The following is a 218,378-nucleotide window of genomic DNA, read 5'->3' as shown; positions in this document are numbered from 1 at the left end:
GCACAAGTCGTAGTTTGAGCCAACGGAGATTCAACTGCAGATGTTATGCCAGTTGAAGTTACAACTGAGGTTGTTTTCATTGCAGTTGTCGTTACAGGTGTGAATGTTTCCAATAAAATTCCCGTTGAACTAACTGAAGGCGTTGTTTCAGCAGAAGTAGTGCCTAGGGAAGTAGTTTCTGGAGCTGTGCTGGGTAGAGTAGTACTTTCTGCAGAAGTTGTAGAGACATCTGACGTTGTTTTCATAACAGTTGTCATAACAGGTGAGGATGTTTTCAATACAGTTCCTGTTGAACTAACTGAGGGTGTTGTTTCAGCAGTAGTTCCTATGGGAGAAGTTTCTGCAGAAGTGCTGCCTAGGGTAGTACTTTCTGAAGTTGTAGTTTGAGCCCATGTAGTTTTAACAGCAGATGTTAAACCAGGTATAGTTACAACTGGAGTTGTTTTCATAGCAGCTGTCACTACAGGTGGGGATGTTTCCAATAAAATTCCTGTTGAACTAACTGAGGGTGTAGTTTCAGTGGAAGTAGTGCCTAGGGAATAAGTTTCTGGAAAAGTGCTGCCCAAGGTACTACTTTCTGCAGATGTAGTAGTTTTAGTCAACGTAGTTTTAACAGATTTTAGGCCAGGTGTCGTCCCACCTAAGGTTGTTTTCATAGCAGTTGTCATTACAGGTGTGGATGTTTCCAATATAATTCCTGTTGAACTAACTAAGGGTGTTGTTTCAGCAGTAGTTCCTATGGGAGAAGTTTCTGCAGAAGTTCTGCGTAGAGTGGTGCTTTCTGAAGTTGTGGTTTGAGCCAAAGTAGTTTTAACAGCAGATGTTAAACCAGGTGTAGTTACAACTGAGGTTGTTTTCATAGCAGTTGTCATAACAGGTGTGGATGTTTCCAATACAACTCCTGTTGAACTAACTGAGGGTATTGTTCGAGCAGTAGTTCCTACGGGAGAAGTTTCTGCAGAAGTGCTGCCTAGGGTAGTACTTTCTGAAGTTGTGGTTTGAGCCAACGTAGTTTTAACAGCAGATGTTAAACCAGGTGTAGTTACTGCCGAGGTTGTTTTTATAGCAGTTGTCATTACAGGTGTGGATGTTTCCAATACAACTCCTGTTGAACTAACTGAGGGTGTCACTTCAGCAAAAGTAGTACCTGGGGTTGAAGTTATTGGAGAAGCATAGCCTATAGAAGTAGTTTCTGCCAAAGTGCAGCCTAGTGTAGCACTGTCTGCACAAGTCGTAGTTTGAGCCAACGGAGATTCAACTGCAGATGTTATGCCAGTTGTAGTTACAACTGAGGTTGTTTTCATTGCAGTTGTCGTTACAGGTGTGGATGTTTCCAATACAACTCCTGTTGAACTAACTGAGGGTATTGTTCCAGCAGTAGTTCCTATGGGAGAAGTTTCTGCAGAAGTGCTGCGTAGAGTGGTACTTTCTGAAGTTGTAGTTTTAGACAACGTAGTTTTAACAGATGTTGAGCCAGCTGTTGTCCCACCTAAGGTTGTTTTCATAGCAGTTGTCATTACAGGTGTGGATGTTTCCAACACAATCCCTGTTGAACTAACTGAGGGCGTTGTTTTAGCAGTAGTTCTTTTGGGAGATGTTTCTGCAGAAGTTCTGCGTAGAGTGGTACTTTCTGAAGTTGTGGTTTGAGCCAACGTAGTTTTAACAGCAGATGTTAAACCAGGTGTAGTAACAAATGACGTTTTCATAGCAGTTGTCATTACAGGTGTGGATGTTTCCAAAACAATCCCTGTTGAACTAACTGAGGGTATTGTTCCAGCAGTAGTTCCTATGGGAGAAGTTTCTGCAGAAGTTCTGCGTAGAGTGGTACTTTCTGAAGTTGTGGTTTGAGGCAACATGGTTTTAACAGCAGATGTTAAACCAGGTGTAGTTAAAACTGAGGTTGTTTTCATAGCAGTTGTCATTACAGGTGTGGATGTTTCCAATACAATTCCCGGTGAACTAACTGAAGGTGTTGTTTCAGCAGAAAGTGTGCCTAGGGATGTAGTGCCTAGGGAAGTAGTTTCTGGAGATGTGCTGGGTAGAGTAGTACTATCGGCAGAAGTTGTAGAGACATCTGATGTTTTCATAACAGTTGTCATTACAGGTGTGGATGTTTCCAATACAAATTCTGTTGAACTAGCTGAGGGTGTTTGAGCAGTAGTTCCTACGGGAGAAGTTTCTGCAGAAGTTCTGCGTAGAGTGGTACTTTCTAAAGTTGTAATTTGAGCTAACGTAGTTTTAACAGCAGATGTTAAGCCAGGTGTAGTTACAGCTGAGGTTGTTTTCATCGCAGTTGTCATTACAGGTGTGGATGTTTCCAATACAACTCCTGTTGAACTAACTGAGGGTGTCACTTCAGCAAAAGTAGTACCTGGGGTTGAAGTTATTGGAGAAGCATGGCCTATAGAAGTAGTTTCTGCCAAAGTGCAGCCTAGTGTAGTACTGTCTGCACAAGTCGTAGTTTGAGCCAACGGAGATTCAACTGCAGATGTTATGCCAGTTGTAGTTACAACTGAGGTTGTTTTCATTGCAGTTGTCGTTACAGGTGTGGATGTTTCCAATACAGTTACTGTTGAACTAACTGAGGGCGTTTCTTCAGCAGTAGTTCCTATAGGAGAAGTTTCTGCAGAAGTTCTGCGTAGAGTGGTACTTTCTGAAGTTGTAATTTGAGCTAACGTAGTTTTAACAGCAGATGTTAAGCCAGGTGTTGTCCCACCTAAGGTCGTTTTCATAGCAGTTTTCATTACAGGTGTGAATGTTTCCAATAAAATTCCTGTTGAACTAACTGAAGGCGTTGTTTCAGCAGAAGTAGTGCCTAGGGAAGTAGTTTCTGGAGCTGTGCTGGGTTGAGTAGTACTTTCTGCAGAAGTTGTAGAGACATCTGACGTTGTTTTCATAACAGTTGTCATTACAGGCGAGGATGTTTTCAATACAGTTCCTGTTGAACTAACTAAGGGCGTTGTTTTAGCAGTAGTTCTTTTGGGAGATGTTTCTGCAGAAGTTCTGCGTAGAGTGGTACTTTCTGAAGTTGTAGTTTTAGACGTTGTAGTTTTAACAGATGTTGAGCCAGGTGTTGTCCCACCTAAGGTTTGTTTCATAGCAGTTGTCATTTCAGGTGTGGATGTTTCCAATACAACTCCTGTTGAACTAACTGAGGGTGTCACTTCAGCAAAAGTAGTACCTGGGGTTGAAGTTATTGGAGAAGCATAGCCTATAGAAGTAGTTTCTGCCAAAGTGCAGCCTAGTGTAGTACTGTCTGCACAAGTCGTAGTTTGAGCCAACGGAGATTCAACTGCAGATGTTATGCCAGTTGTAGTTACAACTGAGGTTGTTTTCATTGCAGTTGTCGTTACAGGTGTGGATGTTTCCAATACAACTCCTGTTGAACTAACTGAGGGTATTGTTCCAGCAGTAGTTCCTATGGGAGAAGTTTCTGCAGAAGTGCTGCGTAGAGTGGTACTTTCTAAAGTTGTAGTTTTAGACAAAGTAGTTTTAACAGCAGATGTTAAACCAGGTGTAGTTAAAACTGAGGTTGTTTTCATAGCAGTTGTCATTACAGGTGTGGATGTTTCCAATACAATTCCCGGTGAACTAACTGAAGGCGTTGTTTCAGCAGAAAGTGTGCCTAGGGATGTAGTGCCTAGGGAAATAGTTTCTGGAGATGTGCTGGGTAGAGTAGTACTATCGGCAGAAGTTGTAGAGACATCTGATGTTTTCATAACAGTTGTCATTACAGGTGTGGATGTTTCCAATACAAATTCTGTTGAACTAGCTGAGGGTGTTTGAGCAGTAGTTCCTACGGGAGAAGTTTCTGCAGAAGTTCTGCGTAGAGTGGTACTTTCTAAAGTTGTAATTTGAGCTAACGTAGTTTTAACAGCAGATGTTAAGCCAGGTGTAGTTACAGCTGAGGTTGTTTTCATAGCAGTTGTCATTACAGGTGTGGATGTTTCCAATACAACTCCTGTTGAACTAACTGAGGGTGTCACTTCAGCAAAAGTAGTACCTGGGGTTGAAGTTATTGGAGAAGCATAGCCTATAGAAGTAGTTTCTGCCAAAGTGCAGCCTAGTGTAGTACTGTCTGCACAAGTCGTAGTTTGAGCCAATGGAGATTCAACTGCAGATGTTATGCCAGTTGTAGTTACAACTGAGGTTGTTTTCATTGCAGTTGTCGTTACAGGTGTGGATGTTTCCAATACAGTTACTGTTGAACTAACTGAGGGCGTTTCTTCAGCAGTAGTTCCTATGGGAGAAGTTTCTGCAGAAGTTCTGCGTAGAGTGGTACTTTCTGAAGTTGTAATTTGAGCTAACGTAGTTTTAACAGCAGATGTTAAGCCAGGTGTTGTCCCACCTAAGGTCGTTTTCATAGCAGTTTTCATTACAGGTGTGAATGTTTCCAATAAAATTCCCGTTGAACTAACTGAAGGCGTTGTTTCAGCAGAAGTAGTGCCTAGGGAAGTAGTTTCTGGAAATGTGCTGGGTTGAGTAGTACTTTCTGCAGAAGTTGTAGAGACATCTGACGTTTTCATAACAGTTGTCATTACAGGCGAGGATGTTTTCAATACAGTTCCTGTTGAACTAACTAAGGGCGTTGTTTTAGCAGTAGTTCTTTTGGGAGATGTTTCTGCAGAAGTTCTGCGTAGAGTGGTACCTTCTGAAGTTGTAGTTTTAGACGTAGTTTTAACAGATGTTGAGCCAGGTGTTGTCCCACCTAAGGTTTGTTTCATAGCAGTTGTCATTACAGGTGTGGACGTTTCCAATACAACTCCTGTTGAACTAACTGAGGGTGTCACTTCAGCAAAAGTAGTACCTGGGGTTGAAGTTATTGGAGAAGCATTGCCTATAGAAGTAGTTTCTGCCAAAGTGCAGCCTAGTGTAGTACTGTCTGCATAAGTCGTAGTTTGAGCCAACGGAGATTCAACTGCAGATGTTATGCCAGTTGTAGTTACAACTGAGGTTGTTTTCATTGCAGTAGTCGTTACAGGTGTGGATGTTTCCAATACAACTCCTGTTGAACTAACTGAGGGTATTGTTCCAGCAGTAGTTCCTATGGGAGAAGTTTCTGCAGAAGTGCTGCGTAGAGTTGTACTTTCTAAAGTTGTAGTTTTAGACAACGTAGTTTTAACAGATGTTGAGCCAGGTGTTGTCCCACCTAAGGTTTGTTTCATAGCAGTTGTCATTACAGGTGTGGATGTTTCCAACACAATCCCTGTTGAACTAACTGAGGGCGTTGTTTTAGCAGTAGTTCTTTTGGGAGATGTTTCTGCAGAAGTTCTGCGTAGAGTGGTACTTTCTGAAGTTGTGGTTTGAGCCAACGTAGTTTTAACAGCAGATGTTAAACCAGGTGTAGTAACAAATGACGTTTTCATAACAGTTGTCATTACAGGTGTGGATGTTTCCAACACAATCCCTGTATAACTAACTGAGGGTGTCATTTCAGCAGAAGTAGTACCTGGGGTTGAAGTTATTGGAGAAGCATTGCCTATAGAAGTAGTTTCTGCCAAAGTGCAGCCTAGTGTAGTACTGTCTGCACAAGTCGTAGTTTGAGCCAACGGAGATTCAACTGCAGATGTTATGCCAGTTGTAGTTACAACTGAGGTTGTTTTCAATGCAGTTGTCGTTACAGGTGTGGATGTTTCCAATACAGTTACTGTTGAACTAACTGAGGTTGTCGTTTTAAACAATGATTCATGCGGAGTGGTGCTTGGAGACATTGTTTCCCCAGCAGTGCTAATTTCCAAAGCTCCCTCAGTAGTCGGAAGTGTGGTCGCTCTAGAGACCAGAGTTGATTCAAGGATTTCATGCGTTGCCGCTGTGGTTGTAACAGGTCTGTAAGGTCCCAGTGGTATATCTGAGAAGCCCATATGAAAGTTAAATTCATCACTATCGTTACAAGAAATATCAGTTACTTCTGCATTCTTGGTTGTGGTTTTAAATGTTACATGGTCTGGATTTGTAAGCGTGTTTGATGTAAGTGTCCACTGGGTAACTTTAGGAGATTCTTCAAATTCTCCAAATGGAACAGTGGGTATGACAGAGTCCAAAAGACCAAAATCTGTTGCACACTCTACATCAGCATCAACAGCAGCAGTTGGAGTTTTGATGATTTTGCTTGGCTGTGAAGCACCACCTAAAATTTCTGCTTTCTGTGTTGTACCAAGAGTCTTTTCAGGCGGTATGAAAGGAAAAGTGTTGGTCCTTGCATCAAGGACACCTACACATCCATTCCTTTCTACAAGTGTCTTCTGGGTAATTTTAGGGGTTTCTTCAAATTCTCCAAATGGAACAGTGGGTATCACCGACTCCAAAAGATCAAAATCAGTAGCACTCTCTACATCAACATTAACAGCAGCAAATACAGTTTCAGTGTTTCTTCTTGGCTGTGCAGTAGGTAACAGTTCTTCTTTCTGGTTTGTACCAAGAGTAATCTCAGGTAGCCTTAACGGAACAGTGTTGGTCCTTGTAGTGGGGTCTGGATGTGTTGGCGTGCTTGATGGAAATCTTCTCTGGGTCATTTTAGGAGATTCTTCATATTCCCAAAATGGAACACTGGGTAACACAAAGTCCAAAAGACCAACATTTGATGCACACTCTACATTAGCATCAACAGCAGTTCCAGTTTGGGTGATTCTGCTTGGCTGTCTATCTGTGCATGGTGGTGTTTTGAGGGCTGTACCAAGAGTTTGCTCAAGTGGCTCGAAGGAAACTGTGGGGTTGACACGGTCTACCAACAAATCAAAATTTAGACCTTCAGCTACTCTTCCATCAGGTGTAATGTCAAATGGCCCAGCAGTGACAATACTAGGAGAACTAGATTCTGAATGAGCAGAGATTCCAGTTGGCATGATGGACCGTAAAGGGGAAGCGATTGCTGCCCAATCTGGTTTTAAGGGAACTGTTGGTATTGTATCATATTCCGAAATAAAATCAAATGGGTCTTGTCTTCGTTTTCTGATGGCCTTTTTAAAAGGGAGCGCATCGTGAACACAGGACACTGTGATTGTCTGTGATTTTCCAGTCACATCAATATAATCCAACTGGAGAAAACCACCCTTTAGAGAGTTGGCAAAATCAATAAATAAATAGCAAAATAAGTAGAGACAACAAAACTTCAAAAACTGTAGCAAAAAGTAATTCAGTGAAACCGGTTCATACCTCAAACGCTGAACGTTTCACTTTGACGTATACAATATGGTGACTTTTCCAAAGGACTGGACGAGGCAATTGCCTGGACACATCTTGAGACAAAAGTTGATAGGAATTGTCTTTTACTGCTCAGAAATATTTCTTTCAAAACAGTTACCATTTACATTTGTCCTTTGCATCATTATTATTATACTTGGAATGTTACATTAAACTGCGACAGTCCAAAACTATTGGTGTAACTCATCAGTAACAAGTACTCACCCAAAACTTTTACATTTTTAATCGTCTTGGCTAGTAGTTTTACGATCACATATGCCTTTCCACAGATAACTTCGGGTGATTCTCCTGTAGAAGGTACATCATGTGGCAGGATGGCAGGATGACAGGTAGCAGTGCCGGAAAATGTCCTCATTAAAAGCCGATTAAAGTAAAGTACTCTTACAGAGTAGAACATCCTTTTGCCTTGAGTCTGAGGGATTAAACAGGCAGTTTAACTTTTGTTCATGGGGCAAGGAACTCATATGTATCAATAGCAGGTGCATTGAGAAACTGAATATACACTGTATATACTAGGGATGCTTCGATCGATCTGCATTGGCTGAAAATCACATTCTTTGACCATTCAAGAGTCACTAAAATTGGCGATTTCACCATCCGATCGCAAATTGATGTCAGCCTTTAGAGCCACAGTTGTGTCATCAGCAATGATGATACTATTGGCGCTTTTCCACTGCATGGTACGGCTCGGTTCGGTTCGGCTCGCTTTGCTTTTCCACTGCGTGGTACGACTCGACTCGGTACGGCACGGTTCGGTTCGCTTTAGCTCGGTTGCTTTTCCACTGCAGTTAGTACCGCTTCAAAGTGGGTGGGACTGATCGTTAAGTTGTATGTCCGGTGGTAGCCGTGTGCGGCTAAGAGCTGTGCTACTTCCGCTCCTCGGCAACCAACGAGAGGAACGTCTGCACCTCGTCCACTGACCACGATTCAGCCATTTCTTGTTTGATTTTTTAAAAACTTTTTTTGTCAAGTAAAAACTCTAAAAACAGGTGCTACCGCGTTTGCTGTTGTCTGGCTATTTAAATATAGCAGGTTTAGTGTCTCGTGTAGCAAATATACAATGACGCTGAAGTGACGATTTTGTCTGACTAATCAGTGATCTGCAGTGTTTTCGCGTCACATTTAGTATCGGTACGGTACGCTTGGAACCTCAACAGAGGTGGTACCATTTAAAGCGAGCCGAAGCGAGCCGTGCCGTACCATGCAGTGGAAATGCGCCATAAGTGAGCCGTACTGAACCGAGCCGTACCGTACCATGCAGTGGAAAAGCGCCAAAGCGTGCCGTGCCGTACCGAACCGTACCGTACCATGCAGTGGAAAAGCGCCATATGGTCTCAATATACAATGCCTTTTTAAGCCTTGCGATTTAACAAATTGCAAGGCTCACGCGTAGTAAGCAGCGAAACAGTCCCCCTGAGAAGCGAGAAATAAGGATTTCAGTGTTGCAGTTCCTGCAGTGTTGAAGTTCGTGGCTACTTTTACAAGCCACAATATAGCTGATGGAGGAAGAGGAGCCGGCGGCTTCTGCATCCGAGGCAGAAGACCTGCCTGTCGCGGACGAGAAGCCCGGACTGGCTCGAGCTGGGGCGGACTGGTGGTGCCCGTGCGCATATGGTCACAGAGATAGAGTCCGTCTGCTGCAAAGAATTTAAACAATGCCAATTTCTCCTGGACGAAATCTCTGAATCAGACGAGGACACGGACGTTTGTGTTGTGAACCATCCTAGTTCCGCACCGCATATTTTCTGACTGAACATCCCGGTAACATGCCAATTACCATTTCGAACGAAATACAAACTAATAATTCATTAATGAGTTTGCCAACTAACTTTAAAGTTTGTGTGAAATTAATTTCAAGCTCTGGTGGTTAGCTAGCTTTGTAGACGAAAGTATAATTTCTCTGATAGGCGGACACCTCATACGCGCCGTTCTGGATTAGTGGGAGTGGCTTGCAGAGCTTTGCAATGTGGTGCATTGTGGGAGTCAGTCTTTCATACAAACACGCCCTAAAGTAACTTTGTCTTTCCTCAGTCAAGGAGGCACCAAATTCGAAATTAATTTTACATTTCGACTACATATATGACCCACTTTAAATAAAGATTTATGTTCCCACAGGTCAAATGCTCCTTTAAGTAAACGTAAACAGTGCATTCGGTGTTAACCCTCTAGGCAGGGCTGTACAGTGCGACGTGTTTTTTTATTAATTCGGTGCCATTACGCGCAGCTGAGTGAACAACAGGTTTACTGTGCATGTGTCGCATAAGGTGGCCTTCTGCTGCTTGCAATTGCACTCTTTTGAGGAGGCAGTGGATCTCCAAATTGGTTGCCCTGATTCCAATCGCTATGCGCGAATACACTGCAGGATCACTCTCGCTCGAATCCTAAGTAAATCAACAACACTATTATGCATTTAGTTAAATAAAACGCATGCAAGGGATGATAATCAGCTAAAACGCATGCGCAGGTCACTTTACTCCCTGAACAAGTGCGCACCCGAGTCAGTGTTGCCTTCACATTCACGTGAACCGTGGCACGGTTCGAGAGCAACCGAACTCCGAGCACCTCCTCCAGGTAATCTCTGGTTCGATACCCCAGTGTGCACCCGAAAACAAAAAGGTAAAATGTATAGATATAACCCAGGGTAGAAAAAGGAAATACCAAATACAAAAGAGTGGCCAGCAGACATGCTAGATCTGACACATACACTATGCACTAAACTAAAGAAAAACTGCAAGTGTTGACATTATTAGTCTCAGATGAGTGTCATGGGATAGGTTAGTGCTAGTTTGCAAACAAGAGTTTATTTAGTGATGTCTGCCCACAGATCTGTTCTACTTTGTGTAATGTTGAGGTGTAAGAGTTATGTTTCTGCACTTCCATTTTTAGCAAATAAATAAAAAGTTTGTCTAAAAACTAGGGCTGTCAAAAGATTAATCTTGATTAATCACATCCAAAGTAAAAGTGTGTTTTTCCATAATATATGTGTGTATACTGTGTAGAATTATTATGTATAAATACACACACTCATGTATATATTTAAGGAATAATTGCATTTATATACTATATACATTTATATAATTTATATTATATATAAATATTTTATATATAAATATAACCAATTTTTTCTTAAATATATACATGATTGTGTGTGTTTTTATATATATAAATTATACACAGTACACACATATTATGGAAACAAACTTATTTTGGATGTGATTAATCACGATTAATCTTTTGACAGCCCTACTAAAAACAATTTTTGTGATGGTATTTTTTGTGCACTTTATGGGACATCAATGCCTTTTTATGCGATGCACTCCATTAATTGTGTTAGTTTTCAGAAATGATAACGGACGTTTTATACTTGTGCTACAACGGTTTGGCCTGTACTACAAAACTTTTAACTTCTGTAGCATCAGTGCTATGTGCAAAAAATTAACGTACAGCCCTACCTCTTGGGTTGACAAACGCGCCCTCGCGTTTTGCTTGATTTTTTTCACATAGCATCAAAATACTTAAAATACTCCGTCATTTAAGGTCATACAGAGATAAGTTTTTTTTTTAAATATATATATAAACTGTTAAATGTCTACTTTTATAAGTGTCCATTTACAATCAAAACATTGTGCTTTTGTAAAATAAAGAAAATAATCAGGGTGTGCTTTCAGCTGGTTTAAAATTAAACTACTCCGTAGATACTAGGTCACAGAGCCATGAGAAATAAATCTTTATGAACATTTAAATGTCTACTTTTAAATTATCCAATTCAAAACGAAAACATTGTTTATGTAATCCGTATGAAAAGAGAGAGATGTCAGTCGTTTTCTTGGAAACTCATCTGTTAAGGTGTACACGCCCACAGGGAGTGCGCGCTATTGAAACGCAAATGATCTGAGGCAATCGGCAAACCTGTCAACGCCCACATCAACTCAATAAAACACATCAAGTTTGATTCATGTACTTTACGTCGACGCTGTGAGGAATAATCCTGGAAAAATTTACCTCAGAAGTGCTGGGTTTCATTTCGAGGAGCAACGTATCCAGCTGAGGATTGTGAAAAGTTTTTTATTCTTAAGTGCTTTGTTCCAATCGCGATATGGAATAGCGTTTGTAAACCGCAAAAAGACTTTAAATATGAATCGCGTGTATGAAAAAAAATGTTAACTAATGTAAGTGTATGCATGTATGAACGAACGTCACAGATGCGTGCTGTTTTCTACGCACTTACATTAGTAAACATGTTAATTTTTCATGAACATCTACTAGTTTAGCTTTTACCAAACTATATTGCTCACTGAGATTAGTAAAAATCGACTGAAATGTTGAAATAAAATGTCTTTGTATAAGCAACGTATTAAACTGCAAATTAACATTTATATGCTAATATATCATAAAAACTATGTTACAGACAAAATGAATTGAGACAAGATTTCTTTGATTAGTTTGATAGATTAAAAAAGTTTTTACTGTAAAAAAGACTGCCACATCAAATAAGCTTTTGTTTGCCAATTTCTGCTCATGTTAAATATATAGTAGGCCTATGGGATGTTTTGTCAAATAAAGTAGGCCTAGGTATATTGAATTATCAACTATGTTATTATAGTGTTTGTTCCAATATTCAAACTAATGAATCCTTAACTTTGAAATGCGTATGATAAAATGTATACTTTTTACAAAGAAAGATTACACTTGAAATATTGTTAAAATTGTAATCGTTTTTGTAATCGTAACCTTTTTAACCCCTTATATTGGCATAGGCCCGCCAGCGGCGGCCCACAGCCATTACATATTTAAAACAGTAATATCCTATACTAACCCTAAACTAGGGATGGCGAAAACTAAATTTCTTGACCGACCACCGAGCCTCATTAGCCGGTTTAAACCGGTTAACCGATTAGTTTAAAATATGCTACGCTATTTGAAATAACAGCCATTGAGGCCTGCAATTTCGCAACCCTGTCGAATCTCTCTGCCGCTCTGCCTCCCGCTCACACACTGCCCCGGCGCCGCCCTTCCACTCACGTCACTTTTTTTTTAATAACCTACAGCGTGAAACATGAGTCCCAGCGCAGAGGAGCTTGTATGTAATCGGAGGATAAATGCCTCAGTTTCTAAATGGTTTGGGTACAGGGTGATCGCGTTGAAAATAAAGGCGTTTGTCTAGCGTTAGAAGCTCATTTGAAACATTGTCGCGACTCATTTAAGAAAATGACAGCTCCGAAGAGGCTTGCGGGTGTCGGCTTTTCGGGTGATACATCAAAGATGATGTGCTACTGTATTTAAGCACTGTATCACACAAGTTGCAACTTACATCGGTGTCATTCTTTTTGGTGAAATGGTCCACACACTACTTTTCTTTGCACGCTTCATCCTGTCGTCTGCCCTGGCTCTAACCTCGAGTGTTTTAGGCAAACCTTGTGAGTATGCGAACCCAAACGCTGTGACATCGTGGCCAAATGTTTTTATTGGTTTATTAAGTACAAACAGGTGAGTTATGAAAAATTGAGTGTGAGGGATTTGTTCACTTCACACAAAAAGATCTTGGAATGAGATGGCTAACTGTAGTAACGTTTAGTCAACGGTCTATAATAGCCTAATTCAGAAATCACTTTTTTTACCGACAACTTTGATCGGTTAACATTGATACGGTCAACCATCGGTCAAACGGTCATCGGTTAACATTCCTACCCTAAACTAATCTTGACAAACTATATATCATTTGAAAGCTTACAATCTCTAGTTTACATATTTGTTACATATTTGGTGACTGATTTTCATACTCCTAAGGCGTGTTCTGACCTTTATTTTTAAATAGTGATAAACATGAAAAATCATGAAAGAATGGTAGAAACCTCAGTTTGTTTTCATGCCAAGAGTTCAAAAGATAGCATCCATTCAATTCTTTTAGAACTGGGGTGCCCAATACGTTGATCGCGATCGACTGGTCGATCGCAGAGCCAATGACGGTAGCTCAAAGAACTAAAAAAATAAATAAAAAAATTTAAAAAACGCGCCTTTTCAGAAAAGCAATCCATCCAATCATGTCATTATATTACCATGTGCCCGCTGATTGACGTGTAGACAGGCCAGTCTGCTGGTTGCTAGAAAGTTTTTTACACTACGTTACCATAACAACCATAAACAAAGATTCTGTAGAGCTGATCTCGACAGTCGACTACAGAAATGCGCCATTGCTTTCGTTTTACCGTTGTTTTTCGCTATTGCTCGTTTATTATCTGTAGACAAATAAAAATTATACCACAATGAATGAGGGAGTAAAAGAATTTAAAAAAGCAAAGACTTACCATTTCCATCAGGAATGGGAAGATGACTTCTTATTCACGATGTCATACTCAAAGTGTGTCTGTCTGATCTGTCAATCCAGCATTGCACTTCCAAAGAAGGGGAATGTAGAGAGACACTTTAGAATGGTTCATCGAACCTTTGATACAGACTTTCCTCCAAGCAGTGAATTGAGAAAGAAAAAGGTGAGGGAGTTGAAGTCTCAGCTTCTTGGACAGCAGTCTCTTCACTCGGCCAACAGCGAAAGCGAAGGCCGCAACAGAGGCATCGCTCCGGGTAAGTCGGACGATCGTTAGGCACAAAAAGTCTTTCCAGGATGGAGTAATGGTGAAGGAAGCCTTCATTGAGGCTGCAGATTCTTTGTTTAAAGACTTTACGAACAAAACAGAAATAATGTCTGCAGTCAAAGCTGTTCAGTTGACAAGAAATACAGTGACCAGGCGATGCGAAATGATGGGCGACAACTTAGTGCAGCAGCTTGCTAAGGACATTGACTGTTGCGAGTGCTTCTCGTTACAGATGGACGAGTCTACGGACATCACAGACAAAGCCCAATTGTGCATTTTTATTCAAATGGTCTTCCACGACATGACTGCAAAAGAGGAACTTTTAGCAGTTCTGCATATGAACGCACACACACGAGGGGATGACACCTTTGAGATATTCAAGCACTTTATCGACAAGAATAAGATTCCAGTGCAAATTGGTGTCAATCACCACCGACGGTGCGCCTTCCATGATCGGCCGGTCTAATGGATTTGTTGCCAAATGCCGAGAGGATGAAGCGTTTCCTGATTTTTTAAGTTATCATTGTATCATACACCAACAAGCGTTGTGTGCGAAAATGTTGAACATGAAAGAAATTATGGACATAGCAAACAAAGTAGTCTGCTCTATCCGAGCTAGATCTCTTCAAAGACGACTGTTCCGCTTGCATCTTGAGGAGGCTGGCAGCGACCACTCAGACCTACTGCTTCACACGGACGTAAGGTGGTTGAGTAGGGGGAAATTCCTGCAACGATTCCGCGATCTCCTTCCCGAGGTAAAGCAGTTCCTACATGACAACAAACATGCGGAATACCCGCAACTTGATGATCGTTGGCTGCTTGATTTGGCGTTTTTAACTGATCTGGCGAACTTGCTCAATGAGCTGAACGTGGAATTACAGGGCAAAGACAAAATCGTGATCGATATGATAAGCACAGTGAACGCCTTCAAGGGAAAACTTAAACTGCTTTCTTCAAAGATCCAACGCCATGATCTGGGGAACTTTAGAAACCTTGCATCTGAGCTGAATAATCAAGGGAAGGACTTAACAGAGATTGACAGTGCATGTTATGCAGAACAGATTGACACCATCCTGTCAGACTTTGACAGGAGATTTCAAGACTTCGCCTTACTCGAGCCAGTTGCCACGTTTATGTGCTTCCCTTTTCTGGAGAATGCTGAGGTCGATGTCCTCGCTTTCAAAATCGCAACAATGTTTCAGCTCAGTTCTGCTGAAGTTGAAGATGAGATCTTGACACTACAAGCGGATATCAACTTGAAGTCTAGGGCCCATGAACAATTCTGGAGTTTACTCACAGAAGAAAAGTATCCCAACATGAGAAAATGTGCAACATCACTGACTGCGATGTTTGGGTCTACTTACTTGTGCGAATCGACCTTTTCACATATGAAATTTATCAAATCCAAATACCGCTCCACCCTGACCGACGATCTTTTGGAGGCCTGTCTTAGACTGGCTATCAGTAGCTATTGCCCGCATTATGCATCCCTGGTGGAAGTCATCCAATGCAAGTCATCATCTGAATAAGGTACTGACCACTGATGTGAACATGCCATGTGTATGCAAGAAAATTACTACATGCAACTTATTGTACATAGTTAATTCATTGTCTTAAAGTTTCAATGTTTGAACAGTGAATTGTAGTGTTATATAGTGTGTAATGTAGGCCAAATGCCACTGTATATGTATGCATGTTAAAAGAAAATCCTAGTGTTAAAAAAAAAGTTAAATTTGAATGTGAGTGAGTCAGTGAGTAAGTGTGTGTGTGTGTGTGTGTGTGTGTGCGTGTGTTCGTGTGTGCACGTTACCTGAATGGGTAAAGTTGCATTCCAATGTGTGAATTTTGATGTACTGTAAATGCACTGAATTGTATGGGAAATGTAATGTAAGTGCCACTGTGTATGAAATCACATGCATGTTGATTAGCTTCTATTGTGGACTATGTTACTGTTACTGTATTTTTAGTGTTGGTAGGGAAATTAAACTCAATCATAAATGAATAATGATTTAAGTGTGAAACATTAAAGCAAAATAGCACCCAATATGACACTGTGTGTTTGTTTTGATACATTAAAAAAGACACGTAATGTAATGCGAGTAGTAGTAGATCATCCTGACCCAGTCACTTAAAAGGTAGATCACCATTCAGAAAAGCATGGGCACCCCTGTTTTAGAACAAAAGGTCTGAAAATGTTTTGAATAAAAGAAAAAAATTAATAGATTCACCATTTGTGATGTGGCAGCGAGCTATAATGCACATACGTGATCTTTTTGTGTTTCTTAGAGGTTGAATTCATTTCAAAATCTGCCAAACTTCCAATACTACTTCTGAATAGGATGTCTACTTCATAAATTGTATGAAAATTGTAAAAAAAAATGATGGTTCAGATCACTCAAACCACATGGAAATTGAGGCGCCCTTATTTGGGCAGTAATGTCAACTAGTGAAAAAGTTTGGTACTGCGCCCAAACAAAATCTCACTGAAAGCTTTGAGAAATCAACCTAAAATTTGAAACAACTTGTTCAGATTTTTGGCTCAGATTTTTTTGCATTTTTAGAGTCCACCAGGTTTTGAAAATATATATTTTATATAAAATAAGAATTATTTTTAACATTGTACATTTTCATAAACTCAAGCTTCTATAACTTTTCTGTTTAACTTAATTTATTTAACTTCTACAAAAAACAAGACAAATCTTACATCTATATTCCAAAGCATTCTTGAATTACAACCATTTAAGTTCGGAAAATTAGTTAGTGGGCTGTTTTGTTTGTTATTTTAGGCTTTGCTCTCCCCAGAGCCATTGCTCCCTAGTAACCCATGTTATGTCCTTTTGACATTTTCTTTGTAAATAAAATCCTTTAATATATCATCTGGTGTTGTCTTCACTCTGGGAAAGAGGATTTAAGTGTGTTCTCGCCCTTTATCATCTCCCCTCCCTCTAGACGCAGTAGCGCCATTAGACGGGGATCCACTGTATAGAGCAATACAGTCACACCACCTCGACTTTCTTCCAAATAACGCAAATTTCATTCATAATATTATAAATACAGGCCTATAGTTCAAGCATATTTTTGTTTTTATTAATTGTGTGAAATGGCTAATAAAAATAGGTAATACAAAACGATTATGTGGTCACCTCACCAAGGTGAATTGGTTTAGGCTTGACTTCTGGTCGTGACTCGTGAGTGATGGTGTTGGGGGCGGGGGATGGGAAATCTGTTGATTGTCGAATGCCAAATATACAGATGGACAGGAAAAGGTCAAAGCCATCAGGTGCACAATTTAGAAGGAAAAAAAAGACAGAAACGAGCAAAAGATAAAAGGTATGCAACCATGTTCTCTCTGTCCGATTACGGTCTCCATGTTGTCATGAATGAAGGGCTAATGTTAATTGTGGGTATAATAACTCTTGCGTTTGTTAGCCTTTTTGCTATGATGCTTGTTATGCTTATACAACAATTCGGTTTTAAGTCAACAAACAAGATCTAATTTCACCATAATATTGTGCTTTGCAACAAAACGGTTATAAGTTCAGTTATTATTTATTTCCATCAGTTCGATTAACGTTGGGCCCTGTAATTAGCCAACGGAATTTTCAAATCTGTAGGTAGTTTCAAAGACGAACATTTGCTATTTATTTGCTACATGCCATGTCATGAATATGAAGGTTTTATGCATGTTTATGACAACTGTCATTAAGTGTCATTCGCTCAATTATGAGATTTTTAATGCAAATATGACATTGATTAATGAGCAGATTAATTATCAAACTTAAGAAACTGAGGCCAATATAACTGACCACATTTTTTTCCAGTGGTACATTAAATGGCATTAAGTGTTAATACTCTATCAAATTATTTTATAACAGTGTCATGTATACTTTTCTTGATCTCAACTGCAGTGGTACAATGACATTGACAAATTCCATTTGTACCACTATAGTTGAAAAATATTCATGACAGTTTGGCCTCATGACAGCCAATGTCAAAACCAACCACATTATAGTTTAATGTAATGTTAACCCATAAAGCTAAGTGGTTTCTTAAGTTTGATAATTAATCTGCATGTTTGACATATTACAATTTATGTTGTCTTGGTAATGTCAAGTTGTCATGTTTATGTCCCTCCTATTATGTTTGGGGTCAATTTGACCCCAGGCTGTTTTACCTGTATAAAACAATCATACAATCAATTTCAATTGCGATTTCAAGGGGCACTTCTAAAATATTTTGGAACATCCTCTGCTAATGGTCAGGATGAATCACCATTTTATTTCGCTTTACAAATTCGCTTCCACAAATTCAGTGGTTCAAATTCAACAGTAAATTCAACTTGTTCAGATTTTTGTCTTTGATTTTTTTGCATTTTTAGAGTCCAACATATTTTTAGATGGTCCATCATTTTTAGAGTCCGCATAATCTCCATCTGCGGTTAGTCGACCTCACCAGCAGGGGGTGCAAGCACGTGTTGACGAAGACCAGAGCAAGTTAGAGCAAGCCATTTATTCATAAAAACTGATTTATAGAAATGTAAGTGTATTTGTGATTATCATGAGGGCTGTTTTTAATTCAGTGTCTTCACAGTCCCTGCATATTTCTCTACCGTGAACGAGATTCTAATGTTATTCTAATTCCCCGACGCTGATGTATAGAACAAATGTTACATTTGAGGTAGACATTTCTCTTGGTCGTTTAGTTGCCTTAACTTTATATTTCGGCGATGTGCTACAGTATTATTCCCTCTATTCAGGATTGCTGGAAAATATAAAACGCTTCGCTTAATGGACTAATACAGTGATATAAAAGACCAAACTCGCAACTTATTGAGAAGGCTGTACTATATGGCTACAGACAAGACTCAGAATATGAACTTAACGCGCAAAATGTTTCACGTTAAGCGTTTCCCGGTGATATACTGGCTGTAAAGTTGGCTTGATGTTGGACATTCGTGCATTTAGGGACCGTCTCTAAAGTTACATACGACATTGGTAGGCTATACACGTTTCTAACTTCAATAGCATTGGAAGAGAATGACTTAGTCATAAAACCAACTGTAGTGTTCATGTAGGTGTCAGGCATGAAGCACACCTTTTACATTTTTTATATTTATTCAAATAAATTGAAGTTTGCTACTGAAGTTAGAAACGTGTACCAATGTATCAAACTTTAGAGACGGTCCCTAGATGTGCAAATGTCCAAAGTCAAGCCAAAGTGTTTTAAGTTGTAACATCTAGTCCTTTACCTGAGCTTTGTTATTAAATTAGGGGCCTCTAAGACGACACCGTTCTCTCTACACAGACTTTAAACGCGAACCTGTGAGAAACGCTGATGGCGCTCACGTGCGCATCAAGAATTAATTCTATAGTTATGTGCGTTTAAATATATGTGCGCATGTTTGTTCTCTACAAACCAAGCCTAAACAAACTACTTGTCTGGCCTTAAAATTTGATACAGAATTTTATTTTATAGATGACAGGGACCGAGAAGACTGAAACAAACATAAAAACAGCCCTCATGATAATCACACATACACTTACATTTCTATAAATCAGTTTTTATGAATAAATGGCTTGCTCTAACTGTTGCTCAGGTCTTCGTCAACAACACGCGCTTGTGCTCCCTGCTGGTTTGGTTGATTAACCGCAGATGGAGATTATGCTTGGTAATTACTGCTTTTCCTGCAGTTCCTGGACGTCAATGTTGAATTTATGGTCGAATTTGAACCACTGAATTTGAGAAAGTGAATTTGTAAAGTGGAATTAAATGGACCGAAAAGTGCCTGTTGAATATTATAGGTTGTATTTTTAAACAGTTTGAATATTTTGTAAGAGAAATGTTAAAGGTGAATATGGATTTAATTTTTATTAATGAGAATTTGTTTTAAATGTTTTGAATTGAAATATTCACAGCTTAAAATACAACTAATAAAATTAAATTCAGCCCCTAAAAATACAATGCAATAAAATGCAAGCATGGGTAATGCCCTTCATATATTTTTCAAGTAGTGCAATTCAACAGGCTTTTTTATTTAAAAAATATTTGGCATTATTGTACTTCCATAAACAGACGTTACGTCTTGAGAACGTAAAAAGTTGAGAACCAAAACGAGCGCGTAACAGTATATGGATACATGCGGCTCTTAAAGTGACAGCAGCCTAATATACCTGCTGCTCAGTATCCTTAATGTTAATCAACAACAAATGACAAAGCCACTCATTGGTATTGATTGAATCATTTTTGTAACTTTAAACAAGGATTAATCCATTTAATTTATACAGTGAAGACTACGCGGTTTTATTTTACATTTGATTATTCAGTTTCTGTACGTGAAAACTACTGTTGAGATCAAACTGATAGTGGAAAAGCAGTGTTTTAAAAATAAATGCAATGAAAATACAGGAATCGGTACTGCGTATCGGTGAGTACCAAAAATGAAAGTATCGGTGTCTAACTCTCTGTAAAATAAGTTCATCCCTGGTAATAAATGTTTAGTCAAGTCAATTTATAGTCCTGATTGCTACGGGCTAACATTCAAATTAAAGGTTGTCAGTACTGTTTAAACAAAACGCCATGTGTGACAGCTGTGCAAGTTCTTAAGATTCCCTTAGGAGTTTGCAAACAGGTAAGCTATGGTAAGCCTTGAATTAAGTTTTAATGTCAATATTAGCTATATCAAGACTAAATCTACATGCAGAAACTTAACAGGATATATTTTTAATGATTTATGATTAACAGAACTTTAATGAACTCAAACGTCCTGTATAGAAATGATCATATTACCATATGCTACTGTTAAGAGAATATCTTACCCAGTTTTGAGCAAAGCACTCTTTGAAAGGGATTCCCAGTACCATTGATGGCCCATGATTCATTTTGATGCATTGACATTGCTTTTGTGAGGGTGAATCAGTCCATTTTGTCTCTGAAAAGATAAGTTGAAAATGTATTACATTCAAAAATGTTTGATATTGATAATGCACTATAGCACATTCACACAATAGTTACTGCAAATTAAAGCAAAACTTTACATATCTAAATAGACTGCAATAACCATGTTTAGCCTATAGAATGTTTCTTGTAAATTGCTCATTTTATGTACTGACCAGTTGTTCAGCGACAAACAGCAAACTAAACAGCTTTTGCCTCTTTAAATATTCATGAATTTTGTGTTTCAGTCATAGAGGGAAAAATTAAAACATCACAATGAAGGAAGACAAAGCACTAATTGTAGCCTAGTGAATGACAGATTTATTCTTCCAGTTGTAATGCACTTTTGACCTTATTTACAAGCATAAACTTTAACAGTTATAAAAAATTAAAGTAAAACATCAGGGGCGCAGGAAGTAGGGGTGCTGTTTTCACAGGATTGTAAATGCAACAGACTGGAGTAGCTAACGGCCGTTTCACACATACTCCGTGTGCAGTGCGTGTGCAGTGCATATGCGGTGCGTGTTGCGGTGCGTATGCGGTACAGGAGCAGCATGCGCTAGTGCTTTCACATCTGTATGCGTTTGCAGTGCGCAACTGATCCGCGGCTGTACCACAAACACATTTACTCACTATTTGTATTTCAAATTCAGAAGTTATCAGCAACTTATTTTTTTAAAATTGTCATCACAGCAATTCTCTTTGTTCCCGATTTCCAAATTCAAAATTAGAACATTGTGAAATGGTTTTCATAAACTGTAAGCCATAATCAAAATTATAAAGGCTTGAAATCTCACTTTGCACGTAATTAGTCTATATAATATATTAGTTTCATCTTTTAAGTCGAATTACTGAAATAAATTAACTTTTGCGCGATATTCTAATTTTTCGAGTTTCACCTGTAGCCTACACTCTTTAATAGACGTATTGACGTTTTTAAACAATTTAAACAATGTATTAAATGCATTACTTGTATAGATTATATATTAAGTTGCTCAAGCAAGTGTACTAATAAAATATTTAACCATGTTAACCTACTTGTATTAAAATCGCAAACATTTTAAATTAAAACTTAAAATTGACAAGCACTCATACCTTTTCTTTTGCATAATTTAAATCTTTATACAATAAATCTCGCATGTCACAAATAACTTGTTTTTCCACCTCCACGAATGAGACGAGTGTCGTTCATTATGCGGCCTTGTTTAAGTAAATATAAGTTTCCCTTGCTTTACCCCGGTCTTAAAGTAAAAAGATGACAGTGAAAAATAGGAGGCTAATACTTAAATGCAAAAAAATGCGTGCAAAAAAATGCGAGCAAAAAAATAGACTCGGTGCGGAAACGATCGCCGCACTGCTGTATACGCACCGCACCTGGAACGGATCGACGGACTGCATCCGCGTGCAGTGTGAAAGCTCGGTTAACATGGGTGCGGAAAAAACACGCACTGCATACGGAGTAGGCTGTGTGGTGAAAATTCAGGTTTCTATAGCAGGAATTAATTATATAAAAAGTAATACAAAACCATTTTAAATTGTAATTTCAAAATATTATTTTTTTTCTTTCTGTATTTTTTTAAATCAAATAAATGCAGGCTCAAGCAAAAGAGGCTTAGGCTATTTCACAAGTTTATTAAAAATAAGTAAAATAGAAAAATACACAGTAAAGCCTGCTGTGCTTTTTGAGCGACTCGTTGGCTCGATTTGCATCAAATTCTGCATTGTCTCTGTTAAAATGGGCTAATACAAATACATTTTATTATTATTTGTTAATGATAAACATTCACTTTGTGTCTGTGGCGACAATTTATTCATGATACGATTTCCTTTCGCCTCTTTATAGCTCAGAGTGAATATGCAGGTACTTACCGTTACTGATAACCAAGCGTGGATTTGAGTGCAGAGTCATGGAAAACTTGATCAGAAGGAGTTCATTGCCACAATGAAACACTGGTTGATTGACGTCAGACACCGCAACTCCGTCCAAATCCCACTGATGACCTTGATGAAAGAATAAGCGGGTTTTAAGCGCGGTTAGTCAAAGAAAATATAGTAGCATACCTTTAAAAATGGCACACATACTTAAGTGCTAAGTACTAGCTCAATATCTTACTTTTTAAAAATCGCCAGGTCAATGGTCCCCCGAGAAGTTCTTTAAACTCGTCATTTCGTGTGGGAATTGGTCCATTTCGGCCTGAGTCCGCATTCCCCCAACTGTGATCCGACAAACATGCATGGCATTTGAAAGTGGATTCGGTCATTGAGTCTTCTGCCGATTCGCTTGAAGACGTTGAATTTTGGACATAAAGTTCACAATCATCTTCTTCACGTGCATCAGCGGTTCTCAAGTACAACCTCTCCTCCACGTCTGCGGGAGACTGCTGTGCTTTTTGGAGCGACTCGTTGACTCGATTTGTATCAATTTTCACATCGTCTCTGTTAAGATGGGCTACTGTTATTACGAATTCCCATTTTATCAATAATGCTATCATTAACATCTGAACTTTCATGTTCAACATAATTTCAAGGCCAACGACACGTCATACTCCGATCACGTTTTGGGGGGAAATTGAGCCTCGCAAACCTCTGGTAAATGACAAGGCCCAAACAGTACGGGGAGTCGGCTGGTCCAATTTATGCGCTGCGCAGACCAATCGGCGCTTGCCTTGACGCGATGCATATCGGCTACTAGATAAAACATTTTTCTATCCATTTTCATTTATTTATATTTTATACAAAATGGGTAACTTCAGTATTGTATCGATACTTTTCAGATTTCCGGGTTTTCTCAGAAGCAGAAGTCATCATAGGGTATAAACTTTTATAGCAGTGAATGAGAGGATACATTAAATATTTTTTGTGGTCCCATTTGCTCATATAGCAAAGGAAAAACTCCACAATAGTGTTTTCACAACTTTCAAAAGAGGGGAAATATAGAGAGATTTAAAACAGCAGTCCGAATGGAAAGATGCCAATAACCCTCAGCTGTGTAATAGTTTTTTTGTAATTTGATGCAAAATTAATATAATACAAAGTGTAGATAGTGTTATAAATGTACATTATATATATATATATATATATATATATATATATATATATATATATATATATATACATATATATATTTATTTTTTATGAAAGAAAACGGCTAACCCAGCACTTCATCACAACTTCACCATTCAGCTAGGCTCGTAATCCATAACTCCATCAAGATCAGCCAGGAACCTTGGAGTTGTAATTGACGACCAATTGAATTTCACAGATCACATTGCTAGCACTGCCCGGTCATGCAGATTTGCTTTGTACAACATCAGAAGGATCAGGCCTTTCCTATCAGAGCATGCTACACAACTGCTTGTTCAGGCGCTTGTTCTATCCAGACTGGACTATTGTAATGCTCTCCTGGCTGGTCTCCCAGCTTGCACTGTCAAACCTCTGCAACTGATCCAGAATGCTGCAGCTAGAGTGGTCTTCAACGAGCCGAAGAGAGCACACGTCACTCCTCTCCTAACAAAATTGCACTGGTTGCCGATTGCCGCTCGCATCAAATTCAAGTCACTGACGTTTGCCTACAGAACAACCACTGGCACTGCTCCCATACCTGAACTCATTACTTCAGACTTATGTGCCATCCAGAAACTTGCGCTCTGCAAGCGAGCGCCGTCTTGTGGTGCCATCTCAAAGAGGCACAAAATCTCTTTCTCGTACCTTTACCATGACTGTTCCCTACTGGTGGAATGATCTGCCTAACTCAGCCAGAGCCGCTGAGTCCGTACCCATTTTTAAGAAATTGCTGAAGACGTATCTTTTTCGGCAGCATTTAATCCAGTAATACGAACACACTCTTCTCTATTCTAACAAAAAAAAAGAAAAAAAAAAGGACTGTACGTTAGATTGTACTGTGAAGGGTCATAGCACTTACATACTGTTGTCCTACTGCTAGTTTAATTGCTTCTATTGTTTCTCATTTGTAAGTCGCTTTGGATAAAAGCGTCTGCTAAATTCATATGTAAGAAATGTGTTAGGTAATGCAGGGTCCAAAGATGAGACGGCAAGTTTTAAAGTTTAGAGCAGAGAAATACACTGATTATAACTTTTTTATAGAAAAACTTTTTTTTATATAAAATGTATGTTTATTTGCAACTGTTATGTTAAGAGCAATAATTCGACATTTCTATGGTAAGAACAGCTAATCAGCTGCATAAATAACTACATTGTCTTTCATTGCTTCCTTCCTCAAGTGCGTTCCAAACGGCTACAAGATGATGGCAGGCAAGTGCCATGCTCACTCCAAAGTCCCCACTTCAAGGGCTCTGCCCTTCGAAGGGAGTAGGGCATAGGGGTGCTCACTTCAGTTTGAAATTTGCCCTCTTAGTTCAGCAAGAAGAAGAAGAAAAAAGAAACACAAATGTGATGTTTAACTAAAAGTAATTTTTGTTTATTATATGGTTAAATTGAATCATCAACGGTCAGCAGCAAATTTTGTCAAAGACCCGAAGGCCCTTCGAAAATCTTCAAATGTGCCCCTCTCAGGAAACTTTGAAACTTGTTGAAACATAGGCAGGAAAGTCTCAAAGTCGATCAGTTTGGATTCCATCTCTGAACGACACAATTTAAAGCAATTAGTAGGTTCTTAGATTTTATTTGACAATCTGAGGGAAAAAAATCGTTCATTGGATAATTAAACAAAAAACAGACATTAGAGCCCATTTACTTTCATTGCATTTATTTACCAATAAATACATAAATAAAATATCATCCTTTGGGTTCCACAGAAGAAAGAAAGTCACACAGGTCTGAAACAACAAGACATTGAGTGTGAACTCTTCCTTTAATAGCTTCAAAAGCACAATTGCAAAAAGTAAATGTTACATTTATAGTCCTTTGTCACCTTTTTCTCTTTTGTGTTACATTTATAGTCCTTTGTCACCTTTTTCTCTTTTGTGTTAAGGTAAAATATTACATTCCTGCGGTTGGAATGGTATTTTGACTTTTAGTCATTATGGCAAGGATCTCAGTATTCAGAGAATGACTTGCAAACGTCACAGAGAATGTGTCTGCATTTTATCTTTGACATTTGTGACAACCAACACCTCAGTAATCTCTGTGACAGAAGTGTGTTAAGTCTTTCCCTTTGTTTGCTCATGAAGGATCCCATGGGATGCAGGGAAGCAATAGCTTGAGTGATTTTATATAGATCATGACATGCACCTAGTACAATTCCCTGAAAAGTCATGCAGGCAGCTGTAGTATTTTTTCCGTTGTGGGTCTACCTTCAGGCTTTGGTTTCCCTAGAACATTTAAGACTTCAGCATTAGTTGGGTTCTGGCCCAAAGCTCTCATCACATCCCCACACTGAGCTAGTGATATCTTCATCTCCCCTGAGGGAGTCCTGACAAACAACAGAAACGCTTCTTTGAACTCTGTATGAATGCAAAATAAAATAAAAATTAGTTCATTTAAAATTAAGTCGATCAATGACCTTTTTAGGCTGTCCCTTACCTTCAAGTTGTTCAGCACTGAGATTACCCTGAAACACAGAACAACAGATTTATTTTTTTAGGTTATTATATAGGCATTTATTTGTATCATCAGTAATATAAATTGTAAATACATTCATTGCTGATCTACTATGCATCTTTACTGCTCAGATATTAGTGTCATACAGTAAGTTAAAACTCTGGCAGTTGTTCTGCCATTGTTTTTCCTGGTACCAAGAATAATCTCCCCTCAAAGTTCACAGTCTGTTTATGAGATCATCCATATGTCTCCCCAGGGAGTCTAACTTAGGAAGTGTATTAGGAAGAGTGGGACAAGTGTGTGTAGATCCATGTAAAGACCATCTACTGGAATCCTGCCATCAAGCATACATTGTATATACGTATATATTAGCTTATAGTTCATGTCCAGGCAATGAAAACTTGGGATTAATTAAATATTTATTAAGCACATTAATATGTATGACCTTTTAAATTAGAGATGTATATTACACCATCTTTGTTATTGGTATGTTTTTTTATAAATGTATTGGCTCATATTGAATATTTATAGACCAACATTTGATATTTATTTTCTTTCCACCTTTTTAAAGGTCATCAGCACTAACTTGAAGAGAAAGTGATTTAGGAGTGCATGAGTTAGTTCTTGTGCTCAGCTTTATAGCTGTACATTAGGCTATAATGTTGAGCCTTAAATGGTTAGTTCGCTCAAAAATAAAAATTCTGTCGTTAATTACTCAACCTCATGCCCTTCCAAACCCGTAATACTTTTGTTCATCTTTGGAACCCAAATGAGGATATTTTTTATGAAATCTGAGACATTTCTGTCTCTCCACTGACAGTCTATGCAATTACCACTTTGATGCTTCAAAAAGTTAAAAAACAGATCATAAAATAAAGATCCATTCAGGCTTTTAATCACATAAAAACATTCATCAACGCAAACATCAGTTATGGCAAACGGAAGCTCAAGCATGTTCGCTTGACGTGTGAGAACCAATGAAGTTCATTCTCGTGTTACGCAGCACGTTTGAGCGTCCGCAAGAACCAATGAGGTTTGTTCTCACGTGTCAATGTTGCACACACAGAAGAGGCTGTTTTCCGGTGGCACATATACATTTTATTTCTGTCACATGCTGTGCAATCTGCAAATTCAACAGACAACAATAAATTAGGTTTTTGTTTCACAGTGTTGAAATGGCTGGCAGTGTGACTTCTTCATATCAAAAAGTGAAACTCCCTGTGACTCACCACTGCCCCTAGCGTCACCCGCCAGTATACACAGGTTTATGTGATGTTAAAATAGACATCTATACGTAATAAATAACCAACTATACATAATAATAAAACATAAAAATAACAATGAGTATTTGAATCTATATGACTACATCAAGCAATTACGGCTCCTTAGAGAAGTTGTTTCTGCAGAAGTTGTAGTTTTAGGCAAGTCATTTCAACAGATGTTGTCCCACCTAAGGTTGTTTTCAATGCAGCTGTCACTACAGGTGTGGATGTTTCCAATACAATCCCAGTTGAACTAACTAAGGGTGTAGTTTCAGCGGAAGTACTCCTTAGAGAAGTTCTTTCTGGAAAAGTGCTGCTTAGGGGTAGTATTCTTTGCAGAAGTTGTAATTTGAGCTAACGTAGTTTTAACAGCAGATGTTAAGCCAGGTGTAGTTACAGCTGAGGTTGTTTTCATAGCAGTTGTCATTACAGGTGTGGATGTTTCCAATACAACTCCTGTTGAACTAACAGGGTGTCTCTTCAGCAAAAGTAGTACCTGGGGTTGAAGTTATTGGAGAAGCATAGCCTATAGAAGTAGTTTCTGCCAAAGTGCAGCCTAGTGTAGTACTGTCTGCACAAGTCGTAGTTTGAGCCAACGGAGATTCAACTGCAGATGTTATGCCAGTTGTAGTTACAACTGAGGTTGTTTTCATAGCAGTTGTCATTACAGGTGTGGATGTTTCCAATACAGTTACTGTTGAACTAACTGAGGGCGTTTCTTCAGCAGTAGTTCCTATGGGAGAAGTTTCTGCAGAAGTTCTGCGTAGAGTGGTACTTCCTGAAGTTGTAATTTGAGCTAACGTAGTTTTAACAGCAGATGTTAAGCCAGGTGTTGTCCCACCTAAGGTCGTTTTCATAGCAGTTTTCATTACAGGTGTGAATGTTTCCAATAAAATTCCCGTTGAACTAACTGAAGGCGTTGTTTCAGCAGAAGTAGTGCCTAGGGAAGTAGTTTCTGGAGCTGTGCTGGGTAGAGTAGTACTTTCTGCAGAAGTTGTAGAGACATCTGACGTTTTCATAACAGTTGTCATTACAGGCGAGGATGTTTTCAATACAGTTCCTGTTGAACTAACTAAGGGCGTTGATCCAGCAGTAGTTCCTATGGGAGAAGTTTCTGCAGAAGTGCTGCCTAGGGTAGTACTTTCTGAAGTTGTAGTTTGAGCCAATGTAGTTTTAACCGCAGATGTTAAACCAGGTACAGTTACAACTGGAGTTGTTTTCATAGCAGCTGTCACTACAGGTGTGGATGTTTCCAAAACAATTCCTGTTGACCTAACTGAGGGTATAGTTTCAGTGGAAGTAGTGCCTAGGGAAGAAGTTTCTGGAAAAGTGCTGCCCAAGGTACTACTTTCTGCAAAAGATGTAGTTTTAGTCAACGTAGTTTTAACAGATTTTAAGCCAAGTGTCGTCCCACCTAAGATTGTTTTCATAGCAGTTGTCATTACAGGTGTGAATATTTCCAACACAATCCCTGTTGAACTAACTGAGGGTATTGTTCGAGCAGTAGTTCCTATGGGAGAAGTTTCTGCAGAAGTTCTGCGTAGAGTGGTACTTCCTGAAGTTGTAATTTGAGCTAACGTAGTTTTAACAGCAGATGTTAAGCCAGGTGTTGTCCCACCTAAGGTCGTTTTCATAGCAGTTTTCATTACAGGTGTGAATGTTTCCAATAAAATTCCCGTTGAACTAACTGAAGGCGTTGTTTCAGCAGAAGTAGTGCCTAGGGAAGTAGTTTCTGGAGCTGTGCTGGGTAGAGTAGTACTTTCTGCAGAAGTTGTAGAGACATCTGACGTTTTCATAACAGTTGTCATTACAGGCGAGGATGTTTTCAATACAGTTCCTGTTGAACTAACTAAGGGCGTTGATCCAGCAGTAGTTCCTATGGGAGAAGTTTCTGCAGAAGTGCTGCCTAGGGTAGTACTTTCTGAAGTTGTAGTTTGAGCCAATGTAGTTTTAACCGCAGATGTTAAACCAGGTACAGTTACAACTGGAGTTGTTTTCATAGCAGCTGTCACTACAGGTGTGGATGTTTCCAAAACAATTCCTGTTGACCTAACTGAGGGTATAGTTTCAGTGGAAGTAGTGCCTAGGGAAGAAGTTTCTGGAAAAGTGCTGCCCAAGGTACTACTTTCTGCAAAAGATGTAGTTTTAGTCAACGTAGTTTTAACAGATTTTAAGCCAAGTGTCGTCCCACCTAAGATTGTTTTCATAGCAGTTGTCATTACAGGTGTGAATATTTCCAACACAATCCCTGTTGAACTAACTGAGGGTATTGTTCGAGCAGTAGTTCCTATGGGAGAAGTTTCTGCAGAAGTTCGGCGTAGAGTGGTGGTACTTTCTGAAGTTGTAGTTTTAGACGTTGTAGTTTTAACAGATGTTGAGCCAGGTGTTGTCCCACCTAAGGTTGTTTTTATAGCAGTTGTCATAACAGGTGTGGATGTTTCCAACACAATCCCTGTTGAACTAACTGAGGGTATTGTTCGAGCAGTAGTTCCTATAGGAGAAGTTTCTGCAGAAGTTCTGCGTAGAGTGGTACTTTCTGAAGTTGTGGTTTGAGCCAATGTAGTTTTAACAGCAGATGTTAAACCAGGTATAGTTACAACTGGAGTTGTTTTCATAGCAGCTGTCACTACAGGTGTGGATGTTTCCAATACAATTCCTGTTGACCTAACCGAGGGTGTGGTTTCAGTGGAAGTACTCCTTAGAGAAGTTGTTTCTGGAGAAGTGCTGCCCACAGCAGTACTGTCGGCAGCAGTTGTAGATTGAGCCAAAGTAGTTTTAACAGCAGATGTTAATCCAGGTGTAGTTACAGCTGAGGTTGTTTTCATAGCAGTTGTCATTACAGGTGTGGATGTTTCCAATACAACTCCTGTTGAACTAACTGAGGGTGTCACTTCAACAAAAGTAGTACCTGGGGTTGAAGTTATTGGAGAAGCATTGCCTATAGAAGTAGTTTCTGCCAAAGTGCAGCCTAGTGTAGCACTGTCTGCACAAGTCGTAGTTTGAGCCAATGGAGATTCAACTGTAGATGTTATGCCAGTTGTAGTTACAACTGAGGTTGTTTTCATTGCAGTTGTTGTTACAGGTGTGGATGTTTCCAATACAGTTCCTGTTGAACTAACTGAGGGCGTTTCTTCAGCAGTATTTCCTATGGGAGAAGTTTCTGCAGAAGTTCTGCGTAGAGTGGTACTTTCTGAAGTTGTAATTTGAGCTAACGTAGTTTTAACAGCAGATGTTAAGCCAGGTGTTGTCCCACTTAAGGTCGTTTTCATAGCAGTTTTCATTACAGGCGTGAATGTTTCCAATAAAATTCCTGTTAAACTAACTGAAGGCGTTGTTTCAGCAGAAGTAGTGCCTAGGGAAGTAGTTACTGGAGCTGTGCTGGGTAGAGTAGTACTTTCTGCAGAAGTTGTAGAGACATCTGACGTTGTTTTCGTAACAGTTGTCATTACAGGCGAGGATGTTTTCAATACAGTTCCTGTTGAACTAACTAAGGGCGTTGTTCCAGCAGTAGTTCCTATGGGAGAAGTTTCTGCAGAAGTGCTGCCTAGGGTAGTACTTTCTGAAGTTGTAGATTGAGCCAAAGTAGTTTTAACAGCAGATGTTAATCCAGGTGTAGTTACAGCTGAGGTTGTTTTCACAGCAGTTGTCATTACAGGTGTGGATGTTTCCAATACAACTCCTGTTGAACTAACTGAGGGTGTCACTTCAGCAAAAGTAGTACCTGGGGTTGAAGTTATTGGAGAAGCATTGCCTATAGAAGTAGTTTCTGCCAAAGTGCAGCCTAGTGTAGTACTGTCTGCACAAGTCGTAGTTTGAGCCAACGGAGATTCAACTGCAGATGTTAAGCGAGGTGTTGTCCCACCTAAGGTCGTTTTCATAGCAGTTTTCATTACTTGTGTGAATGTTTCCAATAAAATTCCCGTTGCACTAATTGAAGGAGTTGTTTCAACAGAAGTAGTGCCTTGGGAAGTAGTTTCTGGAGCTGTGCTGGGTAGAGTAGTACTTTCTTTAGAAGTTGTAGAGAAATCTGACGTTGTTTTCATAACAGTTGTCATTACAGGTGTGGATGTTTTCAATACAGTTCCTGTTGAACTAACTAAGGGCGTTATTCCAGCAGTAGTTCCTATGGGAGAAGTTTCTGCGGAAGTGCTGCCTAGGGTAGTACTTTCTGAAGTCTTAGTTTGAGCCAATGTAGTTTTAACAGCAGATGTTAAACCAGGTATAGTTACAACTGGAGTTGTTTTCATAGCAGCTGTCACTACAGGTGTGGATGTTTCCAATACAATTCCAGTTGAAATAACTGAGGGTGTCGCTTCAGCGGAAGTACTCCTTAGAGAAGTTGTTTCTGGAGAAGTGCTTCCCAGGGTAGTACTGTCTGCAGTAGTTGTATATTGAGCCAAAGTAGTTTTACCAGCATATGTTAATTTAGTTGTAGTTAAAAAGGAGGTTTCCACAATATTTCCTGTTGAACTAATTGAGTGTGTCATTTCAGCGGAAGTAGTTTCTATGGGAGAAGTTTCTGGAAAAGTGCTGCGTAGAGTGGTACTTTCTGCAGAAGTTGTAGTTTTAGCCAACGTAGATTTAACAGATGTTAAGCCAGGTGTTATCCCACGTAAAGTTGTTTTCAAAGCAGCTGTCACTACAGGTGTGGATGTTTCCAATACAATCCCAGTTGAACTAACTGAGGGTGTCACTTCAGCAGAAGTAGTACCTTGGGTTAAAGTTATTGGAGAAGCATTGCCTATAGAAGTAGTTTCTGCCAAAGTGCAGCCTAGTGTAGTACTGTCTGCACAAGTCGTAGTTTGAGCCAACGGAGATTCAACTGCAGATGTTATGCCAGTTGTAGTTACAACTGAGGTTATTTTCATATCAGTTGTCGTTACAGGTGTGGATGTTTCCAATACAGTTACTGTTGAACTAGCTGAGGGTGTTGTTTGAGCAGTAGTTCCTATGGGAGAAGTTTCTGCAGAAGTTCTGCGTAGAGTGGTACTTTCTGAAGTTGTAGTTTTAGACGTTGTAGTTTTAACAGATGTTGAGCCAGGTGTTGTCCCACCTAAGGTTTGTTTCATAGCAGTTGTCATTACAGGTGTGGATGTTTCCAACACAATCCCTGTTGAACTAACTGAGGGCGTTGTTTCAGCAGTAGTTCTTTTGGGAGATGTTTCTGCAGAAGTTCTGCGTAGAGTGGTACCTTCTGAAGTTGTGGTTTGAGCCAACGTAATTTTAACAGCAGATGTTAAACCAGGTGTAGTAACAAATGACGTTTTCATAGCAGTTGTCATTACAGGTGTGGATGTTTCCAACACAATCCCTGCGTAACTAACTGAGGGTGTCATTTCAGCAGAAGTAGTACCTGGGGTTGAAGTTAATGGAGAAGCATTGCCTATAGAAGTAGTTTCTGCCAAAGTGCAGCCTAGTGTAGTACTGTCTGCACAAGTCGTAGTTTGAGCCAACGGAGATTCAACTGCAGATGTTATGCCAGTTGTAGTTACAACTGAGGTTGTTTTCAATAAAGTTGTCGTTACAGGTGTGGATGTTTCCAATACAGTTCCTATGGGAGAAGTTTCTGCAGAAGTTCTGCGTAGAGTGGTACTTTCTGAAGTTGTAGTTTTAGACGTTGTAGTTTTAACAGATGTTGAGCCAGGTGTTGTCCCACCTAAGGTTTGTTTCATAGCAGTTGTCATTACAGGTGTGGATGTTTCCAACACAATCCCTGTTGAACTAACTGAGGGCGTTGTTTCAGCAGTAGTTCTTTTGGGAGATGTTTCTGCAGAAGTTCTGCGTAGAGTGGTACTTTCTGAAGTTGTGGTTTGAGCCAACGTAGTTTTAACAGCAGATGTTAAACCAGGTGTTATCCCACGTAAAGTTGTTTTCAAAGCAGCTGTCACTACAGGTGTGGATGTTTCCAATACAATCCCAGTTGAACTAACTGAGGGTGTCACTTCAGCAGAAGTAGTACCTTGGGTTAAAGTTATTGGAGAAGCATTGCCTATAGAAGTAGTTTCTGCCAAAGTGCAGCCTAGTGTAGTACTGTCTGCACAAGTCGTAGTTTGAGCCAACGGAGATTCAACTGCAGATGTTATGCCAGTTGTAGTTACAACTGAGGTTATTTTCATATCAGTTGTCGTTACAGGTGTGGATGTTTCCAATACAGTTACTGTTGAACTAGCTGAGGGTGTTGTTTGAGCAGTAGTTCCTATGGGAGAAGTTTCTGCAGAAGTTCTGCGTAGAGTGGTACTTTCTGAAGTTGTAGTTTTAGACGTTGTAGTTTTAACAGATGTTGAGCCAGGTGTTGTCCCACCTAAGGTTTGTTTCATAGCAGTTGTCATTACAGGTGTGGATGTTTCCAACACAATCCCTGTTGAACTAACTGAGGGCGTTGTTTCAGCAGTAGTTCTTTTGGGAGACGTTTCTGCAGAAGTTCTGCGTAGAGTGGTACCTTCTGAAGTTGTGGTTTGAGCCAACGTAATTTTAACAGCAGATGTTAAACCAGGTGTAGTAACAAATGACGTTTTCATAGCAGTTGTCATTACAGGTGTGGATGTTTCCAACACAATCCCTGCGTAACTAACTGAGGGTGTCATTTCAGCAGAAGTAGTACCTGGGGTTGAAGTTAATGGAGAAGCATTGCCTATAGAAGTAGTTTCTGCCAAAGTGCAGCCTAGTGTAGTACTGTCTGCACAAGTCGTAGTTTGAGCCAACGGAGATTCAACTGCAGATGTTATGCCAGTTGTAGTTACAACTGAGGTTGTTTTCAATGCAGTTGTCGTTACAGGTGTGGATGTTTCCAATACAGTTCCTATGGGAGAAGTTTCTGCAGAAGTTCTGCGTAGAGTGGTACTTTCTGAAGTTGTAGTTTTAGACGTTGTAGTTTTAACAGATGTTGAGCCAGGTGTTGTCCCACCTAAGGTTTGTTTCATAGCAGTTGTCATTACAGGTGTGGATGTTTCCAACACAATCCCTGTTGAACTAACTGAGGGCGTTGTTTCAGCAGTAGTTCTTTTGGGAGATGTTTCTGCAGAAGTTCTGCGTAGAGTGGTACTTTCTGAAGTTGTGGTTTGAGCCAACGTAGTTTTAACAGCAGATGTTAAACCAGGTGTAGTAACAAATGACGTTTTCATAGCGGTTGTCATTACAGGTGTGGATGTTTCCAACACAATCCCTGCGTAACTAACTGAGGGTGTCGTCATTTCAGCAGAAGTAGTACCTGGGGTTGAAGTTAATGGAGAAGCATTGCCTATAGAAGTAGTTTCTGCCAAAGTGCAGCCTAGTGTAGTACTGTCTGCACAAGTCGTAGTTTGAGCCAACGGAGATTCAACTGCAGATGTTATGCCAGTTGTAGTTACAACTGAGGTTGTTTTCAATGCAGTTGTCGTTACAGGTGTGGATGTTTCCAATACAGTTCCTATGGGAGAAGTTTCTGCAGAAGTTCTGCGTAGAGTGGTACTTTCTGAAGTTGTAGTTTTAGACGTTGTAGTTTTAACAGATGTTGAGCCAGGTGTTGTCCCACCTAAGGTTTGTTTCATAGCAGTTGTCATTACAGGTGTGGATGTTTCCAACACAATCCCTGTTGAACTAACTGAGGGCGTTGTTTCAGCAGTAGTTCTTTTGGGAGATGTTTCTGCAGAAGTTCTGCGTAGAGTGGTACTTTCTGAAGTTGTGGTTTGAGCCAACGTAGTTTTAACAGCAGATGTTAAACCAGGTGTAGTAACAAATGACGTTTTCATAGCAGTTGTCATTACAGGTGTGGATGTTTCCAACACAATCCCTGCATAACTAACTGAGGGTGTCGTCATTTCAGCAGAAGTAGTACCTGGGGTTGAAGTTAATGGAGAAGCATTGCCTATAGAAGTAGTTTCTGCCAAAGTGCAGCCTAGTGTAGTACTGTCTGCACAAGTCGTAGTTTGAGCCAACGGAGATTCAACTGCAGATGTTATGCCAGTTGTAGTTACAACTGAGGTTGTTTTCAATGCAGTTGTCGTTACAGGTGTGGATGTTTCCAATACAGTTCCTATGGGAGAAGTTTCGGCAGAAGTTCTGCGTAGAGTGGTACTTTCTGAAGTTGTAGTTTTAGACGTTGTAGTTTTAACAGATGTTGAGCCAGGTGTTGTCCCACCTAAGGTTTGTTTCATAGCAGTTGTCATTACAGGTGTGGATGTTTCCAACACAATCCCTGTTGAACTAACTGAGGGCGTTGTTTTAGCAGTAGTTCTTTTGGGAGATGTTTCTGCAGAAGTTCTGCGTAGAGTGGTACTTTCTGAAGTTGTGGTTTGAGCCAACGTAGTTTTAACAGCAGATGTTAAACCAGGTGTAGTAACAAATGACGTTTTCATAGCAGTTGTCATTACAGGTGTGGATGTTTCCAACACAATCCCTGCGTAACTAACTGAGGGTGTCATTTCAGCAGAAGTAGTACCTGGGGTTGAAGTTATTGGAGAAGCATTGCCTATAGAAGTAGTTTCTGCCAAAGTGCAGCCTAGTGTAGTACTGTCTGCACAAGTCGTAGTTTGAGCCAACGGAGATTCAACTGCAGATGTTATGCCAGTTGTAGTTACAACTGAGGTTGTTTTCAATGCAGTTGTCGTTACAGGTGTGGATGTTTCCAATACAGTTCCTATGGGAGAAGTTTCTGCAGAAGTTCTGCGTAGAGTGGTACTTTCTGAAGTTGTAGTTTTAGACGTTGTAGTTTTAACAGATGTTGAGCCAGGTGTTGTCCCACCTAAGGTTTGTTTCATAGCAGTTGTCATTACAGGTGTGGATGTTTCCAACACAATCCCTGTTGAACTAACTGAGGGCGTTGATTTAGCAGTAGTTCTTTTGGGAGATGTTTCTGCAGAAGTTCTGCGTAGAGTGGTACTTTCTGAAGTTGTGGTTTGAGCCAACGTAGCTTTAACAGCAGATGTTAAACCAGGTGTAGTAACAAATGACGTTTTCATAGCAGTTGTCATTACAGGTGTGGATGTTTCCAACACAATCCCTGCGTAACTAACTGAGGGTGTCATTTCAGCAAAAGTAGTACCTGGGGTTGAAGTTAATGGAGAAGCATTGCCTATAGAAGTAGTTTCTGCCAAAGTGCAGCCTAGTGTAGTACTGTCTGCACAAGTCGTAGTTTGAGCCAACGGAGATTCAACTGCAGATGTTATGCCAGTTGTAGTTACAACTGAGGTTATTTTCATATCAGTTGTCGTTACAGGTGTGGATGTTTCCAATACAGTTACTGTTGAACTAACTGAGGTTGTCGTTTTAAACAATGATTCATGCGGAGCGGTGCTTGGAGACATGGTTTCCCCAGCAGTTCTAATTTCCAAAGCTCCCTCAGTAGTCGGAAGTGTGGTCGCTCTAGAGACCAGAGTTGATTCAAGGATTTCATGCGTTGCCGCTGTGGTTGTAACGGGTCTGTAAGGTCCCAGTGGTATATCTGAGAAGCCCATATGAAAGTTAAATTCATCACTAGCGTTACAAGAAATATCAGTTACTTCTGCATTCTTGGTTGTGGTTTTAAATGTTACATGGTCTGGATTTGTAAGCGTGTTTGATGGAAGTGTCCACTGGGTAACTTTAGGAGATTCTTCAAATTCTCCAAATGGAACAGTGGGTATGACAGAGTCCAAAAGACCAAAATCTGTTGCACACTCTACATCAGCATCAACAGCAGTTCCAGTTTGGGTGATTCTGCTTGGCTGTCTATCTGTGCATGGTGGTGTTTTGAGGGCTGTACCAAGAGTTTGCTCAAGTGGCTCGAAGGAAACTGTGGGGTTGACACGGTCTACCAACAAATCAAAATTTAGACCTTCAGCTACTCTTCCATCAGGTGTAATGTCAAATGGCCCAGCAGTGACAATACTAGGAAAACTAGATTCTGAATGAGCAGAGATTCCAGTTGGCATGATGGACCGTAAAGGGGAAGCGATTGCTGCCCAATCTGATTTTAAGGGAACTGTTGGTATTGTATCATATTCCGAAATCAAATTAAATGGGTCTTGTCTTCGTTTTCTGATGGCCTTTTTAAAAGGGAGCGCATGGTGAACACAGGACACTGTGATTGTCTGTGATTTTCCAGTCATATCAATATAATCCAACTGGAGAAAACCACCCTTTAGAGAGTTGGCAAAATCAATAAATAAATAGCAAAATAAGTAGAGACAACAAAACTTCAAAAACTGTAGCAAAAAGTAATTCAGTGAAACCGGTTCATACCTCAAACGCTGAACGTTTCACTTTGACGTATACAATATGGTGACTTTTCCAAAGGACTGGACGAGGCAATTGCCTGGACACATCTTGAGACAAAAGTTGATAGGAATTGTCTTTTACTGCTCAGAAATATTTCTTTCAAAACAGTTACCATTTACATTTGTCCTTTGCATCATTATTATTATACTTGGAATGTTACATTAAACTGCGACAGTCCAAAACTATTGGTGTAACTCATCAGTAACAAGTACTCACCCAAAACTTTTACATTTTTAATCGTCTTGGCTAGTAGTTTTACGATCACATATGCCTTTCCACAGATAACTTCGGGTGATTCTCCTGTAGAAGGTACATCATGTGGCAGGATGGCAGGATGACAGGTAGCAGTGCCGGAAAATGTCCTCATTAAAAGCCGATCAAAGTAAAGAACTCTTACAGAGTAGAACATCCTTTTGCCTTGAGTCTGAGGGATTAAACAGGCAGTTTAACTTTTGTTCATGGGGCAAGGAACTCGTATATGGAATATGTATCAATAGCAGGTGCATTGAGAAACTGAATATACACTGTATATACTAGGGATGCTTCGATCGATCTGCATTGGCTGAAAATCACATTCTTTGACCATTCAAGAGTCACTAAAATTGGCGATTTCACCATCCGATCGCAAATTGATGATGTCAGCCTTTAGAGCCACAGTTGTGTCATCAGCAATGATGATACTATGGTCTCAATATACAATGCCTTTTTAAGCCTTGCGATTTAACAAATTGCAAGGCTCACGCGTAGTAAGCAGCGAAACAGTCCCCCTGAGAAGCGAGAAATAAGGATTTCAGTGTTGCAGTTCCTGCAGTGTTGAAGTTCGTGGCTACTTTTACAAGCCACAATATAGCTGATGGAGGAAGAGGAGCCGGCGGCTTCTGCATCCGAGGCAGAAGACCTGCCTGTCGCGGACGAGAAGCCCGGACTGGCTCGAGCTGGGGCGGACTGGTGGTGCCCGTGCGCATATGGTCACAGAGATAGAGTCCGTCTGCTGCAAAGAATTTAAACAATGCCAATTTCTCCTGGACGAAATCTCTGAATCAGACGAGGACACGGACGTTTGTGTTGTGAACCATCCTAGTTCCGCACCGCATATTTTCTGACTGAACATCCCGGTAACATGCTAATTACCATTTCGAACGAAATACAAACTAATAATTCATTAATGAGTTTGCCAACTAACTTTAAAGTTTGTGTGAAATTAATTTCAAGCTCTGGTGGTTAGCTAGCTTTGTAGACGAAAGTATAATTTCTCTGATAGGCGGACACCTCATACGCGCCGTTCTAGATTAGTGGGAGTGGCTTGCAGAGCTTTGCAATGTGGTGCATTGTGGGAGTCAGTCTTTCATACAAACACGCCCTAAAGTAACTTGTCTTTCCTCAGTCAAGGATGCACCAAATTCGAAATTAATTTTACATTTCGACTCCATATATGACCCACTTTAAATAAAGATTAATGTTCCCACAGGTGAAATGCTCCTTTAAGTAAACGTAAACAGTGCATTCGGTGTTAACCCTCTGGGCAGGGCTGTACAGTGCAACGTGTTTTTTTATTAATTCGGTGCCATTACGCGCAGCTGAGTGAACAACAGGTTTACTGTGCATGTGTCGCATAAGGTGGCCTTCTGCTGCTTGCAATTGCACTCTTTTGAGGAGGCAGTGTATCTCCAAATTGGTTGCCCTGATTCCAATCGCTATGCGCAAATACACTGCAGGATCACTCTCGCTCGAATCCTAAGTAAATCAACAACACTATTATGTATTTAGTTAAATAAAACGCATGCAAGGGATGATAATCAGCTAAAATGCATGCGCAGGTCACTTTACTCCCTGAACAAGTGCGCACCCGAGTCAGTGTTGCCTTCACATTCACGTGAACCGTGGCACGGTTCGAGAGCAACCGAACTCCGAGCACCTCCTCCAGGTAGTCTCTGGTTCGATACCCCAGTGTGCACCCGAAAACAAAAAGGAAAATGTATAGATATAACCCAGGGTAGAAAAAGGAAATCCCAAATACAAAAGAGTGGCCAGCAGACATGCTAGTTCTGACACATACACTATGCACTAAACTAAAGAAAAGCTGCAAGTGTTGACATTATTAGTCTCAGATGAGTGTCATGGGATAGGTTAGTGCTAGTTTGCAAACAAGAGTTTATTTAGTGATGTCTGCCCACAGATCTGTTCTACTTGTATGTGTAATGTTGAGGTGTAAGAGTTATGTTTCTGCACTTCCATTTTTAGCAAATAAATAAAAAGTTTGTCTAAAAACTAGGGCTGTCAAAAGATTAATCTTGATTAATCACATCCAAAATAAGTGTGTTTTTCCATAATATATGTGTGTATACTGTGTAGAATTATTATGTATAAATACACACACACTCATGTATATATTTAAGGAATAATTGCATTTATATACTATATACATTTATATTATATATAAATATTTTATATATAAATATAACCAATTTTTCTTAAATATATACATGATTGTGTGTGTTTTTATATATATAAATTATACACAGTACACACATATATTATGGAAACAAACTTTTATTTTGGATGTGATTAATCACGATTAATCTTTTGACAGCCCTACTAAAAACAATTTTTGTGATGGTATTTTTTGTGCACTTTATGGGACATCAATGCCTTTTTATGCGATGCACTCCATTAATTGTGTTAGTTTTCAGGAATGATAACGGACGTTTTATACTTGTGCTACAACGGTTTGGCCTGTACTACAAAACTTAACTTCTGTAGCATCAGTGCTATGTGCAAAAAATTAACGTACAGCCCTACCTCTGGGGTTGACAAACGCGCCCTCGCGTTTTGCTGGATTTTTTTCACATAGCATCAAAATAGACTTAAAATACTCCGTCATTTAAGGTCATACAGAGATAAGTTTTTTTTTTTTAAATATATATATAAACTGTTAAATGTCTACTTTTATAAGTGTCCATTTACAATCAAAACATTGTGCTTTTGTAAAATAAAGAAAATAATCAGGGTGTGCTTTCAGCTGGTTTAAAATTAAACTACTCCGTAGATACTAGGTCACAGAGCCATGAGAAATAAATCTTTATGAACATTTAAATGTCTACTTTTAAATTATCCAATTCAAAACGAAAACATTGTTTATGTAATCCGTATGAAAAGAGAGAGATGTCAGTCGTTTTCTTGGAAACTCATCTGTTAAGGTGTACACGCCCACAGGGAGTGCGCGCTATTGAAACGCAAATGATCTGAGGCAATCGGCAAACCTGTCAAAGCCCACATCAACTCAATAAAACATCAAGTTTAATCAGATTCATGTACTTTACGTCGACGCTGTGAGGAATATTCCTGGAAAAATTTACCTCAGAAGTGCTGGGTTTCATTTCGAGGAGCAACGTATCCAGCTGAGGATTGTGAAAAGTTTTTTATTCTTAAGTGCTTTGCTCCAATCGCGATATGGAATAGCGTTTGTAAACCGCAAAAAGACTTTAAATATGAATCGAGTGTATGAAAAAATTTTTTAACTAATGTAAGTGTATGCATGTATGAACGAACGTCACAGATGCGTGCTGTTTTCTACGCACTTACATTAGCAAACATGTTATTTTTACATGAACATCTACTAGTTTAGCTTTTACCAAACTATATTGCTCACTGAGATTAGTAAAAATCGACTGAAATGTTGAAATAAAATGTCTTTGTATAAGCAACGTATTAAACTGCAAATTAACATTTATATGCTAATATATCATAAAAACTATGTTACAGACAAAAAATGAATTGAGACAAGATTTCTTTGATTAGTTTGATAGATTATAAAAGTTTTTACTGTAAAAAAGACTGCCACATCAAATAAGCTTTTGTTTGCCAATTTCTGCTCATATGTTAAATATATAGTAGGCCTATGGGATGTTTTGTCAAATAAAGTAGGCCTAGGTATATTGAATTATCAACTATGTTATTATAGTGTTTGTTCCAATATTCAAACTAATGAATCCTTAACTTTGAAATGCATATGATAAAATGTATACTTTTTACAAAGAAAGATTACACTTGAAATATTGTTAAAATTGTAATCGTTTTTGTAATCGTAACCTTTTTAACCCCTTATATTGGCATAGGCCCGCCAGCGGCGGCCCACAGCCATTACATATTTAAAACAGTAATATCCTATACTAACCCTAAACTAGGGATGGCGAAAACTAAATTTCTTGACCGACCACCGAGCCTCATTAGCCGGTTTAAACCGGTTAACCGATTAGTTTAAAATATGCTACGCTATTTGAAATAACAGCCATTGAGGCCTGCAATTTCGCAACTCTGTCGAATCTCTCTGCCGCTCTGCCTCCCGCTCACACACTGCCCCGGCGCCGCCCTTCCACTCACGTCACTTTTTTTTTAATAACCTACAGCGTGAAACATGAGTCCCGGCGCAGAGGAGCTTGTATGTAATCAGAGGATAAATGCCTCAGTTTCTAAATGGTTTGGGTACAGGGTGATCGCGTTGAAAATAAAGGCGTTTGTCTAGAGTTAGAAGCTCATTTGAAACATTGTCGCGACTCATTTAAGAAAATGACAGCTCCGAAGAGGCTTGCGGGTGTCGGCTTTTCGGGTGATACATCAAAGATGATGTGCTACTGTATTTAAGCACTGTATCACACAAGTTGCAACTTACATCGGTGTCATTCTTTTTGGTGAAATGGTCCACACACTACTTTTCTTTGCACGCTTCATCCTGTCGTCTGCCCTGGCTCTAACCTTGAGTGTTTTAGGCAAACCTTGTGAGTATGCGAACCCAAACGCTGTGACATCGTGCCAAATGTTTTTATTGGTTTATTAAGTACAAACAGGTGAGTTATGAAAAATTGAGTGTGAGGGATTTGTTCACTTCACACAAAAAGATCTTGGAATGAGATGGCTAACTGTAGTAACGTTTAGTCAACGGTCTATAATAGCCTAATTCAGAAATCACTTTTTTTTACCGACTACCGACAACTTTGATCGGTTAACATTGATACGGTCAACCATCGGTCAAACGGTCATCGGTTAACATTCCTACCCTAAACTAATCTTGACAAACTATATATCATTTGAAAGCTTACAATCTCTAGTTTACATATTTGTTACATATTTGGTGACTGATTTTCATACTCCTAAGGCGTGTTCAGACCTTTATTTTTAAATAGTGATAAACATGAAAAATCATGAAAGAATGGTAGAAACCTCAGTTTGTTTTCATGCCAAGAGTTCAAAAGATAGTATCCATTCAATTCTTTTACAACAAAAGGTCTGAAAATGTTTTGAATAAAGAAAAAAATTAATAGATTCACCATTTGTGATGTGGCAGCGAGCTATAATGCACATACGTGATCTTTTTGTGTTTCTTAGAGGTTGAATTCATTTCAAAATCTGCCAAACTTCCAATACTACTTCTGAATAGGATGTCTACTTCATAAATTGTATGAAAATTGTAAAAAAAATGATGGTTCAGATCACTCAAACCACATATGGAAATTAAGGCGCCCTTATTTGGGCAGTAATGTCAACTAGTGAAAAAGTTTGGTACTGCGCCCAAACAAAATCTCACTGAAAGCTTTGAGAAATCAACCTAAAATTTGAAACAACTTGTTCAGATTTTTGGCTCAGATTTTTTTGCATTTTAGAGTCCACCAGGTTTTGAAAATATATATTCTAATATCAAGACTAAATCTACATGCAGAAACTTAAGATATATTTTTAATGATTTATGATTAACAGAACAGAAATTTAATGATTTATGATTAACAGAACAGAAATTTAATGAACTCAAACGTCCTGTATAGAAATGATCATATTACCATATGCTACTGTTAAGAGAATATCTTACCCAGTTTTGAGCAAAGCACTCTTTGAAAGGGATTCCCAGTACCATTGATGGCCCATGATTCATTTTGATGCATTGACATTGCTTTTGTGAGGGTGAATCAGTCCATTTTGTCTCTGAAAAGATAAGTTGAAAATGTATTACATTCAAAAATGTTTGATATTGATAATGCACTATAGCACATTCACACAATAGTTACTGCAAATTAAAGCAAAACTTTACATATCTAAATAGACTGCAATAACCATGTTTATAGAATGTTTCTTGTAAATTGCTCATTTTATGTACTGACCAGTTGTTCAGCAACAAACAGCAAACTAAACAGCTTTTGCCTCTTTAAATATTCATGAATTTTGTGTTTCAGTCATAGAGGGAAAAATTAAAACATCACAATGAAGGAAGACAAAGCACTAATTGTAGCCTAGTGAATGACAGATTTATTCTTCCAGTTGTAATGCACTTTTGACCTCATTTACAAGCATAAACTTTAACAGTTATAAAAAATAAAAGTAAAACATCAGGGGCGCAGGAAGTAGGGGTGCTGTTTTCACAGGATTGTAAATGCAACAGACTGGAGTAGCTAACGCCCGTTTCACACATACTCCGTGTGCAGTGCATATGCGGTGCGTGTTGTGGTGCGTATGCGGTACAGGAGCAGCATGCGCTAGTGCTTTCACATCTGTATGCGTTTGCAGTGCGCAACTGATCCGCGGCTGTACCACAAACACATTTACTCACTATTTGTATTTCAAATTCAGAAGTTATCAGCAACTTATTTTTTAAAAATTGTCACCAGAGCAATTCTCTTTGTTCCCGATTTCCAAATTCAAAATTAGAACATTGTGAAATGGTTTTCATAAGCTGTAAGCCATAATCAAAATTATAAAGGCTTGAAATCTCACTTTGCACGTAATTAGTCTATATAATATATTAGTTTCATCTTTTAAGTCGAATTACTGAAATAAATTAACTTTTGCACGATATTCTAATTTTTCGAGTTTCACCTGTAGCCTATACACTCTTTAATAGACGTATTGACGTTTTTAAACAATTTAAACAATGTATTAAATGCATTACTTGTATAGATTATATATTAAGTTGCTCAAGCAAGTGTACTAATAAAATATTTAACCATGTTAACCTACTTGTATTAAAATCGCATTTTAAATTAAAACTTAAAATTGACAAGCACTCATACCTTTTCTTTTGCATAATTCAAATCTTTATACAATAAATCTTGCATGTCACAAATAACTTGTTTTTCCACCTCCACGAATGAGACGAGTGTCGTTCATTATTTAAGTAAATTAAGTAAATCCTTGTTTAAGTAAATATAAGTTTCCCTTGCTTTACCCCGGTCTTAAAGTAAAAAGATGACTGTGAAAAATAGGAGGCTAATACTTAATTAAATGCAAAAAAATGCGTGCAAAAAAATAGACTCGGTGCAGAGTTCAGCAATTCCACCTTGGCTTTTCCCAATGCAATACGTTTAGCACTTCAGTGGATAGAAGAAATACAACCAGCAAGGGCAGTGATTTGCACAGATTCTTTATCAGCACTAAATAGTTTGGAAAGTGGAATGTCATCAGCAAGGCAAGACATGATAAACGAAGTTATGCAGAGTCTTTACAGAACAAGACAGTATGGAATTTTGGTAAATCTTGTATGGGTTCCATCGCATAAGGGTGTGAAAGGAAATGAGGAGGCTGACAATCTGGCTAAACAGGCATTAAAGCATTCACAAATTGACATCGAAGTGGCATTAAGTAAAACAGAAATTAAAGTGATTATCGCTAAGCAAATACAAGAAATATGGCAGAAGGAGTGGAATGAAGGAACTAAGGGTAGACATTTTTATGGTATTCAAGAAAAAGTTGGTCCACAGAGAAGAAGATTTGGAAACAGGAAAGAGGATGTTATTGTCACAAGAATGCGAATTGGACATTGCATATTAAATAAATGTTTACAAAGAATGGGTAAACATGAGGATGGTAACTGTGATAGATGTGGGTTATCTGAAACGGTCGAGCATGTAATTATGGTATGTGAAGCATATGAAAGGGAGAGGTATAAGCTAAGAATAGCATTAAGTAATATAGACATTAATGAGTTTTCACTTCAGATTTTACTAGGAGGAGGTAACAAACAATCAAGAGTATATAAGGAGTTATTTATATTTTTAAAGGAAACAGGATTAATTAATTTTTTTTTTTTTGTAAGAGTAGACTCAAGGTGTTTCTCAATGTCAAGGATACTTCCTTGGCAGGACGCGTCCTTCCAAGTCATTTTCTTCAGAGGCTAGGCGAGGATCCTCTTTAGGATTCGAGAGAACACGTAAATGGAACTTTAGCGCGAGCCCCTGTGCAGTCGCAGACTTGGTACTGTGAGTAGCACATAGCATTAGCTCCCAAGCCTGCGCTAACCATGGAGCTAACTCCATAACGTCGCGCTAGGTGGGCGTGGTTTCAGATAGCCAGGCTCCTCAGCTCCGCCTCTTTGCCCATATTCTGTTATCCGGGAGTGACGAGCGGTGACGCGAGGCCAAGATGGCGACGGCCGGCTCCGCCTACTTTAGGCTTCAAAAATGCTCTTCAGAAACCTACGGGTGACGTCACGGACACTACGTCCATATTTTTTTACAGTCTATGACTCTAACGCGAAGCCGAGGGGTCTTGAATAAACCTAAAAGGGTTGTAGTCGCTATAAAAACTGGCTCGCTATACATTATCCCGCTTATTACATGGCTGCCTACCTAACAAAATAAATCAATAATAATAAATCAATAATTTGAGACAAAATATTGATTTCAAAAGGAGTTTATTGATAAAAAAATTATTGTATTGCCTGAGTGAACAGAACTGCATCCATAGCAACATTCTAGCTGTTAAAACACATGCAATGGTAAAATATGTGAAATGCCGGTGACGGCAAACAAGCTAACAATTGATAAAATGACAGGTTAGCCATAACGTAATTTGTATAATTTGTAATATCAATACGGTAGTAATTTGTACTGGCATTTAAACGTTAAACTTTACTTATATGACGGTTATAACAAATGTATGGTAACGTAAATATAGCCTACTTGCATTTAAAAGCATATTGCCCCGTTATTGCTCCGACTCCGCTAACATCCGACATTTTGTATTTTTGTTTAAACAAGATAGCAAAGCTGCGCGCATAGGATTGTGGGCGATTTGAAAGCGCGAAGAGCGCGAAGTCTACACATATGCACCCTTTCCTGTATATGGGATATTTTCCGAACGAAGGACTCCGCCCTTGGTTGAAATTCTGAGGATCCTCGACATTGGAACAGTCCTTCGACGGATGTCGATGACGTAGCATCCTCGAAATTACGGCTTCTGAGGATCCTTCCTTGACATTGAGAAACGGCTTTAGATTAGACTTCCTTTCTTAGGCACTTCACACTCCAGTCCAGTAGGTGACTTTGAATGCACCTTTGAATGCAACTTTGAATGCACCTTCAAAGTTGGTATGCCAACCGCCATAAAACCCCAGAAGAAGAAGAAGAAGACTCGGTGCGGAAACGATCGCCGCACTGCTGTATACGCACCGCACCTGGAACGGATCGACGGACTGCATCCGCGTGCAGTGTGAAAGCTCGGTTAACATGGGTGCGGAAAAAACACGCACTGCATACGGAGTAGGCTGTGTGGTGAAAATTCAGGTTTCCATAGCAGGAATTAATTATATAAAAAGTAATACAAAACCATTTTAAATTGTAATTTCAAAATATTATTTTTTTTCTATCTGTATTTTTTTTAAATAAAATAAATGCAGGCTCAAGCAAAAGAGGCTTATTTCACAAACATTAAAAATAAGTAAAATAGAAAAATACACAGTAAAGCCTGCTGTGCTTTTTGAGCGACTCGTTGGCTCGATTTGCATCAAATTCTGCATTGTCTCTGTTAAAATGGGCTAATAAAAATACATTTTATTATTATTTGTTAATGATAAACATTCACTTTGTGACAATTTATTCATGATTCGATTTCCTTTCGCCTCTTTATAGCTCAGAGTGAATATGCAGGTACTTACTGTTACTGATAACCAAGCGTGGATTTGAGTGCAGAGTCATGGAAAACTTGATCAGAAGGAGTTCATTGCCACAATGAAACACTGGTTGATTGACGTCAGACACCGCAACTCCGTCCAAATCCCACTGATGACCTTGATGAAAGAATAAGCGGGTTTTAAGCGCAGTTAGTCAAAGAAAATATAGTAGCATACCTTTAAAAATGGCACACATACTTAAGTGCTAAGTACTAGCTCAATATCTTACTTTTTAAAAATCGCCAGGTCAATGGTCCCCCGAGAAGTTCTTTAAACTCGTCATTTCGTGTGGGAATTGGTCCATTTCGGCCTGAGTCCGCATTCCCCCAACTGTGATCCGACAAACATGCATGGCATTTGAAAGTGGACTCGGTCATTGAGTCTTCTGCCGATTCGCTTGAAGACGTTGAATTTTGGACATAAAGTTCACAATCATCTTCTTCACGTGCATCAGCGGTTCTCAAGTACAACCTCTCCTCCACGTCTGCGGGAGACTGCTGTGCTTTTTGGAGCGACTCGTTGACTCGATTTGTATCAATTTTCACATCGTCTCTGTTAAGATGGGCTACTGTTATTACGAATTCCCATTTTATCAATAATGCTATCATTAACATCTGAACTTTCATGTTCAACATAATTTCAAGGCCAACGACACGTCATACTCCGATCACGTTTTGGGGGGAAATTGAGCCTCGCAAACCTCTGGTGAATGACAAGGCCCAAACAGTAGCCTACGGGGTGTCGGCTGGTCCAATTTATGCGCTGCGCAGACCAATCGGCGCTTGCCTTGACGCGATGCATATCGGCTACTAGATAAAACATTTTTCTATCTATTTTCATTTAATTATATTTAATACAAAATGGGTAACTTCAGTATTGTATCGATACTTTTCAGATTTCCGGGTTTTCTCAGAAGCAGAAGTCATCTTAGGGTATAAACTTTTATAGCAGTGAATGAGAGGATACATTAAATATTTTTTGTGGTCCCATTTGCTCATATAGCAAAGGAAAAACTCCACAATAGTGTTTTCACAACTTTCAAAAGAGGGGAAATATAGAGAGAGATTTAAAACAGCAGTCCGAATGGAAAGATGCCAATAACCCTCAGCTGTGTAATAGTTTTTTTGTAATTTGATGCAAAATTAATATAATACAAAGTGTAGATAGTGTTATAAATGTACATTATATATATATATATATATATTTTTTTTTATTTTTTTTTTATGAAAGAAAACAACTTTGCAGGATTTACGGTGTCGATGACTGTTAAAACCTGTCATCACAGTCTGTGATGAGGGTCCAGAGTGGTGCAGGTGCAGTTATGACCAAAACGAGGAAACGAGTTTGCATTTTAGCACTTCCGGTTCCATTGTCCTGATTGTCAATAGGTTTTTTTGGGGGGGGGGTTTTGTTTGTTAAATGGCTGAAATTAGGTCTGTGGTGAACACAAGCTCAAGAGTCAAGACACTTTCACGTTTTACTCTACACTGGAATGGAGCAAGAGGTGATGATTATGTCGTACATTTTTGTCATGTTCTGTAATAAGTTTCATAAGAAATGTGTTAGGTAATGCAGGGTCCAAAGATGAGACGGCAAGTTTTAAAGTTTAGAGCAGAGAAATACACTGATTAAAACTTTTTTATAGAAAAACTTTTTTTATATAAAATGTATGCAATAATTCAACATTTCTATGGTAGCTAATCAGCTAATCAGCTGCATAAATAATTACATTGTCTTTCATTGCTTCCTTCCTCAAGTGCGTTCCAAACGGCTACAAGATGATGGGAGGCAAGTGCCATGCTCACTCCAAAGTCCCCACTTCAAACCTGTGTGTGTGCAGGTTTGAGATTTGAAAGAAGAATATCTGTGAAGCAACTATTTTCACAATCGGTTAAGATTTCAAACCTCTGTAGTCTGAGCCCGGCTTAAGTCTAGATCAGGGCAACTTCAGTCCTGGAGGGTCATGCTGTCCTGCAGAGTTTAGCTCCAGCGCTAATCAAACACCTAAACAAGCTAATTAATGTCTTCAGGATTACTAGAAAGCTACAGGCAGGTTTTTATCAGGGTTAGAGCTAAACTCTCCAGGACCAAAGTTGCCCATCCCTGATCTAGATTCTAGATGATATAAATAACATCATTTTTTGCTGATAATTTTCCACTCTTGCTTGTTTAGGGGTTAAGTCTTGTAAATTTAAACATTACAGTGCTAGAAGATGCGCAAAATAATTCAATTCGGTCATGCGCTGCTTTATGAGCTCACAGAACATTCGCTGGTTCCTGCCTCCTCCTCTGAGTCTTGAACTTTGTTACAGTCAACAGTGATTATTAGACAGTCTGCTTAATATTTGCAAACGCTTTATTTTGAAGGCCCCTTAGACATTCTACTGACTATAAGTAACTTTGCAACTATGTCAGCTTATTCTATGTTAGATCAGATGGATCTCAAATATCAGACCAGACCCCGGATCCAACCCTTAAAATAAAGGTTCTTTATTGACAGTGATGAATCCATGAATAAATTGCATGTAGCCTTTTAATTGGACAAAAGGTTTTTTATAGTAGAAAAAGTGTCTTATTTTTCCCTCAACACACTCACAAATAACTTTGCACTTGACTCATGTCAACTTTTCCAATAATTACTTGACTGGACACTAACCCCATTTGTTCAGTGTGACATGCTGTAAATCTACACAGTGAATGTAACACTTGTCTACAGCACAAGGTTTTTCTTAGAAAGAGAGATGTCCAAAGCGTATGGGTTTATCATATGTGCCTGAGAAAAGTTCCTGACATTGGGGATTAGAGCAAACTCAGTGCACAAGCACCACCAAAGCCAGCGTTTTATCCACCGACAGCTGTGTTGATTCTCTCTTGGCATAAAGTAAAGTTTACAGCAGACTCCTGCATTTTGCCTCCTCTTGTTGCACTGATAATTTTGATATAAAACAGCTTCAAAGTGGTGATTGAAGAACAGTGTATTTAATCAGTTACTGTAATATTTTACAAAAATTTTGTTTTATTGATGTCAACTCTCACACATGACCTTCAGATTCCTTCTGCAAACATCAATGTGAGGCTGCCACGGTACCTAGGCCAACAGAAAAGATAAATGAAAGTCTAAAATGTACCCGCAAAGCATATTATAGTTCAGATCAGGACTTCCCAACCAGGGCTTTGTGATTCGAGTTCATGATGGAAGTTATCTAGGTTCCTGAGGTCATGAACTGGCTGAACTGAATGCATATAATTAAAACTGAATGAAAAAAAATCAGTTTCTTTCATTATTTAATCATTATATTGATTAAAATGTTAATGTTGATATGGTTGGGAAGCCCTGATTTAGATAAACTTACCAGAAACGATCACTCAGCCAGCCATGACATGTTTTATAAAAGCTTGGAGAAAGAACATAAGATTAATTTCAATGAGAAACTTCAAGTCATTCATTTTGCCAGTAGAGGGAAGTCTTGAGTAAGTAACTGTATCTTACCCTCATAGTTGATACAACCATTTGTGTCCTCTTGCCCTGCCAGCAACTGATCCACTTCACCCTCAGACAACCTCTCACCTGAAATTCAAACATTTGTTCCGATGAGCAAAATTATACATTTTTAGTTCTCAATGTTTTCAACATTGGACTACACTGATCAATGTTGGTCAAATATATGAATTTGGCATAATTTTCCTCTGTAACATCATACCCAAAGTAGCAAGCACATGGCGGAGTTCAGCCCCCATGACTGTTCCATTGCCTTCTTTGTCAAAGACCCGAAGGCCCTCTACAAAATCTTCAAATGTGCCCCTCTCAGGAAACTTTGAAACTTGTTGAAACATAGGCAGGAAAGTCTCAAAGTCGATCAGTTTGGATTCCATCTCTGAACGACACAATTTAAAGCAATTAGTAGGTTCTTAGATTTTATTTGACAATCTGAGGAAAAAAATCGTTCATTGGATAATTAAACAAAAAACAGACATTAGAGCCCATTTACTTTCATTGCATTTATTTACCAATAAATACATAAATAAAATATCATCCTTTGGGTTCCACAGAAGAAAGAAAGTCACACAGGTCTGAAACAACAAGACATTGAGTGTGAACTCTTCCTTCAATAGCTTCAAAAGCACAATTGCAAAAAGTAAATGTTACATTTATAGTCCTTTGTCACCTTTTTCTCTTTTGTGTTACATTTATAGTCCTTTGTCACCTTTTTCTCTTTTGTGTTACATTTATAGTCCTTTGTCACCTTTTTCTCTTTTGTGTTACATTTATAGTCCTTTGTCACCTTTTTCTCTTTTGTGTTACATTTATAGTCCTTTGTCACCTTTTTCTCTTTTGTGTTACATTTATAGTCCTTTGTCACCTTTTTCTCTTTTGTGTTACATTTATAGTCCTTTGTCACCTTTTTCTCTTTTGTGTTACATTTATAGTCCTTTGTCACCTTTTTCTCTTTTGTGTTACATTTATAGTCCTTTGTCACCTTTTTCTCTTTTGTGTTACATTTATAGTCCTTTGTCACCTTTTTCTCTTTTGTGTTAAGGTAAAATATTACATTCCTGCGGTTGGAATGGTATTTTGACTTTTAGTCATTATGGCAAGGATCTCAGTATTCAGAGAATGACTTGCAAACGTCACAGAGAATGTGTCTGCATTTTATCTTTGACATTTGTGACAACCAACACCTCAGTAATCTCTGTGACAGAAGTGTGTTAAGTCTTTCCCTTTGTTTGCTCATGAAGGATCCCATGGGATGCAGGGAAGCAATAGCTTGAGTGATTTTATATAGATCATGACATGCACCTTGTACAATTCCCTGAAAAGTCATGCAGGCAGCTGTAGTATTTTTTCCGTTGTGGGTCTACCTTCAGGCTTTGGTTTCCCTAGAACATTTAAGACTTCAGCATTAGTTGGGTTCTGGCCCAAAGCTCTCATCACATCCCCACACTGAGCTAGTGATATCTTCATCTCCCCTGAGGGAGTCCTGACAAACAACAGAAACGCTTCTTTGAACTCTGTATGAATGCAAAATAAAATAAAAATTAGTTCATTTAAAATTAAGTCGATCAATGACCTTTTTAGGCTGTTCCTTACCTTCAAGTTGTTCAGCACTGAGATTACCCTGAAACACAGAACAACAGATTTATTTTTTTAGGTTATTATATAGGCATTTATTTGTATCATCAGTAATATAAATTGCAAATACATTCATTGCTGATCTACTATGCATCTTTACTGCTCAGATATTAGTGTCATACAGTAAGTTAAAACTCTGGCAGTTGTTCTGCCATTGTTTTTCCTGGTACCAAGAATAATCTCCCCTCAAAGTTCACAGTCTGTTTATGAGATCATCCATATCTGTCTCCCCAGGGAGTCTAACTTAGGAAGTGTATTAGGAAGAGTGGGACAAGTGTGTGTAGATCCATGTAAAGATCATCTACTGGAATCCTGCCATCAAGCATATATTGTATATACGTATATATTAGCTTATAGTTCATGTCCAGGAAATGAAAACTTGGGATTAATTAAATATTTATTAAGCTCATTAATATGTATGACCTTTTAAATTAGAGATGTATATTACACCATCTTTGTTATTGGCATGTTTTTTTTATAAATGTATTGGCTCATATTGAATATTTATAGACCAACATTTGATATTTATTTTCTTTCCACCTTTTTAAAGGTCATCAGCACTAACTTGAAGAGAAAGTGATTTAGGTGTGCATGAGTTAGTTCTTGTGCTCAGCTTTATAGCTGTACATTAGGCTATAATGTTGAGCCTTAAATGGTTAGTTCGCTCAAAAATAAAAATTCGGTCGTTAATTACTCAACCTCATGCCCTTCCAAACCCGTAATACTTTTGTTCATCTTTGGAACCCAAATGAGGATATTTTTAATGAAATCTGAGACATTTCTGTCTCTCCACTGACAGTCTATGCAATTACCACTTTGATGCTTCAAAAAGTTAATAAACAGATCATAAAATAACGATCCATATGAATTTAACAGTTAAGTCCACATTTTCTGAAGATACTCGATCGCTTTATATGATGAACAGATTTAATTCAGGCTTTTAATCACATAAAAACATTCATCAACGCAAACAGCAGTTATGGCAAACGGAAGCTCAAGCATGTTCGCTTGACGTGCGAGAACCAATGAGGTTCATTCTCGTGTTACGCAGCACGTTTGAGCGTCCGCAAGAACCAATGAGGTTTGTTCTCACGTGTCAATGTTGCACACACAGAAGAGGCTGTTTTCCGGTGGAACATATACGTTTTATTTCTGTCACATGCTGTGAAATCTGCAAATTCAACAGACAACAATAAATTAGGTTTTTGTTTCACAGTGTTGAAATGGCTGGCAGTCTGACTTCTTCATATCAAAAAGTGAAACTCCCTGCGGCTCACCACTGCCCCTAGCGTCACCCGCCAGTATACACAGGTTTATGTGATGTTAAAATAGACATCTATACGTAATAAATAACCAACTATACATAATAACAAAACATAAGAATAACAATGAGTATTTGAATCTATATGACTACATCAAGCAAGTACGGTTGCGCTTCTGTTTATGTTTGCTGACAAAAGTTTAAATGGGAATAACGGCCCATAGTTAAATATGTTCATCATATAAAGCGGCCGTGTCTCATTTTATGATCTCTTTATGAACTTTTTAAAGCGTCAAATTAGTAGTTGCGTAGGAATTAGTAGTTGTAGGAATGGAAAGAAATATCTCATATGTATTTATTTGAACAGAATATCAAAATGTCCCTATTTTAAACAGGTGGACCTTTTGTTTTAAAATCTTTTTGTCATTATGCCTCATTTTAACTTTTCAATTGATTAACACTAAGTTTAATTACCCAAATGCTTGTCAATAAAGTGATCTTAATCATTTAGTCTTTATTCTTAAAAAGAAAAGTGTGCATTTAAATGTAGACGTCAACCATTATTGTGGGCGCATCAAACCATGCCATCAGGCAACTGAAATACAATAATATTTTATTTAATAATATAATATTATGCAAAACAGAGACTTACTACAGCAGCAGGATCATTTTTGAAAGCTGGATTTGGAAGAGAAGCTTGTGCTTTGGCTGGTTCTTTGGCTGCTGCGACTGGGGCTGGCCCAGGTGCAGTGCTGGCTTTTTCAGACTCTGTTGTAGCTGACTCTGGTGTTGCAGTTGGGGCAGAAGCAGCTGTTTCCAGTGCTGCCGATGCTGGCTCTGCTGCTCCGAGAACTGGTTCTGCTGCTCCGGGAACTGGTTCTTCCTCTGGAGCTGGGGATAGCTTTCCTTCTGTTTTGGCCACTTGCTTTTGTGAAGCCATGGTGGTGTAATCACAGTAAGTGAATGGACAAAATTGAGTCTTATGCAAATGTTTAACTGCTGTTGAATGGTACAGATTGGAGCCCTAAATGTTATATACCCAGCACTAAATCTGCTGCACCTCCCCAATATTACTCACATCTCTAAAAAAGGAAAGAATGCTGTGACTCCAGTGCATGCATTAAACTTCATAGAATACATATCCCCTCCCCACTTCATACTGTTATACCTTTTGCTGCCTGTTCGAGCACCATCATCCATGTTCCTCTTCGTCCCTCATGTGAGTATTTATAATTTCTGCTGTCATCCTTATTGCTTTTTATGTCATGATGATGATGATGATATTAATTAGCAGAACATAAAAAGCAATAAAGATTTCAGCAGCACTCTAAAAAATGCTGGGTTGTTTCAACCCAATTTTTGGTCAAATATGGACAAACCCAAACGTTGGGTTAAAAATGTAATTTAATAAAATTTGATAGGCATTTTTGACCCTGTGAACTTTTAGACACTCCAATTAGTAAATATAATGCTAACAATGTCCAACCTTAGACATACATGTACAGTCATCTCCAAAAGTCAATTATTTCATGTTTTCCCACCACATTTCACATAATGTACTGTATAGTTTTTGATAAAATTGTGATGGAAAAGTTAAACTAACTTTCAATAATACTTTATAGGCCTTCAGGGTAGCCCCATATTTAAATTTTGACAATAATGAAAACAAAGCTGTGAAGGATAGAATTACAGTGCCTACGAAGGATTGAACTGTTTAACAACATCAGTTGCACATTGTAAAGAATGTAAGTCTATCCCACACAGCCTCATTTTAATCTGCATTAAATTGTTAGTCATAAATTAAATTACACATTAACTGAGGGTATAGTTCAGTGTGAACTACTAGTAAAAAAAAATTGTGTAAAATTTCCAAGAAATTAAATTGAATACAATAAATGATGAAATGGATTATGAATATTTCACTTAAAGAGAAAGTTCACCCAAAAATGAAAATTAGATTGTGTTGCATTTACTCACCCTCATGTTGTTCCAAACCCGAATGAGTTTCTTTCTTCTACTGATAAAAAACTAAAAATTCTATGTAAGTCAGTGGCTACCGTCAACTGTACTTCAAATATCTTCTTATGTGTTCAACTGAAGAATGAAACTCATACAGGCTTGAAACAACTTGAGGGTGCCTAAATGATGACAGAATTTTCATGTTTGGGTGAACTATCCCTTTAAAAATGGGTTTATGGGTTGTCATAAATAAAGTCTTAAAGTTTTTAGTTTAAGTCGTTTTATTTAAGTGCCTGAAGTTGAAAAAACACAAAGATACTTATGAATCGCTAACTGTAGACATATTCAAACACATCGCTGCCTCTAGTTTCTGCACACACACACACCAATGAATATGAATACACTTTCATTCTGTCATTTTCAAATTCTCACTTTCATCCCTCAAAACATCTCTCTTTCTGAATATTGTATGAATGTATCTTTTTGCTCGTGATTGTCTTCTTTCAGCCTAACCTCAGCTCCTCAGGGGAAGGACATGCTTTAAAAATGGATGGATAAAGTGGCACGGTCCATCTGCACCATACAAAAAACTTAACTGCTGTCCATACAATAACAAGCAAATTAATCGGTTGAATTCCTAACCCTGTAAAGGAGACACTAAACTGCATTAGAATCATAATTTTTTCATTTATTTTTTTATCAACCATTTTCAAAAATATGTTTAATTACAATGTGGATTGCAGGGACTTTGTCATTTGCATACCTCTAAAGTAATGCCATCCTTTTAACTCAGAAGAAGTGATTTACGTTCACTCATGCAGTAAATAGTGCTGGCTAAAAGACTCATTTAAGCTCCCTGGTGTGATAGAGCAGGCAGGTAGAAGACGCATGACTGCCTTGAATGCCAAGGTAGACACAAAAACAGCCTATTTACAGTATTAACAAACATAGGACAGTGCAAGGGGTAATTTCAGAATCAAGGTTCTAATAGATGCTGAATGTTGTAGAGGTAATAGAAAGAAATATTTTTTTGGACTACTGTTAGATTTGTTTTAAAATAACAATGCCACTTTAATGTCATGAGGTGATAAGGGCCCTGCACACCCAGAAAAGTGGGCTGTACCATCTGGGTATATCTCACCATCTGCTGCTTGAAACAGGTTGGAGAGATAGATGAGAATTGCTGTGAATAAGCATTGGAATATGTGTACTGACAAAAACAACGGGCAATAGAGCTACACTTGTTCACCATAACTGACCTAGTTACTTTAGACTAAGAATTATTTACATCGGACTTGAACAGAAAAAACATCATGGACCTTAATCGTGGCTTTGTCATCTGGACTCTTATAGTTAGTACATGTGCAGGGGTAAGTTATTTGATATCTTTTTTTTTAAAACTATTTCAAAAGATCAATGTTTCTGTGAAGTTCTTATAGTGTGCATGCACTTATGCCTTTCAGGTGAAGACCGTTCATCCTGAATGTTCTATAGTATTGCATCTGCAAAAGAATGAAGCTGAATGTCAGCTCAAAATCAGTTTTACGCAGTCTTTGTTAAACTTTAACGCTTCTGATACAGGTGAGAGTCACAGATAAGCACTGATACTCAAAACATTTCATTAGATGTCGACTCACACTTTTGATCCTTTGATTTTATCATGTTATTTGCATAAATTAATATCCTCAGGCTTATAGATACAGCAGACCAATCACTACCTGTTTTTAATTCATAATTCAGTTCTCTTATGGCATTTATGTCAACCTGAGAGTTTAGAGTTTAGATTTCAGTACATGTCAATAAAAATGATAGATGTAAATAAATACACATTTTTGGGGAAAAAATCTGTACATAGGTTTTCCGATCTAGATGTTTGATATTTTCTTTCTTTTTTAAGTATTTTTCTTTTTCTTAATTTTACTTATTTAAATGTTCTTTCTATTCTCTTGTATTATATATGTATACCCAGAGCTCCTGGAAACCGCAACAAATTCTTTGGCAAATAAAGCAGATTCTGATCAATTGCAAACATGGGACTGACTAAGGATAAAGCATTTAACAGATTATTTCATTTTCCTCTTTCAATTCCCTTTTAAATACTGAGATTTATAAAAGATGGAAATTCAACCTGCATTGTTAAAGCACCATAAAAGCAATCCTGTCAATTTGTACGCTAGAGGTTTTCTGAAGCCAAACAGCTTTGCATGAAGAACAGACAAAAGTTCAAGTCATTAATCCCAGGCAATCTTTGCTTTCTTGCTTGCCATAGTCCATTGCGTTTCATTGTATTTTTTGCAACCTCTTGAACTATAAGATGCATTACTATAAGACAACATAACTAATTCATTAGCATTAACGGTGACAGGAGTTCACAGGGAAACATACTTATGATGATGAGAATCAGTTTAATGTAGCTGATAATTTGACCAAGAAGAAGACTTCTGTAATCGTTGAGCCACTGTGGATGTCTTCAGGTTGTCTGGTTGAGTGGGATGGAGTGAATTGCTGGCCCGCAGTCAGTGTAGGAGAGAGAGTCTCGGTGTCTTGTCCACCTCCTCTCCTGAACTCCCATGGTAAAGTTCCAACACACATCAAAGCTTCAACACATTCATTGTACTCTTGTGGCCATGTAGTCCAATGCTGTGACGTACAGTAAATGTAAAAGTCTTTATGATTGACTTCTTTAGAGCTGATCACCCGCACCTGCACTACTGAGGGATGGAGCAGGCTGAGTGTGCCTTATTACAGCGCCTGCTTTCAGGACAACAGCACAGAGCAGGAAGACACTGGACACAGAGTAAAAACCTTGAAGAAATCGTATTTGACATTATATGAACGTAATTAAATGCTATGGATTATAGCACTTCTGGATGGGTTCTAGGATCCTGTTCAATGTTGCTACTGTGGAAAGTGTGTGATTTTTTTTTTTCACCACCATCCAAACATGAAAAATTATCTGTTTTTTGAATGTTTTTTAAACAGTTTTCCTGAACACTTCCCCTCCCCCATTGACTTCTCTTTTTTTTTTAAAGGTTAGGTGTGAGAAATGGCACTTGGTTTGATATTTTATCTGATAGGCCTACAATGCCATTCATATTTTAACATGGCTTAAGTGTCCAAATACATTTTATTGTGCCTAACCTGTTTTGTTATGAGACACCTGAGGATGGCGCTATGTTCAATATTCATTGATTGCATTAAGTTATCAATATGAGCTCAGTATTAAGAATTAAACTGTTCAGCTCACTGTGCAAATCATGATGTGGATAAGGAAGGTTTATGCCCTAAGCAATTATGTTACAGGGAAAATTGAAATATTGAAAAAGAAATGACACACATCACCTTTAAAGAAAAGGTTAATTTATTAATTTAGATTAGATCAAATGGATTCTCCAATCTAAACTTGATATTTTTCTTTTTACTGAAGCGAGAGTACTTTGCCATGGTGAAGTTGATATACACCGTTGGGTACGGCGTGTCCATTGGCTCTCTCTGTATTGCGGTCTTCATCTTCTGCATCTTTAGGTAATTCTAACATTGAACATTCACTTCTTGCTTCAGTGCCTTTACTCTTTCACTGTTCTGCTGCATGCTGGAATTCAATTCTGGTGAAGGTTTTTTTTTTTACATTATTTATGCTTCAAGGAATGCTGATATCATGTAATAGTGTCGCATTTTCATGAATCCAGCAGAAAGCTTCTGTGTACACGGACCTACATCCACCTCAACCTCTTCTCCACATTCATCCTGAGGGCTTTGGCTGTGTTCGTAAAAGATGCTGTGTTATTCGCCGACGACACAATCAATCACTGCACAGTCTCCACTGTACATCACACCAACGACATGACTGATAAGATCAATGCAAAATAAATGCCATAGCATAAATCAGATAGTTTGATTCTCTATAACCCGAATGCTGTATTTCATCTGCCAGGTTTTGTGCAAGGCTGTGGTGACGTTCTTCCAGTACTGTGTGTTATCAAATTTCTACTGGCTGCTCGTTGAGGGACTTTATCTCCAGACACTGCTAGTTTTCACCTTCGCCCACAAGGGAACATTCTTCTGGTGGTATACTCTTATTGGCTGGGGTAAAACCACATTTTACATTACAGGAAGCATATTTTACACAAAAACTGCTCATTATATGACTTATTCTGAAGTGTTCATTGATTCTTTTCTCTGTCTTACAGGGACACCATCTGTCACAGTAATCATCTGGACATTCCTCAAGCATAAATATGACAATTATGGGTGAGGAAGAGATTATTGTGCATAAATTTGGATCTGCAGCTAACATTTATCTATGTACTTGAGTGTATCATAAACGCCTGTGTTTACGTGTTGGTAGGTGCTGGGATGACATGGACAGTGGCTACTGGTGGATCATCAAAATTCCCATTTTGCTTTCTGTATTTGTAAGTTTATGCAGAAAACAATGAAACACTGTTATGGAAATTATTCTATTTGAAAAGTGAGGAGGAAAACAGACAAGTGGAACCTTCGAAAAGTCAAAGTATCAAAAGTTTATTTCTTGCAAGAAATTGGCATTCACATACAGAGAACGTCTGATATGAGAAGGCAAAGGTCAGTCCCTTTTGCCAAGATTATATACCCCCAACATATCCTGAGTGGGTTGCATTTGTCATAAAGATTTGTCTCTCGTTTACCTTAAAAGGAAACGTCTGTATACTTCTGTGTTCAAGATCTCGTCTAAACATAAATTCTATCTGGACAGAACAATGCCCTGCCTGCCCAAAAACCCCCGCTCTCAGCCACTGCTCTTTTTTCACACCTATTGCCTATCTTTAGTTCGAACAAAACTACACACACATATATTCTTCACACTTCGGAGTACAAAAGGTCACTTGGAGTACACATAGTCTTTCGCTACTTAGTTCTTCTTAGAACATATTGTTCCTGCAAGCTTATTCTAACTTATGCATCTCTAAATGTTTGGTTACATATTTTATTATTGTGCTTTAGCTTATATGATTAAAGGTTGGTTACATATTCTATTATTGTGCTTTAGCTTATATGATTATATTCCTTTAAATGCTTATGAGTAAATAAAAGTTCAACGTTAATACAAGTCATATCTATATATTCAAAAACAAAAAGAATCACATCTAAAATAAAAGAATCACATCTAAAATAAAAGAAACACATCTAAAGTAAAATAAATCACATCTAAGGTAAAAACACATCTAAGGTAAAAACACATCTAAGGTAAAAACACATCTAGAATTAAAATTTCCACCACAACACTCATATCCCGGTATAATACTCAGGGAAAACTATAGATAAGATATTTGAAGGTTTATGCCTAAAGATTTGACTGCACTGTAAAAAATGGTAACCTGCAATTGTTATAGTAAAGGGGTAACAACTTTTTGTTGACTCAAAATTGAAATGAGTCAATACATCACCAATCCTTCTTCCAAAATGTGTTTTTGTCTTACCCTGATTCACTATGGTAAGTCTATTACACCTGTCACTTTGACGCGTGTATGGTGTGGGCGTGGCATAGGTTAGTCACAAAAATATATATTTTTTAATGGCGAGCAGAGAGTCTGAAAAGAGAACTCAACAGAGCTCGTAATAAATTATTGACTTTTCCGAGATGGCGAGAACTGAGGGATTTAAAAAGTTGAGAAAGGAACATGGAGGTGGCGTTTTTATTACTCCGATTAGTCATTTATTAAACAGATAAATTGCCATATAGCTCTCTAAAAGACAGAGTTCATTGTAAAGCATTATCTATTATGAAGGGTCATATTCATCTACAGTCACACAGAGCCGAAACAATGTTCTTCTGCAAAATGCATGCAGTTCTGTTCTTAAAACGCTAGACTAGTAGACTAGAGGGTTACATAATGTACCTTTAACCCAATCTTGAATTACAACCATTTAATTTTCATGTCAATGCAAATGCAAATGCAAAAAAAAAAGGGGGGGGGGAGGGGGGGTGACACTTAAGGGGTTAAAGACTTATTTGATTTCTACCTGACTATTAACGTATTTGGGCTAATTCAGTGATATTAAACCAATTCATTTAGATGTTACAATTTTTTTGTGTCTTACCACAAAAATGACACTTGACCATCATACTTTTTAGACTTATTGACTATAAATCAAAATAATAAAAATGATTGTACTTTTAAACTTTACAGGTGAACTTTGTAGTGTTTGTTAATATAAGCAGGATGATAGTTGTGAAGACAAAAACCCCAGAATCAAATGGAGGAGACAGACGGCTTTACAGGTGAGATCTGTTAAGTATCTCACATAGAGCACACTATGGCTGAACCCGAAATCACCCCATATACCCTTAAGGGGACCGCCATTTGTAGTGATGTCCAAAACCATAGTGGACGTTACCGAGTGCACTCATTCAATCCCACATTGCACCGCAATAACTGTACAGCCGATGTACACGGCTGTCCGAATTTGCTCACTCGTTTTCATTCACTCCTTCAAGGGTAACTGTTTTAGTGGACTAACATGAATAGTGAAAGAGGGTTTAGGGGGCGATTTCGGATTCAGCCTATAGGTACGATTACACGACAACGATGTACAAATGACACCATTGTAAACCCATGAAAATAACTAAAAACGTTGTATTTTGCTGCCAGGCCAGTAGTTGGCGATGTCACTTTGTAAAGAGACACTATGCGCCTATAGACTGAACACGTGATATGCATGACGTCACCATTTTCACGAATTGCGTTTTTGTAGTTTACACGGAGAAGATAGCGGTATAGTTTTCAAAAACTTGCACTATGAAACCAGTTTTCAAAGGTTTACGTTTAAAGAATAAAAAGTTTACTTTTAATTAAAAGTGGTGTAGTGTAAATTGCCCCTATTAGGCTTCTGTGTTACAGGCAATGTTGTAGATACGTATCATTATACATGTTAAGGAGCCTTGATGTCTATTATCTACCATTCACTTTTTTTTTTACTACAATTTGTGTTCACTGTGTTCTGTAGGCGACTGGCTAAGTCAACTCTTCTGCTCATCCCTCTTTTTGGAGTGCATTACACCGTATTTGCTCTTTTTCCCGAACATGTGGGTCTAGAGGCGAGACTCTTCTTTGAACTTGTGCTAGGTTCCTTCCAGGTACTGTTCAGGCACTTGGCTTAATGCAATCTACAGTTTAGCCCAGGAATGCCAACTATATTGTAGCCTACAATACAGCCATCTTAAAAAATCAGCTGTCAGGATTTGTTTTTATTATCTCTCTCATTTGAGAGGTGGTGAAGAGCCTAAGAGATGCTTATGGAGCTTGTTTATAAGTGAAACTGTGCCCTCTACAGTAAATATACTTAAAATACAAAAGCTACAGCATGCAGAAACATAGTAGTCAATTATAAAATGAATAAAGTCTCAATAAAAAAACCTTTTAATAAATAAAAACCTCTCAATAAAGTCATGACTCATAATACTAATTTTGCCATTTCTTTTAAGGGTTTCATTGTGGCATTGTTATACTGCTTCATGAACACTGAGGTAAGATCTCATTTATTTTTAATAGCAAATGAAGATATAAAGAAATATTTTCTGACCTCTTGTAATTAACTAACTACTGGATTTCATAGGTCCAGAATGAAATAAGAAAAGAGATTGAGAAATACAAGTCTCGAACTGACAACAACACTCTCCAAATGGCAACGCAAGAATTCACTCCATAAGCTTGAGGACATTTTATGACAAACGCACTTCAGCTTGCTCTGTCATGTTATGTTGTTAAACCACTGTCATGATAACTACGTAAATGTTTTCACACATCACATATGGTTGGGGGTTTTTTCGGTCATGTAAAAGTTAATCTATATGGAAAAAAGTATTCGGACACCTAACCATTACACCAACAGGGACTGTAATGACATAATCACATTTTAAATACATAAATATTTTAACTCTGATAGGACACCTGTGAACTGTAGGGGAACTTTGATTACTTAAATCACTTGCAAAAACTAGGTTGATTAAAAGCAAAAATGGCTTCAATTTAGTTTTAAAAAGTCAGGTGTGAAAAAAGACACTTGGTTTATATTTTGCCACTTAGTTTCATATTTTATCTGATGCAATGGCATTCATACATATTTAAGAGTGACTTGTGTCCAATTTTGTGGCCGCTGTATATTTGTTTCCACATTTGTCTAATGAATTTTGTGTTTTGGCATGTTGACAAATTTTTATATCCTTGGTTTATACTTTACTATTTTAATCATGTGTTAATATTAAAATTGAATTTATAGAATTTAATGCTTAATTTTTTTTTATGTTTTTTTGTGACACCAGAGGATGGCGCTACATGTTCAATATTACGTAATTCAGTGTGATGTATTACCTCATCAATATCAGTTTAAACATGAGCTTCTTTTCAGTCAGTATTTACAGTAACATGTCATGATGTGGAAAATGTGCATTAGACATTCAGTTTTAAACGGTGAGCAAATAGTGATGTTGTGCATAGATTCAGAGGTTTTCTGAAAAAAAGTTGTTGTTAGCATGTAACGTTAGTCTACAGTTCATCATTCATCCCTTACAAGAAGCATCTGCAACCTTATCAGTAGGAGTGATCAACTATATTAAATTTCTGTTCAGCTGCATGATCTTTAAACAGTCGGTGTGAGAGAGAGAGAGAGAGAGAGAGAGAGAGAGAGAGAGAGAGAGAGTGTGTTTTAGCATATCTGTTTCACACACATATGTATGTATATATATATATATATATATATATATATATATATATATATATGTAGTGTGTGTGTGTGTGTGTGTGTGTGTGTGTGTGTGTGTGTGTGTGTGTGTGTGTGTGTGTGTTTTGTTTGAACTGCTAACAATTTAGCCTAGCCTATATATTTATAACCATTTGTTAATCATGACAAATTTAGCATTTAAAACATAAAAATAACAATGGGCTAACAATGCACTGATTCAATTATTCGTTGAATATAAATAATAATTTAAATTAAATCTTAATCGATTACTCTTGGAAAGATTAAACTTTTTCTTCGCGCTTCCCCTAGTGTGATAATTTTCCTTATCGGAATAGGTTATTTTCGTTAGATATATTTTACAAAGAAGTTAAACAAGCGGTTTAAATAGGCCTATTCCTTTATAATACAAACAAAACCTTGAAATACGAATCATTCTCTAGTCTATAGGCAATATATAAATGGTTCTACTGTAAAAACAACCCATTAAAGCATCTGCTCCAGAAAGGTAAAGTAGAAAGCGTATTTCAACACCCGCATATGTAAGAGTTTTCAGTGATGATCCTCTATACCTGCGGCTCAATCTCAGGTTTCATTCAAGACGTTTATGCGTCAGCAACAGCTGTCCTGGAGCTCGCGCTGGCCTCGGGTAAGAGAGACAAGACTTCAGCTGGAAGGAAGACCAAAGACCGGAGGGTTTGTGGAAATATTTACCTCACTGTGAAAGGTAAAGCTGTGGTCAAGAGCGCACTGCATGATGCATAGGTCAGTCGGTTGAGGGCAATGCTGTGTCTCTATCTGGAAAGCTGCGGGATTCATTTTGGCCCCCAAAAGTTTTGATTTCAGTGTTGTTTTAATATGCTGTTGACCATGACTTGACAGAAGTGTCTAGCTTAATAAGAAGCTTGATATGAACATGTGATATATTAAGGAATTGGGATTTAAAATTGTGATGAATGTTAATTCGTCATGATTTAAGTTGGGCTACACAGCATAGCTGGACATAGCCTACTGTAAATATGTCCAATAGTTAGCTATACAATTAGATAAGTGGAATTTTAAATAATCAATATGGGAATTTGGAAAAGATTTTAAAATATTTATCTCTGAAATACTTGATTTTGATTGGTCAATCGTGGCATTCTGCTGGCAAATATACAATGACCACTACATTTTAATTGAACATTGTCCCAGGCTAACTATTTCCTAGCTGTGCTAGTTTCATGTCTCGAAATCATGCTGTGGTCTTTCTTTTCAAACAATAAAATAATTACAAAATTAATTATAAATTAATGCTGAAACTCAATTAAATATTCATGTCTATTTATTCATTGATTTATTTTGAAAGCGGGTGTGTAGTAAGCAGGATAATGTACATTATCATTTTGGATGTAACACTTTAGTTTAGGGTCCAACTCTCAGTATTAACTAGTTGTTTATTAGCATGCATATTAGAATATTGGTTGTTTATTAGTACTTATAAAGCACATATTATAAATCACATATTTATTCGGCATGCCCATATTCTACATCCCTAATCAAACCAAAACTTAACAACTACATTAATAAGCAGTAATTATGAGTTTATTGAGGCAGAAGTCATAGTTCATAGTTAATATAGTGAGAATTGGACCCTAATCTAAAGTGTGACCAATTTGCATTATCCTTTTACATATTCACAAAGTTTTTTTCTTACTCGCATGTTTATTTGCTCTCCCCCATATAAATAAGCAAATAAACTATAAATGTATATGTGAAGACTATACAAGTTTTCCCCTATGGCTAGGCTAATGTGTCAGGTCTATTGTTCCAGCAGATGCTGACTGTGTAGCCGTACTCTTTTTCCCATCCAACAGAGTATGGAGTCAGAGTTAAATATAGCCTGGGTCTTCATTTCAGGGCTCGGCTGATGATGCTCGTAGTACTCAGTTGTACCCCACCATTCCTCCAATGTTAATCCATGTTGCCCCGATCAGAGGTGTAGGATGTTGGAGACTCTTGGACTGTTGGTCCCGAGACGCTCGTCAGAAGCACGCAGATCGGATTTTACCTAACCCCCCCTTCAGATTTATGCGCTTGCCTTTCACAGAGGTACCTGTAGGAAGTAGTCTCATTTCACAGAGGTGCCAGCTAACTAAAGGTTGTTTAATACTGGATATTGCTTGTGATTGAAATAAAAGATGTTTGTTTTTAGTTTTATTGCTGAGGGCAAGATTGAGACCTGAGATTGGACCTTGTGAGTTTAGCCCTGGTGGACGGGTTGTGGTTACTTGGAGCTAAACGGTGACAACACCATGTACGTATATGATACTGTCATGGATATATGGATGGAGCAACTGTTCATGTCATCATTCAGTGACATACTAGTTATTTGGTGTAGATTCGGTTGAATTAGATTCTGTTGTGTTGTGTAGAGAGTGTGTGTGTGTGTCTATGAGCGAATGCTGGGCATCACATGTTCTTGGACGCAAAAGGTGTTGGTTTTAGGTTTCTTTCACCGGTGAAACCATGTGATCTTCTGGCAATCCCCCTACCAGCACTCTCCTAATGTGTGCAAAAGGGGACTCAGTGTTGAAAGTGCAAACATGAATTTGACCCTTTTCAGCCACCACACATTTTCGAGCATCCGGAGTTTGTAGTGCTGTGACTTTTAATATCTTCGAGATGTTACAGTATATCACTATGAGATATGTTTCGATCAAGGGCATTTTTAGCCTCTCATCAGTACTGAGGCACAGACCTCCATCAAAGTGTCCCAATATTATTATTTTTTTCTTGGATACTGTTACATACAGATATATTTATATAAATTGGCTTTGCAGTTCAGAGCCGAGCTGCTTCCTTGTACTCAAATGATAAGACATTTGCAGGTTTAATTTCCTACAATGAATTGTAGGTAAAGATCTCATGCAGTGCTCTCTTTATTTTTTGTCTTATAAAGTACCTTGTTACTATTTTGGTGTGAAAAACAGATTTTAGTGTGTGAGTGAACTGTCCAAATGAATCAAATTGAATCGCGGACAAAAAACGGTTTTGTCAGATTAGATCAAAAGAGGGATTTATTTCTGAATCTGGCATCATTAGTTGATTGCTGGAATCTTATTAGGGAATATGATTCTCAAGGGTGCGTTTTGTCAAAGCCAACTACGTGTATGGTCGCAAGTTCCGTTAAATTGTGTTGTAAGATGAAACTTGCGACCATAGTTGGCTTTGACAAAACGCTCCCCAGATTCTGTAATCTCCATTGTCAGACAAGGACTTATCAGTAATATTTTACTGTAAAAAGACACCCTGGTCTTTATTAATTTGTATTGATTACTTTAAAACTGCAAGTGGTGGTGTGACTACAAGTCTACATCCAATTGTAATAATAATCAACTTATATCTGTTTATTACTGGAGAGGGGGGGGGGGGACATATTAGTAATCAATGTATGGAGTTCCACAATTAAGCAAATAGAGAAAGACCTTAGAAGATGAATAATCCTAATATTTGGAATGAAATTACCACAATTTACAAAGTGATTTCAGTTGATAGCAGTGGATTGGAGACATCTTTGCCAGCAAGGCTTCAGCATTTGAGCTTTGTGTGAGGCCTTATAGAGCAAGGTTAAGTCGACACGGCAGAGTTAAAGAAGACATAGGCCCAGAGAACGCCTCATGTCATCATGGTATGGTAATAAAATCTCATGTTTGTACTACTGATCATTTGTTTACAACTTACCACATCAGGCATAAGTGCAGGTGTCAAGAGGTCACGAATGGATATAGTCAAGCTATTCCTGGTCTTATTTAAGTGAAATGTAGAGGTGTTTTGCTTTGTTGAAACATCAGTTGTCTCAGCATAGTTGTATAGTTGTAATGCTATTTGTGCTTTTCAATAGATTTTTTCCACCTTTGGATGTCAGTCAGTGACACTGTTTTATGAGCAACATCGATCATGTGTTAAACCTCAAGCGCTTGCCTGTGTGCAGTTACCCTGTAAGTTATTTGGACACTTAAGCTGCTCTAATTATTCTAGCCAGTTTTGAAGTTATGGACATTTTTTGCTGTCAGGCAAAAATAGATTTATGAAGAATTGGTCTTCTTGCACCTGAAAACCTATTGCAGGCACCTTGGACATGATATTAGTTGTTTGTAGTCTTGAGTAATTTTAAATAAATGTGGTTTTATACCAAATGGAGCCAAATGAATAATGCCAAATTTCTATTATTATTTTTGCCATTTAACAACATGAACATACAGCCTAAATCTACATCTAATCTATAAATTACAAAGCCTCCTAGAGACTGACGTCCCTGCCCTTTACATTGCGGTTCGGGCAGGTTCTAAAAAGTTGTCGTTGAGTCGGACTCGGGTCTATTTTTATCAGATCTATCTAAGGTTGAGGGTTTTTTAGTCATTTTTTTTAAACAGAACTAATTTATGCATGTAAGATTTGGATAAGAAGTGATTCTGTGTCAATTTGGTTCTGGTACAGATCTCTAGAAAGTTAACTCAGCTCAAGTTCTATCTTTTTTTTATCTTCATTTTGAACATACAGTATTGCTTTATAATTTACACCTTAACACAATTATTTGATTTTTACCTTTCTAAAAAAAAATACATGACAGATTTTTTCTAATCTATGCAATTATGTATATATATTGGTGGACATTTCCTATATGGTAGTTCATTATTCATTATTATCTTTTACATCTGTGTTTTGTTGCCAAGCATTGAGCGGCAAGGATCACTCAAATGAAGAGAATCTTTCACTATATTTCTGAGTGCATAACAGAATGAGATCTCTATTTGCCTGTTGTTCTTGGGTGTAGGTACAGTAAGATGCAATACCAGCAACAAATATCAGCATGTCATCAGACACCATTATTGACTTTTCTGTAATTGAGACTTCAGTCAGTGTCACTAGTCTTGCCCTTTGTACGGCTTTACAAAAATCTCTGTTGACAGCTACTGTATATGAGCAAGTTGACGGACTATTCAGTGGTATAGTTGTTACTTGTTGAAGATCTGATCTGCTATAATGCAATCAGGAAATATCTTCAATAAAGACTCTGCAAGAAGTATATTTTAAGGCTTGGGGAAAACTGGGCCCCTGACCTGATAGAGACTTTTAAAAAGTGTAGGAGGGGGTGGCGCTCTGTCTCATCCGGTCGTGAAATAGGACAGGAGTTCCACACTTTCCCATTCCAGGACATTAGACAAATATAATCTATCTCAAGACCCACCAAAATGTTTTAGATGGTAGTATCAAACATTTGATATGACAGAAATCGAGTATTTAATAATAATAATAAAAATATTATTATTATACAATAAAAAATATAAAAATATATATTTTATATACAACTGTAAAATTTCCAACTGTAAACATTTTTACCTTTCAATTTCTCCATTTACAGACGCTAAAGATTATGTAAAATATGTCCACAAAAACATGGAACGGATATGAACTGTAATCCGCGCTGCAATTGTCGTTAAACTCATTGCGGTGACATATTTTCTCTTTGTGTTGGTAATCAAATACATGCTTTTCATGACATTTGAATTCTCCGGTGTAATGCAGTCTCATGAGTCGCTCTGAGACCCTGAAAACACTATCATAACAAGTTGCATGTGCACACTTCACTTTGAACATGCAGTGCATATATTTACATAATTAAATCACAGCCTTTGCGATTCGAACTAAACTGCCTGTGTCTGTTTATGTGTGAGTCATTCATTGAAACGTAAATTTAGCTGCAGCCAAGTGACTTTGCACGACCCACCTTTTCCCACTCTCATAGTTTGAAAACCGCTGATAGTAGATCTTGATGGCAGCTTAATAGCCCCATCCGGCACAGTGAAGCTTAATATTGGTGGGAAAATGACATAGAACACCCTCCATTTTTGGCAGGTGCTCTTTTGGAAAAGTTTGCTGCAGTGTAAACAAACTGAAAAATTGTTCGATGCTAAGCTGCAAAAAATGGGTCAGAAATGGTTAGCTAGAAATGCTAATGATGCCACAACCAGTATTGGGGGGAAACACAATAATGTGAGTTACGTAATCAGATTACTTAAAAAAAAAAAGTTTATTAATTACTTTTTTCATTGATTGACACTTCTCCTGGTCCTGTGTTGAGAGAAATTGTGAGTGAGTGCAGAGGCGTTGTGTGAACATGGTGGTTATTGTAGTTCTAGACTTACATTTTAAGCAGGCATTTACTCATTTCACTTCCACAAAAACATTCAGTATCCCTCAAAATGAATAAAAACAGAAATACAAACTATTAAAGGGGTGGTTGATTATGATTTGATTATGATTTAACTTTTCTAACTTTAGTTAGTGTGTAATGTTGCTGTTTGAGCATAAATAACATCTGCAAAGTTACAACGCTCAAAGTTCAAAGCAAAGGAAGATATTTGCTTTTAAAGAAAAGGACTACAACAAACGGCTGTTAGGGACTACACGTCATTCCTCCCGGGTTAGTGACATCACCAACCCTAACATTTACATAAACCCCGGCCCCGGGAACACGCAGTCCATTTTGAGAAGATGAAGAGTTGTTGTAGTAGAGCATATTTGTGAATCTGTGTGATGAATCGACTGCTTCTCCCTGGTAATCAACGCCACCCCATCCCTTAAAGGGATAGTTCACTTTAAAATTAAAATTCTGTCATCATTTACTCACCCTCAAGTTGTTTCAAACCTGTATTAATTTATTTCTTCTGCTGAACACAAAGAAAGATATTTTGAAGAATGTCAGTAACCAAACAATAGTCTGTACCCATTGACTTCCATAGTATTTTTTTTTCCTACTATGGAAGTCAATGGGTACAGACTACTGTTTGGTTACTGACATTCTTCAAAATATCTTTCTTTGTGTTCAGCAGAAGAAATAAATTAATACAGGTTTGAAACAACTTGAGGGTGAGTAAATGATGACAGAATTTTAATTTTAAAGTGAACTATCCCTTTAATTCGCCGCCCGCGCCGGGCTAGAGAATCATGCGTGATGCCTCTGACAGGCTAGGATGCCGGGCCGCTATTCTCCTCAAGTTGTCATGTCAAAGAGGACAAGCCGCGATGCCGAAGCCGTCGCCCCTCGCGCCTCAGATCGGAGAGAGGAAGAAGCACGTGCGGCCGCCAGACACCGCCCCCTTACCTGGACCCATCCCATTTTAGGACATTTTTGGACATTATATGTTCATTTATGTTAATAAATGCCTCTCCGAGGCTTGACACCACTCCCAATGTGTCTGTCGTTTGCTCTTCCCGCCACAGTCTGCTCAAGCTGTCGCATCCGTCTTTTCACATGCAATACAGTACGTAATACAAATGCAATAGCATGTCACTCTGTAAGCATCTAACAGTTCCCACACGAGCGATTTTATAGAATATCATGACAGAATTTGCTAATCAAAGATAGTTAACTCCACATCAGCAACATAAATCCATCAACTAACCATTCAGAAATGTTCTGTTGCATTCTACATGTTGTCACTTCTTCTTGAGTCTCTCCATCATTGTACGACTCCAGTTTAAACATAAACGGCAGAACAGTTTCTGACATTTTAGTGCTTGTCTGTGTGAGATAATCGGAACTGCTAACGCACGAGATCGTGAAGCTCCGCCCTCTGTGCCGGGAGCAGCAGCTCATTTGCATTTAAAGAGACACACACGAAACAACGCGCTTTTACTCGCCCTCAAACAGGGACAATTTTAACATGCTGTAAAAAATGATCTGTGGGGTAATTTGAGCTAAAACTTCACATACACACTCTGGGGACATCAGAGACTTATTTTACATATTGTAAAAAGGGGCATTATACCATCCCTTTAAGCAAACCTGCAATAATGAAAATGTTGAATAATACATCATTTATGTATTTAATCTCACTTTATTAACCAGTGTCTTTGCAAATTGACCTTTGATGATCCAATTGATCCATACTAAGCAAAATGACTTTGTTTAAACGTCACAGTGTTTCACTTTTCGTTTTTCGTAAGAGTGTTAAACTTTCTTCTCCTGAGTCATTTCACTTCCAGCATGGAAGGGCCTTTACATTTGCCAAAAATATAACTTTTTTATGTTGTTATTAAAACAAGTAACAGGTGAGAAAATGTAACGCAATGCATTACTTTTCTTGAATAGTAACAAACTAGCATAATTAGACTTTTTTACTTTTTAGGGAGTAACGCAATATTGTAACGCATTACTTTTGAAAGTAACTTTAGAAAACTTAAGAAAAGAGACGGTTTGAATTCAATTACAGTGAATATGTAATGCAGTGACATTGACCTGCTGTGAAACTCAAGATGTTGTGCGCTGTAATGGGTGGGAGGATCAAAGTGAGGGACCATTTGTTTTTGATGGTTAAAGGAGTCTCATGCATAAGACTAGGAGTTGGGCGATGAGGTGTGGGTCGGAGCTGAGTTGGCGTGTTAGCCTGTTTATTGGTGCGATGCGAGTGAGGCTGGAATGAGCAGAGTCATCTCGCTTCTGTAACTCGATGCTCAACCGTGATGGCCCACGGCAGCTGAGCAGACACCATATCAGTGTTTGTGTGGTGCGCATGTGTGTTAGAGTGATACAGAGTGTAAGTCTCCCAGCCCCTGTTGCCCATATACTGGGTCCCCATAAAGAAACACTGAATCCTTTAAGTGTACGTATGTGTGTGCGCTTTCCACTTGTGCCCATTTTATGCATATGCTGCCCTACAAAGGCAAACTTATTTTCCACTGAACTTAAAAAAAATATTTATTATGATACAATCAGAATTTGTAGTAAAATATGTGCATTACAGAATTAATAATAAAGGCTGTGTTTTGTTCTTTACAAACACTTTACAATAAGGTCAGATTAGTTAACATTAGGCATTAATTAAAACTAATTAGTTATGAACAAAACATTTAAGTAATTATTAGGTCTTTGTTAATTTCAACATTTACTAATACATTATTAAAATCAAAAGTTGTATTTGTTAATGTTAATTGAGCTAACATGAACTAACAAAGAACAGTTGTGTTTTTATTAACTAAAAATGTTAAATACTGTAACAAATGTTGATATTGCTCATGGGTATCACTTTATTTTACAGTGTCCTTGTTACACGTTACATGTACTTAGCAATAATGGTAAATTATGCATAATTACAGCAACTGACCCTAAACCAAACCCTAACCCTATAGTAAGTACATGTATAATTACACTGTAACAATGACACCTTAAAATAGTGTAACCACTCATTGTTAATGTTAGTTAAAGTATTAACTTAACTAATGGGACCTTATTGCAAAGTGTTATATATTGTTCTTTATAGTTTTTTTGCAGTTTAATCTGTTTGAAATATTTGTTTACTTTATATTTTTGTAACTTAATTCAATACAGTGACAAAAGCTTCGGGAATGATCGTGATATATCGTAAAATTTGATACCGTCACATGCCTATTATAGTTCATGTCAGCTCAGGTCCATTAAATAATGTTGACAGATGCAACTTATATATTAGTAATTAACATGAGCTACTACTTTAGAATTATTTTTCATTGTTAGTTCATGTGAACTAATGTAATTAACTATTATTAACAGATGGTACCTTATTGTAATGTGTGTTACCATTATAGTGTTTGATTTCACATTCAACGAGAAAAATACAAAATGGCGCTCTGACACACTTAACCACCTTCTCTGTAGTAGTGGGCAGCCATCAATTGACTGTGTCTCTGTGAACTCATCATGATCTATGTGAGTTGGCGGGGGTGACTGTGTCTGCTAAATTAATAAGTAATATGATGTTCTAATGTTTGGTTCTCTTTGGTACTGTGGGAAAGTGTCTTGCTGTCTCTCCCAAGCAAGTCTCGCACATTTTGTCATTGCTTTGGCACATTTATTTGGGTTGCCTCATGCTTCAGTCTCAAGGATGGGATCTCACAGGCGGAGTGTGGCAGACTGGAGGTTCGACTGGTCGTGGCTCATGTCTTAGAGGGAGTGTTTGTCTGCCAAGCGTACATCTTCAAGGTCAGCTTGTAATGTGGCCTTTTCCTGGCAGTCCACAGTCATCTTAACTGACATTTCAAACCTCCGTGGTGTACACTTATTGTTATATTGAGATACTTTATAGATCATTAAATGATGTGACCTGAAGTGACTCTCAGCACAGCACAATAATATCAGAACTCTCTACCACAGGTTAAATGAGCAACTATTCTGATATCGATGCAGGGTCTGAACCTTGTTATACAGTCTACTGTATCATATTTGATACGCACATTTCTAAGGCCTTTAGATTATCAGCTTGGCTGAAAAACCTGTTGTACATCTACTGCCTTCTTTTGTCTGATTTATAGTTTATCGTTTTTGATTATTCACTATTATTATTCACTGAAATTTCACAAAAATTCAGTTCAGGTACTCATGCTTATTTTTCACTGTAAAATCTTATTTATAAAGTAAACGTGAGAATAACTTCTATATTGTTTGTAATATTTCAAGATGAACATTTACTGGACTGAAGCAACTTTTGGACGTTTTTGAAGGTTTACTTGATTATCGATTAATATAGGCTATATGTATATATTTTTTAATTCATGTTAAAATGTAAACTATAAATTCATCAGGCTTTTGACTGACGTTTATTTGTTCATCTCTCAATCATTATTGTATTGCATTGCATTATGTTTTTCCCCTCACAATTAAAACTACAGAGCTTTGATCATAAGTTGCCATTCACTGCTACAATAATGCACATTTTATATATTCTGTGTAGGCTTATGATGTTTTGATATCATTCATATAACAGCCATGACTGAGTGTTTTGCAGTTGTATTAATGCCCAGGAGATGTTATTAAACAAGGATGTCAGTGAGAGGAAACTCTGTCTCATACTAGAGAATGCACCCCCATAAAGGTTTAGTCATGAACGGCCTCCAAAAACTCGTGTTTTTAAACGTAGAATGGGGAATTTTTTTTAGTGCATGTACTGTACTTAAAAATGTTCTTTTTAAATTGATGGTATACACACCACAGCTTTTGGTTCACAACCAATAATGTTTGTCGTCAGACTTTAATTTGTTTGGTTGGTGTTCTTTGGGGTTCATGTGCAAGTCAAACCACAATTGATAATTTGCATTGATAAAATTACATAATTTGCATATTTCACACTCCTGGTCACTTATTTAGTTACTGAACTTAATTGAAACAACTAACTTGAGCTGGATATAACCATTTTATCTTCTGTAGAGCTGCTTTACAGCTTACATTTGTTTAATAATTGATACATTTTAAAACAATACCACTGTTATTTTCTTGTTTTAATAATATGAAGGTGCTTTGACACAATCCGTATTGTGCTATATAGGCGAAATAAATGTGACTTGACTTCACTTCTTATAGATATTTGACTCTGAATAAATTACTTTAGCATTTTTTGAATCTCTTCAAAAAATGCACACTCTTGCTATACATCCGCAGCAGACGAAATGGAGACTTTTCATTTTCATTTTCCTCAAAATGCACTTACTCTTAATATAACTTCTATATATTAAGTCCATACTAACATTCATCATAATTAAAATTCCTCTCTCTCTCTTTCAGGAGCTCGGTGTAGAGATTCCCCGTTGAGGTGGTATCTCTTCGCGATGCCAAGATGGCAAGCCTGCTCACAGACTTATACACGTTACGCAAATTCACCCCAGAGTCGCTGGCGGAGATCGACAGGCTCATCCAGGAGAGGAGCACCAGGGGGGAAGTAGACGGGGCTGAGGAGGAGCCACTGGCACCGAGCAATGATCTGGAGGCAGGAAAGTGTCTGCCCATGATCTATGGTGAACCACCAAAGGATCTCCTCAACACGCCTCTGGAGGATCTAGACCCCTTCTATAAAGCACAGAAAGTCAGTCTCACACCCATAAATGTTAAATAGATTGCCCTTTATTTAAATCTACTGTAATCCTGTGTTCATCTGGGGTGGGCGATATGAGTATATAACATATTAAAATATCGCAATATAGTTCTTTTTGCTTTAAATAAGGTTTTTATGATATCAGCATTTTTGTTACCATTGAAATTTCATAATTCTTGTCACCATTTTCAATATCACAAAAAAATAATACTAGCCTAAGTAAAAAAACAACAACCCTCAAGCTACTGAAGACAAGAAAAGTGGTGTGTGAAAGAGCACGATGAAGCTAAATTAATTACTTACTTACTAGATTAATGCTAAAAAAGGCTTTAATAACGGAAAACTCACGAAACCAAACTCAGCGATAGCATAAGTGGAAGACTTCTTGACTGAAATACGTTCTTCCTCTTCCAGAAGGCCCCCCATGCTTGGCCTTTTCGTATTTTGACGTTGGATTCGCTAGAGGCGATGTGGGAGCCAAGATATTTGAAGTTCTTTGTCCATTCGATGGTCTGTCCATCTAGCTCTATGTGCTGATGATTGTGTATTGCCATTAGGGGTTAGGGTTAGGGTTAGGGTTAGGTCCAGACCAGCATATTCTTGGTTACTCAGTGCTTCTGTTTTACCCATGTTGACTTCAAGGACTACTCTCCTGGTCCACTTTGCTGTTGTTGTGAGTTGTTCCTATGCTCTGTCCAGGGTGTTTTTAAATAGGTCGATGTCGTCGGCGAAATCCAGGTCAAATAGTGATACTTCTGGATTTCTGCTGGATTCTTTTAAATGTGTTACGATTCCGCGCGATAATGTGATTCTCTGAGTGTAAATGTGCTCAGATAGCATAGTCCAAAATCTCTACCGGTTGACAAATTTCTACTGGTTAATCGTGTCTACCGGTATATCGCCCACCCCTAGTGTCTATAAATGTTTTTCAAGTTGCCTTCAAGTTGTGTTAACCTCTTTCTCATTTGCAGACGTTTATTGTCATAAGCAAGGGAAACACAATCTACAGGTTTGCAGCTGAACCAGCAGTGCTTTGTATCAGTCCTTTTAGTCTTGTCAGAAGAGGAGCGATCAAAATTCTTATACATTCATATCCTTCTCAAGCCATCATTTTGATAACAATCAAAATTTGTTGTAATGGTTATCATGATTGATACAGTAATGAGTTTTTTGTCATATTTACCTTGACTGTGCTTCAAATATTTTAGTATGTTCATCATGATCACCATCCTGGCCAACTGCGTGTTCATGACCATGAGTAACCCTCCAGCCTGGAGTAAAACAGTCGAGTAAGAGTTGCCTTGTGTGAACACACACGTTTTAGTGGCAATGACTTTGTTGAATCTCTTGAGTAGCAGAATTCTCAAATAATTTTGGAGAAATTAAAGATTAGACAGTAAATAAAACAACTATATGAAATATAGTAACAACACATTTCTTGCTGGTTTATTTATTTAAATTAAAAAAAATTATGTATCTTAAATATATCCCAAAAATGTTGTATACTTGTCATTTAAGACTGATTTAGTTCAGTATTAATACTAGTACTATATAATTGTGACTCTGAAGCACCTTTTTTTGATAATTAATTAATTCACAAGAAACATATTTATTTCTGTTTATTTATTTGTTATTGCAGGTATGTTTTTACTGGTATATATACCTTTGAAGCAACAATCAAAGTTTTGTCACGAGGCTTCTGCGTGGGACCTTTCACATTCCTTCGTGATCCATGGAACTGGCTTGATTTCATGGTGATTAGCATGGCGTGAGTATTTCAATTCACACACACACACACATATATATATTAACTTCAATAGATACTCACACATACACACACATATATTGGCCTATGATTGAAATACACACACACACGCACGCACACACACACACACACACAAACACACACACACACACACACAGACACACACACACACACACACACACACACACACACACACACACACACACACACACACACACACATAAAACTGGTATTAAGAATGTTTCTTTGATCTAATGTTTTGCAATGTATCTTTCAGACACCTTCTCAGTGACTGTCAGCCACATTGGTTGACAGTTCTAAATATAAAACATATAAAAACCAATCACTTTCCACTGCCAGGAACAGCTAACACAAAGAAATGATTAGAGGAATAATCTCACTGTTAGCCCTTACTGTAGAAAAAGCCCACATTCTTACAATATCATACCATTTTCCATTAAAACAGTAATATACTGGAATATACCTACAGGAATATACTGTGAATTAACAGCGCTCAAAGTCGACACTCAGAGGCTGTGTTCCCAATCACACCCTATACCCTCATTCACTATTCCCTACACTAGTTCACTAATATACTCCACTTGACAGATTGAATGAAAAGTGAGTGAATTGAGACACTGATGAACACCTGATAAGCAGAATCACTGAAGGACAGAGAAACAAGAACAGAAAAAAGAGAAACACAAGAACTACAACTGACTTCCAGACACACTGAGTGTGAAACCAGTTTAACATTATTTATTTCAAGTTCTTGTTGAGAATGAACAGGGATTTAGTTAATAATAAAGTTTGTTGTCACCATGATGGAGATCAGTATTTGCTTTAGCTGGTCTCTTGTACCTTAACTCATAAACTTCGTTCATTCATTTCTCTTCGGCTGCTGTAACAGTGAGTGTATAAAGCACATTTGTTACAGCAAGAAAAGTCAAGGGGAAATTGATCAGGAGTTTTTGGTTTTGTGAATTTAAAATTATTCATGATTTATTACTATTTAATATTTAATTTAATACCATATATCTGATAATCTACAACATGGAATACAGCAATATTTCTGAAATCAGGTAGACTGAATTTTTTTTATAAATCATATAGTGCATTAAAATTGTATTAACTCCTGCTTGACTCTGACACACAAAGACATCAACAATTATCATATGAATCTCAACAATGGTGATGATCAAAAGTTTCATGTCGCAATGCATGCTGGGTACCAGGATAGTATAAAACTCCCAGCATGCTCTGCTGCATGAATAATAATTAAAAATATATATATTCCTACCATTGTTGAGATGCATGTTCTAATTTGTGATATTTATGTGTTTCTACAAGACAGTGTAGCTCTTTTCTTTTTGGTTATGCATGTGTTACAAATAAATTAGTCATTGTTGCTGTTGTTTCACAGTGGTGGTAACGTAACATTTTTGATTGAGAATTAAACTCTGAATGAGTGAGAACTAACTTCTTAGTGAATGGACAGGCCACATAATGATTTTGTCATGATAGTGAATATAATCACAATCATTCACGAACTGTGTGTGTGCACAAGTGTGACTTGCAAAAACACAGCTCAAGCAGCAAGAGAAAAAATAATGTGTTGGCATCAGCAACCCAACTAAAGCAAACACTGATCTCTATAATGGTAACTTCAAATCAAACATTTTCAATTTAACATCTCAATAACTACTTCAGTAGATGTATGACAGAAATAAAGTCATACTGGTTAATAATACGTGTAATAATGTGTTATGGCTGGAAGTCAGTTGTAGTTCTTGTGTTTCTCTATTTTCTGTTCTTGTGTTCCTCTTTCCTTCAGTGATTCTGCTTGTTAACAGCAGGTGTTCATCACTAATGCTCAACAATCACTTACATATTCACTTAATTATCTCACTGCAACACTGCATCAATGTTACTTTTTACTCTTTGTAGTGTGGATTTTCCTGTGGGGTTGAAAGGGTTAACAGTGTAAGATAAAAAGACACACCCACAAAATGTATTTTAACAGTAATAAACTGTAAGTTATAAAACAGGTTTATACTGGCAACACTGTTGCCAGTAGTTTACTGTAAAATTTTGTTTTTTTGGGTCACCATTGTGCTGAAGAGTAGAGCCTGTGCTTCAGTCCAGCAGAAGATCTAGAAACAACGATGATACGCTGCATGTTGCTTTATTTAACAAAATGTAATTGCTGGTTCAGTGGAAATCTTTTTATGTACTTAAGTTTTTTAATGGTTTCTAATGGAAGTTCTTAACTCTTTTCTCACATTATTAATGCATTACACATTTTAGTTTTACACATTTAAATTACAGTTGGTCAATTTAAGGCAGTCGGTTTCTGCAAGTGAAATTAGTTTTAAGTCAAATTTTAATTTAGTGCATTTTACAGTAACAAACTGTATAATACAGTAAATAACTGTACAAATAACAAATAGGTCTAACAGTGCTCTTTTGAATCTTGAAATTGTATCATTCTAAACCAGAACAACTTTCTTCATACTAATATTACTTCATACTGTGGAATACAAAATATGAGTAGCACTTCATTTTACAGTCCTGTTTCACATGTACATACTATGTTCTTATTATAGCTATTACAATAACTGGGTTATAACTCGGTACTAACCCTGAACCTATCAGTAAACCTGACCTTAACCCATGAAAGTCACCTTGTATTACCAGTGCTTTCTTTTAAGTATACATTCTGTAAAATAATGTTTAACCAAAATATAAGATGCTGAAGCCTGTTGATAGGCTGTTTATTTTAAGGTGACGTAATTAGTTACATTGTACTTACTCAAATAAGTACTGATTAATATTAATTAACTAGATGTACTTACTATAGAGTTACAATTAGGGTTTGGTTTAGGGTTAGTTACTTGTAATTATGCTTAATTTACTGTTATTACATGTAGTAACGTGTAAATACATCACCTTAAAATAAAGTGTTAGTAAAAAAATGATTATGCAAAAGCACCATATAAATATCAATATTAAAAGTGGGTCATGTTTTCTTTATTTCAGTCATATTGTAGCTGGTGTTGTCTGTTGTGCCTATTTGACACTGATTTGTGGATTGATTGTTTCTAGGTACGTCACAGAGTTTGTAGACCTTGGTAATGTGTCAGCACTGAGGACGTTTCGTGTGCTTCGAGCTCTCAAAACAATCACAGTTATCCCTGGTATGTAATAGTTCTTTAAAATGCACACACAAATGGAAAAGCACTAAACCACACAAGCGCAAATGTTTTCAATGGTATTTTCTTTAATGTCTTTGGATGCAACTACATTTATTTACAGTTTTGATTTTAATGATAACACCTTTGCATTGCATTGGGGTTTTTTTTCACCCTATGTCTAAAAAAATGCATAACGTACATCAAAAAAGATTTGTTCTTTTGTTTAAATCTCTCCTTGTACTTTCCGCTCAGGTTTGAAAACCATTGTCGGGGCTTTGATTCAGTCAGTCAAGAAGATGGTAGACGTAATGATTTTGACCGTCTTTGCACTGGCTGTATTTGCCCTCATTGGCCTGCAGCTGTTCATGGGAAATCTACGTCATAAGTGCATCCGTTGGCCCATTCCCAACAGCACCATCTTTGATGTCTACAACTCCACCATGGTCAATGACACCAGCCTCAACGTCACAGATACTTTCGATTTCAAAGAATACATAGGCAATGAAGGTGAATTCAGGTCAAGGTTATTCAATATTTCCAATTTTGACTCAATGTCATCACATAGTTAGTGCTACAATTAGTACTTGCAGTACTTGTAATTCCAGGACAATAATAATGATAACAATAATTTTGTAAATGTGAAAAGTATTAGAATGGTTCAAGTCGTCCTGACAAGTTTGTATTTACGAGTTGGGAAGTGTTTACGACGTCTGGTGCGTTCAAGATACTTTCGTCAGAGTAAGGTGGCGGTTTACCTTCTCTTAATTAACTACACAGAAATACAGCAAGGTTTTTACCCTTTACTTCTAGAAAATTTAAAACAAAGAATCTGCATCCGATGTGCTTTACTTTTTAGCATTTTTTATTAATTTATAAAGCCACTGTAAACTTGATTGGTACATATTATATTATTATAAAGTGCCTGGCCAAAAAAAAGTCGCTGTTTGGATTTAAATAGGCAAATGCTTAAGAGTCAAATGCTCAAATGCTTAAGAGCTTCCCACTCGTATTTACGACTTCGTGGTGTTCATGTGCATTCAACTCGGAAATACGATCTTTTCGACATGACTTGAACGTACCATTTGTCTACTACAAAATTGGTATACTTTGTTATACTTTACAGAAAACCAATACTTTCTGGAAGAAAGTTCAGATGCTTTAATATGTGGTAACAGCTCTGATGCTGGGTAAGTTTGCTTTCATTCCTATTTAGCGTTAATTAAAAATGCTTGTAATTTAATATAGGCTGTCTATAATATCAAGTGCTTTCATTCATTTCTGATAGCAAATTGTAATGCCACATAAAGGCAATACAGATGTATGTATGAAAAGATAAAGATGTGTCTGGTGTTTTTATAGGAGGTGCCCAGAAGGATACACTTGTATGAAGGCTGGGCGAAACCCAAATTATGGCTACACCAGCTATGACAACTTTGGCTGGGCCTTTCTCTCCCTCTTCAGAGTCATGACTCAGGACTATTGGGAGAATCTCTTCCAGTTGGTCTGTTAACTACAGTAGTTGTTTTTATGTGTTCATCTGTTGGAATAGCGTAAGCGAATTCAATTCCATCTTTTCCATCCTTGTTTAGACCCTTCGTGCTGCTGGGAAGACCTACATGATCTTCTTTGTGGTGGTTATCTTCCTGGGCTCTTTCTACCTCATCAATCTGATCTTGGCTGTGGTTGCGATGGCATATGACGAGCAGAATGCGGCCACCTTGGCTGAGGCCATTGAGAAAGAAGAGAAGTTTCAAAGATTGCTCTTGCAGCTCAAGAACCAAGAGGTCAGGTGACTACCATATGATTTCACATTAAAATATGGTTGCATTATTTAAAATGAACAGTTGATCATGTGTAATGCATATCAAAACTCCAAAACTCTCATTATTTATTGATTTATATTGATACATGTCACACTGATATGTTGTTATATAGTGGTTTATTTATATCACAAATTACAGGTAGGCAGTAAAGCATCTCTGGCCAGCCAGACAACTCAAAGTCGAGGGTCCAGCAGGACAGGTTCCCTGCACAGTCTTGACGGCGATGATGACATAAAGGACTGTAATGGCCGGGTTGTGCCTCGCCTCATCATCAACAGAGTCTCCTCTGAAAGAGAGGTGATGTAAAACTTTCAGATTAGGAGTATTTTAATATGTTTAGTATTATTATTTTGGGGAATCTGTAATACTTGAGTTCTGTTGAGTTAATTGTAAAAATAATGCTTTTTACTCTATTAAAATTTCAAGTAGAAAGATTAATCGATGACAGATCGCAATCTCACCCATGCCATCTCATTCCTAAATGATAATGATTCACCTGTGTCTATCAAACCTTTGGAAAAATCACACCAGAACTTTCAAACTTTTCAACCACACAGTATTGTTATTTCTTTGTTACCAATATTCTTATCATCACAGAAGTCCTGAGATAAAAGTTTATAGTTTGGATAAAAACACTGATGTCTACAGAAGTGATCAAAATAGTGCAAATTACCTTTTGAAAGTAACTTGGCACTTCAAAGAACAATTATACCAGGTGGCAACAATTGACTGTTAAAAAGTCACTGAATCATTTGTTCAAAAACGCTGATTTATGCAGTAACGAAACAACTGAAGTATTTCTGAGTCATTGAATCATTCGTTTAAACCGAGTATTTTAAATAATTAAGATTAATTAAACATTTTAAAAAGACTGCCGCAATTAACATTTTGTCAGAACCTCTAGTAAATTAATGTTATTTTGTTTAGTTGTTTGTTCCGAATAATGGGAAAATCGTGGGAGAATCGTGGTCTCTGTATGACATGGTTGAAAAAACATGGAAAAAACATGGTTCTCAATTTATCCAGAATCGTGCAGCTTTACAAAGTACATGTGTCATATGACTTCAATTGTTTCTCAATTATCTAAAAATAAATATTGTATTCTGTGACTGAAAAATGAGGGTGATTAAATGACGGAACGTCAATTTTTGGGTGTATAGTAATGTGTTTTTGTAATAGCCATCGCTGTAGAAGGATGAACTTGAGTCATGAACATGAAAGTGTGAACACGGTTCATGATTAGTCTTGATTATTAGTCTAAAAATCACTATATTCAAATGTCAAACCACTGTATAATCATCTGCTGAAAATATTTGATCAAAATATTCAGCTAATAGGTTACAGGATATTGGTTTACTTTAACATCTGCTGTGTTGTAGAGATTTACGTAGTCAGAACACTGAGAAAATAGTGATTTAATTAAATAGTAAAATAGTAATTTTTGCATAAAAAAGTACTAGTAAAAATCTCTTACGCCTCTTGTTTTCCAAAGTTAAATTTTTCAGCTATACTTAGATACTACTTTACCATTACTCAATAATTTTTTTGCTAGATACATAGACTTTTAATTTAACAAAAAAATTTGACAGTATACTGTATGTACTTTAACGTAAGTACAATTACTTTTTACACCCCTGATTACTTTACTATTTATACACAACCAGTCAAAAGTTTCAACACACTGTTTCATTTGATCTTAATGACGTTATGATGCATTGTACAGCAATAACTGAATGGTAAATAGAAGTCTGTTTTTCAGTCATTTAGAAATTGTAAATTAGAAAATGTGCATCTCTTCACCCTAGATTGTTGAAAAAGCTTTTATTTGACATCCGTTTTGACATGCGTACTGTTTAATTTATCCTCCAGTTATCACAAGAGAAATTCACAGGAGATCCTCTTGAAGAGGATGACAAGTCCATGAGCTCCAAACACAGCATGCAGTACCTGGACCAGCCTCAACTCTCCAAGAGAACAGCTAGTGCCATCAGTGTGCTCACTGCCACGATGGAGGGTACTAGCTTGAAGAGACTCCTTGAGAGTTTATTAACTGCAAATTAAAAGGATGTTCCTTCGGATACCTCATAAAGTAGCTAAGGAGCATGTCTAGAAGCCTTTAGAGTTTGTCCATTTATTCTGCTTCTCCAGATGTCCCAGAATGTCAAGGCTTTATGTTGAACATCAAGTGGTGTCCCAACACTGTACCAAAATGGTTTGTTATACAAAAGTAAACAACATTGTGTTTATATTACCATCACTGCACAGGCTCAACAACTTAATACAATTATAATCATCAATTTTTTTTTTTTTTTGGGAAGATATGGTTTGCAAGACATTCTGTAATGATCTGGTTAAATCATCAAAGACATGATAAATACCCACAGGCATTTTCTATGGGCTTCATTTATAAAATGATGCGTATAAACTGTCTTACTTTTAATCTTACGATTATTTTATCCAATGTGCGTACGTGTGATTCTGGGAACTAACGTACTCACAAAAACATGTGTACGCCTCTCTTTAAAAATTACATTGAAATTGTGCGCAGCCGAATGGTTTCAGATCTCCGGCTTGTAAACGGCGCCTAATTAATGTCATTAACATATAAGATCACCAATCAACGTCCAAATCCTTCACTTGAGAACGACGAGCGACAAGAATTGCTTAGAGCTCCAGAGACCGGCAGTACTCCGACTCTCTGCCTCAAGGAAAAGTGCTTTGTGTCTGCTTAGACACAGACGGGACATTGGTGCGGATTTTAGCGTATGCTCAGATTTGAATTTAGAGAGTGTGTACGCTAAAATCCATACACTTTTATATAAATGAGGCCCAATGTTCTTGAATTTTTAATATAAAGTGAATTTTTTTAGATTAGTGTGCCATGGTGTGACAGAACTGTTTTAGTGTGTCTATTGTCTGGAGCTAGACATTTATTCCAAGCAAAGGTCACATTATGTGTAGAGAAAAACCCTGTTAACTTAATCAGAGTGGTGCTAATCTTTGGGCTATTTCAGAGCCACGAACTGACTTTAGACTGCCAGAGCTTGTTGCTGTCACTCTTCTGGTGTCCATTCATTGCTCTTAATGCTATTATAAACGAAGAAAACGTTTTCAATATCTCTTTCTCTATTTCTTTGTCTCACCAGATATTGAAGATGCTCAGAGGCCTTGTCCCCCAGGCTGGTATAAATTCGCTGATATTTTCCTTAAATGGGACTGCTGGGCTCCCTGGGTCATCTTTAAGAACTGGGTTCATTTTGTAGTGATGGACCCATTTGTCGATCTAGGTATCACCATCTGCATTGTGCTCAACACGCTTTTCATGGCCATGGAGCACTACCCCATGAGTCCGGATTTCGAACATGTTCTCTCAGTGGGCAACTTGGTTAGTGTTACATCAATACTTCTGGATTACTGTCAAAACTCTGTAGAAATATTAATCTTGAGGATTTACCTGGTTGAAAATCTATGCATACTGTATGTCAGAGCATATATCATAATGCATAGCTGTGTTTTGGATGCTGGTCCGTATGCTGATGTCCCTATCAGTCATCTTAAAGCTCCAGTCCATGACTTTTTTCGGTTAAAAATGATCCAAAATCAATTTTTGAGCAAGTACATAACCAGCCAGGGTTCAAAACTATCTGCTTGCCTTAGCTCGATTCTTCACAAAAGCTTTCCTATTTTAGTAAAGTAATTTAAGTGTAGGCATTGGCATCAGGACAAAGCAAATGTTAATAACAGCAAAGCATGATTATCAGGTCATTCATTTTGGTCATTAATAGTATTAAAGTGATACTCTGCCCCAAAATTAAAATTCTCTCATCATTTACTCACCCTCATGTCATCCCATTGTTGACAGTTTGTCTGAAGTGATTGTTTATTGTTTAAAAAGTTTAAAATAGTACTGTTTACTCCTATCATTTCTTGGCATGAGGTTGAAATTATTTAAATTATTAGAGAACTTTACATTTTTGGGTGGAGTATCCCTTTAAAGGTACACTATGTAACTTTTTTGATCAAAATGTGTATGTATAATGAGCGAGTCCATCATGAATCCATCTTCCAAACCGTGTTTTTGTCTTATCCTGTATGCCTATAATAAGTGTTTGTATTCAGACTATTTTAGACCGAGTGGGACAACAAACGCAGTACCTGCGTGACTCGTCATAAACATGTAACCGCTAGAGCTACATAGTGTACCTTGAAATTGACCGTTTATGTTTCCATTCTTATCTCACAGAGGATTAAACCTTATTCTTCAAGGTATTTACAGGAATCTTCACAGCTGAAATGGTGTTCAAGCTTATTGCTTTGGACCCCTACTACTACTTCCAGGTGGGCTGGAACATTTTTGACAGCATCATTGTCACACTCAGTCTGGTAGAGTTGGGACTGGCCAATGTTCAGGGATTGTCCGTTCTCAGGTCCTTCCGTTTGGTAAGTCTGAATCTCAACCCCTCGATCTGTTTAATTATTTTATGGTTTGTGTGATTAATATCCTCTTTAACCTGTTAAAATTCACGAAATACTCCAACCCCACATAAAAATGGTGTGTGGTTTAACTTTGTATGTAATTGTGTCTCTATGTGTATGTTTGTGCCCATCTCTGACGGATGTGCTGGAAGTAGCTACGTGTCTTCAAACTCGCTAAATCTTGGCCCACCCTTAGCATGCTGATCAAGATCATCGGCAACTCAGTAGGTGCCCTGGGGAACCTAACGCTTGTCCTGGCCATCATCGTCTTCATCTTCGCCGTGGTGGGCATGCAACTCTTTGGCAAGAGCTACAAGGACTGTGTTTGTAAGATCTCTCAGGACTGCGAGCTTCCCCGCTGGCACATGAACGACTTCTTCCACTCGTTTCTCATCGTCTTCCGGATCTTGTGTGGAGAGTGGATCGAGACCATGTGGGACTGCATGGAGGTGGCGGGAGCAAACATGTGTTTGATAGTCTTCATGATGGTCATGGTCATTGGAAACCTTGTGGTAAGTGAAGCGGAGATTGTACAAACACGATGAGAATCAATTCTGGCAGAAAAGCCCTGAACTTTGCTGATTTGGCGAATCATCATTTAGAAGTGTACTGTAAAAAGACAGCAGCGTATCTCTGGCATTGCATGTGCAAGAAAGCTTTCAGTGCAGCACTGCTCTGATATGCTACTATTTTCCTTTGCACTGAGAGGGAACATCATTATTATTATTATTATTATTATTATTACATCTGCTGCCACTGCTAAGCTGTTAATCTGTATAACTGGTAGCCTGAAGCTGTCCTGATCTGAAGCTTTAGCATAGCAACCAAGCCAAACCCAAAGGATTTTCAGCACAGCTGATGGCAGGCCGGCTGTTGTTGACATTCAGGTGGCACAGCAGTTAGCATCTGATTCCTCTGTGTAGCCAGGTGTTAATAAGTCATAACATTTCAACTTTCATTTGTAGGGCAGCCTATAGTGTACAACCATTTGCGGAATTTCAATGGGAAAAATTCTTTAAATGTCTCTTAAATGAGAAATAAATGCTGAAATCGGATAATGTTTAATCAAGGTTATTATAAAGATTTTCTTACCTAGCAAAAAAGGATTTTCTTACCTAGTATTTTTATCTTGTTTTCCAGTACAAATACCTAAATATTTCCAGATAATAAATCCAAATACATTTACTTGAGAAGGAATATGCCATAAGATATTAAGTCTTGTTTTCTGACAAATGTATCAAAATGAAGTGAGTTTATGCTTAAAACAAGAAAAAAAATGTCTGTCAATGGAAAAGGAAACAAAATCTTGTTTTCCCATCGAATTAAGTGTATTTTCTTACCCTACGGACAGATCTTTTTTTCTTGTTTTAAGCATAAACTTTATTTTGATACATTTTGCATCTTACGGAAAATGTATCTTGATTTTAGAATGTTTAGATATTGTACCGGTAAACCAGACAAAAATACTGAGTAAGAAACCACTAAGGCTGTGTCCCCTATACCCTTAAACAGGACACTATTTGAGGGGTCTCCGAAACTATAGTGTACGTTATCGAGTGCACTCACTAAATCCCATAATGCACCACAGCTGCATCATCCATCCATTTTCCAAACGGCAATGTGGGTACAACGATATATATTACAGGTATAAATTCCTTTTTAATTGATTAATAAAGTGTTTAATTAAGGTTTATACATGCTATTTTCCATGACTGCATTTAAGTCCAATTTTATATGCCCTTCCCTTGCTAACGTTGCATGAGTGCACACTACTGGCGGAACCCTTGCAATGTGTTTAAAGGGAATGCCCTAAGAGCCCTTGATCACTTGGAATCCGCAATGGAGCTGATTTGTATTTATTTTTCCTTTTACGCACCATTCTATAGGCCTGTGTGTATGCTTGGGCTGTTGGAAACAATATAAAAAATTACACAAATGAAAATGATAACAATACAATAAACTAAAACTGTGTAAAGCTTAAGGTAGATAGTATTACGCGGTTATTAAAATAACTCCAATATCATACACTAGAGTTGTGTGGGGTGGAGAAAATTAAGCGCGATCTGCTGTGACGTCAAAATCGTGTTGCGTTGTTGTCTATGAATCTGCCTGACCTGTATATAGTGTACATATTGAGTTGACTCGCTCCTTTTGTCAAAATCGAGGGGTCGAGGGGATGTCCAAAATAAACTTCGAAATGTTGGCAGGGATTCCCCCAAGAGGAAGTGCTTAGAGAATTTTGCAAGTGTATGTTTAAAAGAGGAGTTAAATGCAGCCCTAAACAGAGTTCAAGATACATCTTCTCATTATACTGGAGCTGCCAGTTTGCTAAGTTTCAAATGATTATTAAACAGAATTACAGCAAGCACAAACTATGCAAAAGCGGCAGCCCTTCCAGCATTATGTGTAGAGTGTCTGAATCCGCTCGCTCATTTTCATTCACTCCTTCAAAAAGAATATATTAAGTAATTTAGAAAATAATGATGTTTATTTCATAGGGGATGTTTTTGAACACAGATCAAGACTGTGAGCATGAATTACAAAATTAAAGACATGAACACATGAACAAAACCCAACATTACACATACATGCTGAAGTCACAGTATGGTATATTTTAAACTATATACATACAGTACATTCTCATAAAGCGATACATACTATATAGCTAATTTGCTTGATTGCTTGCATCGTCGCAAAATGTAAACTATATTATCGCCCAGCTCTACATTTACATCATTTAACATTCATTTAACAGACGCTTTTGTCCACAAAAGAGGAAAAACAATCAGAGCAATTTATCCAACAAAAGGGCAACAATATAATAAGTGCTAAGATAATTCTCACTCAGTTTAGCACAGTGCATGCAAGGTGAAGGTACAGTAGTGTGTTCGTTTTAATGGGTCCAGTGTTCACAAAAGAGAAGTCTTTAGCGGTTTCTTGAAAATGGCTAAAGACTCTGCTCTGGTGGAAGTATAGGCAGGTCATTATAAAGCGGCTTCAAATCAAATACATTTGACTTGACTTGGCTTTTTAAGTGAAAACTAGCCTGCTAACTTCATGTGTTGCAGAACAAGGAGATGCAGATGAGCTGCTAGCAGCTGTGCACATAATTACCATATTGGAGCTGCTGACTGAATACACTTCCTCTCAGGTTCACACTCTCTTCTCGTATTTACCCTCTACTGCACTTGTCTTCTGGACAAACAGGCATTGCAAGCCACAGCTACATGTTTAGTGCTGTCCTCTATTTACATAGTATGACTGGAGCCAGCAAACAACGGTTTTGATCTTGGCTGTGTGCTGAGACCCAGCTCAAGTGAATGTCTGGGCACACACGAAACAAACATGGACAGGACAGCTAAGAAACACAGCGATAGAAGCTGCTGTGTTCTCCCCTGTTCTGATAAGGTCATTGAAAGGAGAGAGAAACAATGCTGAATGCAAATAATAAAAAGCAGCTGACAAAAACCGTTCAAAAGTTTGGGGTTGGTGAGATTTAAAAACTTTTTTTTTTTTTTTTAAGTCTCATGCTCACCAAGATTGCATTTACTTGATCAAAAAATACAGTGAAAACAGTAATATTGTGAAATATTATTACCAATTAAATGAACTGTTGTGCAAGGCTGAATTATCTCAAGAAACATTTCTTAACTGTCTAAACTGTTTTAATTATTATTCTTATTTCTTTTTTTGATTATTTCCATTTCTTCTATGTGAAGCACTTTGAATTACCTTGTGTATGAAGAGTGCTATATAAATAAACTTGCCTTGCCTTATTATTATGATCAAAGTTTAAAACAGCTGAGCTGCCTAAATATTTTTTTTTTTTCAGAATTATTTGATGAAAAGAAAGTTCAAAAGCATTTATTTGAAACAGTAATCTTTTGCAACATTAGAAATATCTTTACTGTCACTTTTGATCAATTTAATGAATTCTTGCTGAATAAAATGACTACTTCATTTAAAAAAATCTTAATGACCCATAACTTTTAAATGGCAGTATGAAGTTGCAAATTTAGGGTGTGTTCACACTTGGCATGTTTGGTTCGATTAAAACGAACCCTGGTGCGATTGCTCTGTTAGTGCAGTTTATTTGAATAAGTGTGAACGCTGCCTGGTGCGCACCAGCCATGTTGACCGAGTCCGCTGAAAAGACGGGTCTCGTTCCGCTTCCAAACAAACTCTGGTGCGGTTCGAATGAAATATGAATGTAACACGGACCAAAGACATGCAAACAGACCAAAAACGGGACATGATGTCACAAGATACAAGCCTAGAAAGGACAGAATTATGCTCAAGCATAACAATTTTTTCTTATCATAGTCATGATGTTGCCCGTCACAGTTCGGTTAACCAAACACAGCATTGTTTTGGATGTTTGGTAGTGTCTAAGGATGTACTTCAAACTTTACCGTATTTTGGCAAAAATATTGTTAGATGCCAATGGGAACGGACAGAGGGACATACCCTACTCCTAAATGTAAATTCCAATGTTAAATTTTAATAACTTTTTTTTATTATTTTTTACATTTGTATGTTAAAAGGGTTTAGTGAGAAAAACCAGAGGGTCCTGATTCTGAAGCAAAATTGGCAGAATAATCCACATGATGGGCAAACAAATCATAGAGCATTGAGAACTGGCATGAGTTGCATCTGCACTCTAAGTTTAGTCGGCTGGATGAAAAAAGTTTGCTAGAGAAGAGTAACACGGGAAACCAAATATCGGTGGCCTCATTTGGCATGTAACTGATGTGCAATGTGAAAATCACAGCACCTGCTTCTACTGGTGTGTTTCTCAGGAAGCTTGATGTATTTCATACATTAGGCTGATATGTTGTCAAATGGTCTGGGCATTTTGCACTAGGATGTGACTGAGTGCCAAATAATGTGTGCTCGGTATTAATATAGTATCATGACACTATTATGATTAATATAGTATTAAGTGACTTGACTAAGCAAAATAAATGGGTAAGGATGTATTCTTGTTTCAGAGCTTTAAATACACCCACATATCCTGACAAATTAAGAGTCCAAAATATTTGAAGTACTGCATCAGTGGAATAGGTAATATTACAAAATAAACCATACTGTGACATCAGAAAAAACTGATGTGGTTAAAATTATGACTCAATTCTCATAAAATAACCCTGACAACTTTTTTTCTTGGAATGATATAATTTTATCTTCATAAAAATATGCCTGGTTTTGATGCTTTTCTTATGTTCATATGTGGACCAACAACATTCTGCCTTTATACACGTCTGATCTCTCTTATTTTATATTTCTCAGCCTGTGTAAATGAGAACAGCCATGGCTGCTGTAATTATGTGCTATATCTAGTGTGCTAAGATCCTAAAGATAGCATCCCTGCCTCAGGCTTCCAGACAAGATAGTACTTAATGAAACTATATTACAACAGAGCCTACCTTTGCTCATATAAGTGACTCTGAGCTGTTTCTGTCATGACAGTATGAACAGCACAAACCACATGCAATCTGATCTTTTCTATTCTGATTTGGGCCACTTCCATATGTGGTACTAAATCCAAGACAGTTGCAAAATATAAATATTTATTTAAATATAAAGTTGATCACTTTTTAGCTTAACTGTTAAATTACAATTAACGTGTAACATGGCAGGCATTCGGATGTACAGTTGTAATCAAAATTATTCAACCCCCATTCCAAATCAGGTTTATTACACCGTGTCCTAACTACATGTTGCGCGACACGTGATAAAAGGTATATTTTAAGGTAGAGTTTTTGTCCTAACCAGCCGCGACAATTCTATTTTAGAAACTGTTTCTATTTTTCTGCGACGTCGCGCTGGAACAACAAACACAAAGTGTGGCAATGATAATTCTCAGGTACTGTTTATGTGCTTTATTTAATGTTAAAAGTGTGTCATGTGACTTTAAATATAATGTAGTGCGCCAGCTTTGTAGCTGTAAAAGCAACAATGGATAATTCACCTCAAATCTTGAAATTAAACAAATGGAAACAAGAAATTCAAACCGTGAAGAAACTACTTGACAAAGATTGTTTTAGTAACTCAGCAGCCTATGTATTTGAATAATGTTTAAATGGTGTAATATTTGTGAATTTGATTATGTAGCCTACTTATCCATTTTCTTGCGATTGCCGTGAAGATTACTCTCTGGTGCTGTGTACTTGACGCGAGAGCCCGTCCACACGCTGTTCTGATTGGCTGTGGGTTTTGATTGATTTTTAAGCATCTTGCAGTCGCGTCTAGCGTGGACAGACACATGATTTGTCGCTGGAATTTATCGCATCGCGTCTGGTTAGGACACGGTGTTAGCTAAGCTTACAGACTTCCAGCTGTTTGCAATGATGAAATCAAACAGAAGTAATTGAAATAGCTCAACACACAACAAGTGGTTTCTGCAAAATCAACTTCTGCAGTCTCAAAATTAGTCAACCCCTCATGGCAAGCATCTTTAGTACTTAGTAGAACACCTTTTATCCAAAGTGACTTGCTTCGTATAGGTATTTTATCATATGTGTGTGACTGTGAACCCCTTGATCTTGGCATTGTTAGCACCACGCTATACTACTAGCCACAGGAACATCTTCTATATCCTGCCAAGCTCATTCTTACCTGTATTTCTCAGGTGCTGAATCTGTTCCTGGCCCTGCTGCTCAGCTCCTTCAGTGGGGATAACCTGTCTGGAGGTGATGACGATGGTGAGATGAACAACCTTCAGATCGCCATTGGTCGCATCACCAGGGGTATGGATTGGCTCAAAGCCTTCGTCGCCAGTGTGGTGGGACAGATTCTAGGAAAGAAACCTCCTGGTAATAATGAGGGAGAAGTGGAAGGAGACATAGAACTATATGCTTTTAACCACATGGATGAGGGGAAAATGGCAGATGGCTTGACCAACTCTTTGTCTCCAACACTGACTGTGCCCATTGCTCGTTTTGAGTCCGATGTTGAAGAGGACTCCTATGAATCTTCTGATGAGGAGGACAGAAAGGTAAGGGGTCAGAACTTAGCAATCAACTCTACCTCACTCTCCTTCCATTAAAATATAGAATAGTGTACACTCTGGTGTGCCATTACTTGTGTGGCACAAATCAGATGCTAGATAAGCCTTTACAAATTATCGTGAAGAAATTATTACAAATTTACTTGCCATGAGAAGTATTGAGTTTTAAAGACATCAAATTTCTGTATTGTCTACTTAAAGTGGTCATTTTGGCCTGTTGTTGGCCTGACAGGTTTCCCACCCCAGTTGTAAATAAAAAGGTTCTGTTTAGTGTTCATTGTCTTATTCTGTTTAGTTTTGAGTCATGGTTTGGTTTTCCTTGTTATTGTTTTGCCTGTGTTCTAGTTCGTTGATTTGTCTTCATGGTTTTTAATTAGTTCTTGACCGTTTCCTGTTCCGTTAATTATCTTCCTCTGTGTATTTAAGGGGCCGTTTACACAACACCGTTTTAACAACAAAAAAACGCGTTTTGGCCTTGAATTTACACAACGGCGTTTTGGAGGTCTGAAAATGCTAACTTTTGAAACCGAGTTACAAAGTGCAAGTTTTTGAAAACGATACCGTCATACCGTCAAAACGGTGACGTCATGCGTATTATGGAAACATCAAGGTTTTTTTATGTTTCTTAATCTCACCAAGGCTGCATTTATTTGATCAAAAATACAGTAAAAACAGTAATACTGTCAAATAGTATTACTATTTAAATTAACTGGTTTCTGTTGTAATATATTTTTAAATTTAACTTACAGTATTTCTTTGATGGCAAAGCTGAATTTTCAGCCGTCTTCAGTGTCACATGATCTTTCAGAAATCATTCTAATAAGCTGATTTGGTGCTAAAGAAACATTTGTTCTTATTATTAATGTTAAACAGTTGTTCTGCTTAACATTTTTGTGGAAACTGTGATGTTTTTTTCAGGATTCTTTGATTTAAAAGAAAGAACAGCAATAATTATAAATAGACATTTTTTGTAATATTTAATAATTTCATACTGTCTTTTTTTATCAATTTAATGCGCCTTTGCTAAATAAAAGTATTTATTTTCTCTTTTAAAAAATAATCTTACTTACCCCAAACTTTTGAATGGCTGTGTATCATGATTTTCAAAAAAGCTGTTCAACATTGACAATAATAAGAAATGATCTTAAAATGATTTCTGAAAGATCATGTGACATTGAAGACTGAAGTAATGACTGCAGACATTTTTACATTTAATTACAACAGAAACCTGTTATACATTTTTTAAAGAGAATTTATTAAACAATTTTTATTATTATTCATTAATTAAACACGTAAAGTTTAATATAAGTAATTAAGGCTAAATCTGCAACCCTTTTATCCAGTGTTTATGTTTTTTTAAATTGTATCATATAAAATGTATTCAACAAATATATTTATTTAATTTAATTTCATTATGTTTTTATTTTATTTGTATTGCTAGAAATAAAGCACATCTCACACTGTTCCCTTTCATTTTGTTGTTCGCTCTCTCTCATTTCTTTGTGTCTTTTGCTGCACAGGCCACTCTTAATGATGACGACTCTTCGGTTTGTAGCACAGTGGACTACCGACCTCCAGAACCTGAGCCTGAGCCCGAAGAGGAAGAAGAACCTGAGCCTGAAGAGCCAGAGTCCTGTTTCACAGAGGGTGAGCATGCATGCTTCACTTTTGTCACTTTTACTTACCAGTACTCGTAACGAATATTAGTGTTCTGGGCACCACTTCAAGACTGCAGGTTCTTCAAGATCATAATGTTTTTCTCTTTTTACCTAGGTTGTGTTAAGCGATGTAAATGTTTGACTGTAGACATCACTGAAGGATGGGGGAAAAAGTGGTGGAACCTGCGAAAAACATGCTTCACCATCGTTGAGCATGACTACTTTGAGACCTTCGTCATCTTTATGATCCTCCTTAGCAGTGGAGCACTGGTATGTCTGTCGATGTTTACTGTATCTCTGCACTATAGTTATGTTATTAATGCGAAATTAAATCATTTTAATCCAAGGTGCTAAAAGTGCTTGAATTGGACTTTTAAGTCCTGAAAACCCTTGGAAACAGCCATATTTATGAAAAGGGACCTCGAAAAGTGCTTGAATTATTCAAAGACAATATGAAATTAGTGTTTCATTTTATCGATAAACGAATCTTCTCATGCAAAATTAACGCTGCAGCCCATCTGATATATAGCCAATCACATGGCTATGAGCATGATATTGCTCATATAAATATGATACAACTAGTATCAGGATCAGTTTGAATAAGGAAAAGCGATATGTTTGGCATAATATCCTTTCAATGGTTGCTGCACTTTTATTTGTACCATTTTGTTTTATTATTATTTTTATTTATCTATTTACCTTTTTTAGAACTTGAAAGATAATAAAGATATTATTTGATAAGTGAGACCTCTGACTGCAGTGCTTGGAAACCAAAAAAAGTAGAGTTTGAAAAGTCCTTAAGGCCTGGAATTTCGTTTTACAGGATCTTTATGAACCCTGTTCCTTCATTTTATGGAAATGGGAACTTTTAAATCCATTAATGCTTGTTTGATGCATCATTGTTTTCATTCTGTCAGGCTTTTGAGGATATCAACATTGAGCGCCGCAGAGTGATCAAGATCATCCTGGAGTATGCTGATAAAGTCTTTACATACATTTTCATTGTGGAGATGTTACTGAAGTGGGTGGCATACGGTTTCAAGACCTACTTCACTAATGCATGGTGCTGGCTGGACTTCCTCATTGTGGATGTGAGTTTACCTGTCAAATTTGCATCTTAACCTTTATCAGCAAATACCTGTTGGATGCCAAAGTTTGTGTGTACTGATTTGCTCACCTGTTGTTTTATTTAAGGTTTCTCTGGTCAGTTTAACAGCCAATTTGATGGGCTATTCTGATCTGGGACCAATCAAATCTCTCAGAACACTTAGGGCTCTTCGACCCCTTCGAGCTCTGTCGAGATTTGAGGGAATGAGGGTAAAGAATGACTCTTTTCATTTATGTGTATTTGTGTGATTCTTAAATTCTGGAATAAAGATCTAAAGTTGACCTTGATTATCCTTTAAGAGAATTTTGATAGAATACTGTATATGGTGTAGATTTTTTTTTTAATGGTGTGGTGGGATGGTTATGACATTTTCTATTTGTTAAACCTTGAGGTGCGTCTCAATCGGCTCCCTAGTTCAGTAGTCAGGACACATGATTAGGGAGTCGGCCATTTTAAGGGCTCAATCGCAAAATCGCTAAAAAGTCCCACAGTGCACCGTGAAAACCAGGGAGCACACTTAATAATAATAATAATTCATTACATTTATATAGCGCTTTTCTGGACACTCAAAGCGCTTTACATAGAAGGGTGGAATCCCCTCAACCACCACCAATGTGCAGCTCCACCTGGATGATGCGACGGCAGCCATATTGCGCCAGAACGCCCACCACACACAGCTTACTGGTGGAGAGGAGACAGAGTGATGAAGCCAATTAGTATATATAGGAGGATGATTAGGAGGCCATGGTGGACAGAGGCCACTGGGCAAATTTGGCCAGGATGCCGGGGTTACACCCCTACTCTTTCGAAAGACATCCTGAGATTTTTAATGACCACAGAGAGTCAGGACCTCGGTTTAACGTCTCATCCGAAGGACGGCGCTCTTTGTCAGTATAGTGTCCCCGTCACTACACTGGGGCGTTAGGACCCGCACAGACCACATGGTGAGTGCCCCCTGCTGGCCTCACTAACACCTCTTCCAGCAGCAACCTGGTTTTCTCAGGAGGTCTCCCATCCAAGTACTAACCAGGCTCAGCCCCGCTTAGCTTCAGTGGGCAACCAGTCTTGGGCTACAGGGTGATATGGCTGCTGATATGGCACTTGTGTGTTCACACTGAAAATTCCAAAAAGAAAGTGCACTTTAAATACCCGGAGGATGCACTCAATTAACGGAAAATACGAAGTGTGAAATGTTGGACACTTTATGCAGCAACTTTAATTACGTAGCGGAGGGGGAGGGGCATCAGGCCCCGATGTTAATTACAAAAATAACCATATAATTTTCACACACTACACAGATGAATATATAGTGTATAAGTACACAGAGTATAGTGTAGAGTGTATCATTGGGACACAACTAATGTTCTTTTAACTATTTTTACTATTTTAAGAATTAGTATTTTTATGTTAACTTTAGAGTTGTTCTTAAAGTAATATTTATATAAATATTGATTACTCATTTGTCTCTAAATCGTGATTGTCGTCATATTCCATACAGGTGGTGGTGAACGCACTGGTTGGTGCAATTCCCTCCATTTTTAATGTGCTCCTGGTGTGTCTGATATTCTGGCTCATCTTCAGCATTATGGGAGTCAATCTATTTGCTGGAAAGTTCTACCACTGCATCAACACCACCACAGAGGAACGCTTTCCCATGGATGTGGTCAACAACAGGAGTGACTGCATGGCACTGATGCACACCAATGAGGCGCGCTGGGTTAATGTCAAGGTCAACTATGACAACGTGGGTCTTGGCTACCTCTCTCTACTGCAAATTGTAAGTTTTGCCATTACTTGCAGAGTTCAGTCTATTGTACAGTATATGGTGCACATGCATCCATAAACAGCCATACCTGTATCATGAGGAATCAAATTTTGCTTGATCTTTTGATATACTTTGCTTGATATACTTTTTTAACTCAAAAGAGTAACATTGAAAAAAAAAAAAAAACTTCCATACCTTTGTGACATTAGACAAATATATGCATCAGTTAAAGCATATTTACAGACAGTGAATATATTTTCATGTCCTTTTCTTTTTTGCATCAGAGGATACAGAGGTAATTCAGTACAAATCCATAATGAATCAATGCGTTTAACTTGACATGCTGATATTCAGAAAATACTCTCTCCACATAGGCCACATTCAAAGGCTGGATGGATATCATGTATGCTGCAGTGGATTCTAGAGAGGTATGTGCATGACAGGCTTTCCACCTGTAACATTTACAATGCTCAGCTGCAACAAAGCAATTCTAAATGCTGTATGCATATAATGTAGTGTGAGTTGTGAGCTTGTGATCTTTGTTATGTTGTCCTCGCTGATTGTAAAGACAAACAGTGCAATGTGCTGTCTAATTCATGGACAAATTTCTTGGTTGGAGTGAAACAAATAGTTCATCTAATTAATGAAGATTTCACCATTATATACTCGCCCTCATGTCTTTCCAACCCTGTATGCTGTTAAAAGGACGAAAATGCACTATACAAGAACCATAAAAGTAGTCCATATAACTTGTGCACTATAGTGTAAGTGTTCTGAAGCCATTCAATAGCTTTGTGTAACGAGCCAACAAACATTTAACTCTTTCCCTGCCAGCGTTTTAGCATTTTTTAGCATTTTACAAAACTTTTATGGCCCCCAGAATATTTTGTTGTAGGAATATCTAAACATGCAATATCAGAACAGAGCCTCAACAACAACAACAAATTATTCTAGCTAAATTCATTCTTTTTTCATCAACAACAATTGAATGTGGATACGTTTCTTTAAAAAAAAAAGCAACATTTTGAGCAAAGAGCTGAGAAAATCCCATCTTTTGTCAAAGACTACATCTGGATCGGATTCGGGACAATGATCAAAACTTAGATGGAGTAGATCTAGTCCATCAACACCCCAAGGTGTTGATTGATAGTCCTGGGTCGACATTTCATTCGGTAACGTTAGGCAGTTTCGATTTATATGCTGTTTAATGATGATCGCGTTATTTTACACATGCATCTGCTTACATATGCTATCGCTTGTTTCTGCTTCTTTTTCGCCTTTGTTTTGATCCGGAGACTCTGTACTTTTTCAGAAGATGTGTCATAGCACCCCCTACTGTATAACAGTGAAAACACGGAAAGCCGGAAAATTCCGTCAATGGCGGGAAGCGTTGTCTCATAAATGACGGAAAATTCTGTCAATGGCGGGGAAAGAGTTAAGTCATTCTTCTCCGCCAGCGCAAATCTCAAATCAAATATGGTGCATATGGCACAGGTTGGACGTCAATAACATTATGCATTGTTGGTTCTCGTTAGCAGACATCATGACGTCAAAGTTCTGTAGCGAAGGTTAAGAATAATAAAGTAAATAATGACTTCAAAATTACACTTTTATTGGAGTATTCATTATTATTTCTTTTCCATGTCAGGTGGAAGAGCAGCCATCATATGAGATCAACCTTTACATGTACCTATATTTTGTTATTTTCATCATTTTTGGCTCCTTTTTCACTCTCAACCTCTTCATTGGTGTCATCATTGACAACTTTAATCAGCAAAAGTCAAAGATAAGCATCACTTTTTTAACTAAACTCCAAATTAATTAACGTTGCACGTCAGAATTGTTCTTTACCAGAAAGAATAATTAATATTTGTTTCTTCTGCACTTTGGAGGGAAAGACCTTTTCATGACAGAGGAACAGAAAAAGTACTACAATGCCATGAAGAAGTTGGGTTCCAAAAAACCTGCAAAACCAATCCCTCGGCCTTCGGTATGAACCATTTTACTTACATTCAATCTTCCATGGCTGTTTTTTTATTACTAATTGACTGTCAATTTTATTTTATTTTTTTAATATCAGCATTAAATCTCTTTAAAACGTTTTTAAAGACTAATCTACTATATTGCTCTTCTAACAGAATATTATCCTGGGCTTGGTGTTTGACTTCATCACAAAACAGTTCTTTGACATCTTTATCATGGTGCTTATCTGCCTCAATATGGTGACAATGATGATAGAGACAGATGACCAGAGTACTGAGAAAGAGGATATCCTGTACCTGATCAATTTGGTGTTCATCATCATCTTCTCAGGGGAATGCATACTTAAGATGTTTGCGCTCAGACAGTACTTCTTCACTATTGGCTGGAATGTCTTTGATTTTGTTGTGGTCATCCTTTCTGTAGCAGGTAAGTGTAGAACAACCCAGGCTCGTTGGAAAAACATGCTGTGGCGACATTCAAAATAACATTATGTTGCTTTTTGCACATTTCGCAGCGCATTTGAAGTGAAATTTCAACCAAGTGGCGCTAAGACCACGTTCAGTTTTATACAAAATAGATCAACATGAATCTGGATTTTTTTTTTTTATTACGTTGGTTGTTGCACGTTTTCTGAAATAAAATGTCTAGTTAGTGGTGCTAAAAGGTTAATGATCTATCATGTTTGAAAATAACGTAGCACCTTCACTAAATGTTCCCTAAACCTAAGTATCTCATGCTTTATGGGACTTGTACCAGGTGAGCTACCGGGCAAGTTTACTTTGTCAAAAAAGCCATATGGATCTAGTTATGTGATGCAAGTGTCAAAATCGATAGGTGTACAAATCATGCACCATGTAAAGTGTTTTGAGGTCTTAACATAGTATTACGCAAGGAACCACGTGAAAAGTCTATAATCGATTATTGATTAGGCTATTAATCGATAATCTGCTCCGTAATCATAATTTGTGTGAAAAGGAATACAATTTGTTGGTGTTCTACTGCCACTATTGTTTGTTTCAGCTAAAACTTGAATTTAAATGTATGTATACTGTAGGTATTTGTATTTTGAGTTCTGCAAAAGTGTAGAATTATAGTTATTGAACATCATGCCATTATAGTTAGTTGCTGAGTTTTTTTTATATAGAATATCTAAGCATTGATCATACTGATTTTAATAAACTAGATACAATTCTATAAATGCTCCTATGTGTATACTTTCCTACTGTTTCTGCGCTAAATTGTTTATAATAACCCATATTTCTTCTTTCTCAAGGTCTGATGTTATCGGACATCATTGAGAAGTACTTTGTGTCTCCCACCTTGTTCCGTGTCATCCGACTTGCTAGGATCGGCCGTGTGCTACGTCTCATCAGAGGTGCGAAAGGCATTAGGACTCTTTTGTTTGCCTTGATGATGTCACTTCCTGCCCTCTTCAACATTGGACTGCTTCTGTTCCTCATCATGTTCATCTTCTCAATTTTTGGCATGTCTAACTTTGCCTATGTGAAAAAGCAAGCAGGCATCGATGACATCTTCAACTTTGAAACATTTGGCGGTAGCATCATCTGTCTGTTTGAGATCACAACCTCGGCAGGCTGGGATGGGCTTCTGCTGCCTATCATGAACAGCCCTCCAGATTGTGACCCTGACATAGAGAACCCTGGTACAGATGTTCGGGGGAACTGCGGGAATCCTGGCATGGGCATCATGTTTTTCTGCAGTTACATAATCATGTCGTTCCTGGTGGTTGTGAACATGTACATTGCCATCATTCTTGAGAACTTCAATGTTGCTCAAGAGGAGAGTGGAGACCCACTCTGCGAGGATGACTTTACGATGTTTGACGAGACATGGGAAAAGTTTGACGTTGATGCTACACAGTTCATCGAATACAACCGCTTGTTTGACTTTGTCGATACCTTGCAGGAACCTCTGCGAATTGCCAAACCCAACCGCCTCAAACTAATCACCATGGATCTGCCCATTGTAACCGGAGACAAAATCCACTGTTTGGATATTCTTCTGGCAGTTACCCGCGAGGTTCTCGGCGACACCATCGAGATGGCTGCCATGAAGGAGAGCATTGAAGCCAAGTTCATAATGAACAACCCCACATCTGCCTCATTTGAGCCAATCACCACCACTCTCAGGAGGAAGGAGGAAGAGCGAGCAGCCATTGCGGTTCAACGAACATACCGTAGACATCTCCTCAAACGTGCTATCCGCCATGCCTGCTTTATGCGTCGCTTAAAGAGAAAAGTTAGTAGTCAGGCCGATGAAGAACCTCTTGAAACCCAAGGGCTAATTGCAAGGAAAATGGATGCCTTGTATGGTAGCAACCCAGAACTTGCCATGGCTCTTGAGTTACAGGCTAGGCCTATGCCGTCTAATGAACAGCCACCTGAGCCCACCTCGGTCCCGCAACATGGAGCATCAGTGACCTACCCTCGACCGCAGGGACAACTCATAATCCCAGTGGAGTTCACAAGGGAGGTGATTCTCCGATCTGCACCCACAGTGCATGGCCTGTGCAGTTCAGAGAATGCAACATTAAAAGAGTCAATAGTATAACTGGCAGCCAATGTCTTTGGAGTATAGACTTAGATAATCCTTGAGTGTAAAATCGAGTATCACCTGCACGCACTGAACAACAGATTCTCCAAAAACAAGACGGCTTAAAGGATTACACAGGACTGGTGTGACATTGGAATGCCATTTATTGGGAGTACTGTTTTTTTTATTATTTAAATTTTGTATCTTATTTGTTCCCAATTAGAAATGTCCCAGTATATGTCATTACTTAGCCAAGTTGTTTTGCCCTTGTATTCATTTACAGTTGAGCAGTTAGAGCCATTTTCACATTTTATGATGTTTTATTAACAAAGTTCAGGAGGAACACTCAAATTGCCTATCTAATCAGTACGAGAGGAGGCATATATATACATATACATAAATATACTTAGCTGACTCACCTATGTTCCTATGTTCCCTCCATACCTCCACCACCCTGTCTCCTCACACTTGCCTGGTTACTATCCTAACCAGAGATTCAGGAGTACTCTGGGTTCGGGCCAAAATTCGAGCTCGGAGCCCTTCGCTCGGACAGCATGCCAAATACACATACTTTTTACTCTATCTGAGTATTTGTAAGTGTGAACTCGTGAATCCTGTTATTGTGCCACGAAGTGGACAAGCACCACAATTGTTTCGTTTGATGTCAGATTAAGCCCATACACATATGCCAGGTTTGGTTACAATATCTCCTTCCATTCAATACTTATAGGCCCTGTCTCACATGGAGCCCTAAGCCCTCTCGATCTTCTTCTCAGTCCACACTTTTGTGACGTAATGTTGCTTTGCCTGTTGGATAGAAGTCTGCTGCAGAGCTCACGGACTCAGCAAAAGTCCATATCGAGGACGCATATCGGCTGCAAAGGGGCGCCCGCGAGCACCCTTCTGAATCCTAAAATGACAAATGGGACACCCTACGATGTTATGGACTTAACAGACACATGGACACGCGGCCACAAGACCGCAAGTGTATGAAGTGTGCCATTTGGGACAGGGCCATAATAAAAGTGGCCACACCCACATCGAACAAATTTTAATCTTTCTGCACTGGTTTAGTTCCTATTGGACGAAAACTCTAGGACTAGTTTGCAAAAGTAGGTTTTGCAAAAAAATCCAATATGGTGGAAAATATATCATGGCGGAAATGAAATCACTATTATGATGTAGCTGTTGTATGCCCTGTATACTAACACTCAGTAATTCTACACTGTATCTGGCAGCAGTGTGTGGTGACGATGCATTTCTTATTCATTGTACTATACTTCTCTTTTTATGTTTATTTTTAATGAATGAATAACTTGAAGCATTGAAGGCATAGTGCAGTTGTAACACTTGTAGTCACAACAGGTGGTTGAAAATCTACCATGCCTGTCAAGTAAATACATTTTATTTCATCTACTTAATGAGACATTATTAAAGTAGCCAGGTTAAAGTAACCCCATCCATTAAACTGTAATTTAACACGCAGGCATCATCTGCACTAAAATGTCCCATTTGATTTGAGTGTCATACTGTCGTCATAAATTGATAGCTAAATTGTGAAAATTTAAGTTACATCAGATTATTTTTCTCTGTCCAGATGTTACTTATAGGAATTACCCATTAGTTATAATTGAATCCTTTCATTACAAAAAGAGCCTGAAATGTCCAGTAGATGCCACATGTAATTCATACATAAGTTATCTTTAACTGAAATTCATATGTTACTGGAGATATGGTTGTGATGTTTACACACCTTCTTTAAATTCCTTTCATCCAATTTAAAGTTTGTCATTTTAAAACCCTATCACGTTAATTCTCCGCCAAGTACATTCAGTGTTTTAGTACCTGTGAGTTGTAGCTCAAAGTTATGTATTAGAGACATTTATGATAGATTTCCTCTGAAGTCTTAAAGTGACTGCAAATGTCTTATTTCTTAAAATGTATAAATTAAGCACTTTTGAGACATTTATATTTACCTCTTGTATAGTTTTTAGATTTGGTCTCTTATTACCACAAAGCATTAACACTTATGTTATCTCTCGTATGTTAATGTACTGTATATGTTTAAATGAGAATGAATTTTGGTGAGGAAAAAAAAATCTCATGGCACTTGTGTGCAGTTTTGTGCACTTTTTGGTGTCATATTGATATTGTTAATATGCAAATAATTTTCTATTGTTTACATTTTTATCGAGCAGAGAGACATTGCAGTGCTTTAGGTTTTGCTCGCCTCTAAATTGCCTGTATATACATTTTGCAGATAGAAGCAAACTGGTAGATGCTGTCTTTTCTTTGTATCATAACTTAACAACATTTAATTCAATGTGCATTTAAAATGTTCATAGAATAAATTTGATAAGATAAACATGGGTCTCTTCATGCTTTAAAGTTTTGAATTGCAGTCTCAGATTGCAGTTCTGCAATATCACGGTTCATCTCATGTCACGATTTTGTGGGGTTTGCAGTCTTAGCATGCTATCATGTGTTGTTTGTGGATATGTTTTCCCAGAGGTGTTTATCAAGCCCATTTTTCCATTGGACTTGTGCTCTATATGACTTTTTCTGTGTGTCCCAGTGGCCCCTGACCGGATAGCTGTTCTTATTTCACACCTTCTATTTTTACCCCCAGCTAGAGATGTCTTCACCTCAGGTAACCAGTCTTAATAAGTTTGGAATCCAGTGGTCTACATTGGCATTTGTGTTATGGGGATTTAATAGGCAACTTACATGTTTTACATTTTTAAAGTAGTCATGAAATCTAAATTGACATCTTATTTTATAATGGAATATTGCTGTATTTGTTCAAATATTTTTGTAAGATTGCGTGTGCGATCATGGCAAAATGGTCGGTGAGTGTACGTTACACTCTTAGAGAAAATGGTACAAAAGCTGTCACTGGAACTGTACCCTTTAAAAAAAGTTATATATGTAGCCTACCATTTAGGTACTAACATGTACACTTCTGGTAGCAATATACCTATAATATGCAGTTTTTATGTACATCAGTATACTTTTTGAAAGGGTGCCGCCACAGTGACAACTTTTGTACTTTTTTTTCTGAGAGTGTAGGGAAGAAAAGCCTATCGCAACTTCCCTCATGCCGACTTTAATATAATTTATCTTTCACGAACATATTTACTGATAGTGGGGAAAAAGACTGTGAAAGTGGAAGTTATGAAATTGTTCCCATAAATCTGAGTCAATCAGAAATTGAGGCAGTGAAGTGGGTTTTGTGTGTGTGGGTTTTAGCAGACAATTTCTAAATCATTACACACATTATCAGTGGTAAAGTATACCTTTTTTTGTTTTTACATCGGTGTCTCAGGCTGAACACAGGAACAGAACTGATGGCCAGTCCATCACGGGGCTTACCTCATTTTTCTAAAACATTCAAATGATTTTAGTTTTTTTTCCACTGTCATTTTGATTCTCAAATATTGCACATCAGCTGTCACACTTTTCAGACCACACCCCAAAATTACTACGATATAGGGGTTTTCATTTTGCATAATATTAACTAATGGAATGGCACATTTTGAATATTGGGATATTTCTGATTGGCCATTGGACTAGTTTTACTTACACATATATCAGAGGCCTGTACCATGATGGTAGTTTAACAAACTCAGGGTTACAGGATTAGTTTTGAGTTGACATATACCCAAACCAATCTAACCAGGCTTTGGTACCATGATGCTGATCATCAACTTTCTCTGTAAACTTTGATCCTGAGTTGAACTTTGATCCTCCATGAACAGTTTGTTCATGGAGAGCATGCACATGAAGCTGTGACATCAGTAGCGAACAGCCAATCGCGTGCCTTGAAACATGCAAAACTCCCATTCACTTCTCGCTTGAGAGTCAGTGCGATTCAATTCTCTCTTCTGCCAAAGATTGAAGGATATGAAGTATTTAAATGTATAAAACGGTTAGTTCCAATCCTTGATTCTGATTGGTCAATAGCTATGTTTTATTCACGTTAAAACACGGCTATGACCGCTTCACCCAACGGTTTTATGTAGGCTATCACTACACAACACCCCTAGAAACCGCTGTTAGCACTCCATTGACTCCCATTCATTTTGGCGTCAATTTGACAGCGAATAACTTTACATCTGAGGCGTTTAAAGACTCCATTTGTCCATTATTTATTTCTAAAGAAACACGACAATGTATAAAAGGCTCCATTACCTTGTATCTTACGTTATGGCCCCGTAGAAGCAGTTTTTGTAAAAATAGGCTAACGATTGCGTCATAACCACTCGACTCTCTGTCGCACAGCGAGAAATTACCGTATAGACTGGCGGAGAAGCTCGCAAGCAATCGGGGGGACGTGGAGGCATAAAGTCTGATAAAGTCAAGGGTGAAGCCCATAGAGAGTCATAGAGTTAATCCTGCTGCTAGCTCATGTACAGCTAATGCCCACACTCTCCGTCTCTGCGAGATTCGGAAGGGAATGATTCAGATTTCTCTCGGCACAGCTACTAGAAGACTGACAGCTGTCAGACAGGTTGCTCACGTCACATCTACGTCGTCAAGCTCAGTTTGAGCCTGCGCAGTACGCCCGGCCATCAGGAAGTGAGTGCTTCTAATTGACTTCACTTTTCTCCGTTGAAGTCTATGGGGTCGCTGTGTCCAGTTTATATACTGTCTATGGTTGAGAAGAGGGAGAGTTGTTGTAGTCGAGCACATTTGTGAGTCAGCTCAAACTGTAGCATCTGTCTTTTCACATGCAATAGAAAGTCACTCTGTGTGCATCTCACAACAGTTCCTATACGAGCGATTTATAGATTATCATGACAGAATATGCTAATTGAAGATAGTTAACTCCACATCAGCAACATAAATTCATCAACTAACCATTCAGAGACGTCCTGTTGCATTCTACGAGTTGTCACTTCTTCTTGAGTCTCTCCATCTTTGTCTGACTCCGTTTAAACCCTCTGTGTCGGGAGCAGCAGCTAATTTGCATTTAATGGGACAGACACAATACGGTGTGTTTTAGCTGACCCTCAAAAAGTGGCAATTTTAACATGCTATATAAAAATATCTGTGAGGTATTGTGAGCTAAAACTTCACACACACACTCGAGTCGAGGGACATCAGAGATTTATTTTACATCTTGTGAAAAGGGCATTTTACCACCCCTTTAAACAAAATGCGTGAGAATAATTGCTAGACTAAAATTGCCCATATGTAATGGATTAAGCGTATAATAATTATAATATAAATCATATAAAATAATTATAATAAACAGACATTGCTAAAAGCCAGGCGATTTTGTCTTTAAAAAATCTGTTGCTATGACCTTTAATTTGGAGCAAGAGAAACTGGGGGTGTGACTTTATTGCATCAGAGATGTGTCACTTTGCTCTCAGCTGATTGGCTCCATTTCAGTTTGAGATCTCTAACCCAGAACAAAACCTGCCCTGGAGCAGCCGTAGAGCGTAAGCCACTTTAATGGTGCCTAAAACCCACTCTGAATGCACTGTTTATCTCATTTAATCACATTTTCCATAATACTTGTTTGCCTGGTTTCACAGAAAAGGCCTAGTCCCATACTAAATGCATGTTTGAGCCGTTTTAACTGAAAGCAACTTTCACTGACATATCTTAAAATATGTCAATGCCATTGTTTTGTCTCGAGATGCATTTTTCTCAGGCACATTTAAAAAAGTTACTTTACAGTAAATGTCCTAATTTAACTAACGCCTAATCCTGGCTTAATCTAAGCCCTGTTTGTGAAACCAGGATGTTTATTTCTATTTTTGTACCATTGATTATTTTCACATCTGAGTTTTTTGAGAAGGTACACCGCTTCCCTTGCCTCCTCAGGCAGTTCTGTCAATACAGAGAACAACGACACAAATCTGTGTTGCCTACACCGTGTTATCCTCTTTTTAAAATGTGCACCCTGTTTTCGGTCGAAGTCCAAAGTAGTCGATTGCCAAGTTCACGCGCATAGGTTTAGTTACCCATGATCACGTGCGTGAACTCGACAATCGACTACTTTGGACTTCGACCGAAAACAGGATGTAAATACAGGTATTTGCGCTTGTTGGATTAACATCAATTTTATTCATATCTTTCACATCTACTGCAGTCAGATTCATCCGTGTTAACTCGGAAGGAATCATCTAACATGACTGGGCACTTGTATGACACATTAAGGATGTTAAAGGATAATTCCGGTTATATAATTATATAATAATGCTCTGCTCGCTAGCCTTATGAGAAACGGAAGCGAGCAAAAAGACTACATCGGCCAAATGTAAACAGCCCCCTTTCTGTTTCCGGTAGCGCATTTATATTAACGAGCACTCAGTCCTTCAACAGAATTCAATGGGATTTTACAAAATGACGAATAAAACACGACAGAAACTGTATTTCGCAACACTTTTTGTTTCTGGAACATCAACTAACATCACTAATCACTCGGTGAGTTGCACAGTTTTGTAAACGAACATTATTGGCTGTTTTAATGACATTTTCGGACATGCCCATTGACTCCAATGTTAAATGGGTCCATGGCCAATTCTTTTATAGTCAAAAAGCTCCTCCTTGAGAGGAACCATTGTCAAAAAAATGTTGTCCACCACTCTTGTTCATCCAAAACAAACTACAATATAGACTCAAGGTGTTAAATACCGGAATTATCCTTTAAGAGGCTCAAAGCAGGTTTAAAACTTGCCCCATTGAAGTCAACAGGGTGCAAATTTTAAAAAGAGGATAACATGGTGTACAGTAGGCAACACCGATTTTTGTCGTTGTTCTCTGTATTGACAGCACTCCAAATTTACAAAAAATTGAGCTCAATGTTAAAATTGACCGGAGTTCTCCTTTAATTTTGATAAATATTTCATTAAACAAGACTTAATAAATCATTTTAGTTCTTAAGTAGAAGTATCCTGATTTAAGAATGTTTATATGTACTGGTCCGAAAAACAAGACAAAAGACAAAGACAAAAAAATACAAAAATATGTACATTTTCTACCAGAACATGATCTGTTTTTCTACAGATTGTGATCTTACAGTGCAGTGATGCATGCAGTTGACATTTTCAGTTGTATTTTGTTTAGTCATCTTTGTACATAAATGGTAAAGTAGCCTAGCCTATATCATTCTCAATGCATTTTGCATCAAGATGATTCACTTGCTGCTAACATTTTGATGCATGGGTGTATGGATTTGCATGTTTCTTCTCAGAAACGGAATTGTCTCCTCACAGCTTCGACCCGCACCCTTCAGCTGGCTTCCTTCGGTCCTGTCTATCTGATCTGTACAGACTTCTACATTTTCGTGGAGAGGTGCGTTTCGAGACCAAGAATCATGCATTCCTTCCTGCTGGGATGTTCGGTCATGGCGCTGATTTGCCTCTCAGGTAAATGGCTGTTTTTATACATTAAAAACTGCATTTTTTTTTATTATTTTTTTTAAACATGGTACTCTCTGAAATGCCACATTTTGATGCAGTTTTTAAGATACGGGAGGAATTATTTAAGACAGAAGTTCTTTACAACCGATTGAGTTGATTTTTGTTTTACATTTAAAAGTTGCAGGATTACAATTTGCATATTACAGTTGCCCTAGACTTGTTTTCAGTGTTGTTCTTCCTTCCCATCTGTGAGTGAAAGAGGAAGTCCCACCGCTTCAAAACAAGTTTGCATTTGCCACCTTAAAAATAAACTTATAATGTGGGATGCACATACTGTTGAGTGTCTTTGATAATGCCAATGTTTCATGGTTTTACTTCTACTGATAACTAGCAACAAATGGCCATTGCAAGATTAAACCGGTTATGTCTTATATATTTTCTCTCTGTCCATCTCATAATTTCAGCTGAAGCAAACAACATCCATGTGTTCCAGAAGCCACGATATCTTGGCGTTAAGACAGGTCGGAGTGTGATGATATACTGTGTGTCGTCTCGTTCGTCTTTGCCGGCTCATGTAGTGTGGTTTAAAGACCGGGCTGAAAAAGGCACACTCAAGAAAAGCCAAAGAATAGATATAAAGGAGAAGAGTGAACAAACGAACGCCTCTATTGTCATAAAGAATGTGGAGATTGAGGACAGCGGCATTTATTTTTGCAAGCTGAATGGTACGCTTGGACCCGGAACTGCGCTACAAGTGTCCAGTAGGTGATGATTTGTTGTTGATGTCATTCACTTTCTTTTTTCGCTATAGCCTGTTTATCATACTTGTATTTCTTTGTTTCTTCCACAGGATATAGTGAGCCCCAAGCTATCTTGCACAGATCTAGAGTCAAGGATGTTATCATTTTCCTTCAGGCTTTTCTGTTGATTTTGTGCATTGTCGTTCCTCTGCTTCAGTTTTACAAGCTGGTAAGGGCCACAACAATTCTTACTATGTGCACTTGTGTGAGGTATCCATTACTGTTTGGTTACACTTTATTTCGAAAGTCCACTTTAGACATTCTACTAACTATAAGTAACTTTGAAACTTTATGTGAACTAACTAATTGATTTGCAACTATGTCAACTGACTCTCATTAGAGTATTAGACTGTTTGGTTTAGTAAAATAAGTTGACGTGTAGTTGCAAAGTTACTTTGAGGAGCATCAAAATGAACTGTAAGTGGATAATAAACACACTGTAAAAAAAATTACATCCCCAAGTCAAAATTTTCTTGTGACTGGTCACATCTAAATTTTTCAATTAGTCTGACATATTATTCCTTATTGAGCCAATTTTAACAGACTATTGCAACAATTAATTCAATTTATTTTACAGAATTTCACTTGGGCCAATTAAAAAATTTAGATGTGACCAGTCACTAGAATATTTTGACTTGGAGAGGTTACATTTTTTTTACAGTGCAGGCAGTACTACTCTCATGACTGCTAGTTGACATGTTACTTAGAGTTAGTTGAATATCATCGAAATTAGTTTAACTAACTTTTTAGTTTTTTTTGCCATAATTCAATAAGCAATAACAGTTTCTCATTGTGTTTGGTTTCAGGAGAAGAAAGAAGAAGCGGAGTATGAAGAACCTGAGGATGATCACATATATGAGGTGAGGGTTTTGGTCCTTTCGGTTCGCTTGTTACTGTCATGTGTTGGTTTGCGGTTGGTTGAGTTTTAAGCTCTGAGTTCTGCAACTATTGTTGCATGCACTTCAGGAAGTGAAAACACACATGGTCTGTTGTGATAGACAATGCATGAAATGATACTTGTGATGTACAATGCGATTTCATGAAGCAAATAGGAACATTTCTAAACTTTTCAAGTTCCGGTTCTCGAATTTGATTGGCCGAGCGGCCAATTTTAGGGATGCACGATATATCGGCCAATATCTGTTCATTTTCATGTCAGCTCGATAAGAAAATTTGACCGATATATTAAAGCAGATAAATGTATTATTTCCTTCAGCTGACACTCTTCAGATGCACACTGTTTGCCATGATGGTTTTGAATTGCTTGAAATTTGATTGAAATCACTTCATAAAGGAAAATACAGTGCAACATGTGCAGCACAAGTCTGTCATATATAGGCTACATAACATTATAATGAGAATATTTTAATTGTGTGCTTGGTGTACAAGGTTTTTAATGGTGAGACTTTTGTTTTTGTAATAAGGCTCTCAAAAATTATATAAAATACAGCATAAGCCCCTTGAAGCCATGTTTTACAGTGGATTTAGAACAGCTAAGGGGCGTTGTTAGCTACGACGCAGAGCCTAAAATCCCCTTAGCTGTTCTAAATCCAATGTAAAACACGGCTTCAAGGGGCTTATTGCTTTTATAAAACAGTTAGTCCATAAAAAATATTAATTTTAATATTAATTTTATTCACAAACTGTAAAATGTCAACTTTGCAAGTACATGTCAGCTGATTCTACTAATCCAAACCCTAACCCTAACTTAACAGTTTGCTTATACTCAACTAAAAATATAATGAGAGTTAGTTGACATGTAGGTGTAAGGTTACTTTGAGTCAAACAGAATGTTTAAAGGGGACCATCAAAATTAATTGTAACCCTGATTTATTCAGGAATGTAACACCAAAGTCCCTTTATAAGGCAAGTCATTTTACCCGGCAGCCATCTTTGAAACGCCTCTCGGGCAGAGAGGTCTCCTATCTCTCTCAATGCGGAAACATCAAACTCTTTAAAGCTGTTCGCTAAGCTTACGATTAAATTTCATATTTAAAATCACCAATGAAATCTGACAACAACTGTCTCATAAATTCTGTTTCTAAACACTCAAATCATGACCAAAAAAAATAGCTTTTTTCAGGCTGGACCAGCCAATGCACATGCAGTCATAAGCGTGTCTCAAAACACTGACGGTTTCTATAGCAACTGGAGCTTCTGAAAGCAGCTGCAGTGATGCAATGACTTTACCACTTATTCCTCCATATTGAGCGTTGTACTTTCTCCCATTCATAGAAATATGAGTGCACAGTATTTGTCTAAAGTCTTTGGTCTTTTGGTCTTTGATGTTGTTATTAGACACTCAACAGTTGATTCTGCTTCATATGGAATTCATTTACAAAATACCATGCAGCACTAATGAATTATAGACCTTTTTTCCTGGTGTAAGAATTTATATGTTTTTCTCGATTGCTAACACATAGTTCATGAAACTATTTTCTCAAACCGTAAACACAATCACAAAACTACACACCAACTCGTACAAACCTCAAACTATCATCATGTCAAATCAAATATTTTAGTCAAAAACATGTTCGCTTTTGTCAGAATAAAATCTTGGCCTCGGATGGCACACAAATACACATACTACTTTCCTGAGATTAATTAACACCGTAAAAACGCTTATTGGGATTCAGGAATAATTTTGCAGCTCAATGTCTATAGACAACATAAATGAAATAAAGCAGATACAGTAAAATACAACAATGAGCTTTAGGGGAAATTATTTTCTTTACACTACTGTAAAGTGATTCTACAGTAGATGAAAAGCACTAAAGATAAAATACCATTTGAATTGAATATGAACTCTGTATGCAACACAATACAGTATACGGTCAATTACAGTGCAGTAATAAATACATAAATCAAGCATCCTCTGTACCTTTTATTACAGTATACAGTATTATAGCAGTTTTTTGCTCTTCTGACAAGAATTTCTCTAGTAATTTCTCAGTTATGCAAAAATACAATACATAAATACACAAATAAATTTGACAATCACATGTTTGAGGGTGTACGTTTAACAGTTTACTGTATAAAATAATGAATTTTCCCCTGTAATTATACTGTATGTGTAAGCTGTATAAAAAGCCTGTGGATGTACATAGCACATGATCAGTTTATGTTTTATGAATGAGAACATGGTTAAAACCTGTATAAAATGAGGCCATTTTTGCAGGAATCATGAATCGTGTGTGAAAACAGGTGACGTGCTATAGGGATAGTTCACCCAAAAATGAAAATTCGGTCATTAATTACTCGCCCTCACATCTTTCCAACAACCATAAAACTTTCGTTCATCTTCAGAACACAAACGAAGATCTTTTTGATGAAATATGAGGGCTTTCTGTCCCTCCATTGACCGCTACGCAACTTCCACTTTCAAGCCCCAGACAGGTAAAGACATCATTAAAGTAATCCATGTGACTTCAGTGGTTTAACCTCAACTTATGAAGCGATGCAAGTGTTTTGTTTGCGAAAAATAGATAATTTTCCACTTTATTTACAAAATATTAATCCCAAATGCTCGTTCACGCAACAACCTCCTTTCTCGCGTCAACACAACACACATGCACCTTGGTGCATGTTCTCATGAACACACGTTGTTGATTAATATTTTGTAAATAAAATGGTAATTTATGTTTGTTTTTCTGCGCAAACAAAGCACTTCATAAGATTGAGGTTAAAACTCTTTAATGATGTCCCTGCAGCTTCAAAGTGGTAGTTGCGTAGACTGTCAATGGAGGGAAAGAAATCTCTCAGATTTCATTTAAAAAAATCTTAATTTGTGCTCTGAAGATAAATGAAAGTCATACGGGTTTGGAACGACATGAAGGGGAGTAATTCATAAGAGAATTTTCATTTTTGGGTGAATAATCCCTTTAAACAATTTATGAATTGTGTCTTTGTTTTGAGAACTGAATTAATGGTTTGGGAAATTGTGCCAACTGAAGCAGTTATTATAGTGTGTTATCAATCGAGAAAAACTGTAATAATTCATAAATGAAATGCATGGCTTCCCATGTCTTATTACTTTATATTATTACTAGTTTGACAACATCCCATGTTCCTAATATTCGTTGAAATCCATCTGTTTTTCCTCTCGGCGTGCTGTACAGGGTTTAGAAATTGAGCAGTGTGGCGGTGACGTGTACGAGGACATCTCTGCTTACGCACAGCCCACAGATGCACCATGGGAAGTTGAGTCCCCAGACCAAGAGTGAGAAAACATCAGCTTCAACACCAGAACAATGATTACATTCAGTCCACTATCACGACTGACCGTCTGTGTGTGTGCTGTGTGCACACTGATGATGTCACTGAGTGTGAGTGTAAAGATTTCACTTGAAAGCACGAAACTATTATCTCGGAAGGAGTAACCATGCCGTTTATATACTGTTCATAAGTTTGTTTATAATGATGTTGTGGAATTTACACATTTACATAACAAAAATCCAAGGACATTCCCAGCGAACAGTTACCGTTTTCTCACAGTTACGAACAATCCTTCTACCAGTAATGTTAGTATGAATGTTATAACATTATAACATTATCAAAACATTAACGCAAAATAGTTATTTAATGTTTTTCTGAATGTTTCTACTTAGTCTACTACTTTTTTTCCCCCGATGGTTTAGAGAACATTCAAATGTAACGTTCCCATAATACTTGCAAAATGATAAAATGGAGAAAACATTCCTTTAATGTTTTCTGTAACGTTCACATAACCGAGAAAAAAAAAGTTTTAAAATGTTCTGAGAAACATTCCGTTAGCAAAACGTTCTTGGAACATATTTTTGTTGGCAGGGTTGTAATACATTTAACTTATGTTTTTATTGTTGTTTGCTTGTTTGTTTTCTTTATTACTCAGTTTATCAACTGATATTGTATTATGTGCTCGTTTTTTCTTTTTTCTTTTCTTTTTTTGAGTGTGTTTTATAAATGCACTGGCTCTGGCTATTCTTTCGTGATGATAAGATGCTGTGTATGTGGAAATAGTGGTAAGAAACTGCTCAAAGCTAAAGGGGCCTGCAAATCAAATGTCTACTTTCACTTCTGTTAAAATAAGCATGTAAAAATCAGGTGTTTTCCACAAATAGCTTTTTTGGTATATTTTCTATGCATTCGATGTGATATGGACTCCACAAGTCTGATGATCATGAAAGAGCATCTGCAAATAACATTTGACTGTCTGTACAAGGATTTAACGTTGTCAACGTCACAAATTTGCCATTTGACTAGTAAAATATTGCAAAATCCTAAATAGGGCCTATGTGTTCTTCATTTTATGTTAGTATGTTTTGATTTTTAACATTGGAAAACAGATCACATTTGGTCAGTCTGTAGGCCTACATTGAATGGAGACTGAGACAGGATAACACATGTTTTATGACTGGAAGAGTGTTCAGTTTTCTAATAATGAAGAGGAAAGAGCGCCATCTTATGGCCATTCAGCAAACTGACAGTCGAAATCATTTTCAGACTGGAATACACACGACTTTTCAACAGATTTTGCTCCGATTGACAGTCTGAAGGAGTCGACGCCAGTTCCAGTCAGAGCCAGTCTGCAGATTTTAATGGTTGGTGGTAAGCCTATGAAAGTTTTCATTTATAGTTATAGTTGATTTTTTAATTCATAGTTCAGACTTTTTAAGTCACTATTTCGATTTTTTCACAGACAAGGCTTAAATCTAGTCCGGACTAAAAATGCGTGTTTTAACTGAACGCAACTTGCACTGACATATCTTAAAATATTTCAGTGCCATTGATTTGTTTGAAGATTTGTCTTGTTTTGTCTCACACCAGTAATGTATTTTTATATGGCACATTTATAAAAGCTACTTAATTGTCTAATTGAATTTAGGGCTTAATCTAAACCCTGTCTGTGAAACCGGGTCAGAGTCATACTGGTCAGGTATCTCAGACAGGGTTTATAGATTAAACCAGGATTTGGCCTAAGTTTAACTACATTAAGTAGCTTTTATAAATGTGTCTTAAAAACATTACTGGTGTGCATCTTGAGATAAAACAATGGCACTTGCCTATTTTAAGATACGCCAGTAAAAGAGATTTCTAGTTAAAACAGCTCAAACATGCATTTTAGTCTGGGACTAGACTTTAGCCTTGTCTGTGAAACCGGGGTTTATGTCATGATTGCGAGACTACAGCACTTTCAGAACATCATACACTAAACAACTGAGCATCTCAAACATAATTATCATCATTATATGAACATGAAAGCCCATTTCATGCTCTGAATGTCATAATTATGACAAAAATGTAAGAAATTTAAAAGTAAAAATTATGAGAATTTAGGACTTTAAGTCGCAATTTGAAAATTTTATATTAATTTAATGACAGCCTAAGCTGCCAATATGAAAACATTTTATTTTGAAAAGATTGTATAAACTTTCTTTATATTGCATAAATAAACTCACAAAATATATTAAGAATTCAAGTTTTTATTGAATGTCAGAAATACAAAATATATTTTTTTTATGTAATCAATAATCACTGCATTTTTGCATATTTCACAGCTATAAAGAATCCATAAATAAATAAATAAGGGTAAAATCTTTTTTTTAACTATGCACAATATATCATATAAAATATAAAATGTGTTTAAATAAAATACATATATTAAAAATAAATATTAAATAACAATAAATAACAATTTTAAATATCTTAAATAATTATTAAAATGTAATATATTTAATATAAATAAAAGCTAAACTGAATACAAAACGACAATAAATAAACAATATATAACTCTTTTTCAACAATTCATGAATCTACAGTAAGACACCGTTATAAAAAGAGGAGTGTAAACACTGATTATTAACACTGAAGTGTGTGTGTGTTCTTCTGCGGAGCTTCTAGAAGTCCAGTCATTGAGTCTGAGTGTTGAAGGGGAAAAACTCCAGCTGGTTCATGAGACTGATGACCCGTTTCCTGACGATCTGCCAGCTTTTACCTCCATCCTCCTGTAAGAGCAATACAACGATGAGTTTCCACGTATAGCTTATCTAGGGTTATGGGTTCATCTTTCTATGTTAGAAACAGCATCTCACCTTGTTCTGCTCTGTCATTTGTCTCAATCTTTCAAAATAGAGATGCAGCTTTTTGTTCCTCTTCATTTTGTAATCGCCCTGCATTCAGAAAGAAAAGAATGAGTTCCTCTGGCTCGACTGCTGATGATAGATATATATATATGCAAATATAGACATATGTACTCACACATGAGCGCAGTCCATCAATCTGCGAATGGACGATGTTTAAGAAATCCTCACATTTTTTAGCATCCCAGGGCATGACGGCATCGTCGAGGAGGCCCGTGATCTCCACCAGAGCCTGAATCACAAACAGGATCTGCTTCTCGGGCTGAAACAAACAATACAGATATTAATATCGTAATCAACAGCACAAATCAGGGTTGTCTGTTTTGTGAAAAATCATTTTTGCTAACCTCTGCTCTTCTGTGGTTATTGATCAGCTCATATGGGATAGGGTTGATGTCCTCGTGGTCATTATGGATTTTCTCACCCTGCAAAATATTCAGAAACAGATTTAATGAAGAGACTATAGTGAACAGATTCAGATCTGAATGCTTTTTTTTTTTTTTGTATCGTATTTGATTGTTATGGATCATATAGATATATCGTAAGAATATGAAGTTCATCAGTTTTATTCAAAGGCCAAAAACTGAGCAGAAATATGAAAGTTGCTGTAGATGGCCAAAAAGTAAGATGAAATTCTGATAGCTTGCCATGTAAATCATTATAACAGATACTGACATAAAATTCATATAAATATCAGCTGTCACCAGATCTCACAATAATATGTCTTATAAGATGATATTTAAATGTTTAGTTTTATGAACCATAATGGGGCAAAACATAATGCAACCCAATACAATGATGATTGACAGATGTACAAATAAACTTATTGACATTTCAACACGATTTTTTTTCAAGTAATCAAGTAAACCTAAGTTACTTCAGTCCAGTAAATGTTCATCTTGAAATATCACTAACAATATAAAAGTTATGTTTATTTTACATGTATCAGTGGACATTTCTATATTGTACTAAAATACCTTTTACTTACTAAATGTGTGAATTATCAATGTGAAGATTGTGTTTTTTCAGCTAACTTTTGCTCATGTTGGTAATTTAGAGGCATTATTAATTAAAGTGAAAATGTTCATGTATCAAATATGATAGCCTATATGGTTAAAAAAAAACTTTTCGATTTTTTTACACTTATAGGCCTAGTCCTTCATGACAATTTTTAAAAATACAAATAGTCTCTCAATGAATAGCCATAAAGTATAGGTATGAAAAATAATTATTACAAAATAAAAATCGGAAGACATTCTTTAAGTAGAAAAAACACTCACCATCGTTCTGATCAGATCCAAAGAGATTGCATGATGGCGCTGAAACTTTGATGGACTTTGTTGAGTTTGTTTGGTCCACCTGCAGCTCAGCACAGAGCTGACACACACTGCCAGGAGGAGAAGGCAGAGCTGAAGATCCGTACGAACATTCATTCTGTTGTCTTGAGTGATTCTCAGTGATTCCTCAGGTTGATCCTCTTGATGAGCTGCTGCTGTTTCTGTTCTCCGGTTGTTCTTTACTGCTGTTGGATGAAGATATAGTGTCTTCTCCTCCATGCTGTCCTCTTATATGTCCCTCATGAATCGAATATGATATTCCCTTTTCAGATGTCACTCAGCGGCCGCACACCTGAGCGATAGGTAAACCGCAGTGCGCACGCGTGAGAGTGAGTGGGGAAAGTTTCGCGTTTCATCAGAATTCCCACAGTGATCTCTCATTATGTAGACAAATAATAAGCGCAAATACATCACACTTTAATAAATACAGTATAAACACCACAAAAGATCTATTGGTAATGTAGCCTACAGTAAAAATTAAAAGCGAGAGAGAGTGAGTTGACTCGTGTTGCCTTGTAGATATAACGAACACAACTTCTAAATAAATAAAGAAATTACACGATATGCCTACGTTTTAGCAGAATAAAGCATAAATCAATGTTGGAAACCGTAAAGCCTATATTAATTACACAAATGTTTACATAGGCTGCGTGTGTTTTGTTTATTAATTTATTTTAGTCATTTATATCTGTCTGTTTGTTTGGTTGTTTGTTTGTTCAAGGTCATTTTTCTTTGCGTTTGAGTGTGAACTTTGAACTTTTTTTGTAAAGAAATTCCAAAACGGAATACCTGAGAAAGTGAAATCGAAAGCCAGTGACGTCGTGACTCGTGAGTGACGACATAGGCTACCTATTTCATATTTCAATTCATCATTGAATGCACATGAATTATTACGTTACAATTAGCTATGAAAAGAATATAAGTCAGTGAAAAGACTAATTCGTGGGCTAAAATCATATTATAATTATAAAGAGAAATATGGCTTATTGTCAGTTTAGCAAATGCAGCCCGGTAATGCGTATGACGTCATGCCTTGAGTTGAAAACACACGACAGATGATGATGATGATGATGATGATGATGATGATGATGATGATGATGATGATGATGATGAAAGAAGAAAAACAGATAATGATAATAATAATAATAATAATAAGAAGAAGAAGAAGATTTAAATAAAAAATAAAATCTGGTTTAAATAGATAGCCTACCAAAACCCTAAAATAAGGGTGAATGCAGATAAAGTGACACTTTTTGTTAAATGTGTGATTTAGAAACCTATATGTTTCTTTTCTTTTCATATTTTTGTTAACTTTAAGGTCCAGATATTTAAATTTGAATACAGTTCATATAAAGTGTTATGTGTCAGGTATAAACATTTTGAGATCATGCACTCCAGACAAATGTATTTTCAGGGAATGTTGGCCAGATCTGGTAAATTTATCAAAAATGATTCTACAAAAACACGATTTATTAGCACATCATCAAGGCTATTCAACAACATTAAACAAACCCAAAAACATATTAGACTATGAGTAAAATTCATCAGTTCACTCAATGCACGTGTACAATTTAAAGCAACGGATAGAACATGTTGTGTTGACATTAAATTTAATTAAATCTGAATATTGGAATGAAAATGAACTACAACATAATACAAATGTGACTATAACTATTCATTCAATATGACTATTTCTGTCTATTTTCTCTAAATTAACTTTAATTGTGTTCATATTTTAGAGCTCTATATAACCCTGCATCTAAATGTTGCTCTCGTCCTTTCTTCCTTCCACAGGTTGAATGTAATGCCTTCTGTTCTTTCTTTCCTTTCTTCCATCTCTGACTTGAATTTCCTGATTGTACACTCATGTCTGTTTTCAAAAAAATGATACATGTCAACTATAACATAACCAGTGAATTTACATGAATCCCACTTTACTGTCCCACTTTATCTAACACACTCAGCCAAAGTGAGCCGGCAATATTTAAACACAAGAAAACTTTAAGCCTTTTAGTCGTTACATTTTATTCCTTGTAAACTGTAGTAACAAACAATAGTATTTAGTGAGCAAAATTAAGTTAGAAATGAAAATCTTATGTCTAAGGGTTTTCTTTCATATCGAGGGGGTTTTCTGATGTGTGGCCACGACCACCAGTGTCATATTGCATCAACCAAAACTATTTTATCATTTAAAGAAATAGTGTCTAGTGAGCAGCACAGTACAATCAAGCTTAAATGACCCACTTTATGCATTCACCCTACTAAATCCATATGGAAAATAGCATAGGCCTATAGTATGATGGCAAACAAACTCTGACCTTCAATAATGAAGACAGGCATATAAAAGAGTCAGCTTTTAAGGCTTTATTCAGTTAGTGCGTGGAAATATTTTATGTGATTTGATATTTTCATTTAGTAGGTTTGAAACTCGTGTAAAAGGTCCTACACATCACAAAAGGGTTGTAGAACAACCATATTTTTCTTATGCTTTATTTTTCATTAATGAATAATTTTTATTGTCACTTTTAGGCTATACAATATTAGGCTAGTTATTTTTCTTGTAAATTTGATTGTTTTCTCTACTTTAAATTACTTTTCTGTTTTATTCAACTATGCTGATTGTTGGTTGTAACATTTCATTCATTTCCATCAGACATAAATCCAGCATTAAGAAAATAATAATTGACTTTCGCCCTCTGTTTATAAAAGCATGCTGTTTATTGATAGATCTCGCTGGAGTCTTCAACACACTCAATGCTGCGCACGAGTTGCGCAATAGCTCCAGTCGTCAACAGGAACACGATGAACCTTGCGTTCATTTCCCATCCTGCCCTTCGCGTCAGCTGATCTTATCACGTCGCCTGTGCTCCTCTGTTTTCCTGGATCAGCAAACGCGAGTGACAGATATCACACGACTCGTGCTCATGTCGATTCGGTAAGAGGAAAGATAACACATCGGCCATGACCGTGTATTGTTGAATCGCCACCGCGACAGAATAACGCAGAACAAACATGGTGAGTCTACGAGCTTATTGTGCTGTAAGTTGTATGTATTAGCAGTAAAAAAAATGATGATAGCATTAACTTACTGTCTGTTGTGTAATGATAGATTGACAATAAGAAAGGCTGTATATGTTTGTGTGTCATTTAAGGTCGTTTGGATGCGTCTGAACTCCTGATTATGTTCATTCCCAACGGCGATGAAATAAAATACTTTTTAGAGATTAAATGCCACGGTTTTGACCATATAAATAATCCTTCTGGATGTGTTGTGTTATTTTTTTCCTATTTAGTGAGTGAACTGTCATGCATTTTGTGTTGTCTTGAGTGTCTAGTGCAAATTAAAAAGAAGTGGGCTACACTTTAATATACTTTGAAGAAAGAGTATTTATTACTGAAACAATGTAGTTAATAATAGTAATATGCTTAAGTGCAAAGTGAATGTAATGTTTTTGGACACTTGTATGTATAAAATATCATGTATATTTAAAAAAAAGAGACTTAATTAACCTAACTTAATAGTGCTTCTTTGACCTAGGTAGGACTTAAGACATTTTTTAAATGTACTTCTGTTATCTTTGAAATATGGTTGAAGTGTACCGCTAAATGTACATACAAGCATTCACTGGACTCAGGATGCACTTAATTTGATGTCAAATGAACATGTTAACATATGCATGTACTTCATTGGCGTGTGACTGAATCTATCTGAAAAGGAAACTTGTAGGCTTGTGTGTGTGTATCAGTTCCACTATTCGCTGACTAAACAAAGACTGCCAGTAATTATGCTTTTCTTCTCATTGTGTTTTTATTAGCTACCCTATAATCTCCTTTATTATATGAACATGTGGGGAAGTTGTAACACCATCAGTCTAACAACCTAGAAAAGATCTACAGATGAAATCACTATTATATATGAGCTGAGGGAACAGAATTGGTGTCTTTTAAATAAGCAGATTCTCATGTATACTTTGATTTAAAAAAACAGGCACAAAAGTATTTCATGTACATGTTTAAAAAACATCATGGCTGAGAAACACGAAGGGTTGTAACACTTTCCAGCGTAGAACAAAAGATGGCACACATTGAAAGAGTGAGCAACATATACTCACACTGTGTTTGAGTAGTTTTATGTGTTTTGAATGAAAATGTTACCTAGAAACAGTGTCCATTATTTGTGTTACATCCCGTATGGTAGGTTGTAACAACAGCGCTCTTTTTACTATTAATTTACTCTCAGATGTACTTATAAGTTGCAGAACTGCTATAGTTTGAGGCTAACACATAGTGGAGAATTTGAGACCGGACGCATTAGTGTTACAAAATGACTGTGCTGCAGTGTTACAAAATGTTACAACACGTCCCGATCTCCTCTATAGTCATTTGTCTGTTTTGCAGTGTGTAAAGCACGACTAATCGAAGCCAGAGGAGCCATGCTGGCCACCCAAACGCCTGAGAGCGGCCCAGAGGCAAAAGATGTCAAACAGGTTTGCAACTTCCTCATCTTTTTGAAGATTAGTTGGATTGTGGACATTACAGGGTCATTGATATGAACGTTTTGACTTTTTGTTGAGCAGGTTCTTTAATTTGTGGGAACCTGGATTTGTTCTTGTAAACCTGCGTTAAATCAAAGATGATGTGTGTTGTTTGATGAATGTTAAAACACTTTCTCCTAGCACAGCTTATATGCAGAGCAAACTATCAGTAAGCCATGATTCACATGTTAGGGAAACACTGTGGCACTTTCATAACATTGTTTCTCGTTCTGTTTTAATCCAGTTTGTTAAAAGGAGTTTATAGGAAGCAACAGTTTGCGTGTTGTCTTGTAGATGTCAGACCGCTGCGTGCACAGAATGGAAACTAGACAAGTATTGAGCTTATGAGAGAAGTGTCTGCGCTAGAGATAATGTGTTCTTTCTGGCCATTTCCTCTTTATTTGCTTAACTTTTGTTATTAGCTGCAGTTCTGTAGCACTTTATATTCAAAAGATTTCACATACTGGAATAACTAAAGCAAGATGAGGAAAATGTGTACAAAACTGTTCAGATTCAATCGCTCCATTTACACAAAACTTAATGGACAGATTAATTTAGATGAATATTTTGTGCTATCTGATACATACACTCAGGCAGCTGTTTCGTTACCTCTTTAGTTCTTACTATTTATTTTTAATAAACTGTTACGATAATGAAACAAACAACAAAGCATTTACAAAAATATATATACTGTACATAACCATAAAATATACAAACATATATACAAAATATACATCGATTCTTGGACTATTTGTCATATTAAATAGACATACATATATACACACACACACACAAATCTTATCTTTCAAAACTAATCAAATACATATATTTAAATAAAATAAAGCAAAAGATTCTAATAAAAAAAGTTGAAGCACACAATTACTCAAACATTGAACATTTAGGCTTACAAATAAGAAATATTTTATCTAATGGATCAGTTATTTACAGTGAAAGCAAAACTTATTTATTCTCCCAAGAAACTCACTAATTTTGCGCATTTCTTTTTAAACGCATCTACTTTACCCATTCAAACTCTTGACATTTTTCTAACGGTGTATTGTTATATTGTTTCAAATGTATTTTAAATACATATACATTTAAGACTTCCTTTCCAAGTTCCAACTAAAATAATACTTGAGTTTAAAAGTTTTTTTTTCTGTGTGTGTGTGTGTATGATCATCCCAAATGACCCTATATGAATTCAGTGGTAATTTAATACCAATAGACAACAACAAAAGGCAATATCAAAATAAATGCATGTCTTCCTCCTCTTCTGAACAGGATTTTTATCAAATTGATTTAATCTGAAAATCCAAAAATCATAAAAGATCTAAAACATTTGCAAGTTTTGAAACTTGAACACTTCAGAATATGATAAATCTTAATATTGACAGACATAGAAAGTGATTAATTCATACCTAACATATTTTTTTAAAGAAGTAGGTCAGATGATCAGATATCAGTGTTTTAAAAAAACACATTTAAAAAGATCTAATCTATATCTAATCTTTGCCAGTTTCCTCTTTCGTCATACACTCGGTGCTTATCATGACTGACACAAACTCAGTGTCTTCTAGTCATCTTGGCTTCATTCTTCCCAGAAACTTGACAACTGAGGTCTGCATGCTATTTGACTTATTTAAAGTTGTCATGTTGAATTTCCACAGCTTTGATTGACAGCGCTTTGGCTCATTTGCAATCAGTCAGCTGACATCAGGTGACAGTCTGTCTGTAGGTATTGCTCACATTCACATGGCAAAACATGACGACTTCTCCGTTCTGCCTTCTCTTAGATCCTCAAGAGGCAGCCTAATGCTTGCAAAGCATTGTGTGAAGTTGTTTTGTTGTTGCAAGAGCTTTTCTTTATTCGGTCTGCTGACCTAAATGTCACGATCATTCCAGTGACCTGATCTCAAACCAACCATGCATTACAATCAATGCAAATTACACACCCTTAAACTTTATTGATTTTGACTGAGTCAAAAAGGAGCGTTTTTGTTGGATCACAAAATAAATGACTATTGATCTCATGCGTTACCTGGTATTTTCCTCCATGGTTTCTTTGTTTTGACATCTTGTCAAAGAAAAGATGTCTAAACGGATGCATTACAGTGTTAAGTCACCTTTATTTATATAGTGCTTTATACCAAGGTCTTTCTGAATACTCGATTCTGATTGGCTGAAAGGTGTGCAATAAAACCGTTTGATGCACAGGTCGTTCCAAGACAGTTTAATAATCGTTCTATATTAATGCGCTATTTTAATTGAAGCGCACACACTCATAGGTCACTCGTAGTCGGAGATCATGCTCCTCACACACGGAAACGTATCAATGCTGCTATTAATAAAATAGCTTCGCTATTGAATCGCTGGTTTTGAAGTATTTAAACTCACAGATTTGTTGTTAATAGAGAGATAGACGTTGCACAGACGCAGATAATTCACACTCTCATCTCTCTCGCTTGATAATTAATTAAAATAAATGATATTAGTTTATTAGTTCAAATAAATGTAATCTTATGGCACTACTTTATCTCTGTGTCTGATTTAAATAGGACAAAATGCTTGATCTAACGATCCGTAACTGACGAAAATTTTAACCCTTCCGGTCAAATGTTAGCTTTAAGTTTTCAGTGCTGGCAAATGACCATAGTATAAGTGGGATAATCCACAGCTAGCTGTGCATTAAACCATGTGAACCATTTGGGGCAGTCGTGGCCTAATAGTTAAGAGAGTCAGACTGGTAACACGAAGCTTGAGGGTTCGATCCTAAGTACCGGCAGGAAATGACTGAGGCCATTGAGCAAGGCACCTTAACCCCCAATCGCTCCGCGAGCGACACAGCAAAATGGCTGCGAGTGTGTTTGTCCACAGTTTGCTGTGTGTGTGTGTGTGTGTGTTTACTACTCACTGTTCCTAATGTGTGTACTAACTTGGGTTATGGGTGGGTTAAATGCAGAGGACAAGTAAGGGATAATCCACGGCTAGATGTGCATTAAACTATTTTAATGCACGGCACAGAGGCAAATAACTAAATGACGCAAAGTTTGTTTGTTTATTTATTAAAGAATAGCCTCTTAAGATGCAACATCTCATTTTCAAGAGGGTCCTAACGTGGAGCGAATTCATTTGAAAGTGTAAAAGTGACGTGAAGGAAATATGGTAACCCATATTCTGAATTCATACAATACAGATTGTCTCAAAACAGCTTCAAAATAATAAACTGAATAATAACAGAATCAGTAATGCAACTAAAAAGTGACAATGGTGTCTACTCAATTCAGTTCAGTGTTGATTGATCTCAGTTCAATAACTTGTAAAGTTCATCAATTATGAAACAAGTTCAATTCAGCTACAAGCAGCTCTACAGAAGACAATAGTGTCATTGTTCAGCTCAATTCAAGTTCAGTTCATGTCAGTGTAGTCAAATTTACTGAATATTAAACAGAGCGATATTAACCCTTCTGTTGTTCTCAGTGGATCAAGGAAAAGATCGCACGGACGCTGAAAGCCCTGCAGAAGCGGTACATCACCACGGACACGGCGGTCACCAGCGAGGACCTGGAGGCGAACCTGCTGTGTTGTGCTTTGGAGGCGGTTTTCATCCATGGAATCAAGAGCAAGTTCATCAGATTTGATGGAGGTAACTTGCGCAAAGGAGGATCACGAGGAGCACTTCCTCAACCTGTCTTCTGGAGCCTATTGAAGACCGTCACACACAGGTGGGTCATAGATTAGAAAGCAAAATTTTAATTTGGCATGAAATTAAAATTCACCCTATCTATTTTCAAAATGCATGGTTTAGATCTTTTTGTGAACAATGTATTTGTGCATTTGTTTAATTAAGTGTTTCTATAATGCCCTTTTCACAAGATGAAAAATAAGTCTCTGGTGTCCCCAGAGTGTGTATGTGAAGTTTTAGCTCAAAATGCCCCACATATAATTTTTATAGCATGTTAAAATTGTCACTTTTTTAGGGTGAGTAAAAACGCACCGTTTGTGTGTGTCCCTTTAAATGCGAATGAGCTGCTGCTTCCGCACAGAGGGGCGGAGCTTCAAGAGATTGTGTGTTAGCATCTTTGATTACCTTTGATTACACAGACACGCACTGGAAATTTTAAAAACGTTTAGCCTTTTATGTTCAAACCAGAATCGGACAAAGATGGAGAGACTCAAGAAGAAGTGACAACATGTAGAATGCAACAGAACATTTCTGAATGATTAGTTGATGGATTTATGTTGCTGATGTGGAGTTAACTATCTTCAAGTCTCTGATTAGCATATTCTGTCATGATACATAAATCGCGTTCCCGGAAGCTGGGTTTATGTAAATTTTAAGGTTAGTGATGTAGCTCATTGTAGTCCCTACCAGCTGTTTGTTGTAGTCCTTAAAATGCAATTTCTGTAAAAGAAAATATCTTCCTTTGTTTTGAACTTTGAGCGTTGTAACTTTGCAGATGTTGTTTATGCTCAAACAGCAACATCACATACTAACTAAAGTTAGAAAAGTGAAATCATAATCAACCACCCCTTTAAAAAAAGGTTTGACCTTGTAATGTTTCATTCAAAATGTCATAACTGAAATGCATTAGACATCTTCTGACCCCAAACTTTTAAATGGTAATGCACCCACCAACCAATTTCCTCCTTTCAGCAAATCAGTTAGCGAAGGCCACATAAAACTTTTTTTTATTTCTGAAGGCTCATTGACTCCCATGACCTCAAGGGATAGCATATCTCTTGAATTTTGGTTGCTAGAGGGAACTAAATGTTATTAATGAGCCTTATTGGATTAAAGTATACACCACTTTTTTCAAAATCATTCCTAAGCATTTGGTTTTTTTATTAACCAAGTCGATTGATGTTGGTTCATGCTTCAAAATAATTTTAACCAAGTCTTTCCAAGTGAGCAACCTGTCTCCCGTTTGGAAACAGAAATAGGCATGTCAGGGAGACTCTGTGAGGATTGTGACAAGCCTGTAGGATTAGTTGAATCATGTGGTTTAGTAATTGGCTCCAGAGCCTATGGGCAATAGTCAAGTGACACTCACTCACTCGGTACTCTGAGGCACTTTGACTCATGCTTGAGGGTTTCTTTCGTTAAAGTATTGAGTCTTGAGTGAAGGAGGAGGAAGTCGATAAAGACAGTACTGACAAAAAGTCTAGTATGATTAACACAGTGTATGTCACAATATGATGCACATCACAATGCATAATTTTACATGCATAAAGATATAAATTCTTGTATGGTTCATTGCACTTTGCTTTGTAGAATTGACAGAATAAAGAAATGCCAGTATTTGTAGATGTTTGCACTTATTTAGACTAACTTCTCTAAACTGGAAAATAAATTGTGAATGCACACAAATAAGTATTGACACAATGTTGTGAGAAAAATAATTGCATTACAGTAAACGAAAATTTCATCAAGTACTCCCCTTCATGTCATTCCAAACTTTGAACACAAAAGAAGATCAGGATAAATCCTCAGAGAGTTCTGTCTATCACTTTCAAAACTTGAATGCTTTAAAAGTTCATAAAGACATGAAAGTAATCCATAGTGGTTTAGTCCAAATCTTCTGAAGAGACACAATCGCTTTAAATGCTAACATTTTGAATTTAGGCTTTTATTCATTTATAAACATTGATCAATGCACGTCAAACATGGTAAACGCAAGATCAAACATTCTTGCTTTACGTGCAAGAACAAACATTGGTTCTCGAGCCTCAAACATGCACGTTTGAGCTTCCGTTTACCGTGATTTTTTGAGTGATCACATGCAACTCTTTTGATTCTATAGGGATGTAGTTCAAGAACTGGAACGTCTAAGCTTCATAAACTCAGACATTGGTCGCTGCAGAGCTTGGGTACGCCTGGCTCTAAATGACGGACTTCTGGAGTGTTACCTGACCTCACTGCTTCGCGAGGGGTCCAAATTGGGCTCCTACTACCAGCCCGGGGCTATTCTGCTGGACCCGGAGGACCGCGAGGTTCTTCTCACCCTTCTGCAGGGTTTGGCCTCGATGACCTTCCAGCTCTCCTATAAATCAGCTGTGCTGAATGAGTGGACCAACACACCACTGGTCCTCGCAGGCCTTTGTCCCCTCACGCCTGCCGACGAGCACCTTCTGGGCCCCAAGCGCAAGGAGTCTTGGGATACAGTCTCACAGTCATCTGGAGGGTCCGGAAGCTCAGATTGGGCTCAGGAAGCGATTCCGAGGGAGTCGAGGAAAGAGCAAAACGAGGGTTGTGAAACGAGCACGCCGCTGACCTCATCAAACCTCAGTCTGAATACGTCGGGGTCGTCACAGCTGTCCTCCAGCCTGAGCTCTGATAGTCTGCTCCAGAGTCAGGAGCCCAAGAGTCCTGAAAAGGAACGCTGGAGTTGTGACATGGAAATCGGCCACAAAGCACAACACAACACCGTTACAGAGTGAGTAAAAGTTTGTCTATTCTGTTAAGCCTTGTGACATGTCTCAACCAAGCAATAAAGTGTCAAGCGATAAATGATAAACCACCTTGTTTTAAAGTCGGCATGAAACGGATGTTGCGATTGTCTTTTTTTCCCTGTTGGGACGTGCATCCGAGTGAAACGCTTCTCAAATAAGAAAAAATTAAGTCCCACCCAATTTTGTCCGTGGGGAATTGATTGGATGGTTGGATTGTTGTGGTTTGCTATTGGTGGATCTCATGTGAGTGACAGGTTGCCCCGCCCTCGCGCCAGTAAACGCATCATCAGAGAAGAGAAGAGATGTTGCTGCAAGAGGGAGGGGAAGTTATTTTGATTAAAGATTACGAGGCACATTAATTTAAATTTAATAAATCAATTATAATCAATACTGCAATGTTCAATAAAAAAACAAAACAAGAATTGCCGATTTTGATTACATAATGACTTTAATCAGAGTTGTTCAGGACTACATATTTTCAAAATCAACAAGTTGGGTAAAATAATAATTAATCAACTATTTGGTCATATCTAGCAATATACCAAAACCTGCTTAGTTGCTTTTAAATAGGCTACATTCCCTTTTTTTAACTCCTTAACTAAAAATATATACAGTAGGTACCGGTATATCAAAACTAAATAGTCAACTTCTCTACTTAGGTAGGTATTGGTCAACTAGTTGGCCAGCAAACCACCTGCAACCATCAACCGCGTCATGCTATAAGACATTTTGTCAGTTGCTTGGTTTTTATTTTCAGAACCATCCAAAATGCTTTCCTCAGCTGTATATTATGAGTCACATATGTACTGATTGACTGGAATTTTTTTTTTGTAGAGAGAACAACTCCTCTAGTCAGGATTTGAAGAAGGAAGACTTTGATGCGTTCATGCCCGCTCCAGATATTAAGCTCCAGACTGACTCTGCCAAACATGCTGTTGATAGAAAAGCGCACATGGACACGGACACACATCTATCTAATGCACACATCACAGGGGGATCTAAAGCATGCTCAGAAAAGATATCAGCTGAAGCGTTACTGGATACAAAAGAAGGAACAACGGAAGAATCCGAGATTCTAGTTAAAAGCACAAGACTAAAAGTTAAACATGCAGTCACTGAGACTCAAGAACGGGAGCAGAAGAGACAGAACAGAGACTTCTCTGTTGAGTCCTCTTCAGTCTCTACTGTTGAGAAGACCTCTGACCTCAGTAAAGACCCTGACACTGTTCTTCCAGAGACCTCTGCTGCCCCTAATTCAGTCGAACAATCCCGAAATGCTGCATGCAGGCGCTCCGCAAGTACCGTCAGCAGGAAAATATCCTCAGACTCTCTGTATTCCTCTTGTGTGAGTGTTTTCAAAGAATCATATTCTCTCTTATATCCTATAGTAATGTTAATGTACCAACTGACAGTGATCCTGTATAATTACAGCATTAATTGATAAATTGTTTTCCTTAAGAACAATTGATTTGTACTGTATCTGATGTAAATCTTGGAATCTGATCGAATCGTAATCAAATCAAAAGCTTGTGAATCAGAATTGATTCGTGAAATTAATATTCATGTCAATATCCAGCACTATTTGACCCTGAGGGTGGATACTAAAATAAGATGTAAAATTGTCTCTTAAAATCTGTTTGTCTCTCAGAAATCGACATCTTGGATATCAGAGGATGACTTTTACAAGCCAGAAGGAACGGGCAGTTCTGAAGCATTGGCCGTCATTGACATCACGCAATTGAACGGTCAGGTGACGCCCACCTCTGAACCGGACACCCTCCAGCCGCCGCCAAGCGTAGTGCACCGGAGACAGAACGGTAAGATGGATAAAACAGGAATTTGCTTATGCCAAATTCTTGATTCGTAACTGCTGGAAGACTTTTGGAAGTTGCAAAAAAGTATATTTTTGTTACCTCTGATGTGTTATCTGTGCTTAAATTTTCTTGTATTTTTAATATGCAATAATATTCTTGTATTGCAGAATAATGACCGTTAAAAAAGAACAAAAAAAAAAAAGACACACTACCAGTCAAAAGTTTTGTCTTCTGCTCACCAAGGCTGCATTTATTTGATTTAAAAAAAAAAAAAAAAAAAAATACACTCAATCTTGAAAACAGCAATTCAATGAAAAAGACAGATGTTTAATAAAAAGCATAAATAGTGGATGTGTGTATAAGATCACCTGTGTGTCTCTCTCAGGTCTTCCTAACCTGTTCAGGGGTTTGCTGAAGCTGGGTCAGCTGGAGCGCCGCAGTGCGGTGGGCATGTGGTGGGATTACTACTGCGAGCTCTCTCCGTTTGAGTTGCGGCTTTACGTCAATGCAGAGGAACGTATCTGCTATGAAAACCTGTCCCTGCTGCGCTGCGAAGACGTCCGCCTGTCCTCCGGCTCCGAGGGCCGTTTTCGGGTCTCCTTCCTGAGCAAAAGAATCTACCTGCGGGCACCGTCGCATGGGGAGGCTGAAGACTGGGTCGATCGCATCATGGAGGCCATCAGCAAACTACGTCCCATGATGAGAGACGAGCAGTGGGAGGTGCTGCAAACGCCCAGTGATCAGGAAATCCCCTCGCCAGCACCCTCAAGCCCCGAACGTACCATCTCAGAGCTTCCAGACCCCCCTCAGTTAGATTGGACCCGTCATAAGGACCCAGAACTAGATGCCATAAAGGAAGCGGTGGTCTATCAGCACTTGGAGGAGAAGGGTTGGCGGTCTCTTGTGCTCTCGCTCTCCCTGGAGACCCTCAAAGGTTACCGGGTCCAAGATGACTCCAAGACACTCCTTTTCTCACTGGCCATTGGTAACATCAGGGATGTGGTTCCAGATGTTTCTCTAGGTAGTCCTGCGTTTTTTAAGATTCTGACTGCGCGGGACACACTGACACTGAGGGCAGAGAGCGGCGAGGAAGCCCGCGGATGGAGGAGTCTGATCAGAGGAGCACTCGACTCGTATCTGGAGACGGAGGATGATGGAGGGCTTCAGGGTGTGTCGTCGCCCGGCGGCGTCCACAAACTGGTTCAACACAGACTGAAGGGAGACGGGGAGTTGCTGTCTCACTTGTCTGAGGTCCCTAAGGAAAGAGGACTAGACGCGCAAAATTACAAATGTGCAGGTATGAGAGGATGGCACGATGACTTTTCTTTTTTTATCTGTAAATTATTTCGAATTATAATCAAATGAAATTCATACAGGCAATGAGTTTAACTTTTGGCTTTATTAAATATAATAAAGGTATAATTATTTTGTTTATTATATTATTATTTCCTGAAAATGAAAGCATCAAAGTAGTTATAGTTATCATTCATATTTGAAGAAAATATTGATCAAATCAAGTTAGTGTGGTGTAACATGCAGGGACCGACTTTGTTGTCATGTGACAAGAAAACCATCAAACAGGAAATGATACCACAAAGAAGACTCATGTAAACTGTAGTAACTGTCATTTTTAGATCAGTAATAAGTAGGGCTGTAACGATTAATCGAAATCCAAAATAAAAGTTTGTTTACATAACATATGTGTGTGTATTGTGTATAATTATTTTGTGTATATATATATACACACACATGCATGTATATATTTAATAAAAATGTGTTATTTATATATAAAATAGTTATATGTATATATAATATAAATCATATAAAAATATATATGCTGTATATAAATGCAAATATTTCTCAAATATATACATGCATGTGTGTGTATTTATATATACAAAATAATTATACACAATACACACACATATATTATGTAAACACAAACTTTTATTTTGGATTTCGATTAATCGCGATTAATCGTTACAGCCCTAATAATAAGTAAGATCAGTAATACGATTTTTTTTGAAAGAAGTCGAATGCTCTCCAAGGCTGCATTTATTTGATAAAAAATACACTAAAAATAGTAATACTGTAAAATATATTTACAATTTAAAATAAGTATAGACTTTAATAGTTTTTAAATGTAATTTATTCCTGAATTTTAAGCATCATTACTCCAGTCTTCAGTCACATGATCCTTCAGAAGTCATTCTAATGTGATGATTTGCTGCTCAAGAAACATTTATTATTATCAATGTTAAAATCAAGATACATTTTTTTTTTTGATAACACTGTATATATCAGATTTTTTAATATTTTATGATGCGGCAAGGTTACTTCAGGTTTTTAAATTTCAAATGTAGTATTCATAGTGATGGACAACATGATATTCATGATTTAAAAATATTTCTTTAATCGTTGTTTGAAAAGTAAAAATGTATGGGACAAAATTATATTTTTACTTGGTTACACCACATTTTTTTATACATTTGACAGAAATGTATGAAACCAATAAGAATGCAAATATTACATTAGAGCTGTGCACATGCACTTCAAGATGGATTTGTCTAGTCTTTACTTTTCATCGTCCCAGAAACGAGCCATTGGCCACATGTTTCTGTCCGGAAATGAGTCGATATCGAAGTGTTTTTCACTGTACCTGTGCTCTCTGGCACCAAGTAAAAGCTCTTGTAAACGTGTACCCAGGTTGCCCTCGGCAGATCGGCGTGTCTTTCGGGAGAGCCAGACTCTGTGAGTTCTCAGGCCAGTACTACTGTGATTCCTGTCACCAAGGAGACGCAAGCATCATCCCCTCCCGCATGGTGCACAACTGGGACCTAGAAACACGCGAGGTGAGCACCAACGCATAATACATTTATTTAAAATAATAATAATTTTTCTTCCCATTTTTCATTATTGTAGTTCAAGTTTTTATTGTCATATTTTTAAAGCTATTAAATTAATAATCAATCCAATCAATAAAGGGTTTTTTTTTCTCTTTTTTTTTTTTAAGCTTTAAGGCTTTGATTTGATCAAATTCATATGAAACGGGTAACACTTTACAATAAGGTTCCATTCATTAACATTAGATAATGTATTAACTAACAATGAGTAATGCATTTGTTACAATGATCCTTAGTCTTTGTCAACGTTAGTTAATAAAAATACAACTGTTCATTGTTTGGTCATGTCAGCTGCTCAGGTCCATTAAATGATAGTAACAAATACAACTTTTGATTTTTAATAATGTATTAGTAAATGCTGAAATGAACGGATTTAGAAGTATTTTCACTGATAGTTCATGTTAACTAATATAGTTATTGTATTTAAACCTTATTGTAAAGTGTCACCATGATATGCTGATTTATACACACCTGTTCATAAGTTTGGGGTCAGTAAGATGTTTTAATTACTTTTATTTAGCAAGGATGCATTAAATTGAACAAAAGTGACAGTAAAGACATTTATAATGTTACAAAATATTTATATTTCAAATAAATGCTGTTTTTGGAACTTTCTAATCATAAAATAATCCTGAAAAAATCGTATTATCAACATTGATAATAATAAGAAATGTTAACTGAGCAGCAAATCATCATATTAGAATGATTTCTGAAGGATCATGTGACACTGAAGATTGTCAAATAGAAAACAGTTATTTAAAATTGTACTGAACCCAAACTTTTGAATAGTGCAGTATACGCAAATAATTGTGATTTGATTAAGACAGGAGATTGTTGTCCTTCAGCTGTGTGTGACTGTGCATGTCTATTTGTTCAGGTCTCAAGACAAGCCTTCAAGTTGCTGACTCAAATAGAGCACGAGCCGCTTCTGAACCTTGACGTGTTGAATCCTGACCTGTTTGATCACACTGACACCGTGGCTAAAGTGCAAACCCTGAGGCAGAAACTTCGTTTCCTCGGAGACTACATCCTCATCTGCCGCAGCGGGATCAGCAAACATGTCCAACCCAGGTGTGTTTGTGTGTGCTCTTAGATGCATGTTTATCATTTCCACACCATTAAATCTTTAATATATGTTTGCAATAGATACGTAACAAGTTTTTTTTTTTTTTTTTCAGACTCCAACAGAGGACTTATTTATTAGATAACAGTGATGTATACAGTGTATTGGACTTGCAGCAGGTATTTATTCAGTAAAAAAATGATTATGATTTTTGATCCTTGCAAAAAATGATCCTTACATTTAAAATATAGTTAAATTTGCAGTTTTTGGAAGCAAGTCGTATAATTTACATTTAAGTGAAAAAATGTAAATTGACTACAAAATATAATTTAATTATCATAATCAACAAAATCCCGGAAAATATTGAGGTGTATATATTTTTTTTTTATTTGTCAATATCGCACACCCTTAATTTGACTGACTCCCTAACCCTTGTTGAAGAGACGAGTCCTATTACTTTACATGATCAGACTTGTGTTTTCTTGCACACAGATAGCAGACGGGCACTATGAATCTTACCTGCAGTCTCTGATTGAGTTTGGGTCCAAGCACGTGCACAACTGTGACCTTTGCACTCAGAGGGGCTTTATATGTCAGATCTGCAACTCTGACAACATCATCTTCCCTTTTCAGTTTGACATCACCTCCAGGTATTGACATATAACACACATTATACCTAAAATATATTAGTGTTGGGCGATATGCTCCATTTTCGTATCGTCAGCCTGTGAAATCGGCGATACACGATATTATTGTGAGGGGGCTTACTTATGATTATTAACTTGCTTATTTGCTTATACATTTTCTTTGTTTTATTACTTCGTTTTATAAATGAGAATCTTTTTCTATTTTGCTAGCACAGGTGGAGTGTTTATTAATAGGCTAAATCAGGTTATTTCCCGGTATAGTGAGGTAAAAAAAAAGATCCTTATAATTTTTGTATCTGACTGTTAGCGGGAAATTTACGGAGATCCTCTCATGCCGTTACAGATGCAGAATTTTGACTACTTCTGCACGAGATGGGAACACGTTTTAATAATTTCTTGGGTCAAGAAAGAATCAGAGTTTGCGATATATGTCCTCCTACCAGTGCTCTCTCTGTTTGAATGCACTTCACATATGCACACTTGCTTCAATAAGCCCAAACAACGAGGGTTAATGTGTTTTTAATGCCGGGAGAAATCAGAGTAAGGGGCAAAAATCTAGCTGAGTCGATCTTAGCAATCTTAATTTACTGGCTTAATATTTCTCTTGTGGACCTACATTAATGACTGACAAAATTTGAAGAATATTTCTTGTTAAACAAGTGTTTGAAGGTGCTTTTGATTTTCAAAGATGTGAACTTAGTGTTCGTGAACTAAAGACTGTTATTAGGCCTATTTGATTTTAGTGATATTATTATTATTATCATTATTCATATTTTGTAATTGTAGTGTTTTTAGTGTTTTTATTAGTGTCATTAAATGTTTTGTTAATGTGCTATGGAAATTAATAACATTAATTCAATTAATGTGCAATTATCATATTGATATCGGCAAAGGCATCTGCCATCAGCGATACACGATACTATCGTCTATCGGCACAACCCTAAAATATATAAACACTGGGTTCCCAGGTCCCAGAAAAATGTCCACCCCTACCTACTCAACATGAATGAAAACTAGCCTAATCAGTTTTTATTTAGATGATTTTAGCTAGACTAGTTTATGGCCACGTACATACAATAGTTTCTGGAGTGACATCTAACCGAAACTGTGATGTTTGCAATATTCTTGCAGTGTTGCCATGCCTACTTATTATAAGCATTTTCGGGCTTGTTGTTTTAGCTTCGCTCATAGAGCGATCAAGTAGTTATTAAAGTGGGCAGTTGCAGGCCACGATAGTTTGGTCTTATTTTCAGCTTAAAGCATTTGGATTTATTTCGTTTTATTCTTGTTTGCTTTTTATTTCTAGCTAGATCTAGCAACACGGATGAGTCAAGGCTTGTAGGCTACCTCTATTCCTGTGTTTTCTTGCATCACACGCATACAGAAGAGAGACACATCTCTGATGTGCGTTTTTATACGTCATTAACAACTAGTTGGTCAGTTCGGATCCATACACACTGTGCAGAATTTTGGTAAATGCGGTTCTCAATACCTTAATTTTTCAGGAGTTAATTTGGTTGAAGAATGTGAGTACAGTACAGAACAGGGTGAAGTGGTTTAATAAAGGGGGTTTTGATCTTTTAAAAATACTAAATTTTAGTACATTTTACTGTTCAAATCATTTTCATTTGTGACAATATAAATATACTGCCAAAATCCAAGTTTGCATAATTTTTTACTGTACATGTCTTTCATGAACCCTTAAACGTTGCATATGACAATTGACAATGCACAATGCCCATTTTGCGACATTTCTCCGCCGCCACAGAGTTAAATTCTTTAAAGTGGATTTACAGTAAGACCTTGAAATACAGACGCACTGCCCTGACAAAAGCCACATTAAGCGCTTTTTACTGTATCAGCCTTTATAAATGGACACAAGGCTGTAATATTAGAGGTATACAATACTGCCCTATGGAAAGCCAAATATGCAAATAGATCTTTATTAAATCATGCGCATCCATACTCTCGTTTTCTTCATAGTAAAATGGCAGTGACGCTCAAAGGAAATATGTTATAGACAGTATAGATAAAATGGAAATTGTAACGTTTGGGCACACAGAAAAAAACCTGCTCATGAAATGTTTCTAATCAGCACACAAAAGTCTGTATATTTTTTATGTTTGCAAAGGTCCCTTTAGGGGCTCTGTCATTTTCAAAATAGCCCAAATGTGCTAGAAAAGCACAACCCTGGCAACACTAATATAAAACACCACACATCTACTTTCACTTTTACACCATTTTACTATGCTGCCTGTTACTGAATTTTTCCCACCACTTTAACATTCACATGACTCCACCAGGGAGCCAAAGTGTCAGCTCAGCAGTCTGAAAAAAAATGGTGTAAAAGTAAAAGTAGATGTGTGTATTTTCACTTTTACACCATTTTTTTCAGATTGCTGTGCCGACACTTTTCATCATGAGAATGATGGTGTGACTGTGTTTTCTGTCTCTCAGGTGTAGTGTCTGCAAGACGGTGTTTCATTCCTCCTGTAAGGCCAAGTGTCCGGTCTGTCCACGCTGCGTTCGAATACAAAAGTATTTGGAGAGGGACTTGGAGGACTGATTTAGCCGTTTGTTAAAAACATGAAGGTTTCTAAGAAAACGGTCATGTGCCAAGTTCTCTGTTGCTGCCGTATCTACAGAGTTCAAAATCCAGGGTTAGTACCATATTATTGTAAAGTTATCTTATTTTTCTCAGTTAGCTGACCGACTGGAAGCGCTTGATCTGTATTTCACACTAAGAGTTTGATTGGACTCATCAGAAACTCGCCTTAAGTGCACTTATTTACACATACATATGTACATATTTACTCGCATTAGAACACCCATGTATGTTCATTCCTGAGATGTCAACAATGCCAAACAAACAATGGTGGGAGAACTGTTATTAAAGCTATGATTTTTGCTTTTTAACTTTATAAACACACCAACATTCAACGGTTAATCTATTCTCTGGCCTTCACTTGTTATTCTGCAGGTTTGTGTTTGGAATCATCAGTCTTAGTTCTCTCTCTTTCTTTCTTTTTTGCGTTGTCATTATTGATTTAGTCCAGCCAATAAAGTAATATTTATGAAACTTAAGACAATTAAATGCCAAGGATCTTAAAGCTCTTGATTGTATATTTTCTTGTTTTTTTTTTTACTATTGTTTTACATCTGAATGTCACATGCCAAGTTTTATATGAAGCATTACGAGTTTACAAAACATTGTGTGCATTAATAAGTATGTTCTTGTATATGCAGGAATTGTACGCACCTATTGAAGAAGGTGGTTAATGAAATCATGAAACGTACTAACACTTACAACCTCTTTTAACGGGTAATTTTTTGTACTATACTGTGCCTTTATTTTCAACTTTCGTTGTAGCATTCATTATCACGATTTTTGGATTTTTCCAAAAATGTAACTATTATAAGCCAATGTGAATTATTAATGTATGCCACAAAATCAGAAAGTATATATGGATGATAAAAAGCATCAACTCTTAATATATTTGATTCTTGTTTTAATGAATGTCCATTCTTAATAATTTATTTGCATATGAAGGTTGAATGCTGCTTCATAAGCACTTGTTTTAAATTGGAAACTGAATGAGAGCGATTACATTTTTCTTTTTGAGTTATTTTTGTTTTGTACTTTTTTTTAACAATGCTGTTTTTCTTGGTATTTTTATGACAAGTTCATTACATCACCTGTTAAAGTCTTTCTTATCTTCTGTTTTTTTTCCATTCGGGGCAGTGTTACCTAAGCAAAAGTCTCTCAACATAAATTGACAGGCAGAAACTCTTTTTACAGTCATGAATACTGAAGCTGTTGTTTTGATCTAAATTTGATGTTAACTCCTTTTATTTTATTATTAACAATAATTATTTCAGAGTAAACGTTTTTATCCTCATAATAATGTGCGTTTAGTCATTTAGCAGATGATTTTAACAGAACTGTTAATAAAAGCCAACAATATTTACAGTACACATAATAACTACCTGGAAAATGTTGTCTGTGCTCCTGCGTGTTTTCAGCTGCTCTCTGATCTGTTCTGTCTACAGGTGTGTGTGTGTGTGTGCCAATGTAACAGCATTCCCTAGAATCATCAGCTGTAGAAAGAATTTTTTTTGTCTCTAACTTGTCATTCTCCTCGAACCACATCGCACTGCATTTGTCTCTGACTGGTTCTTCCTGTTTTCGTACCTCCTGGCACTCTTTTTCTGTCTGTTTGTTTATTTCTTTCCATCCATCATCTGTATATACCAAACAAACTCCATCTAAAAATGTGTTTGTAAGCATTTTAGAATCTTGAATTGAGTGCAACTTGTGTAACTAAACCTGGATCAGAGTTTGAATAAATTATTTTTACTTTACAGAGAAAGTTTTTTATGCACTGGTAAATGTTGAACGATTTTGCTTTTAATTACATGTCTTTTGTCTGACTAGAGGAAAGAAAGCATCCAAAATACATATTTAAGTGTTTATTGTAGCCTATTACACTTATTCTATTAACGTTTTTTTTTTTTATCCAATTCAATGTTATTACACGGTCAGTACTTCTTCCAAAGGGTTTTGTCTTACCCTGATTCACTATGGAAAGCCTTTATAAAGTGTTTATTTTAAACAGTGCCGGATGGTTTTCGCTATCGGCTAGATTGTGTAGGCTACACGTCACTCGCACGTGTGTCTCCTCATATCCAGAAAAAAAAGTTGCTCCGGCTCCTTTGACACATGGCATAGGTTAGTTGTCACACAGAGCGAGAAAGGTTGACATTGGGTAAGCTAAATCTCAAACCTCTGGTAAATCACCCGTTTTAAACAAACGCCGAACTAAGGAGAGACTACTGGCAAAAGAGACTGTGACCGAGGTCGTAATAAGATGAGAATTAACACTGACTAGACATTGACTAATAACTTTGACTTTTCAGGAGATGGTAAAAAAATGATGGATTTTTAAAAAAACAACGCAGAGAAGGTTTTTTTTATTACTCAGGTGAGTAAAGTATTGTATTAAACAGATATATTGTCATATCATATGTATGTAGTTAAATTAAAACAATTATCTATTGTGAAGGGCACAGTCACACGAAGCACAACCAAAACCGTGTTCTTCCACAAAATGCATGCAGTTCTGTTTTTTTTAACCGCTAGAGGGCTGTTAATTTAAAGGCCATGAGTTTTTTTTTTTTTTTTTTTTTTGCAGCACACATACACCAAACTTAACCGTTTTATTCCTATCTATATTTTTTAAGGTTTTTACAGAGTTTGTTCACATATCATTCACCTGATTTACATAACTTTTTATTTTTTGTTTTTTTAAACATTGTAGTATTTTCTGATTTATGGAGTGAAAATGCGAGATATCCAAAGCCCTGTAAAAAAACCTTTAGGCCTATGTCAACAAAATTAACCAAGAATTTTGTGCCTGGTTTTATCCAATGTTCAGATTTCTGTTCTAGAAATGTAGGCTATTTAAATGACTGCATTCTTAAATTATTAGATAATACCTAATTGTAATATTAAAAAAATAGTATTTTAGAAAAATGTTAATACAAAATTCAATGTGGGAATTTGTGATATATTAGTCTATTGAATATGTGGATGTCTTTTTCTCGATGATAACCTGTTATTGTATTCAAAATGTGGAATGTCTTTTTCTGTTGACCCTGGACCATGTTATCAGCGCGGGACAGACAGAGTGAAAGAAAACACACGAGAGAATAGCATCATTGACTGATGCGTGAACCTTAAACACTTCATAAAAGTTCCTTTAAGTCACAGCATTCCCGACAACACCCATTTTTGAAGTCTGGATTACAAATGTGACTCGTCGGAAATATGAGTCATAAGACCGAAAAGGACTTTAACGAAACACAAAGTACACGTACCCTTCAGTCACGCCTCTGCCGGCGTTGCCATGTCAATGGCAAAAAAACATTAGCATCTCTTCAACGTTTCTCTTTTTTTATTTCCTGCTTCCTCATTTCTCAGTTTTTCCATCTTTTTACAATTGTTCCTTCTCTTGGTGACTGTAAAAGCACTGGTGGTTTTAATAAGCAGTTTTGTTGTAAATCCCTCGCTATCTGAGGTAACTTGTTTAGTAGACTCACACACACCCTCTGCTCGCTTCACTCAGTCACGCTCAAACCCGTCTAGCAACACAAATCTGGGCACATTTCTTTCTCACACTGACACAACAACAGCACTACACGTCTGAAGTATGGGGCTGACACATCCTGGATTAATCGAGGGAGAGTCAGAGATGATAGTTCATTACTAATGTGTGAATTCTCCAGTTATCCCAGAGCTCACAGAAGAAGGAGTCGAGGGATTATTCTGCTTTCCAATGGTAAGTTACTTTTATCTGTATTATTTCATTCACTCAGAATACCTCATCTCACTGTGTTAATGTCACTGCGCTTAGAATCTGTGCTTGCAGTTTTCTTATGAACAGCTGTCCTGCGATCTGTGTGTTCAGTGCATGTTCTTCAGAAGACTGATAATAATAATTCTTCCCAATCATGTACCAAAAGGAGAGTTGAGTTTTGTTTTGCTTTGATTGTTTTGCTGGGAATTTGATTTAAAATATTAGGATATTAGCAAATTATTCAAATGTAATTAACATCTCATAGCCTAATTGTTTGAATATTAATCTCACTAAAGGCATGTATGTGTTTATATACAAACGTGTGTATATAGTGTAAATATAAACTGTAGGCTATACACACTGAAACACATGTACATTTGTGCAAGTCACATGGGTACATTTTATATGGAACAATTCATAATTGTTCATCAGTCTGGACACTCTGTCTAACCTGAATGTTTTCACGACTGGTTCGGATGCATTGTTCTTGACACGAGGCGTTGACTGCCCGTATAGTTAAATCCACGGAGGCACAGCAGATGAAAACACACACTCATGTCTTTGTCAATAGCTGTTGGTGTGGCAGTTTTATAATTAAAATAAGTTTTTAGTTAATCAGTCATCACAGAAACGTCAAATCTGATTTAGCTATTATGTCATTATATTTTGCAACAACCACAATGAAACCGAGATTGCAGTTTGCACGTAGCATGATGTGTTTTCCTGTTTTACGAGTTAATGTTTCCTCTATTTTGGCGTTCTTCTATGTAGGTTTGGGGTTAGTGCAGCGTTCCTCTGCAAACACACTCACTTCCTGTAGCCAGTGCTGTGCAGAAGAGCTCTCTGCAGCTTTAAATGTTCATGCTTTTAGATGTTTCCCTCTAGGTATAGGGGAACTAATCATAATTTAACTTTAATATTCAAATTTATAACAAAACACTGTCTTTTGACAAGCAATAAAGCTGCACTACAAATTACAAATCAAAAGTTAAAACAACTGCAAAAAAACAAAGAGAGCAGTATCTTTTTAACATATTAATGATTCATTGGTTCATTTATATTCATGAGTCTGCTTTTTTGTCCATATAGAAGTCAAGGGTTGCCTAACCAAAATGGTTAGGTGGCCAACAAAATATTCTTCAAAACTAGTTTATTTTGTGCACCCTCATGTCGTTCTAAGCCCGTAAGACCTCCGTTCATCTTCGGAACACAGTTTAAGATATTTTAGATTTAGTCCGAGAGCTTTCTGTCCCTCCATTGAAAATGTATATACAGTATACTGTCCGTGTCCATAAAGGTAATAAAAACATCATCAAAGTAGTCCATGTGACATCAGTGGGTTAGTTAGAAGTTTTTGAAGCATCGAAAATACTTTTTGGTCCAAAAATAACACAAAATAAGACTTTATTCAGCATTGTATTCTCTCCCGGGTCTGTTGTGAATCTGCGTTCAGGACTCCGCAGTGACGCTGCTGACGTAAGACGCTGATGACGTGTTATCTGGTGCGCCCGAGCTTCGTTTACAGTCTGAGGGAAACGCACGCTATATTCAAGCTATTCTACATTGTTTGCGTGGATATCATTTTTTTAATGGTGCGTAAATGTGCATGTCGCGGATGAGACACTTTTACAGCGTGCGTTTCCCTCAGTCTATAAATGAAGCTCGGGCGCACCAGATAACACGTCATCAGCATCTTACGCCATCAGCGTAACTGTGAAGGATTGACAACAGACCCGGGAGAGAATACAATGCTGAATAAAGTCTTATTTTGTGTTATTTTTGGACCAAAAAGTATTTTCGATGCTTCAAAAACTTCTAACTAACCCACTGATGTCACATGGACTACTGTGATGATGTTTTTATTACCTTTATGGACACGGACAGTATACTGTATATACATTTTCAATGGACGGACAGAAAGCTCTCGGACTAAATCTAAAATATCTTAAACTGTGTTCCGAAGATGAACGGAGGTCTTACGGGCTTAGAACGACATGAGGGTGAGTCATTAATGACATTATTTTCATTTTTGGGTGAACTAACCCTTTAACTCTCTCTCTCTCTCTCTCTCTCTCTCTCTCTCTCTCTCTCTCTCTCTTCACACCTGCACCTTTTCATCACTCGTTGTCTGGTTTCATTAAATTCAATGTAAATATTCAGTAGGCTGTCTGCTGTCAGGTTTCTCTCATCTCTCACTCTGACACACCTGTCGTTCCCCTGGTTTATCTGCATTCCTCTGTTTCACACATATTTTGTTCCACCCCATCAGAAAAGCCCTAGTTGTAAACAAACCTTCTGTGTATTATAGCTCTAAAATAACCCGTGTTTGTTTTGTTTTTTTAACTATTTGCGCCTGTGTGCACCTATTAGTGACACTGGTTTAATTTACAGTACATATTCTCTTTGGCTTATAATTATTTTTAAGAATTGTACATTTTAAAGATGCTAGGGTGCTGTGGGTGGTTGCTGAGGTGTTCTGGGTGGTTGCTAGGATGTTACTTACTGTCCCAAGATAAAAGAGCACCTAAGGTTTTGGCTTTTTGTTTTGCATTCTTTACATTCTTGTCCCCCAAGTAAATCAAATAAAGTTTTGTACTTCAAAATGTATTATGTTTTTGTTTTGTCTTGTTTTTTTTTTAAATATTCTTGTTCCTAGTAAATCTATTAAAGTTTTGTTTTGCGTTTTTACATTTATATATATATATATATATTTGTTCCAAATAAATCTATTAGTAAAGTTTTGTTTTGTGTTTTTTGTTTTAATTTTTATATTCTTGTTCCTGGTAAATCTGTAAGTAAAGTTTTGTTTAGTTTTTTATGTTCTTGGTCCTAGCAAATCTGTAAGTAAAGTAAAGTAAAGTTTTGTGTTTTAGGTTTTCATATTCGTGTCCTTAGTAATTGTATACATAAAGTTTAGTTGGGTTTTTTTGTGTGTATTTTTATATTTTTGTTCCTAGTAAATCTGTTAGTAAAGTTTTGTTTTGTTTAGATTCTTTTCTTGTTCCTAGTAAAGTTTTGCTCATTTGTGTTTTGTTCCTAGTAAATCTGTAAGTCGATTTTGTTTTTCTTTTTTTTTTCTTTTTTTTCTTTTGTATTTATATTTTTCTTGTCCTAAGTAAATGTATATGTTTGTTTGAGCTTTAGATCTGAATTATTTCAAACAAATTACCTATTGTTTTTTTTTCTGCTTTATCTTCAGATCTCATGATGACTATATATGAGCCTTGATTTCCTGTTTACGCCGAACACCAGACACTTTGGGATCAGCAGACGAGAGCCACTATGTCACTTTCACAGCAGGTTGTGGTGAAATTTGAATACAATTACACTGCTCGAGATGGCAGACTGGTGTCCATCAAACCCAACGAGCACTACACGCTGGTAGCCAAGACCAATGAAACCTGGTGGCACGTTCAGAGGCACAAGACGGACAAGCCTTTTTTCATCCCAGCTATGTATGTGACCGAGCTCCCACCCGAAACAAACCAAACTCCACTGGACCCTCCAGAAGAGTTTAGTGGATTGAAGCCCAGCTCCGAGACAGCTCCTCATAGTCTTCCAGCCAACATTAAACCTGCTGAGGTCACGCTTCGAGTCCCTGACTCCATAAAACGAGACTCGGAGAAAGACGGCCATAGAATATCAACATATATTATTCCAAAGGAATTCTTTGAACTGAAGGGTTTGGATCCAGATCCCCTAAAGGTTGAAGCAGAGGCCGGTCCTGTGCCGAAACTCCAGATCTATGACAATGTTTCTTTCAACCCTGGTTCTCCATCTAATGGGGAAACACCACCCTCTATCTTACTGACACCTGCTTTTACAGATATCACCTCAAAATCAATTGAGAGTCCAAAAGAGTCAATAGAGAGGCCTCATGGGGACTCAAAGTCACTGGATCAAGATATTCAAATCCTCATTAGACCTGGCTGGACTGAAGACATTTGGAACCTCATGGATAAAGACAAGAATGTGTATGAGAGTATAAATACAGTGAGAGAACCAGAATCCTCAAAACCTGATGATAATATGACAGTAAAGACACAGAGTTCCCCAGTCCCAAGCCCTGTTACACTAGATACACCTCTGGTGAGTAATACTTCTTCATGTGTAAAGTAAAGCTGCATTAGACTACATAAGACAATAGCCTACATAAGACAGCAATTTCTGTATGTAGCAATATATATATATATTTTATTCCATTCTCCAAATATATTTGTAACAACAGCAATGTTGCTCAGTGACAAAGGCTATAGCCTATTCATTCATTATAAAATGTCTGTGAATTAAGTGATGACCCAGTATACTCATCTCATAATGACTTGGATTGCTCACAATCGGAGTGATTGAGCTGCTTTTCTTGAACACATGGGGGCGCTGTATACAAGTTAGCATCTGAGCCTACAAAAGCGAAACCAAAGGGAAGTGCTGATGTCTCAGGTGTCAAAATCGTTATCAAATGATAATGAAGCATAAATGTGTCAGTTTAAAACTTTTACTGCCCTTAGAATTTGGTGTAGAAGTGCATTACAGGACCAATTGATTGATAAGAACTTAAAAATGTTTTATTTCTAAGGCCTCTAAATTACCAAAATGATCAAAACTTTGCTAAGAAAACTGTTTTACAAAATATAGTAGGGCTACATGTCATCTGATTGATCTTTAATCTGATTGAATCTTTGATAATAAAACAGCCTTTAAATATCATCTACTAAGACATATTATTGGAACATGAGTGGCATCTGATATTTATATGCATTTTATGTAAATAGTCTGTTATACTGTCATAAAAGTCTCATTGATTTACATTACAAGCTATCAGAATTTCATCATCATTTTGGAGATAAACAACAAAGTTTGCACCAAAAGGCATATTTTTTACCCTGAGTAAAAAAAAAAATGTTCCTGCTCGAGTGTGAGCTCCATATTTTCACCATCTGGGTCATAAAAGCCTGATAAAACACGTTTTAAAAAAAGTAGATAGGCTATATATTAAAATATGTCTAAAGGTTCAGTAAATTGTTCCATTTTTTAAAACTACCTCTGACTATTATTATTTCGTATGTCAAGCTTTGCATGGTTGATTTTCTCTTTACAGTAGGCCTATGTAACGTTAACTGGTTGATTTAGGCCGGGAGCCAGGTCCACTCCTCAGGATGTTTTTTGCTACCTTTTTTTCACTATTATTTCCTATTATCTTATACCTTGAGCCATCACAAGTTGATAATGACCACCCCCAACTCGGCCCCGTTTGGTCTCAGGGGCCAAAAAACTCCCTTTTTGGGAAAAGCTTTTGACGGAATTATGTAATTGTGAATATTAAGCTACTGCAGCTACATAAATGGTCATATAACCCTAAAATGTTGCATGGTACATCCTGACACATAGGGGAAACTAGCAGAAAAAGATTCTGGGGATTTCTGCCTTTTTGCTGTCAAATATCACCCTCAACATACCCCAAAAGACCAAAAAATGTCTGTCCGCCTGACAAATTGTCATCAAAAGTGATCATTTTCAAGCATTTTATTATACATATCACCGCCTCAAATGTACATGAAAAACTTACCAAGTTTATAAGCTTCAATTTAAGACCAAGATGACATTTCTGTCTAGTGGATTACAGCTGGTGTAACCAAAGTTCTCCCCCGTACCCCAAATCAGAGAAAACAGAACTTTCAAGCATTACCATTCCAGATATGGGATTAACCCCTTATATTGGCATCAGTCATTACATATTTAAAACAGTAATATTCTAAACTAAACCTAAACTAATCTTGACAAACTATATATCATTTGAAAGCTTACAATCTCTAGTTTACATGTTTGGTGACTGATTTTCAAAATAAATGACAGAGGAGCCGTAATTTATCAATTTGCAACAAGAATATTTTCATACTCCTAAGGCGTGTTCAGACCTTTATTTTGAAATAGTGACGAACATGAAAAGTCATGAAAGAATGGTAGAAACCTCAGATTGTTTTCATGCCAAGAGTTCAAAAGATAGCATCTTAATTATTTAAGAAAAAAAAGTCTGAAAATGTTTTGAATATAAAGAAAAAATATAATAGATTCAGCATTTGTGATGTGGCAGCGAGCTATAATGCACATACGGGATCTTTTTATGTTTCTTAGAGGTTGAATAAATTTCAAAATCTGCCAAACTTCCAATACTACTTCTGAATGGGATGTCTACTTCATAAATTGTATAAAAAATATAAAAAAAATGGTTCAGATCACTCAAACAACATATGGAAATGGAGGCGCTCTATATGGGCAGTAATGTCAACTAGTGGAAAAGTCTGGTACTGCGCCCAAACAAAATCTTACTGAAAGCTTGTTTTTTGAGATATCAACCTAAAATTTGAAACACAACATGTTCAGAATTTTGTCTTTGATTTTTTTATGTTGCATTTTTAGAGTCCAACAGATTTTGAAAATATATATTTGTATATAAAATATGAATAATAACTTTTTTAACATTGTACATTTTCATAAACTCAAACTTCTATAACTTTTTTCTGTTTAACTTTCTTGATTTATTTCACTTCTTTATTTCAAAATCTGCCAAATGTCTTCTTTAAAACAAGACCAATTTTATCTATATTCAGATGTAAAGCATTCTTGAATTACAACCATTTAAGTTCGGAATGTGCATTTCATGTCTATAAAAAAAAGGGGGGTGTCGCTTAAGGGGTTAAGCATATTTTTTGCATATGAACAAAACTTCTAAAAATAGTTGAGACTTGACTTACGTACTGCTATACTATATGAAGTGAATTGCATGATGTTTATTCAGTAATGTTATGCCCCTAGGTGGACTGGGGTCAGGGTGCAACATAGGATACAATCACACAAAATCAATTAACCAAATGTCCATCCATCCATCTTCTGCTTATCCGGGGCCGGGTCGTGGGGGCAGCAGTCTAAGCAAAGATGCCCAGACTTCCCTCTCCCCAGACACTTCCTCCAGCTCTTCCGGGGGGACACCGAGGCGTTCCCAGGCCAGCCAGGAGACATAGTCCCTCCAGCGTGTCCTAGGTCTTACCCGGGGTCTACTCCCGGTGGAACGCGCCAGAACACCTTCCCGGGAAGGTGTTCTGGCGAGGTCTTACCCGGGGTCTACTCCCGGTGGAACGCGCCAGAACACCTTCCCGGGAAGGCGTCCAGGAGGCATCCGGAACAGATGCCCGAGCCACCTCAGCTGGCCCCTCTCGATGTGGAGGAGCAGCAGCTCTACTTTGTGCTCTTTCCGAGTGACCGAGCTCCTCACCCTATCTCTAAGGGATCACCCAACCACTCTACGGAGAAAGCTCATTTCGGCCGCCTGTTTCCGGGATCTTCTCCTTTCGGTCATGACCCACACCTCAAGACCATAGGTGAGAGTAGGAACATAGATTGACCGGTAAGTCGAGAGCTTTGCCTTGCAGCTCAGCTCCTTCTTTACCACAACAGACCGTACATCGACCGCATTACTGCAGAAGCTGCACTGATCCGTCTGTCAATCTCCTGTTCCATCCTTCCCTCACTTTTGAACAAGGCCCAGAGATACTTGAACTCCTCCACCAACCTGAAGTGGGCAAGCCACCCTTTTCTGTCTGAGAACCAAGGCGGCCTCAGATTTGGAGGTGCTGATTCTCATTCCGGCAGCTTCACACTTGGCTGCAAACCGTCCCAGTGCATTCTGAAGGTCCTGGTCTGATAGGGCCAGCACGACAAATTCATCCACAAAAAGTAGAGACGAAATCGTGTGGTCCCCAAACCGGACCCCCTCCGGCCCCTGGCTGCGCCAAACATGCAACTTACTGCGACTTACTGCCGGCAATGCGTTCCAAGCTCCTGCTCCAGTCGTACAGGGACCGGACAGCCCTTAGCAAAGGGCCCCGGACCCCATACTCCCAGAGCACCCTCCACAGGACACGGTGATGGACAGAGTCAAATGCCATCTCCAAATCCACAAAGCACATGTTCATTGGAGTCAAACTCCAATGAACCCTCCAGCACCCTGGAGAGGGTGTAGAGTTGGTCCAGTGTTCCACGACCAGGACGAAAAAAACGCACTGTTCCTCGTGAATTCGAGGTTCTACTATCGGCCGAATTCTCCTCTCCAGTACCCTGGCATAGACTTTCCCGGGGAGGCTGAGAAGTGTGATCCCCCTGTAGTCAGAACACACCCTCCGGTCCCCTTTCTTAAAAAGAAGGACCACCACCCCGGTCTCTCAGCCCAAAGTTACTGTCCCTGACCGCCACGTGATATTACAGAGGCGTGTCAGCCAAGACAGCCCCACAACATCCAGAGACTTGAGGTACTCAGAGCGGATCTCATTCGCCACCGAGGAGCTTCTTGACTACCTCTGTGACTTCAGCTTGGGTGATGGACAAGTTCACCTCCAAGCCCTCAGCCTCTGCTTTCTCAATGAAATACGTGTAGGTGGGATCATCGAAGTATTCCTTTCACCGTCCGACGACATACCCAGTTGAGGTCAACAGCTGCCCACCTCCACTGTAAACAGTGTTGGTAGGGCACTTCTTCACTCTCCTGAGGCGCCGGACGGTTTGTCAGAATCTCTTTAAGGCCGACCGGTAGTCCTTCTCCATGTCCTCACCGAACTCCTCCCAGGCCCGATTTTTTGCCTTCACAACCACCCGGACTGCAGTCCGCTTGGCCTGCCAGTACCAGTCAGCTGCCTGAGGTGTCCCACAAGCCAGCCAGGCCCGATAGGACTCCTTCAGCTTGATGGCATCCCTTACTTCCAGTGTCCACCACCTGGTTCGGGGATTGCCGCCTCGACAGGCACCACAGACCTTACGGCCACAGCTCCGAGCAGCCGCTTCGACAATGGAGGTGGAGAACATTGTCCACTTGGACTCAATATCTCCAGACTCCCTCGGGATCCGGTCGAAACTCTGCCAAAGGTGGAAGTTGAAGATCTCTCTGACGGGACTCTTTTCCAACAGACCCTCACAGTACGTTTGGGTCTGCCGAGTCTAACCAGCTTATTCCCCCGCCATCGGATCCAACTCACCACCAGTTGGTGATCAGCTCCGCCCCTCTCTTCACCCAAGACATATGGCCGGAGGCCAGATGAAACGACCACAAAGTCGATCATCGACCTCCGGCCTAGGGTGTCCTGGTGCCACGTGCACTGATGAACATGGTGTTCGTTATGGACAAGCTGTAACTAGCACAGAAGTTAAATAACAGAACACTGCTCGGGTTCAGATCAGGGGAGCCGTTCCTCCCAATCACCCCCCTCCAGGTGTCACTGTCGCTGCTCACGTGGGCGTTGAAGTCCCCCAGTAGAACGAGTCCCCAGTCAGAGCACTCCTCCCAGAGGCATATAGGGGCATACCAGGGGCATATAGCCCCGGACATCATAGCTCCTAGGATCATTCGGGTACTCAAACCCCTCCACCACGGTAAGGTGGCAGTTCAAGGAAGGGGCCAAATGTGAGATTTAATAAAATCCACAAAGTCCTCACAACACAAGGAATAAAGATGACTAGTGTGCAGTCCGTTATCAAAACGCCAACCATGGATTTCACATTAACACACAGACAGGCAAGCTATACCACTATGGTCTGAGGGCGACATCATGGATAAGCAGCAAAAAGGTCTAAGAACCAAATAAATGTTTTCTATTTTATGTTTGAGCTGTATTTTAGTTTCGCAATTTGGCTGTAAAGAATGTTTACCTGTACAGAAGGTTACTAACGTTTACTTTATTGAAGGTTGGCTTTTTGATAACATACTGCACACTAGTCATCTTTATTCCTTGTGTTGCGAGGACTTTGTGGACTTTGTGTGACCCTAGATCACAAAACCACAGGTCACAAGTGTCACAGGTTTTTTTTATGCCAAAAATCATAGGATATTAAAGGGATAGTTCACTTTAAAATTAAAATTCTGTCATCATTTACTCACCCTCAAGTTGTTTCAAACCTGTATTAATTTATTTCTTCTGCTGAACACAAAGAAAGATATTTTGAAGAATGTCAGTAACCAAACAGTAGTCTGTACCCATTGACTTCCATAGTATTTTTTTTCCCTACTGCCCAGATAAGGGCGCCTCCATTTCCATATGTTGTTTGAGTCATCTGAACCATTATTTTTACAATTTTCATACAATTTATGAAGTAGACATCCTATTCAGAAGTAGTATGGGATGTTTGGCTGATTTTTAAATTTATTCAACCTCTAAGAAACATAAAAAGATCCCGTATGTGCATTATAGCTCGCTGCCACATCACAAATGCTGAATCTATTATATTTTTTCTTTATATTCAAAACATTTTCAGACCTTTTTTTCTAAAAGAATTGAATGGATGCTATCTTTTGAACTCTTGGCATGAAAACAATCTGAGGTTTCTACCATTCTTTCATGACTTTTCATGTTCGTCACTATTTCAAAATAAAGGTCTGAACACGCCTTAGGAGTATGAAAATATTCTTGTTGCAAATTGATAAATTACGGCTCCTTTGTCATTTATTTTGAAAATCAGTCACCAAACATGTAAACTAGAGATTGTAAGCTTTCAAATGATATATAGTTTGTCAAGATTAGTTTAGGTTTAGTTTAGAATATTACTGTTTTAAATATGTAATGACTGATGCCAATATAAGGGGTTAATCCCATATCTGGAATGGTAATGCTTGAAAGTTCTGTTTTCTCCAATTTGGGGTACGGGGGGGGAACTTTGGTTACACCAGCTGTAATCCACTAGACAGAAATGTCATCTTGGTCTTAAATTGAAGCTTATAAACTTGGTAAGTTTTTCATGTACATTTGAGGCGGTGATATGTATAATAAAATGCTTGAAAATGATCACTTTTGATGACAATTTGTCAGGCGGACAGACATTTTTTGGTCTTTTGGGGTATGTTGAGGGTGATATTTGACAGCAAAAAGGCAGAAATCCCCAGAATCTTTTTCTGCTAGTTTCCCCTATGTGTCAGGATGTACCATGCAACATTTTAGGGTTATATGACCATTTATGTAGCTGCAGTAGCTTAATATTCACAATTACATTTTTCCGTCAAAAGCTTTTCCCAAAAAGGGAGTTTTTTGGCCCCTGAGACCAAACGGGGCCGAGTTGGGGGTGGTCATTATCAACTTGTGATGGCCCAAGGTATAAGATAATAGGAAATAATAGTGAAAAAAAGGTAGCAAAAAACATCCTGAGGAGTGGACCTGGCTCCCGGCCTAATTTAGCTGAGATTACATTTTAGAAAATAATGGGCTAAACGCTTATCAAGCTCTTACCTCCCTATCTTAAAAAAGTAGCCTACGTAACTAAACGTACATTTTGTGGTATAGTCCTACTAAGATATGTAAACATATGTAAATTACTAATAAAAATAGTAGCATAACGTTACTCTTTCGACTGTTCCATCCCGTGCCGATAACCGCTCGCGAACTGTTGCTATAGTTACAGCCTCACGAGCCTAGTCTTGTTGTGAAATAACGACGTTTGAAACTTTCCTTATGTAACGTTAACTATGTAAAATTAAAAGTTGTTCAGACTGGTTGTAAAATGAAGAAAGTTTAACTGTGAAGAGTCAAGCAACTCCTCGTAATATGCGTCCTAATATTGACAATAATATTCTGATATAGGCGTCTGTTATATTTCTGCGTTTTTGAAGCGCTGGATTTTGTTTATCAGCAACGTTTCGACCCTCTTCAAACGCCCAGTCAGACTCAATTTCTGGAGCTCCCTGCCAAGTGATCTGCATGTCAATGGTTTGCTTGTCAGTTTGTGTGTACGGCCGCTGCCCCTCACCGGCACCAAACCGGCTTCTCCATCCGTTTCATCTTCCACACCGGTAAACAAGACGCGACGCGGTGCGTATGGAACACTTTTATTTGTCTAGTAGAGTAGGTGCCGAGTTTATCATTAATTACCTAGTTATTTTTTAAGGGAGTCGAAACGTGATGCATGGTCCCGAAGTATAAATTTGACTGTGTAGGGGGAAGGGGTTTTCAACCATTCTGTTAGAGTCAAATGAAGAGCACAACAGGTTAGGTGAGTTGCTACCAAGTGCCCTTATGAGTGTGAGTGTGAGTGGCACTGTGGGGAGGTACAGTACCAGTACCAGGCGTTTACTACAACCACTCCCACAAACACACCTGTTTCCCTGCGGAGGGACGGATAAAGCACATCAGCGTTAAAAAAAGATGGATTCTAAACATCAGTTTTGCTGCCGATTGGAATATCTTTTCAGCCTCTTGTAACGGGAAGGTTTCACCTGTGCAGACACATAAGGTATGACAGAATAATCCTGCACTTCCGGTTGGTAGTGATGCGGTGAGGAATCTGAGGTGATTTTTGACGGAAAACACCATCGCGTGTTATTTACAGAATGAGACGCTACAAAACACATTTATGCATCTGTTATTTTGAGATTCTAGGGTTTTGACTTTTCATAAAGTGTTGTTTCAAACTAGCTAGTGGGAAAGAAAACACCCAAAAATACACTTTTTAAAAGTACTTTTATTGCACTTAATGTAGGCAGGCCTATTTGCAGATTTCTATTAGCCTACAATGCAAACCTTAAAAGGCCGTTTTCTCAAAATGTGTTTTTTATTGCACTGTTAAATATCCACTTCAACAGCTTTACACACAACACTTTATAGTTGTATTCCTAAGGTTTATCCAGAGGGGTTTGTTCATATATTGCCTGATCTTATACATTCTTCTTGACAGAATTCACCTCAGAGTGATAAAAAGATAAATCCAAAATCCCCTATGTAAAAACCAATGTCAACAAAATGAAACAATAATTTTAAATCTGATTTCTGTTCTGGAAATGTATGCAAACTATCATATATTTAATTAGATAACGCCTCATTAGCATATAACATTTCAGAAAAAACTTATGCAATTTTTATTTTTGCAATTCTTAATGTAATCAATCATCTTGGGAAGTATGGTGATATCTAGGAACGTAGTTATTTTTTTAACCCTATTCACCTGTGGTGTCTTGCCTTAAATGCATAAAATAGGCCTACATTTTATTATATTACGTAATAGATAGCATCGAAGTTAAATTAGCACAACCTTAGTTTTGCGTATTCGTGTTTGATTGTGACTGAGCAAAATAAGAAATTAACAAAAATTGTAATAGCTTACATTTATTTAAAACAAGTACCAACGTACAAACGTGTCCCCCCATGTGGATCATTTACCATGCTTTTATTATTATTTATATGTAGCCTATGTAGTATTATTATTATTAAGTTGCAAGGAATGCATTTCAATACTATTTATTTATAGTTACACCACTTTTTTCCACCACCCCAACAAAACAATTGGGTGGAAAAAAAGATATAGGCTATTATATTATAAGATTTTGACATTTTAAAATGAAGTTTTTAAAGTTTTTTTAAAATATAATCTCAGACATTCTTATTAATTATTGACCCATATATCAAAATACCATGGTATTACCATCTGATACCATCACTTTTTGCTATAGGTATTACGTCAATCTCTTCCATTAGTGGTCAGTCAGTGTGTGATTAACATTAAGGATTGCCCATTTACAATACAAATGTCATCATAGAGTCAAGAGCTCTCAGTCTTGCTTTTAGGTAATTGATAACTGCATTAAATGCAATTCTCTGCATGTATCCCTGAAGTGTCCATTTCAGCAGGTTTGTAAGCGTGTGCTGTCTTCTCTGTGGGGTTTAGTTTGGTCGGATAGCACAAGAAGTCTGGAGGCCTGCCAGTGAAGTTTTGGTTTCCATAGTGATGGTGGTTTCAGCTGTGGCATGGCTGAGGTGCCATTGAGTCCGGCGGGCACAATGTGTAGCGCTGGTGTGCAGTCCCTGATATGTAGGTCAGCTTATGCTAATGCTTCTCACACAGCGCAGTGCACTGGAAGACCCCATCCTTGTGCATGTTCACGCAGGAGTGTGAGCAACATAGGTGGAGTAGATTAAGATTACAAGAGATGCCAGTCTGTATGTGTCCAATCGAGTTTAGAGAGAGAGATATTGCTTTTGTCAATGAATCTTTACCCAAGTATTTGGCAGGTATATAGCCTACCTCAGACTGGGTTTGAGTCTGCCCTGGGTCATGTTCCCATCCCTGATCCCATACTCCCGCTCTCTTCTCCTAATCATTAAGATATTGCGAAAGCTCTGTTCAAACTCAGCTCAGCAAGCAATCGTAATATCAACAGTGTGTATACTACATTATTTTAAAGTCACCATGAAATCAAAATGGACAATTCTTATTTTCATGGAATATTGCAGTATTTAGTAAAGACAAGAGTGTAACTGCACACTCACTTCATTTACAGAGTTATTTTCTTTAACTTGCACCTCAAAAAAGGTGTGCATTTGCATCAGCTATTGCTCTACTTAAGGAACTGATATTGCAATATTTATCATAAATTATTTATTTGTGCACATTATTATTATTTTTAGTCCCTCAAAATCTTTGATCAAAATAATGATGAAGTATGATTACTGGCATGAGGACGGGGCAACCAATAGCAAACTACAATGATCCAATCAATTCCCCATGGACAAAATCAAGTCCCGCCCTACAATTTTTCCCGTTTAAGAAGCCGTTTCACTCGGATGTACGCCGCAATTGAGAATAACTGACTATCGCAACTTTCGTTTCATGTCGACTTTAAAATGTGTTAAAATAAACATTAAACACATGATTTTAAGAATGGCAAAAGTCTTGTGATTAACTGTGAATTATCCTGTTGTTGCTGAGAAGTGTTTATGTCTTTTGGCGGTTGCTAGTCTGTGCTGATGTGCTCATTAATGTCTTTGCGCTTCGTTTAGTAATTAGTACGGCACTTTATAGGTGGGGAGTCTAATTTTAGCGCAGCGGTGCAGCCCATTTCTATAATGATGCAAATTTCCAGTTACTATCAAAACATATGTTCGGCTTTTTCCCTCCTCTGGTAACTCATTACATTATATACAACTTTACAGATGATAGACTTTGGATCAATATTTGTTGGTTCTTGACCAAATAAATCCGGGGCATATAGTTAGGCGTTTGCATTTGAGTGTTTGAGCCATTCGTTACGTTTTCAGCTCCATTCAGCATGTTGATCTCCTTGCATGATCGTGACTATGCCTTCCTCTGTTCAGTGTAATGTGGGAAGTTCCTTTTCCACCAGTTTGTTTTGATACCACAGGCAAAGATCTTGTTTGTATGATGGTCTGCATGCTAGAGCTGCCTTGAAATGTCAAGCAATGTCAGCATTGTGTAATTGTATACTCCATTTAAAACTATTTTATAATACATTTTTTGTAATATTATATTATGTGTAATTATAATAGTTAGTATTTGTACAAAGAATCTGATTAAACATGTTGAAGTGCTGGGCAGCGATTAATCGCATCCAAAATAAAAGCTTGTGTTTATCTGTTTACATAATATATGTGTGTGTACTGTGTATAATTATTTTGTATAAATACACATGTGCATGTATATATTTAAGAAATATTTGCATATATATATATAGCATATATATATACAGTATGCAAATATTTCTTAAATATATACATGCACATGTGTATTTATACAAAATAATTATACACAGTACACACACATATATTATGTAAACAGATAAACACAAGCTTTTATTTTGGATGTGATTAATCGTTGCCCAGCTCTAATTATATTACATGATTATATGCTAACAACTTCACTGACAAAAAACACACCTAAACTTCCCCAATCGGTATAGTGAGAAGAAAGCACTCAAGAGCTCTCAGTTCTCTTTCGATGTCTGTATTCTGTGGGATTTCAGGTGTGAATAGGGGAAGTTTTGGTCTTTGCTATTGGAGAATTAAATCCAATATGCAGTACAGAAGTGCAGTGTTATTCTTATTCTGTGTCAAGCCTTTAAATGCATTTTAGACTTTGAAATTTAGATATTGTAGACCATTTTATGTCCTCTTCTTATAGTGACCACTCTGACTTGTAAATTGTAAAGCTATGTTAAAACACTGTCCTCATCATCTCTAGCTTGCACACCAGAAATAGTTACGTGAGTTGCCTGTGTTTTTTATTTCCCAGGAGCCTTAAAAAGAACATGTGTGTTACAATCAGCCCCATGTTCAAAATTATTGCTGCATCCAAAATCTTAATTCACATTTGGTTTTAAACTTACCTCGTGACCATTAAAAAAAAAAGTATGTTCTATATAGTATGAATGTGTGAATGGCTGAAATTCGGACATACTAGGCTATATCCACCATGCTGTCATCACATGGTCATCACAAGACCTACAGCGCCAGTTGCATCACTTCACTTCCATTCACAACTCTTCTCCCTTGGCCTCATGGGATAGTAAAGTGTCCACCGAATGTGCACTTCAGAATGTCGCTGGAATGAATGAATGAATTCGGACATATTACTCAGCTCACACACTGTTTTTCACCTACTATAGTATGGAAGTAGGCATATTCAAATGCAACACAAAAGAAGATATTTGAATAATTTTTCAGTCCATACAATAATAGTCAATGGGCACCAAAAGTTTCAGGAAATGTAAAAGTTTCAGAAAATAAAAGTGCAGAAGTAATCCAAGGTTATTCATTCTCAAATAAAAACATTGATCAACTCATGCATACAGAGGCTAAATCAATAATATCAAACTTCATTGGCTGTTTTGTGTCACGTGACTTAATGTCATGATGTCATCGCACAAGAGCCAATGAGGTTTAAAAACCTTGAATGTCTGGTAATTTAAAAAATATATACTTTTGGTCTTATAGTCTAGTCACTAATCTAGTTTATAGGCTAGTCATGCTCAGCAACATTTAATTAGCTAAAATTAATGTCCCTTGTTAATTATATAAAATTATTATTTTCAAAATAATTTCCTCTAATCTTCATGAAGGGCTGGATAATAAGTCATGGAAATGTGTTGGTCAAAGGATTGGGAAGGTATTGTAAGGTTTAATGTTGAATTTAGTCACTTCATTATGTTATATATTATGCTATATTATGAGTATACTCATATTACACTCTCCTCTCAGGAGTTCACATTCACAACAGGATGTGAAACTATTTTATCAAGACCTTTGTAGCACACTTTTAGTGTAGACATGCTAAGATTCTCATCTAATAATAAAACCAATAAAAAAAAAAACCTGCATTGAAGGAAGGACCAAAATATCACAAAGACTTACCAATAAACCACCTGGAAACCAGCCGAAACACAACTGCATTGCGAGAGCTTGCTAATCACCACAGCATCCTTGCGGTGATGGGGTTTTTAATGATCAAACACACTTGTTCATAATTCTTGAAAGCACTGATGCTTCTTGAAACCGTGTTGAAGTTGGACGTATTTAAGAACATGACTATCTCTTTGAGAGAGGAGGGAGGAAAAGTACCTGAGTGTGAGTGATGGGCAGATAATGGCTGCAGTGTGAGAAGATCTCACAAGCCCAGACTTTTAGTATTCAATGAGGTAATCCAGGATTCCAGGCCATGATTGGTGATGTAACAGAGAGGGGGAGCTGCTGGGTCCCTTGAATGGCCCTTCTGTGTGTGTGTGTGTGTGTGTGTGTGTGTGTGTGTGTGTGTGTGTGTGTGTGTGTGTGTGTGTGTGTGTGTGTGTGTGTGTGTGTGTGTGTGTGTGTGTGTGTGTGTGTGTGTGTGTGTGTGTGTGTGTGTGTGTGACAGAGAGAGAAAAAAGAGAGGTAGGAGTTCAAGCTGCTGATTCTGCAGCCTCAATTTCATTGGTCGAAAAGTAATTTGGTTAAGTAATCAGCAGCATGCTGTCCCGTCTATGCACCCTACAATCACTTCTTTCTGAATTCATTATCGCTGTAAATTCCTTGGCTATCAGTATGTTTGACAGAAATGAGGTTTGTTTCTAAAATCCTGTTTCACACTATACATCGTCTCAGGTGTTTGATGTGAAACCTGAAGAAAGGTATATAAAACTAATTGCATTTACAAATATAAAATGGTAAAACACAAGCAAAGGAGGCCTACATTATTTTTTTACGGTCATCATAACATTCTAATTTAGAACTATGCTGCCTTCATGTGCTGTCGGAAGTTCCCACTTCTGAAGTTGTAATTATAAGTTGCATATCGTTGCTTTATTTTGAAGGAAATAATAGGAATTATTGAGGACACCAGTTTCATTCTTGCCTATTTCTTAAGGAAATTTTATTAAAGCCGAAATGTATTGAGATATTTAGTCACTATTCAATGGAATTTAAATGAAATGTAGTGTTCATTCATTGGCAACCCTATAAACTTTACTTTGCCTATTATGAACACTCACCACACTATTTAGATTATTCTGGATTTTTGGTCAAAGACTGTAAATGTTTTGTTCACTGTGCAAAATACATAACATATGCATCAAGTGGTTATTTATACATAATATACATGACTGTATCTGCAACTGCAAGAGAAAGCAATGTAGATGTTGTGGGAAAATGAATAAAACTTATCAGCCACTACAGCGATAGTTTTCTCCTCTGCATGTTTAAAGTTTATGGCTTGCCCAACTTTAAGCATCAAAATGATCTTTGAGCTTTCCAATCGTAAATACGGCTTGCGAGGCTGTTCATTTCCAATGTTCCACTACGAAACTCATATTTACGATAATTCTGATAGCAGGTAAAGGCAGCTTTAAAGTCAGGCTGACTCAGTGGGACAAAATGGTTTACTTTGCCTTGCCCAATGGGACATTGCCACAGAAACTATTAGTCATAAATGTGCATAATTACACAGAGAGTATTACACCTGTCCATTTCATATTTCTATGTGCAGTCATTGCTGTGATGACTGTCTGAACAGGTTTCCTAATCCTAATCCCCTGCTTTCCATTGGTCAAACTAATAGATAGTTCCACCCCCAAACTCACACCATTGGTTGAGGAATTGTGGCGGTATCTGGCTGGTCATGTTTTCATAGCACCACAGTAGATTTAGTTGAAATCATCATACAAATTACAGACATATTCTTAGTTCCCACTGCTAATCTGGGATAAAATGTTTGAATGTTGAAACAATGACATACAGTAGAACATAGAAACGCAAACTTTTCTCTCAAACAGAGCGAATTATCCTGTTCCTTTTTTCTCTGATAAATTTGATCCAGAAATGCAATACGTTATGCAGACTTTGACTTAAACCAGGAAAACGTTGCCTATTGCTCTTACACCATAAAATGATCATACTTTTAACAGTTTAAGATTTTTAAAATGTTACTGTAAAAACCTGTTAATTAGTTAGTTCAACATTAGTTTTATGTTACACATTATGTTGTTATATCAATGTTTATTGCATTATTTTAGTGTCGTGTGTTACCATGATGGTTTTGTACTTGTGCGTGACACCGTACAGCTTCAATATATTAGTATACCGGTAACTCAGCTTGTGGATTCTAGATGTTTTCTTACAGTATAGTTTAGTCTACTTTTAACTGCGTAGTATCTGTGGTAATCTCTCATGTGTGTTAGTAGAGCACCTGAAAAACTGTGTGTTTAAACAAACTAGTCTAAAGAACCTAAGGTCATTCACATTCTTCTGTATGGCCTGTTCACTCAATCATAATGGATTTCATACCATTGATATTTAAGTAGCAGCTGTCAATCAAATGCAAGGTTTCCCACAGGAAAAAAAATTAAATTGCAGAGTGCTATAAATAGCATGGGACATTGCGTTACACATTAACTGCTCATTTTGGTGTCTAATCGGCTAATATGTTCTAAAGGAAAGTTCAGGAGGAACTTCATTTAAATGGGCTTTCACTGAGGTCAAATATCTTGTAAGCATGATTACATCATTTTAAACTTTCGTGTTGTTTTTTCTGTTTAGTTTTCTGTGTTTTTTCTGTTTAGTTACCCAACTCTCGGGTGATATTCTGCTCATATAGCTGTAGGCTGCCGTGTTAAAGATTTGAATAACAAAACTTTTGTGAATAATAATCCCTAACACAGGCTTGTGGATTTTTAGTTTAGTCTTGTTCCAGGAACTTTTTATGTCTGGTCTGCCTTACTTTCAATACGCACATCATTAGAAGGAGGAAAAAGAGTGTAGAGGCTTATCATGGTATCCATACTTTAGGATCTCTCTATTTCTCTCAACCACAGACAGGGAAATCAGCATTATTTACAAATTTGCAAACACAGACTCTATTTCGGACAAGGAAGCTGTCTTGTTTGTCAGACTGCTTGGATGAACAATTGTTGAGTAATTCCCCCTGATCCTAAACATATTTCCTGCTTTAAACATTCACAGTCGAAATGCTAAGCAGAAGTCACAACAAAACACAGTGGCTTTGTTTTCTGATCTTTTTCGTGCTATCACATCATGACATGTAAAAAATGTTATACCCGTCTAGCAGCTTCCTGGGGCTTTTAAACATTGAGCTATATCTCTTTTTAATGTTAAAAACAGCATTAAATGAAAATGCACTGTATCTATTTTCTAAATGCATGTTATAGATCTGATTGTGAATGATACATTCTGATGAATATGACTTCTCAAGTCCCCTTAAAGGAACACTCCCCTTTTTTGGAAAAAGGCTAATTTTCCGTCTCCCCTAGAGTTAAACAGTTGAGTTTGTAAACTATATGCCTTATGCTTCGGACTCCTAAGTCCGTATGAATTAGCTCAAATGATCCATAGGGAATTTTAATAACTAATCATGAATATGATTAATATTTTGCATATTTCAGTTACATTAAATTGTCGAAAGTGAAGGTGGATTATATGAATATATGAATAATCAATCACAACGAATTATAATTCCTCATTCATATATCAATAATCTTACTTAACTTCGATTGCGAGATAATCTTTAAGGGAAATTAATGTAATTATCAAATCGTTGTTCGTCCAGCGACCAACCGTCAGATTAAGTGATTAATTTCTCAATAAAGTTATCCTTCCTTATAAACTCCAAGAAACACCAACCTTCTGGCCGTGAACATTAATATTTCTGGTGTTTATAAAATTAAAAACTACTTAATGTAGTGAACAGGGAGCGCGGTAGCTCTAATCTACCTCATTGACGTTTGTGGTTTTACGAGCGTTTTTTTCACAGACACAGTCTTGAATATATTGTTTTAATAAATGCAAACTACAGAATATAACGGATTACACATATTGATTATAGTTTTGTACATATCTTACATGTGGACAAACAAGACGAATAACAGATGAGAGAGATAAAGAGAGAGAGAGAGATTATTCTGCTTTAAGCTGGTGCTATTTAGCAGTAGTAACGCACACCTCGCACGCGCGGGGAGCGATTTACAGAGGTTTTTGGTCGTGCGTTTGAGAGAGAGAATAAGAGGGAGAGAATGAGATCGAGGGCCGGGGCGCGCTCGATTTGAATGCGGAACAGAGAGAGAGGGAGCGAGGGAGAGAGTGCTCTGGGGCCCGCGCTCGATTTGATTGCGGGACAGAGAGAGAGAGATAAAGAGAGGATGAGAGAGAGAGAGAAAATGGTCACGTGTGACCATAGAACAGCAAACATCACAGACCTTTGAGAGAGACATCAATCAAAACACCTTAAAACATTAAAACTCGTAGAGCTTGATACTTGCAAAGTTTGTTTGTGTGGAGCTGTGTTCAGCCTGCGCGTGTTCTTGGAGCAGAGTGCGCGCGCTCGTGCTGAGGCGCGCGTGCTTGTTGCCAGAGCAAGCTGTTCGCGGGAGTTTTGAAGAAGGCGCCTCTTTGGAAGGGAAGTTGCTGAAGGAATTCAGGCTTCGTTCGTTTGACTCGTAGGTGGAAACGACCAAAGGAGAATTTAAAAAGGAAACAAAAGACACTTTATAAAGAAAATAAAGAAGTGGTTCCAGGAGTTCCAGGATCGGAGACTTTACATGCTGACGACGGCAGGGAGAGCAGGGGACAAGAGAGAGCGTGCAGGAAGAGCGTTTTTGCTTTTAAGGAATGTAAGGATACGCCTTCTTCTGGGACAAGAGCGAATCGGATCCTCTGATCTAGAGCGCGAAAATGTTCCTTTGTTTGTAAAGACACGCCCACTTCGACTATGTTTTGTGAGAGATTGAGTTTAACATTCATATTTAGAAGTATGGTATTTCCTAGAATAAATGCATATTATTGTACCTTGCAGTCAAGATTCAACTCCGTTAGATTTAGAGAATTACAGGGACATCAAACATTTCCGATTTAGATTATTAGATACAAAGTTACATAAAATATACAGATTAGAAGCATTTAGATTTTGATTAGCACACATTAAAACTTACATTAAATCCCAAAACCTGTCATGACATATAAATGGCAACACAGAATGCATTTGGTAAGGTTTTAAATATGATTCGCTTGAAGAAAAGTCTCTTGTGTGTGTGTGTGTGTGTGTGCTCCTAATGCAAAGGAATGTTTGGTGTCATATTACGTCTCTTTGTGTGAGCCATGTTGGTGTGTGTGTGTGAGAATCACGGATTCACCAATCTGACCAGATGTCAATGTTGCTACAAGTTTTACCGTTTTTAAATCCATTCAGCTGATCTCCAGGTCCAATATGACTAGGAAGTATACTCTCATTCCTGCTTAATAATCAAGGAACTGCTGCCGTACCAGCAGCGCAATGATATTTACAAACTTAGTGCCGGTCACGTTGGAAGTTACCACGCTGGGGACTATTTTCAGGTGCTGCGTAATATCATTGCGCTGCAGGTACGGCAGCAGTTCCTTGATTATTAAGCAGGACTGTGAGTATAGTTCCTAGTCATATTGGCCTAGAAAATCAAAAATGTTCATTTTCTGTCAGTCTTAGTACACGATGTAACTACAGAAGAGTCAAGTTTTAAATAGGAAAAATATCAAAACTCTTTGGTCATTTTTTTTTTGAGAGAGATGCTAACGGTCTAATCAGATTCAATGATCTATGCTAAGCTATGCTAAAAGTGCTACCGCCAGACCTGGAGATCGGCTGAATGGATTTGAAAACGGTAAAACTCAACTGTTTAACTCTAGGGGAGTTGGAAAATTAGCCTTTTTCCAAAAAAAGTGTTCCTTTAAACCCCTTCCCCTCCACAATCATGGAAGAAAAGTTCCACAGCGACTTTAATATTTACTCTAAAAGCCATTTGATTGTATAGAAAAAAAAGAACATCTTGAGATCTGTTGAGCGTCTCAGCTGATCCTCCTAGACAGAAATGAGAAGTTAATAATGTTAATGCTTAAATCTCATGCTTTTCTGATTTTTATCCTGAGTAGTAATTTCACACAAATTTCAGAAGCGATCTCAACATTGTCTCGAAATGCGCCCAGATTAAAGGCCCGTTGATCCTAAGGATGATAACTATAGTGATAGCGATAAAGATATAGTTCTAAAAAAAAATTATTAAAAGATTAGCAGAGGTCTCGCCACAACTATAACGATAACGGCACAGAGAAACTATATCGTTGGAATCACTTTCAGAATGATTTTTTTCCATCTGATGAACGATAAAATCATTGACAGCCAATCAGAATCCATCCTGCTTTAAAGAGCTCGAGCATTTAAAGCGGCATGATGACAAAACTGCAGCGTGCTCTTAATAAACAGAACGATATCGTCCGCTGGTGTGGACACTAATAGTTATTATCATTATAGTTATCATTATTGGTGTGACCAGGCCTTAAGGCTATATATAGTATAACTAAAACTAAAACCAGACCATTTTTTGTTAATACCTAGATATAAAAAATTGTTAACTGAAATAATATAAAATATATAAAAAATCAATGATGCTAAAATAACACTACAATACAAGTTTGCTATCAAATCTCAGAGATCTCAATAGGAACTCAACGTTTCTCATCACATGCAAGAACAAATCTGAGCTATGCTATTCATTTTATGAATACTATACACTATACTATAATCTTGACTATAAACTATATGTCAAGAATTGTGTCTATTTTCAATTTCTGGAGAAAGTTGACTTGACACAAATTGACATTGTTACCCCATTTGAAAGAGGATATTCAACAAGAAAATTATCAGTGTGAGACTTGAATTGATCAACTGAGAATTGGATGTAATATGAAACGTGAGTCTGCTTACCAGAATGGAGTCAGTTTGATCAAATAATGCCTGAATGGATATTTGGCCACATATTAACATAATAGCCCGTGTGGCCAAAGGGAAGTCATTGGAAAAGGAACATTGTTCCAAGTGAATATATGTTTGAAGAAAGCAAAACAAAGACTTAATTTCTCTGGAATAAAATGCACCAATGAACCATGAACAATAAAACCAAGAACATGTTTTAAGAAATTACTATGGTCAGTTATGATTTCATGTTCACTTTAAATGATTAAAAACCAACCTCTGGGCAAAACCAATTCTCTGTTTTGTTTACTGAGAAATGCAAGCATACTTTTCACCGCCTGTCAGAGGTGTTACATCAAAATGTGAGGAAACTGAGGAAATGTGCTCAAGTCAGGGACTTTGACTGGTGTAGGTTCTGTTTCGATGGACAAAAAGAGGAACTGTACTTTGTAAAAGTATATTTAATTCTTCATTGTTACCTAAAATCGAGCAGTTGCACACCTTTTCAGTGTCAACACTTCTCTCTTTGCAGATATTTGTCATATATTCAGTTTCATACGTTATGAAATATTCATCATTTATTCACAGCACTCCTCATACCTGCCTCTGTCTCTCTCTCTCCATCTGTCCATTATATTCATTTGCCCCCTCCCCCTTTCACTAGCAGAGTAGCGCTTCAAGACAGATGTTCATTAGTTGTGCTATCGACTGCAGACGCAGAGGGTGTGTGTCTGCATGAGTGTGTGTGTGAGAGAGAGCGACGGCTCAGCCTGTTTACCATGATGCTCGCTATTGGATAGCTTGGAGTTTGACTGTTGTCTGATCAGCTGTATAGCTGTTGCTGACCGATCGAAACAAAGACATGATGGATTATTACTCTGAGATCCGGTCCAACCACCGGCCCAGAAGCGCAATGCCCCTCTCTCTGAACACGCAGGTACGTCCACAACCCCTTCAGACGGGGTTTCTGGGCACGGAAGTGCTGTCACTGACTCTTTGTTGTCATTTTGATACGAGTTGGTATGTAAAAAGTTATACATTGGCATGACTGTTCAATATATAACACATTGTGTGGTGTTTACATGAGCATTGTGCATTAAAATGTCAGCAAGTAATGTTTCACTGTGGCGCATTAGTTGGACTTTACGTACATGCGTGTTTCTGTAGTTCTCAGCTAGGATGTGGTTTCTTCCTGTTGAGACACTCCCTGGTGCTGATATATCAAATGCACTTGTTAGACATCATCGGGGTCAAGTGTTTGTCACTGTAAAGTTGGCCAACTCTGTAAAACTCTATAAAAAAGGTAGAGCTGCAAGACACTGACCTTTAGCATCTCTGCAGTTCTGACCAGAAGAAGGAAGTTTTGTTAAATTGTTCAGTCTGCATCGCTCCAAGCTTCCATAAATGTTGTGATGAGCTACAGACTGTGTGTGCCAATGCCAGACGGTTATATGGGCTTCTCCCTAAACATCCATTGCTTCTATATATTTTTTGCTCTCAGTTAGCCTACTTTTACAATGACTTATACAGGTTGTATGGCTGTCTCTGTTGGCCAGCGCATTCAGATCATCTAAATTTATCTCACAAAAAGGATGGCATACATTTAAGGCTGGGGATTGCATCACTCCCTTTGCTTTAAGATGTTTTAAAGCGATAGTTCATCCAAAAATATTAATCTTTCTCCCTTGTCATTACAAACCTGCATGACACAAAAGGAAAAATGTTAAAGAATGTACTGGTTAAAAAAAAAGAAAAAAAAGGAGAAGAGTATCCTGGCGAAGTGTCATCAAAGTTGTAAAAGTAAAAGTCCAAATTACTTGTGCACTATATTGCAAATATTCTTAGGTTTATCAATAGCTTCATGTGAAAGTTGCTACTGAATGTCACATGACTGTATGTTATAAGTTTGAATATGCAGAAGCTCAAGTGAGATTTGACCGTGACAGCAGAGGGAAAGCAAAGCTTATAAAAAATCAAGACCATGAAATCAAAGTTTTCAATTCTTTTTTCTTATGGAATATTGCAGTGTTTCGTATATATGATTTGTTTATGCACATCGTTATTATTTTTTAAATTCCTAGTGTAATAATAATGTTTCATCAACATTTTGAACTTTTCCTCGCAGCGACGTCTCTTCTTTGATGACGTGTGCGGGGAAATAATCTCTCCCCTCCAGCAAACGACTACGATTCAATTATTCAATATAATTTAATCCTAGTGAATGAAATTGGGAATTTATTGAATCAATATTATTCTAATATGCTGATTTGGTGCTCAATGGCTCTTATTATTATCAATGTTGTGAACAGGTTTTGTTGCTGAATAATATTTTTGTGGAACCAATTTTTATTGGATTATTTTATGAACAAAGTTCAAAAGAACAAAATTAATTAGAAATATAAATATTGTGTAACTATGTCTTTACTGTCACTTTTGATCAATTTAATGTGTTCTTGCTGAATAAAAGTATTGATTTATTTCCTTTATTTTTTTATCTTACTTTTGAATGGTAGTATATCACAGTTTCCACTAAAAATGTGGCAAAAAAAAACTGTTTTCAACATTGATAATAATAAGAAATGTTTCGTGTTTGTCAAATCTGCATGTTAGGATGATTTATGAAGGATCATGTGACACTGAAGACTGGAGTAATGATGCTGAAAATTCAATTTTGACAATTTAATTCAATATATTCAATTCAATATATTCAAATAGAAAACGGTTATTTTAAATTGTAATAATATTTCACAATATTACTTTTTTTTACTGAATTTTTGATCAAATAAATACAGTGAGAAGTGTCACAGTTTGTGTTGTAGAACACACACGAACACGATGATGAGTGCAAAAGGCAGTAGGCCTATTTAATAAATCCACAGGCAATAATCCACACTAAGAGAACAACATACAACACATCTAACATAAACAAGACCCGACAGTAATGAACAGAAACAGAGGAACTTAAGTATACATGCAAACAAGGATAATTAATGACACACACCTGAACTGAATGACGAAATCAAATGAACAACCATGACACCAAACTCAACAGGGGAAAAGTGCAAACAAAAACAGTCCAAACTGAGTGAGATTGTGACAAAAACAAAACAAATCTTAATTATTCCAGACTTTCGACAGGAAGTGTATGTCATAATAGAGAAGTAAATATGATCGCAATTTGCTTTTAATGTCAATTTCATTAATAATGAAGTTACATTTCAGTCTGTTCATCACACAAAGCTGTTGATAACTTATAGGCCCCGTTTACACGAAGGGAAGACGCACGAAAACCCCGTTTTTATCACAGAAAACTATTCTAAAAACTCCGGCCAAAGTGGACATTTCTGAAAACGCCGGTTATGTGTTGCCGTGTCAACTGGGAGAAACAGGGTTTTAGGTTCTCTCTTGTCGATTCTGAGGATTCTGATTGGCTTGCATGGCTTTATCCTTCACCCTGCCGCCCATAGGTTTGGCATAGTTATGATGGCGCTCGACGGCGTATTTATGTGGGTTGTGTGCACGATATTATGGTTGAAAATGGAGGGGGGGAATATTCGTTTCTCTAAATACCCGGCTATGTGTAAATGTGGCCTTAGAATATTTCATTTTTGACCTCGACAGCCCAGATCCCCATTCACTTTCATGACGTGGAAAAGATTGACCAGGACTTACACATTTCTCCTTTTTTATTCCACAGAAAAAGAAAGTCAAATGTTTATGTTGGGTGTCTAAATAATCTTCTGACTGAAGTTTCATTTTTAGGTGAACTAGGCCTATCTCTATCTGTATCTCTCAATTCTCATCGCCCCAAATAATCTCAAGTCAGTGTTGTTTGTGGTAGACATATATGTGCGGCTATTGTTTGTGATCATTATAATAATAAACCTGCTTCCTGTCAGTTGATGCATTTAGGCAGTTGTGGTTGGCACACACTTGGTCTGCGCCAGGGCTGGGTAAATATAGACCCAGGAAATGACATGTCGGCTGACTTTTATTTCCGTTGTTGTGCTCCGATTGTTACTCTTGCTCTTCTATATCTTTTGTCTTTTTTCTCTCTCCCTCTCAGACATTTTTCAGGAGAGGTGTGTCCTCGTACAGGCCTCTCTCGAGGCTACAGGTGAGCTCAGTCCTGCATATAGTCATCCAGAGCCATCTTCACTCCACATGCATGCACAGGGAACTTCATGTGTTCTTCTGTATCATGCACTGGGGTTTTTTTTTTTTTTTTTTTTTTGCATTTTTGCATACTCTGTTGAGCATTGGTGGATAAAGGAACTTTAAGATCTAGTCATTTGCATAGCTTATGATTTTTATTAATACTATAACTATTTCTCATACATACAGTTAAGCATTTGAACAAACCCCTAACCCTACTTAGTAAACTTCTGCATGTCTCTTCCAGCACTACTTGTGCTACATGCCTTTGTCATATATTTCTACATATTTACCCATCAGCCTCTGTCCACCATCATGGCCTCCTATTCATCCTCATATATACTGATTAACTTCATGACTGTCTCCTCTCCACCATTGAGCTGGTGTGTGGTGGGCGTTCTGGCGCACTATATGGCGTTTTGAAAGACGAGAAAAGCGCTATATAAGTCTAATAAATTATTATTGTATATGAATGTCACCACAAAGCATGCTGTTTGTTGAGGAGCGTGTGGCATTTTCACCTGGCAATAAAATGGGCTAAAATCTCAAGACTTCTCTTAGCCGGCTACACACTGGCTGTGTGGCGTGAGTGTGTCCGCTGCGTGGCGTGTCCATTTTTATTTCGGCTCCCATGTTAGAGCTTGCACACTGCCTGCGGGACACGCACGTCGCCCGAAAACGCATGCATGCTAGAAACAGAACCGACGCCTATTTTCACGCGACAACCAAGCGAGTTTGAAGCGTTTCCAGGCGAAAATAGAATAGGAAAATAATTAAAAATTTACATATTAATAAATGTGTAAATGTATTAATTTACATATTAATAAATTACATTTTGATGTTTGAAAGTCTCTAGGTTTTGACATAAATGCAGATATAATTGTAATTAAAAAATAATAATAATAATTATCGATTTTCAAATATTGCACCTATCAATACAGAACTAAATATTCTGTAGCCTATTTTGTCGTCAATACTGCCTACGTTGTCTTTGCTGTATCAGTTGGCTATATATTTATGTTTAGCATGAAGTATAGGCCTGCCACAACTCTCCCCATATGTCGAACAAGGGTGATCCAAATCATCGTTTCTGGTGTGCAAAATAATAATAATTACATTTATATAGCACTTTTTCTGGGACCTCAAAGCGCTTCACATATGGAAGTGGGAATCTCCTCAACCACCACCAATGTGCAGCTCCACCTGGATGATGTGACGGCAGCCATATTGCGCCAGAACGCCCACCACACACCGGCTTACTGGTGGAGAGGAGACAGTGATTAAGCCAATCAGTGTATGGGGATGATTAGGAGGCCATAATGGACAGAGGCCACTGGGCAAATTTGGCCAGGATGCCGGGGTTACACCCCTACTCTTTTTCGAAGGACATCCTGGGATTTTTAATGACCACAGAGAGTCAGGACCTCGGTTTAATGTCTCATCCGAAGGGCGGCGCTCTTTGTCAGTATAGTGTCCCCGTCACTATACTGGGGCGTTAGGACCCACACAGACCACAGGGTGAGCGCCCCCTGCTGGCCTCACTAACATCTCTTCCAGCAGCAACCTGGTTTTCTCAGGAGGTCTCCCATCCAGGTACTAACCAGGCTCAGCCTTTCAAAGACATAGAAAACACCACGCAGCTGACACGCAACAGAAACGCCATGCTGACGCCACGCAGCCAGTGTGTAGCCGGCCTAGAGACTAGAATATCAAAGAGACTCGAACCAGTGAGCAACCACCTAGCAACCACATAATAATGTGTTAAAAACCATTCCAAACACCTGAACAACCACATAGCAACACCCTGGAACTGCATCAGTGACCTTTGCACACACTTGTGAAAAAGAAGTGCTTAATATACTGAATGTGCACACTTTACCTGCAGATATCATAGTATTAATCAAATAAAAGGCCACTTAAAGAGATAATTACAATTCTGTCATCATTTACTCACCCTCAAGTTGTTTCAAACCTGTATAAATTTCTTTGTTCTGCTGTACACGAAGGAAGATATTTAGAAGAATGTTGGTAACCAAACAGATTTCGGGCCCCATTGACTTCCATAGTAGGAAAAATATTCTATAGTAGTCAATGGGGCCCAATTTGGAAACATTCTTCCAAATATCTTCCTTTGTGTACAGCAGGCTTTCATAGACAACCTAGGAAGTCGGGGAAGGTCTCGGTTTTTTAAAAGTTTGTTATAAGATGTTCACACATTGGCAATAAAAAGTGATTATTACATGAACATTCTCACATCTAGCCCTTTTAAGTAGACTTTTTAAATTGCACTTTGTAAAAGTTTCAAAGTTTTATTTTAAAGTATAATATAAATCATGTTTTAATAGTCCTTTGTCGTGCTTGAAAAAAGTATACTTACAGTATTTTGATGACTAACTATACTTGATTATAATTTTAAGTATTTGATAAATTAAATACATTTAAAGTTAATATTATTTTAAGTGTACTAAATTGCATCTTCATCACAAATGTGCAATTACAAATATATTTAAATATATGAAATGCAAGTTTCAATAGAAATGACATTAAAGTATATTGTAAATGCTTGTCAGTACATTCAGCAGTACGCCATATTTCAAAGACAATAGCAAAAATACATATAAAGATATACTTTAGTCCTATACTGAAGTGGGTCAAAAATGCACAGCTAATTGCTTTTAATATAAATGTAACTGTAATAGTTTTTCATTTAATTGCAATTAACATTCAATAAAACATTGCATTCAGTACGCACTTAAGTGTATTATATCTGTAATAAGTAGCGGTACTCGTTTTGTATGGCAGCACGCTATAACTAACCTCAATCTGAAACCACCTCAATGTTCATCACAGCAGCAGCACTACATGCCACACACACTGACAATCAAAAACTAGATTGAAAGGCCCCTGTCAATGATATATAGTCTCAATCTCTGGGATGAAGCATGCTCCATTCTTTAATCAGGACCATGTGAGGTTTATCTGGTGGGGCTTTGGCCATCTAAATAGGACAAACAATGAAGATGAAAGTCTGTTTGTGGTTTTCTTCTTTACGGCTGACAACCCTTGTTCTGTTTCCTGAGATCAGTGTGCACAGGAAGTGCTCTCTTCTGTGATTGCCACATAAGGCCTATAGTTGAAATTACTTCATTATTTTGATCATCAATGCATTTCCAGAATGCAGTCGACAGTAGCGTGGGTGTTGCTCAGGTTAGGGAGCTTTTTGTTTAGTTTTTCCTCCTGGTGACGTGGAGAGTCCTTCCCAGCTGAGCTTCGTGTTGGTGCTCGGTACATTTTGCATAAGGGAGAATTGTGGGAGGAGGGTGTGAAAGCAGACGCTCCATCCAGTGTGTGTTTTGCTCTTGGTGTAAACGTTTGTGACATCATCACACAATCACATGTTTACATAAGGTCAGGATCACTGTAAAAGGTCAAGTGAATCAAGTTACACATGCATGTCTTCAGCCAAAAGCACAATATTTATATCATATTTCACGATATTACATAATATTTCATGATATCTTTAGCTTCTGGGCAGTTGACATTTAATTGTACTATCCTTAGCAAAAAATGTGTTCTCTTCTATACATTCATCGTTTGGCTGGATAACAAAGAACCAACATTATTTTTAAATAAAATTAAATGATCTATTCTAGATTATATTATAATATTTCTCACTTTATACACTGGGGTTGAATAATATTTATGCTGTCAACTTATCAAAAAGTAAAAAATGTCCATATAATATTTTAATCATTTGTTTTGGCTTTTGTACAATGACAGTATAAAACCAGTTATAGCAAAAACTAGCCTATATTATGTTTTTTGTTAATATTTTGAATTGGATTTATTTATTTTAATATTTTCTGTTTTTATTTTAATTTTAGTTAAAAAAAAATTGTAATTTTATTGTGGAATTTTGTCTTTTTAGTAGTTATTGTTTTTTAAAATATGTATTGTTTGGTTTTAGTTAACAATAATAAACCTGATTTAATTATTATTTAAACAGCTTGAAGTATTTAAACAAGATGTTGTCTTTAATATTCCACATACTATTTTTTACACAGTATAAATGGGTCTTTATTCATGTAAATATTGCTTAGGATGGGGTTCCTTGCAAAGAGATCCTCATATTTGAGAATCTTTGATATGAAGTCTGAAAGCCTCTGCCTTGCACAAGTATATGCATTTTAAGCTAAAATATTGATCTTGAAAACGTTTTGTCAACTGCCATTCTAATCTCTTCATCCTGGCTTTATTTTAATATCAGCAATGCTCCTCATTTTTGTCCATCAGGTAGAGGATGACAGCGCTCTCACAGCGGTGTATGTAAACATCCCACGTGTGCGTCGTCGGAGTACCATTGACGCCTCCAGTCCCATTACTCCTCCATTACAGAACTTCCCGGACCCTCCCGATACCCTCCTTTTGGACTCCGCGGGATGGGAGGTCCATACTGACGACCAGAGCGGGCAAGAGTACTACTACCATCCCTCCACGGGCCGGAGCACCTGGGAGTTTCCCCTCAGCTACTCCATGGATTTGCCAGTGGCGACGGAAGAGGCCCGTTCTCCTCCCTCTTTCCCCCAGTCTCCCATCTGCTCGCCCGTAAGCCCTTCTCCTCAGAGATGGAGCTCGGACTGGGAGAAGGTGCTGGATGACAATACTGGCAGACATTACTTCTTTAACTCTGTGTCGGGTCAGAGCTCATGGGATCCCCCGGAGGACATCAGCTCACCAGGGAACATATCATTTCTGGAAGATTTCCCGGTATGGAGATTTTTCTGCTGATTCAAACAAATGATACTTTGATATGTATGGTATTAAATGATTACCATATTCATATATTATGGTATTCACAAACATATAGCTAATTTTCAGTTTTAAATTAGTTATCACGAGGGTTCTCAACCATTTTGACTCCAAGGCCGCCATTGCCCACAACAATATTTGAAGCCCCCATTACTTTTTCCGTTTTTATTACAATTTCTACCCCATGAAATATTTTATAGCTTGGCATTACAAAAAAAAAAAAAAATATATATATATATATATATTAATTTTAAAAAAAAAACATGAATTTTACGAGGTATATATAATATATAGTTTTTTACATAAGGTCTATATCACTGTAAAAGGTCATCTAAATGAAGTTACTTGGAATGTCCCAAGCTTATCTCAAGGATCGGTATCGAGGCCGATTAAGCTTTTTTTTTTACTGATCGGTGTCTGCTATCCTTAGCCTGATCCTTTATTTTACGTCAGCGGTCACGCAGGTGGCGTACAGTAGGTGGCGATATACACCTTCAAGTGGGTTTGCCAACTTATTAAAAGGAAAAGCTGAAGATCAAATATGAGTGCGTGACATACACCAATGGCCCAGTCCCAAACGGCACACTTAATATGCACTTTTGGTCTTGTGGACTTACAATGGCTGCCGCGTGCGCGTGTCTGTTAAGTCCAAGAGACCGTAGGGTGTTTGATTTTTAATTTTAGGTTTCAGAAAGCCCCTTTGTGGTCGATATGCACCCTTAACGCACTGAAGCGAGCTCTATAGCAGACTTCTTCCCAACAGTCAAAGTGGTGTTACGTCACGAATGTGCGGACTCAGAGGAAGACCGCGAGCGTTTAGGGTGCCATTTGGGAAAGGGCCAATGAGGTCTGTTCTAGCGTCTCACGCGCATTCGAGTTTCCATGTTAGCATTTTTGATGTGCACTTTTGTAATGAATCAATTGAAAATAATTTATTTACTGTTTACTGACAGACTGGCATTCTGACTCTTCGTGAGCTTCATGCTGTCTAACCTTATCTCCACTTTTGTTTTCTTTTTTTAAAACAAACATTCTTTTATCATTTTATTTTTTCTTGTTAAATTATTTAAGGTTGGTTTCTAACTTTAAAGATGATTGAGGGGAGGGTAGTGAATGATGGTATGCATTTAATGGTTAATCCTTATCCAGTAAATCATCAACAATAGAAAATATCATTAGGCCTTTGAATATTGTTGTGGAGAAAGTATATGCTGTGGAGCCTTAAGTATACATTGACCAGAGTTGCATTCAAAAAAACTTGTCAAATTAAAACTAAAGTTTGTCATTTCTGTGCCAAACGGAACTGCAAAAATAATGCATTGCATAAATTTGATAAATAATCATATTTTCAAAAAGTTTTCTAAAAGTCAAGTCAAGAATATTTGTGTAGCGCTTTTCACAATACAGATTGTATCAAAGCAGCTTCACAGTATTAAATTAAAATAATAATAAAACGTCCATGTTTGGTAATGCTAATCAATAGTATTATTGATTGATTCATTAAATTGAACATCCCCAACTGAGCAAGCCAAAGGCAACAGTGGCAAGGAAACGAAAAACTCCATCAGGTGACCTAATGGAGAAAAAAAAAAACTTTGGAGAACCCAGGCTCAGTCGGGGGCCAGTTCTCCTCTGGCGGTTATGAACTAGAGGCCTGATTTAACTGTAAGATTAAAACATTTATATGAATGCCTGGCTGAAGAGATGCGTCTGTAATCAAAGTATTTTCTGTCAAAATAATTGGTTTATTTCTACCATTATTTTCTTACAGTTTGATCAATGTTTATACTGCCTTCTTTGCTTCCCAAAATGTAGCTTCCGCTTCCTGAGGAAGACTACCCAGCATCGCCAGACCTGGAGGAGTCATCTCCTCTCTCTATGCCAGCAGAATATTCTTTGATTAGTATGAAGAAAGTCTTTATTCCCAGGGTAAGTCTGGATCAAAACACCCCACCCGGATGGACCCTCAACGTTGACCCTGAAGGAACGTGGGTCTTCACAAGCCACTTCACGCAGGAACAGGTACAGGACTCTTGACACTGACCTTGGCGTGTCCTTGTTTTGGCCTGGCTTACTTATATTATTTGGGCTGATTAGCTTGCTATTATTAGTGGGATGTATGATAGTATGGCTGTAGGCTAGTTTTGTAATTTGGTGAACTAATGAAGTGTTTTGTTGACAGTGGATTAAGTCGCTAGATGATCGAGGGCGGACATACTACTACCTAAGAGACGGCAGCAAATCCCAGTGGAACTTACCTGAGGTGGGATACAGTGGGACACTTTTGAATGGGTCTCCTAAAGGCCTGTTCACACCAAGAACTATATTCGAATCCAAACCAGCTGACTATAACTTTGTGCTTTTTTGCCATCTGCCGACAATTTTAGATCATGGCATAACTATAAATAAATATGCTTATTCATAAAGTGTATAAAAATGCCTATGGACTTTCAATATTTAATTTATTTCCATGACTTTTTCCAGCTCTGGAAATCATACTTTTAAAATTTGGTTTTCTTTATGTCTTAAAAGACATATTGTTTTTTTTTAGTTGTTTTGTCTTATTTTAGTTATCTTATTTAAGTTATCTTAAGGCCCCCTTGGAAGATTGCTGAGAACGACTGTCGTAAACTATTACTTAATTTCATTCCGACATCATTTTCTATATACAGTGAAAACACAAAATGATACATTTGGCAGAATGTCCTTGCTGCTATTTTCCTCAAATCAAGTGGCTGGCGATTTACTTTGAAACCCTTTTCACTCTGAAATTGTTAGTAAATATCACAAATACCTACTAAGAAATGCCAAAATAACACATTGAAAAAGTAGAAAGATAGAAATGTTTTTTTTTCTTGTAAAACAAACTCCAATAATCTTTGTTTTATTTACAGTGTACTTAAAATTTCAAATAAGTTCCAAAAACGTATCATAAAGGCATCATTTCTAATACAAATTCTCTCTCACACTTTTAGTACTCTGGAAATCCAGGGCAGTATGGAGTGGGAAATGGAGCCTCAGGAGAGCAGGACTCAATGGGATCGACACAAAACTGGAGGCACAGTACAGGACACCAGGAAGATGTATGTACTCGCAGAGGTTTCCATCCAAAGTTGCGAATTTAACTAATGCCCAAAATCGTATAAAACTTTTGTGAATAAAGCACATCCATTCCATGTGTTCTAGAGCAGTGGTTCCCAACCTTTTTTTGTCTGAGACCCCCTTTTTCCCAAGAAAATATTTGAGGGCCCCCCTTCACATTTAATGATATTATCGCTCTTGTAAGCTTGCAGCAAGGATGACAAAATATGTTGTTTTCAAACAAACGGTATGTTTACTATAACCAGATATGTTTATGCACAAATAATAGCCTATAATATTGAAAATACAATAACAAAAACATCATTAGGCCCGTAAGCCTAGGAGTAGCCTATAAATTGGCCCTATTTGAAATGCAATAACAAAAATATTCACACTGGAGTGTAGGTAAAAAAAATAAAGAATATAGGCTATTACTAAATGACTGCTGTCTGGGACCTCAATACTTGCATGTTATTTGTGAGGCTTTATCAATGTGAGGCTTTATTTTTGGCGCTATAGCGAGCGATAATAAACTTGCATTTATTAACAGAATAATGCGTCTTTCGGAAGAACATTGTAGCCGGAACTACTTCTCTCTGTGTACATCTATGACGAGTCACGCAGGTACTGGGCTACTCCGCACCAGTAGCGATCCGAACCAGTGTAAAATAGTCCCAATGTAAACACTTATTATAGGTGTACCATAGTGGTTCAGGATAAGACAAAAACACGGATTGGAAAATGGATTCATGATGAACTCACTCATTATATAAATGTTGTAAATTTTGAACAGAAAAAAGTTAAGGACTTTTATTTAATGCTAATTGCTCAAAACTTTTCAAAATATGACACGACCCCCCACAGAGCTCGCTGAGGCCCCCTTGTGGGCCGCGACCCTTCTGTTGGGAACCGATGTTCTAGAAAAAGAGAAAAAAAAATGTTCTGAGTAATTGGAGTAAAATATCTGTAATAAAAATGTACTATCATACTTTATCCAGCAGTTCACCCGCACTCATAAACAAACACTTCCACGGAGCGATGCCCTGACGCATGTGACGCACACCTGATCCTTCATGTGTGTCCTTAGTGACCGTGTTTCCTAAATAGGCTCTAGAATGCACCTGAGACTCAGTTTGTTATAGAGTTGCTCTATTTGAATCCTTCCCACCTACCCAGTCCTTCCTATCATTCAGTAATATATCCAAACACATACTCACTATTTATTCTGTTTTCACTGAACTGATCCATGGAAATAAATTCAGTTACTAAAACACTGATACTGGACTATATTACTAGTGGTGTTTACTAATGCACGCTGTGGAAAAATACTGAAAATTGTATATTTTGCCAACAGTTAAATGGTTTTGTCTCTCTTTTTTGAGCTTCGAAGGCATGCAGAGTGTGATTTACACATGTGATTTTGTCTTAACAGAAGAGTCATTCATCATACCCTCTGAATAGATCAGACAGTGACGCCTCCAGCTCTCCTGAGATGTCACATAATGTAAGATTCCAGTTCAGACGTTTATGCATAAGAAAATGTGGGCAAAATCCAGTTGATCTAAATTAAACAATAAACTAGGCATGAATGAAGTCTTCAAACATCATTCATGTGATTATTATATGCTCATTATTAGCTTACTGGCATGAATGTTAGCTAGAATCATGTGACTTGTTAGGTAGACATGCTGTGCCATGAACTTGTTTAAATGGTTTTCCTTGGGAACTGTTGGATTTGGGAATGCCTGTATAAAGGTGTTACATAAATGACACAGACTTTTTTATTATACAGTTCCACAACAAATGCTGGGTAAAATTAGGTTAGGACTAGTGGAGAGATGTCTGATCAAAAGTGTTAGATTATGACTAGAAGAGTGACCTAGTGCAATATTTTGCCACACTGTCCTCTGGTGGTTTCTAGTGAAACTTAGAGCCTGATTGCTGCCTTTCACTCAGACAAACAAATACCAAATGTGTCATGATACTACCATGAGATTTAGATGCAAATTCATGGCAGTACCTTGAGTTTTTGGACATTTACCCTGGTAGTACCATGCGTACTATTTAAATATCTTAGAGGACCATTGATTTCTATGGTTTTACCATCTGATACATCACTGTACCGTGGTACTGCCACAGTAAGGCTTTTATCATTCATACATGTAGTCATGTAATATTGGATTGTTTGTTTTATACAACAGTTTTGATGCTAAATTCTGATTGGATGAGCCGATGAAAATGCAGATGAATGTGACTGCACATTTTATATTAATACACTAATATTACTAGTTTGCTTCGCAACAATAAACATCCTACACATTGGCTAATGAAGTACTATATTACTGGATTTCTAATTATTATAGTATTTTGATTATATTTAAAGTTTAACTTTATCTGCATACACTATACTAGCATGAGGCTATATATTGTATATTAAGGCAAATCTCAACAGCTTGATTTGCTTGTATCGTAGCAAAATGTTAACTATATTATCGCCCAGCTCAAATCTGCTAAATGCGACTATAAGGCAAGAAGGTATTATAAATATTATAAGATTTATACGATTTTCTGTAAAGCTGCTTTGAAACAATGTGTGTTGTGAAAAGTGCAATACAAATTAACTTGACTATTATTAATGACAAATTTAACAGATTATTGAAAATTGGCGTATATTATATTGGTGTTTCCTCCATTTTATAAAAGCAATAGGACATTCAAGTTGCAGTGATTTTACCATGGTTAAAGGAGGTCTTACCTGTGTGGATTACAATAGGCTACTTGTGACTTATTTTATTAAATAGGCATAATAAAGAGTGTCATATTCTGAATTCTCTTACATTTAAAACCATTGCTTTAAAAAAAAAATAGCTAAACAATCTACTTTTTCGGTTCTGCATTTTGAGGTGAGCCTCAAAGGTTAAAATCTACTTCACTTTCATGTTGTCAGATATTATTTGTTATATTATCTGTACTATTATCCTGATATTATCCTGTTTTTTGTTTGTTTGTTTGTTTGTTTTCCCAGAAAGGCTGTATTAACTCATTAATAGTTTTTTCAGGTCTCAAATTTGGAAAAGGCTGGAATCCTGAACAAAACAAAGGTGTCTGAAAACGGGAAGAAAATTAGGTAAAGTTTTCCATCATGAACTTAAATCAGTGGTGGTGCTGCTTTGATAGCTATAACTGTATTGGTAAAAAGAAAAAAAACAATTGTATTTAAATCTCTAACATTTTATCAATCCTCCCACAGGAAGAACTGGGGTCATTCCTGGACGGTTCTCCATGGAGGAATACTGACATTCCATAAGGACCCAAAGTACATGCCAACCGGAGCATCGGTGAGAATCTAAATCCACAAATGTGGAATTTGCATTATCAAGTATTTCATTTTTGTTTTGTAATACTGAATGTATTTGTATTATGTAGAACAAGACAAATCATATAGTCCCAGAATTCGCAGTTGATCTGAGGGGGGCTTCAATTGGCTGGGCAACCAAGGACAAATCAAGCAAGAAAAACGTTTTTGAGGTATGGCCGTTTCAACACTACCCAAGATTGTGCTGGATGATCATCTACTTTACTAGTGTGTCTTGTTAAATGCATTCCCTGTGTATTTGTTCATTCAGCTGAAGAGTCGGAATGGCGTGGAGTACTTGATCCAGTACGACACTGAAAGCATCATCACTGACTGGTATAAAGTCATCGTAGATACCATAGGCCAGCTGGTGAGCCTTGCATCGTGATCAATAACAAACACTCGGTTATGTTTTTCTCCATGAAATTTGCATAATCGTATCTGTCTTTTTGCTCTGGGCCGTCAGGATTTGGATCAGCGCCACTCTGAAGATGAGGAGGAAATCAGTGAGAAGTCCTCAGGCTTAGACAGAGAGGAAAAACCCTTTGACAAAAGAACTATGAGCAATGGTAGTGTGATTTTCCTCTTTTAGGGGTCACACACTTGTAACCCTTAGCGGTCAAAATAGGCAATAAGCGTAACATTTTTTGAATGAATTTAATGCACTATATTTTGGTCACATGATATTTACTCTTTATCTTGAGAGGATTTCATGATACTAGACAATATTCACTAAATTATGCAGCATTTATTTCTGTATAAAAACAGAGTAATGTGTGGAAGTAAGATTGGTGCCATCTGGTGGGAGAAATGTGTGTGTGTGTGTGTGTGTGTGTGTGTGTGTGTGTGTGTGTGTGTGTGTGTGTGTGTGTGTGTGTGTGTGTGTGTGTGTGTGTGTGTGTGTGTGTGTGTGTGTGTGTGTGTGTGTGTGTGTGTGTGTGTGTGTGTGCGTCTTGCGTGCGTGCGTGTGCTGTTAAATTGATTAATCGCAATTAATTGCATCTAACATAAAAGTTTGTGTTTATATAATATATTATACACACATACATACTGTATATATATGTACACACACATGTATATTATATAAACTCAAACTCTTATGTTAGATGCGTTTAATCGATTTGACAGCACTAATATGTATAGCAAGTGCCACAAAAGTCACCAAGTTTCAAACCATTATGATGAAGCCAAAAATAATAATAATAAAACTTTTCTAAAATTACCAAAGACCACCAGAGTTAAAGGGACAGCTCATCCCAAAATAAAAAATACTGTCATTATTGACTCACCTTCATGTCATTCCAATCCTGAGTGACTTTCTTTCTTCTGTTGAACACAATAGAACATACAGCATTTTGAAAAATTATTTAAATTATTTTGTCCAACATTTAATGTTGTTTGGACCCCAATGATGTGAGGTTTAGTAAATTATGTCAGTGCATGTTCATCCATAAATAAAGAACTAAAGATGCTAAAATGTTTTTTGAACAGAGAATGGTAATGAGTGTAAATATGTAACGCCCTCTTCCTGTTCATTAGCATCTCGACTGCCTTCAACCACTTCGGGAGCTGAAGCAGACCAGAAGAAGGTTCGCACCAAACTGAAGAAGTTTCTCCTCAAGCGGCCCACCCTGCAGTCAGTCAAAGAGAAGGGATATATCAGAGGTCAGACCATTACTTACCTCATCCATTTCCTATTACTTTGACAGAAGCTCAAGATTTCGTTGAGGAATGATTCAAATGTGACTTTGTCGCCTTTTTTCATTTTAGAAAATGTATTTGGATGCCACTTGCACAATCTCTGTAACCAAGAGAACACGAGAGTGCCCAGCTTTGTGGAGAAATGCATCCGGGCGGTAGAGAAAAGAGGTTTGTTACCTTTACACAACTGCAAAACCGCATTACTAATTGAAATTATTTATGTCAAGGCATAATTGCCTATAATTTTTATTTAAAGGAATTAAATAATTAAAGGGGTCATGTAATGCTATTTTAAAAGTTTGTTGTTTTGCTTATTGGGTGTAATAGAATAGGTTAACATGCTTTAATGTTCCAAACAAACACATACTGTACATTATTGCAGCTCCTCTCTTCCCAGTCTGTCTGAAACTTGCTTATTTCTATGAAGCCCTTCCTTCTGAAAAGCCCAGAGTGCTCTGATTGGACAGCTGACCCAGTGTGTTGTGATTGGCCAAACACCTCAACAGCTTGTTATAAACGCCCCTAACCACAATCCCAAGCTTCAGCTTCCAAGGCCGTTGTAAACACAGTTAATTATTGACATCGATTTACGGGAATATAGAAAAAGAAAGAAACGGGAAAAGAACAAGAAATTTTTTTTTTTGTAAAGTAATCAATTTGAACTATTTGCAAATAATATTTTTATTTTAAAATATCCACACATTCACTCTTATTCATATGTTGAAAACGCAAAGAGGCAAAATGTTCAGTTATGAATTACATGATTCATATAAATAACTGCGTTTCCATTACCCTTCAAATTGCGCAAATTGAAATTGCAAATTTAAAATACGCTCAATGGCAACGCGTCAATTTCGCAAAAACTCCCATATATCGCAAAAAAGTTTTACGCTGGCATGAGGTGGTTTTTCAGGCAATTCTAAAAATTGTATATTTCGCAAAACTACAATGGAAACAGTTTTTCCGCTTAACAAGTCACCCTGCCGTACGTGAAAGTCGATCATTCTGTAAAGATGGTGCGGTATGTTTGGACAGAAGATCAGACAGAGTTCTTTATTAAACTCATAAAAGACAAAAGAATTACGGGAATATTGGATTTTAAACAACAAATAAATGCCCCAATTTATCAAGACCTCGAAGCAGATATGAGTGAGAAACACCTAGAAATGGCTTTCCTTGCCATTACTGCTTCGATCAAAACTTATCGCTAGAAGAACAATTGAGTTTTAGTCGCATAACATCGATTAATGGAAATCCTGTCATTTCGCAAAACAGTATTTTATCGACATTTAGAAAATATCGCAAATCTGTAATGGAAACACGTCATCTGATTCAGCCTATATTTTAAATTCAAAATGACGAAGTTTGACAAAATAAGTCAAGGAGTAAAACACTGGATATTACATTTCACCTATGTAAGTGCCGTGCTGGAATTCGTGTTCGGTGATATGTACAGGAAAGCCCGCCTCCTCTGATTTGATTGGTCAACTCAATAATTTTGACAAGCGGACAAGCGCTGTAGACCGCTGAGGCGGGCCAGTCTAAAAATGTAAATTCATAAACTTTATGTCTTCCTAACAACAAAGCAGAGCAGCATTAAGAACATCAAATATTACATATAAAAAATGTTGAGTGTTCACAGCCCTGTCTAATATAAAAATCTAATTTGTGTTGTTGTCATCCATCAGGTCTGGGGATCGATGGACTCTACAGAGTTAGTGGGAATTTGGCGGTCATCCAGAAACTGCGTTTCAAAGCAGATCATGGTAAAATTAAGTTTCAGTCTTTATCAACTCAGTTCTTCACCTCATGTCTTCACCAAGATGTCATACTCTGTATTATAGTTTGTTTGTTTCTCCAAAGACTTTAGATGCACTCATATTACTATGAATGGGAGAAAGTGCAATGCGCAATATGTCCGAATAAGTCCCGCCTTCTAAATAAAGTTTCAGTCTGTCAACCTTTCCACCACTTATTAGTTATATGATTTTTTCTCTCATATTTGGTGAATTTAATTTTTAATGATCCAAGCATCATTGTCACTGTGCTCTCTTGACGCTTTAGCCCAGTTTAGAAATGCTTCCCAGCAGCAGCTCTGACTGACTCATGTGTTTCTCTGTTTCTCCAGAGGATCTGAACCTGGAGGAGGGTAACTGGGATATCCATGTGATCACAGGAGCACTGAAGCTCTTCTTCAGAGAGCTGCAGGAGCCTCTGTTCCCTTACAATCTCTTCAATGATTTCATCTGTGGCATCAGTAAGATCCTGATTAAATGGATTGTACATAAAAACGGGGGCGTAGGACTGTAGTGGGTTTCCAGTCTGGGTTTTTCAGTGGCCAGATTTACTCTTTTTAATAGTTTTTTGCTTCTATTGAAGCACAACATGCTCTTTAGATCATTCATAAATTTTACTAGATAACATGATCATTAGGTTTTAGTAATTTATGCAGCTCAAACATGACACACCAAAAAAAGACATTCATAATAATTCAGCTTTTCACTGATAATATTCAATAAAATATTCATGAGTTTCATTAATTTTTGAACCCATTTATTTAATATAATATGCATATATTAATACACACACACACATATATATATATATATATATAAATAGTCTTTCTCTATCTATGTCTGTCTATCCGTCTGTGTCTGTCTGTCTATCTATCCGTCCGTTTGTCTGTCTGTCTATCTATCCGTCTGTCTGTCTGTCTATCTATCCGTCTGTCTATCTATCTATCCGTCTGTCTATCTATCCGTCTGTCTGTCTGTCTGTCTGTCTGTCTGTCTGTCTATATCTATCCGTCTGTCTGTCTATCTATCTGTCTGTCTATCTATCCGTCTGTCTGTCTGTCTATCTATCCGTCTGTCTGTCTATCTATCCGTCTGTCTATCTATCTATCCGTCTGTCTATCTATCCGTCTGTCTGTCTGTCTGTCTGTCTGTCTATATCTATCCATCTGTCTGTCTATCTATCTATCCGTCTGTCTGTCTATTTATCTGTCTGTCTATCTATCTATCCGTCTGTCTGTCTGTCTGTTTATCTATCCGTCTGTCTGTCTATCTATCCGTCTGTCTGTCTATCTATCTATCTATCTGTCTGTCTATCTATCCGTCTGTCTGTCTGTCTATCTATCTATCCGTCTTTCTGTCTGTCTGTCTGTCTATCTATCTATCCGTCTGTCTGTCTATCTATCTATCCGTCTGTCTGTCTGTCTGTCTATCTATCTATCCGCCTAGATCTATCTAATCTAATCTATTTATTTGTCTGTCTGTCTACAGAAATCCATGATTATTTAAATAAAATATCACACATGAGAAATATTGTGCGGTCTTTGCCAGCACCCAACCGTGACACAATGGAGGCCCTCTTCAGCCATTTACGCAAGTATGTTGTTATTCTTTTACATGCATGTATTTACATATTTTGTATCAATATTACAGTATGTATCTACAGCATGTCTCTCTGTCTCTTTCTTTCAGGGTCGTTCAACATGGTAATGAGAACAGAATGACTGTGCAGAATGTGGCTATCGTCTTCGGCCCAACGTTACTCAAACCAGAGGTGGAGACAGCAAACATCGCCACATACATGGTCTTCCAGAACCAGATTGTAGAATTCTTACTCAATGAATTTGAGACGATCTTCCACATGTGATTGACATGAACTTGCACTGAATAAAAAAAGAAAACTCAAATGCTGGAGATAGTGTGAGAGAAGGTGCAAATCTAATCTCAGTCCATTGAGAAGGACATTATGTATAAGCTCTGTGAAGGAAAGCCTCTGACTGGCACATTTTGCAGAAGGTTATGAATAGATATGCAACAAAAATCTAGATAAGTAGCCTCCATGATTAATTTATTAATATCACTGAAACCGAATAAAGGTTTAACATGAGTAGTTTAAATATTGAATGTGCAATACACATTTTAAAATTGTTTAATATAGTTTAAATATTTTGATGTTTCCTTTTAGAAATAAGGAGGGCTCCCATCACAGAAAGTTTTCTAAGAATATTAGTGAGCTTTCTTTTTAAAGTAGTTAACTGCTACTGGCTTTTCTTGCTACAAACGAAACAGGTCGGTTAAATAATCATTTAGTTTAACTTTGCTTTTCTGTGATCTTTTGCCTTTCTAGAGTCCTGCGAAACACTGAATGTTTTTATCCTATTCCTTGGCAATGTGATAATAGATGAATGATATTAAAGTACAACATTTTTATGTTTAGGTATCAATTTTAGTTTTTCTTCTTTGTAAACTTGCATCTGTAACATAGAACTTTACAAAGAAAATACTGCAGGCCTGTAATTGTAAACTGGAAATGCTAAGTTGTAAGACTTGTACATTGTCATTAAAGGCACAATATTTTAGATTTTGTGGTACCAAAATATAGAATCTGTGAAATAGAATTTGCACATAGTTCTAGCATTATTATTTTACGAAAATTGGCACACTTATATACAGTAATAATAATTGTACGATTTTTAAAGGTGTGTGTATATAGAAAAGGCATATTTATGCTGTACATTACCTGAAGTAAGCAAGCTTTTAATAAAGTAACTCTTTTATAAATAAATGCTTTGTTGTTATTCCACTTTTTTATTCATACTGTGACTGATATATTGACGAAATGATTGATAACTGTTAAAAGATTTCAGCTAAATTGGTATGCTCAAATCATTTTATATGCTGAAAATAAAGGTTTCAATCAAGTAAATAAGTTTAAATTCTCTTCAGTAAAAAAGAACTATGTAATTCTCAGTAGCTATATATAAATAAATGGGTTGTGATAGGGACATTTTAGTGTCGGGCGGGAATCCTTGAGCCTAATTTTTGTATATTAAATACATTAAAAAGGAGGTCCCATTATTTTCAGGTAAACATTGATATCGTTTCGTGCACGAGCATGTTTGATCCTCTTTTTTATTCCATACACTGCCGACTGATGGCAGTACGACGCTTCTGGTTCTTCCGTTAAATCTCTAAAGAAGAACTCAGTCTCATGCATTCGGCAGCGTTTGATAGGTTAAAACTAGTTAAGGGGCGGAGTTATTATCTTTTGAAAGTAACCGTGCTTTTTGGCTTTAGTCCGACAGGCGCCATTGTTGAGAAGTTTTGTACTGTAGAGATGTTGTGATCCGACTGAATTATATTTATTTAGCAAAACATATTGTTTTGTGCCGGATTAGATAAACCAAGACCTGGTTTAACAGTTACACAAGTTAATAGGTAAGTTTTTAATTTTATTTAGTTCATATGTAAGTTACAGTGTGCTTGTTTTTTTGCATTTGAAAGGGAAACGCGTCAGTCCTTAAAGTTAACTTAAGTTACTTCAGCAACCGTAATAAACACATTAAGAAAACTGAACTTTCTTCCATCTAATGTGTCTACATATGTATTTTATTACTTTTATATCGATACTGGTGGATTATTTCTCGGTGGATATCAGGAAGTATTTGATCGTGTGTTGTGTAATCTCAGATATGGCACAGCGTGTTGCTGCGGGTGAAGCTCCTGCTGGATCCAGGCGGACTTCCAGAGTTCGTGTAGCGGTTCGGCTGAGGCCCTACATGGACGCGCAGGATGATAAAGGAGAGGGGTCCTGTGTCAGGGGCCTGGGGCCACAAAAGCTGGAGATCATCAACTGGAGGAACGCCACCGAGACCCTTCAATACCAGTCAGTTATATAACCCTTAAAGTGTTTTGTTTTTCTTATGTATTCCACTCATTCTGTCTTCTTTATTATTACGCACTTTAGCAGGTCATGGTCTCAGTGCAGTAGGTCATGATTTGGTAGCTGGTGCTGATATGAATCTTCTCTTTTCATGAAAATCCACTGGCTCTTCGTGTGCCTTTTGGGAAAATCAGGAAGAGAAACACTCATAACATTCCTTTATACTTGGAAAAGAGGGTTTTACTGCTACGACTTGATCTCATTAGTTTCCATGTTAGGTCAATTATGAAAATAATGTCAGTTATGGGTGAAATAATAGTTCACCCATAATTATATAATTTTCGCATGCTCATGCTGTTCTAAACCCATAATTTCATTCATCTTCACAATGCAATTTAAGATATTTTTAATGAAATCTGAGAGATTTCTGTCCCTCTGTTGAGAGACTATTTACCAAAGTGCACTGATGCTTCAAAACGTTCATAAAGAGTTTGTAAAATTAATCAAGTGGTTTAATCAAAGGCTTCTGGAGAGACACAATCGCTTTATATGATGAACAAATTTAATTTAGACGCACATGCATAGAGCACTCAAATTTGGTAAACGGAAGCTTGTGTTTGCTTGACGTGTGAGAACAAAGTTGGATTTATTTTACAATTTCTTTATGAACGGGTTTGAAGCTGCAGTTTTGGGTGAATTAAAGAAACTCAGTTGAGGAACAGAAATCTCATTTCATTAATTTCTTAGTTTCAGAGAGGAACGAAAGTCTTACTGGTTTGGATCGACATGAGAGCGAGTCACTGACAGAATTTTAAGGACAAAATGTTCCAAATTTATAAAATTACATGTAACATAAAATTTGTTGTTGTTAATCTTGGTACTCAACAAATTATGCCATTAGGGCTTATTTTCACAGACAGTGCTTATAATGAGGCAAGATTTGGACTTAGTTCAATTAGGACCTTTACGCAGCTTTCATAAATATGCCCGTGATAGTTGCTTTCAGTAACATGCGTTTTAATCTGGGACTAGGGCCTTGTCTGTGAAACCAGGGGCAGGTGTTTTTGCAGTGATTGATTACGCTGGTCTGAATTGTATGTTGGATTGTAGGTTTGATGTGTTTCATGGTGAAGAGACCACACAGCAGGAGGTGTTTCTGACCTCTGTCAAGCCCATCCTCCCCCACATCCTTAATGGCCAGAATGCCAGTGTCTTTGCCTATGGACCCACCGGAGCAGGTATTGTTCCTGCCTTCATCTCCTTCGCAGTTAATTTGCCTTTTTAGATTTGAGTTTTGTGATGCGATTCTTATTAGCCCCTTTACACAGAGATTCTGAGTAATCCCGGCAATGTTACTAGGTCCCCAACCTGGGATCGATCCCTGCATCAATCCCGGGACGTGTTTGCGTTCACAAAGAAGGCACTCTGGCAATTTCCTAGGATCAACGCGCTGTGTGAAAGGGGTTATTGAGATTTTCATGATGTGCTATTATATAGACATTTCACACTCTAACATGGAATATTTCTTCTTCCTCCTCTCTTCAGGAAAGACCCACACCATGTTTGGCAGTCAAGAGGAGCCGGGGGTCATTCCCAGAGCTGTGAGGGAGGTCTTCAATCTGGTTGGGGCTCAGGAAAAGGGGCAGGATGGTTGGGAATACTCAGTTGGGATGTCTTACTTGGAGATCTACAATGAAAAGGTATTCTATTGTGGTGAGCATGCTTACCACAGAATATATGTGCTTTTTAAAGTTTAAATCTTTTTATTAGGGCTGCAAGATAAGCTATTGTGAATTTAATTAAATATGCCCTGTGGGTTATATGTATGTTTTATTTATATATATATATGTAAGCAATAAGGTACGAGAGACTGTGCTGTATCGTGAAAGCGGAGTGCCTGCTACTCCTTCAGCCGTGACTTATTCACGATACAGCACTTGCCTCGAGTACCTTATTGCTTTTATAAAACGTTTCCCACACAATACAACTATTAAAGCCGAAAAATATGTATCTATGCAACTTTCATGAAGTAAAATCACTAAAAAGCCTTCCTTCCGCTGGAAAAAAAATAGTCCCTGACCGTAAACAGCAACAGAAGTTACATGCATTATTTCGCCAATAGATGGCGGCAAAGACCGTCTTTATGAGTGAGTCAGTCAGTAGAGAAGACTTTTACATTGAAAGGACTCAAACTTGTGATCACGGAGAAGGAAGACGCAACTGACAGATGCCTGGGCACGGGGAAACCCCTTAACTGTTAGAAGGACAAGATATTGCAGCGGACATTCAAACGGATTATTATTATTATGAATAGGACTGACCTGAAGAAAAATGCTATATCTACTGTAAATGCAGGTACACTCGCTTACTCGATCTCTCACAATACTCTACTATAGCTTCAATGAAAAATATAGATGAGATCAAACATGTTTAAGTTGCTAAGAGTGGTTGCTAGGGGTGTTGTGTAGTGATGCATAGAACCGTTGGGTGAAGCGGTCATAGGCGTGTTTTATTGTGAATAAAACACTGCTATTGGCCAATCAGAATCAAGGATTGGAACTAACCGTTTTATAAATATATACACACACCATGTTTTCTGGACTATACCGGTAGGCAAGTTCACCAAGCTCCCACAATCTCATTCCACATCCCTGAATCCATTGAATTCTTCCTCGTTGTCGCTTCTCAACAACTCCGTTAACTAGAGCGTCCTCTCGCAGCTGTAGACTAATGTTTTCTCTTGGTTCATCTCAGTCAGTATTAATTCATTTTAATATGTAAATCGCACCTGACTAAGTCGTAGGACCAGCCAAACTATGAAAAAAAAAAAAGTGCGACTTATAGTCCGGAAAGTACGGTGTATATATAAATGAATAAATAATAGGGATGAGTCACGATTTTTTTAATATTGGATTAGTTTAATTCTAGAATATCAAATTATATTATAGAATAATATAGATTGTGTGATTTATTGTCTAAAAAATTATAACCTTTTAAAGTGTGCAGTTTTGTTTTTCTTGTTTATTCCTCTCATTCTGTCTTTATTACGCACTTTAGCAGGTCATGGTCTCAGTGCAGTAGGTCATGATTTGGTAGCTGGTGCTGATATGAATCTTCTCTTTTCATGAAAATCCACTGGCTCTTCGTGTGCCTGTTGGGAAAATCAGGAAGAGAAACACTCATAACATTCCTTTATACTTGGAAAAGAGGGTTTTACTGTTACGACTTGATTCTGTGTTGTAGGAAACTTGATTTCATTAGTTTCCATGTTTAGGTAAATTATGAAAATAATATAAAACGACAATGTTCATCCTTAGTGTTTTATTTCTTATTGTTTAATTTGATTTCCGGGGGTATTTTTAAAGCTTTGTTTGGTTTTAAAGCCTACATATGAGAGCTTTTTTTAAAAAGTTTTTTTTTTTTTTTTTTTACATGTATTTTTGTTTATACTAATACCCTATTTCTGTGGGCATCTGCTCTGGAATATTGATTCTCTGTGTCTGTAGGTGCTGGACCTGTTGTCTCCAGGTTCTCAGGACCTGCCCATCCGTGAAGACAAGGACAGAAACATCCTCATTCCCGGACTAACGCACACACCCCTCTCATCCTTTGCCGATTTTGACACTCATTTCATCCCCGCGAGTCTAAACCGCACCACAGCCTCTACGAAGCTCAACCAGCGTTCCAGCCGCAGTCACGCTATCCTCCTCATAAAGGTTTGACCGTGCACATTTCACTTCATTCTAGCTCTCCATTAGCACTTAAGCAGGTCCTGGTCTCTGTGTGGTAGACCATGATTTGGTAGCTGGTGCTGAAAATAAATCTCTCCCTCAAACAAAACCACTGACTTTTACTGTGTCTGCTGGTTGTAATTGGGAGAGAGAACACTTATGTTATTATTATAAAAGCTACAGCCGTATGATTTCTGCAATTTGGAAAACACGATCTCACGAATAAAAATGGAATTTAGTGCAGAATGTCACAGAATTGGGCAAAATTTGAGAGAAATCACCTGATCAAATCACGATATGGACTAGTGTCTGTGAATATTGGACTATTTAAATATGAAGTCTACATATTTATATCTACCGCAGTTACATTTATGTTCACTAAACCTGCCAAAATAAATGCAACTGAAAAGTACATTCTACTGTAATATATTTGTCAAAGTAAGAACGGTAATACAGTATTAAAACAATTTAAAGGAATATCTCAAATTTTGTGTGCCATGAAATGAAAGCAATTGTCCAAATTTCATTTGATTACATTTGAAGAGATTATTTAAATTTATAGTTTTATGCATTCAATTGATTACCATTGTTTTTGATAATGTATTAATTAAATCATAAAACACAGAATCCGGTAAAAAAAATAAAACCAACAACAAACTTTCGTGAAAAAATAAGCATTTCATAGGCCACTGTTGTTTTTGTTCAAATTAATATATTAAAGTTTGTTAGTTTTGTTTTAAATGTTTTTTGACATTTAATTAAATCATTAAAATGGAGTGCAGATATATACAAAAATAAAACTGATTTCATTGGGACCTATAAAGGTTACCAACCCTCTGAAAAAGACTAACAAGTCACATCACTGCATGCATTTGCTCTCAGGTAGTGAAGTCTCGGCGTGGGCCGCCACACAGACAACAAACAGGAAAGTTGTATTTGGTTGACCTGGCCGGTTCAGAGGACAACCGACGCACAGGAAACCAGGGCATTCGTCTGAAAGAGAGCGGAGCCATCAACCTGTCCCTCTTCACCCTCAGTAAAGTGGTGGACGCTTTGAACACAGGGGCCGGGGGCCGCGTGCCCTACAGGGACAGTAAACTCACCCGTCTGCTGCAGGACTCTCTGGGTGGTTCTGCACATTCTGTCATGATCACAAACATCGCACCGGAGTACAGATACTACTTTGACACCTTCTCAGCCCTTAACTTCGCCGCCAAGTCCAAGCAAATTGTCAATCGACCCTTTGTCAAGGAAACCATTTTAGCCCCTACAATTGGTGAGCAGTGCAGTATTCTTATGTTTTTCTGGATGCTGAGAATAACGGTGTATGTATTTGTAGTAATGTGTCCCTTCTCTTGTAGCTCATGGAAAGAGATCCAGAGAGGAACGGGAAGCTGGAGGTTCTGTTGAGCCCCAGATCAAGAGGTCTAAGGAGGTAAAGAAAGCTGAACAGTCCTCGTCGCCGCCCGTACATCCACATGGGTAAGAGCATGCGTTACAACAGCTGAACTGGTTAACTGAACTGGAGCACTTAAGCAGGTCTTGGCTTTGTTCGGTAGGCCACGATTTGGTAGCTGGTGCTCAAAGGAAAACTCCCTATACCGAAAACCACAGGCTAAATGTGCCTGGTTGGACATTCATTGGGAGGACATATGTACATTATTGTGGGGTGATCTAGCTAAAATCTTGACCTTTCAGGATTTTTTTTTTTTTTAAGTATATTCAATATTTTAATCTCAATTTATTTGCTGTGAAAATGTAACATTTAATTTTGCCCTAGGGTTTCCCAGACTAGGGTTTGTGAGTTGAAGTTAAAGGGATAGTTCACCCAAAAATGAAAATTAGCCCATGATTTACTCGCCCTCAAGCCATCCTCAATGTATATGACATTCTTCTTTCAAACGAATACAGAGTTATATAAAACAAATTCCTGGCTCTTCCAAGCTTTATAATGCCATTGAAAAGCTGTATATTTTTGGAAGTCCATCAAAGTGCATCCATCCATGATAAAAGTGCTTCTGATGCAATGCGGATATTTAAAAAAAAGAAATATACAGCAGATCACTGCCATCATAAAGCTTGGAAGAGCCAACATTTTTTAATATAACTGATTGTATTCATCTGAAAGAAAAATATCATACTTCTAGCATGGCTTGAGGGTTAGTAAATCATGGGCTAATTTTTGTTTGAACTAACCCTTTAAGGAATAGTTCAGCCGAAAATTATCCCATATTTTACTCGCATCCTAGGTGTATATGACGACTTTCAGCCAAACGCAATCGGAGTTATATTAAATATTCTGAATCTTCTCAGGATTGTAATGGCATTGATTAGTGCCTTAGTTTCTGAAGCGCCAAAAAGTGCATGCATCATCATAAAAGTAATCCATATGCTCCAGGGGGTTAACTTCTGAAGTGAAGCGATGCATTTTTGTAAGAATTATATGTTAATTTAAAACTTTATAAACCATATTCACTGGCTTCCGGCAATGGCCGTACAGGCATTCACAAGAAAGCCAAGTTCCGGCGGAAGGGTGACCTCTGACCCAAGGATCATTTTCGGGTGAACTATTCCTTTTAAGCGAATAATTATAAAACTTTAAAATGAAGTAATTTTAAAATAAAAATCTGTACTACAGGGTTCCCACGGGTCATGGAATTTCTGGAATGTCTGTCATGGAATTTTTAAAGGTCTATTCCAGACATTGAAAGTCAGGGAATTTTATATAGTTTTTGTCCAAGTCATGGAAAATCAGGGAATTTAGTTTGTTGCTTTAAATTTTAGTTTCCATTCATCAAAATGTAATTTTTCTATACCGAATTTTTTTTTATCGCGCGGTTTCACATCTTTCTACGGAGCCCCTGAGGGGACCTTGGCAAAAAAAAAAAAACTGACTTTTCGCGTGCACAAGTTACAATTACCGGTTTGGTTAGTGTCATTACTACAGATGTGGGAAAAGGGATGAGATGAGAGTGTGCTTGGAGCATGCCTCCAGAGATTTGTCTTATTATAGGGAGGTTGTTTGTGGACTGTGCTTTACTGTAAGAAAAAAAGCATGAATATCACATAAATGAATATCAGCTCCCACATCATTGATTACATAATCCGAGAGTAGCCTATTTCTTTACGTTTTGAATTGTTTCGTTTAAAGACATTCCAAGCTATCTTCAGATGTATTTCTCATGTATGTGAGGCATACACAGTTTCAGTTAATTTATGATGAGATGCTCCAATTCACGTGCAATGCAAGTGACCGCGGCGCGCCTCCATGATTATGTTGTCGGCTATATATTTGCTTCTCATTTATTAAATACAGGCCAAAATTTTTTTAAATTAAGATACAATTTATACAAAACAAATTTACTTTAAAGAAAGGCTTTCTACAAAACAAAACAGCTCGGTGCTCCGCAAAACAGCTCGGTGCTCCGCAAAACAGCAGCCTGTTTTGCCGTTCATTTTAGGTCATGGAAATTCATCTTTTTAGTCAGTAAAAGTCAGGGAATTTGACATTTGGTTTAGAGTGGGAACCCTGGTACTATTTGTTAAACTTTTTTTTTTTTTTTTTACCTGTATCATGTAATATGACCATTAACCAACATCAGAAAGTTTGTCAATTTAATGTTTTGTAAAATAATTGAAATGATCTTAAATTAAGTAAATATTTTGGGAATCCCTGCTATGTGCCAAATATAGTAGTTAAATTGGGGTACCGTAAAGACATTTGTAATGTTACAAAATATTTATATTTCAAATAAATGCTGTTCTTTTGAACTTCCTATTCATAAAAGAATCCTGAAGTATGACTTTCCACTAAAACATTAAGCATCAAAAATTGTTTCTTGAGCATCATATTAAATCATATTAAAATGCTTTCTTAGGGATCATGTGACACTGAAGACTGGAGTAATTATGCTGAAAATAGTGTGTGATTGATTGAGCATTTGAGTGATTCTTTTGAAATGATCAGAAGTGAACGGAACTTACCATTACTCTAATCCCAGCAACCTTTTAGCTGCAAAAATAGTGTATTAATGGGGGATTTTATCGTTAAATGGTATTGTGGTTTTCATATTGATTAATATGTAAAATCATTGTAAACCTAATGAATATGTACATGAATCTGCTGGTGTAGATGTTTTATAAGATTAGATGTCTTTCAGTTCACCAGATTCATCAGTTCTGGAAAGACTCCTGGCCCTAGAGAAGATGATGATGGGCTCCGCTGAGAGAGAGAGACTCAACCTGCTCAAAACTGTGGCACAGTCCCGTAAAGAAATTCAGGTATCGTACTCACTCTTTTGACTGAAAGGAATATTTCACCGCTGGAAAGATGAATGTGTATTTAAATTGGGTCATTGATGTAGTAGAAATGTGAAATTATTTTTAGAAGTTGGTGCTAGACTGTGGATGAAACGCAACAACTCCCAGAATGCACTTGCTTCGCTGCCCTATGAGGCCACGCCTCAATGATACAACTAGGCGACTAGTTGACTCTAAACTGGAAAGATGCCGTTTTATCGTGAGATAAACGTTTATGAACGATCCAATGTTCATAAACTGGCTGTAGTCTCTTGCCTCTGGCAAAAAAGCCTCCGATGATGCTACATTTTTTTTTTTTTTTTTTTTGCGTGATCAGAGGTTTGTTTCCAGATACACAATACAAAAATCTCTCAACCTCGCGTCTCAGGGGAAATGCACGGTCATTCGAAAATACTACCGGGTTTCTACTGATACAAAGCTTAATGCTAATCGGTGAAGTATCCCTTTAAGCATTTCCGTCTGATTTTCAATGCATCAGAAGAAAGAAAATAAGCATCAGTGAGATGTACCTCATAGTTCCGTCCAATCCATCAATTGCAAATTAGGCTGGATTACTAATCCAACTGTACTGGAGTCCACATGAACCGTAACCCAGTTTTCAAGTGGTCATGGTGTTCAGCTTGGTAAAACTTTTCCACATCAACTAAAACTGCCAACGGGTGACTCAAATATATGTTCTGCTCTCTCCAAAGGTGTTGAAGGAGAAACAGAAGGAGCTGGAAGACAAAGCAAAAATGTATAACAATCAGAGTGAAGATACTGAGAAAGAGTCCGATGCTCTTCTCTTTAAGACCGATCTGCCCCCACTGCACAGGAAACAGTCTACAGCTGTCAGACCGCGCAAACAGCAGGCCGTTGTCACACCGCTACAGGGTAAGATGTGGCTGACTTCATCCTGTTCTCCTCCTGGGACCCTTTATGCATGAGTACTCAGCATTGATGTTTCATGACCCTTTAAAGACGTTTCCCTGGTCTTTTCTCTCTACCTGTTCATTTGTTCTGTTAGCATGCACTGTTTCTATGATGCTGTGGTTGCTTCACTCTTCAGGGCTCAAAGCGATTCCGCTCCGTCCCCTCTCTCATCCTGCTACTGTCAGCTTTTGTGCTTCCGGATGGGCTATATTTTGCAATCTTAAGGCCCTCATATACTCAGTTCAATTTCGGTCTTCGCTCAGGGGTAAAAAGTTATACGGAATACTGTTAGTGAACATCCCGATGCCGCCCACGCTGCAAAAACAAAAATGACTGCAGTTAAGACGCATTTGATCATAGCGATGTGGTTGTTTGCACACCAGATTTGCATTGGACATGCAAAACAGTGTCGTGTTGCTTTCAATTAGCATTTAAAACTAAAGTTTGTTCTACAAAGCAGCTCTCCAGTGTGTTCATTAATTTGTTTTCACCATAGACAAAAAAATTAGGGCTGTGCGATATTGAAGAAAAATGCAATATACGATAACTCCTTAAATAATGCAATATTCGATATGCGATACGATAATGGTTAAAGTGTGTAAAATAAACTTAAATTATCTTTAAAATACATTTAAAATGATATAACCTACATGTTTCACATTCTTTTTATGACAAGAAAACATCCTTATAACTTCTGAAAGTGAACATCAGCGTTTTACTGTAGCATAAGTGTTATTTTAACATCAGTGTAAACCACAGGGTTTCAGGTTATCCTACATTGGGTTTATTTAATAAAAGATACTGATATAAATCACAAAATTATTAATTATCATAAAATATAAAAATAAAACATTGCTTAGTTTTCACTGTATGAATTAAATATATCCTGATACTTATTAAAGCTAAAAAGCTTTTGTTCATGACCCCATTTATTGCAAGCTACTGCGATATGCATATTGCGATATATACATTTGCGATATTTCGATAAATTCGATATATTGTGCAGCCCTAAAAAATATATATATGGTGGAGCCACACCTACCTATTACATAATCATCATGGGCCGATGGTAGTTTGATGGTGTTTACCAGCCAGAGCAAACTTTTCCAAAAAAAAATTTGCATTGGCAAGCTGTTTTGATCTTCCGAATCGAACTCCAAACTAATTTCTTTTTGGCATGTTTTTAAAAAATGCCATCACAACAGTTCTTGCATTTAGCTTGCAGTATATCGGGGCCTTTACTCTTGGAATTGTCAATTGATACATTTAGGAAAGCATTGTACAACATGTTAGACTGTTTAGTGAATGAGGACCTATTTCTCAGTCTCCCAGGTGCAGCCGTTGCAGCAGTGTGCTGTGGTGTGTAAACCCTCTCAATTATTGGATAAGAAGAAGAAACGTGTCCAAGCTGAGGTCAGTGTGCAACATATTGTGTGCTGTTTAAATGCAGATCTGAACGCCAGTGCTTATTGTATGAAGGCCACTTTAGTGGATAGTTCACCCAAATATGCAAATACTGTATCAAATAGTCTCTTAACACTTGCATTAACCTTCCTAAGCTTTTTGAAAAAGGGTTACACCTTGTCTGTTCACATCTTTATTTTACCTTTAATTTATTTTGCACTTTTGGGATTTTTTTTAGATCTAATTTAGGTCTTGTATGTAAATTTCTGTTTAACCATAATTTGTATAGGCAAATTCACAAATCTTTCAAACTTCACCACAATAGAAATCTACATGTATTTGGGTCAGATTGCTGCCATCTGGTGAAGAAAAATAACATGACTTCATCTCAGGTCCAAATCATGTGTATGATTTTGTCATGGTGGAGATTTATTTTGATATTAAACTATTATTTGTCAAAGTTTGGTGTTAAAAAAAAAAAAATGTATATCATTTTCAGAGCTCAAATTTCGGTGCGGGATTGGGCATAATTTTAATCGTCTCCACATGTCTTGTGCTTACAATGCGGGAAATTCCTGCAAACATTTATTCACTTTAGCATGTAGGTTGTATGAGTAAATCAATCCACAGATTATTAAAAAGTTTGAGTAGTTCTCACATCGCATCTACAATGTCAAAATGTAAATTCCTATCTTGGCGAGTATCCGTGTAAACACTGTCCGTTCTTAAACATAAACATGTGATCCTGCACTAGCTCTTAAAGGGAGAGCTGGCTAATATCTGTCTGTCATTATTGATGATAAACAAAGAATTCTTTAATTGTAAGGTATCAGGATTAGTAGCCTATATGGATTTCATTTATAGAGGACTAAAAGACCATTTTAAAGTTTTATTAACTACTTTCCACGGTTGAAAAACACTGTGATTTGTGACGATATGGATTTTGTAAGTTCTACTGTACCTTTCAACATACCTACTGATGTTCATTCATGTTTATTTCATGCTTTAACAAAGTAAAGAGGAAGAGATGATGTTCACGAGCTTGAACTAAGCTGCGCTACAGCGATCCGTCACAACACATTAAAACGGTATTGTTTGAAAATTGGCAATTTGAAAGCGGAGACTTTTTCATGGCAAAAGAACAAAGTTTATTGGATGAGAGGCATGCTACAAAGTGTTCATTAATCAACTGAAAATGGCATAGACCAAAAGATTGATTCTTGGGATTTAAGAATCGCACTCAATATCAAAATGACAATCGATTAAAATTACTTTCCCTATTACTTCAGTGTTTGACATGAAGATAAAATAGTTGTGACTTTTTTTTTGCCCTTTAGGTGGGTGTGGGTAAGGAAAATGGAGGTGTGGATCCACCCTCCGCTGTAGACATCACCTGGGAGTCCCATCTGGATTCAGCATTACTGGAGCAGTCCAGGAAGAAAATCCTGCAGACGCTGAACTCCGGCTCTCTGAAGGAGCTCAAGAGCCTGCAGCTGATCGGAGACAAGAAGGCCAAACTGATCATGGGCTGGAGAGAGATTAATGGGGACTTCACACAGGTATAGTGCTGACTGATGCTGAGAGACCACCTGTAGAGATTGAGTCCTCACCTGTGAAGACAGATTCATAGAGATGCATTTAATGTTGAGTTTTTTCCCCTTGTTTGTAGGTGGAAGACCTGAAGAAAATTGAAGGCGTTTCAGCTAAACGTTTCTCTTCTTTCATAAAGGTATTTGGTTTGCAGCAGTAATGGTTAATATGCATAAGGGTTGGGCATTAAAGCAAATTTCACCATTTAATTTGAATCACAAGCTTGTGAATCAAAATCTGTTACATTCCAATCTCAATTCAGCGGCAATTGGATGTGGATGCTCTGTCACGCCAAATTATATGCCATCAAAATGGTATTTATTGATTGAATTTCATAGTAAAATTGCACCTTTGGAAAACTGAGACCGGTTTCATATCAGAAGTTGAAGCGCAAAGATTATTGCAATTATTGGATGGGAGGCGCACTACAAATAATTTTGTGTAGTTTTGCTCACGTATCGAATGAAAACGGCACAGACTAAAAGAATCTTGGGATTTAAGAATCAATATCTCTTCATCCAAATGAGAAATGGATGTTTTCAGCTCAGCCCTATGGATTTGTAATGTCTGGAGGGAAGCACAATTGAGTGTGATTTAGGAAATTTGCTTTGAGTCACACACACTCACTACTTTCCCTCCACAGGCGAATATTCTCAGCAGTATGGGAAAGTGAAGCATCTGAGCCGCGGTGTCTGAAGAGGAGCGTTTGAATACTTTATGAGAGTGTTTTTAAGATGTTTTTACACCCATTTTATGTGTAATATTGTGTACAGTTTTGTCGTCTTTTTTTTTGGTTTACAAGTTTGTGTATACTTGACTGCTTTTTTCCATGTTTTCTGATTCCTGCATACTTATGCCAATTTTCCCTTTAGTATTTAACTTTTTTTTTTTTTATGAACTTGCTTCATTTATCATGTGGCACTCAATAAATGCCACCATCAAAGAAGCTCTGAGTTTTCTTTCACATGACGAATGTCTGCATTACCTGAAATTATTCATTTTGTGAACCACTGCATTATTGGTATTCTCAAACAACAGAGCTATAGTTTTAAGATCATTCTCCTCACATTGGCCAGTATACACACACATTAGAGAGGTAGAGGCGTCGTGCCCATTCAAACAAGACTATTTTTGATCCAAATGGATTTTGAATCCAACTTCCAAAAGATGTAAAATGTTTTTAGTTTTGATAATTCACCATTTTGTCCGACTAACAAACCAGACAGGAAAGTTTGTAGACTTTGCGAAGTCTTGATTACTTGACAAAATTATAGGTTGAAGATAAACTGTTATAAGGAGTTTTTGTATGTGGGTCATTGGGGCAATCTGTCCAAAATGTTGTCAATGCAACACTACCAAAGAGTTTCAGCATTTAATTACATTTTATTATCCATTTAAATTTCAACATTTTGTGAAAATGATTAAATGAACATCTGAACACAATCTGTGGGGAATCACTTAATATGTTCACAAAAAGCACTTCCAAACATGGTGATGAGGTGCAGTTTAGTTTTATGGTGTCCAGTGTGGATGGTTTAAATTAATTTAGTTCTGTGAACAATTTATAATCTTAAAATTCTGAAATGGCTCCAGTACAAATGCCTTAATGTGTGGGTTCATTATTAACAAATTGGTTCAGTAAAGGCTGAAATGGCTTTATTTAAAAAAAGAAAACAATGAAATGGTTGCTCAAGTTAAATTGCAGGACAGAGACTCAAGGAGCTCTGGAAGTGTTTATCTTAATCTTTGGCACTATTTTGTTTTATAACAAACCTATGAATCTGCAAAAAATTACTTGTCAAATTGGTTTGGTGTTTTATCCAGTGTAATTATATTCATTAGTTTATAGCTTAGGCTTACATGGCCATATGCTCTTTGAAGGCTGAATATTCTTGACTTGTCATTCAATATTTGCATTTTGAACTGAAAGCGAATGTAAATTGGTTGTTGGTGAGTGAGTGTGTGTCTGCTCTTCTCTGCCTGCAGTCAACACTGCTTATTTATTACTCGAGAGACGCAATCCTTTCACCAGCTTGACAGACCAGACCGGCCAATCACAGAGCTGCATGATACACAGCGTAGATACACTCGCATGTTTTCATTGTTGTTCAGTGTAATACTTGTAACCCTTTTTTACAAGAAGAAATGAACATTACTACCGAGCAGAGACAATAACTGCTTCAATCACATAACAATGAAAGAATTGACAAAAAGTTAATTATGTCAAGTAAAACCTTTCACTAATCTATTTTTGGAAGCTTTTACTTTTTAGGGTTACCTTTCACACTGCAATGTTCATATGTAGGTTATAATTAAAGTTCTAGAAGTTAACTGCATATGTTGATCACTAAAAAAAACTAAATGTACAATTTACAGTAAAAATACAGTGACTACAATTCAGGAATTACAGGATGGTTTCTAGATTGTATATTTAAATGTTCCTAAATGTATATTTTTAAGTGATATTAATATACCAAACTACTTAAAGCTGCATAAACTGTAAAGTTATTAGTATTTTTCAGTTCCGTTTTAACTTGTCAATCACTAAATAGTATTTTAAAATATTGATTTATTTTAATAAAAGTATTAAAATACATATTACTATGCATTTACATTCTGTAAGAAAGAAAAAATTCAGAATAGTAATAAATAAAACAAGTACAGTAAAATATTGGGAGAACATAGGATTGTATTTTACCGTTTCAGTTCTTCAACTCTTCAAGGAGTTTTTACTGGTTTTCACTGTAAATTAGTAAAAAAAAAAAAAGTTTTAGTATTTTTCAGTTACAAAAGAACAATTTTAACAGTATTTCACAGTACAGTTAAGTGTATTGTAAATTTTACTTTTTACACAGTGATTTTTTTATCACTTTTTTTTTTACCCTAATGCACCTCGTGATGTATTGTCTCATAAATAATTGTAACCACAGTTTTGATACATTATACTTATCTAGCCTATTCATTGAATGCACACTTATAAAGTATAATGCATTAAAACAAATGACAAACAACCAATTTTAGATGTAACAAGGAATCTACAAATAAAGGCTAATGCATTTTAACTTTGGTTGCGTTTATTTATGAAAATGCATTGATTGTAATTTCATAATGCATCATAGAACACCTTTATAATGCACATTTATACATTAGGTGTTACCATGTTTTTTTTATTTTTGGGATCAAAGCTTAGCTTGTTCATGATTCTTTGTTTTACTGAGTAATACATGAACTGCGAAGCCGACTTATTTAGTAGAAATGTTTGTTAATTGTAGCGTGTAGCAAGGGCACTCTAATATAACCTATGATTATAAGACTAAAGCCTATAATCTGCCTTCAAAATGAGTCTGTCACTCATCCACTAGTGTTTTTCATCACCGGGGTTTCCAGTGCGCGCAGTTCGTGTAGTTTACTCATTTCACGCCGTCTTCCGTCCAGTGTGTGTGAGCCTGCAGACCTGAGAGGATCCCTGCCGAGACTACACGCGCTCTGATAGACAACACCTTCACGCGCTGCTTTCTTTTCACGTGCAGAACGACGATTAAATGCCACGCTGGAATATCGAATTGTCTTTAGAATCGCGCTCGCGAGTGTTTATGCAAATGCGTACGTGCGAGTCCAATCTTGCATTGGCTTGAATCGCGCGGTCTAAGGTAGGTGTTTATTTATACTATGTGTAAAATTATGTGTCCAAATGAACGTTTGAATGCTTTTTCATTTTCTGTGGGGCACACAGAAACAAAGGGTTTCCCCAACCTGGATAGATGGGTACCTGTGTTATCGGATGGATGAGGACAAATAATGTTTGTCCTCATAGAAATGAGGACTTTCTAATATTTAACACTCTGTCCGTCGTTATTTATTCGTCATTATAGCGTATACATGGACTATGGACAAAATAATATTAACACTCCTGGTTTTTTTTATTACACTCTCTCTCTCTCTCTCTCTCTCTCTCTCTCTCTCTCGCTCTCTCTCTCTCTCTCTCTCTCTCTCTCTCTCTCTCTATCCCTCTCTATCCCTCCATATGTCTCCTATTTTCCCCACGGCTTTGTTTATTTGCCCTCATGTTCTCCGCGCGTATTCTTTAGACTGAGCATTCTGTGATTATTTTCACAAACACCAGTATTTTCTGTGAGAAATGTATTTCTCCTTTGTTTAATATTCATAGTCGGCCCTGTTATTGCTGTTATCATTGAATATATATGTTAAAAGATATTAAAATCTTTCGACAGAATGTGGATTAATTCTCCTGCTGTAAAAAAATAATAATATCTATCTCTGTAATTGGGTCAGTTTCATGACCTACATTTCTAGGTTAAAGGGTTTAAATGAGATAAACAAGCATGCATGTTAATGAACGAACCATATGATGAAAACGGTATTTTAACAAAGCAGAGGAGGCTCTTTTGTGGGAAAAATAGGACTCATGCTGGATTCTGCAGGATGTGATTTGAAGTCAGATGGTTTGTGTGTGTGTGTGTGTGTGTGTGTGTGTGTGTGTGTGTGTGTGTGTGTGTGTGTGTGTGTGTGTGTGTGTGTCACCATGTTCCGGAGTGTGAGTTTGCATCTCATTATGCTTTCCCATGCCCTCACAGTCAATGTTAATGAGATTCATAACATAAATCATAAATCTTGTTTCTCACAAATTTTCTCCGGTTTTAGCCACACCATCTGAACATCAACTCAACACTGGCCACCTTTGCAACCTCAGTCGTCTCTATGGAAACAGAGTACCATCAGGCGTCGTTGGGCTCTCTGGTTTGTACCCAAGACGGGGAGGCCATGAGCTGCCAGACCCCGGGCCCTGTTACATATCAGCCGGGGACCACCGGAGCGGGATCGGACTCCTTCCCATGTCTGCGCCCCCTCACGTTCCCCCAGCAGTCCATTGAGGAGGCACGTTGCTCTGGTGAGGTCATCGTTGTGGTCAAGGATAAGACAGAGAGTGGTAATTCATTTCATCAATAATATGTCATGTTGGAAGGGTTTTGTGAAGGAGGGGGGATAAGAATAATTGATAAGAAAGCATCTGCCTTGCCTTCAGTTAGAGCACATTGGGGACTTTCAGGTCCTGCTATGCCAATCACACTACATTGATTTGCATACAGCAATCAGTATAATGACTTTAAAAATGGCATGTAATTAAACAGTCAAACAACACAGATGAGTTGAGGGTTTTCAGTGCTCAAAAATGTCAGGTACAAAAAGACAAATAAAAAGGGGGGGGGATTAGAACTAGAAAGTTTTTTTTTTTTATCCCCTTGAAATAAATTTTAATACATATATAAATACTAAATCTATTAGTTTTGAAGAGGCTATATGTAACAATTTTCATGTAGCTGTCACAATCTCAGTGAATAAAGTCCACAGAAGAAGGTCAGATAAGACCTTAAATTCAAGGTCATGATTCAATTCAAAAATAATAGTATTTAATCAAACAAACTCAGATCATCCACAGGTAACGTAACAGTGTGTTCTCGTACAAACTCCAAACACAAGTAATAACTGACAACTCAGGCAGAGAAATAAGGGACTTAGGCCCTGTTTACATGAGAACACTCGCAGGTGAAAACGTACAAATATTTGATCGGATGCCTTTCGTTTACACGGCGACGGCGTTTTTGGGGCTTAAAAACGCAAAAAAGTGAAACCACCCTCCAGAGTGGAAATCTTAAAAACGATCCAGCGTTCACGTCTAAAGTTCAGGTCTAAAGGGTAAAAACGCAAAAGTCTGCTAGACAGTGAAGGCGTCGCGTACGCATACAGGTTTACGTCACAGGCATGCGCCAGTACAGGAAAATAACAAAATATTATCAAACTAAAATATAGCATTAATTTCATTGACCCCAAAAAAAAATCTGTCATTTTTGAGCGACACGCGAAGAGCACCGAGGGTTAAAGCAGCAGCTTTACCGTATTAAACATGAAAAACTGTGTCAGTGTCTCTTTCACTTTCAGTGCTTCACATCGCCACCTATTCGCCTGGAGTGCACACTACATCCAATTTCACACACTTTTGCGTCACCATATGCACGCAGATTTCCTCCCCCATAACTCTTGTCTAAACGCAGAATAAAAATTGATAAAGCAACGCCACTTTTGCGTTTTCACTTCAGATCGTTTCCGTGTAAACATAGCCTTAGAAACTGAGAAGTTTTTCCTTGGAGTTTTCCGCGTAGAGACGACTCCATTGTCAAAATGATCCCCATTCACACTGATCCGCGAAAACGACTAAAAATGCTGTATTCTGCTGACAGGCCATTAGATGGCGATGAAACACTATAGACACACTATAGTCTGAACCTGTAATACGCATGTGTATGACGTCATCGTCTTCAGAGATTCACGTTTTTGTCGTTTACACGGAGACTGTTTTCAGAAACATGCCCTTTGAAACACGTTTTCAAAAGTTTGCTTTTTCAGGCACCCAAAGACGAATGGCCAAAACGCATAAAAAGTTTTGCGTTTTTAGTTGAAAACAGTGTCGTGTAACACAGCCCATCAAATATTCACGGATAAGGAACTAAAACGACTAGCAGGTGCGATTATTAAGTGAATTACCATAGTAACAAAAGAGAGAGACCATAGTAACAAAAGAGTGAGGGAAACATGAACAAACAACACAGGAAATTAAGAATTTCAAAGCTAAAGTCCATGATAGTGAAACTTAACAAATAAAAGACTGAATGTCTCTGACAGTTGGCTTCATCGCTTTTTTATTTCCAATGTGTGAACAGCTTGCAATGAAACTCATGAACAGCAAGTAAAGAAAAACTAGACCTTGCTTTTTTGTGACGGACGTTTTTGCCACACACATGATATTGCCAAAAGAGCCACTCTGTGGTGTAATGTTAATTGTGTCGTGCAAAGAAAAGGGATTCATTCAAACTATCGTCTCACATAGAGAGATCTAGTCTCAAATATACTTTATAATCAAACTATCTTAACAGTATAATTTTGAATGACCTCATCTGTCGAAATGATGCCGGTTATTCAGAGCTGGTGCAAACATTTCCACACCGCTATGATCAGACACTTTCTGGTTAACTTCTGCTTTCACCGCTGTCAATTTTGTTGTTTATTTCATTATTTATTTCGCAACACATATTTACATATTCATCTAAACGTCGCTCTCAGCAGTGTGGACGGCGTTGGGATGTTCATTAAAGGGGGGGTAAAATACCAGGTTTCAGTCAATCTCATGTTAATCTTGAGTACCTATAGAGTAATAGTGCGTCCTTCATATCTCCAAAAAGTCTTTAGTTTCATCATATTTATAAAATAAAAATACAGCTTTCCGATTCTATCCGGAAAAAGCCGAGGTCCTTGATTCTGGGCGTGGGCGGAGCTATAGAGTCAAGCGGGAGCATCCACAACATACAAACTGCATCCACTGTTCCAGTAACACTGGGTTCTTTGGGAAGCTGAACAAGGTAAACTTTCCCTCACATCCCAAAACACACTTTTTTGGAGACATTCTTGACATCAGCCATTCCTATTTAGCGCTGCTGCTGCTGATTTCCGGTAGTAGCGCGTCAATGAGCGCGGTCTTTCTCTCCTCTGGTCGACGTGTGCGTGAACGCGCTTTTCCAAGAGCAATGCTCATATAAGGAGTTCCACTCTGGTCTACGTCATTAGATCTACGATAGAAAAAAACCAGCCGAAACGTGTTGCAACCTGGAAGTATGATTTTCAGCACAGAAATTCTCTGTTATTCGTTCAAAATAACTTTTCAAACTTTGGCCATTATTAGCATGAGAATCCATCTCTTTAACACTGTAAACAACTCTGAATATATGAAACACCATTGTACCCCCCCTTTAACATTATATCACAGCAACGGTATTTACAATTTCTTTTTACTACTAAGCAAAGAATTAAAAAGAACTTCGCCGTGAATATATCGGGGCGAGCGGGAAGTTGCTGACTGCAGTTCACTTATCGGCCACCGGTGTCACTAATAACAAGGGTTTCTGAATTCCATATTGGTGAAAATCAAGCTTTTAATGTTGTTTATACGTCTGTGTGGGGTTTTTAATAAGACAAACCACGTAGAAATTCATAGGTCAGCACCATTGATGAGTATTTTCTCCTTAAAACTGCAGTGATCCAAAGACAGTCTCAAAAACACAGTTTGAAATCGCTGGTGTTTCTGACAGCACAAACTACCTTGTAACCAATCACGTCAACATGTGATCGTCACCGAGTGAATCTCTGCGCTGCTGTGAGTATGTGGAGGCGGGGCTCATTTGCATATTCATAGAACCGCGTATACTAAACGAGGCAAGAGTGTAGAGTTACATTCAAGCTATTTTAAGGCATAATGGATTTTTCTTCAAGGAAATTTTTTTTTAAATATGTCCTTTTGGTGATCAAAGGTGAGTTTTCAGGGATTAAAGTATTGACTACAGGGGGATTTTTTAATTTCAGTTTTAGTAAATAGTATATACATTTAGTAAATAGTAAATAATAATACATTTTATTTCAGTCAGTTGCTAAGGCAACATTTCTAATTCTCATATGTTTATATTTTCAACTATATTTTAATTCTGTTTTTTTTTTTAATGAACAAAAATTATTTTTAATACTCTTAGTTAACAATAACAACACTGAACCAGATCAATGTCAAATACAAAGAGTAGCTGTAAATGCACGATGTACACGATCCCTGTTTCAGGCCTAGGAGTTGTTGAGGTGTGTTTTCTTCACATTCAGTGTTTTTAGAGCTGACTAGTTGTTTCTTTTTAAATCGAAAACCACTTAATTAGCAACACATTCACAAATACTCAACTCTAAGACAGCTAATAGAGATATCTGACAGCTACAGGTCACTACAGAGGCACTAATACCATAAATAGACAGACCTAGAATAGAATATTATAAACGTTACATAACCAACCAAAAAGAGCAATTACACTACAGGCAGACTTTCTGTCCCCAAATTTTAAATCTGGGGCTTTTTGTTTCTTTTAATCATATTTGCTCTAAAGCCTGGTTATTTTCTGATCCTGGTTATACAAAAGAAATATATGATGCATAGTTTTAAGATTTAATGAGCAAATAGCTTTTAAAAAAGTGAAAATTATTCATTCAGAGCACACTTCCCAGCAGCACGCTTTAGAGGAATAGTTTTCTGCGCTGAAAATCCGATCATTGTAAATAATGCATTGTAAATCTCGTTCTTTGTTGACTAAACACAGAATGATTGAGGCCGAGAGCTGGCCGTGGACGAGCACAACAACTCTTCTCCACTGTTTTGTTGTTTATTGCGGCTTGGTGATGCTCTGAGTTTGTTTAAGGTTAAGAGCGAGATGGCAAATTATTTATTTCCCTTCTTCTTACAGTCGCTGAGTGTGTCGTAAATACTCTTAATTAAATTAAAGTTGTGCATCCTAATCAAAACTGCCAACGGGGCTTCCTGGCAGGACGGCTGAAAGACAGAGATTAGTGAATTAATTGCATTGGTGGCCATTTAATTAAAGTTGGTTTCAAGAGCACGGCATCCTGGGTAACACACATCATCACATTTAGAGGGAAACATGGTGAGACAAACAATAATGATAACAGACAGTTACAAAAAAGAAAATGATGGTCTCTCTTAGTATTTATTTGAATATTGAATGTGCACATTATATAAAAGGATTGTCCTACTATACACTACCGATTACAAGTTTGGAATCATTAAGATTTTTAGAATCAATTATTATTAGTGCTTTATAACTATTAATAATTAGTTAATATTTAACTTCTTAGTTAATATTTTTATGGAATCCAAGAATCATTTAGATGATTAGAAAGTTTAAAAAAAACATCATTTATTTTAAGTAGAAATTTTTCGTAACATTATAAATACATTCACTGTCACTTTTGTTCAATTTAATGAGTCCTTACTGAATTTTACCAATACTTACCCAAATTATTGAATGGTAGTATATCATGCTTTCCACAAAATATTAAGCAGTTTTCACCATTGATAATAATAATAAATGTTTCTTGAGCAGCAAATCATCACATTAGAATGATTTCTGAAGGATCATGTGACACTGAAGACTGGAGTAATGATGCTGACAATTCAGCTTTGGTCACAGGAATAAATTACATTTTATATTACATTCAAATAGAAATTAGTAATTTTGAATTGTAATAATATTTCACAATATTACTGTTTTACTGTATTTTTAATCAAACAAAAGCAGCCTTGGTGAGCATAAAGAACTTATTTCAAAAACATAAAAGAAATCATAATTATTCCAAACTACCACACCGGTGGTGTATCTATTCTCTAAGATGGATAGATAACATTGCCAAGTCACTAATTCAATTACTACTTTTGTCTCATCATAGGATCAAGTAACAAAGTGACCAGTTTTATTATTTTTGTTCGCTTACATCCTCTCTTTCTTTTGGCAGGTGATGGGATTTGTTCCCAGAAAAATGTTTTTGCATCCAAACCAATTCTCTCCTCTCCTCCCCGCCGGCATCATTCTCTTCCCAATTCTCACCATCCACATGTGGGCCGCACTCGGATGGGCAGCCGCTCCAGCTCCATCGCCTACACAGCGTTCTCCCCGCGGCCCTCCATCTCTCGCCACTCCAGCATCGCCACCAACCCCCCGCTGGACCGCTCCAAACCCAAAGACTACCTCATCCTCGCCGTCATCGCCTGCTTCTGCCCGGTCTGGCCAATCAACATCGTGGGATTCGTTTACTCCATCATGGTATGTAGAAGTTCTAGGGCCTTTTGGTTCATATACCTTTTGTCCCTCATATACTTAATTCTAACAATGAATAGCTAACTTTTAATAGGATTTTTTCCCCCAAATTTTTTAAATAAATTTTTTTTAATATTAACATTTCACCAAACATATAGAGAAAAAAATCCAGGTTTAAGGTTTATTTTATTTTTTGTATTTTATTTTTCTCTTTTTGTGGTCTTTCCCTAGCCAAGTCTCCTTGTTTATTAGTAAATATACACATTTTAATAATAATATAAAATACTGTATATTGAGCTGCTAGCCTTTTGCCTTTATTCTTTCTTAGTGGTCAGTTATTGTTTTATAACAAAGTAGTTGTGTATCAACCTTGATTACCATCATATTTTCCATTTTTAAGTTTGAACTATTCCATAAATAAATATGTAATGGCGTCAAGTCACTATATTTAATGTTTTGTTACATTTGTCAGTATGGAGAAATCTTAAAGTCAACCCTGTTACCATGATTTTGTATAGTAAACAGCTGACAATTGTAGTATTATTGAAGTATTATTATTGTATTATTGGATATTTACTGAAATATTTACCTGTTACTTTTCTGGAGGAATTTTAATAATGACTTTGACCTTTAAACACATTATATGTCCTACAGAAATCTAATCTTACAAAAATGACTTTATCAAAAGCAAAAGGCATCCGCTTCATTACATGATCACTTTTCTCTATGTAATAATATCAAATTATCAAATATCAATATCAAATATCAAATTATCAGCAGATGGCAAATGATTATTTTTCCCTCAGTATACCAGACTGAATTTTGAATTGTGAGATGAGTCGGACTTGTAACGGTGTGATGTTGTTAGTCCCGGAACAGTCTGGAGCAGGGGAACGTAGACGGAGCGAGGCGCTTGGGTCGCGTGGCGAAGCTGCTGTCTGTGGTGTCTCTGGTGGGAGGAGCGCTCATCATCGTAGCATGTGCCGTCAATCTGTCAAGTAAGCGATCTCTAACCTCTTCGCCAATGCCGCCCTCGTGGGACTTTCTCCACTTCACATTCACACACACTCCCTCAACATGAAATATGCTCTTCAGTGCTGGATATTAATGCATTCTGTCTCAGAATCCTGACTCTATTCATAGGACATCTAAGTAGGTCAAGAACCAGAGGATCCTTTGTAGCTGGAGATTTTCTTCTCTCTGTTCGTTTGAAGTGTTTAAATACTTCTCATTTTTTCCCAATGGACATTTAGCTTTTTTTGCTCTAATGTTGGAAATATTTCTACAAAGCTATAGATGATTAGAAGACCAGTTAACACAGATTATTTGTAATCGCTTGAATAATGAACGATATTAGGCTGATAAAGCAGATGTAAAGATTTCACAGTTGCAAACACTGTTAACGTCAATGAAACGGCACTCGACTCAACCCATTTACTGCCAATATGTGACGTATTTCAGAGTGAACAGGATTTTCAGTAAAAAAATAGGACAGGACTGGATTTAATCCAATGAGAATTGATTGGATTATATAAAGTGAGTGTTACATGTGACATATTACATAAGATACGTGACGTCAACGAAAAGTATATATGTATTTGTTTATTTAAAAATATATTACAAAGGATTTGTTCAATATCAACCCTGTTACCATGATTTTGAATAGTAAACAACTATAATTGGAATATTATTTAAATATTATTGTTATTGGATATTTACTGAAGTATTGTTTTTTAAATCGTGAGCACAATCTTGGAGGAATATTTATATACTAATCAACAATATATTCAACAGTATTCTCACACACACACACACACACACACACACACACACACACACACATGTATATATACAGGTGAAACTCGAAAAATTAGAATATCATGCATTTATTTCAATAATTCAACTTAAAAGGTGAAATTAATATATTATATAGACTCATTACATGCAAAGTGAGATATTTCAAGCCTTTATTTGTTATAATTTTGATGATTATGGCGTACAGCTATGAAAACCTTTGCACAATATTCTAATTTTGAATTTGCCGTTTTCATAATATGTAAGCCACAATCATCAAAATGATAACAACTAAAGGCTTGAAATATCTCACTTTGCATGTAATGATATTGATATTAGTTACACTTTTTAAGTTGAATTACTGAAATAAGTGAACTTTTGCACGATATTCAGATTTTTCGAGTTTCACCTGTATACTGATGTCAAATGCTGATATAGTTTGGACATCCTTGACTGAATTAATGTTGACACATTATGACATGAATTTCTTTGCAAAACTGCATTACCGCTCAAAAGTTTGGGGCCAGAAAGATCGTAAGGATTACAAAGAAGACAGCAAGTATTCAGCTTTGATCACAGGAATAAATTACATTTTTAAATATATTCAAATAGAAAACACTTATTTTAAAATGGCAATACTATTTTTTTTAATTCCTGCATTTTTGATCAAAGAAATGCTTTCAAAGAGACTTTCAAAAATGTTAAAAGATCTTACCGACCACATACTTTTGAACAGTAGCATGGTGAAGTGTGCTTTAATGTTTATATTAACATTAATAACATGATTTATCTGTGATTTTCAGTTAATATAAAATCCTGAGAGCATTGAGCGCGCGATGGAATCCAGCTTCGCATCAGACCACTGACCCGAACGCCACGGCCCTTTTGTTTTGCCCCACCGCTGCTGTGACGGCAATCACGTCTCAGAGAGCAATCGATGATCAGACGTCTTTGTTCTCTGACAGAACCCTTGATAATCTGCACAAACATGCCATCCTTCAAACAGATGGAGCCGGATACTTGCACTGAAGTCTCACACGTAACTGAGATGAGTTCCTCCGAGGTTGATGGTGCTCTTCAGCTCTCACACCTAAACAATGTGGCTCACTTTCTGTAAAGACTGGCTGTACTACTCACACGCTGTTGTACAGGAGCATTGCTGGTAAAGCAAAAGTATTTTCCTTCTCCAGAAGCAGAACATAAGCCAAATCAATATTCAGACGTGGGCTTGTCTGATTATTCCCTTCCAGTGTCCAATGAGAATGACACGCCAATAGTTGTGAAGATTTCACTGTGGACGTCCTCGGCCGTGAGAAAGCTCACGTATAACTGGAGTCACATCATTATATCAGAGGCACGCTTGATTCACTATGTTGGCAACATTTGTTCTGTTTTCAAAACCTCAGAGAACCGTTGATGAGAAGATCACCTGTGAGTAAAGAGGAGAGACATCTTAGTAACAACAGTTATCTTTATTATATAAATGTCATTTTATACTGTAAATTAGCACTTTTAAAAAAGTGAGGGAAATGTTTTGATTTATTTTCTGACCATACATTTGGAGTTTAAATCATGATACAGTTTATTTCATTATTGTTAAATATTTCATTTCACTTTATCAAATGACAATCCAACCTTTTTTTCTTCTTCTTCTGTTTTTTTTTTTGTCATTTGACCTAGAAACCTTTGACTGTTCTTGTTCATGACTAGTGTTTAGTCATGCACAGACAAAATGTAGCCAATAACATTGTATTTGTAACATGTAACATGTAAACCCCTTTTGATAAAGCAATATGCAAGCACTCACAGGCAAGAAAGATTTCCATCACATGGTAAAAGTGTTCCTGGAAGTAATAATCTTTATAAAAACACTCTGTATCTGCTGCAAACCTTTGTATTGAACTGTGTTGTTGTGTGATTCACAAACACTGTGTAATCTGAAATATCCGTAGCTAAATGTAGCCCGAATCACAACCGCAATATAAACGTTGTGTTAATGAACTTTCCTGTAGATCCAAATGGGACATTTGGCTGGTAATACAAGCTTGTGGGGTTCTGGAAGCGATCATACCACTGTAGGTTTTGAGTTGTATATAAAAGGGAATGTAAGATGATGAGATTTTGACATAGTTTGTAACAATGGTGGTCAATATCATCATTTTCTGGTTGTGAATGGATGTAGCTTTGTGAATTTCACTTCTGTTTAGATTCAATGGTATTGCATATGCTATACTATAAAAGTTGTGATGTGTGAATAATTATATTTATGGTAGGTCCTGTAGGTTAAATCCATGTCTTTCTATCTTTTTTTATATTTATTTTTAATACAGCTTTTCTTCTTCTTCTTCTAATAACCTTTTGGCACATGGGATTACAGTCTTATTTGAGTCTGGCCTATAGAAAGATAAAGAGCTGAAATGTATGAAATATTAAGCTTAAACATTGTGCACTTATTTTAGCATGCACCCGTTTTTTTCTCAAATATTATCCTCCTTTGGGAAACAGAATAAAGCATTATAAGATGTGAAACAGATGTGAATTATTGCCGTTGTCTGACGACTGGATTGTTTTTTCTTTCTTTTTTCTTGAATTGTTAGTGGGACTAAGTGAGTTTGAATCTTCTGTTGCCAGGGAAACCATCTGCCTCTCTTCAGGTGTGTGAGATATGAGAATTAGACTGGACATATTGAAGACAGCATGGAGAAAACAGTGTGAAAATTGAGTTATATATAGGTTTTTCTATTTATTTCTGTGCCGTTAC

At 37.4% G+C, this 218,378-nt stretch overlaps 10 protein-coding genes and 1 pseudogene across 15 annotated transcripts; 7 read left to right on the top strand and 4 right to left on the bottom strand.

Moving 5' to 3' along the window:
- Positions 1-5,745: 5,745 nt before the first annotated feature.
- Positions 5,746-23,332, bottom strand: LOC306989616 (uncharacterized protein; the record flags this gene model as incomplete). Its single annotated transcript, XM_079595464.1, has 7 exons — positions 22,837-23,332; positions 22,593-22,724; positions 20,606-20,718; positions 7,405-7,612; positions 7,153-7,235; positions 5,940-7,049; positions 5,746-5,769 (listed from the first exon to the last, which is right to left on the bottom strand). The coding sequence occupies exons 1-7, from the start codon at positions 23,240-23,242 to the stop codon at positions 5,746-5,748; spliced, it is 2,076 nt and encodes a 691-aa protein (XP_079451590.1). The 5' UTR covers positions 23,243-23,332.
- Positions 23,333-25,192: 1,860 nt separating this feature from the next.
- Positions 25,193-48,432, bottom strand: LOC306989615 (annotated as a pseudogene). The gene is made up of 8 exons (XR_013800728.1): positions 47,899-48,432; positions 47,655-47,786; positions 43,599-43,711; positions 37,955-38,162; positions 37,703-37,785; positions 26,226-26,253; positions 25,997-26,146; positions 25,193-25,322 (listed from the first exon to the last, which is right to left on the bottom strand). The product of XR_013800728.1 is annotated as an uncharacterized misc_RNA (transcript).
- Positions 48,433-50,137: 1,705 nt separating this feature from the next.
- Positions 50,138-55,063, bottom strand: LOC306989122 (myosin light chain 3, skeletal muscle isoform). The gene is made up of 7 exons (XM_079594480.1): positions 54,714-55,063; positions 52,759-52,786; positions 52,530-52,679; positions 51,371-51,544; positions 51,160-51,237; positions 51,023-51,064; positions 50,138-50,757 (listed from the first exon to the last, which is right to left on the bottom strand). The coding sequence occupies exons 1-6, from the start codon at positions 54,999-55,001 to the stop codon at positions 51,036-51,038; spliced, it is 747 nt and encodes a 248-aa protein (XP_079450606.1). The 5' UTR covers positions 55,002-55,063; the 3' UTR covers positions 50,138-50,757; positions 51,023-51,035.
- Positions 55,064-57,333: 2,270 nt separating this feature from the next.
- ghrhr2 (growth hormone releasing hormone receptor 2) lies at positions 57,334-64,284 on the top strand (the record flags this gene model as incomplete). The annotated part of the gene is made up of 13 exons (XM_079595463.1): positions 57,334-57,390; positions 57,484-57,601; positions 58,495-58,593; positions 58,708-58,817; positions 59,448-59,545; positions 59,713-59,845; positions 59,955-60,108; positions 60,211-60,271; positions 60,369-60,435; positions 62,191-62,282; positions 63,008-63,137; positions 63,486-63,527; positions 63,617-64,284. 13 exons carry the CDS (start codon positions 57,334-57,336, stop codon positions 63,707-63,709), a joined length of 1,254 nt encoding a protein of 417 aa, XP_079451589.1. The 3' UTR covers positions 63,710-64,284.
- Positions 64,285-65,335: 1,051 nt separating this feature from the next.
- scn4aa (sodium channel, voltage-gated, type IV, alpha, a) lies at positions 65,336-106,314 on the top strand. Its single transcript, XM_079594611.1, has 26 exons — positions 65,336-65,465; positions 76,317-76,614; positions 77,595-77,717; positions 77,827-77,912; positions 78,263-78,391; positions 81,494-81,585; positions 81,835-82,089; positions 82,706-82,769; positions 82,942-83,083; positions 83,172-83,366; positions 83,544-83,702; positions 85,275-85,419; positions 86,552-86,790; positions 87,672-87,845; positions 88,037-88,393; positions 94,513-94,878; positions 96,411-96,537; positions 96,664-96,818; positions 97,466-97,639; positions 97,743-97,865; positions 99,155-99,433; positions 99,796-99,849; positions 101,070-101,207; positions 101,307-101,411; positions 101,560-101,830; positions 102,678-106,314. The coding sequence occupies exons 2-26, from the start codon at positions 76,369-76,371 to the stop codon at positions 103,973-103,975; spliced, it is 5,496 nt and encodes a 1,831-aa protein (XP_079450737.1). The 5' UTR covers positions 65,336-65,465; positions 76,317-76,368; the 3' UTR covers positions 103,976-106,314.
- Positions 106,315-111,181: 4,867 nt separating this feature from the next.
- cd79b (CD79b molecule, immunoglobulin-associated beta) lies at positions 111,182-117,394 on the top strand. The gene is made up of 5 exons (XM_079595373.1): positions 111,182-111,339; positions 111,798-112,094; positions 112,184-112,302; positions 112,940-112,993; positions 116,252-117,394. Exons 1-5 carry the CDS (start codon positions 111,288-111,290, stop codon positions 116,354-116,356), a joined length of 627 nt encoding a protein of 208 aa, XP_079451499.1. The 5' UTR covers positions 111,182-111,287; the 3' UTR covers positions 116,357-117,394.
- Positions 117,395-118,878: 1,484 nt separating this feature from the next.
- On the bottom strand, positions 118,879-119,545 carry ifnphi4 (interferon phi 4). Its single transcript, XM_079595365.1, has 3 exons — positions 119,370-119,545; positions 119,204-119,281; positions 118,879-119,116 (listed from the first exon to the last, which is right to left on the bottom strand). Exons 1-3 carry the CDS (start codon positions 119,442-119,444, stop codon positions 119,021-119,023), a joined length of 249 nt encoding a protein of 82 aa, XP_079451491.1. The 5' UTR covers positions 119,445-119,545; the 3' UTR covers positions 118,879-119,020.
- A 3,775-nt stretch (positions 119,546-123,320) lies between these two features.
- plekhm1 (pleckstrin homology domain containing, family M (with RUN domain) member 1) lies at positions 123,321-142,367 on the top strand. Its single transcript, XM_079595439.1, has 12 exons — positions 123,321-123,603; positions 124,987-125,075; positions 128,601-128,845; positions 130,925-131,557; positions 132,408-132,918; positions 133,222-133,390; positions 133,773-134,684; positions 136,094-136,239; positions 137,168-137,361; positions 137,469-137,532; positions 137,846-138,003; positions 140,458-142,367. Exons 2-12 carry the CDS (start codon positions 125,022-125,024, stop codon positions 140,564-140,566), a joined length of 3,195 nt encoding a protein of 1,064 aa, XP_079451565.1. The 5' UTR covers positions 123,321-123,603; positions 124,987-125,021; the 3' UTR covers positions 140,567-142,367.
- Positions 142,368-144,158: 1,791 nt separating this feature from the next.
- On the top strand, positions 144,159-190,049 carry arhgap27 (Rho GTPase activating protein 27). 4 transcript variants are annotated; one of them, XM_079595221.1, is made up of 18 exons: positions 144,159-144,338; positions 147,556-148,445; positions 176,826-177,299; positions 179,157-179,363; positions 179,524-179,604; positions 180,317-180,424; positions 181,855-181,926; positions 183,482-183,549; positions 183,673-183,760; positions 183,849-183,950; positions 184,049-184,147; positions 184,244-184,346; positions 185,317-185,442; positions 185,548-185,646; positions 187,167-187,244; positions 187,607-187,735; positions 188,763-188,868; positions 188,964-190,049. In XM_079595221.1, the coding sequence occupies exons 2-18, from the start codon at positions 147,639-147,641 to the stop codon at positions 189,136-189,138; spliced, it is 2,922 nt and encodes a 973-aa protein (XP_079451347.1). In that variant the 5' UTR covers positions 144,159-144,338; positions 147,556-147,638; the 3' UTR covers positions 189,139-190,049. The 4 variants fall into 4 exon arrangements, with proteins under 4 accessions (XP_079451347.1, XP_079451346.1, XP_079451349.1 ...); XM_079595220.1 differs by having other exon boundaries at positions 183,473-183,549; XM_079595223.1 differs by lacking the exon at positions 181,855-181,926.
- A 384-nt stretch (positions 190,050-190,433) lies between these two features.
- On the top strand, positions 190,434-204,553 carry kif22 (kinesin family member 22). Its single transcript, XM_079594998.1, has 13 exons — positions 190,434-190,709; positions 190,962-191,157; positions 192,265-192,392; positions 192,700-192,854; positions 194,661-194,870; positions 195,768-196,161; positions 196,247-196,367; positions 199,046-199,166; positions 199,898-200,078; positions 201,442-201,530; positions 202,859-203,080; positions 203,191-203,250; positions 203,755-204,553. The coding sequence occupies exons 2-13, from the start codon at positions 190,964-190,966 to the stop codon at positions 203,782-203,784; spliced, it is 1,905 nt and encodes a 634-aa protein (XP_079451124.1). The 5' UTR covers positions 190,434-190,709; positions 190,962-190,963; the 3' UTR covers positions 203,785-204,553.
- A 1,991-nt stretch (positions 204,554-206,544) lies between these two features.
- On the top strand, positions 206,545-218,143 carry prrt2 (proline-rich transmembrane protein 2). 2 transcript variants are annotated; one of them, XM_079595931.1, is made up of 5 exons: positions 206,545-206,761; positions 207,774-208,020; positions 213,522-213,829; positions 214,692-214,821; positions 216,421-218,143. In XM_079595931.1, the coding sequence occupies exons 2-5, from the start codon at positions 207,831-207,833 to the stop codon at positions 216,435-216,437; spliced, it is 645 nt and encodes a 214-aa protein (XP_079452057.1). In that variant the 5' UTR covers positions 206,545-206,761; positions 207,774-207,830; the 3' UTR covers positions 216,438-218,143. The 2 variants fall into 2 exon arrangements, with proteins under 2 accessions (XP_079452057.1, XP_079452056.1); XM_079595930.1 differs by having other exon boundaries at positions 207,774-208,059.
- The last annotated feature ends 235 nt before the right edge of the window (positions 218,144-218,378 follow it).

The sequence above is a fragment of the Phoxinus phoxinus genome (assembly GCF_949152265.1).
Source record: "Phoxinus phoxinus genome assembly, chromosome: 21".
NCBI classification, from domain to species: Eukaryota; Metazoa; Chordata; class Actinopteri; order Cypriniformes; family Leuciscidae; genus Phoxinus; species Phoxinus phoxinus.
Note: the sequence above shows the minus strand (reverse complement) of the source record. Positions and strands in the feature narration are given on the sequence as shown.

What these genes read in the sequence shown, in the direction of transcription:
- LOC306989122 (XM_079594480.1), bottom strand. Translation starts at nt 55,001, where the DNA reads ATGGCTTCACAAAAGCAAGTGGCCAAAACAGAAGGAAAGCTATCCCCA. An exon ending in AGGGAAACCAAAGCCTGAAG is followed by an intron (nt 51,545 to 52,529) that starts GTAGACCCACAA and finishes TGTGTCGTTCAG; the next exon opens with AGATGGAATCCAAACTGATC. An exon ending in TGGTTGTATCAACTATGAGG is followed by an intron (nt 51,065 to 51,159) that starts GTAAGATACAGT and finishes TCTTTCTCCAAG; the next exon opens with CTTTTATAAAACATGTCATG.
- scn4aa (XM_079594611.1), top strand. Translation starts at nt 76,369, where the DNA reads ATGGCAAGCCTGCTCACAGACTTATACACGTTACGCAAATTCACCCCA. An exon ending in CCTTCTATAAAGCACAGAAA is followed by an intron (nt 76,615 to 77,594) that starts GTCAGTCTCACA and finishes TCTCATTTGCAG; the next exon opens with ACGTTTATTGTCATAAGCAA. An exon ending in CTGCAGTGGATTCTAGAGAG is followed by an intron (nt 99,850 to 101,069) that starts GTATGTGCATGA and finishes TTTCCATGTCAG; the next exon opens with GTGGAAGAGCAGCCATCATA.
- cd79b (XM_079595373.1), top strand. Translation starts at nt 111,288, where the DNA reads ATGCATTCCTTCCTGCTGGGATGTTCGGTCATGGCGCTGATTTGCCTC. An exon ending in AACTGCGCTACAAGTGTCCA is followed by an intron (nt 112,095 to 112,183) that starts GTAGGTGATGAT and finishes TTTCTTCCACAG; the next exon opens with GATATAGTGAGCCCCAAGCT. An exon ending in TGCTTCAGTTTTACAAGCTG is followed by an intron (nt 112,303 to 112,939) that starts GTAAGGGCCACA and finishes GTTTGGTTTCAG; the next exon opens with GAGAAGAAAGAAGAAGCGGA.
- ifnphi4 (XM_079595365.1), bottom strand. Translation starts at nt 119,444, where the DNA reads ATGCCCTGGGATGCTAAAAAATGTGAGGATTTCTTAAACATCGTCCAT. An exon ending in TTGATGGACTGCGCTCATGT is followed by an intron (nt 119,282 to 119,369) that starts GTGAGTACATAT and finishes TTCTGAATGCAG; the next exon opens with GGCGATTACAAAATGAAGAG. An exon ending in AAATGACAGAGCAGAACAAG is followed by an intron (nt 119,117 to 119,203) that starts GTGAGATGCTGT and finishes TTGCTCTTACAG; the next exon opens with GAGGATGGAGGTAAAAGCTG.
- plekhm1 (XM_079595439.1), top strand. Translation starts at nt 125,022, where the DNA reads ATGCTGGCCACCCAAACGCCTGAGAGCGGCCCAGAGGCAAAAGATGTC. An exon ending in AGTGCACCGGAGACAGAACG is followed by an intron (nt 133,391 to 133,772) that starts GTAAGATGGATA and finishes TGTCTCTCTCAG; the next exon opens with GTCTTCCTAACCTGTTCAGG. An exon ending in GGGACCTAGAAACACGCGAG is followed by an intron (nt 136,240 to 137,167) that starts GTGAGCACCAAC and finishes CTATTTGTTCAG; the next exon opens with GTCTCAAGACAAGCCTTCAA.
- arhgap27 (XM_079595220.1), top strand. Translation starts at nt 147,639, where the DNA reads ATGTCACTTTCACAGCAGGTTGTGGTGAAATTTGAATACAATTACACT. An exon ending in CTCCTGAGATGTCACATAAT is followed by an intron (nt 181,927 to 183,472) that starts GTAAGATTCCAG and finishes ACTCATTAATAG; the next exon opens with TTTTTTCAGGTCTCAAATTT. An exon ending in ACATGCCAACCGGAGCATCG is followed by an intron (nt 183,761 to 183,848) that starts GTGAGAATCTAA and finishes TGTATTATGTAG; the next exon opens with AACAAGACAAATCATATAGT.
- kif22 (XM_079594998.1), top strand. Translation starts at nt 190,964, where the DNA reads ATGGCACAGCGTGTTGCTGCGGGTGAAGCTCCTGCTGGATCCAGGCGG. An exon ending in CGTTGTCACACCGCTACAGG is followed by an intron (nt 200,079 to 201,441) that starts GTAAGATGTGGC and finishes CCTATTTCTCAG; the next exon opens with TCTCCCAGGTGCAGCCGTTG. An exon ending in AGAAACGTGTCCAAGCTGAG is followed by an intron (nt 201,531 to 202,858) that starts GTCAGTGTGCAA and finishes TTTGCCCTTTAG; the next exon opens with GTGGGTGTGGGTAAGGAAAA.
- prrt2 (XM_079595930.1), top strand. Translation starts at nt 207,831, where the DNA reads ATGGAAACAGAGTACCATCAGGCGTCGTTGGGCTCTCTGGTTTGTACC. An exon ending in CAAGGATAAGACAGAGAGTG is followed by an intron (nt 208,060 to 213,521) that starts GTAATTCATTTC and finishes TTCTTTTGGCAG; the next exon opens with GTGATGGGATTTGTTCCCAG. An exon ending in GATTCGTTTACTCCATCATG is followed by an intron (nt 213,830 to 214,691) that starts GTATGTAGAAGT and finishes TGATGTTGTTAG; the next exon opens with TCCCGGAACAGTCTGGAGCA.